We start from the raw sequence: 241973 nt of genomic DNA, 5'->3' as shown, positions 1-241973 counted from the left end.
TAATTTTTCTCCTTAAGAGGTATGGAATTCTTAGGATTCTTTCCTGTGTGTTCATGTGTGTGTGTATGTGTGTGTACACATACTTAGGAAATAAAATATGTGTGTGTATGTACATATATATGTAGATATTTATATATATGGACTTTTTCACAAAGAGGTTCATTAGCAGCATTTTTTTAATACCAAATATTAGAAACAGTCTAAACCAGGGCTCAGCAAACTCTGGCCCATGGATCAAATCCAGCTGTTCTCCTACTTTTGTAGATAAAGTTGTACTGAAGCACAGCCACCCATGTGTACATATTGTTTACATCTCTTTTCCTGCTGTAACAGCAGAGACTACAGCCAGCAAACCAAATACTATCTGGTCCTTTAAGAAAAAGTTTGCTAACCCTTTATCTAAATGACCAGTAGAAGAATGGTTAAGCCAACTAAGATGCATCATAAAAGAAATAGAATATAGTCAATGAACATATTATCTAGGAAAAAGTTTTTTTAAAATGGTAAACACACACACACATAAAAGTTACCATCCTAACTATTTTTAAGTGTACAGTTCAAAAGTAACTATTCATGTTGTGAAACAGAGCTTCATCTTCCAAAACTGAAACTCTTTACCCATTAAATAACATTTCCCTTTCCCCAACCTCTGGTAACCACCATTCTGCTCTCTGTTTCCATGAATTTGAATACTTTAGGTACTTAAGATAAGTGGAATTATACAATTTTTGTCTTTTTTGTGACTGGCTTATTTCATATTTCATCCATGTTATAATTTCCTTCCTTTTTTTTTTTTTTGTCTTTTAGGGCCACACCCACTGCATATGGAGGTTCCCAGGCTAGAGGTCTAATTGGAGCTGGAGCCACAGGCCTACACCATAGCTCACAGCAACGCCCGATCCTTAACCAACTGAGCAAGGCCAGGGATAGAACCCACAACCTCATGGTTCCTAGTCGGATTCGTTAACCACTGATCCATGACGGGAACTCCTGAATTTCCTTCCTTTTTAAGGCTGAATAAAATTCCATTTTATGTATAAATACTACACGTTATCTGTCCATCTGTGAGTAGACATTTGGGTTGCTTCTGCCCTTTGGCTATTATGATAATGCTGCTATGAACATGTGTGTGCAAATATTTGTGAGACCCTACTTCTATTCTTTTTTTTTTTTTTTGTCTTTTTGCTATTTCTTGGGCCGCTCCTGCGGCATATGCAGGTTCCCAGGCTAGGGGTCTAATCGGAGCTGTGGCCGCCAGCCTACACCAGAGCCACAGCAACGCAGGATCTGAGCCGCGTCTGCAACCTACACCACAGCCCAAGGCAACGCCAGATCGTTAACCCACTGAGCAAGGGCAGGGACCGAACCCGCAACCTCATGGTTCCTAGTCGGATTCGTTAACCACTGCGCCACGACGGGAACTCCCCCTACTTCTATTCTTTTGGCTATATACTCAGAAATAGGATGGCTGGATCATATGGTAGTTCTATTTTTAATTTTTTGAGGAACCCGAATGCTGTTTTCCATAGTAGTTGTACCATTTTCCCTTCTTTTTATTGAAGTATATTTGATACACAGTATTTTGTTAGTTTCAGGTGGACGACATAGTGATTTGACATTTATATGCAATACAAGTTGATCACTTAAGTCCAATAACTATCACCACCCTATGAAATTATTACAGTATTATCAACTGTATTTTCTGTGCTGTACATTACATCCTGTAACTTCTTTTTTAACTAGAAGTTTGTATCTCTGATTCCCTTCACCTATTTTGCCCAACCCCCCATTCCCTCCCCTCTGGCAACCATCAGTTTGTTCTCTGTATCTATAAGTCTGTTTCTGTTTTTTTTTTTTGTTTGTTTGTTTGGGGGTTTTTATTTATTTATTTATTTATTTATTTATTTATTTATTTAGTCTTTTTGCCATTTTTCTTGGGCCGCTCCCGCGACATATGGAGGTTCCCAGGCTAGGGGGTCAAATTGGAGCTATAGCCACCAGCCTATGCCAGAGCCACAGCAACGTGGGATCTGAGCCATGTCTGTGACCTACACCACAGCTCACGGCGACGCCAGATCCTTAACCCACTGAGCAAGGCCAGGGATCGAACCTGCAACCTCATGGTTCCTAGTCGGATTCGTCAACCACTGAGCCACCACGGGAACTCCTGTTTTGTTTTTTATTTTTTATTTATTTTTTATGACCACTCCCATGGCGTATGCAAGTTCCTGGGCCAGGGATTGAATCTGAGCTGCAGCAGCAACCTATGCTGCAGCTGTGGCGACTCCAGATCCTTTAATCCACTGCAAGGGGCCAAGGATCAAACTTGCACCTCTGAGGTGAGTCAAGCTGCTGCAGTTGGATTCTTAACCCACTGTACCACAGCAGGAACTTCATGTTTGTCTTATTTTTTTAGATTCCATATATAAATAAAATCATACAGCATTTGTATGATTTCACTTCAAATAATACTTTCTAGGTCCATCCATGTTGTCATAAATGGCAAGATTTCATTATTTTTTTGGCTGAGTAATACTCCCTTGCATATACTGTTAACCCTTGAATAACCCTGGGTTTATGGGCACCAACTTTCCATGCTGTCGAAAATCCATGTATGACTTTTGAGTTGGCCCTCTATGTCTATAGTTCAATCCACGTTGTATTCATGGATTCAACCAACTGCACATCATGTAAAACTATTGAAGTTATCTATTGAAAAAAATTCTGGAGTTCCCATTGTGGCTCAGCAGGTTACGAGCCCAACTAGCATCCTTGAGGATGTGGGTTAGATCCCTGGCCTCGCTTAGTGTGTTAAGAATCCAGTGCTGCCATGAGCTGTGGTATAGGTCTCAGATGCAGCTCGGCTCCTGTGTGGCTGTGGCGTAGGCAGCAGCTACAACTCCAATTTGACCCCTATCCTGGGAACTTCCATATGCCACAGGTGCAGCCCTACAAACAAACAAACCCCACAAAAAAACACACAAAAAACAATTCATGTATAAATGGACCCACACAGTTCAAACTCATGTTGTTCAAGGGTCAGCTGTATATGCCACATTTTCTTTATATAATTAAGATAGTTGTCCATTTTCTCTATCTTTTTTTGAGTATAGCTGTGTAGTTTTCCCAGCACCATTTATTGAAGACATTGTTTTTTCCCCACTATATATTCTTGGTTCTTCTATTGTAAATTAATTGATAATATACATGTGGGTTTATTTCTGGTCTCTATATTCTCTTCCATTGATCTATATATTTTAGGGCCAATATCATACAGTTTCAATTGCTACAGTTTGATAGTATAGATTGAAATCAGGAAACGTGATAGTTCCAGCTTTGTTCTTCTTAAGATTGCTTTGACTATTTGGAGTCTTTTGTAGTTCCATACAGATTTTATAATTATTTCTTCCACTTCTGTGAAAAATGCCATTAGACTATTGATAGTTATTGCATTGAATCTGTGGATTGACTTGGATAGTATGGACATTTTAACAGTATAAATTCTTCCAATCCATAAGTATGATATATCTTTCCATTTATTTGTTCATCTTCAATTTCTTTCATCAGTGTCTTAGAATTTTCCAAGTACATGTTTTTTCACCTCCTTAGTTAAATTTTCTCCTAGATGTATTTTTGATGCAATATAAATGGATTTTTTCCTAATTTCTCATTCTGACAGTTCATTATTAGTGAATAGAAATGCAGTAGTTTTCAGTACATTTGTTTTATATCATACAGCTTCACCAAATTCATATATTAGTTTTAATAGGTTTTTTAATGGAGTCTTTAGAGTTTTTTATCTATAATATCACACTATCTGTAGGATGACAATTTCATTTCTTCCCATCCAATTTGAATGCCTTTTATCTCTTTTTCTTGCCATTTGCTGTTGCTAGGACTTCCAATACTGTGTTGAATAAAAGTGGCAAGAACAAGTATTCTTGTCTTGTTTACTGATCTTAGAGAGAAGCTTTCAGCTTTTCACAGTCGAGTGTGATGTTGGCTAAAGGTTTGCATATATGGCCTTTATTATGTTGAGGTATGTTCCCTTTATAACCATTTTGGTGTTAAATGGTGTTAAATTTTGTCAAATGATTTTTATTAAGATGATCATGTGATTTTTATCATTCATTTTGTTTTGTATCATGTTGACTGATTCATGGATATTGAAACATCCTTACATCTCCAGACGAAATTCCACTTGATCATGGTGTGTGATCCTTTTACTGTATTATTGAATTTGATTTGCTAATATTTTGTTGAAGATTTCTGCATGTATGTTCATCAGGGATCTTGGCCTGTAACTTCTTTTCTTTTTTTTTTTTTTTTTTTTTGTAGCATATTTTTCTGGGTAATGCCGGCCTCATGGAATGAGTTTGGAAGAATTCTTTCCTCTTCAGTTTTTTGGAATACAGTTGACTCTTGAACAATGTGGGAGTTAATTCAGATATAACATATCAGGTCTACATATCCTGGACTCCTCCACGTCTGAGGATTAAACCAATCACAGACCATGTAGTACTGTATTATTTACTATTGAAAAATATCTGCATATAAGTGGATCCATGCAGTTCAAACCTGTATTGTTCAAGGGTCAACTGTAGTTTGAGAAGGATAGATGTTAAACCTTCTTTTAATGTTTGATAGAATTCCCCTGTGAAGCCATGTGGCCCTGGACTTTTGCTCTCTGAGAATTGTTTGATTACTGATTCAATTTCATTATCAGTGGTCACTCTGTTCAGATTTTCTACTCCTTCCTGTTTCAGCCTGGGAAGAGTATATGTTTCTAGGAATTTATCCTTTTCTTCTAGATTGTCCATTTTGTTGGAGTATAATCATTTATATTAACCTCATGATCCTTCCTATTTCTGTGATGTCAGTTTTAACTTCTCCAATTTTATTTATTTGGGGGTCTTTCTGTTTTTTTCTTGATGAGTCTGACTAAAGGTATATCAGTTTTGTTTATCTTCTCAAAGAACCAGTCCTTAGTTTCATTAATCTCATTCGTTCTTTCTTTTTCTTCTGTTTTTAGGTCTGTTTCATTCACTTCCATTCTGATCTTCTTTTTTAATTTGTTTTTTTCTTTTTTGGCCACTGCACATCATATGGAGTTCCCAGGCCAGGAATCAGATCCAAGCCTCAGTTGTGACCTATGCCACAGCTGTGGCAAGGCTGGATTCTTAACCCATTGTGCTTGGCTGGGGATCGAAACTGTGTCCCAGCATTTCAGAGACACTACCAATCCCATTATGCCACACTGGGAACTCCCTCATCCTGATCTTTATTATATCTTTCTTTCTATTAACTTTGGGTTTCATATGTTCTTCTTTTTCTAGTTCCTTTAGGTGTAAAGTTAGATGATTTTTTTTTCTCGAGATTTTGTTTCCTGAGGTAGAGCTGTATTACTATAAATTTCCCTCTTAGAACTGCTTTAGCTGTGTTCCATAGATTTTGGAACATTGTGTTTTCATTTTTGTTAGTCTCAAGATATTTTTTGATTTCTCTTGGATTTTTTGTTGACGCACTGGTTGTTTAGAAGTATGTTGCCAACATGTGTTTGGAGGGATTTTTTTGTTTGTTTTTTGTTGTGTGTTTTTTGCAGTTTTTTCCTTGTCATTGATCTCTAGTCTCATACTATTTTGGTCAGAAAAGATTCTTGATATGATTTCAGTCTTCCTAAATTTATTGTAACTTGTTTTGTGGCCTATCATCTGATATATCCTGGAGAATATTCCATGTGCACGTGAAAAGCATTTGTATTCCACTGTTTTAGAGGGGAGTGTTCTATAGATATCTATTAACTTCATCTTGTATAATGTGTCATTTAAGGCCAGTGGTTTCGTTATTGATTTTTCTCTCTGGATGATCTATCCAGTGATGTAAGTGGGGTGTTAAACTCCCCTACTATTATTGTATTGCTCTCTATTTCTTCCTTTATGTCTGTTGATATTTGCTTTATGTATTTAAGTGCCCCTATATTGAGTGCATAGATATTTACAAGTGTTATAGCCTCTTCTATCATTTTGTAATGTTCTCTGTTGTCTCCTGTTAAAGTCTTTGTTTTAAAGTTTATTTTTTCTGATATACATATTGCTACCCCAGTTTTCTTTTTGTTTCCATTTTGCATGGAATATCTTTCCCCTTCCCTTCAGCTTCAGCCTCTTTAAATCTGAAGTGAGTCACTTGTAGGCAGCACATATATGGGTCTTGTTTTTTATTCATTCAGCTGCCTGATGTTTTTTGATTGGAGCATTTAGTCCATTTACATTTAAAGTAATTATTGATAGTTATGTAGTTACTGTCACTTTATTAATTGTTTTGGGGTTGGTTTTGTAGTTCTTTTTTGTTCCTTTCGTCTTTTGCTCTATTCCCTTGTGATGTGATGACTATCTGTATTATATTTGGATTTATTTCTAATTTCCTATATGTGTATCTAGTATAATTTTTGGTTTGTAGTTACCATGAGGTTCATATATAATAACCTTTGTACACAGCAGTCTATTTTAAGTTGATGGTTGCTTAAGTTTGAATGCATTCTGAAAGCACTACATTTTTACTACTCTCCCCACTACATTTTATGTTTTGATGTCGTATTTATATCTTTTTATTTTGTGTCTCACTTAACTAATTTTAACTAATTGTTTTAGACATGATTTTACTGCTTTTGTCCTTTAACCTTCATACTAGCTTTATAGGTGGTTGATCCACTGTCTTTTATATATGTCTGCCTTTACCTGTGAGAATTTTTTCTTACATAATTTTATTGTTTCTTGTTTTGGCCTTTTTCTGTTTTAACCTCTTTAACTTTTTTTTACAGGGCTGGTTTAGGGATGATGAACTCCTTTAACTATTGCTCATCTGGAAAACTAAATCTCTCCTTCAAGTCTGAATGATAATCTTGCCAAGTAGAGTATTCTTGGTCATAGGTTTTTTCTTTCAGTATATCATTTTGGTCATTTTTAGCCTGTAAAGTCTCTGCTGACAACTTAGCTGATAGTCTTTTGAATATTCCCTCTATGTAACTAGTTGTTTTTCTTCTTGTTTCTTTCTTTTTTTTTTTTTGCCTTTTCTAGGGCTGCTCCCACAGCATATGGAGGTTCCCAGGTCTAATCGGAGCTGTAGCCACCAGCCTACGCCAGAGCTACAGCAATGTGGAATCCGAGCCATGTCTGCAACCAACACCACAGCTCACGGCAATGCTGGATCCTTAACCCACTGAGCAAGGCCACGGACCAAACCTGCAACCTCATGGTTACTAGTTGGATTTGTTAACCACTGAGCCACAACGGGAACTCCTTGCTTCTTTTATATTTATCTTTAACCTTTGATTTTTTTTTTTTTTGTCTTTTTCCCATTTCTTGGGCCGCTCCCGTGGCATATGGAGGTTCCCAGGCTAGGGGCTGAATCGGAGCTGTAGTCGCCGGCCTTCACCAGAGCCACAGCAATGCAGGATCTGAGCAGTGTCTGCAGCCTACACTACAGCTCACTGGCAACACCAGATCCTTAACCCACTGAGCAAGGCCAGGGATCAAACCCACAACCTCATGGTTCCTAGTTGGATTCGTTAACCACTGTGCCATGACAGGAACTCCTCATATTTTAATTATAATGTGTCTTGGTGTGGGTCTTTGGGTTCATCTTGTTTGGGACTCTCTTAGCTTCCTGGACTTGGTTGTGTTTCCTTTCCAAGTTAGGGAAGTTTTCAACCATTATTTCTTCCATTAGGTTTTATGTCCCTTTCTCTATCTCATCTCCTTCTGGGATCCCTAAAATGTAAATGTTAGTACACTTGATGTTGTCCTAGGGGTCTCTTAAACTATCCTCATTTTTTAAAAGTCTTTTTTCTTTTTGCTGTTATAATTGTGTATTTTCCACTACCCTCTCTTCCAGTTTACTTATTCATTCTTCTGCATCCTTTAAGTTACTGTTGATTCCCTCTGTTGTGTTTTTCATTTCAGTTCTTACATTCTTCATTTCTGACCAGTTTTTTCACACTTTCTATTTCTTGGTTGAAATTCTCACTGAGTTCATGCATTCTTCTTCTGATTTGGTAAGCATATGACTGTTATTTTGAACTCTTTATCTGGCTAATTGTTTATCTATGTTTTGTTTAGTTGTCTTTTTGAACTTTTGTTCTTTCTTTTTGAAGGTGTTTTTCATCTCCTCATTTTGCCTAACTTTCTTTATTTGTCTATACATCAGGTACATCAACTATGTCTCCTGAATGGAAAGAATGGCTTTACCTGGCTCTGTGAAGCTTGGTGGCACAATTCTTCCTGGTCACCAGAGCCAGGTGCTCCAGTGGTATTCCCTGTATGAGTATGGACTGAATGCCTTCTGATTGTGGTTGGGCCATGATTGATGTAAGTGCAGTGGTGGGTGGGGTTTGCCCCTAGAGTAGAAGCCACTTTGGAGGGGCTTGAGGGTGCCAGGTGGGGTGGGGTAGAGCTGCTTTGGATAGGGCAGTTCCCCCCACCAGGGGACTACTGGGGTGGGGTGCATGGTTTTAGTTAGCTGATGGTGAGTGATAGATATGTATGGCACCTGCCAGCACTGGGCCAGCTAGGTAGAAGAACAATAGAAAAAAAAAATTGTGTGTGCAAACACTTCCATACCCAGAGAAGTTCCACCAGATCCCCACCCCTGTGACACACACACACACCCTAAAAGTAGTCAATGAATCTTTTTCGTGAGTGATCCAGGCACTTTGCAAACTGCTGCTTCCACACTGTGACATGAGGTGAGTGAGTGAGTTTGTGTGCAAGTCTTTCAAGAGTGGAGTATCAGGAGTTCCCATTTTGGCACAATGGAAATGAATCCAACTAGGAACCATGAGCTTGCAGGTTCGATCCCTGGCCTTGCTCGGTGGGTTAAGGATCCAGCATTGCCACAAGCTGTGGTGTAGATTGCATATGTGGCTTGGATCCAGCATTGCTGTGGCTGTGGCATAGGCTGGCAGCTGTAGCTCCAATTTGACCCCTAGCCTGGGAACCTCCATGTGCCAGGGGTGTGGCCCTAAAAAGCAAAAAAAAAAAAAAAAAGAGTGGAGTATTAGTTTCCCATAGCCCTCTGCTCCCCCAGATGTGAAGCCTGCTGGTTTTCATCATAGGGGCTCATCTTCCCAGCATAGGTTTGGGAGGCTGAGGAGCCTAACATTAGGCTCAAACCCCTCACTCCTTAAAAGAGAATTCCATAGTTGTGAGATCCCTCCTGCTTGTGGGTTGCTACACTAGAGGTGTCAGTTCTGACTAGACTTCATCTCTGCTTCTCTTATCTGTCTCTGTATGGCCTTTTATTTATATCCTTAGTTGTAGAAAATCTGTTCTGCTCGTCTTGGGGTCATTCTCAGAGATAGTTGTTCTATGTGTAGTTGTAGTTTTGGTGTGTCCAAGGGAGGAGGTAAGCCCGGGATCTTCTTACTCTGCCATCTTGATCTGAAACTCAGTAGTTGTACTATTTTACAATCCCACCAGTTGGAACAAGGATTCCAATTTCTCCACATCCTTGGCAATGCTTATTATTTTGGGTATTTTTGATGGTATCCATCCTAATGGATATGAGGTAATATCTCATTGTGGCTTTGATTTACATTTCTCTGATGATTAGTGAAGTTGAGTATCTTTTCCTATGTTTACTGGCTAGTTATAAGTTTTGGAAAAATGTCTTTTGTCCATTTTTAATTGGGTTATTTGATTTTTTTTGTTGTTGAGTTATAGGAGTTCTTTATATATTCTAGCACCCTCTTTTGCTGGAATCCTTTCTTGGTTTTACAGTGGCCTGGGTATTATAGCTCCTCAGCTAGTCTCTAGAATTCTCACAGAGTATACTGGTCTGTATATTATAGTTAATTCATTGTCTCTGTGGGGGAAGAATGACCTGTAACTTCCTAATCTGCTATCTTGCTGATGTGTCTCTCAAAGGAAAATGTTTTTAGGATTTTAATAGAATGCTCATGCTATAATGTTAAGTTAAAAAAAGAAAATCCAGGGAGTTCCCGTCGTGGCGCAGTGGTTAACGAATCTACCCAGGAACCATGAGGTTGCTGGTTCGATCCCTGGCCTTGCTCAGTGGGTTAAGGATCCGGCATTGCCGTGAGCTGTGGTGTAGGTTGCAGACACGGCTCGGATCCCGAGTTGCGTGGCTCTGGCGTAGGCCGGTAGCTATAGCTCTGATTTGACCCCTAGCCTGGGAACCTCCATATGCCGTGGGAAGCGGCCCTCGAAAAGGCAAAAAAAAAAAAAAAGAAAATCCAAATATAAAATTATAAGTCTGTTCTGAACTGTGTAAAAATATTCATAGAAAAATACTGGTAAGAAATTCAGTACCATAAAATGTTACTACTTTTTTTGTACTCTAAATATTTTACAACACACACACATATACTTTTATACCTAGGGGAGAGTAAGGCAATTAAATGAAATAACCAGGAGCTCAGAGATAGACTTGGGGGTCAGATTAGGAAAGGAGCCTTTTGTATTCAGGTATCCAAAGAGCAGAGAAATAGTACTCTGAGGGCAAGCAGAGTCAAGTTGGGAAAAAAGAACAGATTGGTGCAAAGAGTCAGCGTAAATGAGTAGAAGTCAACCCAGCACATTTGGGAGAGAGGAGTGGAGAGAAAAGGAGTGACCTTGTAAGTCAGCCAAGATGTCTGAGGAATTGGCACTGGAATATCCCCACCAGAGGCATACTTTGTAGGGGAAGATTTCTTCCCACTATGATGTATGGTCTGTGCCCTTTAAACATAAGGGTCAGCATAAGGCAAGGGAACTACAGGGGAAGAGAAGGGAAAACACCAGGAGTTTCAGTCCCTTCATGTAGTGACACTCCAAAGATGCCCAACTTGAGAGAATTCCTCAAGGTAGGGTGACCAGCCATCCCAGTTTGCCCGACTGTTTTGGTTTTAGCATCACAGCCTTGCATCACAGGAAACCCTCAGTACCAGGTGAACCTGGGCAATTAGGTACCTTACAATCAAGCCATGGTCTCTGTCTCTCATACACACACACACACACACACACACACGAGGTACCTAACTTTGGCTTCTCTTTGAGGTAACTGAGAATGGTTATTGAGAATGGGTTATTAGGTTCTTCTCCAGTGGAGAATTTGGTGGATCCCCATTAATAAATGGGTACTTTTATGCAGCTGGAGTGTAGCTTGGTGTAGCACCTTTGTGGAGAAGGCGCCCTCTGGCAAACAGAGCCCCTCTCCAGGGCATACAGCTTGGCAAGCAGAGCTGTGACTGGTGTCCAGGTCCATATCCTTTTAGCAAGTACTTTTGGGTTGTACATAAACCACACAATCAGTGGTGATGGGCCTGCCACTCAGACTCCAAGGGTTTCGTTTTCTTTCCCAGATGTTTCTAACATCAACAATGCCAGAAAAAAATGCTTTCATATTCACCAAACTATATATTTTTTTTGCCCAGGGACTGTGTCTGCCATGTGTGTAAAGTCAAAAATAAACATTGGATTAAAAATTTTTTTTTCACACATAGAATAAGGACCTAATGGAATTAGATGAAAAAGAAATAAAAAGACATCTGGAGGGGAAATGCTGTTGCCAAGAATGAGACTGGAGGTGGAACTCAGCCTTTTGATTCTGCTTCTCTGATTCTAGGGAGATGAAACCACCCACAGGCATGAGCACAGAGACCACCTGTTTCTTTTCAAAGCAGGCCCTTGACTTGTGGTCAGCGCTGTAAGGGTCACCTCATCAGACCTTCACTATGTCTCATTCCTCCTTTCAGGCCTCTGATAAAATGTATGGTTAGGCTTTTAAAATGTATTTTCTGTCTTTACTCTTCCATATATTCCATCTTTTTGTCTCTTGGAATGACGCTCTGGATCATTTCTTCAGACCTGTCTTCCAACTCTCTAATTCCTCCTTCGGTTTTATTTCTTTTGTTGTGAAGCTTCCATTGAGGTTAGTATATATGTATGTATTTTGATTATTGCATTTTGTTTGGTTGGTTGTTACTGTTTTTGGCCATGCCCATAGCATGTGGAAATTCCTGGGCCGCCGCAGTGACAATACTGGATCTTTCACCCTCTGCACCATGGGGGAACTTACTATTGCATGTTGTTGTTGTTGTTGTTGTTGTTGTTAGAAGTTCTACTTAGTTCTGGGAAGACTATATTTTATGATATAGTTTCTTGTTCCCAAAGCTATCAACAAATATGCCTTGTTAATTTGCCTCGTTGAATTATTTCAGGCCTATATTGAAGGTTACTTCCTTCAAGAAAGCATTTACCTTTGCTTCTTTTTCTTTTTTTTTTTGTTTTTGTTTTCTTTTTAGGGCCACCCTGCAGATATGGAAGTTCCCAGGCTAGAGGTTGAATTGGAACTTCAGCTGCTGGCCTAGGCCACAGCCATAGCGATGCCAGATCCAAGCCACTGAGCAGGGCCAGAGATCCAATATGCATCCTCATAGATACTAGCCGGGTTCATTACTGCTGAGCCACAACAGGAATTCCTGCATTTGCTTCTGCAAGGTGTATAGCAACACCAAGAGTCTCAAAACACCTTAAACTAAGTTCAAGGGTTGATATTCCCTGACCGATACTATTAGAAGTGTCTACCACATGAAGAAATGAACCAAGGAAAGAAGATACACACACACTTTTAATGTGGAAGATGGGAGCACTGTGCAGCTTGAGGCTGTCCCTGGGGTTGCAGGCTCTAGGACACACTTAATATCTTCTAGGTAGCAGCAGCAATTGTGTCAGCTATAGTGGGGAGAATAGTGAACTCCCAGGAAAATACAGATGTGGTGGGAACCTCCAGAAAGCAGTCAAACCACTCCAAACAGGAGGTAGAACACCGTCAACAAAGGTAAATTGATGGGGCCTGATCTAACCTGATGGGTTAGAGTTCCTAGTGAGTCTTCTGAGACTTGTTGTGTGGCAAGATTTGCATTGGAAAGTGATGTGATGTGAACATCTCAGTAAAGTCCACGGAAAAAAGGTGTTTGAAGTTTGGGGGTTGGAGGCTTAGATTTGAGCCTTTTTTGTCTAAATGCTGTGTCATCATATAAGGATCATTTCCTCTCTCTGGGCCTTGGTGTCTTCAGCTGTGAAACAGCAGCATTGCATTTGATCAGTGTTTCATAGGTTTTAGTGGTTGCATAAATCCCCTAGGGATCTTGTTAAGCTGTGGGTTTTGATTTGGTGAATATAGGATGGGCTCAGAGATTCTAAGAAGCTCCCAAGTGATTCTGATACTCCTGATTCACGAGCCACAGTTTGAACAGGAACTTTTTACACAAACTCTAAACTCTTCTCCTGGGTGGGTCTAGGCAAATAGGAACAATTTGGAGCTTTTGGAGTCTTTCTGGTTAAAAAACAACAACAACAAAAACACCCCTGGAGTTCCCATTGTGGCTCAGTGGGTTACAAACCCGACTAGTATACATGAGGATTCAGGTTCCTATCCCTGGCCTTGCTCAGTAGGTTAAGGATCTGGCAGTGGTGCAAGCTGTGGCATAGATCACAGATATGGCTGAGATCTGGCATTTCTGTGGCTGTGGCGTAGGCCTGCACAGCTCTGACTTGACTCCTTGCCTGGGAACTCCCATATGCCACAGGTACGGCCCTAAAAACAAACAAACAAAATCCCAAAACAAACAAATCTCTTCTCAACTAGAGAATTCTGTCTCATATTTCAGGGCTGGGTCCAGGGTCCCCTTCTCCAGGAAGCCTTTCTTGGGATCTCTGCTCCCAGCATTCTGAGTGTTGGTATCCTAAGCACTGTGACCACACCTCTGCCACTCTGCCACCCCACTGTGACATCTCCCTGATGGCAACACCCTATCTCCAGTACCACCACAGTGCCTGATACAGCTGGAACTCAGTGTTTGAGATATAAATCAATGCGGGATAAAATGAATGTAATGTAAAAGCCAGGTCTCAGTTTGTTGTTGTTGTGTTTGCTTTTTAGGGTTGCACATGCAACACATGGAAGTTCCAGGCAAGGAGTTGAATCAGAGCTGCAGCTGCTGGCCTACATCACAGCCACAGCAACATAGGATCCAAGCTGCATCTTTGACCTACACCACAGCTCATGGCAACACCAGATCCCTTAATCCACTGAGTGAGCCCAAGGATCAAACCCACATCCTCATGGTTAATAGTCGGGTTCGTTACCTCTGAGCCCAAGGATCAAACCCACATCCTCATGGTTAATAGTCGGGTTCGTTACCTCTGAGCCACAAGGGGGAACTCCATTTTTTGTTTTTGTTTTTGTTTTTGTTTCTTTTTCTGTTTTTGTTTTTTTATGGCCAGTACTGTGGCATATGTAGTTCCCTGGCCAGGAGTTGAACAGGAGCTGCAGCTGCAGCCTGTGGCAACACCAGATCTGAACTGTCTCTGTGACCTACGCTGCAGCTTAACCCACTGAGCAAGGCCAAGAATTGAACCCTCACCCCCATAGAGACAATGTCCAATCCTTAACCGGCTGAGCCACAGCGGGAACTGCCAGGTCTCAGTTTATTCTCAGAGTTGCAAATATCCACCCAGCTCCTGTTATGAACTGAATTATGTCCCTCACCCCTGCCCCAATTCCTGCACTGATGTGACTGTATTTGGAGAGAAGCCTTTTCAGGGGCTAATTAAGGTTAAAAGAGGTAGGCCCTAATCCAATAAGACTGGTGTCCTTTTAAGAAGAGGAAGAGACATGGGGGTGTGTTTGAAGAGAAAAGGCCACATGGAGTCACAGCCAGAAGGCGGCCATCTGCAGGCCAGGGAGAGGGACATCCGGAGAACAGGAGTTCTCGTTACAGCAGCCTGAGCTGATGAAACCATTTTTGCGCTGACTGCTTCTGCTTTAATAGGAAACTTTCATCTGTCCCAAAGGCCAGGAGAGGAGACCCTCCCCTGGGCTAGGTTGTTTTTTTGCAAAGACCAGAGAGAAGGGCTGTGTCGGACAGAATTCATGACACCCTGGACTGCTGCTTGGTTCTTGGTGGGATGTGTATGAATCCCAAACGTGACTTCCAAGTGCCCCCGTTCTTGCTCACCCCTCCCTCTTGGTGCCTGGGCCTCCTCAGCCTCCTTCCTGCCTTTCCGCATCCTCCTCTGTATCTCAGGGGCTGGCAGCCTGGAAAGTGCATTTCCCGAACTTCCTTGCCAGTTAGGTTCTGCGAGGCCGCTGGTGTGAGATTGGGAGAAGGAAGGAGGAAGGGAGAAGCCTTTCTCCTTCCTGTTGGTGACATCGGCAGCTTTGGTAAGTGGTTGTGGGCTCTGCAGTGGTGGGTGCTGGGGTGAGACAGCTGTGGGGCTGGGTGACCATGGGCCCTGCAGCTCTGGTATCTGTTTCTGTAGCATGAATGTGTGAGCTTTGGCTTTTTACTCCATAGGAGAAGCAGTAGTTTTTTGTTTTGGGGGGGGGGGGGGGGGAGGGTTGGCCATGCTTTTGGCTTATGGAAGTTCCCAGGCCAGGGAATCAAACCTGTGGCACAGAATCAACCTGAGCCACTACAGTGACAGTGACAACGCCAGGTACTTAACCCACTGTGCCACACAGGGACTCCAAGAAGCAGTGATTTTAATGCTGTGGCAGTAGCAGCCACACTTCAGATGTATCAGTGGTGAATAAGGGCACATGTGTGGGCTCTGTGTAAAACTACTCTTCCCCTTTCCTCCATGCTGTACATGTGTCAGAATTTCCTTCTTTTTTATGACAGTAATATACCATTGTATGTATATACCATGTTTTGTTTATCCATTCTTTTGTCGATGGACACCTGGGCTGCTTTCATGATTTAGCTGTTGTAGATGATGCTGTTACGAAAACAGGTTTGCACATATTTCTTTGAGACTAAGTTTTTAAGTCTTTTGGGTTTATGCCCAGAAGTGGAATTGCTGGATCATGTAGTAATTCTATGTTCAAGTTTTTGAGGAACCATATTGGTTTTCACAGTGGCTGTACCATATTCCCACAAACAGTGCATGAGTTCCAGTCATTGGTTTCTTTTTCTCTTTTTCTTTTTTTCTTTTTGGCTGCCCCCACAGCATGCAGAGGTCCCAGGCCAGGGATTGAACCCACATCATAGCAGCGACCCAAACCTCAGTAGTGACAATGCTAGATCTTTAACCACTAGGCCGTTGGGGAACTCCCCAATATTGGTTTCTTAATAATAGCACTTTCTCCATGGGATCATAGGAAAAGGCATGAACATCACAAAAGTAGTCTGAATATAAAAGGGTGCCCTATGCATCATTCACCTTTGGTGATTTTCTTATGTTGTTGAATTGTAGGTGCTACAAGTGCTACGCTAAGGACATAGGGCAATGTATCTTCTATCCCTGATTGGGCTCCATTTGGAGGTTAAGTCGCCTCTCTGGGGCCTCGGGGTTTTCCCACCTTAATATAAAGTGATTGAATTACTTAGCCATTAAGCATAATTCAGCTCTGAAAATGTTTCTGTGATTATTTCTTCAGTAATATAGCTTAACAGAATCTTCTGGAGTTAACAGTTCAACTCAAAACCTGGATAAATGATTGGAGTAATTGGGGATCTTTGGCAGGGTCTCAGATTGGGCCAAGGATCAGTCAGCCCACAGGTGTTTGGTTGATTGAATTAGTACCTTAAAAACTATTAGATTTGAATTGCTGTAATTACAGGTGCAGGAGAGTTTAAAATGAAAGAGACCATTACCTATCACTCAGTGGCAGTAAATTTGAAAATCTAGAGAAAAAAATTTCTCACAAAATGTAAAATACCAAAATTAACAAAGGAAAATGTGAAAATTGTAAATAAGTCAGTTACTATAGATGAGATTAGAAAAGTAATGAGCTTTGGTTTTCCCCCACTCCTGTGGCGTATGGAAATTCCAAGGCTAGGGTCCAATCCAATTGGAGCTCCAGCTGCCAGCCTAAACCACAGCCACAGCAACACAGGATGTGGGATCCAAGCCATATCTTCGACCCTGCACCACAGCCCATGGCAATGCCGGCTCCTTAACCCACTGAGCAAGGCTGGGGATCGAACCCACATCCTCATGAATACTAGTGGGGTTCTTTACCACTGAGCCACAAGGGGAACTCCAAAATCAGAGATTTAAACTAGACCATAGAAAAATATGGAAAAATTTAAGGAATAAAGCTGACAAAGAATGTACCCCCAAAGCAAAAAAAAAAAAAAAAAGATAAATTTCATTTATAATTAAAATCCAGTGATGATAAAAATGCAGTAATACAAAGCATAGTTTATTTCAGGAATACATGCAGTAGAGTGCTGGTTTAACAACCAGCAGTCTTTGAGAGATTTTTTTTTTTTAAAGGCCTGTAGAATGTGTCAATTCCTGTGGTGTAAATACTCCCACCATGACTTATTTTAAGCACAGTTAATTTTAAGCTAATTTTGCTTCTAGCAAAGAATGTTGCTAATTTTAAGCTATCAAAATGACCTCAACTGGTTTGAAAATTCCTGAAAAATGTTTATAACTCAATAAGTTTTATTATATTTATAGTTGCACAACAATCACCATAACCCAACTTCACAGCATTTCCATCCCAAACCCCCAGCCCATCTCTCCCCCCTCAACCTGTCTCCTTTGGTAACCATAAGTTTTTCAAGTCTGTGAGTCTGTATCTGTTCTGCAAAGAAGTTCATTATATCCTTTTTTAGATTCCACATATAAGCGATAGCATATGACATTTGTGTCTTGAAAATTCCTGAAAATTTAACAGCTGGCTGTTCCAGTAAGAGCTGCTGCCTCATACCACGAGAGGTTGACTCAAAATTAGAAAATGCATCAATGAGCCCATTCTATCAGTACATGAAAGAGAAATGCATGAGGTTAAAGAACATTGCAAGTGTGCTGGGGCCACAATCCTCAGGGGCTCCCTCTCCACAAAAGGCCTCGTCCTTCTGTGCCATCTCGCACCCAGGTGGCTTCACATGGGCCTTGAAGGCATGTGGCTTTGTGACACCTGCTTGGCTGCCAGGTGGGGCCTAGTCCAGATTTGCTGGGGCTATTTGTCCACCGCCGTCCTGGAAGGCCTAGGCCAGATCAGGTCCTTGGGAATGGCTGACGAAGATGTGCCTATCACCTCTATTTTTCAAAGGGGCAGAACTGGCAGGGACAGTGTGCTGCTTCCTTTGTGCCTGGATATCCTGCTTCAGGCAAGGTTGCCCCTCCTCAACCCTTAAAGGAACAGAGGAGAGAAGACAGGGGCTCACTTCACATCCCAGGAAAACGGGATGGATTTCCTGCCCCTGCAGTGTTCTTGGCTCACCTTCATGTCCCCTATGGTTCACCTACTCTGCCCTGCACATCCTTGCTTCTGTAGCTTAATGTTTCCAGAATTATGAGCTCTGATGTCATTCTAGCACATTCCCACTTTATCAAGGTCCCCAGAATCCATTTGTCACTGCTACTGAACTATTCCCAAACATCACCATCACTCTGAACCAGCTGTCAGGGGCTGGCTAGTGCAGGAATCCACAGTGGTGGTCACGTCAGCTGTAATGACAATGACCAAAGTCATTTTCCAGACCCTGTAATAGGATTTTGGGGCTGTGGGGTCAGCAGAAGCTTCTGGGTTTGCCAGCTCTTCAGGGTTACCAGGTGGTTTGGGGGATTCATGAAGAGCTCTGGGGACCACGGTGCTGTGCAGAGTCACTGCCTCTTGGCTTCCAGGGAGAGCACCGCCCTGCCTATGACACCCCCCTCTATCCTGCAGACACCGCTCCCTTCCCCCTGCAGGGACAGTGGCCAGAAGTTGGCGAGAGAGTCTGCCTCAGGAGCTTATTTATTCTCAGTGGAACAGGTCTCATGCATTATTCACCTAACAAACAAGGATTGAGCATCTCCTATGGCCGCTATGTGCTGGGGATGGAGCAGTGATTCAGATGGATGGAAACCCCTGAGCCCTATATTTCAGGGGAGGGGAAAATAAACAGAAACAGGCCAAAAAACAGGTGATTTTAGGTCATCATAAGTGATATGGAGAAGATCAGAGTTTAGAGGCATAGAGAGGGAGAGCACTGCCTTAGGTCAGAAAGTCAGGGAAGGATGCTGGGGGGAAGAAGCACTTCTGAGCTGAGTGGGGTTCACCCTGTGAGGCAGGACAGGGGGAGCCTTCTGGACAGAGGGGGCAGGAGTGTGAAGGCTGGGAGGTGGGCCTGGCATGGCGTGTCTGAGGAGCCAGGTGAGGGAGGGCTGGTTTCCGGTGCAACGTGAGGGGTGGTGTTGGGGAGGCGGGCAGGGCTGGGTCACCAAGGGGGCTGGTGCTGAGCACTGAGGGGTGGGATGTGTGAGACAGGGAGGTTGATAAGATCTGAATCCTGGGCGTGCAGAATGGACTGGGATAGAGCAGCCATAGAGGGAGGACACTGGCCAAGAGGCCAAAAACACTGACCATAGCAAACCATGGTGAGACCAAGCTGAGCTTAGTCATCTGAGCTCATCCCTCAGAGACACCTCCACAGTCAGAACCTGTCACTGCCTCCCAGAAACACAGCAATTACTTGCCAGAACAAAAAAACAACATGTACTTATGCCGAAACAATAGTAATTACAGGGCAACTCCTCTTTACACTGTCCCTGCTAACTCCTGATGGCCCTAACAGTTAACTCCTGCGTGTGCTCATGAGGTCTTCTCAGGCCCCGCTCCTGCATTACGGGTGCTTGGTCTCCCCCAGGCCTCGGACACCTCTGCCCACCTTGCCCCCTGCTAGCGTGGCGGACCTCCATAACCAATGTGTTATCACACAGTCAGAGGTGTAGGGAGCAGATAGATGTTCAGAAGTGACCATCATATGTTACATTATTTGACAGCTTTGATTTAACTTAGGTTCTCCATCTGCAATCCTTGATTTTTCTGGAGGAATGCATTTACCCATTCCATTGTCAGTATTTTCTTTTTCTTTTTTTCTTTTTTTGGTCTTGTCTTTTTAGGGCTGTACCCACGGCATATGGAAGTTCCCAGGCTAGGGGTTGAATCGAAGCTACAGCTGCTGGCCTACACCACAGCTCATAGCAGCGCCAGATCCTTAACCCACTGAGCGAGACCGGGGATCAAACCCACATCCTCATGGATACTCGTCAGGTTCACTAACCACTGAGCCAAGACAGGAACTCCCCTTTGTCAGTTTTTTCATTCTGTTAGTGAACAGCTAGCTGTTGAAACACATGATATGCCACCTGGGTCGGAGCAGGAGATACTGAGGCAAAGACACAGATCCTGCCCCCTGAGGAGCGGCCATCTGCAGATTTCACTGCCACTGGCTTTTTACTAGACACCAACATCAACCAGATTTTTAGACCACAGAACTAGAGACTCTATCTGGTAGAAGGAAGGAAATGAAAATTCCCATGTGTTATTTACTCTGTGCCAGATGCTGTACAAGGTGTGTCTACAGACCTAACCTCATTTAGTTCTCATAATCCCCTGGAAAGTGGGTATGATTGTTCCCATGTTTACTGATGAATATATTGCAGCTGGAAGAGGGTGCCCTCTCTGCACTCTGTTCTATAGCCAGGTAGTAGCAGAGCCAGGATGGCAGCCAGCTCTGCTTGGCTCCAAAACCCACACTCAGGGTTCCCGCTGTAGCACAAAGAGATTGGACATGTCTTTGGAGCGCTGGGACTCAGGTTTGATCCCCAACCTGACACAGTAGGTTAAAGGATTTGGCGTTGCCATAGCTGCAGTGTGGTTCGCAGCCGCAGCTCAGATCTAATCCCTGGCCTGGGAACTTCCATGTGTCACTGGGCAGCCAAAAAAGAAACAAACAAAAACCCCACACTGTTTCCACTCCACCATAGTTAAAACTTAAGATGGTTTGAGATGGAACTCAAAGGGAAGCACTAGGACTCGTGCTTAGGCCCTCCTCAGTCCTAGAGAAGTCTGAGGACAAGAAGGAAGTCAGTGTCAGGGATGATAAAGTCTTAACAACAGAAGAATCATGAAAACAATAGTCACAAACACAAAGGGACATCATGGAAAAATCCGAACTGCACTTCATGTCCCAGAATGAGTCATCCCTGAGAGACTTTGAAGGAAGATGAGAAAATGATAGGTCACGGAATAATTACCCTCTTGAACTGCTGACTGGGAGGATGCTGGATGTATTCAGCCTCCAGCTGCCTGGAGGTGGGTGGGAGGATGGCTGGCCTGGGACTTCTGGTTGGAGTCAGCCCTCATTTCTGGGGCAGCAAGAGGAGCCCTGGGTCCCTGCGTCTCAGCCTAGGCACCTGCACCCCAGGCCAGAGGAGAGAAGGAGGAGAAAGACAACAGATTTGTTTCAGGAATGTCCATTTTACTTAAAAATTTGAGCAAAACCTGGGAGTTCCTGTCATGGCGCAGCAGAAATGAATCCAACTAGTATCCATGAGGATTTGGGTTTGATGCCTGGCCTCGCTCAGTGGGCTAAGGATCTGGCATTGCCGTGAGCTGTGATGTAGTTCACAGATGCAGCTTGGATCTGGCATGGCTGTGGCTGTTGCATAGGCCAGCAGCTGTAACTCCAATGCCATGATTCCACCCCTAGCCTGGGAACCTCCATATGCCATGGCTGTGGCCCTAAAAAACAAAACAAAAATTGAGCAAAACCACTGACATTACTTTGATAACAAATGTTAGTATATTAGGGAAGAGATAGCCAGTGTTACATGAAATTTGAAAATAGTACAAATATTTGAGGAAGTTTCATGATTTGGGTGTCACTTCCAGCTTTGTTCCCAGACTCCCAGGGATCCATGATCTTTGGTGGGAAATACCGAGACTATTCACACTGTTATCTCAAACTTGTGTTCAATCAACAACCCATGCCCCGTCCCCCCAAATCAGTTTTAACCTACATTAATTGAAATTTCATCCTGGGCTAGGAATTCTACTGGGTCCCATTTAAGATGGACAGGAATAGGTATAACTGCGTCACTTTGCTATACAGCAGAAATTGACAGAACATTATAAATCAACTGTAATTTTTTTTTAAATTTAAATCAATTATAATAATTTTTTAAAATCTACAAGATAAATTTATGTAATAGCCAATATATGCCGACAATACATATAGCACCTTGTGTTTTTATGCCACGGTAGAAGCATGTGGAAAGTGTCATGGGCATTTGCAGGAGGAGCGATCCATTTTACCTTTGAGAAGGGCCATGTGGGAAACTTCACAAGGAAGTTTCATCTCCTGGGAAAGGATTCTGCCATCTGGCCCCCTCTCCTTCCAGGCAGGGGCAGCAGAGAGCCCCCAGAAGTACAGGGAATTTACTGTGGCTGGAGTGTAAGGAATGTGGGAGGCCCTGAGTGGGGGGATGGTAAGGTAAATCATTGGGTTCAGATTATGCATAACCTTGAATGTCATCTTGGGCATCCTAGACTTTATTCTGGAGACGAGGGTGGGCATTGAAAGCTTAGAAAGGCTGGCGTTCCCGTCATGGCGCAGTGGTTAACGAATCCGACTAGGAACCATGAGGTGGCGGGTTCGGTCCCTGCCCTTACTCAGTGGGTTAACGATCCGGCGTTGCTGTGAGCTGTGGTGTTGGTCCCAGACGCGGCTCGGATCCCGCGTTGCTGTGGCTCTGGCGTAGGCCAGTGGCTACAGCTCCGATTTGACCCCTAGCCTGGGAACCTCCATATGCCGCGGGAGCAGCCCAAGAAATAGCAAAAAGACAAAAAAAAAAGACAAAAAAAAAGAAAGTTTAGAAAGGGTGAGAAGTACAGTCGAACTTATGTTATAGAAAGTTAATGACAGTCAGGGGTGACTTGGAGAGAAGAGGTCTTATAGAGGGCAACCATTGAAGTCTGTCTGAAAACGTCCAGAGATATGACATGTCTGTGGAGCCCATTGCAGTGTATAATCACCTCTACAGGATGAATGTATTATTGCTAGGTCACGATTTTTGGTAGCATTTTCATAAACACATTTCAATATAATTGGTTTCCTTTGTAGTCTGTTTTCTTCTATGCACCAATACTGTTTGGGGAAAGACCCCTATGGACATCACAGACTATTCAGGGAGTTCATGGTCAAAGCCTTCAAACATTTGAAGATATTACATAGGCCATCTTCTTTCCTTTCTCTACACGCGGTAACGCCCAATCCAGCGAGCATTTATCAAACACCCCCCTCTCCCTCTCAGGGCTGTGTCAGAAACTATGCTCTGAGAATCTGGGACCAGGCTGCCTGGGCTGGAATCCTGTTGGTGCCTCGTCTTGCTGTGTGACTTTGGCTAAATTAACTTTCACCTCCCAGTGTCCTCCTTTGTAATAATAGTACTTGCTTCCTGGGCTGTTTTGTCTGAATGAAATCAGTTAATGCATGTAAAGCCTTACCCAGTGTCCAGGTCCCTGGTTCCAGACCATAGTGTGTTAATAATAGAATTAGGGAGCCACGATGACCACTTGAGGACAGAGCCTCTACTTGGTACAACTCTCATTGCTTTGGTTTCTTTTCTCCAGGTCTACCTAAAGACAACTCAGGAAATTCTGCCAAAAAAGTAGTTAAAGGATCCGTTTTAAGTCTATATTTATCTAAAAATTTGGCAAAGGGACTTCCCATTTTAGCTTAGCAGTAATGAACCTGACTTGTATCCATGAGGATGTGGGTTTGATCCCTGGCCTTGCTCAGTGGGTTAAGGATCCAGCTTTGCTGTGAACGGTGGTGTGGGTTACAGAAGTGGCTCCGATCCTGTGTTGCTGTGGCTGTGGTAGAGGCCAGCAGCTATAGCTCCGATTTGACCCTTAGCCTGGGAACTTCCATATGCTGCAGGTATGGCCCTAAAAAGCAAATGAAATGAAATAATAAAATTTTGGTAGATGTCTTAGTTGGGCTCCCCCTAGAGTGGAACTTGAGGCAACGGACTTGCACCACTAGTCTTTGGGAAGTGGTCCCAGGAAGCAGAGCAGGAAGTGGGGTAGGCAAGAGAGCAAAGCAAGAAAGAATTGGTTGAAGAGCAGATTGCCTCTGAGGGTAGCAGGAGCTCAGTCCTGCTGGGGCCCCTTGGAGAGGCTGTGCAGAACACACATCCAGCTGTCCCCTCAGTGTGAGGCAGGGGGCAGGTTCACACACTTGAGCCCCAGGGAAAAGCCAGGGTGCCCTTGAGGTGACCTCCAAGGTCACAGGCCAGCACATAGTGGGGCCCAGACAGTGCTGTGTCAGTGGGGATGGCAAGGGAATCACACCAAAATTGGCAAAGGAGGCAGGAAACAGATGAGTTTTTCCTTTTCTGACTAAAAATTTGGGAGTTTTCTGGTAGACTAGTGGTTAAGGATTCGGCATTGTCACTGCTGTGGCTTGGGTCACTGCTATAGTTTGGGTTCAATCCCTGGCCTAGGAACTCCTGCATGCCACAGGCAAGGTCAAAAATCAACAAAAGCATTTGTGAGAATCAACTGGCTATGTGGAGTTTACGATAAAGGGTGTTGGATATATATATATTTTTTAATGTTATTGAAAGACGTTTGACCCCAGCCTGGATCTTTCAACTCCTTCCTCCCCAGCCCTTCTTGTCACAGTCTGGGATTTTCATGAGGTTCCTTTAGGAACTTATGTGTGATTTGGTCTCTATAGGTGTGCTTATCCCATAAGGAGCCACCCACTCTTCAAAGCCCACATGTTATTATGGGCAAACTTGTCAGTGATTTGAAGGGGGGTTGTGTCAGAATATACTCATTATTTTGGTATCTGCTTATTAGCAAAGAAAATTGAGTTCCTGGAATATTTCTTCTTTGCGGTTGTCTAATCAAACATGATGACTTGCAATGTAAAATCTTGGGACGGTGGGATGCTAGATTTATTTAGTTAGATTTCAATGTAAAAGGAGCCATGAGAGCTTGCACTTCTTTGAATAAATGAGTGACTGTCATGGTGTTAAAATCCATAAAAAGCAGTTGCATCTGCTCAGATTCCAGGTGAGAAAGCATGGATGTGGCGGGGGGAAGCAAATTCATCGTCATTTTTTTTTTTTTTTTAAAGCACTCAGTAAAGAAAAAAGAACTGTAGAATAGCACGTTTTATCTATACTATGAGTACAATAATGTAGGAGTTATGTAACTTTATGGGCAAGAACAGGGAAGTAAAATGGGGAAATGCATGTTGTTTTGCCAATACAATCCATTTTGTTTTTAAAACAGAAGGAGGCGTTCCCATTGTGGTTCAGCAGTAACAAGTCCGACTAGTATCCATGAGGAGGCAGGTTCAATCTGTGGTCTTGCTCAGAGGGTTAAGGATCTGGCATTGCTGTGGCTATGGTGTAGGCCAGCAGCTGCAGCTCCAATTTGACCCCTAGCCTGGAACTTCCATATTTAGCACTTGCGGCCCTAAGGAAAAAAAAAAAAAAAAAAAGAGGAGTTTCCTGGTGGCCTAGCAGTAAAGGATCCGGTGTTGTTACTGCTGTGGCATGGGTTTGATCCTGGCCTGGGAATTTCCACATGTTTCAGATGCAGCAAAAAAAAAAAAAGAGAGAGCATGGTTTTCATGAAGACATCGACTGCTGATTAAACAGCAGAGGAGAGGTATATGTTGGATTGTGTAAAACCAGAGTCATCTCCATGATCCTCTCTTTTTTTAAAAATAAATTTTCCAGAGCTCCAGTCGTGGCTCAGTGGAAAGGAATCTGATTAGCATCCCTGAGGACGCAGGTTCAATCTCTGGCCTCGTTCAGTGGATTAAGGATCCGTTGTTGCCATGAGCTGTGGTATAGGTCACAGACACAGCTCGGATCTGGTGTTGCTGTGGCTATGGCGTAGGCCAGCAGCTGTAGCTCTGATTCTACCCCTAGCCTGGGAAACTCCAAATGCTGCGGGTGTGGCCCTAAAAAAAAAAAAGTCAAAAAAGTAAATTTTTCACATGGTCCTGAAGAATTTTTTAAATGTACCCAATGAGTTTCATTTTCAGATCTTGGCAGTTAAATCCCTATGGTCAGCAGGCACAGCAGTGTTTAATATTAAGTTGGCAAAGGAGCCGTTTTGAAACTAGGAATTATGAAGCAAGGATTTTAGTTAAGATTAAAGGTATGCCCTTTATCAGGAAACTGCATCTGTCCTCACAAAGGAAGCTGTGATGATCTACAGTCATAAGTCTGATTATTATAATTATTGAACTCAAACTATTAGCGGCCATCTAGACATGACAGCATCACAGATAAAGACCTACAGGCTGGGAGGGACTTTTTTGGTTTGGTTTGACTGGGGGTGGGATAGAGCTTGTCCAGTTGTGGGTAATACAACCATTTAAAGTACTGCCAAGATTCTTATACTACAGATTCATTGATAGGTTCTAACCTAGAATCTGATTACTCCTACAATTTTCACTGTTCAACTTTGACAATTGTACTTGTAGCTGACCACCCGATCTTCTTATGGAAACAAAAATTCTTCTGCTACTGTAGGACCTGAAAAAGTATTTATTTTCCCAGAAACGCCAGAACTACATTTTCTCTGTAGACTCACAAATCCAAATAAGAATAAAGCAGCGTCATAAAATCTGGCGGAAGGAAGGCAGGTGATTGATTTCTTGGCCATTGTTGATTGTTCCTGGAAATCCCCCTTTGCTAAGGGTAACCTTTTGTCCTGCTCTTCCTTTCCATGGGTTAACACTGTGCCCTTTGGATGCAGGTGTCCCTCTGGGGCCCTCTTGGACAGCTTTTTGTCCCTGTCTCCTTCTCCTCATTTCCTCCCATGTAAACAGTCCCATAGGCAGGACAGTCTTGTCATTAGAGCCACAGGCTGATTAGGGGTGTTGTTCCCGGCAGGCTCCTCACACACCCGTGTGACAGGATAGACGCCTTTCCCTTGGCCTTCACCCTTGGTCCCTGCAGTTTGTGTCGGCCACCTCCGCTTCACAAGTCTGCTCTGGCCACTTGTTCTCTGACCCTGTAACCTCAGTTCAGGCCTCCCAGGCCTTCATGGTCTCTCAACTTACAGTCTTTCCCATTCACACCTTTCACGCTAGGACTGGGGATAAGGAATCCATCCACATCTGGAATCAGCCAGCCTGTCCCTCCCCCAGCCACCAACAGACCCTGGCCTGGGTCAGCTGCCAACATGACAGTCTGGCTTTGTTACCAGAGGGCAGAGCTGCGTCCCACTTCCAGGAAACACCTCTCCCCAACAGTGCAGCTCTCCCCCTGTTTTGTTCTTGGTCAGCAAAGGAGCACCTTTACTGCTGAATGTTCAAGAAAGGCAAACTCCCATCATGCGCCTTGACTTGGGTCTTGGGGGCCGGTAGCCTTTGCGGGAGGGGACTTGGGATGCAGGAGTGAGGAGGGGGGAAAGAGGAGAAAAAGGCCAGTAAAGGGTGTGTTCATTGGAATTCTCTGGTGGCCTAGCGGTTAAAGATCTGGTGTTGTCACAGCTGTGACTTAGGTTTAATCCCAGACTGGGAAACTTCCACATGCTGTGGGCACAGCAGGAAAAAAAATAATAATAATGTGGGTGTGTTCATCATCTACTGGTCATTGGCGTTCCCCTTGTGGCTCAGTGGTAGCAAACCTGACTAGTATCCATGAAGACGAGGGTTCAATCCCTGGCCTTGGGAATGTCTTGTACCCCTTGAAAATCCAGAGACTGGGGCCTTTTGCCACCACCTCTCCTCCAGTGGAAGGGGTTTCCCTGGGAATATAAACACCCTTGTGCTTCTGACTCCTGGTGTGAGGCTGAAGTGTACTACCAAAGCTTCAAAAGCCCCCTGAGGTGGAAGGGGCTCCATGTGGGTGCTGGCGGTATACACAGACAATCCCCACCCCCACCCCGGCCACAGCCAAAACCTCAGCACAAAAGCACTGGCTTCCGTTCATGAATGGGAATTGAAAGCGATCCTCCCACCCTCTCAATAAACAAACTCTGTTTAAATGGAAATATCCCCAAGACCTGATAGAACATCTGCAGCTGTTTCTTTACGTCAAGAGGATAGACTGCATGAAGGTGGCAGCTTATACGCCCTCAGGTCAGGGCCAAGGCAAGGGCCCTTCCCCCTGGGGTGCCCTGTCTTCTCCCTTCCATCTCTTCTTAGTTAGATGCATTTCATTGGCCAAAATCAGGCCAAAACAATGGTCACCCCTGGCCCTGTTGTCATTCTTTATCAGTCTTTAGGAAGCTGGCTCAGAGTCACATGGAGCCTGGGGATAGAACCCTCCCCTCCTGTGCAAGCTCTGGCTTTGGGAACATTCAAACCCAGGCTTCAAACTAGACCAAACCAAGACTGCCCTTCTTTGCACAGCAGAGTAGTCCCTACGGTGACATCTACAAAGCTAGAGCAGATGAAGGGAGAAGGTCCTTATCACTGGGGAAACCAAAGTAAGTCTAGGTGGCTGCTGAGGACATGGGGTCTGGGGCAAGGGGAGGGTAGGGGGCTCAGCAAGGAGCCTTGGGTGCCACTTCTGGGAGACACTTCTTCAACAGATGACCTCCTGAAGGCTGTGACCCTTGAAGAGATTTGCTGAAAATTACACCTACTGATCATAAAAGTCCCAAAGCACCAAGGTTTGTTTGTTTGTTTTGCCAAAGATCAAACCTCTGCCACAGCAGTGCAGTGACAACACCAGATCCTTTAACTGCTAGTCCACCAGGGACATCCCCAAGGTCATCCTTAAAAGACAGACAAGCTGGGCTTTAGGACAAGATAACCCAGGAGATCTGGGACCCTTCTTTCTAGACATGACTGAGCTCGATCTTTTCAGTAAGGACTGGGTGTCCTCATGGATATTCTTCATGAGAGCTGCCATTTATCATGCTCAGAATGCATACATAGACCTTGATTTGCGTTACCTAGTTTAATACATAATAGCAAAGTAAATCTATTATCACCAGTTGACATATGAGGCCACTGTGGCTCATGGAGATTAAGGACTCACTCAGGATCTCACAGCCTTGTAAGCAGAAGATCTGGGATTCTACACCAGATCTTGGGTGAAGACAGAAATGTGGCTTGTGTCATGATCATATATACACTTTTCATAATCCAAGAAGACAGGCAACCTAAAGGGACAGGTGGCACTCCTATAAAACAGGAGCAAAACGGTTCAGGGCTCAGACTTTGGGATCTCGTCAACTCTTTGAAGACTCCAGGGGAATAGAGGAGCTAAAAAAATTATCTCTGTGTCTTCTTCACAGTCTGAGATTAAATAGTTTTTAAAATAACAATAGGGTCACTGTGCATAAATGTATGAGTGCTTTGTCCTGGATGTTTGTCATAAGAAACAAAATGTTTTCCAGAAAAAAAAAATCAAAGATACTTTGTATCCTTCTGCATTTGCATCCTGATTATAGAAATCTGCTTATTCTTTGGGTCACACATTTATATTTGGTAACCAATTTCAGAACTTTGCATGAAGGAGCTTCCTTGGGAAACTATGGCGAGAAGAGCTTGTGTGTCTACCCAGCAGAAATGAAACTGCTCGCCTTCTGGGTTTGCAGCCTTCCCAGGAAGGAGAAAACCATTTGAAAAAACTACATTTGTCTCTCTGTGGCCACGCTAGGGATATAACCTGAGCCATAGCAGTGACAAGGGTGGATCCTTAACCCACTGAGCTGCCAGAGAACGCCCTTTAATCTCTCTGATTGACAGCCTCTGGTTCTTACCTAGCCCGGGGATCTCTTCACATCACTTCACAGGAGGTATTTCTTTTTGACTTATGGCTTCCAATACTATCTTTAAATATATATATACTTTATTTATGCTGTGTTAATATTTTTTTAAAGACGCAATTAAGGTCCTATTGAATGCACATACTTTATATGCCAGCTTTGGGAAAAGAATTTAAAATTTATTTTTTCCTAATTATACAAGACATATGTTAGTTGTAGTAAATTTTAATCATAAAAAAAAATTGAAAGAGGAATTCCCACTGTGGTACAGAGGGTTAAGATCTGTCATTGTCTCTGTGGCAGCCTGGGTTCCATCCCTGGCCCAGGACAGTGGGTTAAGGATCTAGTGTTGCTGCAGCTGTGGCTCAGATTCCAGCCCTGGTCCGGGAACTTCCATATGCCATGGGTGCCCCCCCCCAAAAAAAAGTAAAAGAAAAAATAAGAACTATCCAGAGTCTCATTCCTTAGAGAACACTAGTTGCACCCAAATACATATTGAGGTTTAATAACTGATATAAGTGGCAATGCAATCAGTAGGTAAAAGGTGGGCTATATAATAAATAATGTTGAATAAGCCAGAAGAAATAGATGGGATTCATACCTCACCATGTACACTAAGATTAATCAATACTATCTACTTACCCATGATACTCCAAACTTATATTCTGAGCACCAAACTGCTTATGAGGCTTTGCCTCTTAGATGCCCGACAACCATCTCAAACATAGTATGTGCAAAACAGAACTCTTGATGCCCTTTTCAACCTGCTCTTCCGTTGGCCTTTTGTCTTCTCAGTTAATGGGACCACTTTTCACCCAGTGGTTTAGCCCAAAACTTAGACATCATGCTTGAGTCCTCTTTCATCTCATTATCCAGTCCAGTGGGCTTCCTTTTCTCATCTTCTTCTCTCTCTCTCTCTCTTTTTTTGTCTTTTGTCTATTTAGGGCCGCACCCACGGCATATGGAGGTTCCCAGGATAGGGGCTGAATCTGAGCTGCAGCTGCCAGCCTATGCCACAGCCACAGCAATGCTGGACCCAAGCCGCATCTTTGACCTGCACCACAGCTCATGGCAACGCCAGATCCATAACCCACTGAATGAGGCCAGAGATTGAACCCATGTCCTCATGGTACTAGCTGTCTTTGTTAACCACTGAGGCATGGCAGGAACTCCTCATCTTCTTCTCCTGTTTTCTACTCCATCTTCTTTCATCTGGATGATTGCCATAGCTTGCTACTGGTTTCCTGCTTACACTTTTATCCTCCTATAATCCATTCCCAGAGCAGATCTTTCAAACATGGATGTCAGATAATGTGACTCACTGGTTTAAAACCCTCCAATGGCTTCCCATGACTTAGAATAAAATCCAAATCCCTCAACCAAATGTGTAAGGCACCCCTGACTTAGCCCAGGGGTGGGCAAAAACTCTTGAGATAACGGCTGGATAGTGCATTTTTTAGGCTTTGTGAGCGCAGTAGCAGCCATAGACAATAAGGCACACAAATGAATGTGACTGGGTTCCAAGAAAACTTTATTTTTTCATTTTTCTTCTGTAAATACTCAAAATCCCTTTATTATTTTTTCCTGTGAACTGTTCATGTTTCTTCCTGTTTTACAATTTTGTCTTTGGTCTTGATTTTCAGGAACTTCTTCTATATTAACTTTTAAATGTATTTTTTTCAAAGATTTTGTCTTTTATTCTTTTTTTTTTTTGATTGAAGTATAGTTGCTTTACAATGTTGTCTTAGTTTCAGATGTACAGTAAAATTATTCAGTTATATATGTATTCTTTTTCAGATTATTTTCCCTTATATGTTATTATGAAATATTGGGTATAGTTCCCTCCAAGAAAACTTTATTTACAAAAAACGGCCATGGTCTAGGTTTGGGCTGTGGGTCACAGTTTGCCTTACTTGATCTATCCTCTTTCTGCCTTTCCAACCCTATCACACGCCACTCTGCCCTTGACTGTGGCTAGCGTGCTGGCTGGGGTAGAAAGCCACCCAAGACAGCTGCCACCAGTTCTCTGGTGTATAGGGATACACTAATGTTACACCCCTGAATATGTTGGCCCTGCAACTACTTTTGGCCAGTGCAATGTGGCAGAAGGAATTTTCTAGGGCTTCTTAGCTGAGGCCTTAAGAAATTTGGCAGCTTCTGCCTCCTCTCTTGGAATCCAGCCACAGGCCATGAAAAAACAAAAGGCATAGGGAGAGGCCACATGGAGAACAGAGACATTATGAGCAAGCCACCTTGGAGATCCAGCCCAGTCAAGCCTCCAGATGTCTTTGGTCAGCTGGAATCATATGGAGCAGAGAGCTGCCTGGTGAGTCTGGTCATCTCAGACTGTGAGAGAGAAAATGGTTATCACCTTAAGCAACTAAGTTTTGATGCTTTGCCTTATAGCCATAGATCATGGAAACACTGGCCTTCTTTCTGTCCCTCAAACTCACTAGCTCATCCCTGCAGCAGCACCTGCTACTCTCTGCCTGGAACATACCTTCCCTGGATCTTTACGTGGCTGGTCCTTTTCATTATTCAGGTTGGTCTATTACACCTCAGTTGTTACTATTGTTTGTTTTGGAAAGCCACCTTTTCTTTGCTGAGGCTGTGTGGCCAAACCCCACTCTTCTCATCCTACCCTTGTCTGGACTCCAGGATCAACTTGCATTGAAGGCCAAGTCAATCATTCATTCGACTTCTCCCCACCCCCCAGCCTCACTTATTGATTTAGGAATGGACGTAGGACCCAAGTCAGTTCCGTAGGAGTCAGTCCCAGGAATTGTGGGTGAGGGTTGTTAGGCTGGTTTAATCCAAGGCTGTAGCTGCTGGTGCCCAACAGCCTACCCCAAGGGACAGGCCTGTATGGGAACAGAGCCAGCACAGGGGAGAAGAGGGAGGAAAGATAGTGACGGTGAGAGATGCCCGGATCAAGCCATACTTGATGCTAGAATTTCCTTGGATTTTTAAGTTACACGAATCAGCATACCTCCACTCCACATGACCCCTCACTTTCTTTCTTAAGCCAGTTCAAGTTGCATTTCTGTCACTTGATCAATTGTTTGACTCTCCCTCCACCAAAGGTTAGGTTAAGCCATATGAAATTGCTCTTCTTGTTGGTAAAAAAAATGACTTAACATCAGTAATTTCATCTGGCTAACTTATGTGACCACCTCCAGAGACAGGGGACTCACTCCCTATTGTGGAAACTCAATTGAAAATTAAACAGACTTAACCAACACCAATTTTCTCTAAAAGAAAAATCCACATCCCTGTTCCTTTGCCTGTGTTCTCCTCTGAACACATCTTGTGTCTAGCATGGCACTTGACTGAAAAACTCCAGGAAGGAGTCTCCCTTGTGTAGCAAATAGTGAGAGTATTACCTCCTCACTCTAGACACAATACCTTCAGTAATGCAGCCTAAACAGCCAAATCTTTTTTAAAAATGATATGTCGGAGTTCCCATCGTGGCGCAGTGGTTAACGAATCCGACTAGGAACCATGAGGTTGCGGGTTCAATCCCTGCCCTTGCTCAGCGGGTTAACGATCCGGCGTTGCCGTGAGCTGTGGTGTAGTTCGCAGACGCGGCTCGGATCCCGCGTTGCTGTGGCTCTGGTGTAGGCCGGTGGCTACAGCTCCAATTCACCCCCTAGCCTGGGAACCTCCATATGCCGCAGGAGCGGCCCAAGAAATAGCAAAAAAAAAAGGCCAAAAAAAAAAGAAATGATATGTCCTTAGCCATGTTTCTCCATCTTGTTCTAGTTTATTTCGGATTAAGATCGGGACCTTATATTTAGCCCCAGTGAGTTTCACTCTGTTCTCTATGGCCCACTTAACATAAAGGCTTCTGCTTCTGGCCACAAAGGCCAAAGTTTTTGTCAATTATTTTTTTCCTATATAAATTCTCAGGCAAGGGGTCGAATTGGAGCTGCAGCTGCCGGCCTGTGCCTCAGCAACAGCAACAAGGGATCAGAGCCATCTTCAGTCCACACCACAGTTCACAGCAATACTGGATCCCCTACCCATTGAGCAAGGCCAGGTATCGAACCTGCATCCTCATGGATACTAGTTGAACCTGCATTCTCATGGATACTAGTTGGATTCATTTCCACTGTGCCACAATGGGAACTCCCCAGTTATTTTCTCTATGGTTGTCATAATGCAGCAACACCATGGAAGTCCAGGGCCACAGTCTGTGGAAATCATGGTTGTGCAATCCAGCTACCCCTTCCAGCATCATGTACTCTGCAGCTTCGAGAAGCCTGCCTTCTCTGTATTCAGCTGAGTCATTACTACAGATGTTGAAAGGGACAGAGCCAAGAGTCAAGCCAAAGGAGTGTGTGTGGTTGAACAGTGATTCACTAGCCAATGGGTTTGGTTATCCATTCGGTCACTACTCTGACCTTGGTCAGGAACTGCCCATTTCTCAGTGTGTCTGTGTCTGTGGGAAGTCACATGACACCAGCTAAATGTCTTGCTGAAATATACCAGGGGCACCTCATCACTGCATACGTGTTATTCCATTCCTAAAGGTAAGCAGGGCACTGTGTTATTTGGGATGAGCTAAGACACAGTGATAAATAGACTGAGAGGTTGAATGGCTGACTGCAATGGAATTTTGTCTAACTCAAGTGACAATTCAGGGCACTCAGGTTATTACCCTCCAGGCTGCCCCTTGGGGACCTGTTTCTCTTCACCTCCTGGGTCTGCTGCTCTCCAGGGCTTCACTGCCATCTGCATCAAGCCCAGAAGAGGAAAGAGCATACAGGAGCACATGTGGGGACGTGTTTGTGGGTCAGGCCTGAAAATGGCATGTCACTGCTGTTCATCCAGTCAGCAAAGCCACACCCAGCCAAAGGGCTGGTAGGAAAAGTCTGTTTCATTGAACTTAAAGAAAGGGAGAGGGAATTCCCATCATGGCTCAGCAGAAATGAACCTGACTAGTATCTATAAGGATGCACGTTTGATCCCTGGCCTCTCTCAGTGGGTTAAGGATCCACTGTTGCCGTGAGTTGTGGTATAGGTCACAGACGCGGCTCACAGATCCCACATTGCTGTGGCTGTGGTGTAGGCTGGCCACTGCAACTCTGATTTGTCCCCTAGCCTGGTAACTTCCATGTGCCGCAGGTACAGCCCTAAAAAGACAAACAAGAAAAAAAGAAAAGAAATGGAGAATGAATTCAGGGATCAGCTGGTGGTCTCAATTATAGGCAACTAATGTCATCATGACACAAAATTAATCCCTAAAAAACTGATCTCTCCCACATCGCTTCCTTTTAAAACCAAGCTCCTTCTCGGTCCACTGTGTCAAAATCTTTGTCCAGTATCCTCTCCAGAGCTGTCAGACTCCAACAACATAATGCAAATACAAAGCAAATAACATAAAAGCTGATGGCAAAGTGAAACTGCCAGTCTTGCAAAATAAGCAAGATTTCGAGATTAGGAAAGCCACTTTAAGAAACTGCCCTCATCGTTTGCAAAGCCATTGACAAATGAGGAAATGACGGTGCTAGATCAGAGGATGAAGATGAGGACCCAAAAGACACTTTGAATGAGGATGATACTAACATCAAAGGGGTAAGAGAGACCCCTGGGAAATCAATAAATACCCCAAATGTTTTTGCCAAAGTTATACCGTTATGATTGTGCTGTAAAATTCAAATCTTAATTGAAGAATTTGATATTATATGATATTAAAAGTCTATCAAAAAAACATTCCAGAAGAAAAAAATCTCTGCAGTTGACTGATCATTTCTGTGGTGGTTGTTATTGTTCTTCTAATGAGCTGGTGGGAGGACTCTTTCCTGGCTTCTCCTCCAAGGTCCTGCCTCTGAGTGCTGGTGTGCCCCCAGCTCTGGTCCCCTCCCCTTCAGCATCTCCTCTGGCCTAGGTGATCTCATCCATTCCCATGGCTTTAAACATCATCCACATGCAGTTGACTTTCAAGTTATTATCTGTGGACTTGGCTTTCAAATGTCTATCCTCCCATGCACTTGACTTCTCCACTTGTGTGTTTAATGGCCTCTCAGATGTGGGAGGCCCACAACAAACCTCTTCTTTAAAAAAATATTTTATGGAAGTATAGTTGATTTACAATGTTGTCTTAATTTCTACTGTACAGTAAAGCTATTCAGTTATACACATATATGTTCTTTTTCATATTCTTGTCTATGATGGCTTATCACAGGAGATTGAATATAGTTCCCTGTGCTATACAGTAGGACCTTGTTGTTTATCCATCCTATATATAATAGTTTGTGTCTGCTAATCCCAAACTCCCACTCCATTCCCCCATCCACACAACCACAAGTCTGTTCTCTACATCTGTGAGTCTGTTTCTGTTTCATAGATAAATTCTTTTGTGCCATATTTTAGAGTCCATATATAAGTGATATCATATGATGTTTGTCTTTCTCTTTCTAACTCACTTCACTTAGTATGATAATGTCTATGTCCGTACGTGTTGCTGCAAATGGCATTGTTTCATTATTTTTTACAGTTGTTTAATATTCCACTGTATATATACACTACATCTTCTGTATCCATTCATCTATTGGTAGACATTTAGATTGAAAAAACATACCTATTTACTGCAAATCTTTTCTTCAAGTCTTTCCTCCTTTGCTCAGTAAGTGGCAGCATCTTTTAGATACTTCTCAAGTCAAGATCTATAGCCACACTTGATGCCTCTGGCTCCCATTTCCATATCTAATGCAACAGTAAGTTTTGTTGGGTATGTCTTCAAAACACATCCGCCAGAGTTCCCAGTGTGGCTTGGTGGGTTAAGAACCCATGAGGATGCAGGCTCCATCCCTGGCCTTGCTCAATGGGTTAAGGACCTGGTGTTGCCACAAGCTGCAGCATACTTTGCAAATGCAGCTTGGATCCAGTGTTACTGTGGCTGTGGCCTAGGCCTGCAGCTGCAGCTCCAATTCAACCCTAGCCTGGGAACTTCCTTAAAAATAAATAAATAAATAAAATACATCATCAATCAACTCCACTCCAGCTCCCCACTTAGCCCTGGGGCCACTTCTCTTGCTAGGGCCCTGTGACAGCTTCCTATCTAGTGCTCCTGCCCTGACCCTTGCCTTCATGGCCACACCATTTCCACAGAGCAGCCACCATCATCTTTAAAACACGTACATTGGATCTTGTCACCCCTCAACTTCAATCTGTCCAGTGGCTTCTCATCACATTTATAATAAAATCCAAACTCTCTCCCACGGCTTCCCAGGCCCTGCATCGTCTGACCTGTGACCATGTTCATTTCGACACCCTGTCCTCCCTGTTCACTCCCCGGCCACTGGCGGGCTGTCCAGCTGGCTCCCTGCTCACGGTCTGTGTGGTCCCATCAGGCTTTCCTTCAGAATGTGGCTGCCCCATTCCTCTCCATCATCACATTTCAGCTCAAATGTCACATCCACAGAAAGGTCCTCTCCATCTCCCACTAAGGCAATCCCCACCATCCATCCTTTTTATCTGATTTTCCTATGTTTTCTGTTGTTCATCATAGCAGTTATCATTATCACTAGCTGCAACTATTCGTTTTACTTATGTATTTAATTTTTTTCCGGTCTTCCCTTTGACTATAAGCCACAATGAAGGTAGGAGAATTTTGTCTACTTTGTTCACTGCTGTGTCTTCATTGCCAGAGGCCATGATATAACAAATACTCAGTAAATATTTGTCAACTAAACAGTCTTTAAAAGAGAAGGGAAAAAAGCTTGTTTTCATAATTTAAAGTTTATTTTTCAGGGCAAAGTCCCAATAAAAGGCTCTTTTCATTATTTATTGTGAAATGTTGGTTTCCTTTAAAGTAGATTTATTTAAGTGGCCGTTTCCTGTACCAATTATCTTTGAACAATGAAGATCTCCTGTTTTGCGTATTTCCTCCCTTGGCTAGACTAATGAACCTGTGGAATAAGGAAGGGAGGGCAAGGCTGACCTAGTTTGTTCTTGGGTAACCCAAGCTGGGTCACTGTCATCAATCATTTTTCTTCCGGGGCACAGAAATGCCTCTTCCCTTCAAAATCGATTCTGGAATTTTGTCTGCAAACTGTTATGCTCACTGGTTTGCAGTGTATGAAACACTTTGTTTTTTTTTAAAGCATATTATTTTTTAAAGTAAGTTTTATTGAAGTATAGCTAATTTACAAGGTTGTGATAATTCCTTTTTTTTTTTCTTTTTTGTCTTTTTAGGGCCAAACCTATAGCATATGGAGGTTCCCAGTTTGGGGGTCCAGTTGGAGCTGTAGTCACCAGCCTATGCCAGAGCCACAGCAATGCCAGATCCGAGCCGCGTCTGTGACCTACACCACAGCTCACCACAACTCCGGATCCTTAACCAACTGAGTGAGGCCAGGGATCAAACCTGCATCCTCATGGATGCTAGTGAGGCTCATTAACTACTGAGCCATGACGGGAACTCTGGTTGTGATAATTTCTGCTGTACAACAAAGTGACCCAGTCATACATATATACATATCCATTCTCTCTCAGAATCTTTTCCCACATATTATCACAGAATACTGGGTAGAGTTCTCTGTGCTATACAGCAGGTCTCTGTTGGCCAGTAATTTCATATACTGCAGCGTGCATGTGCCAATCCCACTCCCACAGTCCATCCCTCCCACTGCCCTAAACTGTCCCCTTTGATAACCATAAGTTTTTCAAAGTCTGTGAGTCTGTTGCTGTTCTACAAAAAAGCTCATTTGTATCCTTTCTTTTTAGATTCCACATGTAGGTGATATCATATGATGTTTGTCTTTCACTGTCTAACATCACTTAGTATAATAGTTTCTAGATCCATCCATGTTGCTGCAAATGGCATTATTTCATTCTTTTTAATGGCTGAGTAATATTCCATTGTATATATGTACCACACCTTCTTTATCCATTCCTCTGTTGATGGACATTTAAGTTGCTTCCATGTCGTGGCTATTGTAAATAGTGCTGCAATGAAAATTGGGGTGCATGTATGTCTTCAAATTATGGTTTCCTCTGGATAGATGCCTAGGAATGGGATTGCTGGATCATACTGTAGTTCTATTTTTAGTTTTTTAAGGGAACCCCCATACTGTTTTCCACAGTGGTTGCACCAATGTACATTCCAATCAACAGTGTAAGAGGGAACCCTCTTTCTTTTTAATTTCTCTGTGATCCCAGCTCCATTTAAAACATCTCTAGGTCTTTTAAGACCGGAGACAAAATCATTGGAAGTTTCTTTCCTAGATTCTTTAAGTGCTCTGGCCTGTAATTCATCTAGGTCAGGAGACTTGAGCTTAATTCAACCTTTTCACAAATAAAGGTTCTCATTAGTGGGGAGCAGCCACAACACAAGACAATTTGGCTATATAGGGGTGTGATGGAGTCACAGAATTAAACAGATGCCTTGCGATGTGGAGCCCCTGATCCCTTTCAAAGGACTGTCTTCTACGGCTCCTTGAGTTCTGAGAATTGGTCATCTGGGCACGAAAAACATTGCTGAAGGGTTTGAGATCTGCTTTAAAATTCTCTTGGCACATGCCATGGTCCTTTGGACTCAGTGGGAAGAGAAGGGACAGTGGGAGGAAGGTGGAGAGAACCAACATCCCCTCTGGTGAGGGGAGGTGGGGTACTCATACATTCATGGCCTGTAGGATTGGCCCACAGGGCTCTGGGGCTAGCATCTCCTTTTCAAAGGGTCAGCTGCTCCTTACATCTCTGGATTTTTGCCAAGAAAAATCTTGAATTTTCTTCTCTTACTCCCTGGGTTTTAATTGCTGCACTGTGCCAGACAGACAGAAAACACATATCCTTTGGTCTAATCCAGTCAGGAGTTTCCAATTTGCCACCTCTGACCTAAGGCAGCAGGTAAAGATGACAGGTGGGCCAAGAGAAGATTCTGATGTCAATTTCTTCAGCCACTGCCACCCAGGATATGGTGTGAATGCAGAGCAGTAGGTATTTTATAGGGGTTAATAAGCAGGTACAAGTGAAATTTTTTTTGGTAGCATGCACAAGGCCAGAGCTTGAACACTCTCCAGAGAATGACCTGAGCTACAGAAGTGACAATGCCAGATCCTTGACCTGCTGTACCACCAGGGAACCCTTAATATGAAAATAATTTTATTTTTCCTTTCAGTCATCTTGCAGCATATGGAGTTCCTAGGCCAGGGATCAGATCAGAGCCACAGTTGCAACCTGCGCTGCAACTGCAGCAACGCTGGATCCTTTAACTTACTGTGTTGGACTGGGGCTCAAACCTGCATCTTGGTGCTGCAGGGACGCTGCTGATCCTGTTGCACCACAGCAGGAACACCGCAAATAATTTTTTAAAAAATCTGTGTTGCAAGGTACCTTCATTTAAACGTCATTAAGTTTTGACAGAAAGCCTTAATTTCACAGAAAGGAACTCTGTGGTTGCTTCCTTGGGGGCACATATCTGATGGAGACGTGTCTCCCCAAGCAGGAAGACCTATGACTTTGTCAGTTACATGTTTGGGGCCCTCAAACTGGCACCTGGAATTGTGGGTACATGTCAGAGGTGCTCAAAAATTAATTAATAATTAATTTGATCGCTTTCAGTTTGCAGATGCAGATTGCACTTTTATGTCTTTGGGGGGGTGTGGGGGGGGGGCCACACCTGCAGCCTATGGAAGTTCCCAGGCTAGGGTCACATCCGAGCTGCAACTGCTGGCCTACACACACAGTCACAGCAACACAGAATCTGAGCCCTGTCTGTGACCTATACCACAGCTCACAGCAATGCCAGGTCCTTTAAAGCCACCGAGCGAGGCGATGGATTGAACCTCTGTCCTTATAGATACTAGTTGGGTCCATTAGTGCTGAACCACAATGGAAACTCCCAGTTTGCACTTTTAATACCATGTACAGAAATCTCTTGTATAAAATACCTGGTTCCCTCCGATTTAAGCCACAGGGCAGAGGAAGAGAAGAGGAGGGAAGCCCCATGAGTTAAAGTTTTGTCATGTGCCAGTCATTCTGTAAATATCATTTTATTTACTCTCTCTGTCTCTGACCAGGAGACACGAGTGTGATTATCCTTACTATACAGGTGAAGATATGGAGTTTCAGAGAGAAGAAATAGCTTGTCCAAAGTCAGCTCACAAAGGGTTTAGCTAGGATTGAACCCAGTTCAGTTGTAATTCTTACCACTGTAATTCTTCCGGAGCCTCATGGAAAGAAAAGATTTCCTTGGTGCCTCTGTTTCCTAAAGGCAACTCAAGTCAGAAATGAAACAAATGTGATGCTTGAAGACTGGGTGAGCTGTACCACTTGCTACAATGGGGAAGTGGATTGAGGCACAAGAAAAGCCTTCTGAAGAGTTTGGTTCACCCCTTGGGTAACCTGGATCCCTGTTTCCAAATACAGCAGAGAGCTGAACTGTCAGGGTTTTCCCTCTAAATTCAGTATATTCTAAAAAAGAATAATTTGGGAGTTCTTGCTGTGGTGCAGTGGGTTAATGAACTGGCTTGTCTCTGTAGAGGTGCTGGTTCGGATCAGTGGGTTAAGGATCAGTGTTGTTGCAACTGTGGTGTAAGTCGCAGGTCCAGCTCAAATTTGATCCCTGGCCTGGGAACCTCCATCTGCCACAGGGGTGGCTGAAAAAATTAAAAATAAAAATAAAATATAAAATGATAATTTATTGTCTTCCCTGCCCAAACTTCTATAGCATAGGTCCCAATCAATGATGTCATCTGGTCACTCAAACTAGAGTCAGGAATCACCTTTGATTCTTCCCCCTCCTTCTCTCCCTGCAGATCTTACCAGTCACCAGCTTTCATACAATCTCAAGTCCATCCCTTGATTGAGGAATTCATCATTGCTCCCTGAAACTATTTTAACAGCCCCTCCCTCATGCCCTAGTGCCCACCTTTGCTGTTTGATCCAGCTTAGATTCCAGGGGCCACCATTAAATCGTGACACCTGCCATCACTCTCAACTCTCACCCCTCTTCTCCACATTATAGGAACCCAACATGATCCCAACTGTGGTGAAATCTTGCATTCTTACTAATTTCCTCCTGCACTAGGAAGCTGAAGTTGGGAAGGAAAAACATCCTTGCTCACTGGTTTCATTAAGGATCTCCAGCCTGGAGCTAATAACATATTCCTCCGGTCACTCAGTTCCCAGCTCTCCTGGACAGCCATTCTCAACATCTCTCCTCTAACCTCCAAGGTTGCTCCAATAACCACCCAAGCCCTTGAGTCAAAGCCATGACCTTGCTCACAATTTCGCTGAGAAAAGGGCAGTAACCAGAAGAGGTATCCTCGTCTCCCAGCCTAACTGATGTCATCGAATGGACAACAAAAAACAAAAAACACAACCTAAAGATTGAGAGTTATGTGATTTTTTTGTTTGTCTTGTTTTGTTTTTTGTCTTTTAGGGCCACACCCGTGGCATATGGAAGTTCCCAGGCTAGGGGTCGATTCAGAGCTGTAGCTGCTGGCCTAAGCCACAGCCACAGCAGCATGGGATTTGAAGCCACATCTCTGACCTACACCACAACTCATGGCAATACCATATCCCTAACCCACTGAGCGAGGCCAGGGATCAAACCCACATCCTCATGAATGCTAGTCGGGTTTGTTAACCACTGAGCCGTGACGGGAACTCCCCTGAGAGTTATGTTTTACTCAGCAGACAAAACTGAGGACTTAAGCTCAGAAGACAAACTCTCAGATAGCTCCAAGGGACCACCCCAAAAAGGTAAGCAAGGAGCCAGAAATTTTTGCAACAAAGACCAAATATTTGGAACATCAAAAGATTATTGTTAATTAAAGAAAACCAGATAGCTCAACTTAATGAAGTTAGCGCTTTTCTGTGTATGGGAAGATGCAAGAGCCTGGGCTCAATGAAATCATTCCTTTGCTATGCACCTCAGCTCTCTGGGCCAGAATCCTGTGTTTTCCCATTCTGAGTCCCCTCAGGGTTCACCGTTGGGGTGGCTATAATGTGATAGATCAATGGACACAACATCCTTTGTTTATGGATAAGGCAGGCAGCATTTTTTCATTGACCCTTATCTCCTTGTGTTTCCTTTGCCCGCAGCTCCTCAATATCCCCCAACCCAGGTCAGAGTGATTATTTGTTCACTCACTAGGAATGAAACCCCAACTCCCTACCATGTGAAGGCCCGACACACTCAACCACCTGCAAGGCTCTGATCTCACCTCCCTGGAGCAAGCTCTCCCTTGCAGTCTCTGTTCTGTCCACACCCCTTGTGCTTTCTCTCCCACCAAATGCATTCTTAGGGAACCCTGCACACGCCACTTCAGGCACTGGAGTGATTGTCACCCAAAGGGATGCAGGGTTTAAGCTCTCATTCCTTTTGGGTCTTGGTCAAAATGCCCTTCTCCGAGGGCCATTGCCCAAATCGCAATAGCACCCCCACTCTGCTCTGTCCATCTTCTGCTCAGCCCTCAGCTCTGATCACCCTGACCTGAGCATGCATTTACCCCTTATATCATGACAGCAGGGAGATTGTGGCTCTTGCTCATGGTGGTACCCTGAGCCCAGCATAGTGACTAAAACATTTAAGTACTCTGTAAATATTTGTTGGATGAGTACATGAACAAAGAACATCAATAGGGGTTCCTGTTGTGGTGCAGCAGAAACGAATCTGACTAGTATCCATTAGGATGCAGGTTCGATACCCGGGATTGCTCAGTTGGTTAAGGATCCCTCGTTGCCGTGAGCTATGGTGTAGGTCACAGACACAGCTCAGATCTAGCTTTGCTGTGGCTGTGGTGTAGGCTGGAGGCTACAGCTCCGATTGGACCCCCAGCCTAGGAACCTCCATATGCCGAGGGTGTGGCCCTAAAAAAAAAAAAGGACATCAATGAATATAACCTGGGATGGTATCTCATTGTCCACAGCCTATAGTCCAAAGATTTGGCTGGGCACCTACAGCCCTTGCGGACATACCTTCACTTCTACTTTAGGCTTCCTCCCCTGCCACTTCCAGTCCCTACTGTCCTTTCCGGGCCCCAAGTCACAGTGCTCTCCCTTCCTGCCGTTCCTGACTAGACCAGCCCCCCACGATTTCCCCATGTTATTTCCTATCTGGGAAACCCTTTCTTTCTTTGTCAAAATTCTCCTCCCTAGTTTGAGGAAATTCTGTTTACTATTCAAGACTCAGGGTTATCGTCTCTGGAAAACCTTGCAGGCAGAGGACAGGATGACCTCTGTGTTTCCACAGTGTGACAAGGCCCTTTGCATCAGCCAGGAGGGAAAGGGCTGCTCCATCACCCGTGTTAATGGCCAGCCCTCTCCCTCTTTCTGCCCTACACTCCACCCAAGCTCCCTGAATGGAGTCAGCAGATCCCCTCACCTCCTCTCAGGCCTCAGCTCCCGGGTTGCATGCGTTTTGAGGGGAAAGGTCACATTTCTCTTTTCACAAAAAAAGGCCGAGAACATTTTAGACCGGGGCAGGATTGTCTGTGAGTGTTTATTAAATAAATCCAAGTTTCTGTCCACACCTGTGGAAACAGAAACATCCCTGAAGGCTCACTCCAGTGGGGGTGGGGCTAAATAAGAAGAGAGTCTCTCTTTGCCTGATACTTGCTTGCTTTATAATTCAGGGCAGAGGAGGCTTGGATTGTAAATGTGTGACATTAGTGAGGAAGTGGAGGTTACAAAAGGAGAAATAAGATCATGTCATTATGGAGAAATAGGTAAACCTAGGCTCATCCTGCCAGATACGTTTTTCCTCTTTCTTTCTAAATGTCACCCCACTGTCCTCAGTGGCAACTGGGCCAGAACAGAGGCCATGATTTTTGCCAAGGAAGATTTTCAACCTGAGGCAATGAACACATAGCATATTTCCCCTCGGTTTAACCAAACTGCAAAGTGATAGTAAAAGTGATTGGAACAGTGCAGACGAAGAATGTCGCCTGCCATTCCAGTAGATAAAGAATGTTGCTGCAATCAAGCCATCAGCCCTGATGGTGCGCCTTGAGGGGATTCAGAAGGGAGGAAAACAGGATACTGACCCTAGATAGCTAGGATGCATACCTGAGGAATAATTTCAATGAGCCAGGATGCTTTCATCTTCAAATACACAGAAAAGCATGAAAATCATTGTGATGTCTATTTTTGTGATTAGCCATCAGCTTTTGATATTTGACATGTCTCTTTCCCCGCCCCCAGCAAAAACTGGTGAATATCTTGGCTCCCTGCTCCCCTCCCCCACCTCTCTGGAACAGTGCCTCTGAGCTATCAGAGAGGCTGCCTCTGGGGCTATAGTCCTCAGGACCTTACTGAAGACTATAAGGTCCTCAAATAGCAACTTTTAGGTTGTGTGTTTTTCTTCAGTCAGCAGCAGGCAGTCTCTGAGCAAGAGTCCTTGGTATTTTAAGACATCAGCCATGCCCACTTTGCCCATGCTGTGCACCATGTGATCGAGCTGCCCCAAATCACAGCTCTGGTACAGGTGTGCCCCCCACCCCTGAGGATACCCCACCCCCAAAGCCTGACAAGGCAGAAGTGTGTTCTTGGAAATCACATCACACACGAACACCAAAAAGCTGACTGTTTTCTCTAAAGGGACAATGTTATAACTGGGTGATGAGTTCTTCATAGGAATTGACAGAATACAGATCCCAGGAAATAACTATACACAAGTGGCACCTAATCTCCCCTATCATTTGAAATTGTTAAATTATGCTTAGAGCCTTTTGAAATGCAAAAAAATGTACGGCACTGGGAATTCTCCACCAATGGCCAGCAAGGCTCTTGGGATGGGTGTATGAACCTTTTAAGCAAAGGAGGCACTGAACATTTAAATAGAAGTAAGAAGGGATAACTCAAACTAGGGGATCCATTTCCTATAGATCAGTGGTTCTCAAAGTATTTAGTGCCAGTGCTCCTTTAGGTTTTTTTTTTTTTTTTTGCCAATTCTTGGGCTGCTCCCGCGGCATATGGAGGTTCCCAGGCTAGAGGTCTAATCGGAGTTGTAGCCACCGGCCTACGCCAGAGCCACAGTAACGTGGGATCCGAGCCGCGTCTGCAACCTACACCACAGCTCACGGCCACACCGGATCGTTAACCCACTGAGCAAGGCCAGGGATCGAACTCGCAACCTCATGGTTCTTAGTCGGATCCGTTAACCACTGTGCCACGACGGGAACTCCTCCTTTAGTTTTTTAAGCCACTGAAGATCTCAAAGAGTTGTAGTTTATGTGATTGTATCTACTGGTAGTTACTGTGTAGAAATTAAAACAATTAAAAAAAAAAAGGAGGGAGTTCCTCTTGTGGCACATCAGAAACAAATCTGACTAGGAACCATGACGTTGTAGGTTCAATCCCTGGCCTCGCTCAGTGGGGTAAGGATCTGGAGTTGCCACGAGCTGTGGAGTAGGTCGCAGACATGGCTTGGATCTGGCATTGCTGTGGCTGTGGTGTAGGCCAGCAGCTGTAGCTCTGATTCGATCCCTAGCCTGGGAGCCTCCATATGCCATGGGGGGGGCCCTAAAAAGTAGGAAAAAAAAAACCCAATTTTTAAAACCTTTAAAATTAATTCAGCTAAAAATAACAATACATTTATTACATGTTAAATATCATAATTTCATAATTTACTTTAGTTTCTAAAATGAAGAGTAAAAGAGTTTCCAGAGTTTTCTTGTGGCTCAGTGGGTTAAGGAGCTGTTTTCACTGCTGTGGCTCAGGTTCGATGCCTGGCCTGGGAATGTCTTCATGCCAAGAGGGCAGAAAAAGTTTCCAAAACAGATAGTTATAAAGGCATTGCTTTACATTTTTGCACATCTCTTTAATGTGCTGCAATAGGGGACAGCTGGGTTCTCACAGCATCTGCATTAAATCCGTTGTGGTATGTTACATAGTTTCTGGGAAACTAGGATGAACACTTGTAAGAGAATGAGCGTGGAAAAGCAAATCCTGTCTTAGTCTGAAAGTAGTTTTGACCTCAGGGGCATCCTGAAAGGTCTTAGAGACCTCCAGGGGTCTGTAGCCCATACTTTTAGAGCCACTCATCCAGAACAGTATGGTGGCTAAAATAAATATTAAGCATTTGCTTGGGTTACAAGCCACTTACATGGCTTGCATTATTAGCATGTGAGGTAGGCGGAAGTTTAGGATTACCCCATTTCCTGCCTCCTATTGTACATATTCCCGTACAATGCTGGGAACCTGTGAATATGACAGGTCAGTCACGGCAGTGATTAGGTTGTAGATATGGCAAAACCCTCTCCTTGAAAAATGGGAGACTATTCTGGGTGGACCCCACCTAATCAAGCAAATCCTTCAAAGGGACTGGGGTCTTCCTGAAGAGGAGATTGAAGTATCAGAGGGACTCGACACACAGGAAATCTCTACTGCTGGCTTTGAAGTTGGAGGGGCCAAGTGGTCAGGAATGCAGGCAGTTTCCAGCAGCTGAGGTTGGTCCTTGGCTGGTAGTTAGCAAGGAAATGGAGACTTCAGTCCTACAACCACAAGGAAGTGAATTCAGCCAAGAACCTGAATGAGCTTGGAACGATTTTCTCCTCAGAGTCTTCAGAAAGGAATATAGGCTGGTTGATGTCTGGAATCAGTCTGGGAGACCTTGAGCAGAGAAGATAGTCACACCAGGTCCGAACGTCAGGCCTATAGAACTATGAGGCAATAAATGAGTGTTGTTTTAAGCCACTAAATTTGTGGTAATTTGTGACACAGCAGTAGAAAATGAATACATTATGCATTGTTTTAAATTTATTTTAGAAATATACAAATAATCATAAATATACCTACCCTCTTTGTAAAAAATGAAAACATGATTGAGGTGTTCCCGTTGTGGCTCAGTAGGTTAAGAACCTGACTAGTACCCATGAGGATGCAGGTTTGACCCCTGGCTTCGCTCAATGGGTTAAGGATCTGGCATTGCCACAAGCTGTGGCATAGGTCACAGATTTGGCTTGGATCTGGTATTGCTGTGGCTGTGGTGTAGGCCAGCTGCTGCAGCTCCAATTCAACCCCTAGCCTGGGAATTTCTATATGCTGCAGGTGAGGTCCTAAAAAGACAAAAAAAAATAAAAAGAAAAGAAAAGAAAATAGCGAGAGATTAAAAGTTCCCTTTGACCACCCCCCCCAATCTTAGCCAATCTTGGCCCCTCCCTCCCTTTTCCAAGGCTAGCCATCCTTTGTTGGGTATGAATCCTTCCTTTTAAACCTTTTTCCTATACAGCGATGTGCATATGTATGTAATGAAATATATCGTACCGCAGTGGTTTATTTTCCTTATTTTAGCTTCAGAACACTATTTGGGATTCATGCTATGGCTGGTCCAGGTCTTCTAAAAGAACAACAACAACATCAACAACCAAAGTCTAAACTGAGGTTCTAGAGCAGTTTCCCTATGTCCCATAGAGGCATTTTGAGCCACCCTATTGCTCTTAGATCCAAGCTTAAATAGAAATGTATTTTGGAGGCTGTTGTTTGAGTTGAGAAGCATTTAGAATCAGGGCTGACCTCACTTTCCTTGTTTTCAACCTCTGTCTCAGTTTGTTCACAATCAGGATGAAACTGCTCAGTTATAGGCTCAATCCTGAGCCACCAAGGAAACACTGGTGGCTCTTGCGTCCTAAAGTGACTCTTTTGTTGTTGTTGTTGTTGTTTTGTTTTGTTTTTTAGGGCCACATCTGAGGCATACGGAAGTTTCCAGATTACAGGAAAAATCAGAGCTGCACCTGCTGACCTATACCACAGCCACAGCAATGCTGGATCCAAGCTGCATCTGCGAACTACACCACAGCTCATGGCAATGCTAGATCCTTAACCCACTGAGTGAGGCCAGGGATCAAACCCGCATCTTCACGGATACTAGTTGGGTTTGTAACCTGCTGAGCCACAACAGGAATTCCCCCAAAGTTACTCTTAATGGCCATCTTGATCCTGACCTCACCTACCACTGGAAAACAAAATGCAACCATGTGTTTAGCAAGGAGCTTGAGAACACCTCTCAAAGAATTGCTGAGGCTTCCTTGATTTAAAGAACAATGAACAGGTGTGACCTGTTTAGAAACAAACCCAAGGCTATACTTCCAGGAGACAACAAAGGTTCTTTGACAGTGGACCACAGTGTCTGAGTGTGTAGGGTGGAAGCCTGCCCAAAGAGTAAATACCCCCCTCCAACTAAGCCTTTCAGAAAACCATTATAAGCAGGTTTTTCCAAGCTTGGCTTTAATGACAGGCTCTCAGAAAGAAGCTCCTTTCTCAAGCAAGTCTTCCCTTCAAACTCACAGAGCCCATGGGCCACGAGCCTCCATGTAGGAAGTGTGTACACCCTGCAATTTTGTAGTGAAGGAGACATTAGCAATGGTCAGTGGCAATGTCCTTGCCTGCTTCACTAAAGACATCTGACTTTCTGCTCCCCTGACATCACAGTGGCCCTGACATTTCATAAAAGCACAGATATACCCTTATTCTTTGGCTTTTTGTGATGTTGAGTTTGCCAGGCAAGTAAGTTCTGGCTCCCTACCTGTTTGGGTGGGCAGGAAAACTTACTAGTTCATAAATCCTTGGACAGAGTGTGTCCATTAACAAGGGTTACACTCACATCTTTTTTTCTTTTTCTTTTTCCCACTACCCCTGGAGTATATGGAAGTTCCTGGGCTAGGGGTTGAATCAGCACTGCAGCTAGGTCCCTAACACCACAGCCACAGGCAAGGTGGGATCCGAGATGCATCTGCAACCTATGGTTGCCTGCAGCAAGGCTGGAACCATACTCATTGATCGAGGCCAGGGATTGAAACTATATCCTCACAGTGACACTGTCAGGTCCTTAACCCACTGAGCCACAATGGGAACTCCACACACTCACATCTTCTTGAGAAGGCTGTACCCACCCACGCACATCCCTGATCTGTGGATTTTCCATGCTTCCTGGCTATTCAGGGAGGATCATCTAACCCATTGAAAAGCACGTAGCTTGGCCCAGTGGGGGCCACAGCCTTTGGACCAAGAATCCATGCATGGAGCTGCAGCTGGCTCCCCTCTTTATCCTTTTGTGTTTATGTGAGTATATGTTTTAGTTCCCTGTTCTGGGGAAATCTTCAGGTAGATTCAATTCCCAAGGTTCACCCAAGGGGGCAAAAGGGCTTCCAGTGTATACAGGAGTTTGAGTGAGTCTTGAAACTGGTCCCGGGTCACTCAATACAAGCTTCTAAAGGTGACTTCAGACAGTGGCAATACCCCTAACTTCCCTTCCAAGCAGTTAGTTTGCCTGGGCAGAGGAGGGAGGGAGAAAAGCACTCCTGTCACCAGGCGGCTGACGTTGGGGAGCTTGTGATCTCTTCGGGCTACTAAGTTAAAAGGGGTGAGGGCTCCTCCATTTCACGACCCTAAGGTTTTCCGGGAGTGAGGTTTTGTGACGGAGCCCGGGTGCCGGGGCCATAGTTGGGGCCGCGCAGGGCAGGCGGGCCGGCCTGGGGCGGAGCGGGCGGCGCTGCGCTTACTGCCGCGGCGGACAGGGGGCGGCCGCGCCCACTTCCTCCTGCTCGGGGCCGAAGACCCGCGGCAGTGAGCGGCGCTTCCAGAGCGCACCGGGCGGTGGCCAGACGGCCCCGGCCCAGCCTGCGAACGCCACTCCTGCGCTCCGAAGTCCGCCGTTCGCTTCTCTCTCCGGCCACCCGCATGGACGCGGCGCCGAAGCGGAGCCGGCCGGAGGAGGCGGCCGAGCTCCCGCCGCCAGCCCGGGGGGAGGAGGAGGAGGAGGAGGAGGGGATGGAGCCAGGGCTGGAGGAGGAGGAAGAAGTGGACCCCCGGATACAGGTAGGGCGCGTGGATCCCGGCACTGGCACTGAGCCCGCCTCGCGGTCCCCGGTGCTTGCACCCGGGAGAGGTGGCCGCGTAGGTCCGGTGCTGGAGGAGACAGAGTACCCGGCTTCACCCGGTTCATGGGAGGCTGCGGTGCCCGCGTGGACGCGGCCTGACTCTATCGTGGGGATTACCCCGCAGGATCCGTGGGGTCGCCGCAGCGTGTCCGGCGGCTCGGGAGGGCGTGCAACAAAGAGAAAAGGGGGCGGGGGCGCCACGCCGGGCTCCGAGAGCCCGAGGGCCGCGTGGGCGCGGGCCGGGGGGGGCGGTGGGCGTCGCCGCCCCTGCAGCAGGGTGGCCTCTCATGCTTGGGGTTCGGAGCACTCACCTGGCTGAGGTGCCTGGCCTGAGCCTGCCTGAGCCTTCTCCCTCTTGCTTTGATTCGTTGTTAGCAGGACGAAGGGTTTATTGTCACCACTGGCTCAGCCCTCCGCTTGGCCTCAAATGGTTTAAAACCCAGCGTTTCCTCCTTTTGAGGTCGGCAGTGAACAGAAATTGGGGGCTAACAGCGCAAAGCTAACGTGGCGAGAAGGCGAGGGGATTGGCCTGGCTTCCTTGCCTCCATTTCTCTGGGAGATGATTAAAAGACAGTTTCCAAGCCGAGATCTAGCAGCGAAAGCTTAACCTCTTCACCCTCTAGGGAAAAAGAACAGCATATTCCTTTCCAAGACTCTTTCCATAAATCATTTTTTAAAATAAATATTGTTTTGCAGCACGCGATGCGATTTCTGAAGACCTAATTGGTTTTTCAGTGCGCAGATCAATTAAAAGCTCATTTAACTCAGCTGTTGGCGTTTAAATGAATTGTTACGGCAGGTTAGCAAGACAGATTAGGTGGAAAAATCTTTACATTAGGAATTCTAAATAAAATCAGTTGGAACTACTAAATTTTGTTTTCTGGGTAGGGGAATTCTGTTGACAAGATCCTTTGTTTGCAGAGTAAAAGGAGTTAACTTCATACTGGGCACTTTTTTTTTTTAAACAAAATGTCAGTTTGTAAATGTTATTTAAAGGATCAATGTTTATGTTAGTTTTAGTTTGTTTTGTAAACAGCTAGGAAGGTTGAATAATTGGCAGTTGAAAAGATTTTCGTCTCTAAAGAAAAATACTCAACCATGGATGAGTAAGTGCCAGAATTCTGCCTTGATATAAATCATTTCACTGGGTTTTACTTTTTGGCTTGGTTTTGTTTGCTTGCTCTTACTGGTTTTGTGTTTTTTTTTTTTTCTTGCAAGTTTTTGCTCTAAAGCAGAGGGTTATTGTTTGGGTTCAGCCCTTAAATCATTGTAACAGGTGAGTTTACCTGAAGGCACATACCTGGAATAAAATATTTGACCTTCTAAGAAAAGAAAATTCCTCGGACCTTAGTCATTTTCAGAAGGGCTACCACCCAGATAAAGGTTTCAGAAATGCTGACATTTCATTTGTTCTTTAGCCAAGGCTCAACTGTTTTCCTTGAAAATTAATACTGACTGGTTCCTCTTCCTGCAAATGATGCTGGAGTAATTTTGCAGGTTGGGAGGGGGGCAGAGTCATACCAGAAACAAAAGACAATCCCTGAAAGCTTTTTTCTCTCCCTTTTCTTCATCAGGGAGAACTGGAGAAGTTAAATCAGTCCACGGATGATATCAACAGAAGGGAGACTGAACTTGAGGTACAGAAAGCTGGGTGCTTGTTTTTGGGGAAGTGGTGTTGTCTCTCTGACACCAGGCTGGTTCATTTTGTTTTAAGAGGTGGTTGCTGGCATTCACTCTCGCAGTTGAGCAACAGCCTGCGTCTGACAGAATAAAATACACCACTGAGTCCAGCTTGTGGGTGGAACACATGTGGATCCAATTTCATATATATTTTTTTAATCATGGAACCTCCATGGGGCCAAAAGCAAGGGCTTTACACAGACTTAAGCCCTGAAGTTAATGTGTCTGTGGAAAAGTTAAAAGGACTGAAGGGGAAATTGGCTGTGTACTTCAATGGACAGGAGTGAATGAGGTCACACAAATCTCTTAAGTATTTTAAGGGAGCTCCTTACATTGGTGCTTGGAAATATTGTGTGTTTCCTTAGGAAGATTTAGATCTTTATTGACTTTCTGGGCTAAGAACCCTTCCCTCCCCCAACACCCCTACCCCGCTTCTACCCCTTTATTTCTTTATCGACTGCTTGTGCGTAGAATATAATGATCTCAATGGTAATGAAAGGCTGTTTATTTATTTATTTATTTATTGTCTTTTTGCCATTTCTTGGGCTGCTCGCGCGGCATATGGAGGTTCCCAGGCTAGGGGTCGAATCGGAGCTGTAGCCGCCAGCCTACGCCAGAGCCAGAGCAACGCGGGATCCAAGCCGCATCTGCAACCTACGCCACAGCTCACAGCCACGCCGGACCCTTAACCCACTGAGCAAGGCCAGGGATCAAACCCACAACCTCATGGTTCCTAGTTCGATTCGTTAACCTCTGAGCCACGATGGGAACTCCATGAAAAGCTGTTTAGACTGGGAAGGGCTTTCCTGCTCAGAAAAATCTTGGGAGACAGGACCTCAATTTGAATTTCATGAGTATCTTCCAACCTGAGTGTAAAGAGATGAGCATTCTTCACAGGTCCTAGTTTGTCCCCATCGTTTTCAGCAGCAGTTGGTTTTACCATCCATCAGCCAACTTGAACAACCCCCACTTCTGTCTGAGAACTGCTGTGGAAGGACCTGTTTTTGTAGCAGGGAGAATGCAGGGAAGGTCAGTGGAAAAGGCAGGACACCGCTCGTCCCTGTGAGTCAGGAGTGGGAGATAGGAATGCCATCTCCTCCGCAACACAGGAGCAACCTTGATTTCTGCCTGCATGTCCAGGATCTGGAGATACAGAACCTAGAGTGGCCCTGGAGGGTTGAAGTGGGTTTTCTGAGCTGTGCATGAAGGGGTCTTGCCAGCTGCTCTGTTCTGATGAGAGGTATCTGTGAACACTGGCTACTCTTCTTCCCCAAGTGAAGTCAAATCTGCAGGTTTCAGTTTTTTTCATGTGTGGTGAATGAAGTCTCTTGGGAAATTGAAATCTCTCAGAATCACAGTTTTTTTTTTTTAAAGAAAATTTGTAATTATATTTACTTCATTTCTTTTAACTAAGAATTTAAAAAATTTGTTGAAGTATAGTTATATATAGTGTTGTTAATTTCTGCTCTACAGCAAAGTGATTCGGTTGTACCTATATAAAAAATTAGTTTTCATATTCTTTTTCACTTTGGTTTACTACAGAATACTGATTTTTAGTTCCCTGTACTATACAGTAGGACCTTGTTGTCTATCCATTCTATCCATAATAGTTTGCATCTGCTAATCCCAAACTCCCTATCCATCCCTTCCCCTTCCACTTTGGCGACCACAGGTGTGTTCTTTATGTTTGTGGGTCTATTTCTGTTTGTTTTTTTTTTTTTTTTGCTATTTTGGTTTTGTATATAAATTCACTTGTATCATTTTTTTATAGATTCCACATATAAGTGATAGCATATGGTATTTGTTTTGTCTGGCTTACTTCACTTAGTATGGTAATCTCTAGGTCCAACCGTATTGTTGCACATGGCACTATTTCATTCTTTTTATGGCTGAGTAGTATTCCATTCCATAATGTACCACATCTTTATCTGTTCTTCTGCTGATAAATAGTTAGGTTGCTACCATGTCTTGGCTATTGTGAATAGTGCTGGTATAAACATTGGTGGTGCATGTATCTTTTCAGATTATGGTTTTCTCTGGATACATGCCCAGGACTGGGATTGCTGGATCACAGCAGCTCTGCTTTTAGTTTTTTTAGGGATGTCCATACTGAGAATATCAGGTTCATAATACATTCAGCCCGTACCTTTTCTATCAAGATTTGGTGTTTCCAAAGTGTTTTTACCAGCTTTATCTCTTTCTAGCCTGTCACAGCAGCCTAGACCTGTGCTGCCCAGGATGGCGGCCAGTTGCCACACGTGACTTTTGAATTTACGTTAATTACAATTAAATCAGACTTCAAAAAAATTCAGTTCTTCAGTCACGGTAGCCACATTTCAAGGGCTCACTAGGCACTGTGTTGGACAGATCAGAGAGGACTTCCATCATTGTAGAAAGTTTTGCTGGATGGCAGAGGCCTGGCAGGCAGGGAGGCAGGGCCCACCTCTTCTCACAGAGGCTCAGTGTTTTCACAGCTCAGTGACACATCAGAGCCCCCTCATTTTCCACATCCCCACCAGCCCTCATATTCTGCCATCTCAAATATGAACAGACAAGTTAGAAATTTTCTTTCTTTCTTTCTTTCTTTTTTTTTTTTTTTGAAAGATTCTGCTTTATTCATTCAACCCTTGTTTGTAGGCCTGATTGATGCTGGCCCTGTTCTGGTAGCACTTCTCTCCTGATGGCACGGTTGTTTCATCTCTTAACTCTTTTTTATGTTTGTTTGTTTGTTTTTGTCTTTTTGTCTTTTTTTTAGGGCTGCACCCGCAGCATATGGAGGTTCCCAGGCTAGGGGTCTAATCAGAACTGTAGCCACCGGCCTACACCACAGCTCACGGCAACACCAGATCTATAGCCCACTGATTGAGGCTAGGGATCAAACCTGTGACCTCATGGTTCCTAGTCGGACTCATTTCCACTGCACCACGACCGGAACTCCTCTGAACTCTTTTTAGCCCTGATTTCCGAATCCCCTTTCTGAACACTCTTAGTTATTTGTGTGTCACGGGAAGCCACTGGACAGGTGTTTCCTGCCTGGCACTGGAAAGCATTTGGCAGGCGCCAGGAGAGGTGGTCAGGGCTGCCCCGTGTTGCTGGCTGCCCTTTCCATGGCATGGTTTGTAACCAAGGTGGATTCAGGAAAATATGGCCACTCTGTGCGTCATTACAACTTCTCTAGGCGCCTAATTAAAAAGTAGCAAGAAACAGCTGAAGTTAATTCTGATTTCCTTCCTTTCACTCAGAATGTCCAAGGTAGAATAATTTCAATATGGAATTGATATTGAAAATCACTAATGAGATGTTTTACATATACTTTGGTACCAAGTCTTTGACATTTTGTGTATCTTTTACACCTGGAGCACATCTCACTTGGGACTGGCCAGGCTTCCAGGGCTCAGGAGATGCACAGGGCCCCGGGAAGCCCAGGTCTAATTGATGGGTTTTCAGCCCCTGCGCAGGCTCTCTGGACACTTGTCACACTCCCAGAACACACAGGGGAGATGGTGGCCGTGTGTCTGGTGGGCTGTGTCCCTTCGGGCAAGCACTGGGCTCCAAGCTTGCCTTGAGCACTGAGGCGCCTGCAGATGTAGGCAGGGGAACAAGATAAGAGGCCTTGCCTTGGGGAGTTGACATTTCAGTTAGGGGTGAGATGTGGAGGTGTGGCTTGTAATTTCTAATTGTGATGACTCTAGTAAAGGAGTGATGTGACAGGAGTCTCCAGTAGACACCTGAGCAGAAGCCTGCCAAGCCAGGGAGCCCTGGTGCAGAGGGGCAGATGGAGAGCAGTGGGGATGCTGGGCGTGGATGCAGAAGGATGCAGGCAGGAAGCAGCCACTTTATTATATATGATTGGTTCTCATTTGTGGTCATTTTTGCTAAAGTCACCGTGAACCTTGAATTAGTGAATGTGGAACCACAGCTCCTGGGGAGACGCTGCGACCGGAGGCTCAAGGGAGCTTGGACCTCAATGTATGTTGTTGGTTCATTAATGTTGAACTCACAGGCATCAGCACTATGGCTCAGCCTGAAGGAAGCTCATTGAACGTGTGTTGTTTCTATAATGCTCATCACAGCCTTCCTGGGCTTAAGACCTGAGATAGCACTTTGGCACTAGGCTCGGGGGCCTCTTTAAACAGCAAAGTCACCAATACAAGGCACAAAAGTCTAGAAAGCATGGTACTAAATGGACCGTGTGAAGGATGCCTATTTAAGCTTATACAACTAAACCTTTAATTTAAAAAGATACATGATACATGCACCCCTATGTTCATTGCAGCACTATTCACAATAGGCAAGACATGGAAACAGCCCAAATGTCCTTTGATAGATGGATAAGGAAGGTGTGTGTGTGTGTGTGTGTGTGTGTGTACACATACATACATACAGTGGAATATTAGCCATAAAAAAGAATGAATTGCCATTTGCAGCAACATGAATGGACTTGTTTCATTATGCTAAATGAAACAAGTCAGGCATAGAAAGACAAATACTGTGTGTATCACTTATATGTGGAATCTAAAAAATACAAAAAAGTAATGAATATAACAAAAAAGGAGCAGACTCACAGGTATAGAGAACTAACTAGTGGGTACCAGCGGTGGGGGTCGGGGGGTTATAGTGGTAGGGAGTGGGAGGTACAAAGTATTGGGTGTAAGATAAGCTTAAAGATGTAGTATACAATATAGGGAATGCAGCCAGTATTTTTGTGGTAACTGTAAATGGGAAGTAGCTTTTCAAAATTGTATGTTAAAAAAAATGAATTAGTGACTAGTTTGTGGGGCAGTTGCTTCTCGGCAGCCAGCAGCTGAGGTGTAGGCTGGGATTCGCCTCTGGATCCCATTCTGTCTCTCAGCAGTTTGAATGGGAGAGTGACCAAAGGTGTCTGATGCTGGCCCCCTGCCATGTTATCGGGCAGACACCTGCCCCTTCCTGCAACCTCGGTTTGCCTATGACCTTGTCTGGACAGCATGACATCTGTACTCTGATTTGTACAGAGCCAGCCTTTCCAAGCTGTTGAATGGAGTAACCTTTCAACCAGAGGTTCTTGGATATAAGCCTGATGTTTCTAGTTAAGAAAACACATGTTTTCCCACAGGCTCATTGGTTAATCAGTTTTAATTTTTAACTCATTGAGAATTTTTTAAAATTATGGTTGATTTACAGTGTTGTGCCAATTTCTGCTGTACAGCAAAGTGACCCAGTCATTCATACATATACATATATATTCTTTTTCTGCTACTGTCTTCCATCATGTTCTGTCACAAGGGATTGGGTGTAGATCCTGGCTGTGCAGTAGGACCTCACTGCTTGTCCATTCTATGTGTAATAGTTTGCATCTAGTAACTCCAGACTCCTTGTCCATCCCACTCCCTCCCCTTCTGCAACCACAAGTCTGTTCTCCATCTCTGTGAGTCTGTTTTTGTTCTGTAGATAGGTTCGTCTGTGCCATATTTTAGATTCCACATATAAGTAATATCATGTGGTATTTGTTTTTCTGGCTTAATATGGGAATCTTTAGCTGCATCCATGTTTCTGCAAATGGCATTATTTCATTCTTTTTTATGACTGAGTAGTATTCCATTGTTTATATGTACCATGTCTGCTTAATCCATTCACCTGTCAGTGGTTACATTTAGGTTATTTCCATGTCTTGTCTCTTGTGAACAGTGCTGCAATGAACATAGGGGTGCATATATCTTTTTGAACTGTGATTTTGTCCAGATGTATGCCCAGGAGTGGGATTGCTGGATCATATGGTACTTCTACATTCAGTTTCTTGAGGAACCTCCATACCATTTTCCATAGTGGTTGTACTATTGAATATTTCTTAAGCACCTACTCTTTGCTTCCTTGTGAAAGCCCACCTGGAGGGAGGCCATTTGGGGGAAGGGCATTCCAGCAATGCCAGGAGTAGCCGGTACTAAAGTGGGAGCAGGGCCTGGTCCAGCTGAGGTGGGGCTGGTTTTCTGGGGGTGGGGTGTGCGATTGCTGTAGAGAGAGAAGCATAGGTCATTCCATGTCACGGCCCTGCCAGGTAAATGTGCCAATGCACTTTGACAATGAGTGCCCACTGGAGCCATCTTGTTTCAGATTCACAGAGAACTTCTAAATCGTTACAACCAAGATTTCTAATATTCCATGCCAGTTATTTTTTTTTTTTATCACCATGTGTAGTGTTTCCTTATGCCCCCCTGCTTTCTTTGAAGGCGGGTTCTTCTAGGGCCTGAAATGGTCAAAGAGGAGGAGGAAGGGTGCAGCCAGGCCTAGTTGCCCACATACAGCTTTTCTGGCTCAGAGGAATCACAAACTGACTTTTCTAGCCTGCCTTTCACCGGGGAGGCAAAGGCAATTCATTGTAAACGGCCATGGTCTTTCTCTCACTGCTTGGGTGGGGGCTGTTAGAAAGAGTCTCTGATTCTGGGCATCTGTGTTCCTCAGACTCACATAAGGCCTGCCTGCACCCGGAATCTGTCTTTTCCTCTGCCAGAAACCAGCAAACATTTCCTTCTTTAAAAAAACAAAAAACAAAAAACTGTCTTGATCTTGGAGACGGTGGTGGTGGGAGAGGGGAGGTGGGGGTGAAGTGAAAGTAGCCTGGACTTTTGTAATGAATTATTAGTATGAGTCAGGAGAAGAGAGAAATTATTTTCGGAGCAAACAGTGCTGTCACATCTTAGCACTTTCTCCTTTAAGGGGGTGTGTGTGTGTGTGTGTGTGTGTGTGTAAGGTGTGTGTGTGTGTGTGTGTGTGTGTGTTTTCTAGGCTGCCAGTCAGGGACCTCTTTGTATCCTGCTGAGATCTGGTTGAAATAAACAGCAGCCTGGAGGCATTCATGTAACAAACGCTGAGGGCCTCCTGTGGGCTGAGTCTTGGGTGGGGCCCTCATCGTGCTGGTATCTCCTGGATTCAAGCCTGCAGTCACAGACTCAAGGGCCTGGGCAGGGTCTTGGGAGCCAGGAGAGGCTTTGCTGCCATGGGGGGTGGGGCGGGCATTGGCATCAAGGCCTGGGGACTCCAAGTTATTTGGGAGGGTCAGCATCCTATAAGTGGAGGGTCCAGTGCAGCCTGCATGGCGTGGCGGAGGGAGAGTGGGGCTTTGTTGATAAGACCCTGTAGTCATCTGCTGGTTGTAAAGATCAACATGCTTCAAGTCTCTTCTGGGCCTCTGGGCAACGCAGGCTGGAGCTGTTGCTGTCCACACAGCTCTGACCTGAAGTTTGGCCATCAGAATAGTAAGTCTTAGGGCTTCCTGCCTGGGTGATGGTCCCCCCCCACTGCTGTCCGCACGTCAGGGAGGGGCGACTTTTAAAAATTGTTTTCCATTATGGTTTATCACAGGATATTTTTTAAAAGATTTTTTTATTTTTTCCACTAGAGTTGATTTATAGTGTTCTGCCAATTTCTACTGTACAGCAAGGTGACCCAGTCACACATTATATATATATATATATATATATATATATATATATATTCTTTTTCTCACATTATCCTCCATCACATTCCATCACAAGTGACTGGATATAGTTCCCTGTGCTATACAGCAGGATCTCATTGCTTATCCACTCCAGATGTAATAGTTAGCATCTATTAACCCCAAACTCCCAGTCCATCCCATTCCCTCCCTTTCCCCCTTGTCAACCACAAGTCTGTTCTCTAAGTCTATGAGTTTCTTTTCTGTGCAAAGTTTCGTTTGTGCCGTATATTAGATTCCAGATATAAGTGATATGATATTTGTCTTTCTCTGACTTCCTTCACTTAGTATGAGAGTCTCTAGTTCCAACCATGTTGCCCCAAATGGTATTTTTTGTTCTTTTTTATGGCTGAGTAGTATTCCATGGTATAGATATACCTTATATTCTTAATCCATTCATCTGTCGATGGACATTTAGGTTGTTTCCATGTCTTGGCTATTGTGAATATGCTGCAGTAAACATAAGAATGCAGGTTCTCTGTGCTCTGCAGTAGGAGCTTGTCTATCCTTTCTACATGTTATAGTTTGCATCTGCTAATCCTAGACTCCCAGTCCTCCCCCTTGGCAACCATAGGTCTGTTCTTCAGATTTGTGAGTCTGTTTCTGTTTTGTAGATAAGTTCATTTCTGTCATATTTTAGATTCCACATATAAGCTATATTATATGGTTTTTGTCTTTGTCTTACTTCATTTAGTATGATAATCTCTAGGTCCATCCATGATGTTGCAATTGACATTATTTCATTCTTTTCATGGCTAACATTCCATTGTGTGTGGTGTGTGTACCATGTCTTCTTTATCCATTCATCCAGGGTATGGTGACTTTTGACCCAGAAATTTATGTTGTAAGAACTTATCCTAAGGGAATAACTGGGCAAGGATGCAGGTCCAGCACTGTTCACTGCGGAATTGTTTTTAAGATGTTGGAAAATTGTGAATGCATATGAGTAGTGATAGGGTGTTGGTGAAATTAATGAATCCTGTGTACTGGCGATGGCTGAGAGAATCCAGGCCTTCAAACGATGACACAGCTTGTTGTTAACCTAGAAAGGCATCTGAATGGAAAAAAGCAGGTTCCAAAAGCATGTAGTCATGATTTAGAATCATGATGCTATTCTGGAAAATATGTTTATATGCATGAAAATATCTGGAAAGGATTACATGCCAGTTATTGTATCTGGTGAGAGATGAGTGAGATTTATTGTCTTGATTGTTTTCTATATTGCCTGAATTATTTACACTGGATTTTTTACTTAATAGAGGGAGAAAAAAACAACTGAAAGCTGTAGGTGGATGGAAGGAGGTCTTGGCATCAGGTGATGAGGATAGAACCTGAGGTCTGCTGACTTTGAGGGGCACTTGGCCCCTTGGAGCCTGAGTCACCTCCTCTGTGGATTGGAGTCATGATTCTTCCCTGGGTGACAAGAGGAGACAGAGTGTGAGGGAGGGCTTTGCTCCACGCTCAGCCTGGGTGCGGGGCTGGCAGGGAACGCCAGGACCCGTGGGGCATCAGATGCAGAGAACGTTCTAGTGAGATGTCCATTGGAGCCAGGCTGGCCACAGCTCTGCCCTCCCCAGACCCCACATGATGTCTCTTTGTCAGAGACCAGCTCTGGGCAAGGGGCCAGGGAGAGGGCTTGTAAGGCCAGGACTGCAGCAGGATGGACTCTGCCATCACTGAGCAATAGGACTTCACTCTTTGGCCGTCTGCTGGGGTGTGGAAATCAGTTCTTTCCTGGTGTAAGCCCTGCTGTGTTAAAGTGCATCTTCTCCTGGGATTTGCCTGGCATGTAATAGGTGCTCAGTTGATATCTGAGTGGATGAATGTCAACCAGCCTGCCCCTTCCTGGCTGTGTGACCTTGGGCCAATCACTTAATGTTTCTGGGTCTCAGTTTCCTCCTCCCGTAGATGGTGAATAGTAAGCCATCAATAAATACCATTGCTGGAATTCCCGTCATGGATCATTGGCAACGAAGCCAACTAGTATCCACGAGGACACAGGTTCAATCCCTGGCCTCGCTCAGTTGATTGAGGATCCACCATTGCTGTGAGCTGTGGTGTAGGTTGCAGATGCAGCTCATATCCCGTGTTGCTGTGGCTGTGGTGTAGGCCTGCAGACTGCAGCTCTGATTTGACCCCTAGCCTGGGATCTTCATATGCTGTGAGTGTGGCCCTAAAAACACAAAATAATAGATAGATAGATAGATAGATAGATAGATAATGGAAAAACAAAAACAAAAAAACAGAAGTTCCCACCATGGCTCAGCAGAAATAAATCTGACTAGTAACCATGAGGATGCAGGTTCGATCCCTGGCTTCGCTCAGTGGGTTAAGGATCTGGCATTGCCATGAGCTGTGGTGTAGGTTGCGGGTGTGGCTCAGATCTGATGTTGCTGTGGCGTAGGCTGGCAGCTACAGCTCTGACTGGACTCCTAGCCTGGGAACTTCCATATGCCTTGGGTATGGCCCTAAAAAGGAAAAAACTTAATAAAATAAAAAATTAAAAAATAAACAATAAATACCATTGCTGCTGTTGCTGAACAGGGCAGGTGAGGGCTGCAGTGTGGTGGGACTTGTTTCCCTCTCGGAATGTCTTTTCTACTTGTTTTTGTCTCCTGACTGCTCTTGAGTAATAGTGGTAGTTAGTCACCATCATTATCGTCATTATCAAAATGTCTCCTGTGTACCAGACCCTGTTCTAAGCTCTTTGCATAAACTTATGAATCCTTAGTATGATTTTAAAATTTTTTTTATTAAAGCATCCTTGATTTACAGTGTTGTGTCAGTTTCTACTGTATAGCATTGTGACCAGTCATACATATATATATTCTTTTTTTTTTTTTTTTGGTTTGGCTTTTTGCCATTTCTAGGGCCGCTCCTGCGGCATATGGAGGTTCCCAGGCTAGGAGTCTAATCAGAGCTATAGCTGCCGGCCTATGCCACAGCCACAGCAACACAGGATCCTTAACCCACTGAGCAAGGCCAGGGATCGAACCCGTAACCTCATGGTTCCTAGTCGGATTCACTAACCACTGAGCCACGGCGGGAACTCCTTTTTTTTCATTCTTTATCTCCTATTATTTTATTTTATGGTCTATCCCAAGAGACTGGATGTAGTTCCCTGTGCTGTACAGTAGGGCCTCATTGCTTCTCCATTCTATATGTAATGGTTTCTCAGCACCATTATGTGATAGATGTTATTATCCCCATTCTGCTAACAAAACTGAGGCCCAACTTAAGTGTCTTGCTCTTAAGGAGTTGCCTAACTGCATTGTTGATGTTGTCTTTTGGCGTTCTTTCCTGTGGGGGGCTGTCCTGCCCACCGTAGGAGGCACCATCCACTCACTAGACACCCGTCACAGCATCTATCCCCACCCCGGACGTGCGACAACCAAGCATGTCTTTAGACTTGAAAGTATCCCCTGGGGTGCAGAATTGCCCCTCGTGGTGAACCACTGCCCTTGAGCAGTGCCACAGCAGCCCCAGCTTGACACAGGACCTTGTTAGCATAAATCAAAAATACCATTAAACCTAAGAATGATCCACCAAATTTAACACGATACCACACCCAATTGTAGAACTCCCAGACTGACTGACTCAGAATCTCTGGAGCGGGGACCTAGGAGATTGTACTAATAGGCACTGGCACTTAGGCTGTGTACATCCTTTAGGCTGCGTTCTGGTCATTTGCATACTTGTCTAGCTCCCTCATTGCAATCAGCCCCAGGAGGGAGGGGCTTGGCCTCCCCGTCCTTGTGCCTGACTATCTCCTGCTGTGCCTGCATCCGGGAGTACCATGAATGTCAGCGCAAATGGCTAGAGTTTGTGGTTGGAACCAAACCCTCCATGGACTCCTGGCTCTTGGTGTTGTCATATGCAGTGTCCTGCAAAAGCAGTGGCTGCATTTGTCCACAGGCTGTCCTCAGGCAGCGCCAACCCTGGGCACAATTGCAACACTGGTAAAGTGCAACCTGGGACCTCCTTTCTCTCCCCAGAGGTCTTAGCTCCAGGAGGTGTAAGATTCTGCCTGCTTGCAGGTGCTAGGGTTTTAAGAGTGGTCTTTTCCATTAAAATAGGATGGCACGTGTGGGTATGGACACATGGCCATGTGGAAAAAATATAGTGGAAAAAATATAATGGGAATAAATTATATAAAGCTGTGTATAGAGCATATGTAAGCACACATATACATACAGTCAAAGAACACGTGCATTTGGACTTTCCATTCTGGCACAGTGGTTAACGAACCTGACTAGTATCCATGAGGATGTGGGTTCAATCCCTGGCCTTGTTCAGTGGGTTAAGGATCCAGTGTTACCTTGAGCTGTGGTGTAGGTCACAGATGTGTCTTGGATCCTGTGTTTCTGTGGCTTAGGCTGACAGCTGCAGCTCTGATTTGACCCCTACTCTGGGAACTTATATATACTGCACGTGTGGCCCTAAAAAATAAAAAAAGAAAAAAAGAAGACATGCATTTAAAAGAAAAAAGATCTAGAACAGAGATTCACATTGTAATCCACAGGCTAGGATCTGCTTGTTAACCAATTAAGGTGAAGTAACATATAGAAATTGAGAGCAAGACTTTAGAAACTTTTCTTTTAAATAGTTCACTGTTGCCTTGACATCCAAGTGGCATTTCACCTTTTTGGTTTATTTTTATTGTATTCTGCAGACGTGTTGATTTGATGTTGGTTGGTGGTGGGGAGGCGAGGGTCCATTACCACACAGTTTGAGAAGCAGGGCTCTAGAAAAACATACCCTCAGATGTTCCTAGTGGTTGCTGTTCATTGCCAAGAATGCTGGTGATTTTAATTTTTCACTTCTCAATGTTTTCTGAAATATGTACAATGACCATATTTTATAATTTTCAGTAGGCCGGACATGAGGGTGGAGAACGAAGCACTCTTGTGAAAAGATGTTTTCATGAGGCAAAGAAATGAATTTCTATGGAAGGAATTTTAGGAACGATGAAGGCTGGTGGGAAAAAACTTCCAGTTTGGTATTCCTTGCCCTAACAGTAGATAAACCCTGATATTAATGGGTTTGCTTGGTGAATTACTTATATTGCTAAGCTCTCATTGTGGTAATTCATAGATAGAGGGATGGAAAGTGCCTTAAAAACATTTTGGGATTATCTGCAGCCAAGAAACCCTTATTTATAAAATACAAAACAATCACCAAGGTAGCATAGTGGAAAACATTCCAAAAGTTAAGAATATGTAGATCTTCAGACTTAGTTTAGAATAGTTACAGATTTGAGTAGTAGCACCATTTCTATGTGGATTAAGACTTGTGGGCACATAAAGGCTCTCTTGTCGTTCATTGTAGTAACTTAGGCAAAATGAACAGTGTGGGCTGTTGGCTCGAGTATAGAAATAGCCGTCAATAGTATAGAAATAGCCGTCAATAGTATAGAAATAGCCATTTCAATAAATGGAGTCTACTGCCTTAAAAAAATCACATGTGTCTTCCCTTTAAGCTGTGAAGACCAGCGAGATGGTGTATGCACTTTCCTGGCCATGTAGCTGGAACCATAATAGGAACTTAGGCACTTGCCTATGCAATGGGCTGTTTCACAGTGATGTGACTGTGTCCCCAGGTTTATCTAAGATGTGTCTCCTCTGACCCTGATGTGTCTCTGGGTGTCCTCACCTCCAAAGAAGGCAGATCTTTGAGGGGGCGGGTGACAGATCCTTTCCTGTCTCAGGGGTTGATAGAATCTTCAGATTCCCCCATTGGTAGAGTGCTGTGGTCCCTGCAGGCTGTAGCCTTTTTAACATTGAGCTGTTCCTTTTCCCTCTGAGCGTTTATTGTAGGGACTTTTAATGTAGTGGTGTGTGTGTTGGCTGGATGAACTAAACATCTATTGAACCTCATCTTTTGGCAGGGGTCCCAGGTATCTTTGCCCTGCCCTGCTTTCTGACAGTTACCGAGTCTCTCTTGCCATATTCATGTTTCCTGCAGTAAGGACTGGATCCCTTTCATGCAAGGCATCTTAACCAAGCTTTGCAAAGCCCCTCTCAGAGAGCTGGGAGAGCCAGTTTCTTTCATTTCCTTGAAGGTGGAAAACAATTTTGTCCTATTCTTGCCTGACTTTTTTCCTTTGCTGTGTTTGGCTGGATTATCCAAGAGATATTAATGCTTGCTCTGACAGAAAGAAGCTGCCAGCGGGGAGACAATGACAGGAACCTCCGCTGTTTATTTCACCACTGCCAAGCCTACCGAATGTAAACGCTCTCCCAAAGCACGACAAAAGGGGTCCGAGTGTCTTTGTCCACCTGACCGTTTTGTTGCCAGCACACAGAAGCCTTTGGCTTCATCCTGATAGATGGAAAACTATAGATTTGATATTCTCTAACCTCTTGTTTTTGGCTTTTTCGGAAGAAGAGATGAAAGGAAGATGTCCTTTCTCATTGTTCTGGTTACTATGTTTAACCTAACGAAGGACCCCCAAACATCATAGCTTAAAACAACTGCTTTATTTTGCCCTTGATGTGTGGGTCAGGAATTTGGAGAGGGCTCCATGAGGTGGTTGTTATGGTTGTAGTCATTGGGCGCTGTGCTCATCCGAAGGCCCAACCAAACCAAACTAGACTGGACGTCCGGGAAGGCCCACTCTTGTGTCTGACTGTGAACGCTGCCTCTTGGCTGGGGGCTCAGCAGGTCATGGTCAGTATGTACATCCAGCCTTCCCAGCACAATGGTCTCAGGTCCCCTGACTTCCTCATGGTGCTTGGCTTCCCACGGTGGGTGTCCCAAGATGACCAGTGGGAGCATCACAGCCTCACAAGTCCCAAGCAGCACTCTTGTCCTATTCTGCTGGTCCAAGCAGTCGCAAGCCTGCCCAGAATCAAGAGAAGGGGGATGCAGACTCCATTTTTTTTTTTTTTTTTTTTTGCCTGTGCCTGCAGCATGCAGAAGTTCCCAGGCCAGGCATTGAACCCAAGCCACTGCAGTGACAACGCTGAGTCCTAAACCCACTGAGCCACACCAGAACTCTGTAGACTCCGTCTTTTGATGGAAGCAGTACCAAAGCATTTTGAGTCCCATTTTAGAACTGTCACACTCATGGTGATGATACAGAGACAGTGACTCATTCTAAGGCCTGCAGGATATCCGTTTACTTCATGAACAACCACATTTCACAGTGCCTTGCCAAGTCGCCTTAATGGTTAACCAGCTAGCAGAGCAAGGACTTTGATTAGTACTCTCAGTGACCCTTACATGAGCCAGCAACAATGAAAGCAAGAGGGAACAGTTTTTAGCAGTGCTATGTGGTCTTGGTATAAGAAATTATTTGCTGCTTTGCCTATTTCTTGACAGTTTGGTCTGAGAAAATTATGCCATGGATTCAATGCCTATTGGAGAAAATTACTGGCGCCTAGAATCTCAAAGTACAATAGCTGGACAGACACTTTATAAATTCAGGGGGAAGGTTCTCAGACTCCTTGGGCAGCTCTTGACATGCTGCTTTCTTCCCTTTCATGGGTTTGCTGTCCCCACTGCAGAAGTAGGATTTTGGTATTGCGTGCATTTGCTTGAAATTAGATCCACTCCCCAAGATAGGACTTGTTCAAGCAAACTACATTAATGCTATGAAAGTTGGGATCAAGAAGGCACAGGAAAACTTGTTTTGGAGCTGATAGAGGAAAAGCATTGGCTTAGGAGTTCAAGAGAGCTGGATTTGAATTCTCCCTCTGCCTCTTCATAAGCTGTGCAGTCTTGGCAAGGATTTTTTTGGTGGTTTTTTTTTTTTCTTCTTTAGCTTTTCAAGGTTTTTCATTTCCTTCTCTTTAAAGTGGGAAGGGCAGTACCTATCCTGCTGTGCTGTTAAGAATTAAATACGGTGCTGTTTGTAAAGTGCCTGGCAATGTTCAACCAGCTTTGGTCCTTTTCTAACCTCTGCCATTTATTGAATAACAGTACCTCCCTAAAAATCACTACATTTATGTATGTATAACTGATTCACTTTGCTGTACATCTGAAACTAACACAATGTTGTAAATTACCTATACCCCCAAAAGATGTTTTTATATATATTTATCTTGTATAATGTGAGGTACAGGAGGATAATAGTAAATTAATATACTGCAAAAAAATCATTACTGATTATCGGAAGCTTATTATGTCAGGCATTGTGCTGAGTGGTTTATATAGTTTATCCTGTTAGTTCCAACAACAGCTCTTGAGGACAATGCTGAGAAATGGAGGCGCTGAGAGATGGAGTCAGTTCTCATGGGTCACACGACAGGGGGCTGGGGACCAAGCTTTGAATCCAGAAGTCTGAGGCTGGAGCCCATGCCTGAAGTATTTTGAAGATGTGTGCTTGTGAATGTGAAGGCTGCATCTTCTGAGATCCTCACTGAGGCTGGTGAGATGAAAGAATGCTGATCTGGGCCCTAGCGGACCAGGTTTTCAGTCTTTGCCCTGACACTTGCCAGATGCACATCTTTGAGAGGAGCTTCAGTTACCTCGTCTGTGAAATGGGGGCCTCTGAGCTAATGATGGGCAAAGGCTTTTCCAGCCTTGGTATTGAATGACTGAGATTTAAAAATTTTTATTTTATTGAAGTATAGTTGATCTACAGTGTTGTATTAATTTCTGCTGTACAGCAAAGTGGTTCAGTTATACATATATACATTCATATATATATATGAACATGAATATATATATTTTATGGACTGTGGAAGTTCTTGGGCCAGGGATTGAATCAGAGCTGCAGCTTCAACCTACGCCACAGCTGTGACAACACTGGATCCCTTAACCACTGTGCTAGGCCAGGAAACAAACCTGTGCCTCCACAGCAACCTGTGCCACTGCAGTTAGATTCTTAACCCAATGTGCCACAGTGGGGACTCCCTCCTTTTAAAATTCTTTTCCATTAAGATTTGTCAAAGAGTATTGAATGTAGTTGCCTGTGCTATACAGTAAGGCCTTGTTGTTTATCCCTCCTAGATATAATAGTTTACATCTGCTAATCCTAAACTCCCAATCCTTCTCCTCTCCACCCCTCCTCCCCCTTGGCAACCACAAGTCTCTTCTCTAAGTCTGTGAGTCTGTTTCTTTTTTGTATATAAATTCATTTGTGTCATATTTTAGATCCATACATAAGTGATACTAAATGATATATACTTTTTTTTTTTTGGTCTTTTTAAGGCCACACTTGCAGCATCTGGGAATTCCCAGGCTAGGGATCGAATCTGAGCTGTAGCTGCCAGCCTGCACCACAGCCACAGCAACATGGGGTCTGAGCCATGTCTGTTTCCTATACCACAGCTCACGGCAACACTGGATCCCTTAACCCACTGACTCTGGTCAGGGATTGAACCCGCATTCTCATGATTACCAGTCGGTTTTGCCACCTCTGAGCCACAATGGGAACTCCATGATATGGCTTTCTCTGACTTACTTTACTTAGTGTGATAATCTCATCCATGTTGCTGCAAATGACATTGTTTCATTCCTTTTTATGATTAGTATTCCATTGTGTGTATGTATATATATATCTTCTTTATCCATTCCTCTGTCAGTGGATATTTAGGTTGTTTCCATGTCTTGGCTATTGTGAATAGTGCTACTGTGAACGTTGGGGTGCATGTATCTTTTTGAATTTGGATAGGTGTCCAGAGGTGGGATTGCAGGATCATCTGGCAACCTGTTTTTTAGTTTTTTGAGAAACCTCCTTACTGTTTTCCATAGTGGCTGTACCAGTTTCCTTGAATGACTGAGATTTTGATTTGAAACTAGCTGAATGAATCCCCCTCAGTCTTGACGATAGGTTAAATACAAAATTTTGGTCACCAACTGATGGTGCAGTCAACCTAAAATTTTCTCTTTATTGAAGCAAGACTTGCACATAGTTGAAGAAACGCCCCTGAGAAAGTGGAAGTCCTTTGCCTCATTCCTTCCCAGCCCCAGTTCTACTAGAAGCAACCACTTTTCACATTTTTAACCATTTCTTCTGGTGGGTCCTTCTGTGTCTCTTAAAGTTATGGCAGTTGGATTTTGACTTTGGGTCCTCTGCATTCTGTGTCCTTTCTTTCTGTTCTGTGAGCTGCAGGCAGGAGGAAGGTTACCCTAGAGGAGCCAGGCAGCAGCTTGCCTGGAGTGCTGGAGGTGCCTGCTCTCCCCAGAGGCTGCACTGCCTCATCCCCGGGGCTTGCCAGGGCCAGGACATGACCTCGCCAGATTGCCCTGATGCTGACATTTGTGTTAATTCTGGAATGGACCTTGTATTGCATAATCACTTGATGAGTGGCTGGGACACGACCCCTGATACACACTCATATGTATGATCTGCCTGAAGTCTAATATTTGCAGATTTTTTTAAAAAGTGGGTCTTGAATTCGAGGAAATACGTTAAGCCCCTCAGCATAAACATGGACATGGTTCTTTTGTGGCTGAATCAGTAAAATGCCACAGCATCAGCAACTCTGCCTCCTAACACACAAAGAATCTTGTGGGTTCAAAAGCATGTGTTTGTCCCTGAATGAAAAGGCAGTGGGTCCTGCCAGCCTTCCCAGCTCTGTGTATATGTGTGCGTCTGTATGTATGTGTGTGTGTGTAGGGTGGTTCTCTAACTTCTGTCCCTCCTCCAGGGACTCAGGACTGGCTCTTGTGCCCGCAGACTTAAAGAGCTTATGGGTTTTCTTTTTTGTGGTGCTTGGAGCCTTGGGCCGTTTTAACAATTTTTTTTTTTTTTTTTTTTTTGGTAATTGGTTCAATCCCATCCTGGTGTCTCCTACCTCTGTAACATCAGTAGAAAAGATGAATTGAGGAATTTTCTGATGGACTAGTGGTTAAAAATCTGGGATTATCCCTTTAGTGGCATGGGTCACTGCTGTGGTGTGGGTTTGATCCCTGGCCTGGGAATTTCTGCATGCCACCGGTATGGACAAAAAAAAAAAAAGATAAATTGCAAGTGAGCCTTTTCCAAAGTGAAAGACATTCCACAAAATAACTGGTTCATATTATTCAAAAATATCAAGGCCATGAAAAATTGAAGAACTGTTTCAAATTAAAGGTGTCTAGGGAGAGATTGACAGATGCAAGGTGGGAGTCCTGGATTGGATCTTGGACCAGGAAAAAAATTTTTTTCCTTTGCTATAAAAGACATTGGTGGGACGGTTAATGCATTTTGAACAAAGTTACAGACCAGATTAGTGACGTCATATCTGTGTTAGTTTTCCAATTATGATCATTGTACTCTGGTTATATAAAAGAACGTCCCTATCTTTAGGAAGTATATACCGAAGTATGTCAGGCTGAAGGGGCATCATGTTTGCATCTTAACCTCATTTTTTTCCCGGTCTAAAGTTATTTAAATTTTGAATTGAAAAAAAAAAATTTTAAAAGAGACTTTTCCTTGTTCCCTTCCTGCCAGCTGCCTTAACAGCTTCCACCCAGCGGTGGAATCTTGACGTTGGCCGGAGCTGCGTAGTCCAGGGTGGCATGGAGCCGGGGCAGCTGCTGTGCTCTGAGGGTTGGGAGCGGATGCCCACCAGCTTGTCTGGAAACATCCTATAGTCAAACCAGAGTTCTAGAACAGAGTCTTCCCACCTGGGAGGAACCCGGTTCCACATCGGCCTAAAAAAGCTCTCAGACTTTTGTTAACCTCGGAAGAGGCCAGCTTTAGCAGGACACCATGCTGGCTACCATCTTTTCTTACTTTCCTTTTCTCCTTTCTCAGTGGAAGGAACCTCTTGGTGGCTCAGGACCAAGCCCAATGGTGAGGTGGCTGGTGGAAAGAGAAGGCAGGGCAGGAACCAAGGCTGTCACACTGCACAGGGCCTGCCCTTGGGTCTGAAGCCGGGGGTAGAATCCCCTACGCTTTGTCCCAAACCACTCAAACAGCTAAACTAAAAGGCAGGGTTTTCTGGAAGGTCGAAGGAGTCCTTCAGGGACCCCAAGGGAGGGGAGCATTGTAGAGCCTGGAGCAAAGACCAGGCATCCCGGTGGGCCCTGACAGTCTTGGTTTACACCTGCTGTCCCCGGATCATTGTTCACAGTGTCAGCTCGCACTCACCAAGGCACCTTGGTTGGGTTGGTAAATGCTCTGGTTGGGTCATTGCAGAATTAGGGTCAGGAACCCGGATCGCCTTCCACAACCTTCCTCTGCTACCTTCTGCCTTTCTCTCCTCTTTTTTTTTTTTTTTTTTTGTCTTTTTGCTATTTCTTGGGCCGCTCCCACGGCATATGGAGGTTCCCAGGCCAGGGGTCGAATCGGAGCTGTAGCCACTGGTCTATGCCAGAGCCACAGCAACGCGGAATCTGAGCCGCATCTGCAACCTACACCAAAGCTCACGGCAACGCCAGATCCTCAGCCCACTAAGCAAGGCCAGGGATCGAACCTGCAACCTCATGGTTCCCAGTCGGATTCGTTAACCACTGAGCCACAACTGGAACTCCTGCCTTTCTCTCCTTTGCATTCTCCTCCCTCTTGGGCATTTCTGCCTGTGTCCCCACCTCTCCCTCCTCTCTTCCTCCATTCTGTCCCCCAGGAAAGGGTCTTGCATCAGAAGCATGGTGGCAGGGCTCTGCTTTTGCATGGGGCACAGTCCCCACAGAAGCTGGGTTTGGCAGATGCCCCAGGAGGCCTCTGTCTGCAGTTGGGGCTTGAGGTAGAAAAGAAGGGCCAAGAGGGACGGAGGGACGCCCTGGTCCCCAGCAGTGATCTGTTGCTTCCAGCTCGGAGGCCCTGGTATTTTCTTCTCCTTTCTTCCTTTTCCATGCATGTTTCCATCCCTTTGGAGCTTGTCCTCAGCAGGTTGAATGAAACTTGGTGGTTGGATGAAACTGGTTGATGGGAAACTGGGCCTGCAGGGTGCTGGGATATTGTGACCTTGGGGAGCTGGCTTTAGCTCCTGCGCTCTCCCGCCTTCTTTTCCACCTCTGCTTCCTTCTGGCTCCTGCGCCCTCTTGCTTCGGCCTTTCTACTCTGGCTCCCTGGACCTCACCTCCATGCTGGCACAGTCTTTCCAATTCTGCCTCTGCTGTGAAATTCCTGAAGGTGAATTCAGATTTAAGGGACTGGCTGCCCTTCTCACAGGGCTGTGATGGCCACTCTCTGTGGCAAGAAAAACCTGGACAGAGGCAAGGAGAGAAGGCAGCAGCAGGAGGGCCCAGGAGCCTGGCGTGATCCCTCCAAGTGGAGAACAGAGTGAAATCCAGGATCCAGGAGCTGGACCTGGGCTGTCCAGGATGGCCTACACAAGCCGCTCAGAGTAACATGAATTATTCCCCCAAAATAAAAATTTATCCTATTGTCTAGCATAGTATCTAGTATCCTGTGATAAACCATAATAGAAAAGAATATGAAAAAGGACATCTTTGTATAATTGAATCACTTTGCTATACAGTGGAAATTAACACAACACTGTAAATCAACTATATTTCAATAAAAAAGAAAATTTTTTAAAGGGTCACACCCATGGCACATGAAGGTTCCCAGGCTAGGGGTCCAGTTGGAACTACAGCTGCCAGACTACACCACGGCTACAGCAACACCATATCCAAGCTGCATCTGTGACCTACACCACAGCTCACAGCAATGCCGGATCCTTAACCCACTGAGAAAGGCCAGGGATCCAGCCCTCAATGAATTCCTAGTTGGATTCGTTTCCTCTACACCATGACAGGAACTCCAAAATAAATTTTTTAAAAAATAAAAATTTAATTTAAAAAATCCAGTCACCTGCACTGAGCACATTCCAAGTTTTCCTTTAGCCACGTGTAGTGGGTGGTCTCTGTGGCAGGCTGCATGGATACAGGACATCCACATTGTTGCAGGAAGTTCTAGCTGGCAGCCCTGGAGGGCACTTGACCCCTCTCACCCAAGCTCTGGGAAAGTGCTTCTCCTTGTGTGTTTTCATAGCTGCCATAAACGCTCTTAAAGGATGGATTGGGGAGCTCTCCTCATGGCTCAGCAGAAATGAATCTGACTAGTATCCTTGAGGATGCAGGTTCGATCTCTGGCCTTGCTCACTGTGTTAAGGATTTGGTGTTGCGATGAGCTGTGGTGTAGTTTGCAGACATGACTTGGATCTGGTGTTGCTGTGGCTGTGGCGTAGGCTGGCAGCTGCAGCTCTGATTCGACCCTTAGCCTGGGAACTTCCATATGCTGCAAGTGTGGTCCTAAAACAGACCAAAAAGAAAAAAAAGAAAAACCATCAAAGGGAGACAACTGTGTTGAAAGCAGGCTTTTTATTGAAGAATCAGAGATGAGCCTACCTCATAGGGCACAGCTTTCAGAGCAGTATTCTTTTGTTTCCAGTGGATTTATTGTTTTGCTTGTCAAATTCTGGTAGGTTCCCTTCTCCGGCAAAGGCTCTGGGCCTGACTCACATCCTTTTTCTTAAAAAGGAGATTAGCAAACATGAGAAAGGGCTGTGAAGACATGGTGGCTGCACACGGAGTTGTTCTTTTTGGGAAATCAGAAGGAGAACAGGCAGGCCTGAGAAAAGAGTAGCTGGTCTGCTGATGATGAAGTCACTGGTGTTTCCCCAAGCAGGGTCTTTGCAGGGCGGCCGAGGGGAAGAGCGTGGTTTGGTGAGCCTTGGTTTTTGTGGGCAACATCTATGATATCTGCTGTGTTAGAGAGTAAAGCAAAGTTGTTCTAAAAATGTGTCTTCATTCATTAATAGAGACAGTAATAAACCCATTACAGGTCAACATAAATAATATATTTGGTCAAAAACAATTGTTTCCCCAAACCAGCGAAAAACAATTCATGAAAAAACAGTTGTCATGTTATGGTTTCGAAGCGCTAGATTCCCATTTCTGCTTCTGTATTCTGTCCTGTGATATCACATATCAAGTAGTCTCTGGAAAATTCCCCAAACACTCATGAGAGAATAAGGCTGACAAAGGCCAATTAAGGTAAACTTGATTATGAAAATGGTTTTGACCTTGCAGACTCCCACCAAAGGTCTCAGCACCCCACCCCGCCTCCCGCAAACTCCCACCCCCAAGTTCCCTGGACCAGACTTTGAGAACCACGGGTGAAAAGAAAGTCATTGGACTGAAGGTCTGTGCTCTGCAGCCTGACGCTTCTCTGCGTGTGTGACCTCAGGCCAAGCCACTGCTTCTCCCCAAGGCCAAGTTCTCTGATCTGTAGATTAGGGACCTTCCTTGCAGAGCCTGGCGAGCTTGTCCTCCAGGGGCCTTGTGGGGCCCAGGTCATGCCTGTCAAGTCTTTCCACGAGCAGAACGCAGTGTATTTACAAATGGCATTACCGAGGATCTTTTGAAGTTCGGTGTCATCTTTAATTTGTAAGGACAGTTATTTTTAAAAACTGACGTCCCCTCCTCATCTCGCTTGGTTCCGGGGATGCCTTTGGGAAGGGGCAAGGCTGCCCTTCTCAGCCTACAGGTAAGATCATTGAGGCTGTGGTGAGTGGATTGGCCAGAAAACAGGGGCTTGTCCCCAGTGTGGTGACACCAGCCTGCCATTTTCCAAGGCACAGTGGTGCAGGTCTGGTGTAGCTGGGGTTCTCGGCTGAATCAGGGCTGTATTTTTGACACACTGTGACACATTGAAGCAGTTCTTGGCTTGAATAAATTGCCCTCAGCCTGTCACCTAATGGTTATGGCACATGCTTTTCAGATTTGAAGATCTGAGGCCTCATTTAGGCCCAGGGAGACCTTCAAGTGCTGATTTAGAAAATAATCAGCTGGTAAACAGACCTGGATGATATGTGGCTTATCTTTCTTAACTGGTAAAAGGTCTGCTCATTCTCCTGAGATGAGCTTGGAGTTCAGAATCGCTTCCCTCCACGGATCATTTACTGCAGGGAAAACAGCCAGCTTCCTCTCGTCCCTGGAAGCTCCTGGGAGCAACCCCCACCCAGACCGTGAGAGACACATTTGCCTGTAATTGTAATTGTAACAAAGAATCCTGTTCCAGTCTGTTCTCCAACTAGGAAATAAGGCAAACAAGCACAAGGCCAGTTGTGGCCAGCTGGCTTTAAGATGCATTGAAAGAAAGAAGTGCTTTTCACAAGTTAGGTTGAATTGAGTTCCCCAAACTCTGTTCCTTATAAGCTTGGCTTTACTGACAGGGGCAAAAATCCCTCCAGCAGTCACCTGTATTTAGTTACAGTACATGACTTTCCCCTCCCTGAATACATTAGCATGACTCCTTTAAGGCATATTTTTCAAAAAAAAAAAAATTTTTTTAAGGGACTCTGAGAGATTCAAATTTTTTTGAAGGCTGAATTCAATTGCAAATGGAAGAAATCCAATTGCAAGTAGCTTAAACAAAACAAATCAGTGGTGACACTGTGTGTGTGTGTGTGTGTGTGTGTGTGTGTGTGTGTGTGTGTGTGTATGTGTGTATGGGTGCTCTTTTGGCTCTGGGGAAGTGGAGTATAGGGTTAGATTGTAAAGTATTGGTAGGTCCAAGATTTCACAGTGTCATTGGGACTTCTTCCTTTACTCCCTCTCTCCCTGTTTCTGGCAGGCTCTCCCCTCATGGTGCCAATATAGCTGCCATCTCCCACAGCTTTCATTCTATCCTCTCAGTCATCTCTGTGGAAAAGTTTCCTCTAACAGTTTCAGAAAAGCCCCAAAATAAAATCTTTACTGGTTCTGATGGGTCACATGCACTCCCTCAACAATCACTGAGGCTAGGAGTATCCACGACTGATTGGTCAGGTGTAGAACCAGTTCTGGGACCAGGGTGAAGCCCAGGAAAATCAGGGCTGTTATGTTGGGACAGGCAGGAAAGATTTTGGTTTGTGGGTTCCTACACCTTGAAGAATCATTGCTCATGTAGCCAAGACCCATTGTGGGATGGTAAAAGAACTGGGTCCACTCTGTTTTATCAGGGAGAAAGCTGGCTTTGTGTTGAGCTTTTCATGCGTCTTGGATGAATAGACTTGGTGGTGGTTGGCTGTTGGCCAGCCATGCGTCACCATCCCTGGCAGCACAGCCTCTTCTGCAGAGGCAGATGCAGATGTCAGGTCTCTTGGGTTCAACATACTTTGATGGTCACACACTTAACCAGGCTGGAGGTCCCTGAACCTGCTGACCAGACTCATCTGAGGACCTCAGTCCACTCTTTGGTGAAACCCAGATTTGAGCTGGTCACACCTCTGCTTAAAAATCCACTGTGGTATTTAACTACAGTTTAGAAAGAGGCAAAAGACAAAACAAGTAAAACACTCCCGTTAGTATCCCATCCTCCCACCCCATCCCCATTTTTTTTTCTCCCCTAAAGGCAGTTCAATAGATTAGTTTAACTTGTTTTATTATTTAGGTATTTACTTCTTTGTCTCTAAATAGCAGGCTTTGTATGGCTACTACCACTACTTTTTTTTTCTTTTTAAAAAGGGCCTCACCTGTGGCATATAAAGTTCCCAGGCTAGGGGTCCAATCGGAGCTACAGTGGCCAGCCTACACCACAGCCACAGCAACGCCAGATCCGAGCCACATCTGTGACCTACACTACAGCTCATGGCAATGCCAGATCCCCGACCCACTGAGGGGGGCCAGGGATCAAACCTGCATCCTCCTGGATAATAGTCAGTTTCCAGTGTGCCATGACCGGAACTCCCTCTGTGGCTACTTGTTGACTTTTTAGTTTTAGATTTTATTTGCCAACACCATCCACGAAGTTTTTGTCTCTTTCTTCCCTCTTTCACCACCACACACCCACTTTTCCCATTCTCTTTCCTCCAGTAGGTCGGTCGGTCTCTCTCTCTCTCTCTCTCTTCTATATATATATATATGCATATATTCTTTTTTCCTGAGTTTTTAAAGAAGGGAAGACCTTAAAAGGTGTGTTTAAGACATGGAACGAAGAAATGACCTGTAAATGATGGAAGCAATGTTTTCTTTTTTAGGACTTTCTTTCAGTTATCAGTTTTAGAAACATCTTGGTTCAGTGAACTGAAACAGCAGACAAGTTACATTTTCAGTGTCTCAGTTCCTTTAAGTGGTCGATATAGTACTTTGAGATGCAGAGGATGTAGGAAGGAACCTGAAATAAGAGAAAGGAAGAAGAGTAGAAGGCAGTAGGGAGAAGGGAGAAGGCTGGGTCAGAAATCAGTGTTCAAAAAATTTCACCGAGTCAGAACTAGGAAGGAATTCCATAAATTCAAAAAAGTGTATCTACTAAGAACCTAAAGAACATGTTACTTAATGGTGAAGCTTTAGAGGTAATCATTATATTTAGAGTCAGATAAGGGTGCTGTCAGTAATGGCTTCTTTTCAGCATTGAACTGGAGGTCTAGCCAATACAATAAGACAAGAAAAAGGAAGTATATGAATCACAGAGGAAGAAATCAATGTCTAATGCCCACCTACTATTAATTTAACCCTTCAATTCGAAGGAGACGGTGTGGTGCATTGTTCCAACAGAACCATACTGTAGTCAATGTTAGGTGTTTACATTTTGCAGCCAGGGAAGTCCTACTCACAGCTGCTGCCTAGTGAGCAGTGATTACTTTTCCTTTTTGTGGCAGACCAGTCTTCAGGCATTTCTGAAGTTGGAAGTCAGTTGAAACTCAGGAGAAACCCACCCTGTCTCCCATTACTCATGGGATCAAGTTCTAGCTCCTTAATGTGGCGTGTGTGCCCTTCGTTCCTCCAAGACCCCAGTCCTTGTACCTGCTGCCCTTTTCCATGGCTGGTCCCTCAGCCTCAATGCCCCCTGTCTCTGTCTGGTGAGATCTTCTTCCGTACAAGGCCTGGCTGGGATGACACTTTCTTCTGGTGGCCTTTCCAGTTGTGGGTCTGCTACCTAGTGGGTAGACTGAGGTCTTAGTTCTTACCACACTTATTTATTTACTGCTTGAGTTTATTTTTTTATTATTATTTTTTAAATTACTCAAATGAATTTATCACATCTGTAGTTGTATAGTGATCATCACAATCCAGTTTCACAGGATTTCCATCCCACAACCCAAACTGCTTGGGTTTAAATGTTGGCTCCACCACGCCCCAGTTTTGTTACCTTGGGCAAGCTACCTGTCTGTCTCTCTGCACCTCAGTTTCCCTCTTTGTGAAATGTGAATAACAACCATAGCACCTTATTGCATGCACTGATTCAATTAAAGCATTCATAACATCCATGTCTGCTCCACAGGAAACTGTACCATCTGTTCCCTGCATCCTCCTCTCACACAGACAGGGTTGGTGGGTTATAGTCACTGGAGCCCAGAATAGCTTGGGGCAAATCCACAGTCAGGGAGGGCTGGACGGGGTGGGGGGAGCTCATCGAGTAAAGGAGGCTGGGTGTGCCTCAGGTACAGAGGGTAGGGGCTGGGAAGGACAGGCTCTAAGGGGTATCTTCTCCATTTCCAGCCAGTGGTTGCTAGGGAGGAATGGGGGCTCAGTGTTGCCAGATCATCTGATTAAAAAATGTTTTGTTTTTTTTTTTAATGAGAAAATTTCAAATCCACATTAAAAAAAAGGAATATGGGAGTTCCTGTTGTGGCTCAGCAGAAATGAATCTGACTAGTATCCATGAGGACATGGGTTTGATCCTTGGCCTCGCTCAGTGGGTTAAGGATCCAGTGTTGCCATGAGCTGTGGGGTAGGTCACAGATGAGGCTCAGATCTGGTGTTGCTGTGGCATAGGCTGGCAGCTACAACTGTGAAAAAAAAAAAATATATATATATATTTCCCCCCGTCCCCCTGATGTTTAGTACACAGCATACACACCAAAAGCACTAAGCCTGTTGGCCCACAGATTATGGGCTGCTAGTTTGGGGCCCAATTCTCATTTCCCAGAGGAGTTGCAGAGTGATGGGGGACCTGCCCTGGGTCTCATGATGACTGATGTGACCCCGATTTTCCCACCTGTGGTCTGGATGTGAGTGGCATTGGTGTTCCCTCCGCCCGGGCGGTGAGGGGGAGGATTCACTGGTGCGTGTGGGTGCATCTGCAAAGCATCTGCCTACACAGTGTAAAAGGCCATTACCTCCATTGTGTCGGCTGCCCCCACCTCACAGCCACTCTCTTGGTGTTGTTTAATCAGATCATAGGTCTCTTTTTATGCCAGGGGACAAAAGTTGAGTTGTGCTGATTGTACCTACTGTGTGCCTGGGAACCATTAGGTGTTTTGCCTTTGCATTCTCCTTCGCTCCTTCCAGCAGCCCTCCCTCTGAGATGGAAAGTAACTGTATTATAGGTAATAGAAATGATTCATAAAGAAGTTACCTGGGAGTTCCCATTGTGGCACAGTGGAAATGAATCTGACTAGGAACTATGAGGTTGTGTGTTCCATCCCTGGCCTGCCTCAGTGGGTTAAGGATCTGGCGTTGCCGTGAACTGTGGTGTAGGTGGCAGACACGGCTCGGATCCCTTGTTGCTGGGGCTGGTGTAGCCAGCAGCTGTAGTTCCAGTTAGACCCCTAGCCTGGGAACCTTCAAATGCCACAGGTGTGGCCCTAAAAAAAAAAAAAGGAAGTTACCTGATCAGGGCCTCACAGAAGGTGGTTCACCAGGCTTGGATCCATCTTTCTGATAGAAATCCTGAGCTTTGGACAACATGCTGCCTCCCATGTACTGGAAGTCAAGTCCAGCAGAAGCTCAGTGAAGCTGGGCTTGTCCCTGGGCAGCCCTCACATCTTCATGGACAAGCCTGGTCTTGTTCGGTCTGTGGCAGTGGTAGCAGTAGCATGTGACAGCAGGCCTGGCCACATAGGAGGGAAGGCAGGGAAAAATCAAGCCAAGGTGCACTGGGGGCGGGACCAAGGCCTGGGTCAAAAGCAGGATGGGGCCCAGGAGGTGAGATGCTCCTGTACAATCAAAGGCTGTATTCTCATCTAGAACCTTCAAATCCATCTAGAAAGCCCACGGCGTGAGATGATGGGCAGAAGGAAATTAGATGTGGCCAGGGCCTTCCTTACCGCTGCAAGCCATCCCACTGGCCCAAGAGACTCCTCTGATTTTATGTTTAGAAATAGTTTTCACATAGTGTGACAGTCCCTTTGCAGCCAGAGGAGCACACGTGTTTTACCAGCAGCTGTCTGCTCTTGGGGCTGCCCCACGGCTGGTGATCATGTGTTGTTCCTTCTTCTGTGAGCACCATTTGCCTTCTCAAATGCACGCATGATCCCCCCACTCCTGGGTGTGGCTCTGTCAGGCCAGTGGCCAAGGGAAGCAGGTAGAGGGGATGTGGGGTCTATGAAGCCCTGACCAACTGTCCAGTGTGTCCTTCTAGACCTGGGTCTACATGTCTTCTTTTGAATTTTGTTTTTCATCCTGTGACATCCATAGATGTGGTTTCCTGACTGCCACGGTGTGGTTAAGCCTGGCCTGTTCTTCCCGCCCAGCCTCTTTCGAGGTGCACCTTTCTGCAGCATCTCCAGGAGGGGTGGCCGCCCTGATCTCTGTGGAATGACCTCCACATTCCAGACTTCCAACTTCCTTCGGCTTCTGGAAACCATCACACCAACTCCCTCCCCCTCCCGGTGAGCATGGCTTCGCTGCCTGCTCTGGACTCACTGTTTCTTCCCCATCCTAAGTGCCCATTCATGCTTCAGGCTTCTGTGCAGATGGTCCCCTTTGGAAGTTTCCTTGGAGTCTCTCTCTAACCCCTCGCCTTACCTGGCCTGGTGAGGTTCTCTACCCTGTGTTCTGGGGCACCTAGACTGGGGCCCTGTTCCCACCTTGTCTGGGGTGCCTAGTCTGGGGCACCATTCCCATCCTGGTCCAGAATCTCCTGCCTGCCTCACCCACCAGATCAGAAGTGCCCTGAAGGCAGGGGTCAAGCCCAAGGCCGAGCACAGGGGTTTGGCATGTGGGAAATTTGTACCCACTGTTTTTTTAATATTTTTTGAAATATCATTAATTTATAATGTTGTGTTAGTTTCAGGTGTATAGCACTTTGATTCAATTATCTATATTATATATAATAATATAGGTAACATGTAATATAGATAATATATATTAATATATATTCACATATATACACATATATTTATATTCAGTTTTTTTCCCTTAGAGGTTATTATAAGATATTGAGTACAGAAGGTTCTTGTTGGTATCTGTTTTATATGTAGTAGTGTGTATGTTTTAATCCCAAACTCCTAATTTATCCTTCCTTCCCCACCCGCCTCCTCACCTCCCCATTGTTTAATGTTGACCATGCTACGTGGTTGAGGACGCTGTGAGAGGGCAGCCAATGGCACTCTCATTAGGTTCTAAGTTGCCGGCGGTGTCTGGACTGGACATCTTCTCCTGAGGACCTGGACAGAGCCTGATAGAGTGGTCACTGGGCACATTGTTTAAATTTAAATAGATAAATAAAATGATAAATTTAAATAGACATTAATTAAAAACTCATTTCCTCAATCTCAGTAGCTCGTGTCCAGTAGCCACATGTGGCCAGGGGCTGCCACGCTGGCCAGTGCAGATGATAGGACACTTCAAATATCATCAAAGGTTCTCCTGGACGGTGCTGCTCTAGACACAGCCTTGTAAAGGTATTAACTCAGGGCTTTGTGGGTCTCATGGAGGCCCTTGTGGATATTTCTTGTTAGGTAAAGCAGATTTCCACAGGTTCCTTTTTTTTTTTAAAAATTTATTTTATTGAAGTGTAGTTGATTTACAATGTTGTCTTAATTTCTGCTGTACAGCAAAGTGATATGAACCATATCATATTCTTTTGCATATGGTTTATAGCAGGATATTGACTAAAATTCCCTGTGCTATACAGTAGAACCTTGTTGTTTATGTATCCTGTATATAATAGTTTGCATCTGCTAACCCCAATCTCCCTGTCCTTCCCTCCCCCTCCATCCCCCCCGGCAACCATAAGTCCATTCTCTATGTCTGGGGATCTGTTTCTGTTTTGTAAATAAGTTCATTTGTGTCCTATTTTAGATCTGACATGTAAATGACATTATGGGTTATCATGATATTTGTCTTGCTCTGTCTGACTTACTTCACTTAGCATGATCATCTCTAGGTCTGTCCATGTTGCTGCAGATGGCATTATTTCATTCTTTTTTTATGGCTGAGTACTATTACGTTGTATGTATTACCACATCTTCTTTATCCACTCTTCTGTTGATGCATATTTAGGTTGTTTCCATGTCTTGGCTGTTGTGAATACTGCTGCTATGAACATTGGGGTGCATGTATCTTTTCAAGTTACAATTTTGTTCCATGGGTTCCTTCTTAAGCTTGAACTGTGTCCTTGATTTCCCATCTGCAGGACATTCGTCAGAAGTTCCGCTCTGTTCTGGTTGAAGCGACAGTGAAACTGGATGAACTGGTGAAGAAAATTGGCAAAGCCGTGGAAGATGCGAAGCCCTACTGGGAGGCAAGGAGGGTGGCGAGGCAGGTACGCTTCTACCCATCACCCTGCATGCACGCCATGGGTACCTCTGACTCTTGAGCCTCCCGCTGAAGGTCCGGAGTGCAGAATAGCCATGACCTTGTCAGTAGCTGCATTTGGAGTCAGCCTCTTATTTTATTCCCCCCACAACCTGTCTTTACTCCAACTTTTGGTACTATTAATAGAGCATGGTTGCTGGCATTTGGATGTCTCTGCCAGTGAGTGCCACCTGGCTGCCGGTGTGGGTACTGGGGTCCCCCTCTCAGATAGCTGGGCTGGCTCATGTGAACCAGGGTCTGTGTTTAGAACATCAGGTTTATCCTCTGCCCTCGCTAATGACTGCCTGTCGGACATCAGGAGGGACAGCCCCTCTCACGTGTTCTCCTTCCTAGTTTGGAAGAAATTAGCCATTTGCTTCTCTTGAAACACTGATTCTTTGTCCTGAAAGCCCAAATAGGCAACTGAGGGACGGGGAAGGAAAGGGGTGGTAGAGGGGGCTCTGGCCAGGCAACTGCTGGGGCCTTGTGGAGCTCTGTTCTGGTTTCAGAGTGTGTCTTCCTTGGATGGCCACTGACGTGGGGCATCCCCCAGTCTGATAGCCAGGTCCTGTGAAAGGGAAGGAAAAGAGTTCCCGACACCTGGAGGTGCCTGCTGTATGCTGGGCCCTGGGCTGGGACCTTTCATATCTCTTAGCCCATATGGGCTTCCTGCTCAGGGAACTCTTAGCAGTTAGTCTAGATTGAGTTCCTGTCCCTGCTCTGTGCTTATATGATTGGAGATGCTACCCCACCCCTGCCCCCAGCATCTCTACTTGTAAGCAGACGCCCACTGAGGGCTGGTACTATGTGAGCCCTACTGTGTGCACATCGCGCAGGACGGGGGTGATGGGAAAAGAGCCCTTGGAAAGCGAAGCCCCAGAAACCGAGAAATATGTTGAGATCAGTGCCATTGAGAATGAAGGGCCAGGACTTGGGCGTTCCTATTCCTTCACCTGCTCCATGTACCCCTCAGATTTGAACCCCCCAGGTGCATTGGTGGTTCTGCTGAGATCCTAGCTATGTGTTCAGGTTTTACACTCTGAACCCTGAGCTGAGCTGTCTGGTTGGAATGTGCCAGATGTGTTGCCTTTTTTCCCAGACAGACTGGCTGCCCGAAGCCCTTCCTCCTTCCCTGGCCAGCTGCCCTGGGCTGCACAGCATCAGAGTGCCCATTACATGTTGGTCTGTGACAAGCCTGAGCAGTCAGCCCTCTCTCCGCCTCCCCACCCAGACCTCCAGCTTTTCAGGGACAAAAAAATCTTCTCCAGAAGGTGCTCACCAGTCCCTAGAAACTCCCCAACCCTCGGGCATCCTCCCTCCAAAGTACCTGTGTGCCACAACCTTCAAGGTGCCCCCATGTTGGGGATGTGTCTCCTCCAGCTTAGCCTAGGGTAGTATTGGTCTTGACCTTGCCGTACAAAGGGTTCTGGTTATGTGTGAGGAGAAAAAAAAATTCTTTTAACAGTTCCTGAGGCATGCGGAAGTTCCCAGGCCAGAGATCGAACCTGAACCACAGCAGTGAAAATGCAGAGTCCTTAACCCCTAGGCCACCAGGGAACTCCAGAAATTTCTGATAATTTAATGTAAACATTGGGTCAGTGCTGCGGAGGTCATGAAATCTCATCTTCTGAAATTCTTCATCACTTGAGTTTGTGATCTGTTAATTCTTTTGAGGCCACAGATATCAATTTCAAAATATCCCTATGCTTATGCCATGGAAGACTGAAGAGTGGTGTGTGTTAGCTTCCCCTTGGAGCCGAGGCAATGGCTTCCTTACCTGGAGCTGGCTAAAGGGACGTTGGTGTTCAGGGACCTCTAGAGGTTGGCTCCTCAGGTGGCCAGGTCCAGCTGATGGGCAGTGTCCCTCTTTAGCTGAGCTGGTCAGATGCATTCCCGCCATGGCGTCTTTGAACTTGTGGTCCCTCTGCCATTGTCTTAAATGCAGGATCTGTGGTCCACTCCATCTTTTTTGGTTTTCTGCTCAGGTGTCACTTTATCAACAAGGCTTTCCTGGGCTAAGAGTTAAGTAACAACTGCCAGCCCACCATCTTCACCATCCCAGCCCTTGCTCCTGGTTTGGCTTGTCTCCATAGCAATTATCATGCCCCAATCTGTTGTTATTGTTCACTTGTTTATAGTCATGAAAGTCCGCAAGTTCCTAAACAGGGGATTTGGTCTGTGCGGATCATTGCCATGTTTGCAAATACCAGCATACCAAAAGTGTTCAGGTCCTGAGCAAATGAACAAATGAACCGATGTGTGAATGATGAGGTTGACCAGATGTTCCTCCTGGCCCACCCTTGGTGTTTTGAGCTTTCTGTCTCTGTTGCTGCTTTACTCACGGGTTTTTTCCTGTTCATGGCTAGGTGAGCAGAGGAATTAGGAGTGTGACCAGCAGATCCAGCTTTGTCTGGGTTGAGTTCATTCAAATCTAATTTGGCGGGTGGGTCCCCAGTTGGCTGTGACACATCTCAAATAGATTTCATACCACTCCCCAATTGTCTTTGATGGAAAAAGAGGTCGGAGGGAACTGGATTGTGAGGGTCCCACTCTGGGCTGCAGAGAATTGTGGCTTTTCTCCTTCCTCTCTTCTCTTGGCCAGCAAGGACAAGGGTTGTGACAATTACTGAGTCCCTTGGACTAGCCTCTGAGTCATCAGGTCTCATGAGATAATTACCCAGACCCTGGGGCTGAGTGACTCTCCATCAGCTGGCAGAGCCCAAGATGAGTATCGAGGGAATTCTACTTGGCTTTATGACTGCAAACCCTCCCCTTAAACTGCCTCCTTGCAGGTGGGCAGGAAGAAGGCTCAGAGTGACCCCTTCCCTCAGCCCCAAGGGACCTTGCTGGTCTCTGGCCGAGGAACTGGAAGGATGCTCAAAGGCTGAGGCTGGGAGTGGATGTCGCTTTTCATTTCTGAGGATGGAGGGCCTTCTGGGCTGGGCTAGGTGGCTAAGTTCTTTCTGTGCATCAGTGTCCTCTGACCTTCCTAGTGGTGAAGGGGGTGGGATTCCCCCCCTCCAGCTGCTGCCAGTTGGGGTTTCCTGTTTTCTTCCTCTGGTCTTATTCCCACCCCTTCCTTTTTATATTTACACCACCTCCTGACTGTGTGTAGCAGGGATGGTCTCTGAGAGATGCCTTTGAAGTATCTTCCCCAAGTGTGTATGTGAGGCACTACATACACACTCATAGCCTCAGCATCCTCATTTCTGTGAAGGCAGTGACCTGAAAACAGTGAAACAGATATGGTCATGAACCATTACATTCACAAGGTGTTCTTATGACTTAATAAGATAATCTTTGATGACAGAATTCCTACATAACCTTAAGTTTTGGCTTCATTTAAAAAAAAAAATTGTAGAGGAGTTCTTTTATGGCACAGTGGGTTAAGGATCCGGTGTTGTCAGTGCAGCGGCTTGAGTTGCTGCTGTGGTGCGGGTTTGATTCCTCGCCCAGGAACTTCCACATGCTTCAGGCACAGCCAAAAAAAAAAAAAAAAAAGTAGAAAATTCAGTAAATACACACAAAAAAGAAAATAAGTCCCTATGCCATCTTAATATTTGATGTATATCTCTTTTTTTTTTAATAAGAGATTATACCATAGTGGTGGTTTTATAATGTCTGTCTCAGTAGAACAATAGATACTTACAAAGGGAAGGACTTCTACAGTTTGGTTTTCTGTGAAGAGTTTACAAAGATATGCAATCACTGGGCCAAGTAGAAATTATGTCTGCTCATCAGAAATTTGCACTGACTTTCTTGTTCCTGATGTCAATTCATTTTCCTACCATGAGTCATGAGTCAGATTAGGTCCTGTGATCTTGAAAACCCTGTCCAAATTCTTCCAAGAGAAGGCAGAAAACTTTTTTTTTTGTTTTTTTTTTTACTCTAGGCTGGGGTGGGAGCAGGAAACTGGCTTTGATTTATTTGAGGTTTTTGTCTGTGAGCCAGAGCTTGTTTTTAAGGTGGCTTTGACCTATCTGCCAGCCCATCTGGCCTTCAGTGTGTGGCTGGGGACATTCTGACGAGGGGGGCGGAACCCTTGTGACTCAGGAAAATTAACTGGCAGAGAGTTTCTTGCTTACTCTGCTCCCTGGGTTCTAACTGGTCTAGGAGTGGCTCTGGGCCTGTCATTTTATCATTGCTGGTCCCAGCCCTTGAGAATATTTTCCTCTGTGGTGAACTGTATTTAATATAGGATTTACCATTTTAACTTTTACTTTTTAGGGCTGCATCCATGGCATATGGAAGTTCCCAGGCTAGGGGTCAAATCGGAGCTATAGCTGCTGACCTACACCACAGCAGCAGCAACTTAGGATCTGAGCCATGTCTGTGATCCTTAACCCACTGAGCAAGGCCAGGGATTGAACCCAAATCCTCACTGATACTAGTCGGGTTCTTAACCTGCTGAGCCACAATGGGAATTCCAACTATTTTTTTGTTTTTTGGAGTTTTTTTTTTACTTCTGTTTTGTTGTTCAGGTATAATTGATTTGCAATGTTGTGTTAGTTCATCAGCAAAGTGATTCAGTTATATATGTCTTCCTTTTTTTTCAGATTCTTTTCCCTTATAGGTTATTACAAAATATTGAGGGAATTCCCGTCATGGCACAGTGGTAACGAACCCCACTAGTATCCATGAGGATGTAGGTTCTATCCCTGGCCTCTCTCAGTGGGTTAAGCATCCAGTGTTGCCATGAGCTGTGGAGTAAGTCACAGACGAGGCTTGGATCTGGCGTAGCTGTGGCTGTGGTATAGGCCGGCAGCTACAGGTCTGATTTGACCCATAGCCTGGGAAATTCGATGTGCTGTGGGGGCAGCCCTAAAAAGACCAAAAAAAAAAAAAGAGTAATAGTTCCCTGTGCTATACAATAGGTTCTTGTTGGTTACATTTTTAACTTTTTTAAATTTAACAATTAAGTAGCATTAAGTACATTGATATTGTGGTGGGGACACTATCCATCTTCAGAACTGTTCCATTTTTCCAAATGCAACTCTGTACTTGTTAAATAATAACTCTCCATTCCTCCCTTCCCCCAGCCTTTGGGCAACTGCCTTTCTGCTTTCCTGTCTTTTTATGAGTTTGACTCCTAAGTAGACCCCATGTAAGTGGAAGCATGTAGAGTTTGTCCTGTCGTAATTGGCTTTTTTCACTTAGCATAATGTCTTCTAGTTTTATCCATGTTGTTTATGCATGCACCAGAATTACCTTTCTTTTGAAGGCTGAATGATACTCCATTGTATTTGTAGACCACATTTTGTGTATTCATTCATCCATTGGTGGACATTTGGGCAACACCTTGTTATTTTTAAATGGTTGGAATATGTCAAGAAGACTTTGCAACCCCGAAGGCCAGCATAAATGCAAAATAGTGAGGATTATTCAGGGCTGTTCATTGTCCGTTTTGTGTTTATGGGACCAAGTAAGTCCATGTCCTTTAACCTCCTTTGGGGAAGTGAGTAAGTGAGGAAATGTTTGAAACTTAGAGTGACTTAGCTGTAGGACAGCTGATAAAGCTCAGCCTCTGAGCCTGACAGCCTGGCTCTGGATCCCAGCTTTACCACTTAATAGCTATGGGACCTCGGTAGGTTCCTTAATTTCTGTGCCTCATTTTCTTCATCTGTAAAATGGAGTTGTATATCAGTTAGCTTTTGTTGTGAAACAAATCAAACACAGTGGTTGAAATATTCATTTTGCTCGTGACTTTGCTGGGCAGGTTTTCTGATCTCGGGTTTGGCTGATTTCATGAATATACAGTCAGTTGGTGGATTGGCTGGGGGCTGGCTGAGCTGGGATGGCTTTATCTGTCAAGCAGTTGGTGCATTGTCAGCTGAGGCTTCAGGGGTGGCTAGACCACATGCATCTCATCCAACAGGCTAGCTTGGTCTTCTTCCCTTGGTGCTCGGATTCTGTGAACAAAAAGGGCAGGCCCTTTTCAAGCCTCTGCTTGTATCACATTTGTTAATGTCTCCTGTTGGGCAGAGGAAGTCACATAGCTAGTCCAAATGCAAGAGGTGGGGAAAAAATAAACTCTACCTGCGAAGTACCTGCAAAGAATTATAGCCATTTTTTGGTTGTTGTTTTTTTTTTTGCAATTCACCAGCGTGATTAAGTTAGTAGGTGTAAAGCATTTGGATGAACGAAAAACAGTATGAGTTTTTATTCCAGATGTTTTTTTTTTTGTCTTGTTGTTGTTGTTGCTATTTCTTGGGCGACTCCCGCGGCATATGGAGGTTCCCAGGCTAGGGGTCAAATCGGAGCTGTAGCCACTGTCCTACGCCAGAGCCACAGCAACGCGGGATCAGAGCCATGTCTCCAACCCACACCACAGCTCACGGCAACGCCGGATCGTTAACCCACTGAGCAAGGGCAGGGATTGAACCCTCAACCTCATGGTTCCTAGTCAGATTTGTTAACCACCGCGCCACGACGGGAACTCCTCCAGTTGTATTTTTATATCAAATACTGTATCTCTAAAGTCAGTCTGCTACATTAAAACAAAACAAAACACCACAACCACAACTGCAAAACCTACTCTATAGATAGAAGATAGCAGAACAAACAGTCTTCTTTGGCTGGAAGATGTGGAGACAGAAGGGTGACCCCAGGCAGGATGGGAACGGAATGAGATGCTTGTGAAGATAAAATGTGGCAGAAGATTGAAAATGATGATGAGAGGGTAGCTGACTTAGCTTGTGATGATGGAAAGCCCTTCATGCCTGAGTGGATGAGTGGTGCGGACCTTGAATGCATGGGAAATCAGGTTTCCAATGAAATGAGGCAGGTCAAGTGCATCACATCCTTATGTTAATTACAAGAGGAACAGAGGGCTGTGGTCTCTGTTGGGAAATCTGGACTTCGATTTTGTTTGCAGAATATCTGTGGAGAATAGGAGGCCCAGGCTCTGCAGAGCTGGGATGCACACTCAAGGGTATGTCATGTCTGGGTTATACTCTTTACTTGTCCCGCTATTTTTTTTTCTTCTAGTTCATTGTTTTCTTTCATTAAGCAAGTATTTACAGGGTTCCCTCTACATGTTGGGTACAGTTGGGCCACTTGTCAAGAATAGAACAAATGCTCTGTCCTGTAGAGCTGACATTTCCCTCTTAACAGTCTTTTTTTTTTTTTTTTTAATGGCTGCACCCACAGCATGCAGAAGTTCCCGGACCAGGGATCACACTTTGCCACAACAGTGATAATACCAGGTCCTTTAACTGCTAGACCACTAGGGAACTCTGCCTTTAGCAGTCTTATAAAAGTTGTGTGGGATGGCATATTTTGGACAAAAGTAGGATTTTTATTACTGATCTGCATTGATATCTGTGGTGTATGTGTGTGGGGGGGTGCCATCTCCCCCACCCCCATTTGAGAAATGGAGTGAGGCCTTGCTCCCAGGGAAACAGAGGGTCCTTCCCGAGAGCCTCTGGTCACCATTTCATCAACCAATCCATTCACAGTCTTGTTCCATGTGTGTTTCTCTTTCAAGACACCTTCTTTAATCTATATTTCATACACACAATTAACTCTACACAGTGTTTCTTTACAATAAAACATTAGCCAAGAAAGGATGAATGTTTTCTTCATCCTGGGGATGTAACTGAAAAGTTCCTTAGCTTTCAGCCTCACGTGCTGTTGCTCGCTGTGCTTTTTGTTTTTAAATTGAAGTTTAGTTGATTTATAGTGTTGTTAGTTTCTGCTGTACAGCGAAGTGAATCAGCTAATACATATATATATATATATTCTTTTTTCAGATTCTTTTCCATTATAGGCTATTACAAGATACCGAATATAGATTCCCTGTGCTATACATAGGTCCTTGTTGTTTATTTTTTATACACACACACACACATATATGTATATAGTAGTATGTATATGTTAATCACAAACTCCTAATTTATCTCTCCCCCTTCTTTCCCCTTTGGTTACCATAGATTTGATTCTGAAATCTGTGAGCCTATTTCTGTTTTGTAAATAAATTCTTCAATGTCGTTTTTAAGATGAAATTCACATGGTGTTTGTCTTTCTCTGTCTGGCAGACTTCGCTTAACATGATCATGTGTGTTGCTGCGTGTGGACCACTACACCGTTTTGATTGGTGGTGACTCTCGGGCGTTGTTGCCACGTGGAGTCCACACATGTAGCCACGTTTCTGCAGCATCGTTGTCCACTGCAGACTCTACGTTAGCACTGACCAGAGCTGCCTCTTGTGTAGATCTGCAGATTTCCTCTTCGTTTTTCTGAATGTGCCGCATTGTTGATTCATTAACACCGAACTAACAACCAGTGTGACTCACACCTGGAAGCTGCGCGTCTGAAACATGCATTTTCTCCGTAAGGGGGTCAGCCACCTTCCTGTGCTGTGAACCCTACACAGCACTTAGCACTAGGCTTGGGTGCCAATTCAGAGAGAAACCGCTAATGAAAAGCACAGAAACATGAAAAACGTGGCACCCAACAGGACGTGTGTTTGTAGCGTGAGAGCTGAGCCAGAAGGCAGGGGTTCCGCCATGTTTGGCCCCCGCTGGCATCGTACACATTGAGACATACATGATTTTGCTTCCCTGGGCTGGTCCATGAATGACCCTGACAGTGCCATAAATAAATGTTGGTTTTGGGGGTTACAAATAAATTGTAGCAGGTAGGCAAGTTCACAGATGCGGGATCGATGAATGATGAGGATCAACTGTACTCAGAGAGTGGAGAGCCCAGTGGGGAGGATCATCTGCTAGAGAACAGGTTTGATGGCACAGGTGTAGACAGCACCAGAAGACCAGTGGAATGAGGCCACTGGGGGCATGTGTGTCTAGAAGGCTGGGGAAGGCACACCTGAGCCCCTGCCTACGAGAGATTCTGGGTCAGAGACAGAGGAGCTGTAATCCAAGGAGGACTCCAGCGTGGATGTGACCTGGAGTGAGTCCATCTGGCGGGGTCTGGGGGAGCTGCAGGACCAGGTGGGGAGGGAACCGTGTGGCCTGTTGAGGGAGGGCCTGCAGCCCTAGCCCGGCCTCCTGACTGGGCTGAGAAGCTGCAGCACAATTGTGGTGGCTCTGGTATGTGGGCTCTGGTTGTGCTGGAGAAGCTGATGTGGCCCTGATGCCCATGTCGTGTCTAGGAGTGTGCTGGGCACCACGGGTCCTGCTCTAGGCAGGGATGCCATTTAGCTCCATCCTTTGACCCCACAATACAGACAAGGAATCTAGTCTTGCATCCCGAAGACCATTCTTTAAGCCTTCACCTGAGCCTCTGTGGTGTCATGATCTTACCTGGGAGGGTATGGAGGGGGACTGGGTCTGACTAGGTGGTTAACCAGCTGCTAAGTGCAAGTCATGAGAACTCCAAGGTCTGACTCAGATAGGGGGAGCATGAGATGCAGCTTTGGGAGAAGGGGTGGGCTCACTCTCCCGAAGGTTCTGGCAGTGGTGGCTGCCTCAGTGGGAGCCTTAGGACGATTTAGGCACATTGCCAGGAGGGTGTGCTCGGTGTCAACAGCACAGAGGTGACAGTTGACTGGTATACAGTGTGTGGAGATAGATCCGAGTCAGGGATCAAGGACAGAGGGGAGGAGGAAGAGAGAGTGTTTCAAAGCTCTTTGTATTCCAGGTACTTTCCCAAGTGCTCTATGCGCACCAGGGCACTGTTTTTAAAAAACCTTTTTGGAGAGGAGGGAACTGAGGCTTAGAGAAGTCAGGTTATTCAAGGGGCTCCCATGGCCCCCATTTATCAGGATCTACAGGGCTCCTGGTCCTACAGGGGTCAGTCCCTTGAGGACATGAACCCATCAGGCCCTCTCAGGAGGTCATTATTGTCGTCACATGGCGGGGACAGTCACTGAGGCTCAGGGAGGTAAAGGAACGTTCCCAGACCACGAGCCTTGTTAGGACAAGAGGGGAGATTTGAACCCTCATCTTCTGGATGCTGCCTGTTGCTCAATGCCAGTATTTAGGGGCTTTAGGAAACTTGACTACATGCTGACACATCTTAGGGGTGCATGTAAGAGAAATAATCAACTTGTAGGGCTAAAAGGAGAGGTTGAACTTATCTGTAGGAATCTCGCTGCCTTTTCTGCCCTAGGTGGTTTTCGCTGACTCAGTGGTGGCCCTTGGACACTTGTTCCCCTCCTGGGACCTGAGTGTAGCTGTATCCTGACCCCCCTTGTTCCCAGTCGCTGTTCCTGCCTACTTGGGTGGCAGCTCTCCGCCTGGGGCTTGGGTGAGGAGGTCGGTTGGTGACGTCCGTGCCCCTGGCCCTGGTCACATTCGCATTGGGTGGCCACAGGCCAGTTCCTGGGAACCTCATCACCCGGGCGCCTGGGCTAAGGGCAAGCAGCTGGGTGACCAGCCACGTGTCCCCAAGCAGTGTTCCTGGTGATTTACGACAGGGTAGGGGGTGTGCTGTTAACCCTCCCTTGCCCGCAGGACCGTGTCCTGCCTTGCAGTCTTGGTTGGAGATTCTGGGGAAGCAGCAGCCCAGAATCTTGCATCAAGATGGGGTCAGTGGGAGAGTGCCTGCTGTCACGCAATTGGGGCAGCAGCATCTTGGGAGCCCTGGGATGCAGGTTTCATCCCCAGCCCAGTACAGTGGATTAAGGATCCAGCTTTGTCGCAGCTGAGGCTTAGATTGCAACTGCAGCTCAGATCTGACCCTGGCCTGGAAACTCCGTATGCAAAGGGGCAGCCAAAAAAAAAAAAAAAAAAAAGATGGGGTCAGTGAGGAGATGAGGGGCAGTCTTTGAACACAGGTGAAAACTCCTGATATAGAACAGGCTTAGAGGCTTCTGTCAAAAGGACCCACCCCTTTTGCCTACCCCACTGCCTCTCCTTGGTGGGCTCTGCCTCAAGCATCCTCCATCTTCCTGTGGCTGGAGCAGAATGTGGCTAATCTGCGGTTTTTCTCTCCTGCGGGGTGAGGTCCACTGGCATTTGACCCTTTCTTGCCTGGCAGGTGGCAGGAAGCCAGGAATGAGGCTGGTGGCCAGCAGAGTCTCAGCGGGGCAGCATGAAGCTGGAGATGCTCCCCAACCCGTCTGGTTGGTTGGAAACTTGTCAGGGACCATCTCCTTTTTCCTTCACTGAGGCCTGGCTGATTACCTAAAGTCCCTCTTGGTGGGTGACATGCTGCCTGAAGCTGACAGATGTGGTGTGTCACCGCAGGACGGCAGTTGGAGGGGAAGCAGGATGTGGAGTTTTGCACCAAATCTGAAACCACAAGGCTACTGGGATGTTTCTCTTTTTCTTTTCTTTCTTCCCTCCCCACCTCCCTTTCCACTTCCATCAGTCACCAGTAAAATCAATATAATCACTGCATGGACATGGTTCACCCCTTCCACTCCCCCTTGTAAACCAGTGGCATCCCATGGAGGCAGCACTAGGGTGACTGGTTTCTCAGTTGCAGAAAATCAGAGCATGGGATATGTTTTTGCTACAAGTTTCTTCAACACAGGCCTTTCATGTTGCCAGGCAACAAGGTTTGGTCTCCAGCTAGTGGTAACATTCTCTTGAGCATTTTGACCTAACTTTCTTCGCCTGGGTCCCCACCCCCACCCCACTTTCCTCCCTTCCTCTCCTCTCCCCCACCCCTCCCAGTGTGACTTCATGTCCCCCCTTCTCTTCTAGGAAAACCTCCTCCTCAGAATCTGATAGGCTCGTTCCTTCTGAGAAGTGGGTGAATAATAAGGCTTTGAGATTTACGCTCTTTGGACATTTGAGTTCTGCTTGGAAAATACTCGCATAGCTTAGGACATTCTGCTTCCGGCCTGGCGGGATGCTGATTCCCAGCTTGAGGCCAGCAGGAGCTTCTTGGAACGTGTGTGAAGGAACCATGAGCGTCATACCAAGAGGGAAGGGCTGAGGAGTCAACGCTGTTGATGAGTTTTCATTTCCGCCTAGTGGAAGGTCCTGGTGGAGTCCAAGCCAGAGGTGGGGTTAGCAGATAGAATACTGGGCACCTGTCACCCTGCTCCATTTGAACTTCAGATCGTTTCGGGTTTTTTTTGGCGTTGCTCTGTCCCATACAGTAGTTGGGGTACCCTTCACTAAAACAGATTATGTGTTTACCTGAACTTCAAATGGAGCGGAGAGTCTTGTATTTTTTATTTGCTAAATCTGGCAGCCCTGCCGAGGAGGGAACTTGCGGTTTGAGTCATCAGCCAGATGGAGAAAGTGGTTTCGGAGTCAGCCGCCCCTTCTCAGGGCTCCTGAAGTCACAATGCGTGGAGCTGTGGAGAGGGTGTGGTTCCCGCCTGGCAGGTATGGTGAAGGTGCAGGTCAGGGCAGGAGGTGGTTCAGTGCTGCTAAAACACCCTCAGGTCGCTCACCCTGCTGTCCTACTCCTCAGCCTGGCGCTTCTATGAGGAAATGGGGTTGTCAGAGATAAGTGGGCAAATCTGAGACCGTCTCTGTCCCCTCCTGACCCCCTTTCTTGACCGATGATTTCTGAAGGGCTCCATGGGTGGCCACACCCACTGAGTATCTTCTGAATCACCTTCCAGAAGGTGGGCTCCTCAGCCATTCTTCCTCTGACTTCCCCAGTGCTGGCCTCCTTCCAGCTTTCCCCTCTTCCCCATCCTCGAGTGCCTTTATTAGTTAGTTTGGTCATTTCTTCATATGCTTGTTTATTCATTTTTCCATTTAGAACTTCCCTAGGCCCAAGGGAGCTTGCATTCTCATGAAAAAGGGTGCCTCTTTGCTTCATTTAAGGCAGTGATCTGCTGGTTTTAGGAAGCCTCACTTTGAGGAAGTGGTTCAAGTGGAAGTAGCAAAAAAAATATCATGTGCTCATCAATTCATCACCAGCCTCCAGCGTGTTCCCCGGCCTTTTGGTAAATCACTGTGCTGCAGAGAAGGTGCCAGGCGTTTTTTTATTTCTAAAAATCATGGTGTATCTTCTAAGAGTTTCTCTCATTCTTTGAATTTAAGTTCCTTGACCTTAGGCTTAAGCCAGCTGAGTGAAGTTTCTCTTTAGATAGAGATGACTGGGAGACGTTTTCACACTGACCGTGAGCACTCAACCAGGGTGGCTGAAGGCATCTGTAGTGGGCTTCACTGAGGGCAGTTGTTGGAAGGAAGTCATGAGATGTAAGACACTGTATTAATTTATATAGATTCTTCTTCTCTCTGGCCCCATACTAACCCCAAGGCCATATGAAGATATACAGATGAACTTCTATAGTCTAAAATTCTGAAATTTGTATTGCCTTATGTACAAAATAATGGATTTAGCTTGTATCAACCAGGAATTGCATTGGCTGCAAGTAACAGAAGACTGAACAACAGTGGCCTAAACACACAAGAATCCCTTCTCTCACCTAAAGGAAGACCTGAATTAGGCAATCTAGATTGATGCCATGAGCCCACGATCATCTGAGATCCAGCATCCTACGTATTGCTTAATCTTAGTATGTGAGTCCCATCGTCAAAGTCACCTCATGGTCCAAGATAGCCCCAGGAGCTCCAGCCATCACATCTGTATTTCAGGATAGAGGGAGGAAGAGAGGAAGGGGAAGGGACATGTGCCCTTTCTATTTTAAAGCATCTACTGAGAAGTCCCAGATGATACCCTGCTTCTGTTTCATGCCTAGGACATAGTCACATGGTCATGGGGAGTGCTCCATGGCTTGAAGTTTTTTAGCTTGCAGGGTTCTTTCTGAGGATGAAGGGAAGCATAGGTTGGGGGCCAGCTAACCAACTTTTCCAGGTCTGTGCTGTGGTTATTTACTTTTGAGGGAGGCTCTTGGTTGGAAAGAGTGAGAATTGGGCATATGTGACCCACAGAGCAGGCACAGCACTCCTCTAAGGAGGGAAATGCAAATGATGCAAATCCTGTATCTCTCTGCTGCATCACTTCCATCCCTGTGTGCTATTTACAAAACTTCCTTTCCTCTGCATTGTGTTGGAGTCCCAGGAGGAAATTCTAACTTCCTATAAAGGTGTGTGTCTATGTGTGTTTGTGTGCGTGTGGTCTTGTCAAGTCACAGAATCCATTCATACTTTCTTTTAGCAGATGCTAATTGAATCATTTCCCCATCACCTCTTCTTTGGTGGAAGCCCTCATGGCTTGCCTGGGTTATTTAAATCGCCTTTCAGCTGATATTCCTGTCTCCCAGTGCCCCCTTCTCCACTTCTCCCCACTCCCTTCCAACTGAATCTTGCCAAAGTCAGTTTTGCTGATAGTCCTGCTCAAAAACTTTAGTGGATGTGATGGTCAATTTTGTGTGTCAGTTTGGGTGGACCATGGTGCCCAGGTACCTGTTCACAGACATTATTCTGAATGTTTCTGTGAGGGTGTGTACTGGATGAAATTGATATTTACATCCATGGTATTCGAGTAAGTAGATTGCCCTCCGCGATGTGGGTGGGCCTCACTCAGTCAGTTGAAGGCCTGGCTAGAATGGAAGACTGACCTCCCCTGAGTCAGAGGGAATTGTGCAGCAGAGGCCTGTGGACTTGCCCTGCAGCACCAGCTCTCTTCTGGGTCTCTATCTAGCCTGCTGGCCCACCTTGCAGATTTCAGGCTGCCAGCCTCCATGATCATAAGCTAATTCCTTAAAATAAATCCCTTTCTATACACAGCTTTTCCTCAATTTATAGTGGGATTGTGTCCCAGTAGACCCATCATCTGTCGAAAATATCCTCAGTTAAAATTGTATTAAAGGAGTTTCTGTAGTGGCTCAGTGATTAACGAACCCAACTAGTAACCATGAGGTTGCAGGTCCAATCCCTGGCCTCACTCAGTGGGTTAAGGATCTGGCGTTGCCATGAGCTGTGGTGTAGGTCACAGACATGGCTCAGATCCCACGTTGCTGTGGCTGTGGCGTAGGCCAGCAGCTGTAACTCCAATTGGACCCCTAGCCTGGGAGCCTCCATAAGACGAAGGTGTGGCCCTAAAAAGACAAAAGACAAAAAAAAAAAAAAAAGAAGAAGAAAGTGTATTAATACACCTAGCCTACTGAACATCCCAGTTCAACCAAGCCCACCGTACACAGGCTCAGAACCTGAACTGAGTGGGCAGAATCCTCTAACACAAGGCCTATATTCAAAGGTCGACTGTCTCATGGAATTTATGAAATGCTGTACTGAAAGGGAGAAACAGAACGGGGTCCAGATGGTCATCAGCGTATTGCTTGTTAACCCTTGCAGCCCCCCTGCCCAGGATCAGAGACAGAGTCATACCCCACATCGCTCAACTGGGGAAAGGTCCACATTTGCACTGTGGTTTCTCCCAAATGCGTATGACTCCCACACCATCATGAAGTTAATAACTTATAAGTTGAACCATCTTAAGTTGGGGACCATCTGTGTGTGAATATCCCGTTGGTTCTGTTTCTCTGGAGAACCCTGCCTGACAGCTGCTTCTGGCTCTGGTGACAAGCCCGGACCTGAGCAGCACACAAGGCTTTTCCCAGCCCGTCTCCTCACTGAGCCTCTCCCCCTACCCAGGCTCCATCACATTGTTTGACTCACAACCTCTGGGTATATCACAGGGTGTTTTGCATCCACACACATCCTGTTTTCCTTGACTGGGATGTTTTCTTCCTCAGACTGACTAGCTCTGTGAGGTCCAGAACGGTGGCCAGTAGCCACATATAGCTGCTTAAGTATAAATAACACAGTGAAATACAACTAAAAGGTCAGTTCTTCAGTCTCACCAGCCATACTTTAAATGCTCAGTAGGCATAGGGGGCTGATGGCTACTGTCTGGGGACAGTGCAGCTAGAGGACATTTCCATCATTGCAGGAAGTTCTGTTGGAAGTACTGCTTTTATCCTTTGCCTGATGACCTGATGAAATAAAGGCACAGGTCAGTGTACCTTCTCAAGACTTCCTGCAGGCTCCTTCGTGCATTAGGCTCTCCTTTAGCTTTGCTTTTAAGAGTTTGATGGAAGTTACGGATGTCATCTTCTGAGAACACACATAGATGTGCATAGGTATAGACATTATAAACACAATTTTATGGGAATCATCAGCTCTTTCTCAGGGTTGTACATGTCCTGTGGGTTAATAACCATATGCAAATACCATCATGCATGCTGGTGTAACAGCTGACACGTCTATGCCACTCGCCATGTGCTTTTTCTGAGCGCTTTACCAGTGTTAACTCACCTGCGCCTCAGAGCAACCCCACAAGGTGACTTCTGTTGTCTGCATTTTGCAGATGAGGAAACTGAGGCACTGAGAATTGAGGTGCTCAGGGTCACCCAGCTCATGAGTGGACTGGCTGAGATTTGACTCGGGCAACCTGAGTTCCAAGTCTAGGTTCCTACCCTTTGCACCCAGGGCTAAGAATCCTGCCCTGAATCTGAGCTCCTCTACAGCAGAGATTGCATCTTGTCCTTTGCACTTCTTCCTGACTCGGGCTGCAGAGAAGAGGTGAAATGAGCACAGAGTGAAAGGAGGGGTGCTGGACCGACCAAATTACTCAGCGGCTTCAGGCAAAATTTTCTCAGTCTTGAGACCTTGGATTCTTTCACAGAGTGTCTTTTTACTTTTTCTTTCTTTCTTCCACTGGCTACAGTTTGTTCCTGATTCCCTGTGGCTGGTCTAAGCTAAGGTCTGAGTCCCTTAGACTGCTTTGCTTAGCCATACCAGGTAGATAGAGGGAGTTTGCTGAGACCTGGTTCTCACCTGGCTGCCCCAAGCCAGGAGCCCCTGCTGCTGCCCTGGCCCTGTTACAAGGCCATTCCTGTCTCTCTCAGAGCTGCCTGGGTGCTTGACGTGGTATGGGCTCCAGACCTTGGATGTGTGTGCTCTGCGTTCTGTCACTGTGACAGCCTCCTCTGGCCAGAGGTTGCTGCCCACAGCCACGTTGACATGCGTGCACTTGTGTTGCAACACCCCCCTCCTGCTTTTCCAGAGACTGAGCTAGGCGGGGGTGGGGGGGAGATGTGTTGTGCTCCCTCATTTACATTAGGCTCTCGTTGTCATCTCTGCCCCCCTGACCTTGAGTTCTTTTGGAGCTGATCTCGAAGGTGGTGGTTAAAATTAAGCCCAGTCAGGAGTTCCCTGGCAGTCTAGCAGGTTAAGGATCCGGCATTGTCACTGCTGTGGTTCGGGTCACTGCCATGGCATAGGTTCCATTCCTGGCCCAGAAACTTCTGCATGGCATGAGCATGGCCAAAAAAAAATGGAGCCAAGTTATGCTGACCCAGAAGCAGAAGATGGGTTGGAGGGGAGGGAGGCTGACCTTTCAGTGAATCCCTTGCTCCTTTGGCTGTGCTCAAGCATCCCAGCAACCCCTGGTGCCAAGTGACCCAGGGAAGGAAGGCTGAAACCCTGAGAGGGTGGGAATGGGGCAGCAAAGGTCCCCAGGCTGATGAAGGGCCTGTTATAGTGCATGTTTCCAAGTCACGGTTCTGGTGGTGGGGACTCACAGATATACAAAACATCACTGCCCTGCGTTTGCAGTCTTGTCAAGAAGACCAAGTGAAGGATAAAATAATTTGAGAGGGGTTGTCAGTATGTTCATATGTTGCACAGTTTTTTCAGAGTGTTTTCCCAGATCCACTATCTCATAACATTGCAGATTGTTGAATTATAACTATAGAAATTTGATCCTATGAATTGAGGGTAATTTTCACCCACGAACAAATTTCCCAAAGACCCATTGGGCTCTGGGTTATATGTCATTCAACTTGGAGGAGACCAGGCAGAGTAGAAGGGGGGATTATTTAGATCTGAAGAGAGTGGTATTCACACCGCATGGTTTGGTGTATACAGTGAGGTGCATTTTCACACCACATAAATGGGCCCTTTATTATGATACATGGGCCCAGAGGCATATTGACCTGATTGTGGGAGCTGCAGAAGGTGCCCTAAAATTACTGACCACCAGGAAGTTGTTTGTGGTTGGTCATTTGTACCCTAGCTTGGTACCTAAATTAAATAGATTTTTTTTTTATTACTCAAATGAATTTATCACATCTGTAGTTGTATATAAACAGATATTTTTAAAACGTCTGCAGTGTACTGGCCCCTTGGCTAGATTTGGAGAATTAAAAAAAAAATCAGTAACACAGTCTCTCCATCACCACGGCTCCACAGGCACTGGGTGATGCTCTGGAGAAAAATCACAGGACCTCCCTGCCAGCTTTTCTGCTGTAGCACCAACTCTGAGGATCCTTGGCCTAGGGGACTGACCAGGGGTCTCTGGTCTTTGAGCATGTGTTGGTGGCCCCAGGGGCTGAGTTGTCCTGCTGTTCGCCCCCGGCCTCTGGTCTTCCTTTCTGCCCTCTTTGTGGGTATCTTCCAGGCTCCCAGGCCAGGAGTAGAAAGCTTTGAGGACCCTCTTCCCAACCATCCATCCCTAGTTGCCCAGTGAGTTGTGTAAATGGAAGTCACTTTGTCTGAATTGGGTGTGTCTCTGCTTTTGTTAACTGTAGCCTCTTTGGAGTGAGGCCAGGTAGCTGTGCCAGGGAGGCACCGGCTGGCAGAAAACTGATCCTGGCCAGTGTCTGGAAGCTTTCCAACTGAGAAGTGCCTTTTTGAGAATTCCAGCCTGGCAGGGAAGGGGTCCTTGACAGATCCTCCCATTACAGGGCATTTCTTGTCTCAGAGGCAAGAGGAGTGTTTTTGAACCATTTTATTTTATTTTATTTTATTTTATTATTTTTAATTTTATCGATTGATTGATTGACTGTCTTTTTTAGGGCTGTACCCACGGCATATGAAGGTTTCCAGGCTAGGGGGTCGAATCAGAGCTGTAGCTGCTGGCCTAAGCCGCAGCCACGGCAACGTGGGATCCTAGCCACATCTGCGACCTACACCACAGCTCAGGGCAGCGCCGGATCCTTAACCCACTGAGCGAGGCCAGAGATCGAACCTGTGTTCCTCAGGATGCTAGTCAGATTCGTTTCTGCTGAGCCATGACAGGAACTCCCCCATTTATTTTAATTGTGTTAGACGCTGGAAACATCTGCGGAGGTCTCCTTAGAGCCCATTGGGTCCTTGGTACACAGCTTGGGGTGGGGAGGTTAGGCAGGACTTGTCCAACCTTTGGATGCTTAATGGAGAGAACATCTTGGCCAAAGTGGATGTGCAGATGGTGTTATGGAGACAGTTTATCGAACTGGGGACAGCCCAGTGGGGTCTGTGGTTTCTCATCAGGATTCAGAGACATCAGGTCTTATCAGCCTCCCTGCTGGAGAGGTGGACTGATACAAGGCCAGTGCTGGTGCTTTTCCTCTCCAGGGCACTGGGGTCATGGGGCCTGGGTCCGAGGCTTGGCCTCCCTCCATCCCTCCTTCTCTCCCTCTCTCCCTATTTACAGTGTCATGTTAGTTGCAGGTGTACAGCCCAAGTCGTTCAGTTAAACATACATACTCTTTTTCAGATTCTTTTCTCTTATTACAAAATATTGAGTATAGTTCCCTGTGCCATGTAATAGGACCTTTGTTTATCTGTGTTTTTTTTTTGTTGTTGTTGTTTGTTTTTTGTCTTTTCTAGGGTCGCATCCGTGGCATATGGAGGTTCCAGGCTAGGGGTTGAATCAGAGCTGTTGCCGCCGGCCTATGCCACAGCCACAGCAATGCAGGATCCGAGCTGCGTCTGCGACCAACAGCACAGCTCGCGGCAATGCTGGATCCTTAACCCACTGAGCGAGGCCAGGGATTGAACCCGCAACCTCATGGTTCCAGTCAGATCTGTTAACCACTGAGCCATGATGGGAACTGCTGTTTATCTGTTTTATTTATAGTACTGTGTATAATCTAAACCTTCTAGTTTATTCTTTCCTTCATCTTTCCCCTTTGGGAACCATAAGTTTGTTTCCTATGTCTGTGAGTCTCTTTCTGTTTTGCTAAGTTCATTTGGGTGTTTTTTGTTTGTTTGTTTGTTTTTTGTCTTTTTAGGTCCTTACCCTTAGCCTGTTGAAGTTCCCCGGCTAGGAGTCAAATCAGAGCTGTAGCCACCAGCCTACGCCACACCCACAGCAACGTAGGATCCAAGTCATGTCTGCAGCCTACACCAAAGCTCATGGCAACACTGGATCCTTAACCCACCGAGCGAGGCCATGGATCGAACCCACATCCTCCTGGATGCTAGTTGGGTTCATTACTGCTGAGCCACAATGGGTATGATTTTTAAAGATTCCACATAGAAGTGAACTCATAATGATATTTGTCTTTCTTTGTCTGATTTACTTCACTAAGTATGATAATCTTTAGGTCCATTCATGTAGCTGCAAATGGCATTATTTCACTTTTTTTTATGGCTAAGTAGTATTCCATGGTATATATGTACTGCATCTTTATCCATTCCTCTGTCAGTGGACACTTAAGTTGCTTTGGTCTCCTTTCTTTGTAGCCATGAGACTTTCCATCAGTTCCTCAATCTCCATTTCTTTGGGTGTAAAATGAGTACAGCAATACTTACTAGCAGGGGTATTGGCTAGATTCTGTAGGTGAATACCTGGTATGACAGGGGTTTAATAAACACCCCTGCCCTGGGTCCCTGTATCCTCCTGGCGAGAGAAGTGAGGTGCAGGGCAGGGTAGGCTTACTCAGGTTTCTACAGCTTGGTTTCTGCCCTCCTTGGAAGTGCTTTCTATCAAAAATATGCTTTGTCATTGTAAGTGGGTAGGTTTTTGTTTGTTTGTTTGTTTTTTGTTTCTTGTCTTTTTTGTCCTTTTTAGGGCCACACCCATGGCATATGGAGCTTCCCAGGCTAGGGGTCGAATTGGAGCTACATCCGCCAGCTGACGCTGGAGCCACAGCAAATGCCAGATCCGAGCCACGTCTGTGACCTACACCACAGCCCACGGCAACGCCGGATCCTTAATGCACTGAACGAGGTCAGGGATCAAACCCGAAACCTCCTTGTTCCTAGTCGGATTCGTTTCCCCTGCACCATGACGGGAACGCCATAGTGGGTGTTTTTTTTCCCCCTGTCTCTGCCAGGGACAAAGAGCCGAGGGTTTTACACCATAGCAGAAGAGACCAAGATTAGAGATGAGAAATTCCAGACAGCTGGAGTGATTTGGCTTCTAACAGGATGTAGGGGGCCCAGCATGGGACTCCCCAGACTTTTGATATGTTGTATTTAAAGATTGCATATGGGCAAGGTGGGCTATGAGGGGTCGGGAGCCCTCCCAATCTCATAAACCTGTCTCCTGCTTGGCTAAAATTTGCCTCTTTACTTCCCCTCATTGGCCATTCTACAGGTGTTTTTTTGTTTTTGTTTTTTGCTTTTTCGGGCTGCACCTGTGGCTATGGATGTTCCCAGGCTAGGGATCGAATCAGAACTGCAGCTGCCAGCCTACACCACAGCCATAGCCATGCCAGGATCTGAGCCATGTCTGCGACCAGCACCACAGCTCATGGCCATGCCAGATCCTTAACCCACTGAGTGAGGCCAGGAATCTGACTTGAATCCTCACAGATACTAGTCAAGTTTATTTCTGCTGAGCCACAACGGGAACTCCTTTATTTATTTAGCTTAAGTTTTGCCTTTAGTAAGGACCACCCTTGACCAATATCATTGTTTTCCTTAGTCTTTTAGTGGATAGCATTTTCTTGAGTTTTGTAATGACGTAGCAGGTAAATAGCAAAAGTGGTCGTGACAAACCAAAGGCTTTAAAAAGCATTTCTTTCCCACTTTTTATTATGGAATGTGTCACGTGTGCACAACAGCGGAAAGATTAATCACTGCTCATCACCAGCATCAGCAGTGGTTAACCTCTTGCAGTCATGTGTCAGTCACCTGCCCTCCCCAGTTTTTATTCACAGGGAGTTCCCATAGTGGCTCGGCGGTAAGGGACCCAACTAGTATCCATAAGGATGTGGGTTCGATCCCTGGTGGCCTTGCTCAGTGGGTTAAGGATCCAGCATTGCCGTGAGCTATGGTGTAGGTCACAGAGGCAGCTCGGGTCTAGTGTGGCTGTGGCTGTGGTATAGGCCGGAGGCTACAGCTCCAATTAGACCCCTAGCCTGGGAACCTCCATATGCGGCAGGCGTGGCTTAAAAAGCAAAAAAAAAAAAAAAAGCTGACATCACTTTACTCATAAATGCTTGATATTTAAGTATTTAAGCATTTACCCATGAATACTTGCTATTTAAGTATTTACCCATAAATAGTTGATATGTAAGCATTCTCTGTAACAGGTAAGAACCTTTACAGGATCACATTTTACACCTAACAAAACTAATAACGGTTCTTTTAGTACCATCTAGGGCCTGTCCTTTTTCAGATTTCCCTGATTGGAAACGGCTGTCATGTTTTGATTTGATAAATAGGCTCTTTGATAAAGAGCCTCCCCTTTTCCCTCATATTGTGCTGTTACTCAATGGCGCTGACATAGTTTTTTGAATTTAAGGAACGAACTGTGTGGTAGATAAATAGCAAAGGAACAGCTGATTAAGAAGTGCACCAAGAAGTAATTTTGTAAGCTTTTTATTCCTGCAAGTTTGCAGATATCTATAATGAAGCTGACAGCAAAAGCAAAATAGCTTGGTGGCTATCTTGCTGGCTGCTGACTGTTTGCACACGTCTAAGCCAGACACTGCATTCCAGAGCGGGCCTTAAAAGTCCCACTGTAATTACGTGACCATGGGACCCAGCCTCCGTGGGAGTCACAGAGCCCTCGGTGTTCCAAGCTCAGGACTCCAGTGACTTGTTTAAGGTTGTAGACCCAAGACAATGGTCATTGTTGGTGTGGGGAGTATCCCCCACTGCTGCCAGTCCTTTGGAAGCAGGACACTGCCTCTTAGTGGCCCAGCTGTCCCCTGGCCTCCAGGCCAGTTCTGTGCAGGACAGGGGAATGTTTCTTTGGTGGGCACTATGGTGTGTATTAGCAGTCGGGGCCCTGGGGTTGGAGAACTGCAAGGGGGCCTGTTTGTCCACATGGTAGGACCACCTTCTGGAGAGCAGACCCTGGAGATGCTGGCAGCTCTGCTCATGAGCCCCAGGTAGAGGCAGAATGGGCTGAGGGTCAAATGGCTCCTGGCTGGAAAGGAAGGAGAGGAGGAGGAGGTAAGGGTAGGGACAGAGCTTAGCCAAGGGCGTCTGATGCCTTCAGATGCATGACTCTGGCTGTGGCTGAGTGGAGTGAGATGCGGCTCCCCGTTCTGACATCCTAATTTTCTAGATCTACCCACCTCTCGGCTCCCACACTCCATCCTCCTCATGGAGCTAGGAAGGAGGGCACCATCCATAGTAGATCAGCGCCCTCCCCTGCCTCAAAACGTCAGGCTATGGTCAGCCTCCTCCCTGCCACCCTATCCCGGCCAGGGTGCGCCGTTTCCCAGGGAAGCTCCCCTGATGGGTGTGTGTGTTTTTCTGACATTGAGGCTGGGGGATGCTGTGCTTCTTATGTGCTGGGAATGACTGGGGGTGGGGTGGGGGGAGGAGCAAGACTGTGACAGAAATAAATGCAAGGATTTGCAGGGAGGAAAGCACAGCCCTGCTGATTGGGTGAAGCTCCCCACAGCAGAGGGACTCCCAAGGTAGCACGTATTTAAGAAGTTAGATGTGGTAGGTGACTCGTCCCTCTGAGCAGCCAGTTTCCTTGTGAGGTTCCTGAATTTTCTTTTTTTTTTCACTGATAATTTTATTTAATTTATTTTATTGCAGAGAATATTCCATTATTTTTTTCCTTATCAAGTAGTCTTAATTGTAATCAATTGTTATTTCCCCAGTACAATTTTTTAAATACTGTACAGCATGGTGACCAGTCACACATACAAGGATACAATCTTTTTTCTCACATTATCATGCTCCATCATAAGTGACTAGACATAGTTCCCAGTGCTACACAGCAGGATCTCATTGCTAATCCATTCCAGAGGCAATAGTCTGCATCTTTAACCCCAAGGTCCCCATCTATCCCCCTCCTCCCTCCCCCTTGGCAACCACAATGAATTTTCTTCTATGAAACAAAATGGTTGGTCCACATTGTTAGCTCCTTGGGCCCAAAGACTCCATGATTTGACCCCCGTGGGCCGGGGATCCAGGTGTGGTGGCAGCACCTGGGGCGCTGTTAGGTCACAGGGGCCTTGGCCTTGGGCACTGCTGCTGTCCCCTGCCCCAGGCCTGCTCTGGACTTGCTCTCACCAGCTTGGAGCCCAGCCAACCTGAGAGGAAGTGTGGGTGAGAGGAACCCTGGGGGGAGATGGGGGCATACTTCTGGCTGAGGGGAGCTGGTGCAGAGAAGCTCAGAATCTGTTGTGTCCCCATAGCAGCAGAAAGGGTTTGATTTGGGGGCCCATGTGAGATGTGCCATTCCAAGGCTGACCAGCCCTGACCTGCTGACTTGGGCTAAGAGCCCCATGCCCTCCTGCCAGGAGCTTTTGGCTGGACCAGGGACCTTCTGTAGCGAGGCAGACGGTGCCTGCCTGAGACCAAGGGATAAGTGGCGCATGAATGGAATGAGACACCAGCAGGTGTGCTGTGGACATGGGTGCTGGTGTCCAGAGGCTAGGTGCAGGCTGATGCCTCTCCCAGGAGCTGGACAAAGTAGACTCCATCCCAGATGTACCTCCCTGAAGCCCCCAACAGAAACCCTTGAGTCAGACCCAGTCCTGGTCAGTCTGGGGCCCTGGGTGACTGGGCTGAGGTGGGGGGAGTGAGGATCCTTCCTTCCAGAAACTGGGTCACAGCACCTTTTTGGGTGGCTGGGCCTTCGCCAAATACAGGGTCTCACCACAGTGCACCCCCAGGTTCCCTTTATTATTAGTTTTAAAATTTAATTAATTATATTCATTGATTGATTTAATTTAATTTATTCTGTTGTATTTGCCACATCTGCAGCATGTGGAAGTTCCTAGGCCAGGGAGAGAACCCATGCCACAGCAGTGACCCAAGTGCTGTAGTGACATCGCCAGGTCCCGAACCCTGTGCGCCACAGGAGACCTTCTAAGTAGGTGTTTATTTATAACGGAGCAGGAATGAAGATGCTAGGTTTTTTAAAAAATTATTTTATTGAAGTATAGTTGATTTACAGTGTTGTGTTAGTTTCTGCTATACAAAAAAGTGACTCAATTATACATATATATATATTCTTTTTCACAATGGTTTATTATAGGATATTGAATATGGTTTCCTTGCCGTGCAGTAGGACTTTGTTGTTTATACATCCTATATATAATAGTTTGCATCTGCTAATCCCAAACTCCAAATCCATCCCTCTCTCAGCCCCTCCTCCCCCTTGGCTGTTCTCTGTATTTATTATCTCTGTCTTTATGTCATAGAGATGTTCACTTGTATCATATTTTAGATTCTACATATAAGTGATTTATGACATTCGTCTTTCTCTTTCTGCCTTACTTCACTAGGTATAATAATCTCCAAGTCCATCCATGTTGCTGCAAATGCCATTATTTCATTCTTTTTTATGCCTGAGTAGTATTCCATTGTGTATATGTACCATATCTTCTTTATCCATTCATCTGCCTATGACCTTCATGTTGTTTCCATGTCGTGGCTATTGTAAATAGTGCTGCTATGAACACAGGGGTGCATGTATCTTTTCAAATTATGGTTTTCTCTGGATATATGCCCAGGAGTGGGATTTCTGGATCCTATGGTAATTCTATTTTTAGTTTTTGAGAAACCTCTATCCTGTTTTCCATAGTGGCTGCACCAATTTACATTCCTGCCAACAGTGGAGGAGAGTTGCTTTTTCTCCACATCCTTTCCAATATTTGTTATTTGTAGACTTTTTAATGATGGCCATGCTAACTGGAGATAGGTGATACCTCACTGTAGTTTTGATTTGCATTTCTCTAATAAATAGTGATTATGAACACAAACCAGAGATTACGGGTGGTAGCTGAAACGTTCCCCCAGTCTTCATTTCAGTGTTGGCCAGTGTCTGGGCCAGCACTGTCCAGTAGAACTTCCTATGATGGTGGACATGTCCCGTGTCTATGCTGTTCAGTGTGGCAGCTACCAGCCACACGTGGCTCTTGAGCACTTAAAATGTGGCTGATGCAACCAGGAAACTGAAATTTTATTTCATTGCAATTAAATATAAATAGCTACTGGTGGCCAGTGTCTCCTGCATAAGACATTGCAGTTCTAGAGAATCATAAGTAGGCAATTACAAATGAGAACAGGTTTTTTTTTTATTTTTCCTTTTGTATAAAATCGAGAGTTCCCTTCGTGGCTCAGCATGTTAAAACCTGACTAGTATCCATGAGGATTTGGGTTCAATCCCTGGCCTCACTCAGATCTCTGGCCTTGCTCAGTGGGTTAAGGATCTGGCATTGCTGTGAGCTGTGGTGTAGGTTACAGATGTGGCTTGAATCCCACCTTCCTGTGGCTTGTGGTATAGGCCAGGGGCTACAGCTCTGATTTGACCCCTAGCCTGGGAACCTCCATATGCCACCAGTGTGGGCCTAAAAATCAGTCAGTCTATCTATCTATAAAATAGAGTAGTGTTGCAGAGCCTGTAACACTTCACCCAGCTTCTGCAATCACTACCCCATGGCCAGTCTTATTTCATCTTTATCCTCCCACCCCCAGTTCTCACTTCTAGCTGTATTATTTTGAAGCAGGTGATAGCTTTTTAGTTTTTGTTTTTTAACATCTCATCTTAAACCCAGGACAGAGTAAAACTATTTGACCTTGATATTTTTTCTTATCCCTTGGGGCTCTTTTGGCATTACCATATATTGAAGAACTTTGTAGCCTTCCACTAAACCAGCTGCAGGCCCCATATTATATCTCTTTAAACTGCTCACGACTTTCTCAAATTTCTCTAATGAGAAATACATACCACAGATCTTTAATTTGTAATATATATTATTTAATATGTTTATATTATACAATTTAATATTGACTGGTCATGACTCCAACTGTACATAATAACATGTACACTGATTGAGACTGATTAAAAATTGACAGCCCATATGTTCAACAGATTTTTAGAACTGCAAAAAATTGGTCCAGGAAAATTGAATTTGATAGAAATAATGGAAAACAACATAGCACAGGCTATAATTAGTAAGGTTGGTGTATGAAACTGTTCAGTGGCTCAGATTGATCTGAAATTGAAAAGAACTGATCCTAATGAAAATAATTTTGTGTGAAAAAAATGAAAAAAATTAGGAACACTGGATATGAAAAATGATTAAGAAACTACATGGACTTCATGACAGTTTGTCTAGGAAATGCTTCTGATTAAAATGTTTGTGTCCACAAAAGAACTTATTTACCACACAGAAACAGATTCACAGACAGAGAGCAGACTTGTGGTTGCCAAAGGGGGAGGGTGGGGGGGGAGGGAAGGATTGGGAGTTTGGGGTTAGCAGATGAAAGCTGTTATATGTATATGATGGACAAACAATAAGGTCCTACTGTATAACACAGGGAACTATGTTCAATATCCCGTAATAAACCATAATGAAAAAGAAATTTTTATGCATAATTGAGTCACTTTGTTGTACAGAAATTAACACAACATTGTAAATCAACTATACTTCAATAAAAAAACCAAATGTTTGAGAACTCCACTTGTGTCTTAGCAGGTTAAGAACCCGATACTGTCTCTGTGAGGATGCCGGTTCCATCCCTGGCCTCGCTCAATGGGTTAAAGATCCGGCATTGCTACAGTATAGGTTGCAAATTTGGCTCAGATGTGGTGTTGCCGCCGCTGTGGTGTAAGCTGCAACTGCAGCTCTGAGTCGACTCCTGGTCTGGAACTTCATATGCTGCAGGTGCGGCTGTTTAAAAAAAAAAAAAAAAAAAAAAAAGAACAAAACAAAAACATGTTTTTGTCCAGAATATCCTCAGGGTCAAAATGGCTGATGCCCATCTCTGGCTACTCTTCCATTAACCTCAGACAGCTTTGAAAGGATGTGGCAGGAGGAAACTTTCAGAATCGAAAGTCTTAGACTCTTGCATTGCTCAGAGCATAGGGCAGTTCGAGTAAAGCTGAGAATGACGCCCTGTCTCCTGCCCACCTTGATGTTCGTCCTGGACATCCCCTCCTTGCTGGGGCCATCAGGTGTGTTTCTTCTTCCTTAGACGGCTTGGAGAGGCATCTGGGACTTTTCTCCATGGGCTTTGAGCTGGGGGAGGAGGCACAGATACAGTTTTAGCAAGGTTGGTTTGTTTGTTTTTGCTTTTTAGGGCTGCACCTGTGGTATATAGAAGGTCCCAGGATAGGGCTGAATCAGAGCTACAGCTGCTGGCCTACGCCTCAGCCACAGCAACTCGGGATCTGAGCCTCGTCTGCGACCTACACCACAGCTCACAACAATGCTGGATCCTTAACCCACTAAGCAAGGCTGGGAATTGAACCCACATCTTCATGGATACTAGTCAGGTTCATTACTGCTCAGCCACAATAGGAACTCCCACGAGCAGCTTTTAATGCTTTTTCCATAAAGCTGTCTCTCTGAAAGCCGATAGCGCTCATGAGTCATGAATAGAGTTGACATTTTTCCTGTGTTGCACCTTATAGCTCAAGCCCAGCTCTGCCAGCCTTTCCTCAGTGCGGTGCCAGACAGGCCTCAGCTCTTGCTACCTGGGTTTCCCTGCCATGAATGAGCCTCTGGGCTATGTTCACACCCAGGAGCTTGCAAGTATAGGTCTCTTATCCAGATAATGCATTAATTCCAGGGCCTGGGTCCTTTGTTGGAGTTGAAGGTACAACATCACTGATTGTGCCAAAGATTTCATATGATGGAGAGAACTAGGTAGCCTGTTCTTTTCTGGACTCTAAACTAGCTTCTGAGTTTCTAAATTGGCTCTGTCATGCATCCTGTTAGGTCCCTGGCAAGTGATCTCCAAGCCAGGCCTCCTCAGTTAGACATGTGTAAGCTCTTGGATGCCCCCTGTTCCATGGCCAAGCCTGGTGCCTGACACCCTCTCGTCCGAGGACTTCCCTTTGTCTAAGAAACCTGAGACAAGTTACTCTCTCTTTCTGATATTCCCATGTGCTTTACTCCTCTGTCACTTGTTGCGATCTTGTTTTGGAGTTTGTAATGAGCATTCTGCTTACCCAACTGAGTCAGAACCCCTTATTTTGGTGTGGACCCCTCCTGCATTAAGAGCTTCCTCATCAATGCTGAATGGCCTCCGTCCTGCTGTGGGGGAGAGAGGGCATGCTCCCCTCCTGCCCCTTGTGTGCGCATGCCTGGTCCTTCCTCGTGTGTGTGGCTTTAGAAAATGTTTTATGAAATGCCTTACAAAGAGGCCATGATCTTTGGAATTCTTTAGGAAACCCCCTAAAGTTTGTTTCCTTGGGCTTAATAGTCATAGGATGGGCTGTGAACAGCCAGAAAGAAGTTGAAGGAGATTTGACCAGTCTATGTGGACTGCTGTAGTCATGTCTGTCAGGTTTGCAGAATAGCTCAGCTGAGGACGGGAAGGTGTATTATCATTTAGGTTGGGATTTGACTGAATATAACAGAAAACCCCAAATAACACTGGCTTCAACATGAGATTTTATCATCTCTGTCCTGTAAAAAGTCAATTTAGGGCAGGGACCTAATTTACTATTCCTTCATCCTTAGAGTTGCCTCATGATCCAAAATGGCTGCTGAAGCACCAGCCATTGTATTAATATCACAGATGGAAAGACAGGAGGAGTGCTCTTGGAAGTCTCACTCAGTGTCAGTTTATATTTCATTAGCTGAAAGTAACTAGCTATCATGACAACTAGGAAGTAGGGTCTTGGCTGGGACATTGCTTCACCTGGAGACATGAGGGCTCTGTTACCAAGAAAGATGGAGAGAGTAGAGAGTAGAAACAGAACAGATGTCCAGCACTTACTTGAATGAATGGATGGATAAGTGATAGATGCCATCTGGCTTCTGTAGATTAAATATAGACCAAATCCTCATATTAACAGGATCCACAATATGACAAGGAAGGCACATTTCTGATACCACAGGAGGGAAGGAACCTTGTGGAAACTTCAGAAACTCCCCAGGAAGTTGACAGATCATGTTCTTCCAGGTCACTTCAGACAGGCCTCCTCTTTTCCCTGTTTGTAGGAACATGGTTTCCTTGTTTGGAATGCAGCAGATGCATGGCAGTGGGTGCGGAGGGGCTGGGTTCAGGTCACAGCAGCCGTATTCTAGAAAGTCCCTACGAGAGCATCTTTTTCTTTTTTTTTGCTGCTTTATTGGAAGAAAAAAACTTCACAATTCAAGCAGGGAGACCTAGAGAAAGAGTTTACCCTTAAATGTTGCTGAATTGCAATACTAAAATTTTTTTTAACAACTACAGATCCCTTCTCAGAAAATGGTAAAATCCTGTGGGGTTAATTATGGCCCGTTGATGCTTGTTTGAAGTTTGTGGGTGGTCTGTGTGCAGTGGGGGGAGGTGCCCTCCAGCACAGTGGGGTAGGGGTAGGGCCTTGAGGGCTGTCCTCCCATGGCAGAAGAGCAGTGGGCCTGGAGCCCAGGCTCTGGAGCATTGAGTGTGCTGTCCACTGTCTTCTCAGGGCATATGTCAGTTCTTGAGGGTGGCCTCTGGTCCCCACTGTGTCACTGAGGCGCACCTGCATGGTCCCAGGACCACATGATGGGTCTGAAGCAAGCAGGTCTCATGCTTGAAGCTTTAGCCTGGCTTTCACTCAAGGCCTCCATTCTTTTTTTTTTTTTCTTTTTTGTCCTTTTTAGGGCCATACCTGCAGCGTATGGAGGCTGCCAGGCTAGGGGTCAAATCGGAACTACAGCTGCCAGCCTTTGCCAGAGCCACAGCTAAGTTAAATTCGAGCCACATCTGCTACCTACACCACAGCTCACGGCAATGCTGGATCCTTGACCTACTGAGCGAGGCCAGGGATCAAACCCGCAACATCATGGTTCCTAGTCAGATTTGTTTCCACTGCGCCATGACGGGAACTCCTCAGGGCCTCCATTCCTGACTCCCTTTTGACACCTTGATGGGAGTCTTTGTCAAGCCTTCTGCAGACAACCTGGTTAAATATTCTGTTCTTCCCTGCTCCCTTCCAAGCCGTGTTTTCAGATCATCCTGTCTCCAGGCCTCAGTTCAGTATCATCTTCCTGTAAGAGGTCTTCCTGGATTCTCTCCAGGGAAGGAATTTCTCCGTCCCCTCACTGTGTTACTTTTTTTTTAATGACCACACTCACAGCATATGGAAATTCCCCAGGCTAGGGACTGAATCTGAGCCACAGCTGTGGCAATGCTGGATCCTTTAATCCACAGGCCAGGGATGGAACCCACGCCTTCTCAGCAACCTGAGCTGCTACAGTTGGATTCTTAACCCACTGTGCCACAGTGGGAACTTCTCACCTTATTACTTCTGAATGTCCATGCCCAGTTCATCTCCCTGACTGGATCGGCTCAGGCGTGACCCAGTTACATGGTCACTGAAGGATGGAGGGGGCACCCACAGGGTCACACAGCTGTCCCTCACCCTGGGGGCTGATGGGCTCCAACTGATTTTGTTCCTTTTAACTGTCTTTGGAAAGTGTCCTGGGCCTGTAGTTTCTGAGAACTTCCTCTCAGTCATATGAGACTTGCTCTGGGGATGGGTGGGGGCCCTATTGTTCCCTTTGCCTCTTGAGTCCCAGGGACAGCCCCTGGGGTGTCCCCAGTTTATATAACTGACTTAGGGATCCAATTAGCCGAGGCAGTTGGGTAGAAGGCTACAGCAGACCAGCATCTGGTATGGCCTTACCTGAACTCTGGTGAGGAGTTCAAGGTGGGCCTGCCAAGAGCAGTGATGAGGGTTTGTTGCCAATTTCGGTTGCAATTGCATGGTCCACTTTTGGGGGATGTGTTTCTGCTGTATAAAAGCAATAGACATTCTAAGTAAGTTCAGCTATGAACTTACTGTTTTCTAGTTGTCCCAGTAAAAAATTGCAAATAGGAGGTGGAATTAGTGTTAATAGTATGCTTTACAAAATATCATCATTTCATCATGTAATCAACATGGACATTATTAAGGAGATAGCTATTCTTTTTCTGGACTGAGTCTTTAGTAAGTCTTTGAAATGTGGAGTGTTTTCCATTCAGTTTGGATTCACAACGTTTTCCTTTCTTCCTAGGCCAGGCTATCGGCTGTCGTTTCGGTTGATTCTCCCACTTGACGTTCCTTGAAAGCAGGGATGGTGTTGTGACAGGGCCTTCCTTCCACCCATCCCACCCACCACTGGTGTCAGCCCGTGTGATTGGAGTGCAAGCCTCTCTGGCAGAGTCACCACTCCGGGGGTGGGAGACGGAGCTGCTGGAATCTGGGCTCAGCTTTGTGAGCTCAGGGCAGGCCCAGCCTTTGGGAGCCACGGTTTCCATTCAGAATGACACCATTGGATGGTGCTGTCTGGGGCCTTTCTCATTCTCACATGGGGTTGGGGAACACTGCTACCGTTGACCTCATTAGCAAATGAGAGCTGCTCTATGAAGGGCCCCAGCCAGCTGTACCTGCCGCATGTGGGCTGGTTTGCCGTCTCTAATCCTGACCCAGAGCTGGCATGTTTATCTGGTCTGTTGGGTCCCAGGCTGTGAAGACCCTCCACTCCCTCCATCCAGGATCTACAAGGACCTGCAGGTACCTGGCCTATTCCCAGGCTGGACAGGCAGAGGAGGACAGGACCGGGCCAGGCCCTCAGGAGGGCAGGATGGGCCAGCAGCAGCAGCCCCTGCTGGGTCTGGTTCCTCATGAGGTTTCTCTTGTACAGGCACAGCTGGAAGCCCAGAGAGCCACCCAGGACTTCCAAAGGGCCACGGAGGTGCTCCGTGCCGCCAAGGAGACCATCTCCCTGGCTGAGCAGCGGCTGCTGGAGGATGACAAGCGACAGTTCGACTCAGCCTGGCAGGAGATGCTGAACCACGCCACCCAGAGGGTAGGAGTCATGCTGAGTGCACCTGTGGTGCCGGGGGCTGGGCTGGGGTAGGGTGCTGGGCTTGTGCCAGCGTGTGCACGTATGCATTGCACAGGCATAGGGGTGGGAGTCAGGAGGTTGGGTGGGTGTCTGTGTCAGGGGTGCCCACACCCGTGGGTTATGGTGTACCCATTGGATCCCAACTCCTTGCTGGTTTCTCTGAGCAGAGGAGACACCTTCCCAGGCATGTTGTACATCATAGGTGGTCATCTCCACGGGGTCTCTGCAGGCCTGGGACTAAGCCGTACTGGGCGATGACAGTCACCCAGTGTCTGTACCCCTTCCCCATCACTTGAGGTGCATCTAGTTCAGATCACCCCTGATGGTTCTGACTGGATTAGGCTTCCCAGAGGGATGAGGTCATTCCCCAGGGTCCCCTCCGAGTCCTGGGGGACTGGCCAGGTTTAGAGTGCCAGGTGGAGGACCTGGGTTACTTTGCTGGGCCTGGACTCACACATGTGTGCTGTTGGTGAAAAGTAGGGTTCATGGTAGATAAAGCCAGAACCAAGGGGGTCCACAGACTGGTCTTCGGGCTGGGCTGAATCTGGGGAGCCAGCATGTGCACGGAAAGTGGGCTGTGCTGGATCTTCATCCGGTTTTGACTCCTGTGTTTGGTGCCAGCATTTTTTGGCCCTTTACAATCTCCCAAGACCTGCCCTCTGGCCACATAGCTCAGGTCAGAAGTGATGGGGACAGCACTTGGAGCAGCTGGACATGTCACTTCTCCTATCCCTCGTAGGCTCCTGGGCGTTCTCCTGCAGCCTGTTTCTCCTTACACCCTGTCTCCCACCCCCGCCATGTTTGTTGCAATGGGGTGAGGGGCAAGGCGACACATGGCTTCTGTAGCTCCAACTGAGGCCTTGGATGGAGGGTGAGGGAGTGGGTGGGGGCTGTAACCCTCGTCTGGACTCCCCAAGAGGCTGCCTTGCAGGGCTGGAGTAGAAATGTCAGGAGTTTGGAGTTCCCGTTGCGGTATGCAGAAACAAATTTGACTGGGAACCATGAGGTTGTGGTTCAGTGGGTTGGGGATCCGGCGTTGCCGTGAGCTGTGGTGTGGGTTGTAGATGGCAGCTTGGCTCCTGCATTGCTGTGGTGGCAACAGCTCCGATTAGACCCATGGCCTGGGGACCTCCATGTGCCATGGGTGCGGCCCCAGGGGGACAAAAGACAAAAAAAGAAAAAAAAAGAAGAAAAAAAGAAGAAATGTCAGGAGTTGGAGTTCCCATTGTGGCTCAGTGGAAATGAATCTGACTAGTATCCATGGGGATGCAGCGCAGGTTCAATATAGGCCTCACTCAGTGGGTTAAGGATCCGGTGTTGCCGTGAGCTGTGGTGTAGGTCGCAGATGTGGCTCGGATCTGGCAGTGCTGTGACTGTGGGGTAGGCCAGTGGCTACAGCTCCGATTCCACCCCTAGCCTGGGAACCTCTATGTGCTGCAGGTGCAGCCCTAAAAAGACAGAAAAGAAAAGAAATGTCAGGAGTTGATGGCAGAGGCTCTCTTTTCAATGTCACCTACAGTGGCTCAAGCCCTTGGGGACCTGAGAGTTAAAGATGGCCTTGTGATTCCTTAAATAGAATGCCTGACACACAAAGACTTAGACTTGGTGTCAAGTCTCTGTTGCCTGTCCCACCTCTCCTGAAGCCTGAGGCTCCTGGCCAGGCTTGCATGGCCTGGGGACTCCTGCCCCCTAGTGGACAGGATGCTTAGAGAGCCAAGCACAGAGTGGTACAGCTTTCCTGGATCCACTGGGGAAATACCAAAGGGGAGATGGGAAATCTTAGAAATCTACAAGCCTGACATGTGAAAAGGACAGAAAAAAGAAAGAAAGGAAGACGGAAAGAAGGAAGAAAAAAAACAGTAGCTCTTTCTAAGAAATAAGCTAAAGCCTGCTTTTTCTTCCTGCCCTTCTTCCACCCCAACCAAGATCCAGATCAGCCAGTCAGAAATCATTTCAGAAATTACTTAATGTTCTTTAAAAAAGAATGTGTTTCTGCTTTTCTTCCCTTCTACTTTTAAAGTCCTGGGGCCCTAGTGGATGGTAAGTGGCAGTCAAGGAGAGATATTCTCAGGACCTCTGTGTCCCAAGACTCCAGAAGCACCATCCATACCAGTCACTGGGAATGGTGCTTCTTGGGGTTGTGCAGTGCACAACTTAGGTGACTGTACAAGACAGCCCTGGGCCTCCTGATGTTATGTGGGGCTCCTGAGGGTCATCTGATGTGTGCCTTCACTGAGGCCACAGAAGGTTTCTTGCTCGTGGGGGTAACCATTGCAGATGAGCAGGTTTTCTGGGTCACAGGCCAGGATTTCCACCTTGGAGCTGCTATTCCTCTTCCCAATTTCATGGACCCGAGATGCTGCTCCTTGACCTGATGAAGGAGAAGGAGAAACAGCAAGAGATAGAGCCAGTGGCAGAGCTGTCCTCGGCCACATCCCTGTGTCATTGAGAAACCCAGCCTAGAGGGGGCATGCTCTCTGGATGTGATGGGGGTACAGATGCCCCTATGTGGCTTTGCTGTGAACCACCCTCTGATTGAGCAGTTCCTGGGGCTGGTGGGCCTGGCACATTCAGCTGCCTGAATGCTGGTAGCTGAAGACAGTGTAAGGTCTAGAACATGGCCTCAGCTGACCTCTGGATCCTCCAGGAAGCCTGTTTCTCCAGGTGAAAGACGCTTCAACTCACCCTCTTCTCCTAAAGAAAGTGCCATGTGAGGGTCTGAGAAAGATGCAGAGCTCAGAAAGGCACACGCTGTCTTGAGGAAGTGGCCGAGCTTTGAGCTTCCTGACCCCCACCCAGGCACAGTGGAAGAGCTCTGGGGTCTCCATGTTCTTTGCCTGAGGCCTGAGTTCTGTTCCCTCAGACTTGGGGTGACAGCCCCTCTTGGACCCAGGCTGAAGTTGACACTCTCAAGACCATAAAAAGATGCCAGAGCCCTGGGCTGTGGTTAGGCTGCATGGAGGCCCCAGGAAGGTACAGAGGAACAGTTCTTCACTCAGTGCTGGGGTCAGCAGGGCTTTGGGGGGCACTGGAGTGGCCTCCCTGGGGGTGAGGAGTCCCTGCTGCTCCCATGTGTGCTTTAGGCAGCAGAGGCCACCCCTCCAGCTTCACCTGGTTTGTCCGCAAAGCAGCCATTATAGGGAGGTGATAGCTTTTCATCCTCTGGGAGGGAGAGGAGAGCCCTGGCATCCTGGGAGGGAGAAGCTGGCTTTTCTGATGTCTGCGCAGAGAGGCTGGAGAGAGGAAGATGATGTAGCCTGGATGTGGGGAGGCTCGAACTGTTAGGAACCAGCAGCTGCTAGCGAGGAAAGAACACGGAGTCAGCCTCTTCTCTGGGCCCCACAAGGGGCTGCCTGGGGCTTGGATCTGAGCCCTGGGATGCACACAAGTCGTCAGGCCAGGTTTCCTGTGCTGGTGGGCATGGACCACCCATCCCTTGCAGCCATGAGAAGCTACCTTCGCAGGCCCCGTGTGCCCAGGGCTGCAGGAAGAATCTGAAAGCAGCCTGAATGGGCCGAGAATCTAAGGAGACCATGACACTGCCTTCCTGGGAGCAGAGGACCCTGCTCCTGGCTCTGAGATACTGGGGATGAGGGTGGAGGCCTCAGGGTTGGGAGAGAGGCTGGGAGAGCTTAAGGTGAGGCAGAGCAGCTGTGCTGGCTGGACATCTCCTGGTCAGTCGAGGTCCTTCTGCTGGCAGGACACCCAGCCTGGCTGGCACGGCCTGGCTGGCATGCCCATTGGCATCCTGGCAGGAAGTGTCTGTTGGAGTGTCTTCTGTGTGTGGCTGTGAGCAGAGGGCCTGGGCTGCCCTGTGGCTCCCAGGAGGGGGCCAGTCAGCAGTGTTGGACCCCCATTCTGTCTGTCCTGCTGACCTAGGAGGAGGCCTGTGGCTCTTCAGAGTATAAGCACCAGCAGCGGCTGGCCCACATGCTCTTTACAGGGCCCACTGCACACTGCCTGCCTGGGGCATGGTGCTGTGTTGTTCTGGCCACTCGGGCCTCAAACCCGGGGCCTCAGACCTTCCCATTGGGCAGTAGCAGGTGGTCAGGTCTTGGGCATTTGAGGCTAATAACTAAGGGCTGGAGTACAAGTCTGCTGTTTGGGGAACCCCAGGAATGAGGCACCCAGAGGTTAGCATGGAGCTCGTGGGTCCTCCCTGGGACCCAGTCCTCTTTGGGAAGAGCGAGGCCAGGACTGTTGTGCAGGACAGTGATTTCTTCCAGGTGTCTGCCAGCTGTGGAGAAGGATGCAGGAAGCCCAGTGTTGCTCCTGTCTGGATCCCCATACAGAGTGGACACGTGGCTGGACCAAGCCCCCCAACCCTTTCCCCCAGGACCTCACACCAAGTCCCCCAGTGCCACCTCTGCTGCCAAGCCACCCCCCCAGGCCACCTTGGGCCCAGCAGCCTGGATCTTAGCTGCCTGAGTGATGCGGTACTGTTGGGCATCTGTACCATGAGGCTTGTGGCCCGGGGTTTAGTCTCTAGTGCATTCTGTGCCCAGAGTAGGTGCTTAATCAGTATGCGAGGCTCGGAGTTGAATATGCTGGTGGGAAACTGGAGAGCATGGTGCAGAGGTGGGCACAGGGACCTGGAGTCCAGGCAAAATGGCCAACCCTGGCCTGGTGCCTTGGAGTTGGGCAGCACTTGCATTCTGGCCGCTTGGAGGCCTGCAGAGACATCTGCATTGTGCTTCCTTTTGTGGCTTCCACCTTCTGGGCAGAGACTCCCCATGCCACCCCCTACCCTTACCCCCACCTTTCTTTCCTCCTTTGGGGCACAAAGTTCATGCCTGATTCCAAGCTTCAGATCCAGGGGCTGCTTGGTTACCTAGGAGACATAACTGAGGCATCTGCTTGTGACTTTCCCCTTGGGGGCCAGAAGTGGCGCTTCTCCAAGATTGGGATTGCTTGCATGTGGGGTCGGGGATTTGGGACAGGAGATGGTCACTGTGGCCTGGTAGGGGTGAGGCAGGGGACACTGCTGCCTCATTCTGCACTGGCAATATTGCTAAAGGCTTGGAGCCTTCTGAGTGTTTAATTTTAGAATGCCTGTGCTGCGTTTTGCACACTAGGAGCCAAGAAAGCACGAGGGCCTGTGTGCAGCCAGCAAGAACCTTGCTTCTTGCCGGGGACGCTCTGTACCACAGGCCTCAAATCACAGCTTTCGTAGATCATCTATTTAAAATGTTTTCAGCTCCTTAAAGGGGAACCTTGCATGGAATCCTCTTGTAGTGAAACAAATCGCCACAATACGTGGTCTTCATTCATCTGTCTGACATGCCTGGGTTTTGAATGTTGAGAAAGGTTACACCAGTAAATGCTTAAAGCTAAGACTTAAGGCTAAAGAGGTACTGCTGGTAGTTCCCTTTGTGGTTCAGCAGTTAGCAAACCTGTCTAGCATCCATGAGGACTTGGGTTCTATCCCTGGCCTCACTCATGGGTTAAGGATCCAGCATTGCCCTGAGCTGTGGTGAGGGTCACAGACATGGCTTGGATCCTGCGTTGCTGTGGCTGTGGTGTAGGCCGGCAGCTGTGGCTTCAATTCGACCCCTAGCCTGGGAACTTCCATATGCCGTGAGTGCCATCCTAAAAGACACACACACACACACACATAAGTGTCTCAGACATTAAAACCATTGTTTAAAGATGTGTATTTTAAAGAAGGTAAAGGTTTAATTCTGATAAATATAAAATGTTCCCCGGTGAGATTTTACTTAACTTATTAATTAAGAACAGAACTAAGATGTTGTAAATAGCTCTTGTAAAGGAGAATTTAAAACACACACACACACACACACTCATACAGAAGGCTAGGAGTGCTGAAATGAATTTACAAACAGAGAGTTGGTCAATATTTACACAGTAGTCAATAATCAAATGCATCTCCATTGGACACGCTTTACCTTCATTTGTAAGGATAAGAATCATTTATCTTACTATCAATTTCCTACAACTTACAGGATGGCAAAATAACTCCAAGACAGTGAAAGCCAGAGATAACCTGAAGAGGGCATTAGATAGGACACCCTGTCATTTTTATGCTTGTATTAAAGTCTTTCAGAATTTTTCCTGACACTTAAACCCTTATTATAAGTGCATAAGTAGGAATTCCCATTGTGGCTTAGTGGTAACAAATCTGACTAGATGCACGTTCGATTCCTGGCCTTGTGCAGTAGGTTAAGGATCTGTCGTTGCCATGAGCTGTGGCATAGGCTCCTAGCCTGGGAACTTCCAGGGGCGGCCCTAAAAAATAAAAAAGACCAAAAAAAGTACATAAGTAAACTACTTATGGGCTGACTGTGGCTGTTACCTAGAGGGGGTGATAGAACGCTGGCCACCTCCTGGGTGGTGTCTTCCTGAAACTGTCCTGCTGGATAGTGGGCTGAGGATCCTCTGGGCTCCTCTCTGCTACTCTTCAGATAAAATAAAGCATGGCCCTCTAGACTCACTTTGCTTCTTTTCCTCCAGTTTGTCTTGTAACACTTGGGTGAGTTTTAAATAGAAGATGAGAAGGAAATTGAGAGCTGCTTACCTGGCCCACATGCATGCCTTTGAGCTGCTTGGTTTGGGGCCATGGAGAGCCCCCCTTTTTTGGCAGTGCCCACAGAATGTGGAAGTTCCTGGGCCAGGAATCAAACCCACGCCACAGCTGTGACCCAAGCCACAGCAGTGACAACACCAGATCCTTAACCCAGTGAGCTACCAAGGAATTATTTATTTATTTCTTTGGAGAACCCTTGATTACTGGCTTTTTAACTCATTTAAAAAATATCCCTGGAGTTCCCTTTGTGGCTCGGTGGTAATGAACCTGACTAGTACCCATGAGGATGTGAGTTTGATCCCTGGCCTTGCTCAGTGGGTTTAAGGTTCTGGCATTGGCATTGCCATGAGCTGTGGCATAGGTTGCAGATGCAGCTCGGATCCCGCATTGCTGCGGCTGTGGTGTAGGCCAGCAGCTGCAGCTCCAATTTTACCCCTAGCCTGGGAACTTTTGTATGTCGCAGGTGCAGACCTGAAAAAAGAAAAAACAAAAAATTCCTACCAGAACACTGATGCGTCTCCGGCTCATAAATTTTTGTGAACATCAAAACCTGTTCAGTTTGACCCTTCTGGATCTTGGATTCTTGTGTGCATACCAGTCAATTCAGGATATTTGGGAAGGGGCCAAACAGCTGAGGTCACCCTTGCCTTGCTGTCCTGACGTGTGCGCATATGCTTGGTTTTGTAGGGCTCCTGGTTTTATAGGGTCTCTGTGGTCTGAGTTCCCGTTGCTGCCACCTGCCTGCTATGCCCCAGGGCAGGAGCCAGAGATGCCCATAATGACTTCTCAGAGGAAGTGGGCATGGACTGAATCAGAGAATATTTCCTGTGTTTCTGTGATTGTTGTTTTCCCTTCTCTTTTTTTTTCTGCTCAGCCAATTTGGCTATTTAACCTAACCTGACATGACTTTTCCTTTTCCAGAATAGGTGAATAGGGAAAGTCATCCTATTTTCTTTGGGAGTTTGTTTGATCTTAGGCTGCCCACTAATTTCCATAACTAATTTGTTATTATTTAGTTTTTATATATTTAAATTTCAATTGAAGTGGAGTTTATTTACAATGAGTTAGTTTCTGGTGTACAACAAAGTGATTCAGTTAGACACATGCAAACATATATTCTTCTCCAGATTCTTTTTCTTTATAGGTTATTACAAGATATTGACTAAAGTTCCCTGTGCTATACACCAAGTCCTTGTTGGTTATCTAATTGACATATAGTAGTGTGTATCTCTTAATCCCATACCCCTAATTTTTTTTCTTTCTTTTTTCTTTTTCTTTTTTTTTGCTTTTTAGAGCCACTTCTGCGGCATATGAGGTTCCCAGGCTAGGGGTTGAATCGGAACTACAGCTGCCGGCCTTTGCCAGAGCCACAGCAACGCCAGATCCGAACTGCGTCTGCGACCTACACCGCAGTCATGGCAACACCAGATCCTTAACCCACTGAGCAAGGCCAGGGATCGAACCCTCAACCTCATGGTTCCTAGTCAGATTCCTTTCCACTGCGCCATGACGAGAACGCACCATACTCCTACTTTTTAAAAAATGACTTAATTAGCCAATGAGGGGCTGTTCTGGGTTTGGCCAGGCTGACCTCTGCTGTCATTTGAAGGTCATGGAGGCGGAGCAGACCAAGACGAGGAGTGAGCTGGTACACAAGGAGACAGCGGCCAGGTACAACGCAGCCATGGGCCGCATGCGGCAGCTGGAGAAGAAACTCAAGAGAGCCATCAGCAAGTCCAAGTGAGCCTGCGCCGTGGGGTCCCTGGGCTGTGTGCTCATTCCTCTTTGCATCTTCTCAACCGTTTCTATACAGTGCACTTGGGCTGGCTCACCTGAGCCCCTTGCCCAGGCTTCCTATGCCTCTCCCCCGCCCCCAAGTCCTCTGTAACCACCTCCCAGGGTGGGGCTGCTCCAGGTATGACCCACCTGGGAGGCACAGAAAAAGGAATTTCAAAAGCAAACTGTTAGTTGGCTCATGGGCTGGGGCTGGGCTTTGGGAAACTCAGTTTGTGCCCTTAGCCTGCCTCTCACTTTACCTGTCAGCAGGATGGGGTAAGCTGTATACATAATACACATCCTTCACAGACCAAAAGCTGGGGAAGTGGCGCGAAACTGGTTTCCATGGAGTTTTTCCTCCAGCTCCTGTGTATTTTTATATGATAGTGGTCTTAGGGACAGGCGCCTGCTTCACTCAAAATTGCGGGGCCTCCAAGCAGAGATAGGACCTAGGCCTCACAGCCAGAGATAGACCCCAGCTTCATGGAGGGGGAAGAGCTCAAGAATAGAGCACTGTCTACTCCTAAAGCTACAACACCCAAGTTCCTGAAAAAAGCCAGCATCTTCCCGCTGACCTATAACCCAGGGGACCAAGTAGAATGTTGGCCTTTCTTGTCCTCTGTCTTGCCCATGACCTGGCTGGGTCTGCAATCCCTCCCATCCTGCACAGAGTCCCAGAGGCCAGCCTGAGCTCCGGTCCTTGCAATGGCCCCTGGTGTGCTCAGCAGGGAGTCCAGTCCTCTCCCTTCCCTGAGTGAGCTTGGCAGACCTAGGTGTGCATTGAGGTGGCTCCTTCCTGGCCTATCTGCTGTTCATTCTTAGAAGAGGAGGTCAGGCCACTTTAGCTGCCGGGCATAGCCTCCCGAGGGGACAGTAAGCCAGGGTGTGGGGCCCTGGGGTATGTGTACACCTTTGTGGGTTTCCCACATCTTGAGGTGGGCCTTCTGGCTCGGCCCTGGGTGAGTGTCTGTATCCATCAGGCCCAGGAACTGGGAGCAACCTCCTCATCTCATGGCTCGTCAGAGCTGAGTAGAAGCTGGAGGATGACCCTGCCAGCTGAGCCACTGCCTCCCAGATACCCCATGGGGTTGACTGGGGTCACTGTGTTATCGTGCTCTTACATGTTTTCTTCCTGTCTTCTACAGGCCTTATTTTGAACTCAAATCAAAGTACTACCTGCAACTTGAGGTATGTCTGGCCTTGGCTTTGTAGTGGATCAGAGTTTTTTGCACACAATGCCCCCTTTCTGTAGTGGGCTTTCAGACAGCTTCACTGTTGCCGGGGGGAGTGAGGAGACATCCTGTAGGTGTCTGAAGGGTCTTGTTGCCTCCTCAGTGGTCTCTGACACTCTCTGAATCTGCATGCAGTCACTTTCCATCTTGAGCTCGGTCCGTGGTTCCCAGTGCACCCCCAGCACCGGCAGCATCAGTATAGGAACTTGTGGGCCGTTCATGTTACAGACCCTCCCCAGACCCACTAAACAGAGGCTCTGCAGGTGGGGCCCAGCCTTCTGGGTTTTGGCACTCCCCCTTGCCCCCCCAAGGGGGTTCTGATACAGCTCAGGTGTGAGAACCACAGCTCCTAGATCTGGTGGCTGGAATGTGGGACTTCTGTGGGTCCCTGACGCCCTGATGGGTTTATTCCCAGTAGTGGTTTCTGGGTGACCTACTTAAAGTTGTCACCAGGCTGGGAGCTGGTGGGTGGTGGCTGCTCTTGTATCTGATGCGTGGAGAGCTGTGGGAAGGGGTCTTGAGAGTGGAGTGATAGGCGCACGTGTTTGAACCTGTCAGTCACTCAAGAGCACCCTGAGGCTGAGGGTGGGAGTGGGTGGATGGACCGGCAAGCCTCGCTCACTGAGCCTCCTGTTCTCTCTGAGCAGCAGCTGAAGAAGACAGTGGATGAGCTGCAGGCCAAGCTGGCCCTGGCGAAGGGCGAGTACAAGACGGCCCTGAGGAACCTGGAGACCATCTCGGATGAGATCCATGAGCGGCGGCGCTCCAGTGCCATGGGGCCCCGCGGGCGTGGCGTCGGCGCTGAGGGTGGCAGCACAGCCACTGAGGACCTGTCAGGGGGCAAGCCTGAGCCCGATGCTGTTTCTGGTGAGTTGGGGGTGCATGTGGCCTGCTCCTGCTCTTCTCTCCCCGACTCCCCTCCCACCCTGTTTTGGAACACTAGTCACCAAAATGCTGCTGTGTATCTTCAGAATCAGGATTCTGTGGTCATGTTTGGAAAATGTCACACTTTCATCCCCAAGTAATATGAGGGCATTCCAGGCTCTGAGAAGTCCTGCAGGGATGAAGAGTTGTCTGGAATAGGGACTTTGGAATCAGATTTGATTGAGTCCTGGCCTTTGCACCATGACTAGCATGTGATGCGGGCAAGCATGTAACTTCTATCTCTTTCTTCCCCAGTAAAGCAGGGCACATGATAGTCCCTGATGTCCACTGTGTAGAGCAGTGGTCAGGATTAATTGAAGGAGTGCCAGCCCCCAATGGACAATGCATGTGGTGTCTGGCCACCCCTGGGAAACTGATACAGAGAGTTGCTTCGGCTCCCCCTATGTCAATCCAGAACCCCCCCGCTCTCTCCCCCAGTGCCGCCTCTGTGACCTTTTTTCGCCCCTTCTGTGGAGTGATGGCTTTTGGCTCTTCCCACCTTCCTTAGGTGGGCTTTAATTCAGCCAACAGATGTTCACACATCAGGCCCCAGGTAAAAGAAGGAATTATAATTTGAGCATCAGTGATGTGAGCACATTAGTGCACACCATCTCGTAAACCTGTGAGGAGAGGAACATGAAACTGAGAGAGGTTCAGTAACTTGACCTGAGGCTACAGAGCATATAGTGGAGAAAGGATTTGATCTCAGATCTGAGCCCACTGTCTGTGCCCACCATCACAGTACTTCTCATGGGCGCCAGTCCTCCATGGGATGCTACCTGTAGGTTGTTTTTAAAGCTGAGGGAGGAGGACAAGGGCGTGGGATCGCATGTGGGCTGAGGAGTAAATAGTTTAAGGCTGAGGCAGCTTTTAATCTCTGGGCCTTGCTTATTCTGGTCCACAAAACGAATAAGGCACAAGCTACAGAGCAACGTAAAGGTATTGTGGGTTTGTTTTTGTTTTTGTTTTGTGGCAAATGGTGATCTCTGTGGGCTCTAAGCATGTCTTTTATGGGATCACAAGTTACTTGGAGGGAGACAGAGGTCCCAGCAGACATTCCACACAGAGCTATCTCGTCCAGCAGCTCCTGCTGTTCCCACAGAATGGAGGAAGATTCCTCAAGTCTGGCTGGCTTTGTTTAGGATGCATTGGGCAGGCCAGCCCTCTTCCTGTGCTCTTGGGGATCTATCTTGGAGACTGGGGTGAAGAAAAGCCCCTTATCTTTGGCTGAATTCATCTTCCATCATGAGGCAGGGTCTGGTGACGGTGACTTCCAAGGCAGGGGCTATAAAGTGACGGTAAGGATACTGACTAGCCACGGGGCCCAGCGGCTTCTCTTCAGGGTGCTCCAGAGCCTGGTCACTCGAGTACAGGCGAGCCACGTCCCTTTCATCAGGTGCCCACAGTGGCCGTCCTGCAGTTCCCAGCCCCTGCCCAGCTCCTCCAGCAGTGGACACATTTGGAGGTGTGTAGGGGCCGGGCTGCTGTCCTTCAGACCTGTGTGACGACTGTCCCCTCTCATCCTAGTGGCCTCCGAGGCCTTCGAAGATGACAACTGCAGTACCTTCGTGTCTGAAGATGACTCGGAAACCCAGTCTGTGTCCAGCTTCAGCTCAGGACCCACAAGTCCGTCCGAGATGCCTGACCGGTGCCCTGTGGCCGTGAGGCCGGGCAGCTTGGACCTGCCCAGCCCTGTGTCCCTGTCGGAGTTCGGGATGATGTTCCCGGTGCTGGGACCTCGCAGCGAGTGCAGTGGGGCCTCCTCTCCTGAGTGCGAGGTGGAGCGAGGTGAGTGCCCGTCCTGGATGCCGGGGTGCTGGGGACGTGCTGGGGTGGGGACAGAGATGGTCCCCAGCTCTGTGCCTGACCAGGACCAGCTTCCTTCTGCCTCTCATCACAATAGTCCTCTTGACAAGCACCTGCTAGAGAGGTCTGTTTCCCAGCTGTCACAGGGGTGTGACAAATTTCATCTCTAAAGATGAGGAATATACGGAGTTTCTCAAGAAACACAGGCAGTGAGAAGTTAACACGATGGAGGGGCTTCTGTGACATGCTCGGTGGACTCAGCATTGGGAGAGTCTGGGTTGAGCCGGCTGACTGGCTTGGTACTCACTCCTTGATCTTTACATTTTTACAGGAGACAGGGCAGAAGGGGCAGAAAATAAAACGAGTGACAAAGCCAGAAGTCATCAGGGTCTCGGGAGCAGCAGCGGTGACAATGGCAAGAGCCCGAGTGGCCCGTCCGAGGCCCGGGCCTTGGAGGACAGGATGCGGCAGCTGTCCCTGCAGGGCTCCAAGGGCAGAGATGAGGTCATCGTGGACATGAGCATGGTGCAGGTTGGCTGATCCAGCCGTGGCTCTGGCCTAAGCACATAGCGATATTTATACATGAAACTGTACGGAGAGCATTGTGCCAATAATCATTTGATGTATGCCAAATCCTAGCATTTCCTCTAAACTGCACTAATAACGTTTCAGTGACCTTGAGGGCAGAAGATGTTTCTTCTGGGTGACAGCTCTTGGGCTGGAGCGTTTTTCAGCGCAGAGTTATCGTTGCAGGTGGGCTGTGAGCAGGCCCACAGCCTTTGTAGGACGTTCCTTGTCACCGTGTCATGGAAGCAATAACTGGTCCCTGGGAAAGACCCCGAGTCAGGAAAAGGGATGGGAAATCGAGCCCGGCCAGGGTCATCTGGGAAAATGACCTGTTTTCTCCTTTATATCCCAAGGGATCTAAAGGAAAAAAATACATGAGACAAAACTCAACACCTTTTTGACCCAGTGAAAGCTTTCCAAAAAAAAAAAAAAAAAATCCGAGAACACAGTTCATGTTCATTATCTCTGATTTATGGAGGGGGATTTTAGAAGAGTATATTTGCTGGGACACCCATTAAAATCATTTTCTATATAAGCTTACCATGAGCTGCACTTTTTGGGGGTGGGAAAGGTGAATGCTGGTCTGGGGGTGGGGAGGGGGACGAGGGCAGCAGGGGCCTGTCACAGAAGGGGGTTCGTGGCTGTTGGGGAGAAGGTTCTGTAGCATAAACCTCATCCCATCAGCCAAGGGGACTTATTCTAAGAGAAGTTGCATGTGAGGAATGGTTGCCAGTGTTCTAGATCGACAAGGTGTTAATTTCTCCATAGGTTGTAACTTTAACAATAAATTATGATGCACTAGTATTTCTTAGAGGAAACTGTTCCTTCCAGCTAGGAAAGGGAGTAGGCATGTGTTGGCAAAGGCTGTTAAATAGAAGCAGTGGCGTCTGTTATGCTAATAGTATGTTATGTGACTGCTGTTCTTGTTTTCATGGTTACATGCATTTAGAGCTTTGTATTTCATTTGTCCTTTTCTGTTAAAACTTCGATTTTTAAAAGAAAAAAAAGCAACCCCATTCAAGTTGTCCATTAATTCTGTCAGCTTATATATCTGTCATTTGTAAATCTCTTCATACTATCGTGTTTTCTCCTTTTTTAATGATTGATACAGTATCCTAATTATGAGGTTATTTTGTACTTGTCTTAATACCTTGAGTGTAATAAAAATGGCTTAAGAAAATGTCTAACTTTCTTTGACTTCAATCAGAAATCCTGATGTTGCCTAAATCTTCTATTCTAGGCAACCTTCTTGCCATAATGAAGAGCATGGAATGGAATGGCCATTTGTTCTTTTATTCACTTAGGGTCCTGGATCCTAATAACTTAAGCCCTGATTACCAGGTTTGAACTAGAATTCCACTTCACTACTAAAGCCGAGTAATGCAGAGATGCACTGGCAGGAAAACAAAGATGAGGTGCTCAAGCTGGAGGCCTCTGAGTCTCCTAGGCCTCAGCCCTAGAAGCTGAGTAAGTGATTCCAATACACTTGGGCATTGGACTTTGAGAAGCTCTCCAGCTGATTCTACTCTTTCTGTACTGGTCCAGCCAAAATGAATCTTTCCCTTCCTCATACGTTGTAGGCTCTACTTAGAGCTGTTACAAAATTCAGCATTACATACAGTACAGTAAACTGTTTATATAAGTCTCCATTGGATTTTTGAGGGCAGGAGTTAGGTCTTAGTTTGCATTCTATATAAGATCTTTTGACACAAAAGGTTCAAGTCATACTTATAATAAATATACTTATGCTTAGACTTTTCTTTTGAAAAATCACAGAAAATCCACTAAAATATGCTAAAAGTGAAAGCACCAAAAATATTTACCAAAGTGAAATTTCATTAGTGCAACAATCTAACACCACCCTGAATGTAAAAGAAGCCTTTTTTTTTTTTCATGAACATGTGAATTTTCCTGCAGTAATAACTTCTCTTTAGATGGAACGTACCAAAGGAAGTCCTTTAATAATTTCTCTAGGTTAAACTATGCAATTTCCGTAAGTATAAACATTTTATTTCAATGAAAGGTAATAGAAATACAAAATAAGGAGTTTTTAATAGAGATGATGAAAAACACCACTGAAATCATTTTTAGATCTTTAAAATATTAAGCATCATTCTACTCTGATGAATTTTTATGTAAACAACTGGGAATTTACACATGACAGTATCTTGGCATTTTTTTCCCCAATGCAACCCACTCGCCATATATTAAATTCTCAATTGTATTTTCTTTCAAGTGCTGTTACCGTAAGAGCACTGAACTATAGAACTATTAAAGAAAGACTATAAAAACTTAATTGTAATGTCTTCAATGTCTCAGACTACTACTTTCATCAACCTGATAAGTAAAAACTGCATTGATGAATCACTTCAGTTCTCTCTACATGATTCAATGGGAGACAGGGCACCAACTTCAACAACCTTTACTCTGAGCATGAACCTTTTCATGCTAAATTAGTATTTTTTCTTAAAGCTTTATTCCTCATAACCTCCGGGCAACAATAAACATTTAAAGTCATAAATAGTGCAGGATTAAAATCTTCTGGTTAATAACATGGTTTGTTTGGCAACCAGATGCCCAGGATGTACAGTAGAGTCACAACACAAGCAGGCTTACCTTTAAACATGCTCTGCCCGAAACACGAACATTGTGTAGATATCTCAGACTATAATCCTGGCCTCCTGTTCCACTCAAATGAGCTACATCCCTCACTCTCCTCGTCTGGTCTCAGTTCCCTCTTCACAAGGGCATCTAGCTCAGTGCATGACTGAGTCTAATCTTCAATCGCCTACATTTTTTTATACAATGTGGCCCTAAATGCAAGCCCGCTCCATGTATACACAAAACCGCATAAATGGTACTTCTAAGTGGTTGCAGGTAATTGTGACTACACTCAGTTCTCACCAGACACCCTGATTTCAGCACCAGATTCCACAGGAACATTTTGAGAGATTTCATCCTGTTCTGATTGTTCAGTGTCCCAGAGGTGTGCATCCTCATTTGAAGGATTGATGTTTGGCAAGTTTAAAATTTAGCAACTGCTCTGATTCCTTCATCACTGCAGTTGTGTTGTCTTGATGGGGATAACACTATTAAAGTCCAAGAAAAAGGGTCCTTCTTGTTTAGGTAAAAAAGTGCTGGGAATGATGTTGTAGATCCCAGCTGGTATACTCTCTAGTTCCAGGTAGCAAAAGCCACACCTGTGTTCAGGGAAAATCAGAACAAGGTTTGTAGGAGGTGATGCCATGGAAAGTAAAGTATAAATTAGATAAAAGTGCCAATCTTACCTGTAGTCACCACTAGATTTCCTCTGGAAGCCATGAGGACCGGGGTCTCCCACCACAGAAACAGTTACAACTTCAAACCCAACACTGTATTGCCTAGATGTTACAAAGAACAGAATCACTGCCGTTTATTAGGTAGTCTCAAATACATATCCAGAATAACCATACCTAAGGTGTGGATGGACTATTCAATTAAGTATATGCTTCTGAAGCTTCAGTAGGAGGAAGCAGTACTCCGAGACACATGCATACTATTTTTACTCAATTAATTGCAGAAGACACCATTTATATTTTTAAACTGAAGCCATAAAGATTAATATTTTATTAAGCTTACTTAGAAGAGACTATATTTTTATCATAGACTCCCACAGAAAAATGTTAAACTTAAATGATAGAATTCCAGACTAGGCAGAAAAAGTGGCACGGAAGAGAAAACCTTGAAATAAAATCTAAATTTATGGAAGTAAATAGCCTTTGATAGACCAGGCATTCCAAATCAGGGTAAGGATTATTTATGTGGATACCGATAAAGTGACAAAACTCAGGAAAACATTTGTTAAATTATATTTCACACCTAATATAGAATACACTCCATATGGATTTTAAAAATAGAATGTAAAAAATCCATAAAAGGACCAGAAGACAGGCTGTGTGAACATTAATTTGATATTAGAGCGAGAGTTCCTGCCCACAGCAAAATAAACCAGAAGAAATAAATTTGATTACTTTAAAATGAAAATTTTTTCTATGTGAGAAAAAAAATCTGGGAAAACGACCTAAAATATATGAAGGAGTTAATACCCTTGCATACATACCCTTACTGATGCTTACAATTAAGAAAAACATGGAAGTTCCTACTGTGGCTCAGTGGGTTAAGAACCTGACATAGTGTCTTTGAGCATATGGGTTCCATCCATGGCCTCGCTGAGTGGGTTAAGGATCCGGTGTTGCTGCAAGCTGCAGCATAGGTCACAGATGCGGCTTGGATCCTCAGCTGCCATGGATGTGGCATAGGCCAGAAGCTGCAGCTCTGATTTGTCTCCTAGCCTAGGAACTTTCATATCCCACAGGTGCGGCCCTAGAAAGAAAAAAAAAAAAAAAGAAAAGAAAAACAGGACAATTCCAACAGAAAAGTGGGCAAAAGATATGAACAGGTGTATGAAAAGCAAAAAAATACATGTTGTTAATAAACATTTTTACATGATCAATCTACCTAGAAATTAAATACAAAAGGGTAATTAGGTACCTATTTCATCTATCAAGGTAGTTAAGTTTTTATTTATTTATTTTGGCCACACCTGTGGCATATGGAAGTTCCTGGGCCAGGGATCGAATCCGAGCCTCAGCTACAACCTATGCCACAGCTACGGCAATGCCAAATCCTTAACCCACTGTGCCACAGCAGAAACTCCTAAAGGTTTTTTAAATGTCTAGAAAAATAGCTTAGTTTTACTTAAAGGGTTAGTGGCTCCTTTCAAAATAGTCTGTACTTACAGGCAGGCAAAATTAAGGCTAGTTTTATTTAGAAGCTAGTAAGTACTTTTAAAATTTGTATTCCTTGTATTTTGTTTTTATGGCCACACCTATAGCTTCCTATATTTTTTAAACCTTCTATAATTGCGAAATATAATGCAATGCACATAAAACAAACACACAGCTTAGCAAATAATTTGTAAAGTGAACAAACACCTGAGTTACCACCTTGACCAACAAAACCCTTTCAGGGCCAAAGTCCCTCTGTGCTCTTCTGATCACAGCCCCTGTCTGGCAGAGCTAACCTGTCTGGTCGTCGCTTTCCTGCTCTGTCTGTAGTCTGACTACCTAAGTGTGCATGTAGTTTAGTTTTACCTGCTCAAAACTGCACGCCAGTGGGATCTCATATTCTGTGGTGCAGCTTCTGTCGCTCAGCATCATTCCTAAGACTGTCCTGTCATCTTGTGGGGAGCTGTAATTTATTTTCACTGTTACATATGCCTGTGTTATAATCTTAAATGCCACTGATGAACATTTCACATTTTTGCCTCTTACAATTTACTGGCTGTTTGGATAATTTCTCTTATGATATACCTGTTCAAGTTTTTGTTTATTTTTGGTTTTCTTTTTTTAAAAACTGTAGACTTTTTTTCTTACTAGTGTAGGATATTTACAAATCTTTTAATGTGTTGTTCTTTCAGTCTTAAGAAATCTTTCCTGGTCCTGAAGTTATTATCTCCTACATTTTAATCCACTTGCAGCTGATTTTTAGGTTTGATGTGAAGCAGGGATCTCATCACCTTTTTGGTATATGGATATTAATTATTTCAGCACCATTTACTGAATAGTGTTCTTTCCTCACTCCTCTGTAAGACCACCTTTACCATAAATCAAAGGTCCACATGAGTGAGTGTGTGTGTATATATGTGTGTGTGTGTATGTATGTATGTATGTATGTATTTCAAAACCCTATTTTGTTCCACTAAACTCATTTTAAATATAACATTAAGAAAGTTACTTATCACAGACCTTGGTCCTCTTAGTTCAATCAGCAGTGGCCCAGACTTTTCTATGTGGAATTGGTAAATGGGGTTATTTTTATGAGTCTCTTGGAAATTTCCACATCCTCCAGCACTCTGACCACTCCACTTTCCATTAATCTAATAAAACAAAGTTGTATTAACAACCTTCACATTCTTCAACTCCTTTGCACCTTAAAAAAAAAAAAAAAAAAAGCAGCAACTTTCCACTCGGGCTTCCCGACTGCCAGGCTTTATTTGCCACTGAGAGCATGTAACTCTCCATGTCAGCTCAGTTGCTTGGCTGCTCTCAGCCCTATCTCCATCTCTCAACCCTCAATCAAGTTTTCCCTGCCAAGAATCTCTGCCAAGTTCTCCCTCAAATTCTGTTATACACGTCCAGCCCACCCTGCAGAATCCACCTCAAACTCTGCTTACAAGGTTCATCCACATGGCCTTCCCTGCTGCATTAATCTCTTTTCTCTAAATTTATTTTTTTCCCACAGAATTACTTAATAGTGCTCATGAGGGATCTTGTGTTCCAACCCAGACTAGAGACTACATTTCCCTTGTACACCTGTTCCCAAATTGTTAAATGTGGGAAAAAAATGAGAAAAGGAGAAGAAGGAAAGGGAATTCTAAGAGTTCAATGTGATTCTGACCCACAGAAGAAATGCTCTTACCTGTTTTGATACGGTGTATGGTGAAGGAATTTTTGAAAAAGTAAAGCTGCACGCTGAGTATACCTAGAATTAAAAAAAACTATTATGATGATAAAGTTTATACTTATAAAAATAACTAAAGTGAAAAAAGAATGTTTTGGAAGGCTAAAAACTTATTTGGCCTGTATAAAAGTCCTAATTCTATAGGCAGCCTGGGATAAGGGCAGGATTAAAGAACTGAGTTGGGCAGCTAGGGGTCTTGTCTTGGCTTTCTCTGCTCACTCTGTGTGACTCAGGACACACCACAATCTCTCTAGGCCTTGGCTTCTGCATCTGAAGAACAAAGCATTCTTTATTCCCAATGCAGCTCCTCAATGTCCCCTCATCACTAAAAAAAATCTGTTCAAATTGAGCTTCTTTACTGATCTATGGCAAACAAATCTATGCAGAACAAAATTACAGTGACCTTCCCAGATGAATGAGAGCAGTACGTTTAGAGGCAACTGATTTCCTTTCACTAAGTTTAAAGTCTTCTCTTTGAGCAGCGGGGGGCGGGGGGATGGCGGTGAGCCCACAGCATGTGGAAGTTCCCAGGCCAAGAAGCAAACCAGAGCCACAACAGTCACCCAAGCCACGGCAATGAACAATGCCAGGTTCCTAAACCACTGCACCAACCAGGGAACGCCCTCAAAGTCTTCTTTTTTAAAGCAAATAAAAGTACTATGTAGACTTAGACTAAAGGAGTTTTTATTGCTTACTCTGTAAATCTATTAGTCCAACATACCTTGGGATTAATTATTACTCTGAAAACTAAAATGTTCATTCAAAATGTTATTCACAGGGGCTCTTGTTGTGGCGCAATGAAAACGAATCGGACTAGGAACCATGAGGTTGCGGGTTTGATCCCTGGCACTCACTCAGCATTGCTGTGAGCTGTGGTGTAGGCCGCAGATGCGGCTCAGACCTGACATTGCTGTGGCTGTGGCATAGGCTGGCGGCAGTAGCTCCGATTCGACCCCTTACCTGGGAACCTCCATATGCCTCAGGTGTGGCCCTAAAAAGGAAAAAAAAAAAAAAACCAAAAAAGCCCAAAATGTTATTCACAGAAAAACATTACTGATCAAAAGCATTATTTTCTGCAAGAAGCATCATAATTTATTATTAAACTATTATACAGATATATAAAGATCACACTCAACAATATATAAAGATCAATTTTCAGAAATACACTTTTTCTGTAGATAATCCTATTTAGAAAGCAGAGCATGTTAACGTACTTTCTATTATTGTTTTGTCATGATACATTGCTTTACTCACCCGGACTGTGTAATGGATTGTGTTCTGTTTTTCATACTGAGAAACCACTAATGTAAAGGTATGGGTCCCAGGTGTGGTTAGCTTTATCTTAGTCAAATAATGAGGGCTGTTAATTCGAATCCCATCAATGTATGGAGGTGGGTCAGCTGCAAATAAACAAGTAGGTTTACAGATGACGGGCCTTTAGTTTTAAAATCTAAGTTTGATGGTAGGAAAAATAATTAAATGGATGGACATCCCTTTTCTACCTTGAAAATATAATGGTATAAAGAATTACAAGTTCAATTTAAAACTTAACAAAATTTAAAACTTTAAATAGTTATAATAAGCAAAAAGCAATCTTTCGGAGTACATTCAGTGAGGTACAAGATAATCCCTGCTATTTGCTCTATCTTGCATTTCTCTCTCCCAGGAGAGGATTATAAAATAGAGATTAGCTTTTTTTCTTTTGAGGAAAGTTTTAAGAAGATATAAAGAAGTATATCAACATATATCTATATTCCCTCCCACTCAGAATTAACATGGTTTGGTCATACTATCTTCTTTACAAAACAAAGTTCCTTTTAACCACCACCCTGAAGACTTATGCCATTCCACTCTGAAGGATCTGATGGGCATCTTTTCTGACTTACGCACACACATACACATGTATACACACCCCTAAAAACAATGGATAATGTTATTTCTGTGAACATATAACTAAAAAAATCAGATAGTATATATCTTGTTTTCTGTCTTTCATTTTCCACACGTTTTGAGATACATAGATATGGTTTATTCCTTTTAAAAGGATATGTGTGTGCAATATCATATGCCATCATGAATAGGACACATTTTATCTATACACCCCCATTTAGTCATGCAGACAATATGTTAATTCAGATTATTTCCAGTATTTTTCCATCACAGACAATGCTACCTGATACATTCTTTGACAGTCTCATGAATCAAGACAATAAAATCACTTCATGCATATCAATTAAGATATGTCATTTAGGATCAACGCTACATCACTCAGCTTATTTAGGAACACTTATAATGTGATTTGTAGGAAAACTAAACATTTTAGTACCTTAAATAGGCAGTAAGTCTCTCATGCTTTAGGTGGTGTGATGTAGTGTGAAGGGTTAAAAAAAATACAAACCAGGCATATCTGTGACCCTGAACAGATTCTGACCTATGTCTTAGTTTACTCTTCTGTCAGATGGAGAAAAATAAGCCCTGTCCAATTTACCTCAGAGTGCTGTGATGAAAATAAACTGTAAACCAGAAAGTACCCTGAAATGGCAGTCACAATGTATAAGAGATGAAGCACTGTTTTAATAAAAAATTCAAGTAAAAAGAGTAACAGGTTGTTTGAAATTCAAAAGCCATGCTACGAGTATACACACAGCATTTGTGCTTTTTTTGGTTGTATAATGACCAACGTGAAAAATGGAAAATTTGGCTAGTTTAACTGGGTATTTGTCATCCTACATACCATGCCCATTCCAGAAAATCTCAAGATACCAGCTAGTAAGAAGCAGTGACTGCCCTCCACACAGCATAACTGGGGAGAAGGCCATGTTTTCCTATGATCGAGCAAGATGAAACTTGACAGAACCACTGGGACCCCAGCTCCCTCATCACTGCCCATTTCTCTGCACAGCCTTCTTTCAAGAACTGTGGGTGATGGCTTCATCCACCCTCAAACCACTCATCCTGGGCTTCCAGCCGACCCAGTGATGCTGCCAGGGTGCTAGTCCAACAGTCTCTTCTCTAACCTAGTCTCACTGGACCTCAGATACAGCAGTGTATGCAATTTTCACTCTTTTCCCCATGGAATGTTTTCCTCCCTTGGGGTTACGTGAAACCTTACGCTATGTGATCAGGTGTTCTGTTCAAATTCTTCTGAGGTAAACTGTCCTCTGCTCAACCTAAGATGCCAGAGTCCAAGAGCCAGGCACTGGGTATTCATCAGTGTACCCATGACTCTGTAGACATGACTCGTGTACCTTACCCCGACTCCCCGACCTGTTTCTGCAGCTCTAACCTTTACCCCAGAACTAAAAGACCCAACTGTCTACATGGCTCCTTCACTTTGATGGGTAAAGAGCATCTCCAATTTAACAAAACCCAAAATTAACTTTTAGTTTTACTCCACAACAACTCCTGCTGCCTCCCCTGCTCCCACCAACACTTACTGTCTCAGTAAATGTTCTATTGCCTAAGGCAAAAAACCCCAAACAAAACCCAGGAATCATTCTTCATTCCTCTTTGCCTCGGTGTTAACCCAACAGTCCTGACAATCCTAACCCAAATCTGTCAACTCTTCACCACCCTAAGTTTACACCACCATCATTTCTCACATAAACTAAATACCTAATCGATTTCTCGGCTTCCATGGTTCGTCCCCTCCTATATATTCTACAAAGAATTTTGTTAAAAAAAAAAAAAAAAAACAGATCGTGTCACTTACCTGATTAAGAGTCTTCAAAGATTTCCCACTGCATATAGAATAAAATCCAAACCCCTTCCTGTGGCTTTTGTGCCTTCATGTGATCTCTGTCTGCATGCTTTCTGACCACTTCTGATACCACACCTCGCTAGGCCTGCTGGCCTTTCTCTGTTCCCAGAAAACACTATTTTTTCTTCATTTTAAGGTTGGACTTGCTGTTTCCTCTGCTTGTAATGATTTTACCTCTATTTCTCTGTGAGACTGATGCCTGTTTGTCATTATCTTTTCTTATCTTATCCTTTCTCAGAAGCTGTCCATGGCCATGCAACTGAAGTAACCTAAGCAGTCACTAACATGTGATCCTATTTATTTCTTTACACACATGTATCACTCTCTGTTGTTTTTCTCATTATTTGTCTCTCGGACTAGAACATAAACTAACAGTTCCTATCATATAGTAAGTGATAAAAATTTTTTTTATTATGAAAGCAAAACAGTATCAAAATGTTAACAAAATGTTAATGCCTGAGGAGTTCTGCAGAGGGAAAGATTTACCTTGCCTGGCAGGAAGGCTATCACAGAGGGAAAAAACCCAAGCTGGATCTTAACCAAGTTCATTACTCAGAATAGGGTAAAAGGAGTATGTGGGCGGAGGGCAGGGAGAAGAGAGGTTCTTGGCAGAAGAAACTGTGTGAAAAGGGGTGCAAGGGCAACAGGGCATGATGTGTCCAGGAGTGGGCAGTCCCTTGCCGAGGATACTATGAAGAGATGGGACATGAGATACAGGGGATCAGCAAGGCCAAGGCCAGAATATAAAGAGCCTTAGACCCCACACTGAAGAGCCTAGATTCATTCAAGAGTCTATGGAAAACCACAGAATTTCTGACCAGAGAAAAAGGTTTTGATTTAAATTTTGGAAATAAAGCTCTGATAGCAATGCGCAAGGGTGTCGAAATCCCAAGTTTCTGAGGTCTCTAAAGCAAAAATGAATCAAAACAAAACACTAAGGTAGTTTCGATCAGTTTATCAGCAAATTTACTAATTTCTCCACTACATAGTTTGTCATTTTCAACTGCATGACACAAACAGAATTTTAATGTTTGTTTGAATGTCTATTTACTAAACATACCTGGGTAATAAACTTTTTTCCCATCAGTCTTGTATACGACCATTGTGATAAATTCTCGATTATTTGCAAAGTCATCCTGAAAGCACAAAGAATACAATGTGTTTAGGAAAATGGGCTCAAAAGTGTGTATGGAATGGGGAACAGGAGAGGAAGGAGATTACTTCAAATTTTAAGAGCATTTTTATTTAGTGCCATAAAAAATGTTTTTCTGAATTAAACTGTCATTTCAATAGATGACCACATTGTAAGAAGCAATATACTAAAAAAAAAAACTCTGCAACCATTAAAATTGTGGTTATCTTTTACAATACCAGGCCAATGAATCAACATTTTCAAACCTTCTTCAGCATATTTTAATGTTAATATTCTTAAAACCTAAAGCACATATAATCAACACTAAAACCCTCACTGGAAAGCATAAACTCCCTCATATTTTTCTTCAGAGATGATTCTGGTATGAGAATTTTTGTAATTACAAATTACCAATTTCCTTCAAGGAAAACATTCATTTATGAAAACACTATATTCAAGCCATTTATATAAATGAAACAGGCTGATGACCAAGTTATTTATCTCACTCACAAAGGTCTAGTAATATTTAAAAGAATTCCTATATGGGACAAAAGAAGGGTATCAGTACCTTGTCCGTTATGTGTCTACTAAGCAAAACCCAAACTGCAGCGCCGCCTTGTGGACACTGCACCTCCAACTTGTACTGGGGGTTGTTGGCCAGGCTATAGGCATCTTTCACAGGTCCTTGCTTAGCATCCCAAGTACTAAGAGACAAAATCAACAAAGACAGTAAGAAATAAATTTATCATAGCGCTAAAATGAAACACTACTTTAAAAAGTGTTATGTTTCGGGAGTTCCTGTCATGGCTCAGTGCTTAAAGAACCGGACTAGGATCAATGAGGATGAGGGTTCAATCCCTGGCCTCGCTCAGTGGGTTAAGGATCCGGCATTGCTGTGAGCTGTGGTGTAGGTCACAGATGCGGATCAGATCTGGTGTTGCTGTGGCTGTGGTGTAGGCCAGCAGCTACAGCTCCAGTTAGACCCCTAGCCTGGGAACCTCCATATGCCGTGGGTGCAGCTCTAAAAAGACCAAAAAGACCAAAAAAAAAAAAAAGTGTTATGTTTCAAATACAATCAGGTTATCAGATGTTCTTTTTCAAAAAAACTTTAGCATAACCAAGAAGCATATAAAGGAAATAACTATTACATGATAGTAATCTGTAGGTATGATAGAAGATAGAACATCAATCTTCCCAAATAATTTCATTTTAAATGAAAAAAAGAGAGACTATGATAAAGCATATTCTGAAATGTACAAAAAAGTTACCTGTGAATACATGTTGATTCTTTAAAAAGACCTGGATTCCAACTCAAATAAATCACATCATAATATTGGCAGAGATCATCCCATGAAATCCAAAATATTCCTAAAAATTAGATGTCTTTGTTAATGTAAAAAAATCTTAATGATAAATGATTTAAGTTAAAGTACATTTAATATTATGAAAGCACATTATTTAAAGATTAAATATTATTAAATGAAAAAGATATTTACCATTGTCTATTTTCTGAGCTGTTCGAGGATCAAAGTTTAAATATTTTTGCAATTCTGGGGTCCAGTTTTTTACATCATTTTCACTGTATCTTCCTTTCCAACGTAAATGACTCCAAGGATTTTTAAGTTGGATAAACCGCAGCCCCTGTTAAAAACAAAAAACAAAAAACAGGAGATACAAAGTTGCAACACAGTTCTATCATATTTTTATTAGAGCATTCTCCAGTAAGTATGCAATTATCAATTCTTTTCCCTCCAAATCAGTCTGAAACTACTATTCCTTAACCAACGCTTCTCTGGGTCCTACATCTAATCAAAAACTGTAAATGGCTACCTACCCCTAGAGGAGTTGTGCTGTCCATATGATAGTCACAAATCATACGTGTTTTGATTTGGTTTTTTCTTTGGCCTTGCCCATGGCACATGGAAGTTGCCAGGCCAGGCATTGAACCTGTGCCAAAGCAGTGACAATGCTGAATCCTAAACCCACTAAGCCACCAGGGGACTCCTCACACATGGTTATTTAAATTAAAATTAAGTTTACAAATCAGTTCCTTGGTCACACTAGCCACATTTCAAGAGTTCAAGGACCAAGTATACTAGTAGCTAATGCATTGCACAACACAGATACAAAACATTCTATCATTGCAGAAGTTCTACTGGGCAGTGCTGCCTTAGGGCAGCAAGCATTTCCTGTTCTTCTAAAGCCACTCTACTTTGGCCTCACTATTTTCCTGTACTCATACCCCATGGATTTGGCTCTAATCTAGTCCTTCCTCTCACAAGCCCATAAATAATCCTTACTCAATTTCACCTCTAGATGTACTTGCTCATGCTTGCTCCTGTTCCTAGAAGGCCCTCTCTCATCCCTTTCAACTAATCTTCCTTTCAGATTGTCTTTGGTTTCTTCTTCTACTATCTAACAGTGAAGATTAAAGTGATGAAAGAACATGCACTTTGGAGTCAGAATGAAATAAGACCCAATTCCAGCTCTACTTTTTATCAGCTTTATCATTTACTCTGAGTTGTTGCTAAGATTAAATGGAATAACATATGCAAAGTCTCTAGCACTTAGTACTTCCTTCTCCTTTTAATTACTACCTCTCTTGTAGAGTTCATAGTGCTAACAACCCATATTATATTAGTTTATCACAAATAATATGCCCTTATACCATTTCGTACTTGTGCAAATACAGGAGTCTTGTCTCTCCAGGGTGACTATAAACTCCTTCAAGTGGTAAAAACAACATTAAAATTCTTCAGAAGTCTCTGTTGAGTTTATGGAATATAGTATGTGCTCAATAAATACCAGATGTGTCTAAAGAGTTGATTACATTGATTCAGAAAAACAAAAGAGCTTGCAAATACAAAAGAGTATTTGTCTTATTTTAAGGAGTTAACTTCGAAAATTATATTCTTGGAGTTCCCGTTGTGGCTCAGTAGTTAATGAACCTGACTAGGATTCACAAGGACATGGGTTCGACCCCTGGTCTTTCTCAGTGGGTTAAGGATCTGGCATTTCTGTGGCTATGATGTAGGCTGGCAGCTACAGCTCCCATTAGACCCCTAGCCTGGGAACCTCCATATGCCGCAAGTGCGGCCCTAAAAAGACATAAAAAAAAAAGTATTCTTTTCAATGTGGCATATCATGGCCTGGAGTAGGTGTGATTTCTGGACATAAACCAGACTCATTTCTCTCAGGCCACATCCCCTAGAATCTCATAAATATAATTTCTGTTCTACTCTTCTATGTCACTTGTGTCTCACCTTCACCCCTGCCACACATCATCCAACAAACTTTGAACTCTAGCGCCTTTCTTTTCATAAAGCCTTGTTCAGCAATAAATCTCCTTATTTCAGGATTCTATCATTGCTTAACAAGGGAGCATAATGAAGAGGAAATTGCTGCTCAGCTTTTCAGAGGCAGGTCCCAGGTATCACTGACATTCAAGGGCACTAAGTTTTTGTCTGGAGAGAAAACCAGCAGTTCAGAGGAACCTGATTAGGAGAAGAAATGCTGGAGAACTAAAAAAAAGAATCTTGTTTCTGATGAAACATCCCATTTCCAAAGTTACTTCCAAATGACAGCAAAGGAAATGCCTTAGATAGGTTCAGAAATTCCTTGGCAGGATTCATCCGGACTTAGAGACAGCAGCTTAAAACAGAGATGTACCATCACCTCAAGGAGGAGGCCAAAAAATGATCCAAATGAGGATCATTGCAACTAAAATCTAGATCTTAAATACACAAGAGGTCAGAGGCAGTCAAACAAGAGAACAGCACTTTTACTCAAGTATTAATAAGAAAATACTACTAAAGTAAAGAAAGTTACAAATGATATAAGATTAGGAGTAGTTTCAAGTCAAAGGTGAGGCCAACCTGCACAAAAAAGATTCTAGAGAAAAAGTCTGAATAAATACAGAAATGTTTTAAAATATAAGTCAGAACTAAAAGTATCTCAAAACAGACAACAAAGTAAAATAAAAATGATGAACCCAGGAAATTCTTCACACATACCCCAAAATAATGAAGACAAGCCTCATTAATTTTAATAAACATTAAGAACACTGACACCAGAGAAATACAAAGGGTTATAGGAAATTATTAGGAACAATTATACACCAATGAAGCGGACAACCTAGAAGAAGTGGATACAGTCCTAAAAATGTGCAATCTCCCTAGATGGAATCAGGAAGAAACAGAAAATATGGACAGATCAATTACCACTACTAAAATTAAAACAGTAATTAAAAAACTGTCAACAAACAAAAGTCTAGGACCAGAGAGCTTCACAGGTGAATTATGTCAAACACTTAAAGAAGAGTTAACACCTATTTTTCTCAAACTATTCCAAAAAACTGAAGAGGAGGGAATGTGTCCAAACTCACTCTTGGAGGCCAGCATTACCCTGATACCCAAACCAAAGACATCACAAAAAAGGAAAGTCACAGGCCAAAATCACTGAAGAACACAGATCCAGGAATCCTCAACAAAATATTAGCAAACCAGAGTTCCCGTCCTGACTCAGTGGTTAACAAATCTGTCAAACATCCATGAGGACTCGGGTTTGATCCCTGGCCTCGCTCAGTGGGTTAAGGATCCAGCATTGCTGTGAGCTGTGGTGTAGATCTCAGACAAGGCTTGGATCTGGCATTTCTGTGGCTCTGGCATAGGCCAGTGGCTACAGCTCTGATTAGACCCCTAGTCTGGGAACCTTCATATGCCACGGGTGTGGCCCTAGAAAAGACAAAAAGACCAAAAAAAAAAAAAAAGAAAGAAAATATTAAAAAAATTAGCAAACCAGGAGTTCCCGTCGTGGCACAGTGGTTAACGAATCCGACTAGGAACCATGAGGTGGCGGGTTCGGTCCCTGCCCTTGCTCAGTGGGTTAAGGATCTGGCGTTGCCATGAGCTGTGGTGTAGGTTGCAGAAGTGGCTTGGATCCCGCACTGCTGTGGCTCTGGCATAGGCTGGTGGCTACAGCTCCTATTAGACCCCTAGCCTGGGAAGTCTCCATATGCCACGGGAGTGGCCCTAGAAAAGGCAAAAAGACAAAAAATAAAATAAATAAATAAATATATATATATATAAAATAAAGGATTGGAAAGATAAACTGTTAGAGAACTTACTAAGAGAGAAATAAAAGGTATATGTTACAAGGAATGAGGAATGGAATTCTATTTTATCAAGGGAAAAGAAGAGTTAAGTCTGTCTTCTAGCTTGTTCTTTTAAATGGAAAGTGGGGGACAAACTAATGGATACAGAAAGTTCTGGAAGGCTTGTGGGAAGGAGACATTGAGAGAAGGGTTATACACTGTCAGAACTCAGTTTAAAATAAGTTTAACTGAGCAAATAAATTTTAAAATAAGCTGGGACAAAACTTGAACTTGGCTTTTCTTTGTTAAGAAAACAAAGTTTCCTTGGAATGCTACTTTGACAACAGATTACATAATGTTCTTTTAAGTGATCTGCTGTATTTGCTTTTGAGATCTCTTGTAACTTTAGTTAAGAAAGAAGTATTATCCACAGAGACCTATGATTCTAACTGAACAAATTAAAAAAAATCATTTATTTATAAACACTACCAAATTCTAATTAAAGTGCTTTTAACTCAGCTAACTTTAAAATGCTTCCAGGGATCCCTGAGGCATTCAAAAAAAAGGTTAAATTTACTAGAATTATTTGGAATGTTTAAAATACATAGAGAATTATCAAATGAGTGATAAACCTCAGATTATATAGATAAATAATGTTTTTAATACAGATATTCTAGAACTTTTACAAGTTTCTGAAATTTGGATATATACTGGTACTATGTTATAATTCTTTTTTTTTACTATTTATTTCAAATTGTTATGTCACAACAGTTACCAAGTTTCATTTCAATTTGCACTGTAAAATGTGCCTTAAGCCTTTTGTCACTGTTAGTTAATGGCTTTACTCTGGTACCTTTGCAAAAATGTTTCCTTTTCTAGAAGATCTATAGAAAGTTTTTTTTTTTTTTTTTAAGAAATACAAGTTTCTGCCTTCCAGACCTTAATGATGAGCTGGATAAGAAATTAAAAAAAAAAATTCTAAAAGGGAAATTGATGATTTCATAAACAGTTAAAAAGGATAGGTTACACTGGACTGTGTGAACTGGTGAATATGGTTATAATTTTACGGTTTCCATTTAAAATAATACTGGCTTTTAATCTGTGTTTTCCAGGTATAAAGAAATTCTCCCCAACAATCAATTTGGTAAATTATACCTTTGTAAAAGGAACTAAAACATTTCTCTCTTCTCTACCTGACTTCTTCAGAGAATGGAAACTCTCAGGTTCCCAGAAGTTTTGTCAGATAGTTAGGAAGGCCACCTTGTATGTAGTCTGCAAAAATCTCAAGGTATCTGGGTTTTTAAAAGGGAAGGAATTTACCAAGATCTTTAAGATAAAAATCTTTAAGACAAACCCTTGGCATGACTTTCCTGGCCCTGAGGTGCCTTTTAAAAGCTTAGTCTAAGATTCTTCGTAAAGTTCTAACAAAGCCAATTAAAATATATATATATACATGATCAATTTTATTCACGTAAATGATGAGACCAAGGTTGTCGACACTAGACTTAATTGGCAAATAAATTAGTCTTGGTTTGGCTAATATTTGATAAAAATGAGAGTAAATTTAGAGAGAAAGATGTTTCAATGAAAACTTGCTAAATCTGTTAATCTCATTCTTTTAATTGTGGTCAGTATCACTAAGATTTACTTCTTAGATAGTTCTTTGCTATTATGTTACATTGTTGCAAAGTTTAACTGAGATTCTAAAAGAACATTCTAAACTTTTTTCTAAACTTTATCTCAGTAATCTATTTTGGATAAAAATCAGATACCCCAAAACCCGCAACAAGGGGACTATGTATACTAAAAAGGACATAATATAAAATGACTATTTCCAAGCTTGTAGAGGAAGACCCCGATACCTTCCTTACTATGAAGCCAGGAGGAGGTACAACAATTTAGGGATTTAAGAGAGGTGCTGACAGGTGCCCCTCTTCTGGCTCTACCATCCTTTTGAAAAACCTTTTCATTTATTTGTAAGCATGGGCTGGGGGACGGCGCTAGGGGTCCTCACACAGAAACATGGGGAAAATCAACAGCTGGTGGCCTTTCTTTCCTGCTTCCTGGACCCTGTCGCCAGAGGATGTCTGAGTACATACAGTTGGTAGCCGCCACTGCCCTATCAACTGCCCTTTGGAGGAAGGCTGACTATGAGTATGAAAACAGGATATGGGGACACAAATGCGTGATTGAAATGGATAAAATACTCTGTGGACACACTACACAAAGGCAGCTTTTACGCTTGTGCCACAGGGAGACCGGAGACCCAAATGGTTCCCTTTCCTCTGGGATGGTCATCAGACCCACAGGGTCTTGAATGTGTGATGGCCTGCTTCCAGGACAAAATGGCTTGAAATAATGAGTCCAGTCAGCCTTTGTCACTGCTATTCCCTGAGGTCAAAAGTTCTGCGGGTCAGCCCCCAAGAACTGTTCAGCAGCCAAATGAAAATGTCAACTTCTCCTCATGTCTAAAATGACAAGAGGCAAAGGTGACTTTCTTAGGCAACCTGACCAGGTCCAGTGAAAGCCGGTCCTACATCACCCGCACAATAAATCCCAGTTCCAAGTGCCCCAGGCAGATGTCTGGTTGTATTGTGGGAGTCCACAAACAGGCATCCTTCCAGAAAATCAAAGTGGTACCTGTACTTTGGTGCAATCGGCCATCCCTTTCACCCTGGCATTTAGGCCCCATCTCAAACTCAGCCAATCCTGAGGAAATGAGACATTACCCCTATGGGGGGGGGGTCCTTTGACAACCCCCCCCCAGGTCTATATTGACTCAACAGGTATTCCAAACAAATTTAAGACAAGAAATCAGGTAGCTGCCAGGTTTGAATCTGCTCTCTTTTGGGGGGTCAACCATAAACAAAAATGTTGACTGGATAAACATCTTTTACAATCAAAAAAGATTCATTAATTACACTAGAGATGCCATTAAAGAAATAGCTGAATAGCTAGCTAGGGCCAACTAGTCAAATGGCATGGGAAAACAGACTTGCTTTAGACATGATGCTGGCAGAAAAGGGTGGAGTCTGTGTAATGACTGGTGTCCACTGCAGTACAGTCATTCCCAACACCACCCCTATGTGGATTAACAACCTTAGTAGATGAGCTTTCAGAGAATTCTGGTATTAATGACCCCTTCACAGACCTTTTAGAAAACTGGTTTAAAAAAAAAAAAAAAGAAACAAAAGGTACTAATAGCTTCAATCTTTACCCCTCAAATTGCTGTAGTTAATGTCCCTGTCTTAATTGCATGTTGTATAATTCCTTGTGCCAGGGGACTTATTAAAAAATTAATAGAAACTGCCCTAACAAAGCAACTGGGACCCCCCCCTCCCCACCAAGCCAATATACTCCTGATGGACACAATAGAGCATGAGACACAAAAAAATGCTCAAAGAGTTTGAAGAAAAGAATATTTGATTAAAAAAAAATGAAAGGGGGTAATTGTGGGAAGTAACACAATGTCTTTTCTATCAAAGGAAATCTTGGTTACTCCATTTTGCTCTGTTTCAGCTGAAATGCCTTCCTGTGATCCCCCTCCTTTTTCCCTCTTCTCCCAGTACCAATTTGTTTCAAATTAGCCAACTGAGAAAAATGTGTGCCCTGACCTGACCAATGGGAAGGGGACAGGCACATCACCTGTGTTAGGAATAAATAGGGAGGGTCTTTTCCTCTCTGTGTGCACTTTTTGAGCACCCGCGCCCTTCTGCAGAAGTAAAGAGCCTTGTCGAGATCTCCTCGTGTTCACATGTCTCATTTTTCGACACTGACGATCCGAGCCATGTCCCCAATACCTAGGAATAAATCTAACCAAAAAGATGAAAGACCTTTACTCTGAAAACTATAAGACACTGATGAAAGAAACTGAAGATGACACAAACAAACAGAAAAATATATCGTGCTCATGGATTGGAAGAATTAATATTGTTAAAATGACTATATAGTCCAAGACAATCTACAGATTCACTGCAACCCCTATTGAAATACCAAAGACATTTTCCCCAGAACTAGAAGAAACAACTCTAAAATTTGTATGGAAGCACAAAAGACCCTGAAGAGCCAAAACAATCTTGAGAAAGAAGAACAAAGCTATAAGGCCTCACACTTCCTGATTTCAAACTATACCACAAAGCTATAATAATCAAAACAGTACAGTATGTCACAAAAATAGAATGTCACAAAGCTATAATAATCAAAACAGTACAGTATGTCACATATCAATGGAAGAGGATGGAGCCCAGAAATGAACCCACAGTGTACACAGTCAACTAGTCTATGACAAAGGTGCCAAGAATATACAATGGGGAAGACAGTTTCTTCAATAAATGGTGTTAGGTACTGGACAGCTAATATGCAAAAAAATGAAAGTGGACCACTATCTTATACCATACACAGAAATAAACTCAACATGGATTGAAAACTTAAATGTAAAACATAAAACTCCTAAAGGAAGAGAGAGGTAGTATGGTCTTTATTATCAGTCTTAGCAATATTTTCTTTGTATCTATCTCTTCAGGCAAGGGAAGCAAAAGCAGAAGTAAAGTAATGGGATCATATCAATACTACAAAATTTTGCAAGGTGAAGGAAATTATCAAGAAAATGAAAAGGCTGCCTACTGAATGACAGAAAATATGTGCAAACAATATATCTGATTAAGGGTGAATATCCAAAATATACAAAGCACTCATACAATTCAACATAAAAAATAACCCAATTCAACACTGGGCAAAGGACCTGAATATACATTTTTTCCAAAGATGATAACAGATGGCCAACACATACAGGAAAGGATGCTCAATATCACTAATCACGGAAATGTAAATCTAAATCAAAATGAGATGCCATTTTACACTTGTCAGAATAACTACAGTAAAAAAGATAACAAATAATAAGCATTTGCAAGGATGGGAAGAAAAGGGAACCCTCATGCACTTTTGGTAGGAATGGAAATTGGTACAGCCATCATGAAAACATATGCAAATTTCTCATAAGTTTAGGAAATAGGAGAGCCATCAGATCAAGCAATTTCACTTCTGTGTAGCTATCTACAGAAAACAAAAATACTAATCCAAAAAAGACATAAGCTCACCAATGTTCATTACAACATTATATATAATAGCTAAGATACAGAAACAACCTGTCTATTGATAGATGAATGGATAAAGAAGTTTCTTGTGTGTATATATGCAATGAAATGTTAGCCATAAAAAGAAGAATAAAATTTTGCCTTTTGTGGCAACATGGATGGACCTGGAGAATAGTATGCTAAGTGAAATGTTAGAGAAAGATAAATACTATATGGTTTCACTTATATGTGGAATCTGAAAAACAAACCAAATGAGCACACATAACAAAACAGAAACAGACTCATAGATACAGAGAAAAAAACCAGGTGGTTGCCAGAGGTGGGATGGGGTGGAGGGATGAGTAATACAGGTGAGGGAGATCAAGAGGCACACACTCCCAGTTACAGAATAAAAGGGATGTTCAGCACTGGGAAGACAGTCAAGAATATTGTCTTAACTTCGCATGGTGAGAGGTGATCCCTGAACTTAATGGTGACTACTTTGCAATGTGTATCACCATACCTCCATTTCAAATAAAAAATAAAAATGTTAAAAGAAAAAAATACAACAACAGCCTTAATCATTAAAAAAACAAAACAAAACCAACAGCCCTAACAGAATAACTGACATGTGGAATTGATACTGTGTGAATAACGCTAATGATTTTTAACAAGGCTGTAATTTGAAGTTCTTACTTTACTATAACTCAACAGTTTTCAATATTTTGTTTTCTTTTTTGGCCATGCCCATGGTATGCAGAATTTCCCAGACCAAAATTCCCCCACCACACCAGTGACCCAAGCTGCTGCAGTGACAATGCCAGATCCTTAACCCACTGCGCCACAGGAGAACTCCAATGTTTCTCCAAGTCACACTATACATACCTATTTTTCTCTTTACACATGTTATTTTTCTAGTTTCTCGAGTAAATGATATAAAGAAATTTTCCTCAAATTCAAGCTTACTTTCATATTGACTCTTTCATAATATAAATTTAAATCTCTTGCCAAATATTTTCTTAAACACCTATCGCACAGGATGTTCTAACAATAAAATCCTTACTAAATAATAGCAACTGTTATTTCCAATGTTTTAATTGTTTACAGCAAATTGCATTCCTATAACAAACACAAACATCTCAGCTTATTCAATTTCACATACATTTTTATATTTTTTGCTTTATGTAGTCAATTTTCCTATCACTTTTAAAGGAACAGACAATTCTATGGTTGGGGGGGTGCCACAATGGTGGCTGATTTAGAAAGCCTAGAGACTATAAATTTTAAAATGTTGCAGCAGGTCCCTACTGCCTTCAAAATTCAAATAGTTCCACGTGCCACATAAGAAAATCAGTCTAGGAGTTCCTGTCGTGGCTCAGCAGAAACAAATCTGACTAGCATCCATGAGGACACAGGTTCGATCCCTGGCCTCACTCAGTGGGTTAAGGATCCAGAATTGCCGTGAGCTGTGGTGTAGGTCGCAGACACAGATCTGGTGTTGCTATGGCTGTGGTGTAGGCCAGCAGCTGTAGCTCCAATTAGACCCCTAGCCTGGGAACCTCCACATGCTGCAATTGCAGCCCTAAAAAGACAAAAGACAGAAAAAAACAAAAAAAGAAAATCAGTCTAATTAATACACAGTAGTACTGTACCCTGTTATTGCTGGTAGGTCTTGATTTCTTTCTGTATATTTAAGCAGAAGAAACTAGAACACGCTGTTAGTTAAGCTTTCCAGTAACTAGACAGCTTAGGATCTATATCACCGAGGAAAAAGAGTTCTTTCTTAATAATCTTTATTTTTCCTAATCCATAGGACAGAGCCAGTTAAAAAGACTAATCCCTAACATGTTAATGAAGTCAACCATTCCAACACCTGAACACAGAGAAAGGATCTGAAAAAGCCTCACAGGATGCAAGGACTGCTGGGAAAACACTTGCAAACCCACAGGCATGTTTCTTATTCACAGCTATTCTCTTATTTTTTGTCGTCACAAAAGTATTTACTAAATATCTATTAGGCTCTACGGCCTAACACTGCGACTGACTCCCAAGGCCAACAGCCAGCCCAAAAACCTTGAGGGATGTGTGTTCACCTCAACCCTGCTACTTTTGTGGAAAAAGTTTCTGTTCTGTCATCAATATCTGTGCTGCCACCGTCGTTATACTTCCCCTCTTTTTATTTCATAGTTTCCAATGGTAGAGATCAAGCTGTTTAATGAAACAGATGGAATGATTTTAAAACTTGGCCTAAACCTTGATTTGTCAGTATTTAAAAGTCTCATGTATCACTTGGAATCCTTGCAATATCTTATCGTGAACAAGAAAAAAGAGAAACAAATGTAAGACAACACAATACCTTGAACTCTCTAATGTCCAACACAGCATAAGCATGTGTGGGAACAAGCCCCCACTTCTCGCCTTCAGCTTCAGTCATCACTCCAGTGGATGCGGTGATGAGGACATCCCCTTTGTGAAACCTGGAATGAACCCACCAGTAATCAAAGAAAAAGACACCTGCAACCTCAGAGCACCTCATCTTTCCTTCAGTCTCATGGCTTACATGAAACTTTTCACAAATTGGAAATCTTTTCTAAAACGGGTTATTTCCAACACCCACCCACCCCGCCCCCAGAGAACATTCAATAAGAAGTATATTTCTATTTCACAGTATATCAGAAAAATAATCACATTTCCTTTTTTTCCCCTCCTAGTTTTAGACAACTTAATGCTTAGATAGAAACCTATCAATGAAGGAAAATGAACACTAAATTTTCAAATGATTTACAAATAAAGATGAAGAGGTGAAATACTACATGTACTTCTTCCAAAGTCACATCATTTTATTTATCAAATTACTGAATTCTCTGGTTTCAGTAATGGATGTGTATTACTGCACACAGTCCTTCACGTGAATTACCCATTTAAGGCTTAAGCTACCTTCCTCTTTATATTCTCTTCTCTTTTCCCACCTTCCTTCAGATCGTAAATACTTAGGAATATGATATATTCCAGATTCAAATATTTGGGTTACCTACCATTTGGATTAACTGTACCCATCACTGAGGATGACTGAGGGCTGGCTGGAATGAGTGCATCAAGTGAAGTCTATTTTAAAAACACAAGTTCCCCAGTAACTGAAAATGATAGCCGCTGCAATATCCATTCTAAAGAAGGCACAATGGTTTTCAATAGTCTCTTTTAGTATGGCAAAGGGAAAGGTGGGGAAGGGAGAGGTTTACCTTTGATAAAGCATCCGGAAAGAATTATCCTTACTGAAAGACTGACTATCTGAATGCATGGCGATCCTTTCTGGTATCCACCCAGTCAGTGCATGAAGATCAATATTCTGCAAGGTAAACACAGTCAGGAATGTCAACATTGTTCTCAAGCTCTTGAATAAATCCCCAGGGTAGTTATTGAATCTCATTGATTTGATATGGTGATTCTGACAGGAATAAATCAGAAGGTAGTAAGCTGTTCTCTACCAGTAATACACTACTTTTGGTGGGGGGGCACATGCGCGGGATGCAGAATTTCCCAGGCCAGAGACTGAACTGGCGCCAGAGCTATAACCAGAGTTACTCTAGTAATAAATTTCTTAGTGAACTCAAATTCCTATTGGATTTAACTACAAGCTTATCTTTTCCTTATAATCTTTGCTGCTTTTTCTAAATAAAACAGAATTGTTTCACTGATAAATACGAAAACTCAAAACATTTCAAAGAAAAGACTGCTTTGATGATGATGATGGCAGTGACTCACCATTTAGTGGGTTTTTACAATATGACATCACTTTTCTAACGTTTTACAAGTATGCTCATTCCTTATCTTGTCAAGCTGCATTGGGTAAAATTAACAGGCAATGGATAGAAAGCTAAACTCAAAATATTTAAAGGACAGAGCAATTTAACTTGGAGGCTAGGAAGAAATTTTAACTTCCTATAATCTACACATTCTTTAACTAGCATATATTGTAAGAACCAGAAAAATGTAGGACGCTAGATACTAGGCAAGGATATTAACCAGGTATGAGTAATGGGTGATTTGCATATATTACTTCATGTAATTTTTACACTTCTTGAGAGGTGGGATCCTCATACAAGCTAGTCTAATTTCTGGCATAAGTAGTTTACAACTAAAGGACACTGGCTCATACCTTGATTTTACAGGTTAAGTTGTGTTAAGTTTGGGAAAAACTAACCAAAAAACTCCTTGCACCTGAATTTACAAAAAAAAAAAAAAAAAAAAAAAGGATGACACATCCCTTTGATCTGAAGAGGCTTCTTTGCAAAGGTACACTATAATTAATTGGCCCTGTATCCCAACAGAACAGTCATACACTTCAGGCTTCCCCGACTACCAAATCTATACAATATGCTAATAACCTCATAAAAGAAAATACACACTCCCATAATAAGGTGACTGATCAATATTTTTTAAAATATTTTATGCTTATCATGGTTTTTACTTTTAATTATCATTGATGATGTTATTGGTAGTTATATGTATAATATCACAGAGTCAAAAATCAGCTAAGCTGACTTTTTAAATGTTTACACAAAAAACGTTTCTTAATGATTTCACTCAGGATTCAAAAGTGGGGAAGAGAGAGAGAAGGGTCTGGAATGCAGAAAACATGATAACGTTTTCATTTAAACCAAATACATCACACCTATAATCTTTCAAATTTAAATGCCATATTAGATAGCCTAAGTCTGTGCCTGGACGATCATGTTACTTACTGAGTTGGACCCTGGGAAATCATATCCTCCCATGACTTTCATGTATGCTTTTTCTATGAGAGAAACCCACAGTTCGCTTTTGTTGTTAGAGTAAGAACACAGCAACTCTCCCTTATGATCAACGGGTAACTGGTCATCAATTATCACCTGCACAAAGAGAACATTAATTTCCTTAATGGGTACAAAGTATCTCAAAATTCTATCAAAAAACCCCCACACCTTTCATACTGGTAAAATAAAAGGCATGCTAACCACTATGAGGTATCACCTAACACCAGCCAAAATGGCCATCATCAGAAAGTCTACAAACAAGATGTGCTGGAGAGGGTGTGGAGAAAAAGAAATCCTATTACATTGTTGGTGGGAATGTAAATTGGTGCAACCACTGTGGAAAACAGTAAGGAGATTTCTCAGAAAACTAAAAATAGAATTACCATTGGATTTAGCAATCCCACTCCTGGGCATCTATCTAGAGAAAACCATGACTCAAAAAGACACATGTACTTCAATATTCATTGCAGCACTATACACAATAGCCAAGACATGGAAACAACCTAAATGTCCATTGACAGAGGAGTGGATAAAGATGTGGTACATATACACAAAAGAATATTATTCAGCCATTAAAAGGAAAGAAATAACATCATTAGCAGTAACATGGATGGACCTAGAAGTTATCATGCTAAGTGAAGTCAGTCAGACAATGAGACACCAACATCAATGGCTATCACTTACATGTGGAATCTAAAAAAAGGACACAATGAACTTCTTTGCAGAATAGATGCTGACTTACAGACTGAAAAACTCATGGTTTCCAAAGGAGACAGGCTGGGGGGTGAGGGGATACACTGAGGGTTTGGGATGGAAGTGTTATAAAATTTGGTTGTGATGATCGTTGCACAACTATAAATGTAATAAAATTCATTGAGAAATTAAAAAAAAAATAAATGTAATCTTGATAAAAAATAAAAGGCATGCTCAATTACAAAATGTTATGTGATGTCTTTCTTCAAGTTTACAAACTAATCTGTCAGGAATTAACTTTGAGCCAATTGGTTAAATGTTACAGATCTACCAGCAAAATTATTAGGGATTCTAGACAGGTATGTTATATCTAAAATAATTACAAAAGATCCTGACTATTAAGGTAAATAACACTATTAACATAACCTGCAAAAGGGCTCATGCTATGTTAGTTGTAAAATATTATGATTAAGAATACATTTACATAATATAGATTTCTATATTATAGAGGTAGACTTCTATAACATAGAAGTAATCACCACAAAGATATGGTTTCAAATTCACATTAAAGAGTGATTTGGGAAACAAAAAGAAAAGAATTTTGATCTAATGTTAACAATATGCAAGTGCATTCTGAAATATTCTTTAAACAAGAGTTTATCAAAAACTTAAAATTCATAAAAACCATTCTCAGTAATTCCCTTTAGTTTTTAAGAAATTAGCTAGAGTGGTGGTTCTGAAAGGGTACTCTCAGGCAACAGCATCATCCTAACCTAGGAACCCGTTAGATATGCAAATTCTGGCTCCTCCACAGACCCAGTGAACCACGCACTCTGGGGGTGGGACCCAGCAATCCATTCTGCAGTTGCTCCAGGTGAGACTGTACACATTAAAGTCTAATTATTTTTCAGCTACTCAGCATCTTTTTGGCTTCTTACACTGGAATCACTAAGGGATCTCCTTTAAATGCCTATTTTGATTCAGTAGGTCCAGGATGTGGCCTAAAATTTTGCAACTCTAACAAATTCCCAGGTGATGCTGATATTGATCCATGGACCACCAGCAGTCAACAGAAGCTAGAGAAGCCTAACAATTCAAGGCCTTTACAACGTGGTTCAGAATCCTTAAAGAAATTATAAAGTAGTGCAATTTAAGACTATGTATGTATTTCACAAAGGAAAACAATATTAAAGTGTCTTTCATCTCAATTTATGATTACACATACATAAATTGTTCTAACCTAACAGACCTGGTTGGTCTAATATTCTTTTTTTTTTGGTCTTTTTGCCATTTCTTGGGCCGCTTCCGCGGCATATGGAGGTTCCCAGGCTAGGGGTCTAATCAGAGCTGTAGCCGCCAGCCTACACCAGAGCCACAGCAATGCAGGATCTGAGCCATATCTGCAACCTACACCACAGCTCACGGCAACGCCAGATCCTTAACCCACTGAGCAAGGCCAGGGATCGAACCTGCAACCTCATGGTCCCTAGTCGGATTCGTTAACCACTGCGCCATGACGGGAACTCCGGTCTAATATTCTTTCAATCAAAAAGGTGATTAATCATCAGATTAAAATGCATTTTAAGCATTAGCAATCATTAGCTCAGTGTTACTTCTTGGAATCTTCTATAAATTTTCTCAAACCCATTTTTTAAAAGATTTTATGCTTATCATGATTTTTACTTTTAATTATTATTGATGATGTTATTGGTAGTTATATGTATAATATCACAGAGTCAAAAATCAGCTAAGCTGACTTTTTAAATGTTTACACAAAAAACGTTTCTTAATGATTTCACTCAGGATTCAAAAGTGGGGAAGAGAGAGAGAAGGGTCTGGAATGGAGGGAGACATTACTCACCTTTCTAGGGACACCATTGAGGTGAAGTTTTACCATATACTTTCCACATGGATTGTACTCTGGCTCACCATCCTTATTCTGAGGGTAAATGATGCTTTAGTAAGGAAAGAAATATTGAAAAGCCAACATTAATATTCAATATAAACTACTATACAGAATAGTATATTTTATTTAGACATAGGCTATTATCTTAGCAATTTTATAAAAAGAAACCTAAGAATATTCTTCTTTAAGAGGCCTATAATAGAAAAAGAATTTTAGGAGTTCCTGTTGTGGCTCAGCAGCTAACAAACCCGACTAGCATCCATGAGGACATGGGTTCGATCCCTGGCCTCGCTCAGTAGCATAAGGATCTGGCATTGCTGTGGCTATGGCCCTAGAAAGACAAAAAGTAAAGAAAAAGAATTTTACCCTAGCCAAAGGGCATATTCAAGATAAATAAATGAAGAATGTATCTTATGAGATCATATAGCAGGGCATAAATTTCACAATATTCTGAAAAACACTAAGTTTTTAATTATATACCCTAGTAAATTTTCTAGTAAGTAGGTATGTTTTAAGTCAGTTAAAGTAACCGGAATTCCCATCATGGTGCACAGGAAATGAATCCGACTAGGAACCATGAAGTTGAAGGTTTGATCCCTGGCATCGCTCAGTGGGTTAAGGATCTGGTGTTGCCATGAGGTATGGTGTAGGTCATGGACAAAGCTCTCATCTGGCATTGCTGTGGCTGTGGCGTAGCCTGGTGGGTACAACTCCAATCAGACCCCTAGCCTGGGAACCTCCATATGCTGCAGGTGCGACCTAAAAAGACTAAGAACATGTAAAGCAAATTGAAGTGAAGTAAAGTGAAGTGAAGTGAGATAGAAGTGAAGTGAAGTGAAGTGTAAGGAGGTAAGAGAAGTGAAATGATGCCAAGTAAAAGGAAAGTGAAAATGAAGTGAAGCAAAGTGAAAAAGGAAGTGAAGTGTGGCAAAGATGAAGTGAAGTGAGGTGAAGAAGTTAGGTAAACTGAAGTGAAGTGAATTAAAAAGTAAAGTGAAGCAAGGTGAAGTGAAGTAGAAGTGAAGTGAAAGTGAAGTGAAATAAACCTACTATTGGCCCTAAGACATAAAGAGAAGCCCCTTTCAATTAACCACAACTAAGGTGACTAATTATAACTGACAGTAACAAAATTAGCACAATTCTTTACTTAGCACAAGATACTTGCAGAAACTATCATATTAATTTTCTTTCACAAATTGCATATGATTTACTTACACAGTCTGTTTATCCAAGATGGCAAATAGCTTGAAACTAAGGCCAGTACCTAATTCACTTTTGTTTTTTCAGGACTCAACAGACAAAACCCCCTTAGGAAAAGTTGTACAAAAACCATAATGTTTTTTTTTTATAGTGAATGATTTTAAGCTAATAAAACTTTTAAAAATTGAAAAAAAAGTATTTCAGTAACATTTCAGCACATGCTAAAGCAGTCCTAGCCAAGAGAAATGTTATTTTACATTACAAGTGTTTTACATAAAAGTTTCATTTTACTCAATATATGTAAAAATATTATGATTTCAACATGTAATAAATATAAAAATTTGAGATACTGGAGTTCCCGTCGTGGCACAGTGGTTAACAAATCCGACTAGAAACCATGAGGTTGCGGGTTCGGTCCCTGCCCTTGCTCAGTGGGTTAACGATCCAGTGTTGCCGTGAGCTGTGGTGTAGGTTGCAGACGCGGCTCAGATCCCACGTTGCTGTGGCTCTGGCGTAGGCTAGTGGCTACAGCTCCGATTGGACCTCTAGCCTGGGAATCTCCATATGCCACGGGAGCAGCCCTAGAAAAGACAAAAAAAAAATTTGAGATATTTTCCAATAGACTTTTTTTTTTGCTATTTAAAATCTGATACATTTTATATTTAGAGCCTATCTGATTTCAGACTACGTCATTTCAAGTGTTCAATATCCACATGTGGCTAGTGGCTACCACATACTACAGTGCAATTATAAGTATGATGTGATTTTAATTTGGTCAATTTCATTTATTTCAAAACATATGTATCTCATATATATTATTCTAACTACATGTGCATGTTTTTCAACTGTCCTAGCAAATCTTTTCATATTCACAAACCATCTGCTTGACACACCAGGGCTACGATATTCTAAGTTATATGCCCTCCTCACTTTCTGTGCAGATAAAGCCTAAGTTTTCAATTTCCAGTTAACAGACAATTATATGAAAAGGGCTAAAGGGACAAATATAAAATTTTACCTGGTAATCAACTTCTTATTAAATCGTCTTTCATAAGCTGCACTGATAGCCAGTGATGCCACAAAGGAACAATCTGACACTATTGTCTGTTAAAAGAATTTATTAATATATTCATTCATTCATGTAATTTCAACATTACTACAATATTTTAAGTATTCTACCTAGAGCCTGACTTCTTACACTAAATCTCTTGACTAGGAAGAGATTTATGCTAAATCTCTTAAGAATCTCATGGATAGGAAAACAATAAATACAAGTGTCACAATGCCCATAACACCTATTTTGTTCAAATAAATCCTAAAAAAAACAAAGTATTTCATTGAAGTTAATTTAGATTAAAAAATGAATGATGTATTCCTACATGGATAAAAGCATACTCACTGAATCACACTCTCTTTAATGACAAAAAATTAAAAGCATTTTCAAAAAGTTGGTTATTATAATACGGCCAATTAAAATGCATATGCACATCAAAAGAGTCTTGAATTAGTGTTAACTAATGTGGAAAACATCTGTGCCTTCAATGCTAAAATGTAATTAATAAAGTTTGCAATAAAGCCATAGAATTGTTTTGCCTCTAAACAATATCTTTCTGTTTTACGTCTATTCTACCTTTTTTTTTTTTTTTGTAATGTTTGCACTTGCAACATATGGAAGTTCCCAGGCCAGGGACTGAATCCAAGCCATAGCTGCAGCGATGCTGGATCATTTAACCCACTGCACCAGGCCAGGGATTGAACCCACACCTCTGCAGCTACCTGAGCTGCTGCCATTGGATTCTTAACCCACTCTGCCAGGAACTCCTCTATCTGTTCTCTTAACAGTTAAAATTCAGACTCTCAACTTTCTCATCTGCAAGCACATTTTAATAAATGGAGTGTATATAGAAATTTGTAATTGTTTAAAAGTTATATCTCAGTAAGTTTAAGTGTTCAGAATATTTTTTCCAATTATACTATCTGAATACATAATAAAAAATCTAAGAAAAAAGTCAAATCTACATATAAATTACTTTAAAAATGTTAGCTTTTCATTTAAAATATATGTTTACCTGCTTTATGCTGAAACTGGACACAGTATAAATCATCGTAGGATTGTTGGTCAGATCTTCTGGTCGCACCCACTTAGAAAATATAGCTTTCTGTTTAGGTGATAATGGTAGCTTGCCACATCTATCACTGAGATGATAATAAAAATTATACAATAATAATAATAAAATTAATCTCAAAAGATGTCTCAAAAGCAAAGTTAAATTTCCAAGAAAATTGGTTTTTTGGTATAGTGGTTATAGCTGTACTATGCAGTCCTATAAAATCTCTCTGGTCTCTCTTTACATTGAAGCTTGAATCCAGTCAATCTGATCATCTTCCTCAATTAAAAAAATGTACCATGAGGTTGCGGGTTCAATCCCTGGCCTCGCTCAGTGGGTTAAGGATCCAGCATTGCTGTCAGCTGTGGTGTAGGTTGCAGATGCGGCTCAGATCTGGCATTGCTGTGGCTGTGGCGTAGGCCGGTAGCAATAGCTCAGATTAGACCCCCAGCCTGGAAACCTCCATATGCCAGGGGTGCGGCCCTAAAAAGACAAAAAGACAAAAAAAAAAAAGAATACACTGTAAAAGTTTAATTTAGCATGGTTATATTCAAGAAATTCAGTTTCAATAAAACAGAGCCATTAACAATACAATTTGATTCATTCAAAAGGACAAAGAAGGCTACAGATCTTTATGCTGGCTCTTGACAAAGTCTTCTCTGCACCTAATTTCTGAGTAAAAATCACATACCAGGTGTTTCTGTCGTGGTACAGTGGTTAACGAACCCGACTAGGAACCATGAGGTTGAGGGTTTGATCCCTGGCCTCACTCAGTGGGTTAAGGATCCTGCATTGCCGCGAGCTGTGGTGTAGATCACAGACAAGGCTCGGATCCTGTGTTGCTGTGGCTGTGGCTTAGGCCAGCAGCTATAGCTCCAATTTGACCCCTAGCCTGGGAACCTCCATATGCTGTGGGTACGGCTCTAGAAAAGACAAATAAATAAATAAATAAATAATCACATGCCAGGCATCATACAAAAGTTTTCACATGTATTTTTCGTTTAACCTTCAGAACAACTCTATTAAAGCAATATTTTTGCAAAAGTTTTTTTTTTTTTTTTTTTTTTTTTTTTGTCTTTTTGCCATTTCTGGGGCCGCTCCCATGGCATATGGAGACTCCCAGGCTAGGGGTCAAATCGGAGCTGTAGCCACCGGCCTACGCCAGAGCCACAGCAACACGGGATCCGAGTTGCATCTGCGACCTACACCACAGCTCACGGCAACGCCAGATCCCCAACCCACCGGAGTAAGGCCAGAGATCGAACCTGCAACCTCCTGGTTTCTAGTCAGATTCGCCAACCACTGAGCCACGACAGGAACTCCACTGGAAAAGATTTTAAGTGATTAATAATATAACTTGTGACAGCTGTAGAGCTGTGGCAGGAAGGATATCTGAATATAGTTCTCTGAGGCCACACCCATCATTCCTTTTTTTTTTTTTTTTTTTGCTTTTAGGGCCGCACTCACAGCATATGGAGGCTCCCAGGCTAGGGGTTGAATCAGAGCTTTAGCTGCCAGCCACAGTCACAGCAACACCATATTCGAGTGATGTCTGCAACCTACACCACAGCTCATGGCAACACAGGATCCTTAACCCACTGAGCAAGGCCAGGGATCAAACCCACAACCTCATGCTTACTAGTTGGATTTGTTTTCGCTGTGCCACAACGGGAACTCATACATCCATCATTCTTATCCACCACCATCTACTCACAGTGTGTATGGGACAGACTGGGTAATATTGTTCTAAAACTGATGTATAGCACACATTTTTAAAAATCTACCTTTTCTCAAAGATTTCCTAGAGGAAGGGAAACAAATCTTTGGGTTTCAAAAGATTTCTAGGATAATATATGGTACATGATATGCAAACTGAAACAAATACAACATTTTTTAAAAAAAGAATATTCATAGATATTAGGAGAAAGAGTTTTATGGTCAGGTGTGATCTGAAAACTTCTAGTTCAAGTACTGGCTTTTTTCACTGGATGAAATCTCTAAACCTTTAGAGATTAAAGAACTACCTTTAGAACTACTCATGTTTTAGGCAACATTTTGGTACCTGTGTAATATCAGCAGCTGAGTGTAAACAGACAGCTGAGTGAAGCTAAAAGAATTTATAGACTACCATTACAAAATTCTGAAGAGAAAAAATAAGGCTGATTCAAATCTATAACTGGATTACAGTTATTTTTTAACTTGCCATGTGAACCATAATTCAGTAAAACCAATATTCTTTAATATTTTTTAAAAGTCACCACTAAATTACCAAATTCAATGCTTTTTCTTAGAACTTTAAAAATGTTTAATATTCTATAAATATAATATTTATTATAACGCATGACCAGAAAAGAAAAAAATTTAACCTTTCTAACCAAAGATTCATGAATTGTGGAGCCTTTTGCTATGAATTGTAAAATGTTTACTGTTACTTTTTCTTCTGATTATTCTCACTGTAAAATAATCCAGAAAACAAAAAAAGGAAAAGTCTCACCCATTAGAATAATTTTACTCTTGTTTTTACTTCAAATTTAATTAACTCAGTAAGTATTCACTAAGCACCTGCCAGAGGCTCTACAAAATTCTTGTAGAGAATTTGTAGGCACTAGCTCTACAAAATTCTTCTTAGGGACATTCTGCTGTATGAGCACTAAAAATATGATCTATCTTAATCTGTTACACAAAGATTGAAACTACAAGTTTACACTTGGATGTAAACATTTACGAGCATCCTAGAATAACTGACTCATATTTTCATAATTATAACAATACTGATAAATAGCTTTTACATAAATTTTTGACTACATCTGTAAATAAATACTTTCCAGAATTGGTTTCCTGAGGAGAAATCACCAGTCAAAGGGGTATAAACATTTTTAAAGTATTTGAAATGTACAGCCAAATTATGTAATATAATTTAGTATTTAACAAAATAATTATTTTTAACAGTTAATTCTTGGAGTTCCCATCGTGGCGCAGTGGTTAACGAATCCGACTAGGAACCATGAGATTGCGGGTTCGATCCCTGGCCTTGCTCAGTGGGTTAAGGATCTGGTGTTGCCATGAGCTGTGGTGTAGGTCGCAGACGAGGCTCAGATCCTGCATTGCTGTGGCTCTGGTGCAGGCCAGTGGCTATAGCTCCAATTAGACCCCTAGCCTGGGAACCTCCATATGCTGCGGGAGCAGCCCTAGAAAAGACAAAAAGACAAAACAAAAACAAAAACAAAACCAGTTAATTCTTACTATATGGTGCTTGCTATATAATAAGAACCTTTATAAGTGCTTTATATTTTATCAACTCATTTAATATTCATATTAACACCCTGAGAGGGATTCTATTTTTATTTTAAAATCTGAAACAGATTAAAACCTTGCAAGATCACACAGGAAATGACACTCTGTGATGTGCTTGGCTCTGGACTCTGTGTCCTTAATGTCAGTGCTCTAAGTTTCTTTGACAGAAACATTTCTTAGATCCCAATTGTCACCAGCATCACATGGTTGCCTGAGTGAAAACCTTATAACTTTTGGGCCCTGACATGTCTAACTTGGACTAATCTAAGAACAGTAAAACACCTGAAATGAGAGAGCAGCTCTTTTGTTCTTTATAGAGCCTTTATATATTCTGTACATAATAAGCATTCAACTCTCTGATGTTTTTTGATAATATACAGAACATGCTCATTGTAGAAATTCTGCAAAATAAAAATGTTTTAAAAAGTAAATCACGTTTTGCTGCTTAGAGAAAACCACTATAAACATTTTGCTGTATAACATCATTTTTTCTGTAGATCTATAAAAAATGAGAAAAGAAAAATAAAATTTGGATGTAACTTTCTTTTAAAATTTACTATATTGTAGCATTTCCCCTATATTATTCAGACTTATTTTTTATGGGTAGCATAATGAACCCTTCCTAGAATTGAATTTTCTTAGTAAGGAACAATATATCGTCATTTTCCTCCCCCTTTCCATTCAATGCCTCTGCTGACTTGCATTTCTGCTGTGATCCAACACCAAATGGACAAACATTCATCGACTTGTGCCAGGTACCTTGTGCCAAATACAGTGGGACACACTGTGAGTGTAACGTCAGGCAAAAGGAGACCCACACATCCCATGACTGGGAAACTGCCCAGAGGCACTCTCTCAACATTTCCCCATGGCCTTCCCATAGCCACACCTCTTTTCCAATCAAATTTTATTACAAATGTTAATTTCAAGGCTATGAATTTAGTTGGACTTCAGAGGACAAGGTAACATACTGAAAAATTAAAACAATCTTGAAAGTAAAAATTGCGATTGTGCTTACTTACCAGAAAGGCATTGGATAGGCAAAACGTTCCCGCAGATCAATATTCATGAAAGGAACATATTCTATACCATTTATTTTTGATGTTGTCCTTTAAAACAAAAGGAAAAAACTAAAGTAAATGTTGAAGTTGGCCTTAATTACCAATATTATTTAAACTCCTTAAAATGGCATGTATGGTACTGTAATAAAATTGACAATCTTATGTAATGTTGATAACTTTAAACAAAATTTTCACAAAGTACTTGAATACTAGAAAATAACTGATCCAATTCAATTCAGTTATTCTTTTAAGACTAATATCCTTTACAACAAAAAAACCATCTCAAGGTAGACCTATGCTAGAGGTACTGAAAGTGTCACAGGACACAAAGCAAACTGGATCCTAGGCCCAAGAGAGAAAGTAGTTGTTTAGTTATTTGGAGCTTTAAAAAACATGACATTTATAATTCTGAGAAATACGTTCTTTATATTTTTTGGTTATGAGAATAAGGACCAGGTAGTAAAGAAGGAAGCTGCACAGATAACAGTTATGGCCTCTTAACAAATTAAAGAAATGTGGTTTGTAGAAGCTTTGCACATTCTCTTTTTATTTTGTGTATTTGCATATATTAGCTATTTCTTTCTCTTTCCTTTTTTTTTTTGTCTTGTCTTTTTGAGGGCCGCACCCGCAGCATATGTTGGTTCCCAGGCTAGGGGTCTAATCGGAGATGTAGCCGCTGGTCTATGCCAGAGCCACAGAAAGGCAGGATCCGAGCCTTGTCTACACCACAGCTCACAGCAACGCTGGATCCTTAACCCACTGAGTGAGGCCAGGGATCAAACCTGAAACCTCATGGTTCCTAGTTGGATTCGTTAACCACTGCACCACGACGGGAACCCCTCTTTCTGTTTCTTTCCTTCGTTTTATTTAGAAGGAGTTGGGGGCTAACTTCATAATTCAGTCTCTAGGTAACAATACTCAGTGAGACTGTAACTGAATTTGAAGACAAATTAATACAGCAGGTGAAGGATAGCTGTGTGTAACCTTATTCTGGAATGATGACAGCTTTGTACTTACATGAAGGATAGCTACATCTTGTTAGGCAGAAATACAAAGTCGTTCTAACTGTAGTGTGGAATTTCAAATGTGTGCAGCAGGGAGCATGGGGATGCTTAAGTAGCCAGACTGTTAAATGTTAATGTCTCTCAGGTCAAAACCACCCTTTCTGTCCTGCTTTGTGTTGTATTGGTTCATACACATTTTTTTCTTAGGCAAAGAGGACCAAATTAGTAGGAGTAAAATTAAAATCTTCAGCTGGAAAAGAGAGAAAAATGTATTCAAATGGCTGCCACAAAGGAAGGAACCCCTCTGCCAACTTCACTAAGTGTATAGCTCTGAGCAGGCTAGAGCCCAAGGGAAAAGCGGCCACACTGGCTCAAAATGCAGTCAAGGATTTCCACGGCCTCTGGGGTTCTGTATTTATAATATCCCCTGAGGCTGCTTCCAGACACTGAGCTGGCTTCCCAGCCCAGAGGCTGGTAAACCTTTTCTGTCAGGGGCCAGACAGTATATAAGTTTTGGCTTTGCAGTGAGGTCTCTGTCACATATTCTGGGCCTCTTCTATTTTCTTTTTTACATCTCTTTAAAGAAATGTAAAAAACCATTCAGAGTTTAAGACTGCCCTTTGCTGCCTTTGGCCTAGACTGCTACTTCAAGGTAACAATTTTTTCCCCGTTAGAGCTCTGGTCACAAGGTGGCAAAGATGATGAACAGTCTGCCACAGCTCTACTTTGCCCCATAACTTTTATTATTCAATTTTGAAGAATGCTAGGATTTTCAGATAAAACTATGTCTAATGGAAATGTGAATATGAAGGTATATTAGAACAAATTTCAACTATTCCAAGTTGTGACAATGACAAAATAATTTATAATTACATAATAGCATGACACACTATAACAAAGGTGTAACTACAACTCAGCAAGCCTAACAAGAATAATATTTAGAGCACTGATTATGTTAACAAACTTGTTCATTACAATGAATCCTAAACTGATTTACCTGAGAACTTCTATTTCTTCTGCTGTATATCTCTGTCCTTGTGCATCACATGACTGTGGACTTATAAACGGCTGAGGTCTTTCCTGGAAGGGATTAGTTCCTAGAGGAAAATGTGTTCTTGTTGGAGGTGGCTTTGGTTTAATATTCGTTGCCTTGACTTTGCATAATGGCTTTGTTAAAGGCTCACTCAATGCTTCCGCTCTATAACAGAGAGAGGTACAGAAAAACCATTCTAGTTTTTCTCACATTAAAATTTTCCAGAACACAAAATTTATCTCAAGAACCAGTCGAGCATCCCTAATATAATATCAGTATATAAAATTCTTACATACTAGTCAACAATTCACTACTCAAGCTATTCCCAAAAGTAAGGTGAATATATATTATTTTTTGCAAGTAATATTCCACTGACAACATTAATTGAACATTTGTAGCATGTCAGATAGAATGTAAGGTAAGGAGGATACAAGAATGTATGGAAGAACCCCTGCTCTCAAGGTGCTCCTAGTTTTGTGGGAAAAGAAAGACAACTGCATCAAAAGTGACAGATGTGAGGCTGGAAAAATCCCACATGGGCAAATGCACAGCAGAAGTTACTGACTTAACGTTGGAAAAATAATGAGTCAGTGAACATTTTTATGAATTGATGTTAGAGTCCAGAAGAATTCACCTGGGGAGTGGAGAAGGGTTCAAAGTACAGCAAAAGATGTGCACACATGCAGACATGTGAAGCAGCAGTGAGCAAAGGAGGGAGCCCCTGTGAACAGTGCAAAGAGAGGCAGCAGGAGGTGAGGCCAGTGGCAGGGATTAGATCATAGAAGGCATCACTTGATATTTAAAGGAATTTGGACTTCCATCTGTCAAAGAACTAACAAGCTCAAACACAGAAGTCATTAATCTGAGGTCCATATATGAGACTTAGGAGTCTTGCAAATGCTCTGAAACTACATGCAAAATAAATAAATAAATAAATGTTATGTACCTTTTTTCTAGAGTGTATCCATTCTTTTGAACAGATCCTCAAAGGTGCCCATGACTGACTGATGCCCCTGTGCTGAGGATGCAACTTAGAGATACTAGATGGGTTACCCACATATGTAATGAAAGCCACCTATGCTTCTGACTGGTGAAAGAAGTCAAAATGGAGAAGACAACTATACATCAAGGGCCTACATCTTCATTAATGTGGAGAAACAAACTAAATGCTATATGATGGTAATGAAAAGGAGGGAGAACAGTTATACCTCAATAAAAAAAAGAAGGGCCGGGGTAGCACAGCTACCTAGTCTGAACCTCGAAAGGAGATGTTTTATTAATTCATGCTACAACTATAAATGTCATTTCCACCCTTTTCCTTTGTCTGTAACGCTTTGTCTATACAAGAGGTATAATTCTCTGGTGCAAATCCATTCATTCTTTCAACAAACACCTAGAGAGTACCTTCTGTATGTCTGGCGCTCTGCTAGGTACCTGGATAAAGCACTGAACAAAGACAAAATTCTCTGCCCTCACAGAGCTTGTGTTTGGGGGGCTGGAAGGAACACAGACATTAGTAACAAATTTGATACACTAGTAAATCTCATATACCTTAGAAAGTAATAGGAGTTTTGGGAAAGAACATTAGAACAGAGTAAGCAGAATGAAAGTACGGGAGGAGATTCAATTTTAAATAGAAAGGAGGAGTTCCCCTGTGGCTCAGCAGTAAGGAACCCAGCTGGTATTCATGAGGATGTGGGTTCAATCCCTGGCCTCGTTCAGTGGGTTAAGGATCCAGCGTGACCATGAGCTGTGGTATAGGTCACAGACGTGGCTTGGATCTGGCACTGCTATGGCTGTGCTGCAGGCCAGCAGCTACAGCTCCAATTCAAACCCTAGCAAGTAAACCTCCATATGCCATGAGTGTGGCCCTAAAAACACTAAAAAAAAAAAAAAAAAGAACAGAGAGGGCATGCCTCATTAAAGAGCAATGCATGGAGGGAGCTATACACATGCACGACCTGGAGTATGTACATGGTGGCTCACTCTCAATTTCTCCATTTCCAGTAGTAGCACTGGAAGGCTCACTGGAAATTCTCCTCTTTGGAAGTCTGAAATTACACAATGGAAGGGAAGCCTTCCATTTCAAATGCCATATTCATTTTTTAATTAATTAATTAATTTTTTGTCTTGTCTTTTAGGGCTGCATCCACAGCATATGGAGGTTGCCAGGCTAGGGGTTGAATTGGAGCTACAGCTGCCAGCCTACGCCACAGCCACAGCAATGCCAGATCCTTAACCCCTGAGCGAGGCCAGGGATTGAACCCGTGTCCTCATGGATATTAGTTGGGTTCATTAACCACTGAGCCATGGGAACTCCTCATTTTTGTTTTAGACCCAGCAAAAACTAAATAAAATGATTCTTGACTGACTTGTTTTTTGAGTTTCAAGCAGGGATGAGGACACAGGTGAAACTCCTCTGCTCCCCTGAGTAGTTTATCATCTAATGAGCCAAAGTGACATGTGGAAAAAGCAGCAGGGAACAAGAGAGGAACAAATTTACTTGGAGAAAGAAGGCAGACTTGCTCTGGATCCCAGGTTTGTTACCACGAACTCCACCTCACATGCAGATAAACCTGTTTCAGTGAAGTGACACAGCACACTGCTATCCAAGGATAAGAACTCAAGGGACCAAAACTCACCTGTCCAGTGCTTGTCGAGCCAACTGTTTCAGTTTATTTTGCAGAGTTTTATCAGCAGTCTCATAAGACTTGAAAGAAAGACATTCCAAGGTACAATTATTAATGTGCTTCACCCATGATAATTCTAAGCAAGAAGAATTTACAATGTACATTACACTTCTTAAAATTATGAGGGAATCAACCAAGACATTGTATTTTCATCCTTCAAGGTAACATTTCAAACTGTGCTGAGCGCTCATTACTAAGGTAAAGTCTAAAACCAATAAATGTGGGCAGGTGATAACTGGATCACAACCATATAATCACAGTGCCACATAAGGCTGGGCATCAGGAACCTGGGGAGAGTAGGGCTACTGCACTAAGTGACATAGTCAGGAGGAGAAAGACAGGTACCACAGGATTTCACTCATATGTGGAACCTAAAAGACAAAACAAATAAACAAACAATAACACAAAAACAAACTCAGAGAGACAGAACAGAGGAGTGGCTTCCAGAGCGGAAGGGGGTTGGGGGGATGGGCAAAGTGGGTGAAGAGGTCAACTGTACAGGGATGGAAGGTAACTAGGCTGTGGTGGTGACCACTTTGAAGTGTATACGGATGTGGAATAATGCTGTACATTGAAATTTATATAACTAAACAAAATAAAAACAGACTAGCATTTACTCGCAGGCTCAGTTACCTACATACATGAAGCTAGATGTTCCTCTGAACAAAAGACCTTGAACAGAGAGCCAGTACTCTGATCAATATACTGAGAATACCACTCTTGCCCATGTCACCACATCCACCTGCCAAATGAGCTGCTCTCAAATACTAGATGCTTCTTGGAGCTCCTCAGGAGGCAGTAAAGACTACACAACAGACGGACTTTACACTGCATTAATAAAGCTCTCCCAAACCATTAGCTCGGTTCTAAGTGTATAAAACCAAAAACAGGGGGATGTTTATTTTAAATTCATAGATTTGTGATGGTGAATTCTTCCTGTAATAAATTTACTTTAGTTATATGGGTATAAAAAGGTTAAAAATGGCACCTGTAATTTAAAAAACAATTGCCTAATGACTTGATCTCAATACTGCCAAATTTTGAACAAGATGTTAAAATCCATTATTCATTTCTACTGTTCACTATCTTTTTTTTTTTTTTTTTTTGCTTTCTTTTAGGGCCTCACCCGCGGCATATGGAGGTTTTCAGGCTAGGGGTCAAATCAGAGCTGCAGCTGCTGGCCCGCACCACAGCTACAGAAATGCAGGATCCGAGTCTGATCTGTGACCTACATACACCACAGCTCATGGCAACGCTGGATCCTTAACCCACTGATTGAGGCCAGGGATGGAACATGCATCCTCATACATACTGGTCGGATTCATTACCACTGAACCACAACGGGAACTCCTTCATTATCTTTTAAGGAGGAGTAACTTAGTTTCATTTGTAATAATAGGACGGTTTGTTTTCTTTAAAGAATTAAGTGAAATTTACTAGTAAGGGGAGAAATTTCTTAGTACAATTCCACCAATGTAACTTGTAGCTATTATACATACAGTTTTCAGACAGAGATCTACAGCTTCTGTATACAATTCTATAGCATCTTCAACATTCCCTTTTTCATCTTCATCAAAAGCTTGCGTAACAAGGAAATGAGCCCGTTCTAAGTCCAACTGATGTTTTGATTTCAAAGGATCCGCACTCTTTGACTGAACTGGGATAGAAAAAGAGTCACACCAAAGAAATTATTACACATATATATGTATCACAGGGAACAACATAACCATTTTACTACATTCTTTATCCTTCATTTAAAAAGCTTAGCAAAAATCCTTTAAAAATTTTTTCCCTAAATTTTTGCCCCTATCAGCACTTTCTTTGTTTAAAAAACATAGGAGTCCTCCTCTCACACACCCATCCCACAAAAAAAAAAGTGGAAAATAATAAATCTAAAGAAACTCAATTATGTTTCAAAGTAATTAAAAATTTTTTTCAGTACAGATAATAGTTATAATATACTAGACCTTGATGATAAAATTCATGCTGTTTCCTATTCATCTGGATCCAGAATAAGCGATCATATACTCTTACTGCTCTTTGAAATATGCGTGTTTTGTTTTGTTTTTTGTCTTTCGTCTTTTTAGGGCCACACCTGTGGCATGGAGGTTCCCAGGCTAGGGGTCGAATTGAAACTACAACTGCTGGCCTATGCCAGAGCCACAGCAACGCCAGGTCCAAGCTGCATCTGTGACCTACACCACACTTCATAGCAACACCAGATCCTTAACCCACTGAGCGAAGCCAAACATCAAACCCACAACCTCATGGTTCCTAGTCGGATCCGTTTCCACTGCAACACAATGAGAACTCCTGAAATAAGGGTTTGTCCCTAACATAAAGATACATACCCACGAAGGACCTGCATCTAATAAAAAGACAAGCCCAATTTAAAACAGGGGTGAGGATTGATGATGTCATCAACTTGTGTTGATGTGACTAGTCCATAGGTTACCCAGCTTTTTGGCTAAACAAGACTTCTGGGTAGTCTGTGAGGATGTTTCTGAATAAAACTGGCATTTGAATTGGTGCTGAAAGTGGACAGCCCTCCCCGGTGTGGGTGAGCATCATCTAATCCACTGTTGGCCTGAACTGAGCAACAGGCAGAAGGGGAAGGAGAATCTGCCCTCACTGCAGGACTGCTCAAGCTGATACACTGGTTTTCTCTTGCCCTTGGACTGGAACTCACATCAGCAACCCAGGTCTCAGGCCTTTGGACCTGGAGTGAACCACACCACCGGCTTTCCCGGGGCTCCAGCTTGCAGAGGGTGGATAGTAGGACTTATTAGCCTCCATAATTACATGAGCCAATTCCTCATAATAAACCTCTTTATATACACCCCAATGGTTCTGTTTCTCTGCAGAACCTGACTTATACAAAGAGCAAAGGATCCATATAACCATTTTGCCAGAGCAGACAGGTATTCAAAGGGCCAACTGGCACATGAAAGATGCTCAACATCATCAGCCATCAAGGAACTGCACATCAAATTCACAATAAGATACCAGTTTACACCCACTAGGGTGGCTAAAATAAAAAAGACAGAAAATAACAACTGTTGATACAGATGTGAAGGAAATGGGACCCTCATATATTGCTGGTAGAACTATAAAATCATATAGCCACTTTGGAAAACAGTTTAGCAGTTCCTCAAAAAGTTAGATATTAAGCTACCCTATGACCTAGCAATTCTACTTCTGGGTTTATATCTAAGAGAACTGAAAATATATGTCCCCACCCAAACTTATGAACAAGTGATCAGAAGAGCGTTATTCATAAAAGCCAAAAACTGGAACCAAGCCAATGTCCATCAACTGATGAATGGATAAATAAAATGTGGTATATTAATACAAAAGTAACCATAAAGAAAAATGAAGCACTGATATATGCTACAACATGGAAAAACTCTGAACACATTATGCTAAATAAAAGAAGCCAGACACAAAAGGCCACATACTGGATGATTCCATTTACCTGAACTATCCATAATAGACAAATCCATGGAGACAGAAAATAGATTAGTGGTTGCTAGGGCCCAGGGGGTGGGGAGAATAGGGAGTGACTAAATAAGAGGTTTCTTTTAGGGTGACAAAAATATTCCGAAATTAGAGAGTGGTGATAGTTGCACGACTCTGGGAATACACTAAAAACCACTGAATTGTACACTATAAAAAGGTGTATTTTATGGTATATGAAATATATCTCAATAAAATTGTTATTTTTAAAAGCTTTAAATTGTCTCAAAATTGAGTTTAATCTTTTAAAAACTACAACCCTCAGTAACACACTAAAGTATGTACTAAACCCATTTATAGAATAAATGTTAAACTGTCTAGCTCAAGGTTTCTCAGCCTTGGCACCACTCACGTTTTCAGCGGGGTAATTTTTTGCTGTGGACAATCCTATGCACTGTAGGCTCTTCCCTGTAGCACTATCTCTGCTCTCTATCCAACCTGATGCTAGCAGCATACTGCACCCCCTGGCATAAAAAATCAGAAATCTCTCCAGGCATTGTCAAATGTCTCCCGAAGGGCAAAAATCGATTCTAGTTGAGAATGACTATCTAGCCTCAAGTTTCATAGCTAAAAGTAGAAGGGCAGGAACTCAACTTAGATCTTTTATTTATTTATTTATTTATTTTTGCTTTTTTATGGCTGCACCCATGGCGTATGGAGGTTCCCAGACTAAGGGTCGAATCAGAGCTATAGCTGCCAGCCTGTGCCACAGCCCCAGCCACATCAGATCCAAGCCACGTCTGTGACCTATACCACAGCTCACGGCAATGCCAGATCCTTAACCCACTGAGCAAAGCCAGGGAGCAAACCCACATCCTCATGGATGCCAGTGAGATTTGTTAACTGCTGAGCCGCGATGGGAACTTCCTCAACTCGGATCTTTTAATTCTGAGTCTTGAGTTTTTTTAAACTACACTGGAGAATTTCAAGCTGGGTTACCTTTCCCCAAACCAAAAGTCAACCCATCTCTCAAGTCACCTGACTGTCAGCAGATTTCATATTTTAAAAGCTGGGGTTTTGGGGAGTTCCTGCCATGGGTCAGCAGTAACGAACCCGACTAGTACCCATGAGGACGCAGGCTGGATCCCTGGCCTTGATCAGTGGGTTAAGGATCCGGCATTTCTGCGAGCTGTGGTACAGGTTGTAGATGTGGCTCAGATCTCGAGTTGCTGTGGCTGTGGCCCGAAGCTGCACCTCAGATTGGACCCCTAGCCTGGGAACTTCCATATGTTGCGGGTACAGCCCTAAAAAGCAAAAAAAAAAAAAAAAAAAAGAAGAACTGGGGTTCTGAACAAGATTTTTATTTGATAAAGGACTCTTCTGCTTGAAATGATAATACGATATTTAAGTAAACCATTTAATTCACCAGATTACATTCTACTTCTTGAACAAAATAAGTCAAAAAGCTGACAAAACATTTAAGGTATATTATGCTTTATTTATTTACTTATTTGAAATCTTTTCAGGGCCATACCATGGCATATGGAGGTTCCCAGGCTAGGGGTCAAATGAGAGCTGTAACCTCTGGCCTATGCCACAGCCACAACAGTGCCAGATCCGAGCTGCGTCTGCAACCTGCACCACAGCTCACAGCAACACTGGATCCTTAAGCCACTGAACAAGGCCAGAGATTGAATGTGTCCTCATGGATACTAGTCAGGTTCATTTCCAGTGAGCCAAGATGGGAATTCCAAGGTTTACTATGCTTAGAAATCCTTTTTGAACTTCTGTTTCACTGGCAAGTGTTCACGCTCCAAGAGATTAGAGCTCATTCTGTGCCTAATATAAACACCACATTTTATAAGTTTAAGAACTTCATTTACTTAGCTGGGAAGATGAAGTGCCTTTGAATTACATGGCATTCTGAATACATGAATCAGTGTAACTTTGCACTACATGAGGTCCTGGTGCACAGGCAGACCACTTTTCAATGCATGCCATTTCTGCACACTGTTTTAAATGAAACTACCATGTCTGTAAGGAGATTGTCCTAACAAGAAATCCAATGATCAAATCAACTTTATCCTAACTATGAGCTTGAAACTGCTCATATGTCCTCAAAATGAGTGGTGAAAAGTAAAGCCTCCCCTGGAGTTCTTGTTGTGGCTCAGTGGTTAACGAACCTGGCTAGTTACCATGAGGTGGCAGGTTCGATCCCTGGCCTCGTTCAGTGGGTTAAGGATCCGGCATTGCCGTGAGTAGTGTAAGTCGCAGACATGGCTCGGATCCTGTGTGTTGCTGTGGCACAGGCCAGTAGCTGTAGCTCTGATTCGACCCCTAGCCTGGGAACGTCCATATGCCACGGGTGCGGCCCTAAAAAGACAAAAGACAAAAAAAAAAAAAAAGAAAGTAAAGCCTCCCCTAAGCTTGTGGCTTTATTATACAGCCACAACAAAAAAGTGGTTAAAAAGAGCCCTTAGTAACATGAACGCTTTTCTAAAACAAAGTGTCAGTAGATGGTCATTTTCTTTTCTACCCATGTGAACAGCAGATTTTACCAGGAGCCATTTACCTCTAAGAGAACAGCAATCACATAGCCTGTGTACTTGTTTCACAGCCATTTGCCACACTGTTTACAAAAATAAATACAAGTTGTTCCAGGACTCTACTTACATGTTGCTTTTCCAAGATACCATTTTAAAAAAGAGTTTAGCTAAGGTCTTAAGGTTGAGGATAATGATACAGTAAAGACTGTGAACCCACTGCTAAAGTCTTTAGACACTAAAGAGGAGGAGTCATTTAATTTTAATAGCAGGAGAGGGCATGTGACAGATATTTAAAAGCAGACTTGAACTAGGGTCCTAATCCTGACGCTGCCCATGATACACTGTTAGAAGGTAGATAATTCATCCTCATCTGCTGGGAAATTAGGAGGCTGGCCTCTATCACCTCTAAGGCTCCTCTTCACAGATGTATCACTTATTTCCATATTATGATTTTTAAAAATGTGACTATCCAAAGAGGAATGAGCAGCAAGAGAATAAGGATCAAGAATCAAAGATGAAAATAAAAAAGAAAGAGAATATGTGGGAAAAGTAAGATGTGATGGGAGAGAGGAAAAAAAAAAGTACAGTGATACAGTGAAGTCCTTTACCAACCTGCTGAATGTAGAGCCTGCACTCTTTCCAGATATTCATTTATTTTTTCTTGAATGTGTTCTAGGCTTGATCCTGCCATCTCAGCATAAATTAAGGCTTGTGCAGCTTCCTAAAAATTAAAAAAAAAAAAAAAAGAATTCAAGGGAATCTAACAGATGAGTTATAATTTGAATTTTTTTACCACTTTCTAACTCACTACTGCTTTCTACGAATGACAAAACAAGAATGTCTTTAAGATAGCAGTAATATTTTGATAAAGTAAATGAGTTATAGAATCCTTCAATACCTTTTCTCGGTTCTGAATACTCTCAATTTTCTCATACTGTTGAAAATGTATGAAGTCAAATAGAAGAAAGTCATTGTAAACATTTTCTTAGAATAGCTGTGGTTTATATGTTTTTTTCTTTCTCTCTTTTTTTTTTTGTCTTTTTAGGGCTGCACCCGCAGCATACGGAAGTTCCCAGGCCAGGGGTCTAACTGGAGCTGGAGCTGCTGGCCTATATCACAACCACAGCAATGCCAGATCCAAGCCATGTCTGTGACCTACACCACAACTCGAGGCAATGCCGGATCCTTTAACCCCCTGAGTGAGGCCAGGGATCTAACCTGCATCCTCATGGATACTAGCAAGATTCTTAACAGGAACTCCTTTTCTTTTTTATTTATGCAACAGGTCAGACTCGAAATTATACACCCCAAAAAAGTGAACTGAGTCTTGAATGCATCAGAACAGATAATAATCAATAAAACTAAACATCAATAAAAAAGATTTTAAAGGTTATCTCACAGTGGAAAGAAAATCTTTTCCTCTACAGAAAATATTGTCAAGGGGGGACACACTGTATGGTAGATTTCAGTTGTATAAAATAAACATTTTAATTAAGAAAATCTGGATTTGTCTTGCCACTATTCCATAACTTCTTCAGCCAGTTAGGCTGTGGCTAGTGAGGAAATGCCTTCATTCTCACCATCAGCATTCTGAGAGGGTGACCAATGCTACCACACAGAAAGTCCACAGAGAGACTTTCCCAAGTACTACCACCTTCTCTGCAGTAACCTAAGCAAGTGTACTTCAAAGAACCTCATGCCTGATTATCTGGATCCAAAGAAGCCACCCACTGATCCAGTTATGAGAGCTGGCGTTGTTTCCTTCAAACTACAAAATCAATAAGAAGAGTAAAGTTTTGGTCCAAATTGAAATTGGGGATAGAAAAAATACGTTTTCCTCAGATTTCAGTAATTCAGATATCTCAGGGGAGAGAGGAAAATATAACCTTATATGTAAATATTACAGCCAATTTTTAAAACTGTTGGCATCAACTTTATTTTACTCATTTCATTTATACTTGAAAGTGACTAACAATTAAGGAACCCCTTTTAGAAGAGTATGAAGACAGAAAACACTAAATATCTGATAGTTTACATAAACAGCTCCTACAAGCACAACCACTTTTCTGACTCTCAAGGAAAAGAAATTCTTCATAGTAACAAGCAAATCTTACAGCAAAACAAGAGGCACACTGCACAGTATTTTCTTTTGCCTTAGCTATTTCAAATGGCACTATTTTCACCTACAAACATTGGTCAGTTATTTCACAAAACTAAAACAGAGTTTTACTTTTTAAATAGCACTCTCATGAAATTGTCAACAAAAAGTCCAAAAGGAATGATTCTAAAACACATCAAAAGTCTCTAGATTATAAAGGCAATTAAATATTAATCTGAAAAAAAACCACACGTTAATGACAGCATATACGTTTATAGGAAAAAGTTACTACTACTGTATAATCAGTCGACATTCCTTCTAAAAGAAAAGGTAGTAATATCAAGAAGATACAGCTACCTCAGCAGGGAGGCGCAGGGCAAGACTGCAGCGAGACAGTTGTGTTTGCAAATCCTCAGGATTAGGGAGCAAAGAGTGGACTGTGAAGCTCCTAGTCTTTAATAATTCTGGCCCCAATAATTATCCAAATGAAATATCAAAGAAACATGTAAAGCATAAGGATATTATGATGCTGAAGATCAAAATATAAATGTTCATAAATGAACATAAAATGACCGGAAGAGTTTGTAAATACACCAAGACACAGCTATAGAATGCATCCACTAACAAGGTAATATTATGAATCTTAAAAAAATTCATAACTTTTTAAAAGTTTCAATGAGAAGATTAAAACAGTATAAACAGTACGATTTTGGTTTTTTTTTAAAGGTGTGTAGACACATAGGCGTAGAAAAACAAAGATACAGGTCAAATGCTAGGATATCCGATGTTTTATTCTTTTTAACTGACTTTCTGAGTCCGTCTGAGCATGCACTGTTTCCGTGTACATCCAAGACAGTGAGAACCAGTGAGCTGACAGCTCAGCCCCGCCTTCAGGACGGAACCGACCCTGGAGAGGCTACCAAGCCCAAGAGAAGGACTCAGGGGCGGGGGCAGGGACAGGCCTGGCCTCTCAGCGGGGCCACCGTCCCCCACCCCCGAAGGACAGCGAGAGCGGTGATGCGATGCGAAGCCCATCAACCAGCACCTGGGCCCGCCCCGGGCCCACCTTGTAGTAAAACACCGCCTCTGAGTAGCGGCCTTCGTGGTCGCGCTGCACCGCCAGCCGCGCGAACTGCACAGCATCCCGTTCCAGCGCCGCCGCGTCCATGGCGGCCCCGCGGCGAGGTCCTCCGCCGCCTGCTGCCCAGGCGAGGCCCGGGCCGCGCAGAAATGCTGGAGCTCACTTCCGGAGGCTGAGGAAGGACAGCGGCCGGCCCCTCAGCACAGATCCGGCTCCTAGCCTGCGAGCAGCCTAACTCCACTGCCGCCGCATTCCCCGCCCCACCCACCGGTCCCACTGCGCAAGCGCGGCCGGCCGGGTAAGGCGTGTTCGTGAAGCCCGGGCGCCGAGGGCGGTGGGCAGGACCCGGCCTCCGCGGGGCCGAGTGCACGTGACCGCCACTGCGCCCAGGATTGGATCGACGCAACCGGTGCCACGTCCGAGCGGACGCTGCCTCCGCCCTCTACACGCAGGTGGTAGTGCCCTGCGAGGCTGTTGCTGGCCAGATTAGGGAGGGGGGGGCGCATGCGCTTTTCGGGGCTCTACCCACTCCCGCCTCCCACCCGCTCCCGGAGAGCTCTTCCCATCTTCTGGGCTGCTTTTTCAAAAATTAGGGAAATAGACATAGGATTCTTGTGCGATACTCTTTAATAAGTTTATAGCCGCAAATTCAATTTTAACCCTGTATAACTTTCCGAGGGTATAGTACTGATTGAATTGTGTAATAACATTTTCATGTGTACTTATCCTTAGGTTAACAATGCTGTTGTAATACTCAATTAGGTGATAACTTGGCTAATGGTCTTTCTCGTTAAAACTCTGTATTCAGCAATAATAAAAATAAACTAGTGAGAGACACCACAATATTGACAAAACTCGAAATTCATTGTATGTTAAGATGAGAGAGTACAACTGTGACTATGTTTATAAGAAACACCAGAAAAGATGAATCTAATCAATAACGTGTGAAGCTGTTAGGGAACCATGGACCCAAACCGCCTGCCCTGGCTAGCACCATAGTAGCACCTCGGCTCAAGTCTCCCACACAGGATGTAACACCTTTGCTTAAGTCTCCCACATCAGGATGCTTCAAAAGAACACAAAACCAGTGAAGGGCCTAAAACCAACCTGGAGAAAGCTCAGGAGGGGCCAAGAAGGGCAGGAGACTCCAGTTTATAATATGTCTTGCTAACCTCCTGGAAACACTCATGCTGGAAACTACCTTGACTAAGAGATGCATAAGCCATCAGGAAGGGCTTTGATCAGAACAAATGAAGGCAGGAGCAAGGTGACTGGCCAAAGACAATCTGGAAATCTGATGCCCCCGCCTACTACCACAAAAACCGGAGAGTGTGTGCCACAAGGCAGAGTAGTTCTCCTGGTTTCTGTTACCTGCTGCTCTCTGCTGAAGTGCCCCTTTTCAACAGTCTTTTGCTTTGTCAGTCAGGTGTCTCCTCGGACAATTGATTTATTAGTGTTGAACAAGAGCCCACTCTCAGGGGACTCATCCAGTGACAAAATCACATCAATGTTTGGTAACGGATAAGAGAATCTTTGGAGGCGATGGAAATGTATTATGTCTTGAAGGTGATGCCAAAAACACATGCATTTGTTAAGACCTGTTATTACACTGTACATTTTAAATGCATGCTTCTAATTTTCCTTCATTATATCTCAATAAAAATTTTTTAGTCAGTTGGCTTGCATTTAAATGGGACGCAATTTCCATAACTGTTCCTTCACATTTGGTGAAGTTAATAACTATCTCATTGGATGCTTGTAAAGAGCACAGATGGAGAATTTGACTCTGCTTGCTTCCCATTATTAGCTGCTACAGTTTAATAACTGAAGCAGGGATGGTTTCTGTCTCTATCAGTTTAAACCCAGAATTAAGCCCAAGCTTTGGTCCAGAGTAGGTGTTGAATAAATATTTCAAAATGTTGAGTGAGTCACTCCCCTGCTAAATATACTCAATACACCCTCCCCTATCTTGATTCTAAAGAATGAATCAAAAATTCCTTAACACAGAATAGAAGTTTCCTTAGAACTGGAGCTCAGGGTGTGTTCCCAAGATATTTGCAGGAACTGATCCCCAAGCTGCAGGAGACGAATGCAGTTTTGCTTACTCAGAAGAGGGCTTCTGTGTCTACTGTTCCCCCTTTCATCTCAGCTTGTAGAATTCCTATCTCCCCTTGAAGGGGGTTTTTCTAGCTCTCCCTGGATTTGTGATCCCTCCCTATACCTTCTCATTTATTCCCTTACTCCTTGTTCACTTATTTGCTGATCACTGAATGCCTACTTGGTGCCAGGCACAGAGCAAAACATTGAAGATACAAAGATAAATGAAAGAGAGTGAGATAAGTCTGGGAAAAGCAAGTTAAAGCTTCAAAGTTATCTACAGTCTTTAAAAACACTGAGACTTCCATGAACATGGTAAACCTTGTCATGTATTGAGAGCTTCTCTTATTGCTCTCAGCAAGGTTTTATAGGGCACAGGTCTTACACATCCATCTTTTGACAGATTTATAAGCATTTCTTATTTCTGATGCTATTTTAAATGGTGTTACTTATTTGGAGTTCCCTTCGTGGCGCAGCGGAAATGAATCCAACTAGAAACCGTGAGGTTGTGGGTTCCATCCCTGGCCTTGCTCAGTGGGTTAAGGATCCGGCGTGGCTATGAACTGTGGTGTAGGTTGAAGACTTGGCTTGGATCTGGCATTGCTGTGGCTCTGGCATAGGCCAGCAGCTACAGCTCTGATTAGACCCCTAGCCTGGGAACCTCCATATGCCGTGGGTGTGGCCCTAAAAGGACAAAAGACTAAATAAATAAATGAATAAATGAAATAGAACAAAATAAAATAAATGGTTTAGTTTCAATTTCCTCTTGTTTGTGTTAGTGTATAGAAATAGTGTTAATATGTATATATTGACTTTATATCTGGCAATCATAGATTATCCAGAAAAACCTGAAAGTGAGGTGGTGGAGCTTCATGACAGCTACCTGCAGAGAATGTTTACCAGGATGTCCTATATAGCCTCTACCTTGTCCACCAGGTCTGTGACATTTACCCTGGCAGAATTTGTCCCATGTTAAGCACTCAGAGTGTCTTGATTAAAATTCCCTCATCCTAAAATAAATAAATAAATAAATAAAAATAAAAAAAATAAAATTCCCTCATCCTACAGCATGAGAGCTCCACACCCCAGAGAGCTAGAAGACACCCTGAGAGAGAGGTGAGCTTGAGAAAACTGGTCACATCCTGCTCAGGAATCCCAGGCTATTGTGAGTCCCTGGCTTCCTTCCTACATATGGCTTCACAGGCAGAAGCAGCAAAGCATCCTTGTGAAATCTGGACTTGCAGAGGCTTATGGAAATAGCACTGCTCTGGGCCACAGTAGGTAGAAACAGAGTAGTAGTAATAGTAATAGTAATAATGGTAATAGTGGTAATAGTAATGATAGTAGTGACAGTAGTAGCTGTGTTTATTATTAGTAGTAATAGTAATGATAGCAATAATAGTAATGGTATTGGTAGCAGTAGTAATTGTGGTATTAGTAGTAGCAGCAGCAATTGTAACGGTAGTAGTTAAGGTGGCCATAATAGTAATGGTAGCAGTAGCAAATGTACTGCTAATAGTATTGTAACGGTAGTAGTAGTAGTAACTGTAGTAGTACTAGTAATAGTAGTAGTAACAATAGTAATGGCAGTAGTAGTAGCAGTAATGGTAGTAGTAGAAGCAATGGTGATGGTAGTAGTAGTTGTGGTAGTAGTAGTAATAGTAATGGTGGTAGTGGCAGTAGTGGTGGTAGTAGTAGTAATGGTAGTAGTGGTGGTAGTAGTAGTAGTGGTGGTAGTAGTGATATTACTCTTTTTTAAAGCTGCCAGCCCAGTAATGGTAATTTATTACTTCTTTCAACAAATAGTAAGAATTAGCTTGGCCAGACACTGGAGATTAAAACGAAATGATGAAAACCACTCACTCTGTAGTGAGTAAGACATGCAGAAGCCAACAGTTCAAATAGCCTTTGATATTGGCTGAGAGAAAGGTAAGTTAGGGGCAGAGGAGAGCATCCAAAGCAGCCCAGTGGACTTTTACAGAGTGTCGCAGAGGAAGAAATGCTGTTTATCAACCAAAAAATAATGCAGGAGGCTGCAAACAAGAAAAGAGTTTATCTGGAGTCTTGTTTACTACAGCACCTTCATTAATGATCTTAGCTGCATCTCCTGGATAACTTGCTGCAGCTTCTACATCAGCACTTGCTGCTTCATTGCATTTTTATGTTATAGAGATGGCTTCTTTCCTAACCCTCATGATTCAACCTCTGCCAGCTTCAAATTTTCTTCTGCAGTTCCTTACCTCTCTCAGCCCTCTTAGAATTCACAGCTTGGCTAATTGTTTGGCACAAGAGGCTTAGCTTTCAGTCTTCCTCACTGAGTTTAATCATTTCTAGCTTTTGATTTAAAGTGAGAGATGTGACTCTTTCTTTCACTTGAACACTTAGAAGTCATTGTAGAGCTATTTAATGGCCTAATTTCAATACTGTTGTGCCTCAGGGAATAGGGAGGCCTGAAGAGAGGGAGAGAAAACAGTCGGAATACAGCTACAGCTCTGATTAGACCCCTAGCCTGGGAACCTCCATATGCCATGGGCGTGGCCTTAAAAGGACAAAAGACTAAATAAATAAATAAATAATTTAAATAGAATAAAATAAATGGTGTTATTTATTTAGTTTTAATTTCCTCCTGTTTGTGTTAGTGTATAGGAATAGTGTTATGTTACCCACAGCATTTATGGATTAAGTTTGCCATCTTTCTATAAGCATAGTTTGTGGTGCCCCCAGAGATTCCAATGTAACATCAAAGATCACTGGTCACAGATCACCATCACAAATTCAATAATAATGAAGAAGTTTGAAATATTGCCAGAATTGCCAAAATGGGACTTAGAGGCACCAAGTAAGTGAAGGCTGTTGAAAAAAATGGCACTTTTAGACTTGCTCAATGCGGGGTTGCCACCTTCAATTTGTAAAAAATGTACCATCTCTGAAGCATAATAAAATGAGGTCTGCTTTTAATGGAAAAATGAATGATTTCCTTACCAAAAAACACCACTTGGTGACATCACACACTGGTTCCTGGTTTCTTATGAGAGTTGCTCACTGGTACGGTCAGTGACCAATTTTTCAAACCACTGACAAATTGGGGACACTGGAACTAAAAACAGAGAACAGAAGATTCTGAGGGAAAATTGTACAAAATGAGCTTCATTTTTCAGCAGATATGATTATTCTGGCCCATTTGAAAGATTAGTTTAGACTATATGAAATTGCCATTTTTCTAGGTCAAAACAGTTGAATTTATGCTATAATTTTTAATTTCCTATGGTTTAACCTGAATGTACATATATATATCCTAATTATGTTTATATCAAAAATGTATATATAAATCCCAGTTATATCTGTATATTCCAAATATATATAGCTTAAATCAAATATATACTCTAATTATATACACATATATTAATTTTAAACATATCCTCTGTGTAAATCAATTATATATTATTAATTAAATATATGTAATTACACATATAATAGCTTATATTACATATAGCTTAATTGTATATCCTAATCAAATATATACCTAAAATTAGAATATATATGTGTGTGTTTTGTATGTGTGTGTATATATATTTTTAACTATATCCTAACTGTAGATAATTATCTTCTTTTGTTAATACATACTTTAAATGTATTTGTATACATTTAATATACACATTTCATAAGCCTAATTTTATATAAGCTTATTATTATACACATTCTAATTATGTAACAACTCATACAGTCCTGAATTTGAAGTCTGGCCAGTAATAAAAATTGAGAAAAGGCTTGTTTGGACACAGGAGTATGTTGCTATTTCACCAAACAAATGGACAAACAAACACCTCAAGAACTGAAAACCAAACAAAAACCGAAGGAAATGGGTTTGTAGGACAAATCCTATTTACTGCAACACGTTAGCAGCCATAATGGATTTGTGCAAGCACATTGCCACCTTGTGTTTCGATGTGGCACTGCAGCTTTATAGCTTGGCAGGTTACGGCACAAATGTTATTATGGTCACTAATTTATTCTTTCAACAGACATGTATTTACTTATTTTTGCTTTTTAGGGCTGCACCTGCAGCAGATGGAGGTTCCCAGGCTATGGGCTGAATTGGAGCTACAGCTGCCAGCCATAGCCACAGCCACAGCCATGCAGGATATGAGCTGCCTCTGTGACCTACACCACAGCTCACAGCAATGCCGGTTCCATATCCCGCCAAGCGAGACCAGGGATGGAACCTTCAACCTTAAGATTCCTAGTCAGATTCATTTCCGCTGCGCCATGACAGGAACTCCTCAACAAACATGTATTTGGAACACTTACAGTGATGAAGACCATGATTATTCCCAGAGCCTCCCTACGGCTCTGTGGGGCTTATAGTTCTATCCCTGAGGTGAGAAATGGAGAAAGGAAGCAGGTTCAGGGTAGAGCCCCCTAACTCTACCTAACTGGGGTAGCCACTGCTCAGCTGGAGGCAATTCAAGGTAACATGAGCCCAGGGATCAGATGCCAGCCGTACAATGCTAGAGCCTTTAACCCATTGTGCTGGGCAGGGGATCAATGTCCTGGTGCTGCAGAAATGCCAGCGATCCCACTGCACCACAGCAGGAATTCCGGCCTCCAGTTTTTTAATCAAGGGAAGCCAGAAATTCAAATTTTAGCATGAAATCCCTGATTTTTAAATGGACACAACTTTCAGTGTCTTTTAAACACTATGAGCCAGCAGAGCAGATTTGCAGGTTACCTGGGCCCACGTTTTGCCATGTCAATCCTCTGGCTTGTACATTATTTCTCTTCATAATTTTAGAGCGGTCTTGGCATTCCAGTCGTGGCTCAGAGGTTAATGAATCCGACTGGGAACCATGAGGTTGCGGGTTTGATCCCTGGCCTCGCTCAGTGGGTTAAGGGTCCAGCATTGCCATGAGCTATGGTGTAGGTCGCAGTTGCGGCTTGGATCACACGTGGCTGTGGCGTAGGCCAGCAGTTATAGCTCCTATTAGGCCCCTAGCCTGGGAACCTCCATATGCCGAGGGTGCAGCCCTAGAAAAGACCAAAATAAAATTTTTAGAGGGGTCTCAGGGAGAAGGTAGGTGACTGCCAACAGCTGTGGATGCAATGGTTCCTGAAAACAGGAAGAGCCCTCCTCTCATGGGGCTTTGTATCTCGTAGAGAAAGAGATGTCAATTAAAAAGAAAAAAAGCTAGTGAATAGTTACAGATGGAGAAGAGTCGTCCAGAGGTAATCAACCCCATCCTGTAAGAGCTTATGAAAAGGAAACTGACTTAACTAGGCAGTCAGCAAAGATGTCTCTGCAGATAGAGAGGCCTGCTTGTACAGTGGCCCTGTGACAAGGCTGAACAAGACTGGAGAGAAGGCCAGTGTGGCTGGAGCAGAAAGTGTGAGAGGAGCAAAGTGGGGGCCAGAGATGTGGGGGTCAGGCACCGACCATGCAGGGCCTTGTTATCCGAGCTAAGGGTTTGGATTTTTTTTTTTAATTGAAGTACAGTTGATTTACAATGTTGTGTTATTTTCAGGTGTACAGCAAAGTGATTCAGTTATATATAAACATTAATAATTAACATAGTAATGCATACAAATATTATTTTTCAGATTATAGGTTATTACAAGATATTGAGAACAGTTCCATGTGCTATATATATCTATTTTATGTATAGTAGTGTGTATCTGTTAATCCCAACCTCCTAATTCCCCTTTAATAACCATAAATTTGTTTTCTATGTTTGTGGGTCTATTTCTGTTTTGTGAATAAGTTCATTTGTATCTTTTAAAATTTTTAATTATTTTAAAATTTTATTAAATTGTAGTTGATTTACAATGTTGTGATAATTTCTCCTTACTACAAAATGATTCAGTTATACATATACACATATTCATTCCTTTTCAGATTCTTTCCCCATATAGGTTATTCTAGAATATTGGGTAGAGGTCCCTGTGCCATACAGCAGGTCCCCATTGATCATCCATTCTATATACAATAGCCCGCATATGACAATGGCAAACCCTCAATGCCCTCTCTTCCGCTTTTGTAACCATGTTTGTTTTTGAAGTCTGTTAAGTCTGTTTCTATTTTGTAAATAAATACATTTGTATCATTTTCTGCCCAGATCCTCCAGCAAGTTGCTGCTGAAACTAACTGCACCACTCAGATTGGGGCTTGAACCTACAGGTTGGAACTCGAATCTAGCCAAAACTAGATTGGGACTTGAATCCAGCGTTTTCATTAAAATCATTAACATGGTGTCAGGACTTAATGAAGTTCAGGTTCTTTAGGTCTCAGCACAGAAGGAATTTAGTGAGATACAAAGTAATGGGCAAGAGGAATTTCTATCATGGCTCAGTGGAAACCAACCTGACTAGTATGCATGTGGACGCAAGTTCGATCTTTGGCCCTGCTCAGTGGGTTAAGGATCCGGCGTTGCCGTGAGCTGTGGTGTAGATCACAGACATGGCTCAGAACCTGTATTGCTGTGGCTGTGGTGTAGGCTGGCAGCTACAGCTTTGATTCAGCCCCTAGCCTGGGACCCTCCATATGCTATGGAGGCAGCCCTAAAGAAAAAAGTAGTAATAGGCAACAAGTGGACTTATTAATATAGGATGTTTGTGAGGTGCACAAGAGGGCAGGCCAGAGGGCTCTTCCCAGAGAACTAAGTGGGAAAACTGGTTTATTTAGGGAGGGGGTGATGAGTTTTTACTGGCCGGAAAATTCCATAGGCTAATGAGTGGGAGGATTATTCCAACTATTTCAGGGAAGGGGTGGGAATTTCCAGAAATTGGGCCACCACCCCCTTTTTGGCCTTTTAAGGTCGGTCTGGGAATTGTCTTGGTGCCTGTGGGCATGTAATTTAGCTAATGCATTGCAATGAGTGTGTAATGAGGCTCAAGCTCCACTGGAAGTCAAATCTTCTGCCATCTTGGGTCTAATTGGTTCTAGCTACTTTGTATTATGTCCATGGCAATGTCATTCTTTCAAAGGTTGTGCCCTGCCCCCTCCCCTCCTGCCTCACCCTGATAGGATATGCATCCCCAAGCAACCACCCCCTCTGCAAAATCACCTTTAGCTCAGCCTTCCAGTGTATATGGCCCTTGCCTAAGTTTCTCAGTTCCTCCTTCTTCACCTTCTCTCCGCTGTAAAAGTAGTATGGCTTCCTGCTACTGCTACTTCCATAGGACTGAGAACTACTAAAAGGGATTTTTTAAAGGGTTCTCAGTCCTAGGAAGTAGCGATCGCAGAAAGCCATAATGCTTTTACAGCTGAGAGAAAGAGCTAATATTTCTTCATGTTTTTTTTTTTAATTTTTTTATTTTCCCACTGTACAGCAAGGGGGTCAGGTTATCCTTACATGTATACATTACAATTACATTTTTCCCCCAGCCTTTCTTCTGTTGCAACATGAGTATCTAGACAAAGTTCTCAATGCTATTCAGCAGGATCTTCATGTTTAATTTTCCTATTCAAAGTACTTCTATCTTAATTATTTTTTTATTATACAATATAGTTAACGATGCCAGATCTGATGGTAAGATCTAGAGCAAAGAAAATACATTGTTTCTAGTAAAGGAGGTCAGAGTTCTTGCAACTAGATGACAAAATTCTCATTGTTTGGGTAGTTACAGCATCCCTCTGGCTGACATCTACAACAGTATCCACAGTCTCATTCTGGGTAGCACAGTGAAAGTGCTTCCTTCCACTCTACAAATTCCCAAAGGTGTGTTAACTGAAAAAACTGCATGACGTAAACATTGAAAATTATGTTTTATTCGACAGACTTCCTGAGGGCTTAAACCCAAGAAACAGTTTCTCAGCTCTGAGGGGCTGCTCCAAAGAGGTAAGAGAGGAGCCAGGAAATATAGGAGTTTTTGCAACAAAAACCAGGTAATCAGAACATCAAAAGATTGCTGTTAATTAAAGAAAAAACAGATGTCTCGAGTTAATGAATTCAACATTTTCCATGTATGGGGAAGCATCTGGGTTCACTGAAATTGTTCCTTTGATATACACCTCAGCTCTCTAGGGCTAGAATCCTGCTTTTCTCCATCCTGAATCCCCTCAGGGTGCACAGTCAGAGTGGCTGCAGTGGCTGCTGGCTTAATGGCTGCAACATCCTTTGTTTATTGATATGGCAGGTGACATTCTTCATCCACAGGTGATGTGCATAGTGATATAAAATTGAGTTTATACTTTTCTGATGATCTCAAACTAGTTTATTAAGTAAGCACTGAGAATATGATTGTTTCCCCCCCTTTCCAAAGAAATTAGGTTTTGCTATAGCAGGTATTCCTATTATCCAATAGATGACAATTGTGTTGGTTTGTACAAAGGGAGCCAGGTTATGTGAGCAGAATTAAAAACATCAGTGAGAAATGACAGGCAAAGCTCTCAGATGGCAACCACCCAGGCAGGATCCTTTTTAGCTCTATTGTAAGAAAGTTGACCATGAACACCTGTCTGATTTGCACACTGCTTGGTGGAGTCATGCAGGTTCTAAGTAAGAGCAGCCACTGGCTCAGTGGGAATAGGGATTCCACCAGTGCTGTCTCAGAATGCCATTCAGGATCCCACATAGTGTCCTGGTCCATTTACAAATATCTTCTGAGGCAGCCACTAGACATCTGGAAAACCTTCCAAGATGATTATCTCAAGATAGCAATTATCCCTTTTGATAGTGCTTCGGTGACAAAGTGGCTTAGGTTATGAATGATCCACTCATAACCTCTATTTTTCTCCATAGGTCTTCAGTACTTAATTTGCAGAATATAAATCCTGCCAGAAACACTGATCACGTCTAGAAGAAATGTTTAGTACAGAGTATTAGAAGGTACAAATTTTATAACAAATGCTGGAGAAAGGGTGGAGAAAAGGGACTCCTCCTACACTGTAGGTGGGAATGTAAGTTGGTGAAGCCACTATGGAGAACAGTATGGATGGTCCTCAAAAAACTAAAAACAGAGTCACCTATATGATCCTGCAATCCCACCCCTGGCATACATCTGGACAAAACTATAACTCAAAAAGATACATGCACCCCTATGTTCATAGCAGCACTATTCACAATAGCAAGACATGGATACAACCTAAATGTCCATCAACAGATGACTGGATAAAGAAGATGTGCTACATATACACAATGGAATATTTTTCTCTTCCATAAAAGAGAATAAAATAGTGCCATTTGCAGCAATATGGATGGACCTAGAGATTATCATACTAAGTGAAGTGAGTCAGAGAAAGACAAATATAATATCATTTATATGTGGAATCTAGAATATGACACAAATGAATTTATTTATGAAACTTAAGCACAGACACAGAGAACAGACTTGTGGTTGTCAAAGTGGAGGGGCTTGAGAGAGGGATGGAGTGGGAGTTTGGGCTTAGCAGATATAAGCTGTTACATGGAGAATGGATAAACAACAAGATCCTACTGTATAGCACAGGAAAGTATATTCAATATCCTGTAATCAACCATAGTGGAAAATAATATAAAAGTGTATATGTTAACTGAATCACTGTGCTGTACAACAGAAACTAACACAACACTTTTAATCCACTATATTCAATAAAATAAATTAAAAAATAAAAAAACACATGATATTTACTTGCTTAAGTATGGCATATTTATCCATTCCATTCTTAATGAACATTTGGTTGTTTCCAGTTTTGTGCTATTATGAATAAAGTTACCAAGAACATTTTTTTTAACCTAGCTTCTAGTGGACATATACACTCATTTCTCCTGGATATATACCTGGGAATGCAATTGCTGAATCAAAGCTATGCATATGATCAGCTTTAAAAACAGTTTTCCAGAGTTCCCGTAGTGGCTCAATGGTAATGAACCCCACTAGTATCCATGAGGACACAGGTTTGATCCCTGGCCTTGCTTAGTGGGTTAAGGATCCAGTGTTGCTATGAGTGCTGGTATAGGTCACAGACATGGCTCAGATCCCACGTTGCAGTGGTATAGGCCCGGCAGCTACAGTTCCACTTTGACCCTTAGCCTGGGAACCTCCATATGCCTTGGGTGTGGCCCTAAAAAGACAAACAAGTAAATAAGTCAAAAAAAAAAAAAGTTTTCCAAGGTGGTTGTAGTAATTTACACACCCACCAGCCACACATGAGCATTCCAATGGCTCCACATTCTCATTTACACTTTAGATTGTCAGCCTTATTAATTTTAGTCATTCCAGTAGGTTCTAATTTAGATTTTTAGTTCCAAATTCTCCCCATCTAGCCCCAATGAGTGGATAGCCAAGCCACCAACACTGTAAGGTATGGTTGTCTAGCTTTGTGCATTTTTCTTCCTATTGACTCAATACCCACCTGGGATGGTGAAATGTATTTAAGAAGATGCTTCGCTCTTTTATTAGAATTCTTGGCTCCTCTTTATCACCTTGTCTCTGTTCTGTGGCTTTCAAAGATTCAAAACTGGCAGATGTGCAGGTTGTTCCCGAGTAGGGTCAATGGGGATGCTTTTTCCAAGTCTAGAAAATTTTATCATTAATGTAGGTATTAGAAAATTGTCATTTATCCTGTTCACATTAAGGTTCTGCTTATTGATGATAACTTTAAATCATCAGTATTTTTGTTTTATTTTTTCCTTTTTATTGAAGCATAGTTGATTTACAATGTTGTGTTAGTTTCATGAGTAGAGCAAAGTGATTCAGTTATATATATATATTTTTTTTTCAGATTCTTTTCCCTTATAGATTATTACGATATTGAGCAGAGTTCCCTGTGTTATACTGCAGGTCCTTGTTGGTTAGTTATTATATATACAGTAGTGTGTATATGTTAGTCCCGAGGGATAAATCAGAAGTTTGGGAGATTGCCATTTTGTAGCCTCCTACCATGAGGACTGTGTCCATTTTTGCTCTTCACTGTATCTCAAGGGTCACAGCATTTGCCCCCTCTCATTCATTAGACGCCCTAGAATGATCAGAAGAGACAAAGAAAACACATACCAGGGGTTCTGGCCTGGCAGTGTGTGAGCTGAATGTAGCCCACCGATGCCCCATGTGTGCTCATGGTTTTTAGAAATAATTAGAATTAGTTGTTATTAAAAACCAGGGAGTCTCACACTAACATTTGAATTTATGGATTCTCTTGGGGAAAACATACTTGGCCACATTCCCTTCTTGGAGCAACTGTCTAGGGCTGAGCAGTGCTGCCCCAGTCCGGAGGCCCACTCATGAACTCCCATTCTCCTCTCAGCCTGCTTCTCATACTGACATTCTTTGTCTGGGGCATGGAACTAACGTGCCCTGAGAGTCCCAGGGAGGCTTCAGACTGGATATAGCCATGCTCTGAGTCTATCCCAGGGTAAGTTTCATAGCATGTGCTCAATAAATACTTATTTAATGAATAAACTAGGGACCACAAGTCCTAAGGCAACACATGTAGTTCCATAAAGAGGCACATGGTGGTGCTGTGCCCTCAGAAATCCACCTGTGGTCGTGGTGCAAACAGGACCAAACAGAACCATCCTGATTACTGGCTAGACTTTGAATTCCATCTGCTGTGACTGTGTGCACATAACTTTAATAGTATAAATAGATCATAATTTTACATTTAGCCTAATGTATATATCTATATCTATCTACACAATACATACATAATAAAGTTTAGGTGATACATAATTAGAATATAATTAACATGTAATTAGGATATACATGATTTAGGATGTATATGATTAGGATATGTAATAGAATATATATAGCTAAAATACATTTAAAATTATAAGTATAATTAATAATTAATATATTACAGATATGTAATATCTTACACTATATAGTTAGAATATTTGTGAATTTTGATAGAATTGGATATGTATTTAATATTTATTACAAATTAAGATGTATATAAAATTTTATGTTTAATATAATTCAAATACATAATTATGTCAAAACATGTGAAATTGCAAATATTTTGCCTGTTTTGACCTTCTAACATGGCCATTTTATATAGTGATCTAATATTTCAAATAGTCCAAAGTTATCAAATCTGTTAGAAAACAAAACCTATCTGTGTTCTCTTTCACTGGAATCTTCTCTTTTGGTTTCTAATTTTAATGTTCCCAATCTGTCAATGAAATGAAAAATTGGTCCCTTATCGGAACAAGGGAGCCAACATGACCAAGAAACCAAAGGACCAACAGTTATTTTTGCTTTTCACATGTGGGAAGTCACAGCAGTATTTGTGGGTTGGGAAGTTATTTCATTTTCCCACCACATGGGCAGGGAAGGAGGTCACTGGGATTGACAGTTTCTCTAAGATGTTGGGGACTGAGGCACCAGGGGTAGGGTCTGGAGGGGGCGTGGGAACACCTCAGGGTTACACGCCTGCACCCAGATAGCTCTTCAGAGCTCTGTATAAGTTGTGCAGATAGTGGAGCCTGAAAAAGCAGTGGTCATACATATTCCAGGATCAAAGCAAAGTAGCCTGAAGGGTGGAAGAAGAAGCCACTAGGAAGGAAGGAAGGACGCTTCAAGGACACGGACACGCAGAGCAGAGGTGGGACTACAGGGAAGGGACTTAACTCACCCTGTCTTGGCAACATTACCAGGATGTGCTGAGTGTTTAAGCACTGAAATTCCAAGGTGATGGGTCAAGGTCAAGAATCTTGGCTGGGAACAGACCTTGAGTTTCCCCTGCTTCCTTTCAAACCTAAAATGATGGTTCTCAACATGCAGCCTCTGCACTAGCAGCATCAGCCTCATCTAGGAATCTGTCAGAAATGCGCCTTCCGCCCAGACCTCTGGAACCAGAAACCCTGGGGGCGGGCCCAGCACTCTGGGTCTGAGCTGGCCGCCTCCCCAGGTGATCCTGATTCAGCCCAAGTATGAGAAGCACTGACTGCTCTCAGGTCTCGTGGCCATCACATCCTCACAGCAAGAATCAAGCATTCCCAATCCTTCCTATGCCCTGGGCTCAATGCTCCTGCCTCTGGTAGAGCCCCAGGCATCCTCTCTTCCTCTTCTTTTTGCTTTTGTTCCACCTTTGGGACTCGACTTGCTTGCATTCCTTCCTTCGCACACAATGTGAGACTTTGATGCTGCTCTTCCAGAACTTACAGCTCCTGACAAATCTCCTTCTTAGCAATTATCAATGATGCTTGAATTGTGGGTGTGAAACTTTCTCTTTCTACCAGGTGAGCTGTTGTTTCCATTTCCTTAAAATCCCCAGTGTCAAGCCCATGGAATTTTAAAAGTGTGTTGAATGAAATAATAAATTACTATTGCTTGGCTGGCAAATTTAAAATGTAATAATAAGGATAAGAAAAATAAGAAGTAATATTTATGTAGTCCTTTTTATTTTTTTACATATTAAAAATCAGGTACAATTTATTAATAATGAAAGCAATGCCAGATCCTAGCTCTGTCTGTGACCCACACTGCAGCTCTTGGCAACACCGGATTCCCCCAATCCACTGAGCAAAGTCAGCGATCTAACATAGATACTAGTTGGGTTCCCAACCCACTGAGCCACAATAGGAACTCCAAAATACGCATGTTTAAAGCACACAGTTCAGGAGTTCCTTTTGTGGCTCAGCAGTTGACCAGGCCCGACTAAGATCCATGAAGATGTGGGTTCAGTCCCTGGCCTTGCTCAGTGGGTTGGGGATCCGTCATTACTGTGAGCTGTGGTGTAAGTCGCAGAGGTGGCTTGGATCCTGTGTTGCTGTGGCTGTTGTGTAGGCTTGCAGCTGTAGCTCCAATTGGACCCCTAGCCTGGGAACCTCCATATGCTGTGGGTCTGGCCCTAAAATAGCAAAAAAATAAAATAAAATAAAAATAAGAAAATAAAGTACACAGTTCAATGAGGTTTGACAAATTTGTATACCCCATGTAAACACTATCACTTCAAAAATTTCCCCAGATGCCTTCTCAAATCAATCTCCCACCCCTCCAATTCCAGGCCAGCCCTGACCTGTCATTCTATGTTAGTTTTGTCTTTCTTAGCGTTTTAGAAATACACAATCCCAGTTTATATTCTTTTATAATACGTTTGAGGTTCATTTATGTCTTCGTGCCTATTAGTAATGATTTCTATTTTTATTGCCAAATAGTATTCCATTGTGTGGCGACACCAAGATTTGTTTATTCATTCACTTATTTTCGGAAATTAGGGTTGTTTCCAGTGTTGGGCTTTTAAGAATAAAGCTGCTGGAGTTCCCATCATAGCTCAGCGGTTAACATACCCAACTAGTATCCATGAGGATGTGGGTTTGATCTCTGGCCTTGCTCAGTGGGTTAAGGATCCGGTGTTGCCATGAGCTGTGGTGTAGGTCACAAACACAGCTTGGATCCCTTGTTGCTGTGGCTGTGGTGTGGGCCGGTGGCTGCAGCTCCAATTCCACCCCTAGCCTGGGAACTTCCATATGCCTCAGGTACAGCCCTAAGAAGAAAAGTATAAAGCTGCTCTTAACATTGGTGACCACGCTTTGGGTAAAAGCACTTTTTGCTTTTTAGGTAGTTTCATAGACACCTTCTTTGAACCTGTCATGGAAGAGTCTGGCACACACTGAGTCCTGATAAATTTCTGTTGAAGGGATGGATAAATATACAAATATATCGCTATCCATTTGAAAGAGGAGTGCATCCCTCCAATCAGTTTAGGGCCTTGTCCAAGTCATGTGGTTAGTTTGTAATGGATCTTCTGAGGCTAGGACCCAGCCTTGAGCATGATTACATGGAAGGAAAGCCCTGTGCTGAATGCTTTGTAGAGCTGGAGTAGAGAAGTGCTTACTGCTGGGCATGGGACTGTAGAGAGGGGAAGGAGAGGGTGACAGGGCGCTCACCCTGATACCGACTAGGCTGGAGGCCGGACCTATGTGCCTTCTGGGGCTGCTGGCCACAGCCTTGGAGGCCAGTTCCGGGGATGCTCTGTATATGCTCAGTGACCTTACTACTCAAGATATGGTCCCTGGACCAGCAGCATTAGCCACACACACCTGGGAGCTGTTGGACATGCAGATCTTCTGGCCCCACCCAGGTCTGCTGAATCACAGGCAGCGTTTAACCAGGTCTTTGTGGGATTCCTGCATAGGTTACATTTCTAGAAGCCCTGCACAGTGATAGGAGGTTGTGCTTAAATCTTAGGAGGATGAGGACAGGACCAGGCTTATCTTTTATCCTGGTCCTTCCATATCACATCACTCCTCAGAATGTATGATGCTACAGTGTGTGTGTGTGTGTGTGTGTGAGAGAGAGAGAGAGAGAGAGAGAGAGAGAGAGAGAGGGAGGGAGAGACAGATCTGTGTGCATGACGGGAACTTCCTTGTGTTCCATAAGCATGTAGGAAAAGCCATGCTGGGGAATTCCATACTCAGGTGGAGGATGAGAGGCTGAAATTCTAAGGAAGCTGAGGAGGAGAGGACCCGAGGGTGTCCCCCATCTACCTGGGAGGATCCCCAGTGCTGTTTCCGTAAGCCTCTGCAAGCCCAGGTTTCACAAGGATGCTTTGCTGCTTCTGCCTGGGAGGGTGTGCCTAGGAAGAGAGCCAGGGATTCACAATGGCATGCTCACAACCTGAGCACAGTGTGGCCCATCTTCTCAAGCTCACTCCCCACCCCCAGGGTCTCTCCCAGCTTTTTGGGGAGTAGTGCACCCCATACTGCAAGATGAGGAGATTTTGACCGAGCAGCTCTGAATGCTTAACATGGGATGAATTCTGCCCAGATAAATGTCACAGACCTGGTGGAGCAGGTGGAGGTGACATAGGGCGTCCTGGGAGGTGCTCTATGGAGGCAGCTGTCATGTGGCTCCACTGCCTCACTCAGGGTTTTCCGGATAATCTGTGAACTGCCGAAGCTGTGTTCCTTCATGTGCCTGGTGTGTCTCTTCAAGCACACAAGCTTCACTCTGGGCAGACTGCTCCTTTGCCAGCTGTCAGCTAAAAAATTATTCAATTAAAAAGCGATTGTAAGTTTTGTAGTCTTCCCAGCTCTTATAAATCCTGCTTTTGTCTTTGTTCCTTCACTCACTGACCCCCTCACACATGACTCAACAATTTGCATGGGAAACAACTACATAGCCACAGATTTGCTAACTCTATGTACGATTTATTCTTTCACGAAATTAAACGTTCTGGGAAGATATCCACGATATATTGTTAAGTAAAAAAAAACAAAGCACTCAGAATCATGCTGAGTATGATTTAATATACGTAAATTTAAAGAAGATTTGTATTCCTGTATATATAAATATTTATTTGTGTATGTATACATACATGTATATGTATGTATACATAAATGCATAAAGAGGAGCCTGGAAGGATGCACACAATGTTATTGATAGCAGGAGGGGAGGAGTGTGTGGGGAAGGGCTGGGAGGGTTTTTGAAGGAGGATTTCCTGTACTGCTCAGTATGCCTGCATCCTGCCTGGACACTAAGTGTTGCAGTTTGAGTTCCCTAGAGAGCAGGCTCCTCTGCTATTCAGAAGGGCAAGCCCAGGGAACTGGAGCAAGGGTGATGGTGAGGCAGGGAACAAGGGGGAACCTTCTCAGAGATGCCACTGAACTGGCTCTTTACAAACTGTTTTCGCCCCATGGGAGTCCTCTGCAAGAAGCTGTTGAAAGAACTGAGTCTCAGGACTGTCAGGTGTGGTGGAGGAAAGGGGGAAGCACGTATCTACCGGTCCCCACTGGTCCATGGGGTGCTGACTCTTCTGGCCCTTCTGGGTTGCATGAGTGAGGGTGCTGAGTGGGCTTCTGCAGTGGATTCAACGGGAAGCCAGTGTAGCTGCTATGAGCCACAGGCTTGAGGAAGGTAAAACCCACGAAGAACTGACAGCAGTCTCAATGGTTGTAGTGAGAAACTGATGAGGCCAAGAGGGTCTGAAATGGTGCCTAGCAGCTGTTTGATGCTTTGTACAATGAGGGTGTATTTATGTATTGCACATATACGCAAAAACACCAAAAGATGTTAATTTTGCAAAGCACTGAAATGCTGAAATGAGGTCTGTAGGCTGTATTTTTGATTTCCCACGTCTCAGATAAACACACATAAGCGCCATTTGCCACTTCTCTGCTTCACCTTGGTCATGGGATGGAATGTCTGCATTGTCATTGGAGGTAAAAACGGTCCCCTCCCTCATAAGATTATTGGGAAGATTAACTAAGTGCATATATATAACACACATGACAGAATAGCAGCACTTAGTACATTTTAAATGTGTGTAAGCCGGTGTTTTATTGACTATTACTATGTAGCAAAGCAGCCCAAAGTTGGTGCATGACACACAAATGCTCGTGGTTCTGTGGGTCAGGAATTTGGAAAGGGTACAGCAGGGACAGCTTGTCTGTGTGCCACAGTGTCTGGGGCCTTGACTGAGAAGCCCTGAAGCCTGGCGCTGGCATGACGTGGGGGCGGGACTCACCTGAATCTTGTTTCCTCACGTGTGTGGCTGGAAGGACGCAGAGACTAGGCCCACTGCCCAGTGTGCCCACGCATGGCTTTTGTGCCTGACCTGGCTTCCTCACAGCGTGGTGGTCCAGGGGCCCTTGTCCCACGGTGCTGTGGGGCTCCAAGCACCAGTGCCTTGGGAACCAGGCAGAAGCCTCATGGCCTCTTAGGCTCCAGCTTTGGAAATCACACAGCATGTTCCTGCCACATTCTGCTGGTCACAGGTAAGTGAAACTGGGAGGGGCATGGACCGGGGAGCAACAAGAAAGACAAGTGCAGGGGTGTGGGGTGGGGATGGAGCTACTGCCACAGCCATTCCTGGAAAACACAATTGACGAAAGTTCTGTTATTGCCAGTTTCCACAGGGCAGCAAAGCTTGTAACGTTCAAGTCCATCAATATGTTTGCTTTTCTGCTCTCTTTCTTTGTCTTTGTGACTAAAACCTTCCAGTAAACTATTTTCTTTCTTTTTTTTTCATTAATTAAATTTTTTTTTTTGCTTTTTTTTAAGGGCCACCCCTGAGTATATGGAAGTTCCCAAGCTAGGGGTCGAACCAGAGCTGCAGCTGCAGGCCTACACCATAGCCACAGCAATGCGGGATCATTAACCCACTGAGCAAGGCCAGGGATCCAACCTGAATCCTCATGGATACTAGTCGGGTTTGTAACCCGCTGAGCCACAACAGGAACTCCTAAACTAGTTTCTAAGAAAACATTTCAGAGGAAAGATGACAAATTTCACCTCATGAAGGGATTTGTATTAGCTTTGTCCTAAACCATCAGTTTATGAAAAGAAAAAGTTGGTACCAGGGGATCCCAGGAAAGCTCAATCCCACCAGAGGTTTGTATTTTCCATTTTCTCTTTTTACAGAGAGGAAGTTTTTCACTTTTTCCTCATCTTGGCATGTTTCGTTAAAGAATAAAAGGTAAAGGGGAGATTTAGGAGAGCATTTAAAAAATGTATTCTTTCAAGAAAATAATTCCTGAGAGGGGAAGAAAAGGTTAAAATTGCAGGTAGAGGCTTTCTTTTAGCCTGCAAATACTGAAACATTCAATTATCAAATACCCCCATGCTGACTTTGACATCATTTGCTAGTGTGTGAAATTCGGTCTCCTTAACACAAGTGTTCAAGCCATGCTCTGGGTTAAACCTGGTTTCACAAGAGAGATATCACCTTTCATGGAAAAAAGCCTTTGCTTTGGTGGCCAGAGGCACACATGGTCATCTTAGGGATAATCCCCAGTAGTTCATTCTTAGAAATGATGGCAGGGTTTAGTGTTAATAGCCCTGCTTTCCTTATACTAGGAATCTTAGGAGACAGCCATGACCAAGGGTCCAGCTGTCTTTGCCTGGTGGGTGTGGGCAGGAAGGTCATGAGGAAGCCCAGGACACTGCCGTCAGACAGATGCCTGTCCATGTGTGAGGGTGACTTCCAGAGGTGTCACCACAGGAGGGGTGGGAATTGGCTGTGAGGTCCATCAATACCTCTTGAACCCCATCTCAAAGTTTTGTTTTGTTTTTGGAAGCAAAGTCTTTAATATAGGAAAGGAAACAGCTCCCAGGACAGCTGGGAGGGGGAAGAAGTGTCCCTCTCTCTATTGTCTTATAGGGGATTTTAATCCCTTAAAGATGGGGGTTACCAATGTGGGGCCCAGAAGAATGTGATTTTCTCCCATTGGCCTTGCCCAGTTACCTATATCCCAGTCCTTGTCCAATAGGGATCTTAGGGAGGGAAATGTCTGGTAAGTCTTAGCATCTCTTTTCCCTTAGACTGAACCACCATTCCTCTCATTCCTTTTCTATCAGTTGAGGAGTGGGTTAGAGATTAATGTCCAATCTGGGTGTAGCTACACTTCCTATAGTAAACAAGGCCTGTGGAGATGTTATTCCCTGGATCCCTTACCATCTCTAATTTCTCGATAGACAGAATCTTCTAGAAAACTAGATGCAAATGAAACATTTCTCCCTTTGTGGGCTAGTTTGGGCTAGTTTTTTCCAAGGCTATATTCTCAGGAAAAGATATTTTTAGGGACCCTATTTATGCAGAAAAACTGAGTCCCAACTCCTTAGTGTGGCATCTGCTCCCTCTGTGATGTGGCTCTATCTCCCCCCTGCCTTGCACACTCCATGGCCACCATAGTCAGTCCTGTGAAGCCATGCAGACATTCTGTCACCTCTGGGACATTACCTGTGCTGTCCTTGCTGCCAGGACGCTACCACTTCTTCCCAATTACACCTGGCTAACTTCTCCTCCTTTAGGTCACCACCTTCAGGAAGCCTTCCCTGAACACTCCCCATTTCCAGTTGGATCAGGCTCTCCTCATCTTCCCCAGTTATGTAATTGGTCACACTGCATCATGATCCTCTCTCTCTGCCTGTCAGTCTCCCTCACTACTCAGAAATTTCCTTGAAAGAAAAGCCCAGAATTTTCTTTGCTAGTGCATAGTAGATGCTCGCAATGTATAAAGTGGTGTAAAGAACTTAGTGGATGAAAGAAGAAGCTTAATTATAAGGGTTTTTTTCCTTTATTTTTAAATTTTATGACTGTACCAGTGACATATGCAAGTTCCATGGCCAGGGATTTAATCCTAGCCACAACTGTGACCTGTACTGCAGCTGTGGCAATGTCAGATCCTTTAACCCACTGCACTGGGCTGGGGATCAAACCTGTGCCTCTGCAGTGACCCAAGCTTCTGCAGTTGGATTCTTAACCTGCTGTGCCATAGCAGAAACTTCAATTGTAAGGTTTTTATGGTTTGTTATTTTTGTAATTTATTGCTAATATAATTAGGGTTAGAATCCAGTTCATCCCAAGGTAATGAGAAGACAAACCACAGACTGGGACAAAATATTTGCAAAAGAGATGTTTGATAAGGGACTATGATATGAAATATACAAAGAACTTTTAAGGCTCAACAATAAGAAAATGAACAACCCGATTAAAAAATGGACAAAGTTCTGCATGGACACCTCATCAGAGAAGATGTACAGATGGCAAATAAGCATTTGAAAAGATGCTTAACATAGAACGTCATTAGGGAAGTGCAGGTTACACAACGATGAGATTCCATGACACATATTAGGATAGTGGAAAATCCCAAATACTGATAACAGCAAATATTGGTGAGAATGTGGAGCAACAGAAACTCACATTCCTTGCTGGTGGGAATGCAAAATGGTAGAGCCACTTTAGAGGACAGTTTGGCAGTTTCTTACAAAACCAAACATGCTCTTGCCATATGATCCAGTAATCACAGTCAAGTGAGCTGAAAACTTATGTTGATACAAAAACCCATACACAAATGTTTATAACAACTTTATTCTTTTTTTTTTTTTTAGGGCCACACTTGTGGCATATGTAAGTTCCCAGGCTAGGGGTAAATCAGAGCTGTAGCCGTCCAACCTATGCCACAGCCACAGCAACACAGAATCTGAGCCACATCTGCAACCTACACCACAGCTAAAGGCAATGCTTGATCCTTAACCCTTGGAGCAAGGCTAGGGATCAAACCCCTATCCTCATGGATACTAGGCAGGTTCATTTCTGCTGAGCCATGATGGGAATTCCCAACAACTTTATTCTTAACTGGCCAAACTTGGAAGCAACCAAGATGTCCTTCAGCAGAAGGAGGGATAATTAAACCATGGTACATCCAGACAGTCAAATATTATCTGACACTCAAAAACTCTCAAGCCATGAAGAGACATGGTCAACAGGGGCTTCCCATTTATTGGATTTTCTGAGGGATTGGGTAGAATGTTCCCCAGAATTTTCCTGAGAATGAAAAGCGAACAACTTTTTGTGGGTTCTGGATCCTTCTGGTTAAGCTTACAACAGGAATGTACACAGAGCTCATAACTTCCTCAGTTGCTCCAAGCCTCCCCTGCTTTAGACAAGCCTTGAGCGCAGACACTGAGAGGTAATTAATGCCACGGAGTCAAGCTGCCATTGCTTCACGCCAGTATGTGGCTGGTGAGTTGAGAAGAGAGGCAGCCAGGCACACAAGAAGGGCAAAGCTTGTAGGTGATGTCTCCATCACCTCCGTCACCTACTTGGGGTTTACACCAAGTTTGCCAAAGTCAAGACTCCATGATCTTTTTATATTTTTAAACAATTAAGGAAGGACACACGGGAAATTCCCAAAGTTATCTGTCACTAAAATTTCAAATTCAAACCATTGGTGATTCCCAAAGTTCAGTTATGACACTCCCAATCACTAAGGATGTCTTGCTTTGTGCTTAGCACGTGCTCATAGTGACCTCCAGGTGGCGCTAGTGCACCTGCGGCTGCTTGGAGGTGGTGAAGTCATGCAGACTGGTAGTGGAGGATGCAATTTGCAGCCATCAGGTTCCATTTATGAACCCCTAATAAATAGAATTCCAAAATAACCTGGGGAACATCATGCTAAAATAAACAGCGATTTTTATTTCCTGCTTCTGCCTTTCTGTAAAGATTTTCTCTGCTGTTTCCTCAGTTAAAATAGCATACAGTCACCTGCTTTGGCAGATAGGAAAGACTTGGGAGTCTGCAAGGTGACTCACAGGCCTCTGCAGAGGTCTTTCTGGAGGTGTGGATCTGCCTGAGCATCTCAAGGTGTTAAACACAGATTCCTGGGATTCTTCCCAGACCTGCCATGCCAGGGTCCCTGGGCATCTGCATTCTCACTTTCACAGTAGGGGATTTTTATGAAGTCTGATTCCTGATGCCAGCCCACATTCCCCATTTCATTCTGCAGGGCAAACGCATAAAGAATCTACCCAAAGCTGTCTCACATGTCCAATTGGTACTAAAACCTGAAACAAATGATACGCACTGAACTTGATAAGGGGGCAGTTTGAACTCTGCTCCTCTTAGCATCTTTTCTGATAATGAACTATGAGGCATGGTCGATTGCCAGCTGATCCTCTGAGATGCAGCAAGGCGGCACACCCTCTTGAGGGGGGTAGAGAATGTGTTCTGGACCCAGTGCTGGGTGAATGTCAGTTCCCCTGGGGTGGGGGTGGATTTCTGTAAGCAGCTTTGGCAGGAAAGGGCTCTTTGCTGGAAAGAGCTGTTTAGGGTGGGCCCCTTTTGTCTTGTTACCAACATGAAACCAGGCACTCCAGTGTTATACTCACCCCAGGCTCTAGAACACCTTTCAAATCTTTTGATCACATAATACCTTGCCTAATCTGTTGGTTCTTTCCATAGATCAAAGAAGTAGAAATGAAGAATAAGTAATTAGTGGATGACCAAATGTCTTCCTTATCTTCCCCTTCAGTAGTCTCCAGAACATACTATATGAACCAGATAACATCTAGAGGAAGATCATGAGCAGTCAGTACGCCTGAAGTAAGTCAGTAAGTTAGTGGGGGACAGCAATAACTCTACCCCCCATCTCAATGATTAACTGAGGTTACTTGCCTGTTTCCCTTTAAAAATCTTCATGGCTGAGCAGAATCTTTGGAAGTGTCTCTGGGGACACTGAGTCCACTATCTTCCCATATTGAAGGCATTCTGATTAAAAGCAACTTCCTATAGTTCTCATTGTGGCTTAACAGGTTAAGAACATGACATAGTGTCTGTGAGGATGTGGGTTCAATCCCTGGCCTTGCTCAGTGGGTTTAGAATCCAGCATTGCCACAAGCTGTGATTTTGGTTACATATGTGGCTTGGATCTGGCATTGCTGTGGCTGTGGTGTAGGCCTCAGCTCAGATTCCATCCCTAGGCCGGGAACTTCCATACTTCCATATGATACAGGCACAGCTGGGAAAAAAAGGTAACTTTCCTTTCCATCCACCTTTGCCTTTCTCAAGTATTGATTTTCTGGGCGGCTGTACCCATAGCATTTGGAAGGGCAGGGATTGAACCCAAGCCACAGCAGTGACAATGCCAGAATCCTTAATCCTGGGCCACAAGGGAACTCTGAGTATTGATTTTTTTTGAATGGCAACCAACCAGACCTGATTTGATAACATATGTACTGTCTCAACTCATCTAAGTCAGACTGTATTGTTCAGAATCCCTTTCCTGCATGATTTCCATCCCACATGGGCCCCAGGAGATGCTTCGTGCGAATGCGGTGGGCAGAAGAGACTCAGCAGCTACAGAATCTTTCAGGTTTGGAAAGTCTGTCCAGGCACCAGTCACTGCGGCTGCTCAGGCTTATTGTCACTCATTACTGGCTCACCTGGGCTGTGGGGCAGCAGCCAGGCCCACAGGTCCTCAGTTTCTGCTAAATCTCCTGTATGGCTTCTCCAACTTCTGGGCCAGGTACATGTTTCCCTCCATGACAAAGGGCTCTTCATTTGCAGATCACTTGCAGATGGAGGTTGGGAGGTGGTGAGAGAAGGATGTGGTCCCTCCATTCCTTGTTTTCCAGCATGCTCCAGCAGTCCTGCTCTCTCCCACTTCATATCCACCCTTCTTTCTGCCAACCAGCCCTGCCAGCTCAGCTCCCAACACAGGATGTGGAAACAACAGCTCTCCATAAACTGTGTAACCAGCTCTCACAATTGGTGTAAGTTCAAATCACTTTAATATAACGTTTATTGTGTGTGTGTGTGTGTGTGTTTTCCCAAACTATAAACTATTATATACAGGATGGATAAACAATAAGGTCCTATTGCATAGCACAGGGAACTCTATTCAATATTTATAACAAACCATAATGGAAAAGAATATAAAAAAGAATATATATATTATATATATTTCTCGTAGTGTTTCTGCCTCTCTGATCAAATCTTGATACAGGCATGGTTTACAAAAAAAACCCCATGGAGTTCCTGTAGTGGCTCAGTGAGTTAAAAGCCCAACTATTATCCAAGGGGATGCAGGTTCCATCCCTGGCTCAGTGGATTAAGGATCTGGCATTGCTGAGAGCAGTGGTATAGGTCGCAGATGCAGCTCAGATCTTGTGTTGCTGTGGCTATGGCATAAGCCTGCAGCTGCAGCTCTGATTCTACCCCTAGCCCCCTAAACTCTGGAACTTCCCTGTGCCACAGGTGGAGCCCTAAAAACAAACAAACAAAAAACAAACAGACACACAATCAAGAAAATGTGATGCCTGTATATACACACTGATGTCTTATGACTAGCACTGTTTTCTGAATTTATGGCTATTGCACCAATGTCATACACTAGATAAAGAGACCTCTCAACAATTACATTGTTTAATGGCTTGATCGACTAAATCAACATTTTTCATGCCCCAGATGTTATGAATAAGATGCTAAGTTTAAAGAAGTGTGAGATCTCCATTTGGAACTGGCAGGAGAAACAATGGGGTGGGAATTTTGGAGGATGTAATAGACTTCCTGGTTTTTTACTTTTTAAAATTAAAAAAAATTGAAGTATAGTTGATTTACAATGTGTGTTAGTTTCTGGTAGACAGCAAAGTGATTCAGCTACATATATATATACACACACACACACACACACACGCACACACACACACGCGCACACACACATGCACACGCACACACACACATGTTCTTTTTTAATATTCTTTTCCATTATGGTTTGTTATAAATATTGAATAGAGTTCCCTGTGCTATGCAATAGGACCTTATTGTTTATCCATTCTGTATATAATAGTTTATAGTTTGGGAAAACTATAGATTATTTTGCTTTTTGTCTGTTAGCAGATTTATAATAAGGTAAAAATATTTCTACAGAATCATCAGTTGGAGAACTTAGTTATTCTGAATTGAAAGTTGACTCACTCACTGGTGTTTAGCTTTGATGAGGTGGTCTTATCACCATGAGAAATGTTATCCTCAACTGCCCCTCCCAGATAAAGACTTAAGTGGGTGAATAAAGATTCATTTAACTTCCTTTCAAACTCTGGCACAGGATGCAACAGCCCTGCCAATAAGTCCACAGTCCAGAGCTTTGTTAAGCCGCAGTCTGGGAATTAGCTTGTTATAGAGGTAATTCCTGAGAAGGTTTACATGTTTTTCTTCTGGGAAGAATAGCTACTGCATGTATTGAGCTCTTACTATGCACCAGAAACTGTACTAAACCCTTTAAAATACGTTATTTCAGTTCTGTACAACAATCCTTTGAAGTAGTATTATCATAGATGAAGAAGCTGAAGCACAGAGAAGTAACTTACCCAGGTTCAGGTAGCTGGCAGGCCCCCTAGTCTGTGCTCTGCACCAGCCATTCTCACCCTAAACCATACCAGCGGCATCAGCATCACCTGGGAACTTGTTAGAGATGCTCCTTCTTGGCTCCAGAATCAGCAGATCTGCTGCATCATGAACGCTGGGGGTGGAGCCCAGCAGTCTATGCAAACCTTCTACATGGTTCTTATCCACGCCAGCATTTGTGGAGGGCTGCACTAGAGAGTTCACAGGGCCATAGACAACTGACTGTTAAGTTGCATCTTAAAAGTCCTAAATACTGGGGGCCATTGGAGGTGGGTAGTGTCAGCTGAAAAAAACTGCGTAACTTAGAAGTTGAGAATTATGTTTTATTCAGTGAACAAAACTGAGCACTTAAGCCTGGATACAGCCTCTCAGGTAACTCTGAGAGACTCCTCTGAAGAGGCAAGTAGGGGAGCCAGGATATATGGGAGTTTTTTTGGCAACAAAGACAAGGTAGTTGGAACATCGAAAGGTTACCATTAATTAAAGAAAACCAGATATCTCAAGTTACGAAATTTAGGACTTTTCTATACATGGGATAATGTAAGAGTCTGGGCTCACTGAAATCCTTCCTTTGATATGAATCTCAGCTCTCTGGGGCCAGAATCCTGTGCTTTCTCATCCTGTGTCTTCTCAGGGTGCACTGTTGGGGGTTGGCTGCAGGGCTGACTGCTTGATGGCAACCTAGTTTCCATCCTGAATTCCCTCAGGGCTATAAAGTAATGGCTTGAGGTCTACAACATTCTTTGTTTACTGATGTGGCAGGTGGCATTCTTAGTTCACAGTAGGGTACTACAGGAAGGCTTTTGGAAGAGCCTGATCTCAGTGCAGACTCAGAAGGCAGGTAGAATCAGAAAAGGTGGAGGAGAATGTAGAGAATGAAAGTGGAGAGACAGCACACAGAAAGCCTGGGAGGGGGAGGGGATTTCATTTAATGCTGGAGTGTCAGAGGCTGGATTAGGTGAAGCTGAAAGCAAGCAAGCTGGGAAAGAGTGATTTTCATAATTTTTTTACAAGTGCTGTTAAATTTATTCACGGGAGAAATTTAGAATAATATTGAGCTATTGTAAATGGGCAGGGATCGTGATCCATTTAGCCTGAGAAACTAGGAAAGAATTTGCTAAGATGGCGCATCTGTGTATTTGTATTTCAGTGACATGAGTAGGGATTAAATTTCAGGTTCAAAGAGTGAGGCTGTGTGTATGTAATGCATGTGTGTGAGTGTGTGAGTGTGTAATTGTGTGTGAGGTGCTTGGATGGGGCGGTTTCTCCGTGCACAGCTCCCTTCAGTGATACTTGTGAGAAGTTGGGGAGTGGAGACGGTGTGGGCTAACTTGCTAAAGCAAAACATTTTTTTTGTTTGTTTTTTTTGGCTGTGCCTGCAGCATTCAAAAGTTTCCAGGCCAGGGATCAAACCCTTGCCACAGCAATGACAATAGTGGATCAGTAACCCACTGAGCCACATGGGAACCCCAAGGCAAAACATTTTTGTTTATGATCTATGCCTACATTTTATTTTGGGCAGTAAAGGAACATTTCTGATCTATATTGCAGTTCTTCTCAAATCTTCCAGCTGCCCTTGTACAGTGTCATCAAGAGTAGAGATGGAGGAATATTTTACCTAAATTCGATCTTCAGGGAATTTCTTAACAAGATATGTGAACTGAAACTGGTTCTACTTACACACTGCAAGAATAATTTCAATTTCTAAGGAAATGTTCAGTACAAACATTAATCTCATGGCCTTTCTCCTTCAAAGAAGTGTATGGAATCATCGTTTTTTGTCTTTTTAGGATTGCACCCACGGCAAATGGAAGTCCCAAGACTAGGGATCTAATAGGAGCTGTAGCTGCTGGGCTATAGCACAGCCACAGCAACTCGGGATCTGAGCCACATCTGTAACCTACACCACAGCTCACGGCAACGCCAGATCCTTAACCCACTGAGTGAGGCCAGGGATCGAAACTGCGTCCTCATGGATGCTAGTCAGATTCGTTTCGGCTGAACCGCAACGGGAACTCCCGGAATCATTTTTACATGTTACTTCTGACAGGAAACAATTTTTAGTGGAATATTCTCTTATATTAATGCAGTGGTTTAAAAATACAGAGAGACTAAGCTTTTCAAATGAAAGCATGTAGCTTTAAAGACTGAATTATAGTCCCTGTGGGCTGGAGGTCAGGACGTAGAGGCAGGCAGAACTGGATCATGAACTTTAGGTCCTCCACTTCACTGGCTGTGTGGCCTTGTGCAAGTCGCATTGCTCCAAACCTCCAGAGAAATAGAAATAATTACACTTAGGGGGTTATACGAAGGGCTAGAATAATGGATGTAAAGCAGGTAGCATGCTGGCCACTCTTGCAGCCAAGAAATATGGTTAGGATTATTGAATATTTATTGAGTAATCCTAACTATTACTTAATAATCTTGTGGTTTCCTTAACTTGAGAAAATACCCCCACTTTGTCTCCAGTGGGAATGCTGGTGCGACATCTTTCACACCCCTGAGACATTAAAGATGACTTGCTGTGATTTGAGTTGACCACACAGTAAGGTAAATTCCCGGAAGTGGAACTGCTCCATCTAGGAGTGTATGCCTTTATAATTTTGATAAATAGTTCCAAATTGGTTTCTATGAGGCTCATGCCAATTGACCTTCCCACCAGCAAAGGATATGAGTTAGGCAGGGAGCTTTTGAACATTGCCAGATGACGACTTCTTCGTGGAAGTTTTTAACACGTCTACAAAGTCTGTGACACATCTCCTATTGAGAGGCGGTGTCTCTGCCCCCTCTCTGAATCTGGTTGGGCTTTGACGATAGTCATGTCAGGAGTGATACTATATGATTTCCAAGGCTGTGTCATCAAAGGCCATGTGGTTTCCACCTGGTTCTCTTGGGATGCTCACTCTACAGAAAGCAGCCACCATGGAAAAAAATCTGATCATTCTGAGACCATGTTGGAGAGGCCACTGGTAGGCACTCTGATTGACAGCCCAGCAGAATGACCAGCCACAGAAAGGTCTAAGTGCTGGCCAAGTACATGATGAGGCACCTTGGATCCTCATCTCAAGGTCAGTGTAGCCTTGAGATGACCACAATCCCAGCTGACACTGGAAACCCTGACTATATCGGAGACCCTCCCCAAGAGAGAGAAACGCTGACAGCTGTCTTGAATTCCTGACCCACAAAATTGTTAGCAAGATACAAAAGGTATGTAAGCATCTAAGTACTGGGCCATTGTTATATAGCAGTAGTAACTTGGACACTTCTCTGTGGTGGTTCTCAAACTTTATTTCCACCCTCCCCAGAAAACCTTTTACATGAGGGTATAAGAGATTGACAAAGGGTAGGTGTTGTTTCTAGGTCCCTGGTTACACTCCAGTCGTCTTCAGCCCAGGAAAAGTAAGAATGATAACTAGTATTATTTAAAAATTTTTTCCTTTTTATGGCCACATCTGCGGCATATGGAAATTCCCAGGCTAGGGGTCAAATTTACATCACAGCCACAGCCACAGCAACGCTGGATCTGAGCCACATCTGTGACCTATGCTATTGCTTACAGCAATGCTGGATCCTTAATCCACTGAGGGAGGACAGGGATTAAACTGGCATCCTCACGGAGACTATGTTGAGTTCTTAACCTGCTGAGCCACAAAGGGAACTCCAAGAATGACTATTAAAGGGGCAATTTGAATGAATACTAACTTACATTTTAGCGAGTTATTCATTAGGTAGTTGCAATCTTCAGCTGTATCTAGAGGCAGTGAGAGGATGCCTGAGAGACCTGGATGTGAGAATTCAGGAAAGATGCTACTTCACCTCTCCAAGACTCATTTTCTTTATCTGTATTGATAACACTTAGCTCATGGAGTTCTTGATTAAATAGTATAAATTTCCCACATGAAATAATATAATGTGTGAAGAATGCATAATAATGATTGTCTCAATGCACAGTATCTAGCAGAGACAGGATGAAGAAGAGTTTCTTCTAACTGCTGCCCAACTGGGCTGTGTGTTCCTCTAGGCAGGGCAGCACCAGGCTCACTATGGGAGCCACTGCCTACAATAGTACTTCTATAAACCCAGTGCTTATAGCCTCTTCAGTGGCTGCCCTACTCCCACCTTTGCTTGACAATAGTCTATTTCCCACCTTACAGGCTGAGCTGTCTAAGTCACTTCCTGCTCAGAGCCTCCTGACAGCTCCTCTTGCATCCAGGGTAGAGTCCTTACCATAGCCTATAACACCCTGCCTATTTTTCTCATCTCCCATTATTCTTCACCTCACTCACTTGGCTCCAGCCACTGGGACCTCCTTGCTGTTCTTTGAGCCCTCCCAGGGCCACCACCATTGTATGGTTTGTGCCCTGTAGGAAGGACCCAGACAAGGGGGCAGGGAGAGCTGAAATCCAGTCTGGGCTGTACCTATCAAGCTATGCTCCTGACGTGATTGACACCAAAGTATCTTCTAGCCCAGTGGTAACACTGACTCCCCAAGACATGCTCCTGCCCCAGGGCCTTTGCACTTGTTGTTCTTTGCCTTGAATTCACTCCCTTCAGAACACATGAGTTTCTCATTCTCAGACCTTTCCTCAAATGCTATCTTATCAGAGAAATCATCTCTGACCCCCACTGAGGTGGTAACCCCCACCTCCTTTCTCTGCTCTGTTTTCTCCACATCACTAATAGCCTTCTGACATATACTGTATGTATTTATCTTTGCTCTCCTCCCTCTGGAATATAGGTCCGGACAATGATTCTGGAAGTGCAGCCCTGGACCACTAGCAGCAGCAGCAGCACCACCACCTGGGAACTTGTTAGAAATGCAAATTCCTGGGCGCTACTCTGGACCTACTGAGTCAGAAACCCTGGAGGTGGGGCATCTTAACCAGAGTTTTAATAAGCCCTTGAAGTAATTCTGATGCAAACTCAAACTTGATTTAGGAAAGGGGTGAGAAGGGGCTTTACCTGTTCATTGGCTCTTGCTTCTTTAGAACTCAGAACAGAATCTAACGTAAAGTAGTTAGTTGCTCAGTAAGTATTGTTGAGTGACTGCTGAATGAATTTATTGAGTTCTGCCTTTTAAGTGTTTTACAAGAACTAATTCATTTAATCCTTAACCTGTGCCATGAGTTAGGTATGATAACTACCCCATTTTACAGCCAAGGATCCTAAGACATAAAAAGATGAGGTAACCAGCTCAAGGTCAAATAGCCAGGAATCTTAGGCTCATGTATTTAGCCCAGGCTATAAACACTGCCTCTGTACAGGACCAGGGGCCCAGCAGAAGACTCAGTTTGCTCTGGGCTGCCAGGAAGGGGGACTTTTTAGGAGAAAAGGACAGAGGGGAAGGTCCCAGTGTTCTCCTGCCACAAGTGGGCTTGGGGGCTTAAGTGTATCAAGTAGCAGGAGACACAGATTCAGTCCTTTTCTGCCATTTCTGGAGAGTGCAAAATTGCAGCCATTCTTCTTCTTCTTCTTTTTTTATTTTTATTTTTTTGTCTTTATGCCATTTCTAGGGCTGCTTCTGCGGCATATGGAGGTTCCCAGGCTAGGGGTCTAATTGGAGCTGTGGCCACTGACCTATGCCAGAGCCACAGCAACGCGGGATCTGAGCCGAGTCTGCGACCTACACCACAGCTCACGGCAACGCTGGATCCTTAACCCACTCAGCAAGGCCAGGGATCAAACCCACAACCTCATGGTTCCTAGTCGGATTCATTAACCACTGAGCCACAATGGGAGCTCCCAGAATTGCAGCCATTCTAATTGAGTCTTTACTGTTCTGTCTTTGAAATGGGTCTGAAGCCAGGTGCCTGGAAATTTGGAACCTGGTGGGAGGCACCCATCTCATCCCATGGTGAGCGGGCATGACTGGCCCCCAAGTCATGTCTCTTTAGGCCACCTATAACTTTAGTGGCAGCTGTGGTAGAGAGTTCTGGAAAGCCAGGATCCCCTCACCCTGGCTTACAAGTGTATGTCCCTATATTTTCCTGCTCTCTACTGCAGGCTGTCTCCAGTGCTAACAGGAATCCTTTGGGCCTTCTAGTAGGCTTGGCTTCAAATTGATGCCTTGGGAGTCACCCTCTATCAACAGGGAATAGGAACCAAAGTGTCCCTGGTCCCCTATCTTTTAGGTAGACAATTCTAGGAGGCATTCAACACACTTCTCAAGCTTCTTGAGTGGTTGCCAGAGGTCCAGCCCCTTGTTCACAGCAGCAGTGATGTGGGTCTACTAACATTGCCTTGTACCCGACTCTCCCCTTCCCTGTCTCATTCTCCCCATCCCCTCCCTTCTACTTTCTGGTTGGGCTCACCTTTGAAAGAATTGCCTCCCTTCAAGCCCCTGAGTCTAAGGCTTGAACTAGGGGACCTGCTTTTCTCCAAAGTGGAAAAAAGGGAACTGTTCAGGGGGAACGTAGTCCTGGGGCCAGCAGTGAGGCTGGCTCAGTGTCCTGGGGCTGTGCACATGCCTGGCAGCCTGAATGCTAGGCCAAGCCCTGCTCCAATAGACAGAGAAACAAAGCCTTTCCTCTTTCACCTAGCAATCAGCTCCTTCATTCCAGCCTTTGAATGGCGCTTTGCAGAGGGACTGATGTCTTGAGCTTTTGTGGTGAGAAGCTGGGGCCAGAGGCTAAAATTTGCTCTAAGTGCAGCTTTTATCCTTTGGATTCAGCGAAGACTTATCAAGAAAAACTTGCCTGCGCTCTGCTCTATGTTGATCAGAGAGATGAGCTTAGGGGCTGGTGGCCAAGCCATGTCTTCATCTCAGCCCTCTGGGCCCAGCTCTTTTCTTTCTCAGCTGCACCCAGCTCATCTCATACCACAGCCAAACAGCCTTAAAGAGCAAAGCAAAGCACACTGTCCTTTTTTTAAAAGGGATCCCTAAAATTATTTCTTGGTGGTGGGTTATAGTTATGGGGGATATTTTTTTCCTTTAGGCTTACTCGTTTTTTGTTTTTTTCTTTTAGATTTTCTGTTAATACTCTGGAACATGTATTTTTTTCATGCAACATAAAAGATTAAAAAATAAATTCAGCTGTACAAATAATTTGTGAAAAAAAGAAATGAATCATCAGAACAGCTGAATATAGAGGATATATATATGTATATATATATAACCATATTCCTCTCATTCCTTAGTTCTTTTTTAAATAGTTTAAACTGTGATAGTTTTATTTCTTCCTAACTCTTATAAGATTCATTCTTTTTAAAAGAAATTTACTGGAGTATAGTTGATTTACAATATTGTGTTAGTTTCAGGTGTACAGCTAAGTGAATCAGTTACAAAAATGAATATATCTGTTCTTTTTCAGATCCTTTTCCCTGCATAAGTTATTACAGAATATTAAGCAGAGTTCCCTGTGTTATACAGTAGGATCTTGCTGATTATCTATTTTACATATAGTAGTGTATATGTATTAATCCCAAACTCCTAATTTATCCCCCCTACAACATTTCCCCTTTTGTAACTATAAGTTTAATTTCAAAATCTGTGAGTCTGTTTCTGTTTTGTAAATAAGTTCATCTGTATCATTGTTAAAACTAGATTCCACATAGAAGTGATAGATATGATATTTGTCTTTGTCTGACTTACTTCACTTAGAATGATCATCTCTAGGTCCATTGAAGATTTCTTTCTTTTTCTTATTAAATTGCATTGAATATAATGGTATTGAATACAAGTGGTAATAACCATCTTTTTTTGGTCCTATTCTTAGGAGAAAACTTTTAACTTCTCTATAAATATGACATCATTCTTCAGTTCTTAAGTCATATTCCTGCAAACTTGGTCCAAATATCTCTCCCAACCCCAACCCCACCACTGCCCCCAGGGCAGCTTCATAAAACAAGCTTTAATCTCCAGAACCCAACTTTCTGAGGAGGAACAAAGTTAGGCACAGTTAAAAGTGAAACACATGCTGAAGGGTAAAATTGTTCCTGACAGTTCATCAATGTGTCCTGCGAATGTGGCAGGTGTGGCTCTGACTCCAAAGGATTTGAGTGTTAGAATAAGAATGACAGAAAATACCTGTGTAACCCTTGTTATGTTCCAGGCATTGTTCTAGTGCCTAGGTTAACTCATTCAAACTTCTTAGCTCTCTTACAATATCAGGGCTCTTACTATCCTCATTTTAGTCACAAGAAAACTGAGGCACAGACAGATTAAGAAATTGGCACAAAGTCACACAGCTAGTAAGAGGCAGGGACAGAGTTTAAATCCAGAACTTTAGGCCCTGATCTCCCTGCACTCAACAACTACACTAAATTTCCTCTGTGTACCTTTTTCTCTCAATGCGATTAGATTTTTCCAAGCATTAACCTTGTCCTGCCTCTTCCTGGTTGGTAGGAAATTCAACCTCACACATTATTGGGATTCTCTTTCCAATCTCCACAGGGTCAAATAAGAACCCTCAGCTTGGAGAAGGAGGGGGTCTTGAGTTCAAGGTCCCCTAAGATCAGCTGTAGCCTCCTGGTTCTACAGTGGTGGCCACCTCCAGACTGGTTCTCCCACTTGCACCCAGCAAGCCAGAGAGGCACCCCCATGAGCTGCCCTGGGATTCAGATTTGCCCTGGTCTCACCCTCACAAGCCTTCATCTCCTGGGGCTCAGTGGGCATGCAGGGCCCAGGCTCTGTCCTGTGTGGAAACTCTCCCAAGCCCTACTCCAAGGTCATGGTCTTGGGGACATTCCTGCCTCCCTTCTCAACCCAAGCAATGGTCTCCATTGCCTCTTCCTCAAACACCCAGCTGAATCCTCAGCTGTGCTGAAACAGGATTTTCACTTAGTTCCTGAGGCTGACTGGGGGAGGTGCAAAGGTTCCTTAGTGCTGATTCCTCCCACCTGGGTGGGAAGTGGGGAAGAAAAGCAAGTATGTGTTTATAAATCTTTTATCCTATTGCAAATTCCTGGGAAGCAACACAGGAAGTAAGCAAATCAGGAGGGGAATGGAGATTCGGGAGCTCACGGATTGGAAGGTAGAAAAGCAAGAATCACTTGAGGAAGAATGTTAAATATATCTGAGCCCCACTCCAAGTTCACAGGGTCACAATTCCCTAGAGGATTTTATGAATACTAAAATTTGAGATCCTTGGTTGTGCTAGACAATTTTTGCTTCACCCAAATTGTTGACCAAATCAAGTTAAGTGATATACAAAGTCCATCAGGACCTCCAGTGCAAGCCTCATGGATATGCCCTGGTTGCAAGGAGTGGCAATGGTTTGTGTGTGTGTGTGTGTGTGTGTGTGTGTGTGTGTAGGGGGGAGTTGTTTCTGGGGTTTAATCACAGCAGAGCAGTCAGAAGGAAAGTAGGTCACTTGTTGATTGAAGTTTGAAAAAAAAAAGCTGTTCAGGAAAATTGCCCAAAAGTTGGGAGTACAGTAAAAATATGATTATCTGACATCTGGTCACTAGAGCATTTTCTAATAAGCCTGCCTCAGGGTCATCTGAATCCAGGGTATATAACTTTGACTTGCTATTTGAAATTTGATTAGATCCCATTGTTTTACATTTCTGAAAAGCTAGAGATGAAGTTGCATTGAACTGAGAAAGGATTTTTTTTTCCTTGTCCAGGGGAGAAGATAACCCCAAAACTTAAGGTTTTATTGTCTTTTATGACGTTAATCAGCCTTGTGTCTGACTTAGCATGCCTTTATTCCAGAATTCTCATATTCTCATTTGTCTTTCTGCTAGTTTCTGCCTTAATGAATTAAATAACACTTTGTGCTTATTATCTATTCATAGGAGAATTATGATAACTTTTAAATTACGCTTTGACAAAATGTATTGGGCATTTTTAGGTCTGAGGAAGAAGCCAAGGCAGGAAACAGGAAACCAATTAAAAGGATAAGAGAAGTGTTGAGAAGTCAGGATGAAGGTCATAAATAGGACAAGGCTGGATAAACAACAAGGTCCTACTGTACAGCACAGGGAATTATATCCAATCTCCTGGGACATAGGTGGTGATGGAAAAGAATATAAAAAAGGAGGTCGATATATGTATAACTGAGTCATTTTGCAGCAGAAATTGGCTCACACTGTATATCAACTATAAACTATAATAATAATAATAATAATATTAAACATGACAAGGCTGTTGGTGTCACTCTATTTGGTGAATCCCCCGTGGGGTGGATCAGGGTTGTTTGAAGGCACCATTCCAGACCAATCACACTACTCTGGCCCTGTTTCAAAGTTCAAAGCCAAGGTCTATGCTCAATTTCTTTTTTTTTCCTTTTTCAAATGATTTTTATTTTTTCCATTGTAGTTTGATTACCCTATGCTCAATTTCTATTCCTTTACTCAGCCAGCAGTTTTTGATTTATTTTCTTCCATTCTTGCTTTTTTGTCTCCCTCTCTCTCTCCTATTTTCTTTGTCTTTCTTTTTTTTTTATTAATAATACATTTGTAGAACTATATTATTTAATTGTACAGTTGCATTATTTAATTATCATTATCATAAATTCTTTGATGGAGAGGAAATCAGAATCAGTTCTAAGAAGACTTCAGTATTTCAAGAATGATGTCAAATGACCCCCTTCATGGTGGATTATGCACTTATTTACTGTGAGATATATTTCTTCTTCAGAGATTCCTTGTTTGTGTATCAATTGTAGATTTTTGGTTTGCAGGTATTCTGAAGTTTTGATATAAGAGTCTAGATGTAGATCAGATTGTTTTAAGTTGTTCGTCTCTTAATTGCAAGTTCATCTCCAGTGTCCTGCTTTTGTACCCACTTCTTCTCATGATTTTTGATTTTTGGTGGCATAATTGCGCATGGATGATTTCATATCTTTACTGTATATGTACCTTTACTGGTGAGCCTTGTCATTTGTGGAATTTTTGTTTCCTGTTGCTGTCTTTTCTTTTCTGCCTAGAGAAGTTCCTTCAGTATTTGTTGTAAGGCTGGTTTAGTGTTGCTGAATTCTCTCAGCTTTTGCTTATCTGTGAAGGTTTTGCTTTCTCCTTCAAATCTGAATGAGAGCCTTGCTGGGTAGAGTAATCTTGGTTGGAGGTTTTTTCCTTTCATCATGTTAAGTATATCATGCCACTCTCTTCTGGCCTGCAGAGTTTCTGCTGAAAAATTTGCCAATAACCTTATTGGGGTTCCCTTGTATGTTATTTGTTTCTCTTCCCTAGCTGCTTTCAAGATTTTCTCTTTGTCTTTAATTTTGGTCAGTTTGATTAATATGTGTCTTGGGGTGTTCCTCCTTGGGTTTCTTTTGTATGGTATTTGTTGTGCTTCCTGGATTTGAGTGAGTGCTTCCTTTCCCATGTTAGGGAAGTTTTTGGCTATTTTCCCTTGGAATATTTTTTCTGTCCGCTTCTCTCTCTCTTCTCCTTCTGGCACCCCTGTAATACAGATGTTGGTGTGTTTCACATTGTCCCAGAGTTCTCTGAGACTGTCTTCATTTCTTTTCAGTCTTTTATCTCTTTTCTGTTCTGCATCCATAATTTCAACTAATCTGTCCTCCACCTCGCTTATTCGTTCTTCTGCCTCCTGTATTCTGCTGTTAGCTGCTTCTAGTGAATTTTTTATTTCAGTTATTGTATTTTGCATCTCTTCTTGTTTAAGTTTTATATGTTGTATCTCTTTGCTCAGTGTTTCCTGTAAGCTATCCATCTTTGCCTCCAGTTTATTTCCAATGTCTTGCATCATCTTCAGCATCAACAGTCTGAAGTCTTTTTTCCTGGAGGCTAAGAATCTCCTCCTCACTCAGCTGATTTTCTGGGGTTTTTCCTTTCTCCCTCTTCTGAGTTATAGTTCTCTGTATTTTCGTTTTTATAGGTTTTTGGTGTGGTGACCTTTTTATAGATAATAGGATTGTAGCCTCTCTTACTTCTGGTGTCTGTCCCCCCTTGTGGCTGAAGTCTGTATGGGGGTTTGCTGTAGGCTTCCCGATGGGAGGGTCTGATGCCTGCCCACTGGTAGGTGGAGCTGATTCTCATCCCTTTGGTGGGTGGGGCTTAGTCTCTGGATGGGATTAGAGGCAGCTGTGTGCCTGAGGGGTCTTTAGGTAGCCTGTTTACTGAGGGGTGGGGCTGTGATCCCACCTGGACTGTTGTTTGTCAGGGCTTCTCAGCACTGACTGATGGGTGGGGCCGGATTTTCCCAAAATGGCCACCTCCAGAGAAAGGCAGCTGCTGAATATTCCCGAGAGCTTTGCCTTCAATGTCCTTCCCTCACAACAAGCCACATTCACCCCTGTTTTCCCATGATGTCCTCCAAGAACTGCAGTCAGGTTTGACCTAGGTTACTGTGGAGACCTTGCTCTGCCCTGGGACCTAGTACACGTGAAAGTCTGTGTGCGCCTTTTAAGAATGGGGTCTCCGTTTCCCCCAGTCCTGTGGAGCTCCTGCACACAAGCCCCACTGGCCTTCAATGCCAGATGCTCCAGGGGCTCTTTCTCCCAGTGACAGATCCCTGCATGTGAGGGTTTGCTGTGGGGCTCAGAACTCTCACTCCTGTAGGTGAGTCTCTCTCTGTGAACCAGTTAGTTTTCAGTCTGTGGAGCTTCCCACCCCAGAGGTATGGGGTTGTTTATATCACGAAATCGCCCCTCCTACCTCTTGATGTGGCCTCCTCTTTTTCTTCTGGAGTAGGGTAATCTTTTTTAAGGTTTCCCGTCCATTTGGGTGGGGATTGCTCAGCTTTTAGTTGTGAATTTTGTTGTTTTTAGGAGTGAAGTTGAGCTCCAGTCCTTCTATTCCACCATCATAATCCTCTCTCCTGTTTTCTTTTTCTTTTTTTGCTTTTTAGGGCCGCAAGTGCGGCATATGGAGTTTCCCAGGCTAGGGGTCGAAACAGAGCTGTAGCTGCCAGCCTATGCCACAAACACAACAAAGCAGGATCCAAGCTGTGACTGTGACCTACACCATAGCTCATGGCAACGCTGGATCCTTAACCCACGGAGTGAGGCCAGGGATTGAACTCGCATCCTCATGGTTACTACTCAGGTTCGTTGCCGCTGAACCACAAGGGAAGCTCCCACTTGGTCTCTCTTTTTGTTCTGTGCTTATTATTTGAGATACCTTTTTATTATAAGCTGCTTAAATTCCTGTTACAGTTAAGCAGAGGAAAAAAAATCCATCAATAGAAAAAAGGTAGACACCTTCCTTTGCACTTTGCATAGTCCTGCACTTTGACCTATGTTGATGTGGTTGTTCTCAATGACTAGGCTCTCTGCTTTTATTTTATTTTAGTCTTTGGTTAATATCTGTAATGTCCAATAGTTAGAAGCTAGAGCTACACATCTAGATATAGATCTTTGCCGTTATGTTAGAAGACAGCAAGTCTCAGATAGAACACATTTAGAAATTTATACTTAATGCAGGTAAAAACAGAGTATTAATTTATACTTAATGCAGGTAAAAACTACTTAATGCAGTGGAGAACAGAGTTTAGTTTATAAACTAAACAATTAGTTTATAGACCTCCTGCAAAGAGGCAAGATGGAGAAATCCTGGTTGGATTTATTTGTCTGGCAGAAATTCCTGATAGCACCTTGCATGAGAGAATGGTTCTCCAGGGGCCACAGGGCTCTAGGGGCACACTTGGTCTCACTTTTTAGGAGAGTGAGGGGATCAAGAATCTTTCCAGATCAGGGCTTGGCAAACCTCAGATATGCAAGTCTCTGGGAACGTTCCCAAAGGACACTGGGCTTGTTAAGTTCTTACACCCTGTTTATACAGTAATGGGAGTGTTTCTACTATTTCTGGCAAATTCACCCCTCTCAACTATCATGAATCTCACCAGAGAAATTCCATTTCCAATGATCATTATGTTAACAAAATACCTTCTGTTGGCTGGAGATAAAGAGAGCTAAAACACTGACTGTAGCCATCTCTGGTGTGTGACCTTTTGATTAAATGCTACTTGAACATTCACCTTAGGGCAATCCACTTTTCCTAGGGCACAGTTGGAAACTGCCACCCACAGGCTCTACTGTGGGAAAGTGTTTTAAAGACTGTACCAACTGTATCACAGGATTCGGGAAGACTCACCGGGCTCTGTCTGGCTGGTGTAGGAATGAACATCTTTGAATCATCCTTGGTTAAAATTAAGTTTAATAATTTCCATAGCAGTAAATCTGAAAGAATAGCAAGTCTGCCTTTGAAAGGCAAAACACTGCTTGATCTAGATTAGGAAATTAGAAAATACTTATATATAAGTTGCAAATAAATTAGGGTTAAACTTATTTTTAACCTGTATCTTGTCACCAGAAAGTTGATTTTCAGGCTAAGTCAGTTTTCTACAAAGCCACAGTTTCCTGTAATAGTCAAACATTTACTTAATACAAACCTTGGAAAGACCATTGACCGTTAACTTTTGGGACAATTAGTTTGCATTACAAGAAACTACATTCGTTAGAATATTACAGAGAGCAGTGTTTATCACTCACAACTCTAAATTATGTCACTGGAGATTAAATTTATGGCCAATCTGGGGATCAATTATCCCCTAAGGCTTTTTGATCTTATAATTTACGTCATATGAAAATTGAGCAACTTTTTCTTTTTGTAGGGAGAAATGCTATTCTTTCTCACACAAGCTGTCTCCTAGTTAATGTTAAACATGTGACTTTGGCAGGCAAAGACACAAAGCCAATTCTCTTTCTTCCACAATGGGTTTGGATCTGTTTCCCTGAAACTTGATGAAGTTGTCTAACAGAATTACTGAACATTCTGTGTATAACTTTGAAAATAATGACACCCTATGAAGGACCAAAAAAGCCTTGGCTTTGACTGCACAAAAGTTAGCTGCTTTTTTTGTTTGTTTGTTGTTTATGTTTGGTTTTTAAGTCCCTTCTTGTCTACTCTTTGTCATGGGTGCAGAAATCTTGACTTTCCAAGCAACATAGCTTTGGGGATTAGTCCTGTTCCCACTGTAGATCCTCAGCCAGCATTTGTTGGGGATAACTGGAACTCTTTGTCTTCACGGGGATCCAGTTTGGGGGTGAGGATGGATGGGGAGAGTTTAAAAATCCTTGATGCCTTCCTGTCTGGCCCCAGTGAGGAAGGTCTTTATGCCTCCATTCCTAGGGGGTGGGGGAGGGAAGCAAGACTGTAATCCTAAGCATATCTTCCAGCTGCCATATCAAGGGGAGTTTGAGAGGGAGACAAGGCTGATGTCACCAATGGAAGATAATTGCACTAATAAGCACGAGTTTTTTATTTTACTTCATTTTTTTTCTTTTTTCTTTTTTGGCTGCCCTGTGGTATATGGAATTCCTGGGCCAGGAATCAGATCTGAGGTGCAGGAACCGAAAATTCTGTCGGTTACAAGGAATAGTTGGAGAAGGTATGTTGGAGTTGAGGTATATCACTGAGGTAATTATTTGCCATTTCTTCACTCTGCATATATTTGTTGAGATCCTACTATGTGCCGACCATTAAAGGGGATAGAATTTCTATCCTTGATGAGCTTACAATTTAGTGATGGAAATATAGTGGAAGCAAACCAACGCAGTAATCACTGATGAGCTCAATAGTGGATTGATTTTTTTACATAAATGTTTGCGAGAGCAAAGAGGAAGTGTTGTGAACTCTGATCTGATGAATTTGTTTCCATTCACAGTGAGAACAGTCAGTGGGAGGGGGTGTCTGAGGTTTTAAGTGAGGATTTTTTTGTTTTCTTTTGTTTTTGCTGCATTCGCAGCATGCAGAAGCTCCCAGACCAGGGAATGAACCTGCGCCATGGCAGTGACTCAAGCCACAACAGTGACGATGCAGGATTCTCAACCCGCTAGGCCAAGAAGGAACTCCAAGTGAGGAGATTCTGCTCTGAAGAAGCTAGGAAGACACCATCAATGCTATATCCCAGTCCCCTCAGTGCACCTCAGAGTTCACTTGTGGCTGCAGGTGGACAGTTTCTGAGCATGCGCACACAACTTCCTTCTGCAGAGACTTTCAGCTTCGGCACCGAGGGCTTTCTCCATCACTAGGCAGGCTTCCGCAGCCTGCCCCCAGGGACGGCCCTCACCCACCAAAAGGTGACTAAGGCAACTGCCTCTCCCTGGAACAGTTCTGAGGGTCATTCTGAGTTTCTCAGAGAGTCCCCAGAGGGACCAGATCCCAATTGCCTACAGAAGTAACACTCATTGAGGCTCACTTTTTGGCTTTATTCATTCAGGTCTTATTTTCTGTATCCCCACCCTTGTTCCAAATGAACTGCCTACACCCAAGACCTCATCTCAGAGAACCCAAACTAAGATGGTAAGCTTTCTCCCTCTGGGAGAAAAGCACACTGGAGAAGTGAGAAGATGGCTTGAAAGTCTGGGAGAGGATTCTGGGTAGAGCAAAAGCAAGGAATGCTCTGAAGCAGTGGAAGAAATAAGGATCTTACTGCCTAGCCAGGGTCAGTGTTGGAGAGAGTTCAAGACCTTGAGCCTAAAGTCATCTTGGGGTCTAGGCTGCTGTCTGGGGAGTAAAGGGGAGACTAGAGGAAGGGGATGCTGTTAGATAGGTGAGTCAGAGGGAGAAGGTGGATGGCATCTGAGCAGAGGAGGGAACAGGAGACTGAAAGCAATGATTGGCATTAAATATCTGAGCTTCCCTGTTTTTGCTGAAGAATTTTACATATGAGAGCTTAACTATTTTCCTTAGACAAGCAGAACATTGAGCAAGCCCCTACGCCCTCTTGGCTACCTGCAAGGGGACCCTACTTCCAAGAAGAAAGTGACTTTGCCCCTTTGTCTCTAATATCATGAGTAATTAAGGGAAAATTAGTGAAGAGTGAATTAACCTATCACTTTAGAGGTTATCCTCTATGTAAAAGGCTGTCTAGGTTTTAGGTCACACTTAACAATCTTGGAAAAACACAGACACTTGAATTCAACTCTATTAATAATATACTGTCTTTCTGTTGACAGTTTGTATTTTTCTTCAGGAAACCTCATTAGACTCCATTTCCTCAAATACTTACACCAGAAACTAAAGAGCACTCTGTTCCCAGCTGGGTCTTCAGATTTTGAGATAATGGTGATAAACTTGTGTACAAATGTGAAGGAGATGGTCACTGATACCCCTCCCCCATCCATCCTTTCTCTCCTCCTTCTGTGGTAATGGAGCTGAGCTGAGCACATGGCTGCCTAGTTGAAAATCATATCTCAAGCCCTCCTTGCTGTGGTGGTTGTGTGGTTGTGAGACTCAGCTTTGTCCAGTGGAATGTGAATGGAAGGCAGGTGAACACTTTGTTTGGGAGGATGTCTTTGGGGTTAGCTTGTTCACTCTTCCCACTTGCTACCCTGGCACTACTTACAGAAGCCTCAGGTCACATGTTGAATATGGTGTGTCTGCATTAGCCTGGGTCCCTGAATGACTGAGTGGAGGAAAGCGGCTTACCAAGCTGGAACACCCACCTTAGACTGAACTATTGGAGAGGGAAATGACTGTCTTTGTTCTTTAAGCCATATTATTGTTAGGTCTCATGCTATAGCAGTTTGATTCTTACCCTCACTCATGCACACACTCCTCTAAATATCTCTATATTTCCTCAGACTCCATCCTAATTTCTAATCTGGTTGGTGTGGGCTAGCTTAGAGCATCCAAGGTAAGTAGAGACACTTCAGCTTGACCCTGAGTGAGTAAAAGTTATCAATGCAGGGAGTGTTTGTCATTGTTCAGTTCATCCATCCATCCATCTATCCATTTCATATGCTGCTTTGAGAACTAACACGTATAAGGCTCTTTGCTAGGGGATAAGAACGACACAAATATGAATGACACACATTTCCTGCTCTCAGCTTATTGCCTAGGGACTTTAGGGGGAGACTAAATCAATGAAATAGGAACAATTATGATAAATTTTTCTTCTAGGAAATTTCAATTAAAATTAAAAAGGCAAGTTTCATTTACACTAATTTATGATTATTATTACTATTTTTGGTGAATGTGTTCCCTGTCAAGTTTTATATTTATTTTTAAGGCCATGTTTACAGGATGAAGGACCATTTTTTATTTAATGGCAATAAATCAAGTGTGAGCACAAGCGATGTGTCAGTCCCCATAAACACAGTCTTTGCTCCTCCCCTCACCCCCCCTTCATTTCCCTAAGGAGAGTATTAAACACTGGAATAGCTGAAATGTCATTGTGCCCTCAAGCCTTCCTATACTCTAGGAAATTCCCAAGGCGTAAGCAGCTTCTTAAGGGATGAAGACAAGAAGGAGAAATTAAAAGGACCAGCTTGAAAGGTTTTGCCAGGTAAGAGGATATTCCCATTCCCAGGACAGTCTTACATAGGTGGGAACTTTAGCTGATTTCCATTTATTTTTGCAAATGTATGGCTTCTCTTTCATTTCCAGGCAGAGAGAGACAGAGATACATAGACAGGCAGAGGAGAAAGAGATAAAGACTGGGAGACCTCGACAGCAAAGAGGTGGAAAGAAATTGAGATAAACATATAGAAAAAACCTCCAAAGAACATCTGTTAGAGATCCAGAGAAGCAGTAACTTCTAAAGCAAAAACTATGATGAAAAAGGGGTCTAACTCTCTGAACTTTTATTGAGCACGTAATTGTGAAGCATTTTGAGATTTGCACCTGGAATTTGCCATCTGTTTGGATAGGGGATCCTGATTTATGTTATGGGGACTCGTGCAAGTTCCATGAATTATTTCATTCCTGCAAATCATTGGGAGCCTTTAAACATGGAGATTAGTATTAGAACGGTGGGGTGAAGGAAGAACACACTAAAGATTTAATGAACAAACAAGCTTGGTAGAGATAGAAAAGTCAAGTAAAAGATGACTCCACCTCTGAGAATCCCCAGGGGCAATGGAGGAATTTCTGAGTTAGAAACAGGAGTTGTTTTCTTCTGTCTAGCTTGCCAGGATTCATATAATTCGACTCCCATTTCCCTTTTCATTTGACTACCATACACGATTTTGATAAATAATTTAAATAATTATTTAGATTAAAAAAATAAAGTATAGTTAATTTACAATGTTTTGTTAGTGTCAGGTATATAGCAAAGTGATTCAGTTATTTTTCAGATTCTTTCCCCTTATAGGTTATTACAAAATATTGTGCTATACAGTAGGTCCTCGTTGGTTTATTTTTAATCCCTCCCCTACTTTCCCCTTTGGTAACCATAAATTCGTTTTCTATGTCCGTGAGTCTCTTTCTGTTTTGCAAATAAGTTCATTCATATATTTCTTAAAAAAGATTCCACATGTGAGTGATATCATATGGCATTTGTCTTCGGCTTACTTCACTTAGTATGATAATCTCTAGGCCCAAGGCCGTGGATTGTTGCTGCAGATGGCATTATTTCATTCTTTTGTATGGTGATTATTTAGAGTTTTAATGAAAAATTGCATACATATAGCAAAATTTTAAAAATCCACAGAGAATACGTATATACTCATCACGTAGATTCACCATTAACGTTTCTATATATTTGTTTAATCACATACCCATTCCTGTATCCATCCATTAATCTATCTTTTTAAAAATGTATTTTATGCTGGAAAGGGTATGGAGAAGAGGAAATCCTCCCACATTGTTGGTGGGAATGTAAGTTGGTACAGCCACCATGGAAAACAGTATGGAGGTTCCTCAAAAAACTAAAAGTAGAACTACCATGTGATCCCACAGTCCCACTCTTGGGCATCTATCTGGAGAAAACCATAATTATTTTTTTTAGAATGATTTTTATTTTTTCCATTATAGCTGGTTTACAGTGTTCTGTCAATTTTCTACTATACAGCAAGGTGGCCCAGTCTCACACATGTATACATTCTTTTTTCTCACATTAGCATGCTGTATCATAAGTGACTAGATATAGTTCGTAGTGCTATACAGCAGGATCTCATTGCTTATCCAATCCAAAGGCAAGAGTTTGCATCTATTAACCCCAAATTCCCAATCCATCTCACTCCCTGCCCCTCCCTCTTGGCAACCACAATTCTGTTCTCCATGTCCATGATTTTCTTGGATAAAACCATAATTCAAACATTGCAGCACTATTTATGGTAGCCAAGACATGGAAGCAACCTAAACGTCCATCAACAGAGGAGTGGATAAAAATGTAGTACATGTATGCAGTGGAATACTACTTAGCCGCAAAAAAGCATGAAATTTTGCCATTTACAGCAACATGGATGGACCTAGAGATTTTTTAAAAATAATTTTTATTGAAGTATAGTTGATGTATGAGTGCTTAATTTCTTTAAAAAATTTTTTATTATAGTTGATTTACAATGTTCTGTCAATTTCTGCTGTATAGCAAAGTCATTCAGTATACATTTTTTTCTCACATTATCCTCCATCATGTACTGTCACAAGGGATTAGATATAGTTCCTTGTGCAATAACAGCAGGATCTCATTGTTTATCCACTCCAAATGCAATGGTTTATGTATACCCCAAACTCCCAGTTCATCCCACTCCCTCCTCCTCCCCCTTGGCAACCACAAGTCCATTCTCCACGTCCATGATTTTCTCCATTCTTTCCTATAGATAGGTTCATTTGTGCCATATAATAGATTCCAGATATAAGTGATATCATATAGTATTTGTCTTTCTCTGTCTGACTTACGTCACTTAGTATGAGAGTCTCTTGGATGGACCTAGAGATTATCATGCTAAATGAAGTAAATCAGACAGAGAAAGACAAACATCATGTGGTATCACTTATAGTGGAATCTAAAAAAAGGATACAAACAAACCTATTCGTAGGACAGAAATAGACTCATAGACTTTGAAAACAAATTTATGGTTACCAAAGGTGGGGGGTGGGGACGGGATGGATTGGGACTTGTCATTTGCACACTGTGGTATAAGGAATGACTGGCCAATAGGGACCTGCTGTATAGCAGAGGGAACTTTACCCAATATTTTCTGATAATCTATATGGGAAAAGAATCTGAAAAAAATGGATGTGTGTATAACTGAATTTCCTTGTTGTATAGCACAAATTATCACAACACTGTAAATCAACTATACTTCAATAAAACTTTAAAAAAGAAAGAAAAAATAAAAGTGCATTTTAAAGTAAATCAAAAAATATCAGTACATTTCTCCCTAATACTTCAATTCAAGAAAATGTTGATTTTGGAGTTCCTGTCATGGCTCAGTAGTTAACGAATCTGATAAGGAACCATGAGGTTGCAGGTTTGATCCCTGGCCTTCCTCAGTGGGTTAAGGATCTGGCGTTGCCGTGAGCTGTGGTGTAGGTCGCAGACGTGGCTTGGATCCCGCGTTGCTGTGGCTCTGGTGTAGGCCAGCAGCTACAACTCAGATTAGACCCCTAACCTGGGAACCTCCATATGCCATGGGCGAGGCCCTAAAAAGTCAAAAAAAAAAAAAAAAAAGAAAGAAAGAAAGAAAGAAAATGTTGATTTTTATAAAGCACTTTAGGGTGAAATTTATCAGGATTAGATTTCGGGTGCAATTTTTAGGTAATTGGGGCTGAGATTTCAACATTTAAAATTCACTGAACACACATAGGGATGGTGATGACTATTAAGATGTGGGGTGAAAGAATTAAATACTGGCTGAGAGCTATGCCACAGGATCTACAGAAGAAAAATATATCACCATTTCATTCTCTTTTGCATGCGTCTTCAGAGGATAGGAAATACGCCCAGGGCATACAAAATACAGAATAACCCTTTTTTATTTCAGCCCCTCAGTGTGTACCTCCCTATTCCTCATCCTTCTCCCATCATCACAGAATTCTGTTTGGTGGTTTCTGACACATAGAATTGGCACTGAAAGCTCTATGGATCTGTTTATTCTGCCACTGGCCAAGAGTGAGGAGGCTTTGTCCACATTTTTGCAAGAACAGCAAGTATGGCACATTACAGAGTCACTAGGAAATGAAATGATGAATGTTATCTACCTGATATTTTGGCCTAATGTATCCTGAACCTGAAAACACGACTCCTTTAAAAAAGATCATACATGGAGTTCTCATTATGGCTCAGCGGAAATGAATCTGACTAGCACCCATGAGGATGCAGGTTTGATCCCTGGACTCACTCAGTGGGTTAAGGATCCTGTGTTGCTCTGAGTTGTGATGGAGGTTGCAGACATGGCTCAGATCTGGCTTGACTATAGCTGTAGTGTAGGCAGCAGCTGCAGCTCTGATTCTACTAGAACTTCCATATGCCTCAACTGCAGCCCTGAAAAGTCAACAAAACAAAACAAAAGAATAGGAAATCATGTTTCTTTTCTAAGCAAATGAATTTCTGCAACAAATATTTGAGGAGGTTGAACTCCTCCTATGTGCCAGGTGCTGGGGATATGTCATGGAAACAAAAATATGCCTCATGGTGCTTCTATTTAGCTGAAGGTGGGGGTGTGGTAATGGATAATTAATACAAACCGTGATAAATATGGTTAGAAGGTGAAAAGAGGAAATACAGGAGTGGGTAAGAGGGGTGGGTGTGCTGGGAGACAAGGGTGGATAGGGATTTTAAGTAGAGTGCCTAGGGTGGACCTGACTGAGAAGGTGACCTTTGGCAAAGACTTGAGGTAAGTGAGGGCATTGACTGTGTGGATATATGGCAAGAAGTGTTCCAGATGGAGGAAACAGTGTGTGCAAAGACCCTAAACAGGCAGTGTAACTGGCTTATTTGAAGAGCAGCCAGGAGGCTAAAATGATCAGGGTATGATGAACAAGGGAAGTGGGAAAACCAAGGTCCAGATCACATAAGGCCTTGTAGCCTATTTCGTCTTTTCACCCAGAGTGAAACGAGCTCTTGGAAGGATTTGAGTGGAGATGATTTAGGCTTTCAAAGGATTTCCCTGGATATATGTTGGGAATTGATTTCAGGGAGAAAGGTTAAAAGCAGGGACACCTATGAAGGTGGCAGTAATCATGCAAGAAAAATAGTGGTTTGACCAAGGCCATTTGCATTTGGAGTGGAGACAGGATGAGTTTCTGGATATTCAGCTTTAGAGATGGAGCCAAGAGGATTTCCTGACAGTTTGAATTTAGGGTGAGCATATGGGAGAGGAGTTAATGGGAACTCCATGGTTTGGGCTGTGCTATGGGAAAGCTGCATTTACATGAATTGGAAGAAATGAAGGGAGGGAGGGAAGAGGGAAGGAAGGGAGAGAAAAAAAGGAAAGAGCCAAGAAGGGAATTGTTCTAGGTGCTGAGCATATGTTAGGGATAAAGACACAGTCTTTTTTTTAAAAAAAGTATTTGTTTTTTATTTGATTTAATTTTTAAATTGAAGTATAGTTGATTCACAAGGAATATATATATATATATTCTTTTTCAGATTCTTTTCCCTTATAGGTTACTACAGAATATAGTTCTCTGTATTATATGGTAGGACCTTTTTTTTTAAATACGTAATAGAGCATATATGTTAATCCCAAACTCCTAATTTATCCCTCCCCCTCCTTCCCCCTTTGCTAATCATAAATTTGTCTGTGGGTTTATTTCTGTTTTGTATGTAATTTCATTTGCATCATTTTATTTCACATTGTTTATTTTTTAAAATTAGATTCCGCATATAATCAATGAGTGTTACTCAGCCATAAGAAAGAATGAAATAATGCTATTTGCAGCAATATGGATGGACCTAGAGATTATCATACTAAGTGAAGTAAGCCAGCCAGAGAGAGACAAATATCATATGATATCATTTATATGATGAAGACAGTCTTAACAAAGTTATTCACTGAAATGGGTACAAGGTTCAGAGGAAGCACAGAACAGGGAGTGATTTGCCATCAGACTTGAGTTAGGGAGGTGACATTTGAGCTGGGTTTTGAAAGATGGATAAGAGACTGCCAGGTGCGTGCACATGTGTGGATGTGTGTGCACGTGGGCACGTGCATTGGGGCTGAGGAATGGTGTGCAGACTCCTAGCAAGAGGAGAGGTGTAAGTGGCATATTCTTAATCCCCAGATTTTAATTATGTAAACTTTAGAAAGTTCTGTAGCCTAGCCAATGCTTTCCATCATCTGTAAAGAAATATCTTTATCTTTCTGAAGGCTGGTGAGTTTCTGTTGCTGCATTTAGTGGGTATTCTTTCAATTTGTCTTTACAAATTTTATTATACACTATTTAACATATTCAAAAACATACAAAGAGTAGTTTAATGGCACTTAGTGTTTTTAAGCAGAAGTTTTGGAGACAAAAGGGGAATTTAGCTCAAAGAACATAGTTGGCTAGTTTCAAAGAGCTTATCTCATCTAGATGGCCACACTGCCACCACCTTGCTGTCACACCTGGTGCCCCACTCCTTTGATTTAGCTGTAAATAGTCTGTTACAATCCAAAAGCTCACTCTCATCATAGCATAGTTATCAGCCTAATGAAACAAATCTGTAGTCACAGCCCCTTGATTCAAGCAAAGCATTTCTCTTGGAATGTAGAATGCTGAGAGTTGGTTCTATCAGTGAGAATGGATTAAATTTAGGGGACTTTGTTTCATACATTATTGCTCAACAAAGGTGATGGTAACCAAGTTTTATGGCTTTCGACCAAGTTCATCCTCCTCCATTAGCTTATGGTGACCTCCCCTGCCAAGTGGTGACGGCAAGTTGCCTCTATTTTATGCTGAGAGATAAGAGAGATCAAGAGGTTTCCAGGAAACGACATAACAAGAATGTAGTGGGGACTGACACTTGAACCAGAAAATTCAAAGTCAAATTCTGTGCAATTTTTACAGTTCCGTATAATACTTTCTCTATACTTTCTGGAGCTGCCTTCTTCTTAAAGGGCATAAATAAAGAACCTTGTATATGATGCCGGTCTAGACAATGGCAGAAGGCCATTGTATCTTGCCTGCTCTTTCTGTGTTTCCTGGTGTCAGGTGGTACAGAGTATCAGAGGGCCCTGACCCACCCAGGTCTTTGGAGAGGCCTGACCTGCCTCATGGATTGTAAACATCCTTCCTGCATGGAATACCTCAGAAAGACAGGGTAATTATTCCTATTTCTCTGATGAGCCTGTGCTCATGAAATGCAGGGGTGATGGAGTTGAAAGAGTTTGAGTAAATATTCTTTTTTCCTTGAATTGAATTATTCAGCCATTTGTTTAGTCTTTTACATAATGATCATAAAAGGAGAAGATTTATTAGTTGGCTTCAATGTATCCAGACCAAGGCTCTGCTCTCTGTGGGTTCACAGTCCTGTCAGGGGATAAACAATTAAGCAGTTAATGACCAAAAATATGACAAATGTCATAATTTAGGTATGAAGCAGGCATTCTTGGGAACTGAATGAATCAGAGGGCCCGGGATAGTTTAAAACTGATCAACAGCTAAGATTTTTTTTCAGTTGCAAAATTGTAAACATCTCGCAAATTAATTGTAGGCTAATCCTGTAATGAGCACAGCTGATGGGAGTATCATGGCCATCAGCTCCTTTATTCAGCATCAGAGTTCAGCACTCCACTGAACTCTGGTTTGAAACCCTCAGCCCTCTCTGGAGGAACGTGCCATGATTCTGCATCTTATTATTTTTTTCTGAGCCTAATGACACATTAATTGTCATTGAGATGTTTGACATAGCCTCCCTCAAATATTTTACAACAAAATTGTATACCTATCCAAACCATCATGAGGTTTCTGAATGGGCACAAGGGAAAATGTTAATGTTTGTGCACTAGGTTAAAGGCTAACCTTTAGTTTTTTTTTTCACTGTCAAACATGCTCTGTGGATTCTAATGTGATGTGTACAGAAGAATCTCTTCATGTCCCCCAGTTGTTTGTCTTCTGGAGCTTCCTGTTGCCCAGATGTGGTACTTTGCAAGACCATCTTGTGAGAAATTCAAGACTGCAGTGCTTAAGTTATTTTAAGTGACCTGCTTAAGTGACTGGAGAAAAATAAAAATAAGAGAAATACCTCTTTATTTCAGAGAATAAATTATAATTAGAAAGCAAATTGAAAAAAAGTTAATTTTGCACATTTGCCTTGGGTCTTTCATTGGAATATTTTGAAGCTTCTGCTTACCTTGCAATCATATGTATACAAAGAAAACATTCTTTAATTGGTCATCTCTTCCCTTTCCCCATGTACTTGATTAGAGACGTTTGATCTTCTCCATGTGGAGCTAGAGATGCTGTTGAAGGCAATTGCAGCAGACATCTGCTTGAGTGAGAACTACTGCATGCTAAATGCATAGAAGAGTGGTTTTCAAAGTGTAGTTCATGGACCATCAAACCAGAAGCTTGTTAAAATCGGAGAACCTCAGGTCCTAACCCAAATCCAGTGAAACTCCGGAGGTGGGGTCCAGATAGCTGGATTTTGACAGGTTTTCTGGGTCATTCTTTTTTTTTTTTTTTTCACCCTGGACGAGGTTTATTAGCGATTACAGTAATGAAGATTTTTCACACTTAACATATTTGCTAGCGTCTGAGCCAAGTCTTCTACTTGACCTCACAAAACTCACAACCGGGGTGGGGAGGGGTTGAAGATGATCTGCACATCCTCATTTTGCGGAGGGGAAACTGAAGCGAGTAGAGATTCAGGCAGTCCGACCCCTGAGACAGCATTCAAGGAGTCCCTCAGAGGGACCATCCTCGCTTCTTCCACCATCAGCCACCATAAACCCCTCCAAATTGGGCATGTGTACTCTTTCTCCAGGGTGGGATTTAGTGGCCCCCGCGCTGGAAGACAAAAAAATACTTGTCCGCGGTCAAATTTGATGGATGCCAGCCCGCCCGCGGCTCCGGGGCCGCGGTCCCCACAGATTCGCGCACACCATGCGCTCTGAGCTCCCTTGAGCGCTGCAGGAGACGCACGCGTGACCTCGGGCGCTCAGAAAGGCCCCACTCGCCGAGTGACCTTGAATCCTCCGCCCTTCTTGGGGCCTCAGTTTACCGCCCTGGTCTCGCGCCGAGGGCCTCCCCGGAGCTCGCTGCCTGTGGAGCCTCAGGCCCCTCGCACACCCAACTCAGCCCCCGACTCCCCGCCCCGCCTATGCTGGGAGGCTGCCGCTCCGGGGACCGCCACCATCGCTGAGCGCCAAGGCCACGTGCCTCCGCCTCCACCCGGGCGGAGGAGTAGCAGCTGCAGGACCGAAACCGCCAAGGTCGCCAACCCCAGCGCCCCCTTTCTGGGTGATTATGATATGATGCTCAGGTTTGAGAGCCCCTGATAGAGAACGTTAGAGGCGGCATCTTTTTATTGTTGAAAGGTCTACAGAGAAGGAACAGACACCTTGAAAGAGATCGCTCTGTAAATCACTGTTGGTCTAATTAAATGAAGTTAAGGTGGCTTATGGTTGAACACTGAGATACTCTGCCCAGGGCGCCCCCCTACAGTCCCTCTTTTAAATCCTACCCTTTATTTATTTATTTATTTATTTATTTATTTATTTATTTATTTATTTATTTATTTTGTATTTTTGTATTTTTGTATTTTGGCTGCACATGCAGCATTTGGAAGTTCCTCGGCCAGGGAATGAACCTGCACTACAGCAGAGACAAAGCTAGATTGTTAACCTGCTGAGCCAACAGGGAACTGCTATCCCACCTTAGTTTTTTTTGTTTGTTTGTTTTTTGTTTTTATGTTTTTTTAGGGCCACTCCAGCGGCATATGGAAGTATCCAGGCTAGGGGTTTTAATTGGAGCTACAGCTGCCTGCCTAGCCTCAGCCACAGCAGTGCCAGATCCGAGCTGCGTCTGCAATCCGCACCACATCTTAAGGCAATGCTGGATCTCCGACCCACTGAACAATGGCAGGGATCAAACCCACACCCTCATGGATATTAGTAGGATTCGTTTCAGCTGCCCCACAACAGGAACTCATCACCTAGTTAGTTAGGTTCAGGCATTTCAGAAGATCAAGGTCCCCATTAGGTTCATCACAGTTGTGATACAGCTTGCCTTGTGAGCACCAAGGAGAACTTGAACAAGTCCTTCACATGCCAGATGCCAGCTCCCGGGGCCTTGGGTGAGGTCTATGTGAGGTGTCTCCTTCATTCTTGCACAGTCTGTCTGCCTGCCTGAACTCCCTTTTTCCTCTTGCTCACTTGCAAATTTCTCCTTTTCTTTCAAGTCTCAGCTCCAGCATCATCTGTGAAGCCTTCAACCATACACAGAGAGGTGTTCCCCACTGTGTTCTTTACCTTGTGTAAAGTTAAGCAATATATTGCTCTGCCCCATGATATTGCAACTTATCCAGGAAAGAAAGATCTCTGCAAGAGCTCCAAGTCCTCGGAGGAAAAGAATTATTTCCTTTTTTCCAATTTTTTTCTCTTTTTCCTTTTTATTTATTTTTAATTGAAGTATAATTTATTTTACAATGTTGTGTTAGTTTCTGGTGTACAGAAAGTGATTCAATACACCAGAGATGAATCTATATTTTCTTTCTTTCTTTTTTTGTCTTTTTGCCATTTTTTTGGGCTGCTCCCGTGGCATATGGAGGTTCCCAGGCTAGGGGTCCAATCGGAGCTGTAGCCACCAGCCCATGCCACAGCTCGCGGCAACGCCGGATCCTTAACCCACTGAGCAAGGCCAGGGATCAAACCCACAACCTCATGGTTCCTAGTCGGATTCGTTAACCACTGAGCCACGACAGGAACTCCTATATTTTCTTTTTCATATTCTTTTCCATTATGATTATCACAAAGTATTGAATACAGTTCCCTATGCTATTTGGTAGGCCCTTGTTGCTTATCCGTCCTATGTATAATAGTTTGCCTCTGCTAATTACAAACTTCCATCCATCCCTCCCTTGCTGCTCTTGGTAACCACAAGTCTGTTCTCTATGTCTGTGAGTCTGTTTCTATTTCATAGATAAAATAACTATGTCTTTATCCTGTTATTTCTAGTGCCTGACATATTGTCTGCAAAGCAGTAGACACTTAAAAAGTTGCCAGAGTATTGCAGTGTTTATTCCTCTCTCTTCTCTCTCTGAGTTATTCTATTTCTACTGAACACTTGAGAGTTAATTTCTGACCTTAAGACCCTCTGCCTCATAGTATAGCACATGTATTTCTTAATAAGGACGTTATTTTATGTGACTACAATACAATGATTGAAATTTGGAAGTTTAACATTGATATAGAATAATATATAATATACAGTCCATATTAAAATTTTACCTGTTGCTAACTTAATGTTCTTTATAGCATTTTTTCCCAATCCAAGATCATGTATTGCCTTTAGTTGTCATATCTCTTTAGAGTGTTTTAATCTCAGTCATTTCCTCAGTTTTTCTGTCTTTTGCGACATTCATATTTTTGAGGAGCACAGGCCCATTGCTTTTTAGACTGTCTGCAAGTTTTAATTTATATGATTGTTTCCCCATTATTAGATTTAGGTTATGGATTTTGAGGAGAACTTCCAATAAATGATGTTGAGTTTTCTCACACATGATATCAGGACTATGGTGTTGGTTTATCCTATTGTTGCTGTTGTTGTTTTTTTGGGGGGGCAGGTTGGCTGTGCTTGTGGCATGTGGAAGTTGCTGGGCCAGGGACTGAACCCTCACCACAGTGGCAACCAAAGCCACCTTAACACACTAGACCACAAGGGAACTCCTATCCTACTGTTGTTGATATTAATTTCGAGCATTGGTTAAGGTCTGTCCATCATATTTCTCTATTGTACTTTTTTGCCCCTTATAATTTATAGGTAATTTGTCAGGAGATACTTTGAAACTGTGTTAAAATCCTATTTCCCAACACACTTTTACCCAATGGTGTTAAAATCTCTTGATGATTCACCCTTGAATCGATTATTACTATGGTTTTTGCAAAGTAATTTTTTTTTGGCTTTATCTGTGGCATGCAGAAGCTCCCAGGCCAGGAATCAAACCCGTGCCATTGCAGTGACCCCTACCACAGCAGTGACAACACCAGATCCTTAACCCACTGAGCCACTAGAGAACTCCAGTTGCAAAGTAATTTTTTTAATGGAATGAATTAATCTGAAGAAACAGATTTTTCAGTTAACTGTTTGAGCAACATAGTTTGAGAGAAGTATCTTTCTACCCCATAGCCAGTGGAATTATTTCCAGAAAGAATTGGTATCCTATATTATCTCTACTTAAATACAATTCATTTAATGGCTTCATTTTTTGTCTCTATGACGAGCCCTACATGTTTAAATATGACTCCTCTCAGCAGCTTGAATTAGATATAAACACCCTCATGAAATAATGTACATAATGTAGATATTTAAGTCAATCTACAGACATTTTTCTCTTCATTGATATAACACATGCACAGCTGTAAAATGTTTATAAACTTTTAACTTTCCTACTAGATTTTCATAAACTATTCTTTAGGTTATTGCTTTATTTACAACTAACTAAAAATACTTCTTGTTTCTTATGACTAATTGCATTAATACCAATAATTAGGACATAATGGAATATGAAAATGTAAACACCCTACTTAAAGATTTTATGTTTCATCTAACTTTATTACCTAAGAGTAAAAAAAATTGAAATTTTGTATCTTATTATAATAACATTCATAATAATGCATGAATTTATTTTGAATCATTGTTCCTAGTTCAAACTCTCAGTCTCTTTACCCTCACACTATCCTCAATCCATCAGAATGGTCCATCCTTTAAGACTCATGCTTTCATTTATTTGCCTTTAGATGAAAGTTTGTTGGGGAATAGAAAATTTATTCTTTTTTTTTTGTCTTTTTTAGGACCGAACCCGCAGCATATGGAAGTTTCCAGGCTAGGGGTCGAAATGGCGCCACAGCCCCAGCCACTCCAGATCTGATCCACATCTGCAACCTACAGCACAGCTCATGGCAATGCTGAATACTTAACCCACTGAGCAAGGCCAGGGATCTAAACTGCATCCTCACGGATACTGGTCAGATTCATTACTACTGAGCCATGATGGGAACTCCGAAAATTTCTTCTTCTTCTTCTTCTTCTTTTTGTTTTTTTAACGATTTTTATTTTTTCCATTATAGTTGGTTTACACTTTTCTGTCAATTAAAAAATTTATTCTTAAAGTATCTTCTTTCAAATTACTCATAAGCCTCCTTAAGAAGGTGTTAATGGGAGGTTGATGTAGAAACTGAGGAACAGAGAAATATCACTTCTTTTTATTGGAAAATCACTGGATCAATACCCTGGGGAACGTTTGTAATATAGTGAGCAGTACAATAGCTGTCCCAAATCACTGCCAACCCCCTTCAGAATCATCACATCAACTTTGAGATGTGAACTGGAATGCTCATGTCCACAGAACCCATGGTCAAGCTGAAACCAGAATCAAGGGCTATGGGCTTCCTTTGAAGACTTCCAGTATTTCCGTTGGCTTAAAATAATAAAAACAGATGTGGTTATCTCACAGCCTTGGATCACTCTCAAGGCACAAATGAAGCATGCACAGTAGAAGTGTGTCTTAGAGAAGCAGGGTGGCTACACTTAACACCTTCTGCAGAGAGGAAGGACTCAGCTGCTGTGTGGCTGCTATTTCTGGGCATTGTGATATCATTTCCACACAATATTCTGCTTAAAGGGCCTGAGACTGCAAAATGATTTAGGCATTGCGAGATTCCTGCTTAAGATCTTTGTTGAGTTTAACTATGTGCTTTAAAGTTTACTGAACATTTCTTATTGTTTCCCATATGTAAAAATGTATCTCCTCCCAAAGATTGTTTACTACTTTAAACATGAGAGTAAGGTTTGTGATTCTGGTCTCTAGAATACCTAATATGGTGTTTTGGACATAAAATCATGCTCTTTGAAGACCTACTTGGTGGATAAAGGAACTTGGGCCTTGAGCTCACATTTTCACCCCCTGGGAAATTGCTCACAGGTCTTCACCAGAGGCAAATGCTGAGGAGCTGAGTGACTGTCTGGGCTTGGGAGATTTTCATTGAAGGGTTTGAAGCAGATGTTTGAGGTGCAGCCATGCACTAGACCTGGGGTCAGGTTACCTGGGACACAACCTGACAGTGCGTGGCTGAGTAGCCCTGGGACTGTACTTAAACTTTTCTAGGAGTTCCCGTTGTGGTTCAGTAGTTAATTAATCTGACTAGTATCCATGAGAATGTAGATTCGATCCTTGGCCTTGCTCAGTGGGTTAAGGATCTGGTGTTGCCATGAGCTGTGGTGTAGGTCACAGATGCAGCTCAGATCCCAAGTTGCTGTGGCTGTGGTGTAGGCTGGCAGCTGTAGCTCCAATTCAACCTCTGGCCTGGGAACCTCCATATGCAGTGGGTGCGGCCCTAAAAAGACAAAAGACCAAACAACAACAACAACAACAACAAAAAAACCCAAACCAAAACAAAACAAAAAACTTCTGAGACTCAATTTCTTCATTTTCACCAGCAATATGAACAGAGTAAGGCCTTCTTTGCTGGCCTTTCCCAGATTTTAAGGGAGGAAACTTACAGAGCAGCAATCAATTGAACTTAAAAATCAAATAAAAATACAAAGTAAAATATAAACAACTGTTGACTTAAAAATATGCATAACTTAAAAGCTGAGAGTTAAGTTTTATTTGGGGCAGCATTTCAGATGGCTCTGAAACACTACTCCACAGAGGTGGGGGGAAATGCCAGTGTATATGTGATTTTGGTGAAGGGAGCAGGTACATGCAGGTATGCACACATTTTACAGAAGTTTGCTGCTGGTCTTGTGGGGTTACTGCTAGTTATCAGGAGCAGATGTCACCATGAAAGATTTTAGTGCTTTTCTAAATACAGGGAGATGCAAGAGTTGGGCTTATGAAATCTTCTCTTGAAAATGTGTAACTATCTGAAGCACAGTTTTCCCAGAGCACAGAGAGCCTCGCTCCTCATCTCCACCCTGAGATCCTCTCAGGGGGTGTTGAAGGTCAGCAGCTGAAGTGGCTCGTGATTCAATCCATGTAGAAGCAGACAGCAAGTGCCAGACTCCAGTTCACACAATAAAATAACGGCTTTATTACTACACAATGTAAAATATTGGGTTTCTATATCTCCACAGATCCTGAGTTTCAAATTAGGAGGAACATGTTTTCACTTTTACATAGTGGGTTTCCAAGAAGATTTATTTTGTTTAAGAAGCACTTAAAGAGTGCTTTTGCTGTGCCAGGCATGTATAAAGTGTTTTGCAATAATGAACTTATTTGATCCTGATTGCAAGACTATGATGTAGATGCTATTATTGCCCACATTTTACCAATGGGGAAACTGAGAAGTGAAGCAACTTGCCCAAGATGAACAATTAAGTAGTGGATCTGATATTCAAACCTAGGTAGTCTGACTCTAAGAATCCATACTTATAATCTTGGACTGCATTCTGCTAAGAATGGTTGAGAGATTGGCTGACTAGGATAAATTTGAGGTATGGAATTCCTGTGTGGCTCAGCGGCTTGGGGATCCAGTATTGTCATTTCTGTGGCTTGGGTCTCTGCTGTGGCGCAGGTTTGATCCCTGGCCCAGGAACTTCCACATGCTATGGACAAGGCCAAGAAAAAAAATATGAGGTGTTTCCTGTTCCAGTTGGAATATCTCATTCAATGTTATTGCTATGTTGTTCTCATTTTTAACCATATGGACTTTCTTAGAGTCAAAAATTAGAAATGGAATTGGGAGTGGATAATTCTCGTGGAGGCCTTTGGAACTAGATCCAAGTTTAGGGGATGAAAGTTCAGCATCCTCCTTCTTCTGGGAACTTATAAAATATTTTCAGGCTAGCTTGATTTCATCAGGCAGATGTGCTTTTGAGGTACTCGAATACTTCGACATGCCACAGTGTTTATCAGGTCATCCAATGCTTGTATAAAAATACAAGCAAAATCATCCAGAAATGTTTATGTTCCATCAAATGAATTCAGAGTGTGAAACGGTAGTTCTCTCTCTTGCTCTATATGCTTTCTCCTTTTATGGCCATGTCTGGGCCACTTTAAACAGTTGAAATCTGAGGTATATTTGGATGTTTACAAAATTCTTCCTGAGTTGGGTCAGCAAGACCATTTTCCTTGCACAACTGAAAAAATGTGGCAACATGTCCTTTATTTTTATAAAGCTTCCGTTGGTCTGGGGAAAGACATAGTTGTGTGTGTGTGTGTGTGTGTGTGTGTGTGTGTGGTGTGTGTTTAAATCAACTGTATTGAGGTATAATGAATATACAATATAATGCACTCATTTAATTCTGAAGCTTCTCTTTCTCTTTAGGTACATATCTAGAATGGAGACTGGGACGACGTTTTGGGGGATCATCTTCCTTGCGACTAGTTTCGGTTTCATCAAATCACAGAGAACTGGTAATACATCAGATTCTTTAAGCCAAAAACAATGACCTTGCCAGGAACATAGTGCTAGTGACAACATTAAAAGAAAATACTACAGGAGTTTCAAAATGAACAAAAGGGAAATGATTCTTTTAAGGAGAACTTAGAATCTGGAAGCTTTTAGTAAATGGTGGGCACACGATTTTTTCTTTTTTCAAAGCTAAACCTCAAATGACAAAAAAATAGATATTAAAAAAGATACTGTCTTTCTGAATGTGTTACTGGGCTCTCAAATGCTTTTGTAAACACGGGCCTGTTCTGTCGACTCAGCATTTTGCTTTGTCTCCTTTGGCTGTGCTCTTCCTTGGAATAATTGTCATTGTAAGATGGATAGTTTCCCTGAGTGCTAGGGACGTGCTAGGGACACCTCTGCAATTTTTTTTTTTTTAAGGGCAGTCATTTTAACTTATGGGGACTTTTCAAGATGAAATTATCAAAAGAAGATTGTATGAGTAGCCTGAAGCTCCCACCGAGACGATATGGAGTCTTAAATATTCAAATATAATTACACAGGCTGTTATTTGTTGGGGGGAAAAAACTAGGAAGCTCTCTAAATTTCCCTTCAGCTGACTCCTCTCACTGTGAACAGAAGCTGACAGTGAATGCTCCCATGCTTCAAATACCTTCCAAAATGACAAAGAACTAGTGGTTCAGAAAGTAAGAATGTATGGAAATGTAAAACATCTCTCAAGTTGCCCATGATGACAGCAACACTTATTTGTCTGGAAGATACTCTACAGCTGTGAGAGTTCTCCTGATTGGGAAGATCAGGGAAACACTTCCTGGTCTGAATTTGATCTCTTCTGAGAGATTTTAGGGGGACAAACCAGTCAGTCCTCCCTGGAGCACTCCTGAATCTTCTCCTCCCGAAAGGATTGCATTTTGCAGGCCAAAGGGCCTCAAGCTCATTTACAATCTCCCTGTTCAATAATCCTGACTTCTCTTGGGTTTGCAATCAAGATTAGGCAAACTTCCTAGAGGTGGGGCTCACTATAAGTGGATTTAAAAAAAAATTTTTTTTTTTTAATTGAAGTGTAGTTGACTTACAATGTTGTATTAGTTTCTGGTGTACAACAAAGTGGTTCAGTTATATATATATTTTTTTCTTTTTTCATTTTCTTTTCCATTGTGGCTTATCACAAGATATTGAATAGAGTTCC

General features: G+C 43.3%; 3 protein-coding genes and 1 long non-coding RNA gene across 12 annotated transcripts in view; 2 read left to right on the top strand and 2 right to left on the bottom strand.

Annotated features, from left to right (window-relative positions):
• The first annotated feature begins 15203 nt into the window (after positions 1–15203).
• Positions 15204–129668, top strand: SH3BP5 (SH3 domain binding protein 5). Of its 2 annotated transcripts, none has more exons than XM_047768508.1 (9): positions 15204–15222; positions 51947–52009; positions 82691–82819; positions 115436–115600; positions 123793–123923; positions 125105–125147; positions 125839–126058; positions 127643–127903; positions 128253–129668. In XM_047768508.1, the coding sequence occupies exons 4-9, from the start codon at positions 115577–115579 to the stop codon at positions 128459–128461; spliced, it is 888 nt and encodes a 295-aa protein (XP_047624464.1). In that variant the 5' UTR covers positions 15204–15222; positions 51947–52009; positions 82691–82819; positions 115436–115576; the 3' UTR covers positions 128462–129668. The 2 variants fall into 2 exon arrangements, with proteins under 2 accessions (XP_047624464.1, XP_047624454.1); XM_047768498.1 differs by lacking the exon at positions 15204–15222 and adding an exon at positions 50025–50310.
• On the bottom strand, positions 46100–50997 carry LOC125120388 (uncharacterized). Its single transcript, XR_007133310.1, has 2 exons — positions 50684–50997; positions 46100–47156 (listed from the first exon to the last, which is right to left on the bottom strand). It is a non-coding gene; the product is annotated as an uncharacterized LOC125120388 (long non-coding RNA).
• Positions 129669–130945: 1277 nt separating the features above from the next.
• CAPN7 (calpain 7) lies at positions 130946–179279 on the bottom strand. 2 transcript variants are annotated; one of them, XM_047768474.1, is made up of 21 exons: positions 178994–179278; positions 176442–176550; positions 171327–171484; positions 169780–169847; positions 167102–167302; positions 165062–165148; positions 160707–160833; positions 159656–159741; positions 157393–157486; positions 154788–154934; positions 153285–153391; positions 152402–152522; positions 141378–141522; positions 141150–141249; positions 140450–140585; positions 139810–139885; positions 136244–136389; positions 134948–135010; positions 134275–134405; positions 131776–131868; positions 130946–131688 (listed from the first exon to the last, which is right to left on the bottom strand). In XM_047768474.1, the coding sequence occupies exons 1-21, from the start codon at positions 179093–179095 to the stop codon at positions 131544–131546; spliced, it is 2442 nt and encodes an 813-aa protein (XP_047624430.1). In that variant the 5' UTR covers positions 179096–179278; the 3' UTR covers positions 130946–131543. The 2 variants fall into 2 exon arrangements, with proteins under 2 accessions (XP_047624430.1, XP_047624439.1); XM_047768483.1 differs by lacking the exons at positions 136244–136389; positions 140450–140585 and having other exon boundaries at positions 178994–179279.
• A 45471-nt stretch (positions 179280–224750) lies between these two features.
• LOC125120356 (collagen alpha-4(VI) chain-like) overlaps positions 224751–241973 on the top strand; it is a 134040-nt gene continuing 116817 nt past the window's right edge. For all 7 annotated transcript variants that reach the window (XR_007133309.1, XM_047768426.1, XM_047768449.1 and 4 more), the window contains exons 1-2: positions 224751–224844; positions 240698–240786. Coding sequence is in view for 6 of the 7 variants with exons in the window: in XM_047768426.1 (XP_047624382.1) it covers positions 240711–240786 (76 nt within the window). In the remaining variant the exon portion in view is untranslated. The remainder of the gene's footprint in view (positions 224845–240697; positions 240787–241973) is intronic.

Source organism: Phacochoerus africanus, chromosome 1 (genome assembly GCF_016906955.1).
Source record: "Phacochoerus africanus isolate WHEZ1 chromosome 1, ROS_Pafr_v1, whole genome shotgun sequence".
Classification (NCBI taxonomy): domain Eukaryota; kingdom Metazoa; phylum Chordata; class Mammalia; order Artiodactyla; family Suidae; genus Phacochoerus; species Phacochoerus africanus.
Note: the sequence above shows the minus strand (reverse complement) of the source record. Positions and strands in the feature narration are given on the sequence as shown.

Bases quoted from the DNA above. Each gene is read 5' to 3' on its own strand.
- SH3BP5 (XM_047768498.1), top strand. From the start codon at position 50,173: ATGGACGCGGCGCCGAAGCGGAGCCGGCCGGAGGAGGCGGCCGAGCTC. The intron at 52,010-82,690 runs GTACAGAAAGCT...TCCCATCTGCAG, and splicing joins GAAGGGAGACTGAACTTGAG to GACATTCGTCAGAAGTTCCG. The intron at 123,924-125,104 runs GTGAGCCTGCGC...TGTCTTCTACAG, and splicing joins AGAGCCATCAGCAAGTCCAA to GCCTTATTTTGAACTCAAAT.
- CAPN7 (XM_047768474.1), bottom strand. From the start codon at position 179,095: ATGGACGCGGCGGCGCTGGAACGGGATGCTGTGCAGTTCGCGCGGCTG. The intron at 159,742-160,706 runs GTAAACATATAT...TTCTTTTAACAG, and splicing joins CCAGTTTCAGCATAAAGCAG to ACAATAGTGTCAGATTGTTC. The intron at 154,935-157,392 runs GTGAGTAATGTC...CTCTTTGTGCAG, and splicing joins TCAATGGTGTCCCTAGAAAG to GTGATAATTGATGACCAGTT.